The 286,385-nt window shown below is 42.0% G+C and overlaps 11 protein-coding genes and 1 long non-coding RNA gene across 21 annotated transcripts; 6 read left to right on the top strand and 6 right to left on the bottom strand.

The window, feature by feature from the left end:
* Nucleotides 1-10,694: 10,694 nt before the first annotated feature.
* cunh2orf42 (chromosome unknown C2orf42 homolog) lies at nt 10,695-17,632 on the bottom strand. Of its 3 annotated transcripts, none has more exons than XM_071466228.1 (9): nt 16,689-17,632; nt 14,354-15,510; nt 14,070-14,189; nt 13,801-13,911; nt 13,038-13,142; nt 12,749-12,856; nt 12,145-12,245; nt 11,494-11,656; nt 10,695-11,421 (listed from the first exon to the last, which is right to left on the bottom strand). In XM_071466228.1, exons 1-9 carry the CDS (start codon nt 16,928-16,930, stop codon nt 11,186-11,188), a joined length of 2,343 nt encoding a protein of 780 aa, XP_071322329.1. In that variant the 5' UTR covers nt 16,931-17,632; the 3' UTR covers nt 10,695-11,185. The 3 variants fall into 3 exon arrangements, with proteins under 3 accessions (XP_071322329.1, XP_071322330.1, XP_071322331.1); XM_071466229.1 differs by having other exon boundaries at nt 10,695-11,406; XM_071466230.1 differs by lacking the exon at nt 13,801-13,911.
* A 97-nt stretch (nt 17,633-17,729) lies between these two features.
* Nucleotides 17,730-29,632, bottom strand: LOC139611500 (cytotoxic granule associated RNA binding protein TIA1-like). 2 transcript variants are annotated; one of them, XM_071466231.1, is made up of 12 exons: nt 29,418-29,632; nt 27,044-27,140; nt 26,428-26,526; nt 24,388-24,442; nt 24,154-24,241; nt 23,486-23,561; nt 23,227-23,332; nt 21,391-21,489; nt 21,218-21,302; nt 20,942-21,080; nt 20,617-20,765; nt 17,730-19,740 (listed from the first exon to the last, which is right to left on the bottom strand). In XM_071466231.1, the coding sequence occupies exons 1-12, from the start codon at nt 29,441-29,443 to the stop codon at nt 19,602-19,604; spliced, it is 1,158 nt and encodes a 385-aa protein (XP_071322332.1). In that variant the 5' UTR covers nt 29,444-29,632; the 3' UTR covers nt 17,730-19,601. The 2 variants fall into 2 exon arrangements, with proteins under 2 accessions (XP_071322332.1, XP_071322334.1); XM_071466233.1 differs by having other exon boundaries at nt 20,617-20,762; nt 29,418-29,631.
* Nucleotides 29,633-31,000: 1,368 nt separating this feature from the next.
* On the bottom strand, nt 31,001-42,504 carry LOC139611502 (neurofilament heavy polypeptide-like). Its single transcript, XM_071466235.1, has 8 exons — nt 42,082-42,504; nt 38,613-40,557; nt 36,457-36,539; nt 36,099-36,189; nt 35,099-35,193; nt 34,789-34,987; nt 33,655-33,783; nt 31,001-31,438 (listed from the first exon to the last, which is right to left on the bottom strand). The coding sequence occupies exons 1-8, from the start codon at nt 42,204-42,206 to the stop codon at nt 31,259-31,261; spliced, it is 2,847 nt and encodes a 948-aa protein (XP_071322336.1). The 5' UTR covers nt 42,207-42,504; the 3' UTR covers nt 31,001-31,258.
* Nucleotides 42,505-43,853: 1,349 nt separating this feature from the next.
* LOC139611501 (homer protein homolog 1-like) lies at nt 43,854-62,266 on the top strand. The gene is made up of 9 exons (XM_071466234.1): nt 43,854-45,586; nt 54,306-54,462; nt 55,868-55,999; nt 56,916-57,008; nt 59,269-59,411; nt 60,253-60,412; nt 60,501-60,611; nt 60,742-60,822; nt 61,043-62,266. Exons 1-9 carry the CDS (start codon nt 45,582-45,584, stop codon nt 61,229-61,231), a joined length of 1,071 nt encoding a protein of 356 aa, XP_071322335.1. The 5' UTR covers nt 43,854-45,581; the 3' UTR covers nt 61,232-62,266.
* A 1,226-nt stretch (nt 62,267-63,492) lies between these two features.
* Nucleotides 63,493-87,722, bottom strand: jmy (junction mediating and regulatory protein, p53 cofactor). The gene is made up of 10 exons (XM_071466227.1): nt 86,409-87,722; nt 79,480-79,653; nt 71,940-72,090; nt 71,166-71,335; nt 70,434-70,599; nt 69,492-69,682; nt 69,319-69,405; nt 68,281-68,376; nt 67,633-68,182; nt 63,493-67,505 (listed from the first exon to the last, which is right to left on the bottom strand). The coding sequence occupies exons 1-10, from the start codon at nt 87,267-87,269 to the stop codon at nt 67,195-67,197; spliced, it is 2,757 nt and encodes a 918-aa protein (XP_071322328.1). The 5' UTR covers nt 87,270-87,722; the 3' UTR covers nt 63,493-67,194.
* Nucleotides 87,723-92,251: 4,529 nt separating this feature from the next.
* LOC139611875 (betaine--homocysteine S-methyltransferase 1) lies at nt 92,252-96,251 on the bottom strand. Its single transcript, XM_071466851.1, has 8 exons — nt 96,091-96,251; nt 95,780-95,912; nt 95,556-95,668; nt 95,168-95,359; nt 94,143-94,290; nt 93,222-93,404; nt 92,912-93,140; nt 92,252-92,816 (listed from the first exon to the last, which is right to left on the bottom strand). Exons 1-8 carry the CDS (start codon nt 96,190-96,192, stop codon nt 92,636-92,638), a joined length of 1,281 nt encoding a protein of 426 aa, XP_071322952.1. The 5' UTR covers nt 96,193-96,251; the 3' UTR covers nt 92,252-92,635.
* Nucleotides 96,252-96,281: 30 nt separating this feature from the next.
* LOC139611876 (uncharacterized) lies at nt 96,282-98,503 on the top strand. Its single transcript, XR_011686371.1, has 3 exons — nt 96,282-96,422; nt 98,184-98,261; nt 98,388-98,503. It is a non-coding gene; the product is annotated as an uncharacterized lncRNA (long non-coding RNA).
* Nucleotides 98,504-101,246: 2,743 nt separating this feature from the next.
* dmgdh (dimethylglycine dehydrogenase) lies at nt 101,247-119,311 on the top strand. Its single transcript, XM_071466849.1, has 16 exons — nt 101,247-101,493; nt 102,075-102,243; nt 103,502-103,600; nt 103,681-103,845; nt 104,032-104,236; nt 111,094-111,342; nt 111,428-111,626; nt 112,059-112,228; nt 112,332-112,485; nt 113,429-113,594; nt 113,806-113,936; nt 116,480-116,697; nt 116,930-117,087; nt 117,179-117,238; nt 118,114-118,248; nt 118,359-119,311. Exons 1-16 carry the CDS (start codon nt 101,372-101,374, stop codon nt 118,569-118,571), a joined length of 2,613 nt encoding a protein of 870 aa, XP_071322950.1. The 5' UTR covers nt 101,247-101,371; the 3' UTR covers nt 118,572-119,311.
* A 579-nt stretch (nt 119,312-119,890) lies between these two features.
* On the top strand, nt 119,891-135,875 carry arsb (arylsulfatase B). The gene is made up of 8 exons (XM_071466850.1): nt 119,891-120,393; nt 121,289-121,475; nt 122,058-122,248; nt 122,834-123,041; nt 126,649-126,892; nt 128,071-128,141; nt 133,632-133,763; nt 134,406-135,875. The coding sequence occupies exons 1-8, from the start codon at nt 120,133-120,135 to the stop codon at nt 134,669-134,671; spliced, it is 1,560 nt and encodes a 519-aa protein (XP_071322951.1). The 5' UTR covers nt 119,891-120,132; the 3' UTR covers nt 134,672-135,875.
* A 7,911-nt stretch (nt 135,876-143,786) lies between these two features.
* lhfpl2a (LHFPL tetraspan subfamily member 2a) lies at nt 143,787-183,352 on the top strand. 5 transcript variants are annotated; one of them, XM_071466384.1, is made up of 5 exons: nt 143,802-144,031; nt 160,060-160,128; nt 160,806-161,053; nt 173,718-174,504; nt 182,200-183,352. In XM_071466384.1, exons 4-5 carry the CDS (start codon nt 174,084-174,086, stop codon nt 182,454-182,456), a joined length of 678 nt encoding a protein of 225 aa, XP_071322485.1. In that variant the 5' UTR covers nt 143,802-144,031; nt 160,060-160,128; nt 160,806-161,053; nt 173,718-174,083; the 3' UTR covers nt 182,457-183,352. The 5 variants fall into 5 exon arrangements, with proteins under 5 accessions (XP_071322484.1, XP_071322485.1, XP_071322487.1 ...); XM_071466383.1 differs by lacking the exon at nt 160,806-161,053 and having other exon boundaries at nt 143,787-144,031; XM_071466386.1 differs by lacking the exons at nt 160,060-160,128; nt 160,806-161,053.
* Nucleotides 183,353-187,707: 4,355 nt separating this feature from the next.
* On the bottom strand, nt 187,708-200,674 carry LOC139611516 (secretory carrier-associated membrane protein 1-like). 2 transcript variants are annotated; one of them, XM_071466257.1, is made up of 9 exons: nt 200,421-200,674; nt 195,753-195,830; nt 194,516-194,602; nt 193,975-194,086; nt 193,262-193,390; nt 191,814-191,973; nt 191,568-191,669; nt 191,231-191,348; nt 187,708-191,131 (listed from the first exon to the last, which is right to left on the bottom strand). In XM_071466257.1, the coding sequence occupies exons 1-9, from the start codon at nt 200,475-200,477 to the stop codon at nt 190,982-190,984; spliced, it is 993 nt and encodes a 330-aa protein (XP_071322358.1). In that variant the 5' UTR covers nt 200,478-200,674; the 3' UTR covers nt 187,708-190,981. The 2 variants fall into 2 exon arrangements, with proteins under 2 accessions (XP_071322358.1, XP_071322357.1); XM_071466256.1 differs by having other exon boundaries at nt 194,510-194,602; nt 200,421-200,612.
* A 771-nt stretch (nt 200,675-201,445) lies between these two features.
* ap3b1a (adaptor related protein complex 3 subunit beta 1a) lies at nt 201,446-262,227 on the top strand. 2 transcript variants are annotated; one of them, XM_071465961.1, is made up of 27 exons: nt 201,446-201,734; nt 209,749-209,824; nt 209,951-210,025; nt 213,138-213,233; nt 213,407-213,567; nt 214,644-214,710; nt 220,893-221,075; nt 221,654-221,809; nt 223,272-223,369; nt 223,508-223,562; nt 223,673-223,744; nt 225,026-225,088; nt 225,189-225,321; nt 225,449-225,558; nt 226,060-226,236; nt 227,622-227,808; nt 229,436-229,566; nt 231,440-231,593; nt 232,529-232,709; nt 234,900-235,044; nt 237,172-237,220; nt 238,196-238,299; nt 247,109-247,337; nt 250,389-250,473; nt 251,865-251,962; nt 253,633-253,771; nt 261,166-262,227. In XM_071465961.1, the coding sequence occupies exons 1-27, from the start codon at nt 201,616-201,618 to the stop codon at nt 261,317-261,319; spliced, it is 3,297 nt and encodes a 1,098-aa protein (XP_071322062.1). In that variant the 5' UTR covers nt 201,446-201,615; the 3' UTR covers nt 261,320-262,227. The 2 variants fall into 2 exon arrangements, with proteins under 2 accessions (XP_071322062.1, XP_071322061.1); XM_071465960.1 differs by lacking the exon at nt 201,446-201,734 and adding an exon at nt 208,086-208,356.
* The last annotated feature ends 24,158 nt before the right edge of the window (nt 262,228-286,385 follow it).

Here is a 286,385-nt window from a genome sequence, read left to right as displayed (position 1 = left end):
GACGTTTACTTTTGATAGTTAAAAAGAATGTTTTCCTGATAGTACATCTGCACTTCTACTTAAATAAAACTGTGAATGCAGGACTTTTTCTTGTAATGAAGTATTTTTAAATTGTTGTATTAGTAATGTTATTTATGTAATATATCTGAATATTTCATCCACCACTGCAGGATTAAATGTATGTCATTTAAAAAAAAATCCTATGTATAAAAACAAACAAGTTTTAATGTAAGAGCTCAACCAACAATTCTATCAAATACTTTGGACAAGAAATCTGTAGTACGTCTTTTTTTAAATAACAACAACTACCTGTCAGCAACTAATGAATACATAGACCAAAGAAGCTCTAATTTACCTAAATTCACTGACAAGTTGTCTTGTAGTAAACAACACTGTTTTAAGGGGCTTGAAATTTTTATTATAGGTTACACTAAAGGCATTTTCCAAGAAGACACTTCTATGTCTCTGTGTGTATATGTGCAAAGATGCAAAAGCCTGTGTGCATTATTAGGAGATGAGACGAGACAAGCTATGAGGACAAAGTAAAAAGACAACAGTTTGCAAAGGAAAAGCAGTCACGAAGAGAGGGAGGGAGGAGAGAGAAGGAAGAAGAGAAAGAAGAAGAAAAATGAGTGGGTTTGTTGCGATTCAGGCAGCCACACCAGGACTATCATTACCATACATCAGGACAATGAATGAGGCTTTCAGCAAGCGGTAATAAGAATTTGATAAATCATGAGCCGAGAATTAACTAGACGTCAAAACAATGAGAGCACCCTGATAGATGAAGAGAGGGTGATGGCAGAGATTTGTCAAAGCAGAGCGTAGGAAAGAAGCAAGGGAGGGGAAGAGGAGAGGAGAGGGAGAAAGGAGAGTCCATACGAGGTCAGGTGACAGGGTGAGGACGGGTCGGCCGCAAAGAAAAGTGTCGAAAAAACTAATGGAAGAAAGAGACAGAGAATGGAACCAGAGAGAACACGGTCTGAAGGGGTGATGGAGTGTAAAATGGGTAACTGAGTCAGGGTCAGGGAGTGACACACCTGTGGAAACACTGTAAATGACTGGATGATACAGTAGCACCTGTGTATATCTGCACCAGCTCTCTCAGATCACCATGTGGTGGCTGCAGATGGTAACAAAACAGGAGCAGTTAGCCATGTTAGCAGCTCTGTGAGCGCACTAATTTCATGTAAACATTTTTTAATGTAAAATATAACAAAAGTTAAAAAAAATTTAAATTTGGAAAACATGCATTCATTTGCATTTTCTTTTGCCAATTCCCTGAAAATCTGTTTAAAAATTGGACTAAATTTGGATGTAAATATGCTAATTTGCTAATGCTAATGTGTTTAGCATTTTAATATTTGCTAATTAGCTTTCATTTTGCTGGTATTTCTTCATAAACCAAAGTAATAGACAGGAGACAAGTCTATAGGAATCACCCTATGGGGACCATGAATTTCTGGACAGAAATGGTAACCAATCAGAATTTTGTGCCCATCCATCTGGTAGGTGACGAGATATTTCACACAACAGGTGAAAATGTTTGATCAGCTGGTGCAAATGAAAAGTCAGAGGATCACCAGCATCATTAGGATTCATCCTCTGGGGATCATGAATGTTTGTGACGACCCATCCAATAGTTGTTGAGACATTTAACTATAAGATGTTAAGCTGCAGGAGGCACTAGACGAAAGGTCAGCAAATCATAAAAGTCAATACAATTCATCCTTTGGGGTCAATAAAAATTATGACAGCAATCCCTCCGACAGATATTTCAGTCTGGACCAACAGACCGACACCTTTAGTGCTGTCCTGCAGCCACATTAGCACAGTAGCTGTTCTACAAGGACGCTAACCAAAGTTTAGCAACAGCTTTGACTCTGACTGACAAGTTTTTCATTAACAATCCACTTTATTGTCTGTCTCCCTCATACCTCTTCTCCCCCCACCCCTCCCGCCTCGGTTACACCTCTACTCGCAGGGTGAGGGATGTGACAGGAGGATGTTTATTTAATGAGAGCAGTCTGGAGGGGGTAATGAAATCTACCCTAACACCATTAACAACCAGGCTTATCAGCTCCCGGGACACACGTCAGCGTGCTGCAGCCTTTTGTTCTCTGGCTCCAGGCTGCCACCGACCCAAAGGATTCTCCGAAAGCCGCCGACACCTACGATGAGAAACTAAAAACTGACCGCGATCTCTGTTTTGAAGTAACCTAGCTCTTTATAAAATGGCACTGAGGGGGCAGGAGACGAGGACAGGTGTCTGACAGGCGCATGTAAAGTATCTGCAGTGTGTGTGTTCAAGTGTGGGAGGTGGTTGGTTTGTTACCTGACCACACAGACACAACCAGTCTCCCTCCATGTCACCGTAATTGATGCTGATGGATGAACGTGGACTTCTCTTTGTCTGACCCACATGCACAGACAAGCCACAAACCTGCTCATGAACACACACAGGAAATCTGTGCACGCATGGCAACATGTGCACAGGGACAATAAATACCTCTTTTTCCTCCCCCCGTTTGTTTCCAGTCCACATGTTTGGTCCTTGCCATCCCACCTCTACCCTTGAATCATACAATATTCCCTGAAAGGCTCATTTGCGGAGCATTACACTGGAGCAAAGTTGCTGATGGCCACACAAAAGCCATGTAAATGAGCTGTGAGAGAGGCCCATCAGTCATCATGCCAGATGCACGCTCCCATTATTATTTATGGCCATAATTGGCCTGTGTTTCCTCAGGCAATGACTCTGCACTGATGGATCTGATGATGACTTCTCTCAGCCCAACAATCAGACAGCAGTTAGAAGGAAGGGAGGGAGAGAGAGATGTGAAGTGGGGGGATGCACATGAGATAAAAGAAGAAAGGATGTGTTTACATGATGCAAAATGCTTTCTAAGGCAAACTAGATAATTCAGTGGGTGAAATGTGGAAGCTGGGTTCCACAAAATCCAAATCTTGATGGAACTCAGCGTTTCTGATTCAAATTGTGTCTTTCATTTTTCAGGTCAAATACTGTTTGGCTGCATCAAAAGCGACTGTAAAAAGAATGCGTACCTCTCATTTTATTTCTTGCAGGGCAGCGAAGGTGCCAATGCACGGAGCTCTGGCCAAAAAACACATTCAGCAAAAAAGTTCAAACAGGCTCAACTTTGGCTGCAATACAACATCATCCTGCAAGGCACTGCGCTGGCCAGTCAAATACATGCAAGAACACATCGTATTCCTCCTGTGCACCTCGCAATCATCATGATGAAAAGATAAAATAGATGCCACTGTGCCCTGGTGATAACTTTCCAGACCAGTTACATCCTGTCTGTCAGTGCTTTGCTATCTGACGAGCCTTTAAATCATAGACTGTTTATTAAAATGGACGTAGACTCCGGGTCTGAAAAATGAAGCCAATGCGGAAGTGCAGTCTTTGTCTGACCAGTACCTTAGATTACACAACCCCACCAACAAACCCTCTTGAGGCTGTTCCTGTCTGAATGTCTGCTTAGTCACACAAGTCTGCATCCAAATGTGGTGCAAATTTAATCAAATTTCCACAATATCAGCAAAAGAAAATGCAAATCAGACTATAGTGCATTTCCATCCACTACTGTTGATACTGTTGATGCACCAAAATAAACTGTGGCGTTAAACCATTAAACCACAGCAGAAGAAGAGGACGCTACAAGACAATTGAATTTAAAAAGTGCCAGTTAAAAAAAGCAAAAAACTCTAAAGTGTGGGAAACCATGATGGAAATATAACATTTCTGTTCTGTCACTCCACATGGGTCCGATGTTTTCATCTCTTCAGTGGAAGTTTATGTGGACATTTAAATCGCGTTTCGTGTACGTCATGATTTGCCAAGATTTTTTCCCACATTTCGTTTTTGTCCATGCACAAACTTCATCTCAGCCAAACTTCTCTGGGATATGTTGACTTGGCACTCAAGGTTTTTTTTTTTTATTCAAATTGAGAATGCACATAAAAACAGATGGATAGAAACACATTTGTTGACAGTTTTGGACTGGTTGTTATTTAAAATTTCAGTTTAGGCAACTTTTTGTACCATTTGGGGGGATTCCACCAACAAAAACATATTTCATTGAATCAACCCCTCCTCTTCTTCAAGTAGCATGATTGAGATTGACATATACCTGTTTTTTTTTTTTCCTTTCTTTTCAACTTTTTATTTTAGCCCAAAATAATTAATTCTTTTGGGTAATGAAATTAAATTGAATTACATTTTTTAAAAGATATACCTTTACTGAACACCTCATTTTGGTTGAGGGTCTGTTGCACAAGAGACTGACACAATACAAGACACATTCATCCGTTACTCAGGGCTGATGTTCTCCTCCTAACATGAGTCAGTACCGGTTGTTGTGTATTCAGTGGAAATCATGAGGAACAGTGGAGGATTGAGATGTGGATTGTCAGGGGATGGGCGTTGGATTTGGTTGACTGACTCCTGGATTGACAGGCAGAGCTCAGAGGCCGCTGGGTAAGTGGTCTGTCCTGGCTCCAAGTCTAAGATGTGACTGACTCTCTGTCCGGTCCTGCCTCAGCCCCGGCCGCGAGTTAATGACTTTCTGTTGAGGCAGGCTGAGGGGAGTTTGTATGGAGGCTGCAGAAATGTTGCCTGTCACGGTTTGTCGTCAGTCATCTCGGGTGTGTTGACAAGTCCCGTCAGTCTGCCTCCGCCTCCTCCAGTTGGCAGGTAGACTACTTGTTGGCAGGTCTATTTCCCTTTTGTCTTACAGCGAAGGGCACAACATCAGATTAGTGCGTGTGTTGTTGCACGCAGGTGCACTGAGTATGCATATCTAATACATGCGACTCTGGCAGGCAGGCTCAGATAATGTGTTTTGCCTTGTTCATTTGGCCCAGAAAACGCTGACCTCTGTAGCTGATGATCGGCGTTTCCTCAAGGTTTTTAATGTTTTAGCTTTTGCTCACATACAAAGACACAAAGCGCAGTGCTGATTGCGTGCAGACTGTAGACACCTTCCTGACCTCATTATTACGCAGCTGATGGACTCAGACATTTACAGTAACTCTATGTCCAAGGTCACTGCATCCACAAACCACCAAAGTGGAAGTAAGAATTGATTTTTATGAGTACTGTCTGCATTTATAGTCAAACTCCAATAGGCTATATGACTCTCCAAACGGGTCAAAATGACATTATTTACACGTATGAGCGATATTTTCCATTTTCATTCTGTTGTTCTGAGCTATCTTGTTTCAACCTTCTCCAAAAGTAAGAAAAGTTGTTTTTGTTCAATGTAAAACGTGCCCTCTTTTTTTATTTTAGTTTTTGTATTTAAGTAAATTACATGATGGTGGTAGGCCTTTCCATGTGCACAACAAAATTATGGTTGTCCTCATTCAGTTTATTTGTATATGGAAAACATTTTTAAGGGATTGGTTGTTTTGCATGAGGATGATTTCCACACACAGATGTGTTTCAGGGAAGAGACAATGACATAAGCTTCTTTTGTTTGCCAGAGAGACAGACCACACCTGATATTTATGCACTTTATTGATCTTTACCTTAATGCAGTCTGGCCCTCAATCCAAATTCAATACACTTGAATGTTTTAAGCCGCACTAGTAGAATAGCTCTAGGGATGGTATGATCCTCAGAGGATGAATCCTAATGACTTTGATGATCCCCTGACTTTTGCTCCAGTACAAAGCACCACTGTGGCTAAGTGCAGCGTCACAGTGCTGCCAGCAAGACTGTAGAGACATGGTCTCGTTCAACCTGTAAGACGGTGCATTTGATTTTAGCCTTTTTTTTTTAAATAGCATCACATTTTAAGTTGATTATGATGAAAGCAATGAACAGCAGCCTGCATATGGAGTCATATTTTACACTTTTGAAGTTGTGCACTATTTGAAGTGTTGATGTCCTATAATAAAGAGGATTTATTTGCAGAACCAAAAACCATCTCAGTGTAGTTTTACATCTCCTCTCTCAGGCTTCTCTCTGGAGCTCTAGTAACAACAGGTCAGAAGGTGGGTTCTGATTGGCTGACTGTTTTCTGAGTGATTGAATAAAAATATAGCAGATTTCAGGTAAAGATTCATAGAAACCAAATCCTGGAAGGTCGAATGGTGGGTCCAGGTGGGCGGGGCTTGAAGGTGTGGCTGAGAGCAGTGACTGCTTTGTTGTGACATCACAAAGTTCCAGAAGTCCTGATGGCTGGTTTTAAGGCTCAGTTTCTGAATACAGGCTGTGTGCATTTCTCTGTGGACTGAGGCTTTGATACTTTCACAGTGTTAATATAGAACCTAGACCTGCTTTATAATCACAAACACATGGACATCTACCTTTAGACTGAGTGGGAACGTCTTCTACTTGCTCTGTTTTAGCTGCTGAATGTCCCTCTATATATTCACCAGCTGGTTTAAAACTGTGTGTCTGCTGTTTGGTGCTGAGCAGCTGCCAGCTGTGGCCAAAAATGAAGCTATGACAGTGGTGAGATTGAACCAAAACTGTAAAGCTGGGAGCTATAAAACCAAAATAATAGGGTGAAAGATGTTACAATGTTTTGTCAAGCTGAGTCCAGTGACACAGTGAAAACCGAAGCCATAAGGTAACTACTCATTGTGCAGTGCCAAAATCTTTAAAAGTGACTAATTTATCGACTGACGACAGTCTAATAACATTGTTGAAACCAACATGTTTATAGGAATAAATATCACTCAGAGTATTTATTGTAATGTGCATTATCCTGAAACCATTATGACATTAGAGGTACACAGCAGATTAATGAACACACGCTAGTTCTGATTAATGGACCATAGCCGGAGAATGTCGTATGTGAAATAAAACATCTGCAGTGGGTCGTTTCCAGATGATGTAACCTGCTCTCAGCTCTTAAATATGCTGGAACTCGACCTGGACAGTGAAAGGTGCAGTTAGTCAGAACCTGCATGATGTAGTTTATAAACTGTTGGACACTGAGTGAACTCGCAGAATATTTTCTGTGCAGATAATGTGGAATGACAGAGCTCGGAGAGAGAGCTGTCGACTCAGTGCGTGTCTGTCGTCTGGTGTTGACAGATGTGCCGTCATAGCCGGCTGTATCTTGGCTGCTTCCACTCACTCAATCATATAATAACAGAGAAAGACAGAGCGTCCTCGGCCATGTACTTCATCACGTTCCACTTGACATGTGGTTGTGAGAACTGCCTAAACTTAAATTTTGTTTTTCTGTCTTTATTTCTCCTGCCTTACAAGCAGAACAGCTCCAGGGACTGAAACATTAGTTCACCACTTTGAACGGAAATTTCTCAGAAAACATTTGATGCGTTTCCATGAATTTTCATGGAGATATTCATGGTCCATGAATCCTACTGACTTTTCCACGAGCGCCACCATGAGGCTGAAGTTGAGTTAAATATGTAAAACAGTTGGATGAGTTGCCGTGACCCTTGGTACAGACATTCATGCTCCTCTTGGGATGAACCGTAACAACTTTAGTTTGATCGCCCAGCGCCATCCTCAGGTCAGAATTTTAATTGTCTATTACCGTTCCCACAAAACTGAGGACGTTATTCCCATCAGCCTTAGCTTTACTCTGTGTTGAGTACTCATTTGCTAACACGCTAAAGTAAGATGTTGAACATGGTAAACATTACAGATGTTCACACGACTGTAGACCCTGACATCAGCATTTAGTCGTGATGTTCCTGTGACACCGAAGCTTCGAGGCTTGAGTAAAAAAAATGAATCTGTGTTCAGTGAAGCCTTGTATCAAGGCTTGAGTCATTCTGTCAAAGTCATGTGACCAAATCTGATTTAAAGGTTTAAAAATGTGCGAAACACGGCGCACCTTTGTGGGTTGTTGAGATGTATTGTGGAGTGCTGAGTTAAGCCCCAGACCCTCTGCCCCAAGCCCCAGTAATTCTACACAACACTTGCATTATTCATCTTAATGCAACCTCCATAAGCTTTGCCTATGAGACCTACAGTACATTGTGTACGTGCATGCACCTGCATTTATCTACTTCTTCCATTCAGGAGTTTTACTTGTTTACAAAGAGCAAAAATGTCCAAATCCACAATGCAAAATGTTTCTTTATTGTTTATTGTGTAATTCATTCATGTATTCATCCATGAATGAATTCATTTTTGCTCCAGGGAGATTCATGTGTTGGTCGGTTGTGAAACATTTTGCATCACAGCGTTTTTTCCTAACTTTGACCAGCAGAGGTCCCCGTCCAGCTCTGATTAGAAAAGCTTCCAGTAATGAGCGGTTTTTCGATTTAACTGTGTTGAAAGCTTCGCTGCTTCGTGACGCTTCACTTCGCCATCACCAGCATTTAGTGGATTCACCAAAGTAAATGTTTGAATTCGGCGAATGGCAAACTTTGACCCATGAGTTCATACGTAGAGCGAAGTTGTCTTCTTTTAGTGGTTAGAGTTCAAAATGGAAGAATATCGCTGCTGTATTTTTGGCCGTGTTGCTCAGTTAACCTCTGCTGTCGGAGTAAAACTGTTCCTCTAAAGAGCAGTGATTGGCAGACGGTTATGAGACAGGAGTGGATGGTAGAAATAACCTGTATGAATTTAACGTTGACGTGAACCCGGCCTCTGGTGTGACAGTCATGCTCTGTACACCTGCCACCCACCCAAACCTCCTCCTGCTGTTCATTCATTCAAAAAGTATGTAACCTGGATATAATCCAGCCAGTCGTTATGTTTCCTCGGTGTTGCAGCTTTTTTGTATAGAAAGGTAATTTCTAAGAGACAGGGCTGCCCTTTAATAACCTTTGTATCACGCTCTGATCTGGCAAGGTTGTTAAATCAATATCCACATTTTTTTACTCTCTCTTTACTCGCCCCTCCCTCCTCACCTTCCTCCCCCTCCTTCCCTCCCAGGCCTCTGCTGTCTCTGTCTATAACACATCTCTCAGGCGACAGAGGAAGTCTCCCTGTCAAAATGTGCTTGCTATTCCTTCCAGGAGAGGATTGATGCATCTCCCGTCGCCGTGACTGACAGACTACATAAACAGCTAAATGTGTGGCTCAGAGCTGTCTGGCAGCCGAGCCCCCCTGTGCAGGCAGAGGCTGTACTCACACTGATGTCCTGGGGGCCTGTGAGGGAGGAACGAGGGCCGGGGGCTGGCACTGTTTTCATACGCCTACACCCCTGATGTAGATACACAGTGTGCAAGCTGCTATTCTGAGCATTGCGTTTAATTTGGCGTGATGTTCTCACGGCATTAACTTGTAATCTTAATTAATTCATGAACATTTGGACACATTTTGGAAGCGTGTGCGATGTTTCCAGTGATGTGATATCTCACAGCGAGTGTGTAATTCCTGCTTTGTGATGCCCAGAAGGCAGAAGGACAGATCCAGCCAAATTATGAAATGCAGTTATACACCTCATTTTCTTCCATATTAGAACATTTTGTGACACAGAAGCAGAGCGCAACGATACCCTGGTTACACTGATTTTCTCAAAGTAAAGGCAGTTTCCATGGTCCTTTCAGATATTCCACTTCCTCCACTTGTGTTTGCTTGAAAAGCTTTGCTGGGCCCGTCCCCTGTCAGCGAAGGCAGGCTTATGCCTCCACCTGCTGGTCACATTGAGTATTTCCAAATGTCTCATCTACAAGATTTCCTCATGTTTTACTCGATGAGTTGGGATCATCAGATTTATTCAGTTTGCACTAAGATATCATATAATTAATTTTCCTGCACAGTGCCTGGTTAATATCTACAGGGCTCATTCACAACTCATTTTTTTTATTTTGTGATGGACAAAACCAACTGAAAACCAACACTCAAATAAGTTGTTTGGTTTATTGGAAATGTCTGTTAAACTATTTTTGATAAAATCTTTGCTTTTTTGCAAAATATTGAATCATTTTACACTTTTCCAGTGTTTTATCTGAAGTGTTGATCTCCATAAGAAAATATATTTGTGGTTTTAAGAACCAAAAACCATCTCAGTGTAGTTTTACATCTCCTCTCTCAGGCTTCTCTCTGGAGCTCTAGTAACAACAGGTCAGTGAGCCAATCAGGAGAGAGGATCTGAGCTTCTCTTCTGATTGGCTGACTGTTTGCTGAGTGATTGAATAAAAATATAGCAGATTTGAGGTAAACACTCAGAGAAACCAAATCCTCCAAGGTTGGATGGTGCGTCCAGTTGGGCAGGATTGGGACATGTCTGAGACCGGTGACTGCTTTGTTGTGACATCACAAAGTTCCAGAAGTCCTGATGGCTGGTTTTAAGGCTCAGTTTCTGAATACAGGCTGTGTGCATTTCTCTGTGGACTGAGGCTTTGATACTTTCACAGTATTAATATAGAACCTAGACCTGCTTTAAAATCACAAACACATGTACATCTACCTTTAGACTGTGTGGGACCTTTAATATGAAATCATCTGAGAAGTTCAGAGGGAAAACGTCTGTTTGATGGAACTGCTGTTGACATATGAAACATGACGGGGATCCCCCACTGCACTGTTCTTTGTAAGGGCTCAGATGACCGTGTATTGTGTTTTATAAGCTTAACATGTATTTTTTTGATTGAATGTTTATCTTTAAAGTAATGTAGTGGAGTAAAAATATAAATACTTGCCTCTGAAACAGAGCAGAGTAGAAGTATAAAGCAGCATTAAATGAAAACACTCAATACACTTTGCACCACTGCACAGTAAAGAGACATTTTTATCCATTAAATGTGGTTTATTTTGCTTACACTGCAAAACAAACAGGACAAAGAAAAACTTTCTCTGAAAGTTCAAACACACACCTTTGGGAAAAGTTAGGAAATGGAGTCAGTGGCAACGTCTATTTCATGATTTACTGTTTTTAAATTGCTCTTAAGTGGTTGAACGATCTGTCTCAGACAAATATGTTTTGTTCAATAACTATAAAAATATATATTTTGCAAAAATATACATCCTCCCTCTACTGTGCGAATGTGCATATTTAGTATTAAGGAAAAGGCATAAATATGAGCACTCCACAACAAACAAGACTGTCTAAAAATACTGATCAGTACACAGTATATCAGTGGCTATTGATTATCCATACCTTGCATAATATAACATGGATAAATGGGTAAGTCACATACTGCATGTGTCAATGAGGAGTATTGATCCATATCAGAGTTAAAATCGATGCTCCATGATAAGGAAGACACTGGAGGACCATCAGACCACCACCTGAAGGATTTCAACCTTTGTGTGTTTGGGCTGGGTGGGGTCCGACTTGTTACGACCCCCTTTCTCTGCCGCGCTCACTTTCTCACAGTGCTCCGGCTGACCGCTCTGCTGGTGGCCAAACTCGAAGCTGATCCTGAGCTCTCCCATCTGACAGCGGGGGAGAACGTCCGGGATCCACTCGATCACAAACGGACTGGCCTCCTTCTGGTCTGCCGTGCCCGGTCCTGGCCGGGAAACAGCAGCGTAAATACGTGCGGCTCTGCAGAGCGACTTCACGGCTGGAAACAGTCACTCACCGACTTTGAGGTAGGTGCGGAGCTCCATGGGTCGTATGGCCTGTGGCCGATCTGCCCTGTGCCCCTCTGGTAATTCTGGTGCAGGCGGCGGCTCGGGACAGTGGAAACGTGAGTAAGAGCCGTCAACGTTTTTTACAAAACTCTGAGAGACCTCCAGAGGCAACTGGGGGGCAGACATGAGGGGGAGAGAGAGAGACAAAGAGGTAAGAAGACCATAGGTTTCTACAGCGCACATACAGTATTAACACTCACTGAGCACTTTATTAGGAACACCTGTACACCTGCTTATTCATTCCCGTGGCAGCAGATACGTGTCATTTAGCCTCCACTCATTGATATAAATAAGATGGAAAAAACTATATATTGCAATGAAATTCAACAGCATCACAAACTGCAGCCTCCAAACTGGACATGGACAAGCGGACTCACACATGTTGTCTGAGAGCCAAAACCCAGGGCAACAAAGTCTGCAGCAGCAGAGTGCACAGAAACATCTGAAGGCAACTTAGATAAATGTAAATGTATTCATCGACTCTGGGTTTCAGCAGCGGGACAGTCAGAGGACAAGGTTCAGTTTGACTGTGAAAGTTAAAGGCACCAAAATGGGATTTTTTTGGACCCACACATAAAACCGACAGGGAGAGAGTTTACCTCCGGAGTGTCAAAGATGCGTTTGACCTGCATGAGATTGGTGATGTGCCAGGTGTACTTGGAGAAAGAGCCGAAAGGAAGTCCATCATTTCTCACAAACGCTGAGAGAGAGAGAGAGAGAGAGAGAGAGAGAGAGAGAGAGAGAGAGAGAGAGAGAGAGAGAGAGAGAGAGTCAGTCCATATATATTTACATACTGTGGATTTGTTTGGAGGCTGTGGATTTGTTTGGAGGCAGAATTCAGATCCTGTTCTTAAGTTAAAGCACCAACACAACAGTGTGAAACAGCTAAACAGCGATCTTTATGATATGTTTTTAGTTACTAAAAAAGATTACTGAAGCTATCAAACAAATGTGGTGGAGCAGAATTATAAAGTAACATAAAATGCAAATAAAGGCACAAGTGTAAGTACCTCAAAATTTTACTTAAGTGCAGTACTTGTGTAAATGTGTGGGAGCTGTGTTCAGCCGAGATATGAGTCGGATTTAACACAAGCACTAGAAGCTCTAGATTTCCAACAACACACGTGGGATAAGAAATTGCCAAACTAATGACGTCTAATTAAAAATTCTGTTGGACATGATTTAGCGAGTTCGCTCTCCCACCTGTTGTGAAATTTGGCAGCCTCCTCTTCTTCGATCCGAGCGACAGGCGATGCTGCAGCGCGTTGAAGAACTCCTGAGGAACGTGGTAAACCAGAGGCTGTGGTTTCCCTGGTGGATAAACACAGACAACAACCACAACATTTTACTGTGTGCAACAAGCAACCAGAGCCAGACTTTCTGCAGAGATGAACAGGTTTGAGTGTCTTCCTTTACTAAACCTTCTGCTCTGTGAAATATATGGCGAAGTGATTTATCTTCTGACAGCCTGATAAATGTGCTTCGGCTTTACCATCGAACTGGTAGTGCATCGTCTGGTGGATCCTCTCCGTGACACTGGCCAGCCACTGATGGAAACCCAGCGTCACAGTGCACTCGTCCACAGCCTGGGTGCTCCCTGAGATTTAGAAACAAACAGCACAACACACTCTCATTCATTATTCCCTGTTTACCTGTTGAACTGTCAACATTCCTTTAAAGGCCTGGAAATGTTCTTTTTAAAACCACACAGATGCAATTTAACACCTGTTTCACGTTCATGCGAGCTGGAGTATGAAAGAAGTCACTGACACCAGCAGACAAGATTCGACTTAGACTTATTTATTAACATTATTCATTAATGACTCCTAATAATATCATTAATTAATCATTAGGCACAACCTGAACCTGGATGAGCAGTAGAACATGGATGGATAAATAAATTGAAGGATTAACATATTAAAAAAAATATATATATATATGTATTAATTTCATATCAGGCCTGCAGAGGGTAGAAAAAATATTTAAGACTTGTTCAAACCTTTAAAGGCCTGAAATCAATGTTTTTAAATTGAATGTTAAAAACTGCTGTATGTGTCCACCCCAGTGTGACCCTGTGCTTTTCAACAGTGGATCAGGATTAGCGCTGCAGGATTAGACAGAAGAATGATAAAGACAGAGGCAGATGTCTAAGATGATGTGAGGCTCTGTGACAGACAGAGAGATTTAGCAGAAAGATGAGAGGCCAAGAGAGGGAGTGGGCTCAGTAGTGGGACAGGCGGGGAGGGAGGCAGCACCTGGAGCCTTCAGCCCACCAGCACCAGGGGTTTTCCTCTGACCAGCTTTCCTCAGGCCGGAGGCCGACACTCCCTCTTTCCCCACCCCAGAGGCAGAGGCCACTGAGGGGGCTACAGAGAGGCAGAAGATGAAAAGAACGACAGGTTGGGAAAAGATAAGACAAGAGAGAGAAGGAAGGACGATGGAAGATTCAGACAAACGCGCTGTGCAGAATCGTTCTGCGTTAATGAGCGAGAAATCCTGCAGGAGGTTATTATGATGAAACCACCAGAGAGAGATTCATCCAGGCGAAGTCTCTTGGCTTTATGATGAGAGTTGACTGGTTCCGCTCGCTGCAGAGGCTTCTCATCAGGACCAGTGACTCTGCTGGAAGCACTCTGCTGCACATCTGACAGGAAAAACATGGAGAACGACACAAGTAATGCATTAAAGGAACAGTTTGACGTTTTGGGAAATATGATTATAGGAGCAGTGGTCTCTAATAAGATCACTAATATTCCTAAAAATGTCAAACTATTGTTTTAAATCAGGTTAAAAGTGACTGTACTGTACCACTGGGGGTGTAGTTGATGAAAGCAGCAAACTCTGAAGCCAGTTTCTCATCGCTGGCGAAGGCACACACACAGGCGTAGAAGTGAAGGCAGGGCTGTGGTGTGGCCGAGCTGGGAGGTGGATGAAAGCTGGTGGCTCCATCAGCACCAGGTTTGTTTCTCCTGCCGCTGCTCACCTGGCAGGCACAGTGAAAAATGCTGTGCTGCTGCGTCTCCCTTCCCCTCCTCTCGTTCTTTGGGGCCTCCGACAGTCCACCTGCACCCACAGTGAGATGCAGCAGGCCCAGAGGATGGTGCGAATCCGTGTGGCACTTCACCACCAGGGTGTCTTTTGAAACGCGCTGCACCAGGGGTCCTGGAGACTCGGTGGCCAGCCTCCACAGCTCCTCCCTGGCCTGAATGGAGGCCTGCAAACCCTCCAGGACAGAGCTCTTTAAGGTCAGCGGCGTTGCACGGCTCTGGCACTCGATGGCTTGCTTGATGTGGGTGCAGAGGGTGTCGGAAGACTGTTTGGAACTGGCCGTGGCTGATTCTGCCTCGCCCTGATTTGACCTCTGACCCTGTCTGCAAGAAGGCAAAAAGCAGCGGCCCAGGTTGATCCGAGTTAGCAGGGTGGCGCCGTCACCAGTCGCTATGGCGGTGTCGGTGGGGACCAGCTCGACAAAGCCTAGCTGCGTGGCTGTGGCTCCTCTTCCTCTGTGACACACTGAAAACACCTGGACTCCTCCGCCGGAGCCACCGTCGCCCAGGACCCCTCCCCCCTCCCGCTCTTTCCCACCTCTCTCCTCACTGTCTATTATCACTTTCACCACCTCCACGGCACATTTCTTGCCCTTTCTGCCCCCTGCTGAGGCATTTCTGAGCGACACCCCACAGGCTTTGTTCTTGCAGCTGAGCCCACGGGTGCCGTTGTAGACGCCACACTGAGGACACTTGCGAATGCCCCTCAGGGTGGCCCTCCCCAGGTTGGAGAGAAAGGCGGGAGTCGTGGATGTGGTCTTCCTGCCGTCTCGCTGTTTTGCTGCCAGGTTGGCCTGAGCGGGGGAGGTCTGTGGAGCGGAGGATGAGACCACACCCGGTGAGGAGGACACTGTCACCTCAGTCTCCATTGTGGGACTCTGCCACTCTGAGATTAGCTGGAAGTGACGGGATTCAAGCCTTGGCAAAGAGGGAGAAGGAACCATAAACATCATGAGAAGAACTTCTGATAACAGGAACGACTGGAAAGTCACTGTTGACTCTGTCACTGTCAGACTTACACATGAAAATGAGTCTGATGTGGATGATTTTATGTTTTGGTGTAAGGAGTTTTTAAACGGACCAAAAAACAAAGACCCACAAGCGATCACATTTTTAAGATGTGCCATTATTATTCTGTAGCCACTGAACACTGGATGGATCATTTAATGTAACAGAGACTGACACACCTGCACTATATATATATATATATATATATATATATATATATATATATATATATATATATATAAATATACACACAAGTGACTTAAACTATCAAAGGTTAAAGTACTAATTTTGCAGAAAGGCCACTCTCATGTTACAGTATTATTATATTTTTATATAATTATTATTATTAATGCACTAACATATCAATGGTCTTTAATACTGTAGTGGGTCAGGATAGAGTGAATTTAATTTAATTTTATCTACAGAGTTGCATCCATTAGTCAATCGACAAAAAATGAATTATTTAGATGATTAAATAATTGATGCTTTCCTTTGTCATAAATGATAATAAACTGAATATTTTGAGGATTTGCAACTGTTACTCCAAAAAAAAAAAAAAGTAAATAAAATAAAACATCCGAACATTCAACTTTTAAGCCATTTTCACAAATTTCACATTTTTTAAAATTTTTTATAGCCAAAATAAAATAATCATAGTTTAGACACTGATCTTATGTTTTGTATGTTCAACATTTATTTTAAAAATATTTAGTACAAGCACAAAATTTCAATCTGAAACACTGTACTTTACTAAAGTACTGTTGTATATCCTGTATATTCCATTTCTTTATTGCTTGTCATCAATGTACACTGAGCCTGTGTGTGAATGCAAGCCTGCAGACCTAATCTCCAGTGGGAATAACAATAAAGTTGAAGTTCAAAATATAAAAAAATCAAAATATATTTAACTTATTATTATATTATTAAACTTTAATTAACACCCCGCTGCTTTATTAAGTTTTGCTGACAATTTGGCTGAATTGAAAGGACGTGTATCTGTTTTCCGCGCCGCCCCTCCTCGCTGTGAGGCCACACTTGGCTCCCTCATGATCTTTCTGTGTGTGTTTTAGATCAAATGTTGCAGCTACCTGTGATCCGCTTCTGTTTGGTCAAACCCAGCTCGACTCTGGCCTCCAACGCCGCCTCGACCGTCGCCATTGCTCCTTACATCCCGACAGCCGCATTGCGCCTGTAACGACACTCCCCATTGGTCGAGGACGATCACGTGAGAAACTAAAAAAAAAAAAAAATAACAGAAGAAGAAGAAGAAGAAGAAAAAGGGTGGGGGCGGGGGGGCGGGCTCTCTGGCGCTCTCGGGGCGGGGAATCATGGGAGCTGTAGTTCACATGAGCGTAAACCGACGCTTGAGTTTACGGAAATCGTGTCGAAACAACGAAAATTTAAGTTTCCAGCTTAAAGAAAGTCAAATAAAGTTCTTCACAATGAAGAAGATGAGAGAAAATGCTAATTTGAAACCGTATAGAAATAATTTAGAGACAGTTGAAACGTTTCCGGTTGTGCGAGTTGCCTGTATTTTGACTCCAGATTATCACATTGTGGACATGAGTTTCCGTCCAGGGTCAGAGGTTACACTCCTTGTGTTTGTTGTTTAACCTTTTAAATCTCTTACTTTCTTCACTTGCATGGTCAGCTCTTCACTCCTCATACTGACAAATCCCCCTCAGTCTAAACTGCAGCCCTCTAACATTTAGTGGCCAAATTACTTTTTAATCCTATATCTAACTCAAGTCCAACTAAAATAATGTCACTGCAAAATCTGCCACTGTTTGCATAATCTATATTTATAACTTTGGTCATTTTTCAAACTAAATGTTCTGATTATGTGAGAAGAAACTGAGTATCTTTGGGTTTTTGGTCAGACAAAACAAGACATCTGAAGACATCAGCCTGAGCCTCCAGAAACTTTCATAGACCAAATTATCCACAAATCCAGTAAATAACCATTAGAATAATATGTACTAATAAACAATTTTCCCTCTACTCAAAACCTGAAGCTACTAGGCATCTTTCAGAGTGGAATATAATAGCATGCTCTCTGATGGAGTGTGCCGTGAATAAGTGTCTCCACCTTCCACATGGTTGTAAAGATCAGATGCAAACAGTGTAAATGTGAGCTGTTTTAAGCATCAGCATTTTAATGGGACAAAGCAAAAACACAAACCATGTTACTGAAGCATCAACAGAACTTCCCTCGCCAAAACAAAGGTTGAAAACATTCTTAGGCACCGCCTACTCTGGGATGATTTTTGGTTAAATTAAAAGTAACTCACTGATAAGGCAACACAATGGATTTTTCAACTATATTAAGATAACGGTGGCCACAGTGCAAAAATCTGATCCTCATAAGGTTGTTTCTTAATCTACAAAAAAACAATCGCTATTCAGGTTTTAAACAGAATAAATTATGTAATACTTGTCAATCTAAAGGCTTTTGCATTGCATAGCAATGCTGCTTGTCCTCTAAGCCTCTGGAAGAATCAAATGTTGCACTGTCTCTACTGTACACGGACCAGCACTGGACAGGGATGCTACTGTCAAACAGCTGTTTCTGGAATCCATTTCCCTAACCAGATAAGCTCGCTTCCTTTATTAACATGTTGTCTTTATAGAGATTCAGTACAATTGAACAGACTGTTTGGTTATTTACATAAAAACAGACTTCCAAATGAAATTACAAAATAAGGTGGAATGCAAAAACATTAAAAAAAAAAAAGACCCTAGTATTTCAAATTTTGTGAAAAGATAACCTTAAGTAATTGTGCAATATTTTTCTGCCTATAAGTAAGATAAGAGTGGCAGTAATCCCTGCAATTTATTTATTTGAGATATTGAAAATCTAATTTAAAAAATAAAGTTGACAGTTGACAGCCACTTAATGCTTTATAAACAAACATAAAAGGTTTCACGCGTCACATGATTCAATGGTGTCACTGCAACATTTCTTTTTAAGACAGTCCAGAAATGAAACAACAAAAAGGCAAAAAGCTCTTTATACAATGTCACCATTTTAAAGTTGCTCAAAACAAAAAAAAAAAAAAAAAAAAGAAAGAGAAAGAAAATGACACTTTGTCTATTATATTTGTAGCAAAAAAGGTGGCGTAGTCCTTTCTGTTTCAGGGGAAGATGAACTGGACATTGTCTTGTGTGTAAAAGCATCAGTTCATGCACACACATAAGCACACACACATTTTCGTTTCCACAGACTGGACTCTCAGTCTGTTCAGTCCGTTCAGGAGATGAAGTGAAGGAGCACTGAAATTTTTTACTTGTTTTGTGGCATCTGCTTTCCCTCAACCTGCCTATGTCTATTCAGTGATTCCCTACATTTCACAGAATGACTTTACAACACCCTGAGAACTTGCTCGGACTTGTGTTTCACTTTAGTAACAGGTGGACAGACCAACAGTGAGAGCGAGATGTTCCAATTGAGAAATCCTAAAAATCACACCCCTTACTCAACACATGTCTTGTGGTTGCGTTGCGTTACTATGGACTGTTGAGTATCTGGTGTGGCTAAGTTGCTCGCCTCTCCTCCCTGTATGATTGTTGAACATTGGTATAAAACTCTGCCCTTGCTCTTTGGCTCTGAGGGGCTGGAAAAAAAAAAAACCTAGAGATTAAATGAGTTTCTTCCTTTTAAACTAAACTGTGGCTGTGCTAGAAATATCTATGTTGTATAATTTACATTTGGCCAGTTATCTGCAGGCATTAGAAAAATACACCAAAAAATAAAATGGGCCCAGGAATGCACGGTGCATTTGCAATAGCTGTGTTCTGGAGTGGATAGTTTTACACTTGCAGATTTGGGCAGTGGGTGAGATTATGGGCTGGTGAGGCTGATAGATGACATACCAGCCTGCCTAACAGAATAATTTTGTGTGGTAACAGACAGAGAGAGCACATCTAATGCACTCCTTCCCCAGCAGAGTATCATCCTTGTGACCTCAGAGGCTTAGAGAGAGGGCTACTGTGATCAGTGATCAGTGGGTGTGGTAGCCGGCGGTGCTCATGCCAGCCTGGTTGGTGAGCATCGTCCCGTTGACTCCCTGCCCGGGCTCCACCATGCCCCCGTTGCTCACGGCACCCACCCCTGTCCATCCGGCACCGGCGTGTAAATGACTGTAACGGCAGAGAGGATGAGAACGGTTAGAAACATGGAGTCAGACTAGGAGACACAGAGTGGGTGGTTTCCATTCAGATCGTTATGCTTCCTCCCGTCCTCCCTCCTCCATCCCCCAGCCTGTCACCTAAAGACGGGTCAAGGTACAACATCATCGAGGATGTTCCAGCTCCGGCTGCACCATATGCAAAAGCAAAAAAAAAAAAAAAAAAAAAAATCATACTAATATTTTTGCAGATACTGCGATTCATTTTTGCATTTTTAATAATGATTATGATCCAATTTTAGTTGAGTCTTGTACCAAACAAGCATGTTCTCCTACGTCTGGAGAATATGATTTGTAGGCTGTGGCTTCTCTGTAACAATGCTTATGTTTGTTTTTTTAAACCGGGCAGCATCACACCTTTGAAAGACAGATGAATGCACATGTTTTAATGCAAACTCTTACTCAACAGTCTGCATGCACTGATGCATTTCAAAGTAAACACAGAGTGAAAAGTAACAGTCAACATCTGTGGCCTAAAAATGAGAAATGAAGACATAAAAACTGAAAATGAGAAAACATGTTCCTGACTAAACTAAACTGAAATGTTTTCAGTTCTAAAGCTAATACACACGTTCATTGAAAGACTAAAATTAAAGACTAAAGTTGAGTGACGGTAGCAGGAGTATTGTTAGCTGAATGGAAAGCCCCCAGTCAGTAATGTGCATGTAGGCAGTTTAAGTATAGACTGGCAATGAAGAGACAGACAGGCTGAAGGAGGGTAAAACAAAAAGCAAAAAAAACAGATGGCTGCATGAAAAGTACCAACATGTGCAGGAGGAATATTTTTCATGTGCACTCCCTTTGATCCGGCATCACCTGTGGTACTCACTTGTAGCCCTGCTGATCCCAGGTCTGTCCGTAGACTCCATAGCTCGGCACCTGCCATCCGTTGGGCACATACTGACCAATCTGCTGCGTGTTGCTGTACCACTGACCCCACTGGCTGTAGGGCTGCGCTGCGAAGCTCACCGTGTTCTGCTGACATGCAGAGTAATATTTTAGGAGGCAGAATATCAAATGGCAGCTTCACATTGCAGCACAGATAGGATCTCACAGTCAAATGAAGAAGCAGGAAGCAGGAATTCAGTTAAACATAAGGAGTCCAGGGTGATGACTTCAGACTATTCTGTGTTGGGGATAATCCTTGTTCATACCTGTGGCATCTGTACCTGCTGAATGGGGCTAACCATGTCTGTTGTTTCTTTGCCCCAGTAACACTTAACAACGTAGCCCTCTATGGATGTACCGTTGACGGAAACAATGGCATGAGCTGCTGCTTCGTGGGAGTTGAACCTGCGCACAGACAAGAGCGTAGAAATTAGATTGATTCGTTATCAAATCATCCTACACAGGTGTCAGGTTTTTTTTTAAGTCATGGCGTGAAGTAAACGTCTGACGATCCTGACAGGTCAATCAGGAAGTCATTTTACCTCACAAATGAGTAGCCTTTGTCTGGGAAAACACGGATTTCCATTATTTGGCCAAAAGGTGAGAAGGTCTGTCTCATAATTTGCTCTGTGAACAAAAGAAACTTTGTTGTAATTTCATGTGCGAGCTTCCGAACCTGCAGCTTAATCTCATGGACAAACAATATCTGACTCACCTGTGAGACCCATTGTGACTCCTCCACAGTAGACGGTGCAGTTGCTGGGGCTGGACTGGTTCACCACCTCATCAAAGGACAGCTGCTTGGTGTTGGTTGCTAGGAGAAAAAAAAAAAAAACATAGCAGGTTTTAATTTGATTTATCCTCAAGATATTTGCGGTTACAGAGTTTCTGTAGAACACCTCTGTAATATCAATTATAATATCAAACAGACAATTTCAAACCTGTCAAAGTATGAAGAATAAACAAAACCCAGTTAGGATCTGTTAAGGCCTAGCATTATTTACTAAGTGCTTGCTGGGTGTATGACTGTATTGATATTTATATCACATTTTTGTCACTATTTCCTGTAATTCCTAATAAAACCATTAATTAATCATGAATGAACCTGGTTAAGAAACAGAAACTGGTTGAATTGATGGATTGATGAACCAAAAAATAACAAATTAATTAATTTAAGGTCCACATATGAATTTTACACAGAAAAAACATATTTAAGTAAAATATAAATGAAATTCAAGGTTTTTTATAATCTTTTAAGACCTTTTTTTTAAAATGGGAAACTCAATGCTTTTTACACCTTTTCAGACCTGCAGTCAAATGATAAATTTCATTCTTTGGATGCATTACAGTTTGACTCGATTGGCTGTGTAAAACTCTCATGCAGGTAGGTGAACAACTCTATTAAAGCAAGTACAGATATTTGGTTTGGATGGGATCAAACTGGTATAAAGAAGAAATGGATCATTCTTATTCTCTCTCAGCTTAAGCTTAATGTTCACTCGTCACCGTTAACTATTTAATTACTTTGATATAAAAAAAAGTCTCACTATAGGGGATGAGTGTGATGCCTTGGGACAGCACTTAGCCTTGCTTTTGTATTATTATATTCCCTTATTTCATGAAGAGCCAGTTACAACTCATCACTTTTTTAAACTTCTGTTTATTTAGTGCTTAGTCATGGAACATGTTTGACTTCAGGTTGTAAAGTAGGGTCATTTACCTCATGTATTTAATCATCTTTGCAGCCCAAACTGTTCACTAGTGTTTAAAAAATATGTGCAATGAAAAATAATTTTGATAACATCAGCAGTTAAATGCGAACATACACCATCTTTTCAGTGTTTATACAGCTTCTGAAAGCCGGAGCTGGACCTTGTTCAACTGAACTTGTTATTTTCCACAGAAGTTATTTTACTACTCCTGTGAACTGAACTGAACTGAACTGAACTGAATAGCATTTATTGTTTACAGTGCTCAGAGAAATAAATGGCTGATTTATGAACTTGTTAGTCTGCTGCAGTGTGTCTGCAAGAAGGCAAACACTAATAATGACACATGGAAGCCAAAAACACAACCTAACCAAATCTGCAGTTTGATGATGATGACATCAAGGAAACATACAGGGCTTAGTAATAACAATAGCAAATGTTCTGCTCTAGTCAGGTGTCTCACTAAGCCATGAGAATGGCAGTGGGTCAGCACGGACAATACCAGGACCCTGAAAATGAAGCAGCTAAAATGGATATCAGCCATTATTCATTTCATTATTTACACCTGTGCTTTAGCTCCTGTGGCAGTAAAAGTGAAAAAGGGGCTGCTGTGCATGCTCGTCCAGTGAAAAGTTAAAGAATCACCAAAGTTATTAAAATGTATCCTGCAGAGAGCATAACGTCTGTGCCGGAGATATTTCAGTCTGGACCAGAGTGAAGCAGAGACAAAACTTCTGCTGATGGATTTATTACAGACAGCATTCGCCGAGGGCCAAGAACAAGCGTGCACCACGTTAAGCCGAGTCCATCGGTCAATCTATATCTAATCAATGTGAACTTACGTTCATTCGTAGTCTTAGGAGCAGGCTTCCTTGTGGCCCAGTTAGTCCTGATCTGTCTGCCTCCCAACCATTGTCCTCCCATCTGCTGTATGGCATTCTCTGCATCCTGATCGCACAGAGGGGGAGGAACAGAGCACACACTCCTGAGTCACCCACACCATATATACAAAACATGTTACTCTGAACCCTGGCTTCCACTAAGTCAACGATCAGAACCTGCCAATATTTTGTCAGTCCTCTTACACACAGACACTCTTACCCATTTGTTGAAGAAGGAGACAAAGCCATAGCCTTTAGATTTACCCGTGGCCATGTCTTTCACCACTCGACAATCCCTGTGGACAAATATAACACATCATTAGCCAAGAAATGCATCATCATCATCATCGTTATTATTATTACTGAATTGGGTCTCACTGTGCTCAGAACCCTTTGGACTGGGTCTCTCTTTTCTTTCAGCTTTGGAACATGTGACCCAGTGTATGAGGGTGGCTTTATTCATGTGTTTTTATTAGAGACAGTGGAGCTTAAGATTTATCAGGCTCTGGATTCACACAATACTGGATTGGTACGATCAATTCATCATTGACTTTGGTTGTTACATTGGTTGTTGCATTTATTTTATTGAAAACATACTGTAGTATATCATGAACAAACAGTATAATATAATGTTAATGTATAATGTTGGAGTTAACAGATTAAATTAACAATAATAATAATAATAATAATAATAATAATAATAATAATAATAATAATTCACATTTGCGCAAAAAATTCTGACTGATTGCTCTGAGTTCATAGTGAAAATTGTCCCCAGGAAAGTTATTAGAGCCAGACTAACACTTCTTTTTGTGGGATTTGTTGAAAATAAAAATAATAATAAAAATACAGAAATGCAGAGACTAATAATCACGTGAATACACTTACGATATTTTCCCAAATGGAGCAAAAGCTGCTTTTATGTCATCTGTGGTAATTTCAGGACTTAGGTCTCCAACAAAGACATGGAAGTGACCTAAGAAAAAAACAAACCAACACATTTACATTATAGCTCATACAATCACTGAACGCTGTAATAAAGTGAATGTTTTAATTATTTGTTAAGTCTAACTCTGTGCAACGTTGTGATGGTGTTTCTTACTATTTAGATGAACTACTCACTGCTTGTGTCTTTCTTTTGGCTGGTTGGCGTCGTGGCCCAGTTGACCTTGACCTCCTGTAAGAGAGACAGATGTAGAGAGCGAGGAAGAGGACAAAGGTGAGAGGTGAAGTATGGCTGCAGAGGGCACGAAGGTGCTTTTTCTTTGATTAGAGGTTTTGTCACACACCACTTTTACTTAGGTCATATTTTGTGATTGAGAACTTTTTTTTTTTCCTTTTCTTTTTTTAATAAAGGTGGTCTCTGTATGTCACACTTGGGTTCTTAAAACCACCACTACAAACTGATCATCATCTAATTTTACATACCTTTGCATTAATTAATTTAACAGTAAAATACAGTGGAGAATATCAAGGGATATCAAGATTTCACCTTCACAATCAGGAACATTTCACTCTCAGTCTAGTAAAAATTTGGAGCAAAACTGAAGGAAGTAAGGTCCAAATAACAAGGGACTTACAAACAAGTGATTTTTACGAACTTGTTATACTCCTCAAATGGTCCTTCAATACCTGTTGAGGATAAAATATTTTCAACTGAATGTATTTTTCTTGAAGTTGCTCTTATGTGGATTCTATGTGGAAATAACTTTGCAAAAGAACACACAGCAGTAAAGATGTAGGGGGACAGAAGAGCATCAGATAAAGTAGATCAAAGAATGTTACATGTAGCATGATTACACAGCAGCAGGGCCACGGTAAATTCATTCATACACAGATGGTAAACGCACTCAAGGAAAATCTTCATTATAAACAAAGACAGCATGGAGCATGAAGTGACAATTTAAAAAAAAAAACCCAAACACAAATTTATTTACACCTGAGTAAAAGAACAACTTAATTTACACTGATTTTTACTGAGTTCTCACTCTATAAGTTAAACCTCTAATGTAACCTCGTACAAAATCTGCCTTTAAAGTTTATTTCTGTAGTAGCAAGTACTACAGAAGGCAGTAGCTCAGCTCCCAGTTTATTAGGCACACCCGGACAAAACAAAACAAAACTACATCGTCCAAAATGATCAGACAATTGAATCAACAGCTCTGACACTGAACATCAAACCTTCATGAAGGAGGTTTTGTTGCAGGACTTGTATTAGACTGCATTTGTTTTAGCTGCAGCTTCATGTGTTGGTTTTCTATGATATTTAGATAAATGTTTTATAGATCAGACAAAACAAGACAACTGAATATTTCAGTTATATGTTTTTCACAAATTTCTGACATATCACAGACCAAACGATCGATTAATTGGGTAACTAATTGACACAGAGCCCAATAAACAATAGCTTGGATTTTTTTTTTTTTTACTTTAAAAAACCCTAGAGGGCAAAACAGACTTTAAAATGGCAACCATCTTTTTTGTGTTCACAAAGTTGTTATATTAGTGACTATGGCAATTATACTAAAAATCAATATTAATTAAATAGTCATTACCGGTGGAAAACATGAGAATAGGTCTAAATGAAATCATAAATGTGTTATTATCAGTCTGAATGTTACTGTACAAAGTCTAACACTTTCTTTTCCTTTTGTAGAGAAATAAAGCAACAACACCTTTTCTTCCTTAAGTCTCCTGCACCTTCCAATGTGAGGAATTAAAAAAACCCATAAAGCTAGAATACATCAAAACAATCTAGTAATTAATTGACTCTGATTACTTTGGTCTACATAATGGCTTTTGTGTTTTCGATCTAAGACGTGGTCTTTCTGCTGGAATGTGTTAACACCACAGGAAAGCGAGAAACCACTGAACAGTTACAAACAAAACAAAAATCTGACATTGTTGAGTGTTTAGATTTGATGTTCTCAGGATTCTTCACAGCGGTAAGATTACAGAGATCAGTGTCTGGTGTTCCCACCCCGGTCATTTCAGAGTGTGCACACAAGAATAATGTGCACAGGGGAATAAAGCAAATTAAGCGAAGTGGAAGAGGGAAGTAAGATAAGGTTTAATAAGACAAGTTTTTTTCAGCCACTTCATTTCAACCATGCCCACCCAGCCTTGCCCTAGTTGACTCACCCAGGAGATATGATAGCTTACCTTACCCAGTATTTTCCGACCATTCATGGCTGCGATTGTGGCAGTGGCATGTCTATGTTCATAGAACTCCACAAAGCAGTACGGATCATGACCTGCTGTCTGAAGCGTACAGGAAACACAAAAGATTAAGTCACTGTGGCTGTTTTGCAAGTCTTAGCAAATATAATGATATCATCATTTGGTATTAAAACAGGAGGCCGTGACACTGCTTGATAGAGCAGGGCTGATACATCAGCGTGTCGATTTAAGCTAATTGCAGATAAATCGGTATCATCATTTAAAACAGCTGATTAAGTAACAAGAAATTCAAACAGTGGAAAGTTAAGTTGGGTAGAAGTAGTCATATTAGAGGGATTAATAGACCAGCAGAAAAACATTTAAAACAGACGTGTGCACGCTGAGACAAGTAACCGACAGTGAAAGCAAAGTCAGATACTCCCTGGCCACAAAAATCCTCTACTGGTCCCACTCTACTACTGAAAAAGATAGTTATGGTCAACAAGATGAACATTAGAAGAACAGGAAGCAATGTGTTTATCTATGAATTTTCAGAAGGACTGTTGTTTGAGAGTTTCAGTATTTTCTCATGTAAGAAAAAGATGCCTGGTGAACTCACATCTACTATCATTTTACAGCTCTTGCAGGGTCCAATCTGACCAAACAACTCCAGGATGAGGGCCTCTGTTACGTCACGGGACAGATTCCCCACATACCTAAATACAAATATAAACAAACATGGACAGAAAACAGACAGTAGTAATTACTGATAATGTTACTTCATTTAAAAATCCAGCCTGGGAGAGAAGCATGAATTGATAATCCATGACTAGCTCTGGGACTGGGCAGGGTTTTTAGTTTGTTTTGATTTACAGAATTGCCTCTGCACAGATACAAGCAGGAACTTGGGAGGTTGCCTCCCTTGTGTATAGGTGGTGCAGGTTTTAGTAAGCCTGTGAGGTAGATGCTGTGATTTTAAGTTGATAGAAACATTAGTGGTGGAAGAAGTGCTGAGATCTTTTACTTTAGTAATGATACCACAATCTAAACACAAACACTCCTGCATTTAAAATTCCACATATCAATTTTTACTTATTCGTCACCTCATTGTTGTGTTGTGTTTGTATCCATTTACCTCTGAATAATAAATGACTTAACCTGCCTGACTATATAACTTTGTGTTTTGGGGTTTTATTGTTCAGCTTAATCATTTTAAGATTTAAGAGATTTGTTCGCCATTTGTACACACACAGGTACATAGGATTTTTTTTGTGCAGAGTCTCTCAAGTCAGCCAGAAGCCATTTTAAGCAAAATGCAAAGAATTCACTGGATGCAGCCTCTCCAATGCGAGTATTTGATAGTTTTCTCTGTTGTATACTTGTAAACTGATTATATAATATTTGGACAATACATCAAATTATATGGTGTCAACATGGACTTTGGGAAAACTGCAGCCCCACAGCTACAAAAACATTGTTAAAATCCTTTAAGTTTTTGATAATCCAGACTGCTCCTCTTCTCTGGCCTCCCTAGAATATAATTTACTGCTGCTGCTGTCCTTGAGTGTTAAAATGGACAACAACAGCTGCAACAGTTAATTACCTAATCAATTAGTCATTACAGAAAATTACTCTGCAACTATTTTGATCATCCTATAATTATTTGTTTTGGTTTCTTTTTTGTTTTGTTTTTGAAGCAAAAATGTTTAACATTTGCTGTTTCTAGCTTCTCAGATGTGAGGATTTGATTCTTTTCTTTGTCGTACATGAGAGCAAATCAGATGTCTTCAGATGATGGACAACTGAACACACAAAGCAAGAAATCTGAATGTGTTACCTTGGGAAATTATAACAGGATTTATTTGCAAATTTTTGGCATTTGATAGACAAAAGAATTAAACAAGCAAACAAATATCAGTTTCATCAGTTTTAACTGATAATGAACATAATTGTTAGCTGCAGCTCTACAACAGGAGGTTTTATGGAATTTTGACATGAGACCTGTGTTTGTGTAAATGCCAAAACAACACACACACAAACAAACAATAAAATACATACCAACATGCAGCAATATGTAGAAATGAGCGTGAAATGAGCTAAAATCTGGCATATAGTTATTACAAATCCACCTTTGATATTAAAATCAATGCAGATGTCTCAAAACAATGAAATCTCAAAGCTGTTTATAGCAAATGATTCTAAATGCAATAATCAGGTCTTCAACCAAATATAGAAAGCAGCTGGGGATTAAGTATTATTATTATCATTACTGAGATCTCAGCTACTGACCTTACTTTACCTCACTACTGGCTTTAAATAGAATTAAGTTAATCTTAGGCGGGTAACAAAAATAACACAAAACCAAAATTAACACTAGCATTAGCCTTTGGTAACATTTACCAAGGTTGCTGGTAACAAAACCGTCCATACAAATACGTTTCTAGGCCTAGGCAATGATGATTCTATCGTTCAAGTAACGTTAAGGAGGTGATGACACGCCAAACTCCACTGAAAATGCTTCCAGTTTAATGTTCTTCTGCTCATCGTCAGTCTGATACGTTTGGCTAATCTCTGCAAGTCTTTTATTTATTCGGCACACATAAAACACATCGAACTGCATTTACTCGAATAACAAATCCACTTTTACATTTGACTTCCTTAAACGGCAGCGTTTTTAGATTGAGATTTGGGATTTTTCTGGAATTAGCTAGCTAACGTTAAATCCTGCTGTGATGACAAACAACGTGGAAAATTTTACAAACAGTTAGGTCCTTAACGTATTTCAATTTTACTAGTCGTGTTAGATCGTGTACACCGAATATTCACATGAGAATATGGAAATTTTAATGGATTTAAACGTCCAATATGTTCAGGCCAGAGAAAAGAACGTTTTCTGAATGGAGTTCGGTCTGGGAAACAACTGACTGTTACGTGACGAGTACAAGTGGTTAGCTAACGTTAACGCAGACACACACACACACACACACACTTACAGGGTTTTGGGCTGGTCATCGTCCATTCTGTTTAACTTGCTGACCGAGAACAAGTCGCAACCCTGAGAGCAAATCCACGACTGTCGCGGGCAGCTGCTTGTGACACCGTCAAGTTATCCTGCAGCGCGGTAAGAACTGATTAGCACCGCTGTTATCTCCACAGTGAACAATGGGGTAGCCGACAAAGATGGCGGAGCAACGGGGCCGACACGAAACTCGCATGCGCAATAGTTCAGCGAAGGGCAACTTCTGGACACACTACTTAACACAGAGTAACTCAAGTACTGCACTTGAGTACATGTTAGAAGTACTTTCAGTATTTCCAATTAAAAAAAAAAAAAAAAACAATTTTACATTTCAGAAGGAAATTGAGTATTTTTTTACTCCATTGCATTTATTTGATAATTTTACTAAAATTTAATTTCAAATTCAGATTAATAATACAAAAAAAATTGCAATTAAATTCTGATATATTATTGTAGGTTTATATAACATTAATAAATTACACACAGTGTCACAAAGTGGCCACAAAGAGACACAAAACAACTGTAAAATGATGCTAAACTACAAAATGATGTATCACAACTGCACAGAGATGTAACACAACTACAAAGAGATGCAAAATGTCCTCAAAGACAAGGAAAACAACTGCAGACAGAGGGAGTCAAATAACATATCAAAGAGCCCTTTGTAATGCCAGAAACTCCTATCATTCATCGCAAATAGGAGAAAACAGGAATTACCTCAGGTTCCTGTTTAGCACTGTATCCAGGCCGACAAGGGAAGGGAGGGGGAAGGGGGTGTCAGAATTAGTTTTCTGTCTAATAGGATCCTTAATTCAAAAAAACAACAAAAAAAACCAACCTTTCAGCCACAGCCCAGGTGAAGGAACTGCAGCATCATGGACTGATAGAAAATAGGGCAGAGCAGAGGCAACAGCTGACAGGTGGACAGGAGGATGACTGGTGTTGTGGTGATTTAACACTTTCAAATTGAGGAGCTTGCTGCTCTGCCTGAGGGACAGCCTTTATCTTGCATCCAGGGTGTCCCTTCCCTGTTCTGTTCACACATTGTTAGAGTGGGTGACTTTAATATTCCTCTTTAGACCTGATTATTTCCAGTTTGACGAAACGTATACATTCATTTTCGTCATTAATTGCGTCTGCAACATAGCAACAGTTGCTGAGCAAGTCCTGCACTCAGATTCAATTTAATTACTAAGTATGGTATGTACTAAAAATTCCTAATAGATCTACAGTTATGACAAGTATTCAACAAATTCAAAAAGAACTATGACTTGTATAAGGAAATTGAGGAAATGCTTTTTAAAGCTTTAAGACCTGCAGATATTCTGCTTATCGTATATTTAAAGGTGCCCTGAGCCAAATTACATTGTCAACAACGGAGCCCTTATATACCGTATGATACAATTTCAAATAGTTATCGCCTCTTTTCCCACTGCGTTGTGTGTCTGGTAATTTCATGTAAAATCACCTGGGTGCTGTTGTTACAAATGCTATTATTTAGTAATTCATCTGGATTACAAAATTTCAGTATTAAAAAAACAACAGTGATATCAGCCCTTCCATGAAACCTGATTTATTGTGACATTATGACACTTCAACTACAGCTTTACTTTGTCATTAATTTAATAAAAATTAATAACAAATACATAAATTACATCTACCAGCTTCCAGCAATTGTATATAAAAAACAAAATCCCAAGAAGTCCAGTGGTTTCCATGCCAGCTGTACCCTGATGCTGCTACAAGCTGATGATACAGTTCTGTGCAGTGTATACAGAGATGAGTCGAGACTCTTTTCTCTGCTCAGTCCCTCCTTCATCTTGGGCAGATGTTGTGGTCACTGACGAGTTTTTCCATCCTCTTTATCTTGCGTTTGTTCTTGGGCATGGGTTTGTCGTACATGCCGTTCTTCAGTAGATGCTCCTTGCTGTGATGAATCTGAGCACCGTGCTGCAGCTGGAAGGAGCACAGGGCTTTCAGGGGCCTCAGCAGAACCTGGACAAACAGAGACAAAGAGAGGAGGAATGAAAAATACAAGAAATGTATTTATTTTCCACTGCAACCACTGTTAACCAGGAGATTCAGTCCAATAGGTATATGATAATCACTGTTATACCCTTTCCTGAGACTGTCACATTTTTAAGTTTTCTTCAGTGTCAAAATAAACCACTTATAGTTGTCTGTACATCCATGTAATCATTGAAATCATTTGAGCGCCTTGTCCTGTCCCATCTCAAATCCATCACTGACCCACTCCTGGACCCCCTGCAGTTCGCCTACAGAGCCAACAGGTCTGTAGACGACGCCGTCAACATGGCTCTCCACTTCATCCTCCAGCACCTGGACTCCTCAGGGACCTATGCCAGGATCCTGTTTGTGGACTTCAGCTCTGCCTTCAACACCATCATCCTGGCTCTGCTGCAGGACAAGCTCTCCCAGCTGAGCGTGCCTGACTCCACCTGCAGGTGGATCACCGACTTCCTGTCTGACAGGAGGCAGCACGTGAAGCTAGGAAAGCACGTGTCTGACTCCCAGACCATCAGCACTGGATCCCCACAAGGCTGAGTTCTTTCTCCTCTGCTCTTCTCCCTGTACACCAACACCTGCACCTCCAGCCATCAGTCTGTCAAGCTCCTGAAGTTTGCAGACGACACCACTCTCATTGGACTCATCTCTGATGGCGATGAGTCTGCCTACAGGTGGGAGACTGAGCGTCTGGTGACCTGGTGCAGGCAGAACAACCTAGAGCTAAACGCTCTGAAGACAGTGGAAATGATAGTGGACTTCAGGAAGAGCCCAGCCCCACCCACCCCCATCTCCCTGTGTGACTCCCCCGTGGCTACCGTGGAGCATTTTCGCTTCTTGGGAACCACCATCACACAGGATCTCAAATGGGAGCTAAACATCAGCTCCCTCATCAAAAAAGCTCAGCAGAGGATGTATTTCCTGAGGCAATTGAAGAAGTTCAACCTGCCAAGGACTATGATGGTGAACTTCTACACCTCCATCATTGAGTCCATCCTCACCTCCTCCATCACCATCTGGTACGCTGCTGCCACGGAGAGGGACAATAACAGACTGCAGCGTATCATCCACTCTGCTGAGAAGGTGATTGGCTGCAATCTTCCATCCCTCCAGGACCTGTACACCTCAAGGACTCTGAGGCGTGCAGGGAAGATTGTAGCTGACTCCTCCCACCCTGGTCACAAACTCTTTGTGACACTCCCCTCTGGCAGGAGGCTGCGGTCCTTCAGGACCAAAACCTCTCGCCACAAAAATAGCTTCTTCCCATCTGCTATTAGCCTCATCAACAAGGCTAGAGAGCCCCACTGTTGCTGATCAATTGCACCAATCACCAGAAAAAATTCCTTGTATGTGAAAACATACTTGGCAATAAAACTGATTCTGATTCTGATGTGTTCAGTGCAAACAGGAATTGCCAATAGCTAGTTCTGCATCCTTTTAATTGCCAATTTGCCAAAATTTAAACAAATACAAGCTAAAAATAACACGGCTCAAGTTGAGTCTGACAATAGTACACTTTTTAAACCTCATGGGATCAAAATCTCAGGGTTTGCAACAAGATTAGAAAAAGTATATTTTTGCTGGGTTTCATTTTTTAGAGTTTGCTCTTATTTTAGTAGAATAATTTTACCACATCAGGCCTCTAAAAATTATCCAAATAAATTAACTTGAAAAGTTGAAAATATATTCTTTGGCTAACAGTTCACAACTTAGACCACCTGACCACTTTATTAGGGTACAACTATGCAATCCGGTAAATCAGCTCTGCCACATATTTTATTACCTTTATGAATCTTACAATGGCCAGTTTTTTGTTAAAAATTTCCTGGAGGAGCGAATTGAACTGTTGTGGTGGTGTTGCCTTTAACTGCATTATCTTGAAATGTGTGTGTAATATTCTTCCCCCAACATTAAAGATGTTTCTTGGCAGTTTTATCTTTTATTTCCAGCTATCACTTGCTGTAAGGGTTCAAACTGCCAAACTGCAGATGCCTCAGCCATTTGTCTACCACGCACTCACATATTGGAAAACCCCTCTATATATATTGAAGTCCAGTTAAACACCACTGCAAACCACAACCTCAACAATAAACATATAGTTAAATTAATACCTCTCTGTCACTGTCAATGAAAACTGCACATTATTATCTTTGTAAAAAATAATCACAACTGTTTCTCCACATCACCTCTTGGATGTCGTCATTCTGCTCCAGGATGGACAGGGCGACAGCAGCACATTCCAGCGTGGACAGACAGATGTTGGAGGGTTGTGTGCGGATCACGTACTGACTGGACAGAGTCCTGTTGAGCTGTACCTGGTAAACCAAAGCAGAGGTGATCATTAGTGTAAGTGTGGTATTCTCACTCTGCTGGTAACGGCTTTCATGGATTTGAGTTATAACCTATGCTATCAGCCTCATTGTTTACTGTTTACTGAACAGAACATCTCCTCCTGCTGCTGCTTCACATTAAAAGTGTCCTGATATATCACATTTACAAGAGCGTGAGGTCACTTGACCTCTGACCACCAAAATCAAATCCAATTTGAAGACATTCCCTCAAGGTGTTGCTGGCTGTCATCGGCACAGAGGCACAACAAACTAAAGCAATTAAAGCTGCTTTGTGTAAGAGGAATTGTCTGCAATGGACCCATCTGGATCCCAAATGGACAGTGGTACTAAAATCTGTATAATTGTCCTGAGAGTGGTCAAAACAATGATTGAGAAGAGCATCTCAAGCTGATATAAAAACATTTTTTGGAGAAACTGAACACATGTGTGAGAGACTCCCTCTCTGGTAGCTTTGCAGTCCCACAGGACAAATGTGAAAAGCTGACAGCATTAGTTGAGCGGGAAGTTTCAGAGTATATAATCTGTATGGCATCTGTGGCCATCAACAGCCTGCTGTTATTGTCAGTGGCTCCATGTCCAACATTAGGGCTCTTCATCAAATTGTGTTTCATGCTGCCAAATGTCTGAGAGGCTCTGGGCACACTGAGATATCGCCTTCACGAGAACGTGGATGGGATGGACAGATGAACAATGAGGGAAAACATTGTGCCTCCAGCTCTGGCTGTCGCTGGCGCAGAGGCATAAAAAGCTGCTCAAGGATCTGGGACCTGTAATATCAACCCTCACTTGCAGTTACCACCTGTCATCACAAGTCTCAGCAAGTGAACCAGGACTGAAACCTTGAGGATTATCATTTTAATCTTAATGTTATTACTTAAAAAAATGTTAATTATAGCCATTATAATCAGTGTTTTTATGACAACAATTACAATGTGAAAACAATGTGACCATGTGAAAGGTGAGACACACCTGCTTAGGGAGGTGGAACAGGGTGTTTTTGAGGAACATGTTTTTAGCCTGGCTCCAGGTCCCGTCTATGATGATGACGTTATGTTTTACAGTGCCTACTTCCTGGTATTTCACTAACTCCTCCAGGTTCTGGGATTTGGGGCCTGGGTACAAGATCAGCGTCCTGTTGTCCCGGCACACGGCAGCCAGATCTGGGTGCCTGGTAGGAGAAGAGATGGAGATAAAAACTAAATATATTGGAGGATTAAGTGGCTGCAGTGTTGGGATATTAAGGAATCAGTGAGTTAACAAAAAGGAAAATACTTCTTACTTTTCCTCATTGAATCTCCTTCCAACTATGACATTGCATTTTCCTTGTGGCAAACAAGCAGCGAGTAGAGGCACTGTGCGAAGTACTCTGCTCTCCTGAAAGCACAACAGGGTTTTGAAAAGTTGATCACAACCACGAGCATCTCTTAAAGATGTGCTACTGACTGCCATGTTTGATTAATTGTTAAAATGTGTGTACAATAGAGTCTCCAGTCTTCAAATCTTAATTCACTGTTACTTTTACATCATGAACTTAAAGAAATAGGAAAAAATTAAATAGTAATTGTGACGTGCAAAAGTCTGGGCACCCTAATAAGTCAGTATGTAGCATGTATGCCTGCCTGTGGACAAATTTCACATTTTACATGTTCAACTGACCTGCAACAGTGACAGAGTTCTGCAGAGAGTACTTTTACTTTTGATACTTTAAATACATTTTGTTGACAATACTTCCAGCCTTACAGTACCTCTATGATAAAACAATACTGTGTCTTCATTTCTTTACAACAATTTTACAGCAGATGAGCTCAGGGTCCCTCGACAAGAACAAGATACAGCAAATGGAGGCCCGTCAATGCAAAGTGGTGCAAATTTCTTATTTGACATTTTATACATATAACAATCAATTGATTAATAAAGAAAACAATTGTCAGACATTGTTGGTTGCAGCCTTACAATACTCCTGTGATGGATTAATGCAAACTCACCTATTGTTTTCTGTGTTAATTACACAACACACAGAAAATGAACATAACATAAACTCCAACAATGGAGATTTTCGCACAGGGTCCAAGACCAGAACCACAAGATATGGAGAATGGATCATACCACTTTGTGGTAAATCAAATCATGTCGACCCAAATCAAATGGAGTAAATCTGGGGCTTTGGGAGAGTTTCTACACAGTGGTATTGGTGCTTTTACTTAAATAAAGTGCCTGAAATCTTTCTCCATCACTGGCATTAAGCATGCACGGCCATTTTTTGACTTTTAATAGCTCACCTCTGCCGGATGCTGCACTATGTACAGACATGTGGAGACCTCCAGGGGTTGTGGTGGGAGAAAAGGACAGAGACACACCTTCTGAGGGCGACTACATGGGAGGAAAGTTGAAGACGTGAAGCTGTGATATCCCAGTTACTTCCCAGCCTATAGCCACTCTCTGTTTCAGCTGGTGTTGAGCTTTTCTGTAACGACATAAACCTGTTCCCTCATTAAAGCATGCCAGTTATTTAAGGAGAAGAAGGAGAAGGAGGAGGAGGAGGAGGAGGAGGAGGTGGTGGCGGGGAGACCACCTCCTCCTCCGACCACCCTCTGTCTGCTAGCTATGTAGCATTAGCTTCACTTTAATTCAGCTCACCGGCACCGTAAACACGTCGGTCTTCTCTCGCCGACCTCGACCGGGAGGGCAGCCAGGTCTCCAAAAGCGTCGACTAGTCCGTCCTCCACCGAGGAGCCGTCGCAGGTTTCGGGTCCGTTTTCTTCATAACTGGGGACATTGTCCATTGCGGAGTTAGCAGAATGCTAACTTACCCAAGTACTTAAACACAGCGCCGACCAGGAAGTCCGGACACAGAAATAGACCAATCAGAAAAGATGAGCACCGAACCCCATTGTTTTTGTTATTATTATTTTTTTTTATTTTAGTTTTGTTTTTACTATACTTAAGTAAAATGTGGTACTTGATTAAAATTTATGAGTAAAGTTGCACCAATGCCTAATTTAGTTGTCTACAATTGATGGAAACGCATGATTATCAGCTATGTGAATTGGCATGTCCACTCTATTGAGTTTATTTCTACGACCATGAGACTTGATTTGGTGAGTTGTTGGTAAGTTATCAACTCACAGCTGCCACCTGTCGACGCGGAGGATTAAATGTGTTTTTAAAAGATCAGAAACTATGAACATGGATATTTGTAACACTGGGTGTCGCTAAAGTCCATTTAAAATGAGGCTAACACAGGTTCAGTGAGGGGAAACCAATGGTTGGCTTGAAGACATAGCTATTACTTTACCAAAACAAAATACCAAACTGCACTACACCTTTTACGGCTGTCTTATTTACACCATGTATTGCATGTGTGTGTTAATATCTGTGAGTGTTTTCAGCCTCCTCCAGCAAGCCTGGGCTCCAGACAGGAACTCTGAATCCAGACCTGGAAGCAGCAGTATCTGAAAATAACTTGATATAAACCTGCTTTATTATATGTATATAATATTTTATTATATTTAATATTTGGTGTTGATAATGTGGAAACAGGTGTTAAAATATGTATTTTAATTTTGTATAAATCACAGTCATGGTAGTCTTCGGAAACATTAAGAATTAAACAAATTTACTTATTTACTAATTTATTTAAATACAGGCAATCCGTCAGAAATAAAAGCGCTCAAGTGAATATGCACATTTGTGTGTATGACACACTTTTTTTTTACTGTTTACAAGTAGGTACACAGTACACAGACTTCTAGTTGAGTTGAGGTGTCAGGTTAGCAGCCAGAGAGGCTTATTTATAGCCAAAGATCCACTCTAACATCATACAAACACATGTACTCTCCCCCTTTTATTCACACTCATTACCCAAACCTTTTCCTTCAAACACACCATGATTCATGCATTATTACCACCATTAACATCGAGAAACAGAGGAAAATATCCTCCTCTGGATATTTCATCAGTGTAGGACCACAAATAACTTTCATAATATTTTCTTTACAGAAGAATCTGCCAATTATATTGTGATTAAGCTATAAATAATATAATATAATCTTTTAAACATCAAAAAATTGTCCAGATGTCTTGTTTTGTACAAAAGTCCAAAAAAGCCCAAAGTATTCAGTTTACAATGATAAATGACCAAGAAAAGCAATAAATCTCCTTTGAGAGGCTGACATTTCCATTTTTAGTATTTTAGCTAGAGGCAATTATTCAATTATCAGAATAGTTGCTGATTATCTTTCTGTTGATCAACTAATAGATTAATTGATAAAGTGTGTTAAGTGTGATAGCGACTGTTGATTCCTGCAGTATGAGCACATGAGGGCACAAATGACAAAAACTAGACTGAGACATAAATCTATATTTTACACTCTTCTTATTTGAAGTTTTAAGACTAACCTCACTTGAATGCAGAGCAATTAAGTGAATTTAAGACACATCAGCAAAGCATTAGAATGATTTAAAATGCTGTAGCTTCTCTAAAGTATTATACACTGTCTTTTGTCTTTATCTGATTCACTTGGTAAGGCAGCTGAACTATCTCCTTGCTGCTCCTGAATAACCTCTGTTTTAGCCAATTCTGATGATTTAATATCACTTTGTTTTGTAGCTGTTTCACTTCTTTCCTCTTCTTCTACTGTTATAGTGTCTTTCGCCTCGCTTTCAGCTGGTTTTGTGTTCACACTTTCAGTTTTTGAGGACTTGGTTTCTTTTGCCGCCAATGCATTCTCAGTTATGGAAACTTCGGAAGAAGACTGCATCGTCTCTTCTCCATTTCCGTCTCCTTCGTCAGCAGTCTCTGCTGGTGATGCCTTCTCTTTCTCCTCCTCCCTCTGCTCTTTTCCAACAGCCTCTTCTTTTTCCTGTGCAATAACATCAACTGGGATCAGAGGTGTTAGGTCCAGACATGCCTTAGGAGACGATGCTGCTTTCTTCCTGGGAGGGGCAACTGGCTTTTGCATTTCCAAATGTCGTTCAGGCAATATCTGATTTGAATGCACAGTGATATCTTGCTTGTCCAGAGTTGTTGGATGATCATCTGTATTTCCCCAGTCTGGATCCTCTGAAGGAAACTCAAAGCTTGAGATGCTAAGTGGATCTACTGGGGTTTCAGCAACTTTTTCTACCTTTAAGGAGACACTTTTCTTTGACTTAGCTTTACGCTTTGCCTCTGATTGTGTATTATCTTCTTCTAGTGATCGGGGGAAAGGCTCCACATCACATGGAGAAGAATTGGCACTGGACCTGAAGAAGTCTGTGATTTCCTCCTCTGAGTTTGGCACCTCACCTTTTTCAGGCTTGGACAGAATATCAAAATCATACAAATCTTGAGGCAATGTCCGAGAACCTTCCTCTGGGCCTATTTCTTTATCAGATGGTTCCACCTCCTCTGCGGGTGTCTCATCTATCAGGACATATTTCTCTAAATATCCCCTGGCCTCTCGGTCTGAATGTCTGCTGTGGAACGACTTCTCAGAGGTCATACTTTCCGTATCCTCTTCTTTTTTTCGACTACCAAGTGCTTCCTCATACAGGTCGGTGTAAAGGAAGGCCATGGCTTTGGGCTCCTCCAGCAAAATGGGGTCAATAATTTTGGGAGGTCCTTCAGGTAGAAAGATCGGAGTCAGGATGTCCTCTTGGCTTCCAAATAAAGTTGAACCACTTGGTTTTGAAGAGAGCCTCAAGGGCGTACCCTCAGCCGCTCCACCTTTAACCTCCATATCTAGACCTTTCATGAGATAATTGTCTGTACCACCATAGAAGACTTCATCCAGAAGCTCACTGGTGATTTCCCCTAGACTGACTGTGTCTGACCTGTCATTGTCCTCAGTTGTTGTGGTGGTGGTGGTGTCTTTAGACTGTACTAGTTTTTCAGTATCCTGGCTCTTTTCTCTTTTCTCTTCCTCTGGTTCCAGTTGTTCCTGTGCGATCACAGCAGGACTTCCTGGAGCCTGGGCATCAATCAGGTTGAATGCCTCAAAGTAGTCGACATTTCCAGTAACTCTTCTGCCTGGAGGCCTGGCCACTGGAGCCCCTGGTGGATCCATTACATGAGGACCAATGGAAAGGGATGGCTTTATCTCTTCATCTCTTGCTGCAGCTGATGCTGTTGGAGCATTTGTTGAGATCAACAGCTCGTTGTCATTGGTTTCCACACTTGCTTTAGGAACTGGGCTCTCCTCCAGATAAGATAAGTTGTCCACCATTTCTTTGCTCTCCTCTTCATCCACAGTAGCCAGTTTAGAAGGAACAACAATGTTGAGGATTTCAGAGCCTTCAGACACTAAGCTAAATAAACGTTGCTCTTTATCTACAGGAGGCTCAGTTGGATCTTCTTCGGCTCCTTCTCTTTCGGTTTTCACATTTGGCTCTGAAACTCCTACTAATTCTGGCCTTTCTGAGATGTTCTCAGAGCTTTCTACAATGACCTGTCTCTTCTGACTGCTTACCCTCTCTTTACTTTTCTTCCGTCTTGAAATCAGCTCCTCATCCATGACAAAGATTATCTTTCCTGCTGGAACAGACCCAGGAGTTGCAGACCGCACTGCAACCGGGGAGCTGAGATCCAGCATTGAGTTTCCAGCTTCAGATCCCCACGGTGTGTTGCAGCGACTAGGAGTCGTCTCCCACGCAATCCCGCTGTCCTCGCCTTGCATAGTTACCATGGAGAAACAGGAGTCCATCATCAGGCACTGCATCTTAGGCTGGACATCGTCATTGTGGACAGCCTCACGCAAACTGAAAGTAACACACAAACAATGTGGCAGTGAGATAAAACTACACAAATTCTATGGCACGTATTGTTCCCATGCATAACAGATGCCAGTCTGAACCTACTTTAAGCCATAGTCTCTTCATGTGTTCTACTGGTTCAGCATTTTTGGCATTGGGCCTCATGCAGGAACATTTTTGTATTCTCATCGTAAACTTTTAATATGAGATTTGCTCATTCAAGTGTTCCAAGTCTATTTAAATGTTCCAAACTGCAAAATAACTGCACGAACTTGTTGTAAATTGCCCATTTTAGCAAGACGAACTCTTTTTCATGAGTAGGGAGCATTTGTGAGATTTTGTCATTACTTTAATCTATGCCATCAAATTGTTATATAAGGCTGCCTGTTCTGCTCCATTTCTAAACAAGTTTCCTTCACAAAAATGTTACCAAAGAAAGAAAAAAAAGGAAATTTCATTGTGGAGTTTCAAGTCCTGCTGTTTGAAATTAATAGATGATGGTGTTATTAGAGACCCGAAACAATTAGAAAATATTGATAAGCTGCCAACAACATGTCATCACAGAGCAATACTGTGACATTAAAAAAACAGGGCTGGTTCCATATGAAGTTTGATGTCTGTTAATGTATTTTATTTTAGGTGACTTCAGCATATTTTTTAAACTCCAAATCTTTCAGATTAAGAGGATATATCTCTTAAGACGCGAACAACGGGTGAATGCCACAGATGTTAAACCACTTGTACCTGCGTTTAAGAACACGTCTGTTCATAAAAGTAATTCTTGCATATGACCCATTGACTCTAAAGTCATTAAAACCAGGTCCTTCACTTATCATATTCTGCTCGCCGAACCTCTCTGAGCAACACCTCTCTGAAACAGTTTCAACAAAAATGAACCATTATAATTCAGGTAGGATTTATTGCAGGACTGTAATAGATAGCATCATTTAGGTGCTCCTAATAAACTGGCAACTGAATGTATGTACTACATGTGCACACACAGGTCAGCAGCACCACTTCAGTTTCCCTTAATTAATTCACCATTTCATATGGGAATGGATCCAGTTTAGTCAATAAACACCTGCCTCTGAGGGACTGGATTTCACTCAACAACTACTGATATGAAAACTGTAAAGTAAATCTTATTACAGTGGTTCTCAAAGTGGGGTCCAGGGACCGCCAGGGGTCCTTGGGGGGGGTTCCTGGGTGTCCCCGGCAAAAAGGGAAGTCATTTACTTTCACTCTAATTCGATCCATAAATAACACAATGACAGAATATATGACAGTTTTGGTCATGGGTTTCAAACACTTTCTGCAATAAAACATCTAAAAGTAAAAATCTTATTAGATGGGGGACCATGGGACTAAATCTTATTAAAAGGGGGTCTGTGGTCTAATTTGTGTCAGTTTAGGAGTTCTTGATGTGAAAAAGTTTGAGATCTACTGCCTTATTACACAGAAAGCTTCGACTCTGAGTTGCAGTAATATACCCAGAGTACAATATTAAGAATTACAGCTACTGATTTGCACCTGTTTCGAAGGTTCTCTACTTCGTCGCTGGCATCAAGGTTCGGCTCAGTAATATCTTCAGGTGTCAACACTCTCATCTCAGCGTCAGCGTCTGAATGTCCAAAGTCCTCTGTCACAGCATCCATTGTTGTAATATCTTGATGAATTTGCTTCAGCCTCTCTCCACAACTCAGCACTGCTCTGTTGATCACATTCTAAGCAAGTGTGCTCGACTTGAGTTCTCGTGCTCAGCGCAATCTTGAAATAGAAAACTAGTCTTCCAGTGTTTCATCTGAAGCATTTGCAACATGTAAAGAGATTAATTTGTAATCTGTTCACACCGACTGCTGAACCCTTTTATTTGGTTTGTACAATAAAACAGGTTAATCTAGGTTAATTAGTTGTACCCGGTGACTAATTTTGACTGTAAGAAGTGCAGTAGCATGAAGTAAATGTCTAGTTCTAAATATAATTTTTTACTGGCAACCGTATCCAGTGTCAAGAGGCTGTCTGTGAGCCTGTCAGGGCAGAAAGTGTGTACACTCTGGTCTTTAGTTGTTCACAACTGATAAGACATCAAACAAATCCCATATTAAGCTTTAACAGTTGTCAGCAAGGAAAATAAAACAGAGCAAGCTGTAGCAAGCATTACACCATCACCTCTACCTTTATCACCCCTTTCCCCCAATAACAAATACTCATGGACTAATGTGTTACTTCATTTTCAAAATGATTCAAAATCTCTGCATGTTTTGTCTGAAAATCAGCTTTTCTTGATTCCTGACCCACACTTCTGTGAAAATGTCGACCTCACAGCTGCTAATGTCTGTCTTGCAGTGTGACAGGGATACGAGGCTACATGGAAACTGAAAGACTGGAGGAGTTGGGGAGGGTTTAGTCAACAGGTTGAATCTGGGCACAGGTTGTCCTCACATGCAAAGCAGTCTGACAGATCTGTAAATCAAAAAACATGCCCAATGGACTTTGACTAATAAACATGCACTTCATTCTTGATGGCCCATACCACTGATTTCAATTAATTCACCACAATACTATAAGTTAATTTGCTTAAAATAGATCATCCTTGACAGTAAATAACAATTAAATCTGTAATGCAGATATTTCACTAGTATTTCTATTTGAGAATTAACTTAAATCCAGTGGAATAGAACTAAATACATTTACTTAAATACTATTTTAAGATACTTGGGCTTTACTTGAGTATTTTTGCATTATAAACTACTGCATTATAAACTACTCCATTACAGTACAGAGAAAAATATTATTATTTTTCCACCACAAGATTTATTTGACACCTGGAGTCACCAGTAACAGATTGAACATTTACATTAACAACATATGACATGTATGAGCTTATATACCTAAATTTTTGCTTTAAAATTAATTTCCCTTGCACGTTTACTAAATTTGAGACCTTCACTGTTAAATCTCCTTGAGCTGATGCAACAAACCCAAACTTTAATATTAATGTTCACTTTCTTGCCGTTTGGCTTGTATTTGAATGATGCATTGCAAGTAAGCCATAACAGTCACTGTCCAGAAGATGGCAATCATCAGTTGCACAGAATCTGTGGTTATATCTATATTCATTATGAACCTGACTCCAACTTGGACTCAGTGGCAGCTGGTAGAGGAGCACACCTAGGCTGGAAAATGTGTCACTTTGTTATGCTCATAATTGTCCAGATGTACTGATCAATAATACTGATTAAATCCCACACAGTTCATCAGGAGTGAAGCTCTACTGGAGTCATCTCTAATACGAGTTTTTGCACAGAAAAGAGTCAAGTCAAGATTTTTAACTCGCAAACAATGGAAAATAAGTTTCTTATTTTGCTGGTTTGTTTCATTCAATGAGTTGTGTGAACTCTCAGTCATTCAAATCAAAACACCTCAAAGTTTATAAGCTCTGAAAATAAAAAGTAGACATTTTAAGTTGAACAAACTCGAAATTAATAAAATGAGTAGATTCCAGTGTGTGATGCTTTACAGTGAACATTACCTGCAGTAACAATCAAAACATGATGAAGGAGGTGTGTTGCACACAGTAATTTCACAGGTTTCCAGCAAACTGCTTTATTTCTAAATAGTAAAAATATCCATATATTAAATACAATAAGTCTATGGAGACAATTGCTGTGCATGTGACCTCAACTGTTAGTAAATGGGGAAATAATGAACCTACCATGTAAAGGGGGGCGGGGGCAACAAGCTATTTTTACCTGGGGGGGCTAAGAAGGTTAATCCGGCCATGTGGACAGTATATTGTGACCTGTTCTTCTGTTTATCTGCAGAACGTACAACTTTATCTTGGCTGCACGCCGGATGTGATGAAACTCTTTATTGCCAGTGACGTCAAACACTTCAGCCGGTAACGTGATGACGTCGTTATTTTAACGACCCCGTCAGAGCGGCGGAGGACGGAGCCGATGAATGAGCCGAGCGGGGCTGACAGAGAGCAGACAGGCCGGGGTGGACGAGAGGATGAGCCGGCCGATGGAGCATCAGCACCTGCACCTTCTTCTGTCATCGCCTGGATCTGAAATTCAGTGAGAGATAAGGCGAGGACCGGCGTAAACCATCAATAAATAATCTGTCGGAGGATGTGATGCCGGAGCCAGGAGCATGCACCGACGGCTCTCTGCCTTTTCTCTAGGAGCGGAGGAGACGAAGCCCTCTCCTGCGAGAAGATGTCCGCTTTAGAGGACTTATTCTGCGGCTGTAAAACTCGCTAATCTTGGACGGGAGTTTGATGGCACGGCGGACGGTGAGGACGAGCCAGCGACTGACCCCGGGATTTCTGAACAGTCGGCTTCTTGAGATTGAAGGTTGAATGTTGAACGATTTGTTTTTTATTTTTTTTATTTTTCGGTGTTTCTACGTTTACCGTCTCTAACGGTCAGATTTTTCCCAGCGCACACCAGCAGCCGTTAACGGACCGCGGGTTAGCAACGGATGGATAACGTTAAAGCTTTTATTTTCGACATTTTAACTTTGTTTTTTGTTTGTTTTTTTAAAGACAGCTTCAGCATTACGAGTTTAATTTGGCTATAAACCACACTGCCTGTCCCGTCAGCCAGAGTTTAGCTCGTTAATCCTCCCTTGGGCATAACTGAGGAGTTTTATTTAGCTAGCTAACGGTAGCGACTAACTGCCACAGCCGGAGAGCTGCCGTGTGTTCTCGGTCATCATGCATGCACCGACACGTTTGCTCGGATGAAACCAAGCCAGCACCCCCACCAAAATGTACCCAAGGGCATACCAACACCACCACCACCACCACCACTAACAACAACAACAGCAACAAGCCATGTCGGACTGAAAACAGCACCGTGGCTCCGCCGACCGTGAAGTCACAACAGCAACCAGAGCGGCTCGTTACTAGTCGGGGAGAGAGGGGATCAAAAAGCTGAAGCTAGCCTCCAGCCTGTTCACACCGCCCTCAAGAGACCACCGAGAGGAGCATTTTCGACCCAATCTAGCCACTAAATCCAGCAAAAATGGGGTAGGTAACATGCAGCACAGTGAAACGTCAAGCTGTAACTGGCATTCAACATGACTGACTTTGTGATTTTGGGTTTGTGAGCAGCCCTTGAAGCAGATTTCAACAGTGTACCAAAGCTAGCCACCTATTGCTAAGTGTATGAAGTACTCCTGTCATCCCTGGTCACCTTGGCAGTACATGAAAATGCTTGTTAAAAAAACTGCCCAGGATACAACACTGAACTACTGAGAGCAGCAGCTGTCCATCATAATGTCCACTCACAGCTGCCATACACTGACATTTCAGATTACAGAAGCCAAAAGATTAGGCTGTAATGAAGCAGGCTACTCTTGGTGAAATGATGACTGAGAACAAGTCAAAGCAGTGTATATTATAATACAATATGATTAAGATTGTGTTTGGAAAGTCAGATCTATGCATTATTGTTTTTTTCCACCTGTCCCAAGAAAGATAAATAGCTGATAAAAAAGATAATTACTTTTGTGCTGCCAAAGAGAGGGATAAACCTCTTTAAATCAGCCTCAGGCAGTAATGATCTCTCCTGCACTTGGCTCCTGTAATGTAATGCATGTAGCTGGACCTGCAGATATATGGCGATTCTCCTGATCAAGAGCGACCTAGTTCTTACTCCAGATGAAAGCAGATGATGTAGCATGTGATTGGTTTGTTGTCATATTGTGATTGGAGGATGGGGTGGGGGGTGAACTGCTTACCTCCTCATGCAAAGCACATCCTCTGTAATTCTCAAGGCCAATGGTTATAATCCAGTCAACAGTCAGTTCCTCAGACACAGAGAGGGAGCGTGTCCTATGTGTGCCCTTACCCCGTAATTAGCTAGGCAGGCTTGGCTGTTCTGACAAGTACTGCAGCGTCTATTCTTGTATAATAGATGATTGTAAACAAGCTGTCCTCCCGAAACTTGGCCCTTGGAATAAAACTGTGTCCAGGAAATATTTTCTTCTTCACTGGTCAGGCCAGCAGGTCAGAGATTGATTTACAGTCAGTCTGTATTCAGTGAAAACAGGAACATATTCTGGGAGGACAGTAGTGACTGACTGTTGTCGCTTTAATTCATGTGTGATAATGTAGGAGTTGTAGGTGAGCACACATCAGATAAAATAGACCACATGAAAAGATCTTAGTAGTTTATTGAGAGATTGATCTGATTGATTGTCAGAAAAATAATCTGCAACTATTTTGATAATCAATTCAAGATAGTGAAAAAGATTTCAGTTTCTTAAAAGAGAGGATTTGCTGCTTTTTTCTTTTTCACATTTGTTTGTCAAACTGAATATTTGGGGGTTAATGAACTTTTGGTCAAACAAAACAAGACATTTTATGCCGTCACCATCAGCTCAGTAAAAATAGTGAAATTGATGCCAAACATTTACTAATTCCAGCCTCTCAAATAGGAGGATTTTCCACCTTTATTTGTCATATATCACTCTAAACTGAATGTGATTCAGTGTGATTAAGTCAGGACAAGTGAAACAGGGAATAAATATGAAATAAAATACTTAGAATTTATAAAGTTAAATAGAAAACACATGAAAACAAGACCTTATACCAAATCCATAACTCAGGAAACGGGCAAGTGTTATTTCTGGTATTTTTTACCTTTGTTTGATAGCAACTGTAGAGAGGAAACAGGAAATGAGTGGAGAGCAAAGCTGGACTCGAACCAGGGGCGTTGCAGTTAGATGGTTAATCCCTACAGCTACAACTAATAAAACTATTTTCATCATGAATTAATATACTGATTGCGAAACACCACAATGTCCTAGAGCCCATTGAAACCTCAGTAAATGTCTTGTTTGATCATGATTATTATTTTTGAAATAATTCAAGTGAGTATCAGTGTGGAGGAGAGGCACAATGCATTTACAAATCCAGACATTTGAAAAGTCAGGACACTTCTTTATCTCAGGTACATTTAGTTGTGATGCTAGTGATGAAGTGATGGGTACAGGAGCTGTGAGGCCTCTTTATGACGGATAACATTTGCTAGAGAAACGCAGTAATATGACTCAAGGTTCACATGTTCTCAGCATGATTGTGTAGGGTCGTGCCAACTCTTCCCATAACTCTTTAATTTCTCTTTTGATTCTTGTAATTTTCGATTCAAGTCAAAGAGAAGTGACCTCAAAAGGCAAAGGATATTCTTTAACTTTTTTTTTTTTAATTTTTTGACAAAGAGGAGGAAGAGGTGGATAAGGTGGAGAAATTGTACAAGAAAAAAAGGACTGAAAGTGTCAGCCAAAATCGTCTGTGCATATAATCATATAAACACACGCTTTCCTCTCTCTGCCTCTGAGAGCTCTGAGAGCTGTGGATGGCATATGGGTGTTTTGGACGGGAGGTCTTCGCCTTGCCAAGACCCTGCTGCCTCCCTCTGCGAGTGGGTTAACCGACAGGGACACCGGGATCGGATTGGGCAAGAGAGCATGTGGGAAGGACAGGGAGAGACAGAGTTGGAGGATGTTCACGGCTCATGACCAGCCCTGAGTCACATGGGCTGTTTCCATGACGACGCAGGCAGCAGCTAAGTTAGTAATGCAGGGTTATTTTTCCTGTGCTTACAGCCGTCAGTGTTTTGACAGACGGAGAGTTTTTCTCCTGTTGTAGTCAGATTATTCAGATCTTTCCTGCTGTTTGTCTATATATTCCTTCATATACTGTGCAGCCTTGTTTAGTCTTAAGAGTGTGAACTAGACCTGAAATGATAAGAAGGTTAATTGAAAATTAGAAATATGGATTAACCAACAAAAAACTATAAACTCATTCATTATGGAGCTACAAAAATTGGTAGATCATTTAATTTGTCAATTGACAGAAAAAATCATTGGAAACTATTTTGATATTTTTAATCATTTCAGTCATTTTTCAAGCAAATATAGTGAAAATAGCAAAAATATTTGCAGATTTCAGCTTCTCAAAAAGAACATGCTGCTTTTCTTCATCACATATTTGGTCGAACAAAACGAGACATTTGAAGACGTTCCCTTCAGCTCAGCAAACGTTTCATAGACTTTTATAGACCAATGATATTTATCACTATGAAAAATAATCATTAGTTGCAGCCTTAAGATGTATTAGCAGGAAAAATGTAATGTTTGCAAACAAGAACTATTTGCAATTAAGTTGAGAAAAACAACAGTTGCATAAGAGCTGGGTTATAAAAAAATTATATTAAATTCTGAATTGCTTGGCATGACATTACACACCAGGGGGCCTTATGGTAAAATCACAGCCATCTCTAATCTAGAGAGCAGACATTTCAGAATAAAATTATTTTAGTTTAATAACTGCAGAGTAGAGCTTCTCATCTCATTTGTTTTACAGCTCAGCCAGAGAAAAAGTTTCCTTTTAAAAATTAACCTCTAATGAGTTCAGATTCTTCCATATATACTTAAATGAATATTAAAAAACAAATGAATGTATCATCAGAGACTCATAATTCTGAGACAACATTTTTCTCAGTGGCAAAACATTACAGCGTTAAAATTAAGATGCTGTGACACCAGTATAAATTAGAGCTGCAGCCCTAACTCACAGCGCTTAATAATTCAAGGTCGTGTCATCATCTTCAAATTAGAAATTAGAACAATTAGACAATGAATCCATTGGTCGATCAACAAAAACTGAATTAGCAAGTCACTGTTCAAGCAAAAATGCCAAACATTTGTTGGGTCGAATGTGAGGGTTTTCTGCTTCTCTCTGTTTTACATCATCATAAACTGAGCATTTTTTAGCTCTGAACTGTTGGTTGGAGAAAAAAAATCAATAAAAAAAATTCTCAGATGACCACAGTTTAAATGAATAAGGACAAAGGCAGAGGTTAAAGTTCATCATAAACTGTTACACGAAATGATTCCCAGCAGTCTCGTGAATCTAAGCTGCTGTCAGGGTAAATGTGTCATGGATCAACGAGGCTCAGTGTGCTGGGCGACTGATGGGCCACAGTTACATGTCCTGATGAAGAACATACTGTATGTAATCAGAGGCTAATCTGAACAAACTAGCCTTTCACTCACAGACAGTGCACATCTGTATGCCACCGTGCAAACACTGGTATCTGTGTGTGTGTATGTGTGTGCGCGCTCCTTCTGTTTTTGTGACTATATCTGCTGGTTGTAAGTAGAGAACTGCTGATTTGATAACATCTGTGGTCAGATTCCTCTGTCCAAGCACTTGTCATTGAGACTCGAATGCCACAGTACGTTTCATTGTGAAAAGGGATTATGGTCTAACAATCACCACACACTCTCGGTGAGACACACACCACGGGGGCAGATTTTGATCTAGGCCACGCTGTTGGACTAATGACACCATGAAATATAAAATGACCCGCTACAGTGTGATCAGAGCTGCCTCTTTTTAAACCCATGGGCAACTGAGAATTGAACACGGTGTTAAACAGCAACGCTGCATGTTTGTCACCAGACTAATTGAAGTTAGTGAATCCAGATAAGCACCTGAATCTGACTGATTTTCTCCATTGGAAATGATGTTGAAGCAGCATCATGTCTTCACTAAAACCAGCAGTTGGCTGAATTCACCTTCGTCTTCCATCCTTTTGAATTTAGAAATATGATAACCTGGTTTGTTCACCACAGAGTACTGACAGATGCGTATCTTCCTGGTCTGTGTCAGGATTGTTTTGTGTGTTAAATAAATACTATTGGTCAATATAATGTTAGCGTTTTTTTTGTTTGGTTTTTTTTAAACCCCTGAATCTTGACATTACTAGTGTTGAACTCTACACAGGTCAGCTGGTGAGGATGGTGACTTTGGCCTGGGACGGTGCAGCTTCAGCCTCACGGATCATTCACACATAACGGACGCAAAGTTGTTGTCTTCTTATGAATCAGTGCTTCTGGGGTCTGTTGTGTAGAGCGCCTAATTTACATACTCTGCTCCGACTAGTCAGTTGTTTTGTGAAGTTTCCCCTGACGCCAAGACACAGCAACATTTTTGGGGACTTGTTTCCACACGTCGTTCTTTTCGGTGTCCCAGTAATTCATTAAAGACTTGTCGCAGAGAACCGGGAGTGAAATGAGAGGCTGCTTCTGTCCACCTCTGTCTCAAATCAAGACCCCATTGTTTCAAAGATTACTAAGAATTTGGATGGTAAATCTGTCACTGTTATCACTGTACACTGCGTAATTACCACATACATGACCTTTCAAACTTGTCCCGAACACACCCTGATAGATAAAAGGGAAGTCTTCTGTAAGCAAATCATGTCTTTATGATCATCACTGACTCACGCTAAACCTCCCTAGCAAAGACAAATGTAGTTGGTGCAAACAGAGCACGAACTTACCTCAAACTTTATTTTCATCTCTTCTCCTTTCTTGGTCTGAACTTACTCACCCATTTACTGTGCTACATAAATATCCTACGTAATTAACATGCATATTAATATTTATAGTACAGTATATTCTTACCATCTCCATCGTTGAGCTGCTAGTACACGCCCTCACATCTCTCTGATTAACTGTGTCTGTCTTTAAATAACATCTGCCAAGTCTCCACTCTGCTGGCTTAATTAACACACTGAGACGTGACGAGAGGTTGCCACGGAGGGGAACAATCGCTGTGTCCCGGAGGAGACCTGGGACGCTCTGCTCCCAGCCAAGCAATCAAATCTGGTGTCCCTGGAAGACGGGCAGATAGACGTCTCAGGACCAGATTTATATTAAATGTGTCAAGATAAAGAGACGGTTTTAGTCCTCAGCCGGGAAAAAAAAAAAAAGTTTTATCTGATTTTAGAAGCTTATTGACTAATTTCCGTAGCTGCTGTGTAGGATCAAGGGCCTTCTTGTTTATTTTTGTCCTTGTGACAGAGGTGTGTGAAAGAGGATCTCAGTTATCTGTGACTCGATGCCAGCACTGGAAAGGAAGTGATCATGCTTTGCATTCTGGGTACCCATTTTGCATTTTGAGTCCTGTGTCGGATATCGGTACCAATTATATCACTAGCTGCATTTTTTTTAATCTTTTTTTTTTTTTTAGCCATGCAAGCACTCGATGGACGATCAGGTCAATTGGTCCTCCACTTTGGTTCGGTTTGAAATACAATTATTGGATGGATTTGCTTTTTTTTTTTTTTCCTAGATGTTCATGGTCTGCAGATGATGACTCCTGCTGACTTTGGTCGACCTCTGGCTTGTCCTGTAGCGTCACCATGAGACATTTGTGGTGGTGAATGAAAAGTTTCAGCAAGAATAAGAAGGTTTGAGATGAAACGTTGCAGACAACAGGATGAGGTTCAGTGTCTTTGGTGATCCCTTCACTTTCAGTCTAGTGCCATCATCACACAAGATTTTTGTTTGTTGTTAATTGTTACGGCTGAAAACAATTAGTCGATGGACAGAAAATTAATGCCTAAAATTAGATGGATCCAGCTCCTGCAGTTTGAGGATTTGCTGGACCACTGGTCAGACAAAACAAGAGTTTTGACCTTGGTTTAGGGAAAGCTGCCATGGCCATTTTTTGCTACTCTGTCACTTTACAGAGCAAAAAACTAATAGATCAATTGAATTATTATTATTTGTAATTGCATCCTGAATTTTTGTGCTCACCATTTCAATATTTTCATTCATTCAGCAAATTACTTTCAAAATAAGACGATCCAACGTATGGTGTAATTGTCCTTTTTATATTGTAAAGCTTGATGATTATTCCAACAATTCTATAATGTCCTTTTTATATATTTTTGTCAATCTGTGCTTCTTGTGAGCTGGAGAAAATGACTTGTTCATGCATCAGTTCTACGCTTTAATATTCTGAGGGAAAATGGCAAATTGGGACATTTCCAAACAGAGCCTGTACATCTTCAGGCAAAAATCTGCTCTGAGTTTCTGTGGATTTCCATGAGCATGCAGACCACAACCAGACATTTATAGCTTGTTTTAGTTTTAATCCAGGACCCTGGCAGCTTTTCATCCGTAGCGGTGTCTGGAAGCTGTCCAGAGCCTGCTGATCTCTGTACGTTGGAACAGGTGCTTCCAGGTCACCTTTGTTATCGTCGCCTCACTTCATCCTCTCTTCGCCAGGGTGGTCAAGTTTGGCCTGCGCACACTCACACATACAAGGTGTCAAATATACTCTGACACCTTGTCGCTTTCCCAGCAAAACTCATTGGAGCAGGACTCTGAGCTGCCCCCCACCCCCACCTCCAAAGGTGCCACTGGTGTGAAAGCAGTGTTCAAAATGAAATGAGTGACACCCAGACTCTGGCAGCGGCTCCACAGCTGCACCTGCCAAACAAACATGGAAGTGTACCAACTGTGTGCACAGCATCGATCTGCGCTCCAATCAGTCAACCTGTGGTTTGTAAATCACTCTGATCCTCGCTTTGTCATGCAAGTTGCTCAGCAACTGCACCAGCATCGAATCAAGAGTGATCGAGAGTCTCTGCCGTGGTTTGTGACAACCTCTAAACCTTTGCCACCGATGTGTAGGCTCTGAGGTTTACCTGTCATCATCTCTGAGACAGTCCTCGTGATGGTTGTCCGTGTCTGTGTGGGCACTGTTCAGCCGTGTTATTTTAGAAGGAGAAACAAATTAGCATACATGGCCTGTCTTTTGCTGCTTTTAAAAATGCATAATTCCTCCCAGATTTTTATCTCAGCCGCCCACACGAGGCAGGAGGTTTCAAGAAAGTCGCCCCCGTCTCTGTCTCTGTCTGTCTCTTTCCTCCTCTGCCTCTCCTGCATCCAGGTTACATGCTGCATTTCTTATTCAAGGCTTTTTTTTTCCTAACTTTTTTTTTTTTTTTAAACAGTTATTCTTTTCAAGTCAACATCAGTGTTGCTCCCTGGAGTTAGATGCAGCAGTGTTCCAGCAGAGTGAATATCATTAAGGATGCTTAAATCTCAGCATTGAGATTGTTTGTATGATATTATTACTTTATTTCAAGCATAAATCAGTTTTAATATACTTACATCACAGTGGTTTGTTTGTGTTTTGGAGCAAGTCTATATTATGGAGCTTACTTTAATATTTGCAGATTTATTAGATTTTATTTTAATGTTTTATTTCTGATGCCAAGTCATTTTTTTGCAGACATGAAGAGAACAGAATATGTTTATCTGGCCTTGTTTGCCACTTAATAATGTGACAGGTGAAGAGGGAGACTGTGTGCATGTGTTTAACACTTCTGTGTACATTGTGTTTTTTTTTTTTTTCTTTTCCTCATCGAGTCACTGGTAGTGCAACAACGCAGCAGGAGAGTTAATTATGGATGTGTTGGGATCTGGGAAACTGTGTCTCTCACCTTCCTGTGATGAATCCAATCCTTCAGTACTTCCTCTTTTCCTTTCCTCAGCATAATGTTAGAGATTTGATGTGGAGCTTTATCCACGCATTTGCTTTTGTGTCTCTTAGCTGTCTTAGTGAACAGCAATGTGAGTCTTTTGGTTGATGGGTCCACCACTTTTATCAGTCTCAACTGTTGATTGGATTGTACAGACATTCATGTTCCCCAGAGGATGGATCCCATTTCCAGTCCTGGTCCTTGTTTCCCGTTTTATCTATATCTGTGTAACCAAAGTTTGTTTTTCCTCCTCACAGTCCAGCGTTTCAGTGACTCACTGCATATTTAAGGCAGCTTGACCACAGAGTTAAAGCCTACAGTAAAACCAGACACTGACTGTTCCATCTCTCCTTCCTTTCTCCTCTCTTTCTTCTTCTTCTCTCTCTCTCCCTGCAGAGAGCAGCCCATCTTCAGTACACGGGCCCACGTCTTCCAGATCGACCCAAACACCAAGAAGAACTGGGTTCCCACAAGTAAACACGCTGTCACGGTCTCCTACTTCTTCGACAGTACCAGGAATGTATATCGAATCATCAGCCTGGATGGATCTAAGGTGTGTGTGAGCCCAGAACGGTGTTGGTGTGTTCACGTCTCTGTGCTGTTTCTGCCCTTTTAAAGACTCCCAGTTTTCTTCTGCCACAACCGCAGCTGGTACTAATTTTATACTAATTCATTATGTTAAATTGACCAATCAGCAGCTTCTCAGTGCTCAGTTCTTCACAACTCAGAACTCTGTCTCAACCAAAGCAAACCTGTGAATGTCACAGAGATCAATATCCCGTGTGTTTTGGCTCATATTGTCATTTTAAAGGCTGCATTGCTAATAAATGATAAAGTCTTCTGAATTTAGCCCATAGGGATCAATACAGTTTGAACTATTGGAAACATTTGTTTTTGTCAATACTTCCCACCTCCACACTCAGCTCGTCTGACTTGTTTGCCTCGGCCTGGCCTCTCTGTGCTGAGGCGGTGAAGGGGTGGTCGGGCCTGTCATATCTATGTGGCAGTGATTATTTTAGTCTTGAGAGAGGTGCAGGGGTGGAGTTAGCACGGTTATGTAAGGGCCTCTCTGGGTGACTGCGTCTGTTGTTGAAGTAGCAAGTTTGCTGTTCTGTCTTCAGCTGGAAATAGCAGAGATTGGGTGGGCTGGTGCTGGAGGACATTACCATCCAGACAACAATGAGTCTTCTCAGCAGAGAAGAAGAAAACAAACAGAGACAGATGCCACACGGAGACAAGTCTCTCTGATTGTGTTGCTTTCTAAAGACCAGGAGTGAGAAAACTTTGGAAATGTTTTTTGTAATGAAAATATGGCGGATCCCCTAAACCTGCTTAATGATCTGACCCCGTAACCAAAGATTTTCTTTTCTTGTATTAGAATATTTAGTGATGAATAATTTCTTTAAGGTTTCCTGGAAAGTAGATTGACTGCAGTGAAGTTTACAGGAAAAAGTTATTAGTTCAATTAGTTGAGTTTATTGTTGACTTCCAGATGAATTTCCACTGAAGAAATTGCTCAGTTTAAACCCCAGTGAATATTTATTACTCACTCATTTATTATTAAAAACTAGTTCACAAGCTCTCCTCTGAATAAAAGTCTCAAAGTTTAGAAATAACAGGAAGTTACCAACCAGAAGAACCAACTGATCCCTCTCTATTTTATCTGTAATTACTACAAAATGATGTGGTTCTTTCCAGGAAATATAATTTAATCGTTTGGAAATAAATATGAATTTATGGATCTGTAAAATAAACCATTGCCAGATATTTTAAACATTTAAACTAAAAAGCAAGAAGGAAGTGTAAAAAATCAAAACTGTATTAAACTACTGTAAATAACTTTAATTGTATAAGTAATAAATATAATTATATTCTGTTATTACTATACTGTTATTATAGTTAATTACAGTTTGAGATACTTTTGTGTGGCTCACTCGTGTGTGTTTTGTCCTCCCCAGGCCATCATCAACAGCACCATCACCCCCAACATGACATTCACCAAGACGTCACAGAAGTTTGGCCAGTGGGCCGACAGCCGGGCGAACACCGTGTACGGCCTCGGCTTCTCGTCTGAGGGCCACCTGGTCAAGGTGAGGGCAGGAAACACACCCACACTGTGGCCCCAAGACAATGATATTAATACAACAGTGTCTGCTCGTTTTCTGTTTGTGTCCAGGCTGTAGTTCTGTGAGGGCCTGAAAACAGGACAATAAAACATGTTCACAACATCAGATCTTCTTGTTGTTTAATTACGGGTTGTTTGCCGCCTTAATGTTGCTCGGCTAGTGAGTGTTTTCAGTCCAGGTCCGTCAGGCCACGTCCACACTGCTACGTTTCAGTTTACAAACTCATCTCTTTTGATATGTTGGAGTTTTCAAGCGCCTAAATCAGAGACTGTTGGAAACACTGGTGACCCCGTTTTAGACAGACAAAAACGGAGACCTTTGGAAACATTGACATAGACACCCATGGAGGGAGATCATTTCTGATATGGAGCTAAAATGTTCATCTGGGTGGAGATAGTTAAAATGTAAGGTAATAGTGTGGACGTAGCCTTATTAATTAGTCCTGAAAGTTTTTTCGTTAGCCCAGTTTAACCTGCAGGAGTTAATGAAATCTTGTCTAACTGAGGCAAGTCACGACGACTGAAAATGAGTCTGTTCAAAACAAGTGTTTACTGCAGAAATGAACCAGGGAGAAAATGTGTCAAACAGCCAAGAATCACAGCTGTCACAGAGGATGAGCTCAGAAATGATGCTTCAACAGTCTGACAGGACAGAGTGTGAGTCTGTGACATGAAGATTCACTCATGTGGGTTTTATGTATTAACTGTATTTTAAAGAGAAAAGGCTTCAGTGATAAAGACTCTTCTCTCCTTAGATTAACAGTATCTCAAGGAAACTGAGGACGAGTGTAGAAGTGTTTCCTGTCCTCAAACAGATGTTGGAAAGAGGGGGCTTGTCTTATCATCAGTTGTATCATATTCGTTCCTCCTGTTACTTTTAGTTTGCAGATAAGTTTGCTGAGTTCAAGGAGGCAGCGCGGTTAGCAAAGGAGAAGTCTCAGGAGAAGATGGAGCTCACCAGCACTCCCTCTCAGGTAACAGACTCCATCACCGCCATTTAAAACCACACTTTAAAGAGAGGAACTCACAGATGGGTTTGAAGTTTACAGACCATGCAGGATTCACACACGGCAAGGGGGTAGAAAGTATTCAGACTTCAGGATATCACAGGATTTAATAAAGTGATTGATAAATTGATCAGCTACACTGGCTCTTAAAAAGAGACGCTGCACATACATTTGAGATTTTTGTTTTTTCTCTGAAATATTACAATTGTAACAACGTGATCTGTGGTCACCAACTCACACAAGACACAAATGTCTTTTTTCAAAATAAAACTACACATTTTAAAGTGGCCTTTTACTGTGACCAGCCCAGTTAACACCTGTGCAACAGTCATGCTGTGTGGTCAGCATCTGGATACGTCACACCTGTCAGGTGGATGGATGGATGAAAGGAGAAAAGCTCACTAACACAGATTTAAACACATTTGTGAAGAATATTTTAGAGAAAGACAAAGACTTTGATCTTTAATTAAAAAAATGAAAAATAGGAGAAAAAAAAAATCTGTACAGTGTAAATTTCTCACCAATCAGCACCAGTGATATTTGATTAATGGAAAGATCTTTGGCTTTTATTAGATAAGTGTCATTCCAGCTTGTAATTCATACTAACCTGACTCATGTGTGTCACACTTGATTAAGTTTTCCATGTAGTATCTACACTAATTCATGTTAATATGTTAATAAAGGTGGTAACAAGCCTCCTGACATCACCAAAGTTAACTGCCAGCCTGTATGAACCACTGCTCATTAGAAATAGATGAGAAATTAATGTGATTATGTACGAAGGCTCCTTCATCACAGCTTACAGGTCTTGTTGTAACGAGTTGTTGTACATTTCGCTCACATGATGCTGCTCCAGCCACTGAGCGAACACCGTGTGGCTTGTTTTACCTCCTTTGCTCTCCCTAATGATTCCTCCTCAGGGTGGCGCTGTAAAAAGGAATGTGTTGTCAGTCAACAAACCTGGTAAAAAGAAGGTAAAAAGAAGTGGAAAGAATCATTTTCATGACTCTGATCCAGTGGCCCCTTTTCCCCCAGTCTTACCCTCAGTAAATGGTACAAACTCCCCTCTGGTGTCTCCGCTGCAGCATTTGTTCTGTGGGACTGAAATGTTCTTTAAACTGTGAGAGCACAGTGATGGATGTGACAGCCCAGACTTATCATTTATGTCATTGTTTTGGTTTAATAGGCCGGTCTCTCTTTTTGGGGGCCACCCTGTCATCAGTCTTTAACAACCTCGTCTGTCATCCTGATGTCACATTAACAACCAGAGGAACCCCGTCTCCCGAAACCTCCCACCAACGACCACCCTCAGTTCTCCTTTCATGCTCTCATAAAGTGACAGTCGGCTGTAATCAGGGACGTTTGAGCCGCTGCCAATCATGAGTGACAACCATTATACATAAATGAATAAATAAGGGACATGGTGTCATTAGAAAAAAAGATGTTGTCACACTCTGAAATATGTGTGAATGCAGTCAGCGAAAAATAATGTAAATATTTCTGAGACATTTAAAGATGGACTGATGAAAGCTGCCTCGGCTCTTTCAAGCTTTTAACAGTCCAGCACTTTAAAAAGAACAAATGCACAGACTGAAAAGTTGATGCTATTTAAGGTTGATTTTGTGTCCAGTATCCACGAGGAGTCTTAACAGCACAAACTCTTATCAAAAGGCTCATAACTCAGCAGAAGACCCCTGTTCATTTTTGAGAGCATGGAGTCATTAACACTTTGTCACATAAGATTTGTTGTGTCTGAAAATGCAAGATCAAAGGACTAATTTGATATTTTTGGGAAAGATGCTGATTCTCTGTCTTGCACAGATGGAAATCGACAACACTCTCAATGTCTGTAGCTGCAGCCAGCAGCTGCTTAGCTTAGCTTAGCATAAAGACTAGAAACGGGGGAAAACAGCTAGCCAATGTTAGCAAAATCTTCCTACCAGCATCTCTGAAACTCAGTAATCAACATGTCAATCATGATATAATGTGTTAATTAATGAGTAAGCTTTAGTGGTGCTGTAGAGCCAGGCTAGTAGTTTCCCTCAATTTCCAGTCTTTATGCTAAGCTAAGCTAAATGGCTGTTGGTGCCATATTCAACAGACAGACACGAGAGTGTCATCATTCCTCTCATGTCGCTCTCAGTGTGAAAGCAGATAAGAACGCTGCCCAGACTGATGATGATGATGATGATGATGATGTTTTTTGTTTCACCGCTGTGCCAATCAGGAGTCTGCTCCGGGTGATCTGCAGTCACCTTTGACCTCTGAGAGCATCAACGGTACAGACGATGAGAGAGTCGCACCAGACACACCTGAACACACTGAAGCCAGAGCAGAGCCTTCCCAGAATGCACTGCCCTTCTCACACAGGTAAACACACAGCCAGGTAAACCTGAGGTCAGAGCGACGAAGCAGAGTGTTAAACATCAACCAACAGGTCTGATTGATTCAGTTCCCTCGTGTGAAATGACTTTTTACGATCACAGCAGTGTGAACGAGGGCGTTACTTGTCCGTTGACACCTCTTGGGAGCGCTGATTTAAAATGAAATTGGCACAGTGCAGCAACAGAGCGCTGCAGCTCCCGTTGAAGATGTCGATCCATTCATTCATTATTAATCTGCTCCCCAGGCCTCCGGACAGTATTAAAGCATTACATTAAAACACTACACTCATGCTTCCTATTAATTATACACCACTGAAATGAGTGGAGACAGTTCTGCACTCCACGTCGGCCGATCCCGCTCTGAGGTGTCGGCTGTGCTTTAGGGGATATTAATGCAGCAGAAAAACTGGCTTTAAGAAAAGCTTTAAAGGTCCCATAGATTACACTTTAACAGTGTTTTATCTGAAGTGTTGATCTCCATAAGAAGATACATCTGTGGTTTTAAGAACCAAAAACCATCTCACTGTAGTTTTACAGCCTCTCTCAGGCTTCTCTCTGGAGCTCTAGTAACAACAGATCTTTGAGCCAATCAGAAGAGAGGATCTGAGCCTGATCTTTTATTTTCTGAGTGATCTGATAAAAATCTAGCAGATTTCAGGTAAACTCTCAGAGAAACCACATCCTGCAAGGTTGGGTGGTGGGTCCAGGTGGGCGGGGCTTGGGGCATGGCTTCTTTTTTTTAATCCAGTCTTACTCCCAAGTCACCTTGGGCTTCAGGAAGTTGTGACTTCTTGACCTGCTGACACTCTGTCGCCACATCTTTCCAGTTCATCCAGCATCAATAAGCACTGGGAGGCAGAGCTGGCGGCTCTGAAGGGCAACAACGCCAAACTGACAGCGGCTCTGCTCGAGTCCACGGCCAACGTCAAGCAGTGGAAACAGCAGCTGGCGGCCTATCAGGAGGAGGCGGAGAGGCTACACAAACGGGTATAAAACACACCGAAGCAGAACAAAATCAGACTTCAAAGAACACATCTGAGTTGTTATTATTCATTTTGTAATTGTTGTTTCCCAGGTGACGGAGCTGGAGTGTGTGAGCGGTCAAACGACGGTGATCAAATCTCAAAAGACAGAACTTAACCAAACGATAGAAGAGCTGGAGCTGGCTTTGAAGGCCAAAGAGGAGGTGGGTTAGTGAACTGTGAGCTCTTATAACACACACATCTTATTGATCCTGATATTTATTATTATTATTATTATTATTATTATTATTATTATTATTATTATTTATTTTATTTTTTTGTAATGACTTCCAGGAATTAGAGAGACTTAAAGCGGAGGTGGAGAGCGCCAGTGAGTTTCAGTCTCAAAAAGACTCCCTGACACAGAAGCTCCAGGTGAGTAAAGCTCTGTGCTGACATGTACATGTTGTTGCTAACGCTGCGCTCACATCACATTCTACAGACCGTGAATATGAGAGAAAAAACTCAGGCTCCACATACAGTGTAGTTTGTGAAAAGACCAACAGCAGTGTCCACAAACTGGAGCCGAATGGCTGCAAAGTCATGTTATTTCCTGAAAAATTAATATTGAAATAAGGTTTTTTTTTTGTGTCAGGACACAGAGTCGAGGAACCAGACGCTGGAGGCTCAGCTGAGCGACCTGGAGCAGCGTCTGGAGAGCAGCCAGCAGGAGAGAGAAGCCTTTCGCAAGAGTCTGCGCTCCCTGCTGGAGCTGCTGGACAGCAAGATCTTCGAGCTGACGGAGCTGCGGGACACGCTGACCAAGCTCATCGAGGGTAGCTAGAGAGACAAACACACCACCAACACCACCAACACCAACACAGCAGCCAGTGCTCAGAGAGCCACTCTAAAGAAGACACCACCTGCATGTTGGCACTCACATTCTCACCGACATGTAAAACAACTTGAATTCTTTTTTTTTCTTCTTCTCACGATACGTGTAAAAGAGTATGTTTACACACAACTTTATGCATTAGCGGTACACACATTTTGCTACGTCCACATCGTTTACAATCAGCCAAGTGAAGAGGGCTTTGCTTGGGCCATGCCTTCCCTCCGCTCCACTCTGGATTATTCTTGACTCTCTGACGACAAAAACTCTGAATGAATCCGTTTTAATTTTTTTTTTTTTTTTTTTTCTCTTGAATATCATTCTGTTTGAGCGGACGTTACATTTTCTGTTTGCTTCTCGCTCCCTCATTTATTGAGACTTTCTGAGCTTCGCTTCGGTGCATTTTGTAGTCACCTGGAGCCTGTGATTGTTCCCCATCTTCTTCTTTTTCCTCTTCCTCACGAACAGTCACCGTCAGCCAAATGAAGAGTCAGACGGGAAGGACTTTTCTTACACTCTGAGATCAACCTTTTTTTTTTTTTTTTTTTTCTTTGTTATTTGAACTCTGGAGGGTCGAACGTGATGAAGAGGTGACTACCAGTGTTCCTCCTGTGACTGGAATCCACCGTGGGACTGCCAAAAAGGCGGAGGAGGACGACAGTATGTCTTATATTCTTATACAATATATGAGCAATACAAAAAGGGAGCATCAGAGGGTAAACAAACACTTTCCACTCTCACTTTCAGGTAATTTTACTCCTATCTTGGATAAACCACAAGCGAGGCGGGATTTTATTCAATAGTCTTTCTTTCTATATACTTTTTTTAAAAGATACTATTATAACAAACTCATAGTGCACTTGTAAAAATGGAGTTTGTGTGTGTGGGTGAATCAGATCTTGTTTTCTTTCCCTTATTGTTTCTGTTGCGACTTGAAGTGCAATGATTGAATCCTTTTTTTTTTTTTTTTTTTTTTTGTTAATTTATTTCTAAAATAACTGAAGAAAAAATTATGATGAAAGTTGTACAAAAGCAAAAATATCTTTATTTACATCTCGTTTTCACTTAATCTTTTTTATTGTCTGGTACGTGGGTGTTGAGTTAGTTCTGCTTTCAGAAAAACTGGCAATATTTTTGAACTGTTTCTCAAAGGAAGTGGAAAATCAAGCAGGCGATCAAGGGTTGGATTTGCAAAGAATTGTTGCTTTTTTGTTTTTTTCTTTTGCCAAATCTTTTCCTGTACAGATTTGAATTTTGCTGATGTTGCCTTTGGTACAGAGATGCATCAACGGTAGCTAACTAGTGGTACTTTTTCTTTTTTCTTTTTCTTTTTGTGGGATTTACTATTGCCAAAAATTCAGCAATGTTGAGAGGAACAGAGTATGTACACCTGTAGAACACTATTTAAGGGCTTGTTGTTGGTTCGGGTACATTTGGGAGACTTGAATGATTTTAGCAGTGACTTTATCACGATGAAAATTAAGAGTACTACAGCTTAAAAGGGAAAAAAAACATTTGAATTTTTAAATGTTGAGTATTACCACATGCTTAAAGACACAAATTGTAATTTTGAGTTTATAGTAAAACAAAAACAAAAGGAAATCGAGTCCTCGTGTCGTTCTTTCACAATCTGACAAGTATTTCATGAAGTGAGATTAAAGAATGAAGCAGATTTAGATAAGTCTGATTTAAGTTACTATGGAAACCTATCCATCCTGACTCACCTGGTCCAGGTCAGATTAGTTTTCAGGTTTGAACCATGTTCATGTTGTATCAGAGTATTGACTTATAAATAGCATTCATCATCCAGACTGTGATCAAAATCACACATCTGTGAAAGGTTTTGAAACTTAATAACACTGAAATACCTGAAAACATTTTCATATTGTTGTCCTAAAATTCTCTGAATTTTTTCTGCAAGGCAAGTTTGTTTACACAAGGCCGTTCAAAGTGCTTTAGAGGCATTTATGTACATTAAGATCACTTTAAAATTGCATTTAAAAACAAAATTGAATAAAAATATTTAAATACGTCATGTCAAGATTGCATAAAATCAGGTAAGTCCCAGTCAGGTTCATCATTTTTTGTGAGTGTTTGCAGTGCACTTGTTGTCAAATTGATGATGTTTCCAGAACTTCTTTGTTGATTTGCATGTTTTTTGTGTGGAAAAGTGACCTGACCGGTGTGATTTGATGAAAGAACATTCAAAGACATCTTGGTGCTTGTTTTTATTTTGAAAGGACAAAAATATAATAAGTAGGATATAGAAAGCAGAGAGGAATGTCATGATAGGAAACAGAAGGTGACAAAAAGAAAACCTTATAAAGTACATTTACATTTGTACGCTTTAAAAATTCTTTAAAATATGAAGTTTCAATAAATACTTCAATACATTTAGGCATGCGGATATATTTTTCATGATTTACACTTTATTACAGTATAATTCATAAAATGACTTTTTCATCTTCATTATTGCACTTACGTTGTGATGGGTTCGTCCTCAAACCAGTCACATGCATAAGGTCATAAAGGTTACAGGTCAAACTAGTGACGTGTCCAGGAGGGAGGAAAAATCTACGAGTCACAATTTGGATTCTACAAATGTTAAACAAACAACAACAAAAAAAACAAGACAAGAAAAGCAAATACAGAAGGACTGAGCAGTGTGAGGGAGTTACTGTGCGCAAATATCTGCTGCCGGCGTTTACAGTTACAGCTGATCTAAAAAAATGTTGAATATCAGTAAACATCTGTGTGGTTAAAGGAGGAATTACAGTCACACAGTCTGAACCAGGATGCTGTGGTACGGCGTGCAAAGTGTTCAGTGTTGTGATTGATTTTGACGCGTGGCAGCAGTTTATTCGTTTGGCAGCTGTAACCCTGTTTGTTTTCAGCAAGTTTAACATGAAGAGAAACAGACGTATTCAGTTTCATGTGGAGCTGGATGAGAAGATCTACACCCTCTTTCTGTCTGTACTGTCAGTATGCAGCTACAGTTAGCAGCCTGTTAGCTTAGCTTAGCAGTAAGACTGGAAATGGAGGGAAACAGCTAGCCTGGCTCCAACTACCAGCAGCAACTGACATGTTTTATCTCTGCTACAGTAAGATCTTTACTTTTTATCTCAAAATTCTGAGATAAAAAAAAAATATGATAAAAAGTAAACAAATTTCGCAAGTAAAAAATGATAAGAAGTTTTTCAATCATAACCTTACATCTGTATTTGTCCTTTATGGGCTTCCATAACGATGTGTAAAAGACTATAACAGAGTCAGAGCTGTACACCTCTCAACATTTTTGACCCTTTTTGTTTCTTGTATCCATCATAGGATCAATTTGGTGAACAGCTGTGACAATTTGTGACCCCACCTAAATATAAATGAACTACAGGGACACAGGTTTATGGTAACACTTAAACATTTAAACTAAAAAAACATACAAATAAATTATGTTGATGAAGTATGAACTCCTCTGCACTGGCAGTATAGCTGTGTAATAACAGACTGAGTTTTTGAGGATCTCTGGACAGAACCAGGCGAGATGTTCCCGCTGTTTCCAGTCTCTGCTCAGCTTCTCAGAAAGAAAGAGAATAAAGTTTAAATTCCTCCAAATGTTCAGCTGTTCCTTTAAATGAAGTCATGTTACTCAGTGCATGACTTGTTAAATACAGAAAAACGTGAGTTTAGTTTTCAGTTAAAGACACAGTTCATACACAATAAGGTATAAAATCACACACACACGACAAACTCAAAACAACAACTCCATTAAGCAACTAAGTAAACAGGAAAACAGAAATAAGGCAGTGGAGAGGGAGAGAGAGAGAGAGAGGTAAATAAAAACAAACAAACAAAATAAACATAAATGTCACATGATCCAATAGTTGTCCTGGTGGAGAGCAGGAGGCGGCGTGTCACCAGCAGAGGGCACTAAAGCTTCAGACTTCACTGTGCTGCACTTAACGAGTCCCTTTATCCAAACTGCTCCACCTCTGTTACAGAAGTGTGTTTAAAGCTCCTTTTACTAAAAGGGGTCGTGAACATTTACCCACTTCCTCTTTATTTAATTATTATATAAGCTAAGACCCCATTATGGATTTTCTTTCAATTAATTCATTGATTTTTGTGTATAAAATAGTGAAAAATGCCTGCCACAATTTTCCTAAAGCCCAAGTTGACATCTTCAAACGCCTCACTTTGTCCAACCAATATTAGTAAACTGAAAATTTAAGTTTGCAATAACATAAAACAAAAAAAAAAAAAGCAGCAAATCGTCACGTTTGAGAAGCTGCAACCAGAGAATCCGAGTCTTTGCTTTAAAAAGCAACTTAAATAATAAATCAGTTACTAAAATAATCACAGATTAGTCCTCTGTCGATCAACAGGACGAATCGTCTGAGCTCCACAAAAGAGATTTTCATGATCGGTTTCTATCCGTTTCCTTTTTGTGGTGTTACTGCCTCTTGAAGAGTAATTTACCAGCCGAGCTCGTTATTGATCAGAGGGAATCCTACACACACGTTCACATATCACTGTATGTCCATCTGTCCATCTGTCCAATTCAGAAAGTGACGGTAAAAACACAGAATCAGAGAAAACTAGATTCAAGTAATCATTTAGACTTTAAGAGGCTCTGACATGTTTTATATATTTATATATTTAGTCAAAATACTGCCCTGGTGTAAACGGCATCTTTAGAAGAGGAAGATGCACAAGTCAACAGGTAATGTTAGAATGATCTGAAGAGCTACAGCTGTTTCCACGCCGATATTTCCACTTCTGATTTATATCTTTATTTCTGGAAGAGTCACTCCCGTCAGCCGCAGCTTGAGGCTGCCGCTCACGTAGTTAAAAAGCTACCAGGCTCTCGTGAGCTCACAGGGACGCCGTCTCCCAACGAGCAAACGGAAGCGTTTAGTTTGTCTTCCTTGTCCAGCCGGGCCGAGCCTCTCCAGTCGGATCCTGGAGGGAAGCGGTTTCTGTGGATCAGCTCCAGCACGTTAAACTAGATCAGCGACACCTCCACCTCCTCCACGGCGAGGCCTCAGTCTGAAAACCTCCGAACTACGTGATGATTTGTTTATATATCCTTCCTCCCAAACCCCTTCCTCTTGTATCATACTTTACTTTATATATATCTGTTTCTATACGTATCTATTCATTATTTGTAAAGTGAAAATGCTTAAATAGACATGGCTGATTCTCCAGATACACAAGTCAGTGCTGGTTTTGGTGCTCCTTCCACCCGGGGGGGGGGGGGGGGGGGGGGGGGGTGAAAATGAGCCAAAAACCAAGCTGTGCAACTCTCACTCCTATGGCAGCTCCACCTCTGGGATGCAGCAGATTAAAGGAATAGTTCAACATTTTGGGAAATCGGCTTATTCTTTTATTTCTGTGTGTGAAATGAAGCCAGAGTCAGAAACCGCGTTTCCCCAAAGTGTCAAATTATTCCTGTGAGTCAGTGGGACGCGTTTTTATGAAGTGAGACAGACAAAAGCGTACAGGACGTGTTCAGAGGAGAGGCGGTCTGAAAGCTAACTGCGTCACAGAGAGACAAATCAAAACTAAACACTCACTTCCTACAACAAACCCATCACAGCGAGCTACAGTACAGTACGACTCCGACCTGTGGACTGGTTCAGTGAGAGGTTAGAGGTTGTATCCTCGCCCAGAATGCCACAGCAGCGACATCATAAAAAAACAGATTAGTGGTCCGTCTTTACAAACAACATGCAGAAGTATGAAAAAAAAAATTCTGAGCCATTTTCTAATATAAAAAAAACAATGAAGGTTTTTTTTTTTTTTTTTTTTTTTTTTTTTTTTAAATTGCACCAGGGTATCTTCAGGAGATTTCACCCTGGTTTGTCCGCTTGACTTTAAGTTTAAAAAAAAAAAAAAAGAAATTCTTCTGAGAAGCTCGACTAGTTTTCCCAGTCAGTGCACGGGAGGCCTTCGTCCTCGGACTCGGACTCTGGTGAAGCCTCTTTGATTCTCCTCAGAGCCTCGTGGATGCTGCGGGTCAGGGCGTCGGCCGAGTGGGGGAAGCTCTTGGCGTGGCGCTGCTGCTCCGGCCGGGTGCGGACCTTCCTCAGCCTGACGCCCTGCCTGATCTGAGCCAGGATGTTGTTGCTGTCGTCGTCCGGGTCGGGGGCCAGGACCCGCAGCTCGGCCTTCCTCAGGTGGAAGCTGCCCCGTTTGAGAGAGGCCAGCACTTCGTCCATGGGGGAGCTCGCTGCAGACACACACCGACACCACAAATCAACCACGACTGAAATCTCAAGAAATATTCGTTTTTGCTGTAAACTCATATTTCTTTTCACTTGTTATGATAAAAGCAGCGTTGTGAGTTTCCTCCTCACCTCTCCTCCACTGCGAGGAGTCCAGCGAGGCCGTCTTCCTCAGCTTCTTCCTCGCCGTCAGCAGCTGGCTGCTGTCAAAGAATCGAGGGGAGAACGGAGCCAGGGGCAGGGAGGAGGACTCGGACTCGCATTGAAGTCGCTGCGCCGGTTTGTCTGTGGGACTCTTCTCCCCGTCCTCACCCTGCTGCTGCTCCTCTGAGGCAGGAGGTGGTGGAGGAGGCGGGGGAGGTGGGGGAGGAGGAGGAGGAGGAGGGGGTGGAGGAGGAGGTGGAGAACCCAGTGAGAGGACAGACGGGGAGGCTGAGAGGGGAGGCAGCGAGAGGAAGGGAGGAGAGGAGTCCAGGTTCTGGAGGTCGATGGTTGGTAAAGAGACGCTGTCGCAGCCGCAGGCGTCCGGCGGGGGAGGGGCGGAGAGCTGCGGGAGGTCTGAGATGCAGTCGGTCTGGACGCTGGCCGCCTGGGTGTTCGGCTGCTGCCCCGCCCTCCTCCGACTGTGAGGCTGACTCAGACGCAGCCGGCTGGACTTCAGAGTCACCTGACCTGGGTAACGCTGTGCGGGGAGGAAAGAAAAGAGGGCGTGGACTCAGAGAGACGTCGTCTTCAGGGGAGGACGTCTGAACTTCAGACTGACGGCGTCTGAACTCTCACCTGTTTGAGGCTGCGCAGTCTGTCCAGCGTCCTCTGCCTCTCCTGACTCACTCTGGCATTTCGTTTGGCTTCATCATCATCATCTTCGGCGTCTCCCTTCACAGGAAGCAACAGAGGAGAGAAGGTGTGAAGTGGATGAAACCCCCAGACCCAGACCACTTTTAACCAGGGACCTGGTCCACTTCCAAACTGATCTAATTATGCAGATCATTAAAAACACACAGACGCCTCTTTTTTCCTCCTTTACTGTAAGATAATAATAATAAGTTATTTCTTCATCAAAGAATATAAATCAACACAGTAGAAAAACGCAGCCTGACTTTCTGCCAGTTCCTGAAATTTGATCCATGTCCAGGTAAAAACTTAAAATCCCACCAGAACAAAACAAAATGGACCAAACCACAGGTGTGACACTGAGCTCAGGCTGGAAAGACACCAAACAACAAACACAGTGATCATAACACAGTTTGACTCATTCATGAACAGGAGAGAGGAGACTGAGTCTGCGTCAGTGTTGGATTGTCCTCAGTCAAAAGCAACTCAACATCAAACTTGAAGCAGATGATTCCCTCAGGTCACTGACGGAATAAAACACAGCATGAAATCTTTTCAGGAACATCTGTCACATCTGTCTTCCAGTGGTTCAGTACCAGGTGTGAACTGGTCAAACGACCTCCGAACTCTGACCTCCGACCTCCCACCTCCTCTGTAAAACATCTTCGATTCGGATTTAATTTAATTTCTCAGCTGTATCTTGTTCTTCAGAAAACCTTCATCTTTTTTGATTTTCACACTGAAAATTAAATCCAAGTCAGACAGAGAAAATACCGTAGCGACAGCGGATAATTGCCTGTCTGTTTCCATGACAACCAGACACGACTCCCATCACATGTCCCCTTCAGTAGTGTACTAACAGTAACAGTGGGCTCTAAAGGTCACTGTTAGTGTTACTGCCTCTTTACTGAACAGTGTGGTAACTATGGAAACGCTCATATCTCAGTATCTGACAGTTTGTCAGGTGATACATCTTTGACTCACCTGTTGCAGCATCGGAGGAGAGCTGCTGTCAGCCGGGCTTCCTTGGCGCTGCTGCATCTTCTGGTTGTGATTGACGATGCAGATTTCCTACGAAAGAGAAAAAAAAACACGTTCATCATAAAATGGAAACCAGCTGAGACGTCTTCAAAGGGTCATCGATCATCTGTGTTTACCTTCTTGTTTTTGAGGTAGACTTTCTTGGCGGTGATGCGGCCGCGGCGGGCCTCCAGCTGCCGCGTCCTCTGCTGCAGGACGCTCAGTTCTTCATCTCTGAGGGGGGAGGGCGGCATCGCGGGGTCCTCTTCTCCCTTCATGGCGTCGGGGCTCTCAAAGGCATCGTAGTACACCACCTCATCCTGTCGCTCTGACAACACATCAGAACAGATTCATCAAGACGCCGCCGCGTACGGGTAGAGAGCTCCTGACGAGGTTTACCTGTTCCTGAGCGACGCTCGTACTGGAGAAGTTTCTGTCTGAGGTTTATTTTCTTCTTTTAACAGGAGGAGAGTAAAGCAGTAAAACCAATAAATCAATAAATCATTTGATGCAGCAGAAAAGCAGCTTCCTGAGGCTGAGAGTAGAGCTGTTGATCGACTTAAGATTTATTGGAAAATATTTTGATCATTATTTTTCAAGCAAAAATGCTAAAATATCTGTTTTCAGTTTCTGTAATGTGAAGATTTTCTGCTTTTCTTTGTCACAAACTTTAAAAACAGTTTTTCTACAAATATCTTTGGGTTTTAAACTGAGTCAGACAGAACAAGCACAAAGACATGGAGAAAATTTTATAGACAACAAATGTGGGATTTAAGAGAAAGAAAAATAATCAGCTGATTAACTGAGAATGAAAATAATTATTAGTTTCAGCCTTTATTCACAGATTTAATCAGAGCTCAAAGCTGCTGGAGTTTAAAACACATATTGTTCATTTTTAACACCAAGACGAAACAAACTTCAGTTTGTTTTTAAAGAGTCGTGGCTGAACTGAACATTTTGTCTGGTGAAAAACTTCAATAGAAGCATTTTTACTGAATCACCTCAAACACAACGCTGACAAAAAAACCCCTTCCCAGTGTGTGTGTCTGTCACACCCGCAGACACAGACGGATGCTCACCTGTCATCTGTCTGCGCAGACTCTGCAGCTGGGCGGTGAGCAGCAGCTCCTCGCAGCGCAGCACCTCGGCCTGGATGTCATACAGCTGCAGCTGCAGCTCGTAGTACAGCGCCTCCAGCTGGTCCAGACGCAGCATGGCGTCCTCCCCACCCTGCAGACTCTGCATCTATACACACACACACACACACACACACACACACACACACACACACACACACACACACACACACACACACACACACACACACACACACACACAGTTTCATTACTCTTCCACGGGATAAAGGGCGTGTGCCACAAGCTGGGTGATTTTCCACAGCTCTACCTGACTGTGCATTTGTTTTTAACACAAGTGTCCCAGTGGAAACTGAACCTGAGGCAGTTTTCCTCTCTGAGCTCCAGTTCAGACCAGGTAATCTGCACTTGGTGAGTATTTTCACATCAACATTTGACCCTGACAGTCATTCCCACTGAGTCATTTCCACTGCTGCAGACCAGGATGTTATTGACTCCATTACAGAATGTTTGAGCCATGAGCTCATTTTTCTAACAGCCATTATCTCACTTTTTTCCCTTCCCACTCAGCTTGTCTCTCAGTGGCTCTGACAAACTCACTGAGCATCACCAGCTCTTTAAAGCGCCATCACAACCTGACACACACACACACACACACACACCTTGGTCTACATCAGAGATGCTACTTGTGAGCAGCCTCAGTGTGTTGTGCTTTACCTCCTCCTTCAGGCCGTGTTTCCTCTGTTCCAGGCAGATTTCTTTGGCCCTCATCAGCTGCAGGGTTTCTCTGGAGACGGCGTACTGCAGCCGCTCCATGCGCTCCACCGCTGCCGCCCACGCCGACTTGCCAAACTTCCTCTGGTCTGCACGCATACGCTCATACAGAGCTGCAACACAAACACCGTCTGTCACTGTCAGAAATGGACTAGAGCAACCGATCAATCGATTAGTGGATGAACAGAAGATTAATTGGCAATATTCTGATAACAGTTCATCGTCTTGAGTCACTGTTTAAAAGGAAAAATGCCCAAATTCCCCAAATGTATGTTTTACATCACTGTAAACTGAAGATCTCAGACGCTCAGACATCAGCTCGGCCTGGAAATCCCAGGAAACTGGGATGGATTTTTTTATTTTTTATTTTAGTTTTATAAACTAATCAATTAATCAAGAAAATGATCAATAAAGAAATGAATTGTTAGTTGCAGCTCCAAAATGTTCTGACTCACAACCCAGTTCAATGAAACCCACACAGCAGTCAGCTGACTTGTTCCTTTGCATAGCTGAGATGGTTTGGGGATTAAAATGCTTTCAGAGACGGGGACCCTCACTCTGGTATGTGAGAGGTCGGAGGTGAGGATGTGAGACAGGGAGTGTTAGTTTTCATTGATGTCTACGCAGGGTGTTTACTGTACTTTGTTATGGAGTAAACACACAGTACAACAGGTCAAAGGTCGCAGCAGGGACAGAGCCTCCTCTCTGTGTGTTTACCTTTCTGAGCTCGAGTCGTTGTTTCAAAGAACTTGACAGTCAGGTCCTGTATGGAGAGGACCGCGGCGTGAGCCTTCTTCTGCCACTCCTCATCCTCCTTCCTCAGGCTCTCCACGCGACGGGGACCCAGCCGCTCTGTCTCCAGGGAGATCTGCCGGGGTCACAGCAGGTCAGACGTACAGGATTTACATCAGCACAGGTAACAGAGTCCAGTCAGTGTGGACTTTGGACACCTTCAGACAAAATCCAGACAACTGTGCCCCAGTATTATATTATATATATCCTACAGTTTATATTAATGTTATTCGTCCTACTTCTATTTGGTAGATAATCACAGTATGAAGATGCTGATGTCATGGATTCAGTCAGTCAGCTGTGTGCCTGTATTTGTTTACATGTTGGTATGACTCTGATACTGAAGAAATCTGAGGACGTGATGATTCACAGCCAAGTTCTGGATTTAAGAGCAGCATCATTCCTTTTATTTCCAGGCACATTTATTTACACTGGACACTGGAGTTAATGACATCATCATTGTCAACACTTTATCGAGATAAAGTTGTATTTCTATCTGCTGCACAGATGACACAGTGAAAAGTGAAAATGTTAGTTTGTTTTTATTTCATGAAATGAAAATGTAGAGAAAATTAAACTGTGATTGTGACATGTGAAAAGTTTGGGCACTAAATCATTACTCAGTAACCCCCCCTCCTCTTTGGCAGCTGTTCAATGATGGGGTGGAAATGTTCTGCTGTGGGGCGTCACAGGAAACAGACAGAGCACAGAGGGAAGAATGGATCCCAGTAAATGTCAGTGAGTTCTGCAGAAAGACGTCCTGCACACAGTCAGGACAGTTTCTACAACAAGACAGTGATCCGGAGCAGACCTGCACAAACCACTTCAACAAACACGAGCTGCAGCTTTCTGCAGGGGTGGCATTTATTTCATTTCACTCCAAACACAGCTGCTCGTGTATCACATCTATATTTTCAGATTGGAGTCAGAGAAAGAGGACCATTATTCTGAAATTCGGTTCTAAAGTTTCTTTAACTGCCTCCATGAGCTTTGTGTCACTATCATTAACGTCCCATTGTCTTTAAACCCAGCAGGGACATGTCCCCTCCACCTCAGAGTGTGAACCCGCTGGTGTGTGTATCTCGCTGCAGTGCTCTGCAGAACCAGCAGATGGTGGTGACAGTGAGCTGTGGCCACAGGCATGTCCGTGCATGTTTGTGTTTAGAGTGACACTGACCCAGTGTCCTACTGGGCTGGTAGAAAAGATGAAGGAGAAAAAAAAATCACTGATAACAAAACAAAGACAGCGAGGAGGGAGTTTTCATCCTGTGGCAGAACATCACAGAGCCTGCTTCTCGCAGCTCAGCAGCTCGTGTCAGGCCATGTGAAGAGAGTGAGAAACAGGGGAAAGCAGTGCCACGTGGAGGCCTGAGAAACACAACCTCCAGGAACAAAATGTACACACACCAAACTCCCTGTGAGGCCCCGTTGCACATACACTCATACATTAATATCTCAATGTAAAACAGATGTGCAGAGGTGCTCGAAAATAAACACGACCATAGTAATCACCAACAAACCTCAAAGGCCCTGATTTATGTCAGCCAGCATACTCAGTGTGTGTGTGTGTGTGTGTGTGTGTGTGTGTGTGTCTGCACGTGAGACACGAGAACAGGGAGTGGTTTTTGGGGTGAAACTGGGAGCGAGTGGGGGAGGAGAGATTACGTCAGAGACCAGACAGAAAAAAAAAAAGAAAAAAAAAATTGAGGAATGAGAGAAGCAGAAAGAGAGAGAAAATATTTAAGTCAAATTTGAACTGGGTCCTTTCAGCCATGATCTCACTGTGCAGGTATCCCTCAGCAGGAAACGTACAGCGCAGGATCGACGCGCATGAACAGCGGCAGTTACATGTGAACACATCTAACAGGAGTCCTGAGTTTAACACCCACACCCACAGAGGATCGATGAGATCCTGGTGACACCAGTGTCACACTGTCTGTGGCATCGAAAGCATCCGTTGTAGAACTTGTTTGCATGTCATTGCTGAGGTTTACTTTGTCCCTGCTGACGTGCGATACATCAAACTACAGGAGAACATCACTGTCAAACTGTCAGTGTGTTCGAATGGTTTTATGCAAAGCAGAATGCAGCTGCACACACTGCTACACACACTGCTACACACACTGCTGGCAACATGCACCTACTGTTTTCCAGTAAATGTTCACCTACACTTCAGGATGTTACATCCTGTCAGGGAGTGCAGGGGAATATGATATAAAACAAATCCAAACTTCACCACAACAAGTCGTAAACAAAACTACCCGTCAAGTTTATCTTCCACCTCCACAGCAGCCTCCAACACTCAGAGACGTATGAAGCCAAGCTCAGGCAGGTAGAGTCTCCAGGAGAAGAAAAACAGCAGAAAAACATTGTGACTTGAGGAATATGAATATAAAACTCACGATGGACCGTTTCAAACAAAAAGGATCAAAATCGACACAGCAGAACCAGAGATGTCATCTTTTTTACTTGGTGCCTACATTACCCACAATTCAACTTGACAGTGTTATGCTAGTAGTGGCTAATGTAGCCTTAATCCACTAGCCTCAAACAGGGGGGAGGAGCGGGCTACAGAGGTCTGGTAAACTCACTTCTTTCTATCCCTCACCCTGTTTTTAAACGTCACATCTGTCCAATAGAAAGAACAGCTGCAACAGTCAGAATAAAAACCGTGTTGTTGTCGGGGGTAACTTCCTGTATCAACTCCATCATCTCCGATCTGTCACCTGGTGAACCTCCTTTCCTCTCAGCCAGGTGTCCCCTGGTCACCTGACCTAACCCCTGCCTCATCGATAACACGCCACCGCCACCGCACACAAACCACACGTTCATTCATCACCACTCGTCATACAGGGAGACGGGCAGAGGAGTGATGAGGTCACTCTGAGGATCCCAGTAAACAAACTGCATCTCGAAATGCAGTGTCTGTGTTGAAGTCATCCACCAGCTTGTTTTTCTTACTGCTCTCCTTGAGGCAGCGGGGTTACCGAGGTAACTAACGACTTCCTTTAACACCTCTGGTTAACAGCTGCTGGTGACAAAACACAGACGTGACAGGCTCACTGAAAATAGAAGTGACGCAGGTTCCCGTGGTGGAGAGCTGGGGTTACAGCATGGACACCGTCACTGTGGCCCTTATCTCATTTGGTTAAAATAGCACCTGAAGGCCTTTCTGTGACTAACAAAGTGTTAGATGCTCTGCAGTCTTCATCAGGCAGCTGCAGCTACAGGTTGAGATGATGCTTAACAAGTTTGAAAATATTCTGTTGTTCTTCTCGTCAACAAAACACATGAAACATCCATTTGATATTTAGATTTTTAAGAAACAATTATGTGCAATTCTGAGCCATTTTTTAGATTCATGTCTTCAGTCGGAGCAGTGATCTTGGGTCTGGGAGCCACAGACAGATTAGGGAACGTCAGAAAGTCAAACACCTTTTGTGTTTGGTCTAAGCTTTTTTTATTTGAATGATAAAGATATTTAGATTATTTCAATATAAGAATGGAAGTGGAAAGTCCTCACAGTGGAGAAGTCACAACCAACATACACAAACAATGAATCGATTATCAAACAAGCTGGCACCTATTTTTTTATCCATCGACTAATCGATTAATCAACCAATTGTTTCAGCTCTATTAAATGTAGTTTTTGTGAGTTATGATGTGTCTGATTAGAAAAGCTGTCTACAGCTTTAACAGTGAGCTGATTAATTAATTAGTCAATTGGCAATAATTGGTTGATCATTTCAGCCATTTTTTCAAGCATTAATGCCAAAAATGTTCTGGTTCCAGCTTCTTAAATGTGAGGATTTGCTGCTGGTCGCACAAAAACTGATGTTGTCTGATGATGTCATCCTGAGCTTAACAAAGCTTTTAAGTGTTTTCACACATTTTGCAGAAAGATGATGAGGAAAAGTTAACTGATAATGAAAATAATTACAGATGAATTGAATATATAAATATAAATCTGTTTTTTTGCTTTTATTGAGGAAAATAAATCCAGTTTTATAACCGTGAGGTTTGTTTATAATTTAGCCTGTAATGTGCATTTTTCACATTTTTATATTCAAGGAAACAACAGTGTTGCTCACTTGTAGGAGAAACTTAAGTTCCAGGATTAATTCTGAGAATCACTTCACACAACAAAAACTGGGTTTTTATCATCTGCACTGAACCAATAAGAATCAAACTGAATCAAAATCAGATTGAGTCATGCATCAGCGGCGACATCCAGCTCATCAAATCAATGAATCTGCTTATTATGCTACGTGATATTTCAGGAACGTAAACACAGCGGGTGGTTCGGGGAGCACCATGACAACTGTTGCTATGTAACGCTACAGTTGATGTGAAACAGTAACTGGAGCTCACTGTGTTACAGAACTATCTCAGACAGAGAGACCACATTTTTAATTCATGACTGGACTCTGACCTTTCGGGCAACAGGACACCCAGGCCGCACCTCTCCGACATGTAATAGGGCTGTCCCACAATGCACCATTCACCAAAACACTCGACACCCTTTGTTGTTGATTCATTCAGGTGATCGTTCATTCATCTGTCCACCTGCTGTGTCGTTCACTGATTCAGCTGAACTCAGATGTCCGCAGCAGAGCTGATGAGTCGATTAGTTGATCATCAGAAAAATAACTGATAAGACGTCACCTTAGCCACTGAGAAACAAATATTCTCTGTATCAGTTTCTCTGTTTTATTTGATAATAAGCTGAATATATATAATATATATTGGTTTTTGTAGAAATCAAGCAATTTCCCCTTTACCACTCCTACATGATGGGACATATTCAGAGGTGGGCTGCAGGTCGAGCAGGACCTTGTAGTGTTTGATGTAATAGTCAGTTTTCGATCTCATCTGAAGGCTGATAGTCATAGCAAACACTCAGGGCTGTTGTGACAGAAAATACTTAGTTCTCAAAATAAATACTGTTTATTTTATAAATATCTCTGGACCCTTTGTGTTCTTGACCGTGCAGCAGTTCTGAGCGAGTCTACCTGCACCTGCCACACCTGGAGCCTCAAGGCAAGTGTGGACAGAAACGACTGGTCGATGAACCGTTTAATCAAGACAGTAATCAGCAGATCGATCAATGATGAAAACAGCCATTAGCTGTTGATCTAATGAACTGAGCAGCTCCTGCTGTGTGGCCTCTGTGAACCCACACAGCTATAAAACACGACATAAACGGCTGATGTTAAGATATTTTTCTGTACAACATTCCCTCTGCTGTTTGACGCCTCAGGTCGACACGATCGAACCTTGACTCTTCTTCATTACAACAGTTTAACTTGCAGCTTGAGGCACCGTGGTGCAATAGGCTGTAACTCCAGCAAGCGACGATCCTCAGCTGCTGCTCTCCTCTTTTTCACCTCACCTCTGCAACGTCAGCTCGGATGCAAACTGCATGTAAATGACAGTATCCTGTGTCCTAATTCCCGACACCCTCTTCTTCCCTTTCTTCACAGAGGAGAGAATCTCCCTCATGATCCCCTGACTCATCATTTCAGGACAAACCAACCGCCTCCGCCGGCATCAAGGATTCATTTGCATGCAGCTTTGTTTTCAGCTGTTGGGTCGCCCTGAGGGGAGCAGGTGGTAAAGCCAGAGACTTTGGCAACGAGCAGAGTTCAGATTCTCACAGAGAGTCATGCAGCGTGTCAGGACCACGCAGGATAAAAAGTCTACCATCCAAACACTTCCTCTTTTGACTCTACATTAAGTAGCACCACACTGATTCTAATAAGTTTTTAGTATGTAGCGTGTTTACACTGGAAAAGAAGTGAACTGTGCATTTTCACTGCTTCTCAGCTTTATATAACAACAACTCCAGATAATGACTGAACTGGATCTAGATAAGCAGCAGATGATTGGTGGAAGGATGAACCAATTAAAAGTGACTAATTATTTTTAGACCTTCAGCGATTAAGAAATCTGAAACTATTCTGACCATCAATTAATCATCAGGACATTACACTCATCCAAGAGCCCAAATACCATCATAACACACACCCATGAACACACTCATTTACACACTCAGTAACACACTCATTAACACACTCATTAACACACCCATCCAGAACAGACTCACACAGTCACTTGTTCTGGTTAGTGACACGACGAAGGAGGAGCCTGCTCTGTGGCTGTGTGAGGAATGCAGTTCAGAGAAGGGAAAGTACTCACAGTACCACAGAGGGTGAAAGACTGAGAGACAAAGACAGAGACAGAGAAAGATAGAGAGACAGAGACAGACACAGAGACAAAGACAGAGACAGAGACAGATACAGATAGAGAGACAGGGACAGAGACAGGGACAGAGACAGAGACAGATACAGATACAGAGACAGGGACAGATACAGATAGAGAGCCAGGGACAGAGACAGAGACAAAGACAGAGACAGGGACAGATACAGATACAGATAGAGAGACAGGGACAGAGACAGAGACAGGGACAGAGACAGATAGAAAGACAGAGACAGCATGTGTCTTCAGTACTGTGTAACACAACATCACTGCACAGTTGAGTCTCACTCAGGACAACAGGACAAAGACTTGGCCTCAGTCTGCACCAGTTATTCTGTAGCTCTACGTCTTCACAGAGTCAAACATGAACAACCTCTGATGATCATTATCTCTGACGTCCATCGTAAGTAACACTGATAAATGATGCCGACCTCATGACAGTCTGCCAGTCTGGTTTTGTTGTTGGTTTCATTGTTGCTTTATGAGTGAAATTTGATATTTGTAGTTCAAAAAATCCGTCCGCTCTGCTCCTCAGAAATCACCTTCCTGTGCTGTGGGCTCCTGTTGAACAGTGCAGAACTGTGACCCATTGACCCGACCAGGGGTGTGTTAACCCTGAAGCCAGCTCTGAGAAGGCTGTGAGACAGTGGCGATTAGCCTGAGGATTTACTTCCCTTTTCAAGCCTCTAATGAAGAACAACAACAAAGATGGAGTGGAGGAAGAATGTGGAAAACAGAGGAGTGTGCTGAGGCTGCAGAATTACTGAGTGGTTTAGTGGCTGCTGTAATAATACTTATGCTGGTTGTTAAGCCGCTCTGGGCAGGGGGGGGAAAAAAAGCCTCTCTGGCTGATCCTCTGCCCTCCACAGCCCCCAGATGCAGAGCCACAGGGTAGCACAGATCGGCCTCTACACCATCATCAGCACATGTAGCCTCAGCAACTAATGCTAATGTCATTACAGTGGGCTTAGAGGGGCGGGCTCAGTGCAGGACTCTACCATGCACTGGTTCAGGGCTTTTAAAACCGCCAAACCACAACGACAGCGCTGTAACTGGTGCCGTTGACTGGAGCGAAGACACAGGCTGACACAAGTCAAAGTGTGTTTCAGGACAGACCAGTTAGCCGGCCACAGTCTAAACCTACTTAAATCAAGCCCTAAAACAGATGGTATTTGTATCCGTGTGTGTGTGTCTCTGTGTGTGTTACCTTAATCTGCTGTCTGCGCAACATTGCCAGTTCCCTCATGTCCCTGAACGGCTGCAGCAGGTAGTGGTACAGCTGAGTGGTTGCCTCCAGCAGCTCTCCGTACGCCTCGTCCTCCTCGGGATACACCTGCAGCAGCTCCACCATGCTGTCCATGGCTTTGTGCTTGTCCAGCACCTGGGACAGAACACACACACAGAGGGAAGATGAAGCCAGGAAACTGGTGCAGATTAAAAGATCCACAACAGTGATTCAAAGACCAAAGCCAACAATTTGGGCTGCGACTAATAATTACTTTCATCATCGTTTAATCTGCAGTTATTTCAATCAAATAATTATTTACTCTATTAAACATTTAAAAAATGCCCCTCACAGCTTCATAGAGCTGAAGGTGACTATTCAAAACATCTTGATTTGTCCAAAACCCCCAAAATATTCAGTTTGCAATGGTACATGACAACGAAAAGCAGCAAATTCTCACACTGAAGAAGCTGGAATCTGCAAATGTTTCACTATTTATGCTTTAAAAATGACTGATTGATCTGCAAAGTTGTTGCAGATTATTTTTTTGTTTGATTTATTGACAATGGTTTCAGCTCTACCAACATTGTACGAGTCCGTCCCTCAGTCTCAGACTCCCTCCCCATCATCTTATCTTTTCACAAAATAATGTGTAGACTGTAGTTTTCAGTGGAGCTGAAACATTTAGTTGATTAATTGTCAGTTTCTCTCTCATTGGCTCCATCTTGTCTAGTCTGTTGACATTTGACTCAGGCTTTAGGAGATTATAAAGTTTTTTTTCTGACCCAAATAAACAATTAATGGAGAAAATAATCATCTGACTAATTGACAATGAAAGTAATTGTTGGTTGCAGTTTTTCCACTCAGTGGGGACTATTCTGAGTTGCATATTTAGTGATGTAGATGTAGTGAGCATTAACAGCAGGGTGGTGTATTATGGGATCATGGGTAGTCATGGTCAGCGAAGGGACGTGTCACCGTGGCTCACTTATGTATTTTTAATGTGTCTGGACAACGATGGAGGTAAATGTTTCAGGCAGGACGTGTTAGTGGGATAAATTTAAAGAAACATCCGACTGAGGAGCAAACATGTCAAAGCCACAGTCAGCTTTTTTTAAAAACATTACTTATGGGAAAAAGAAAAAAAGAAAAAAGACCAAGGGTGTGATGCTAGAGCTGCTAGGTTTACTGGCAAAAGTGGGTTTTAGTGTGTAGTGGGTCTAATTCTGACTAATTCACAACTACAGTGAGTCCCAAACAAAAGCTCTTTCAAAGCTCAAGGGAAAAAATCCAGTTTTATAAGAACAAGGGTAAAGAGTGTGAGAGAGCCTCACTGGTGTGTGTGGTCAGGAATGATAGCATAAAATACATTGTTGGAGTGTAGTACAATGAGAAGAAACTGGCCCCAACTGCTGCTGATTCATACCATATGTCCAGCCATCCACAGACTGTCCGTTGTTCCTGAGATAAACGCTATCAAAACAGCTATTGTACACACAAACACAATTCATCTGCAGGCTCTCAGAAACCAGTGGCTCCAATTTACAGCACACAAAGCTGCTCCTTCACTTCTGCCTCAGATAATATTGAAATGTACCACCACCCAGTCTTGGTGCGGAGCGGTGAATAAAGTGCTCCTCTCTCTATAGATATGAATAGAGACTCTTATATGAACTGCAGGCTGCTTTTCCGAAGCCCTCCACGCTGGGGTCTGGGGTGGACACTGCACGATTCAGCTCAAACACTGCTCCTACTGTTTACCTTGGGCCTTCGTCTCCCTGGTAACCACTGATCGACTGTGCACCGACACTGCCCCTGCAGTCGCGGCCAGCCAGGAAAACCCCAGGGCTAAATGAGCCGGCTCCTGCCTGGGCACCAGCGAAGAAGACCTTTGCTGTTTATGAGCCTTTTTAACTTATAAAGTTGGATTCAGACAAACTCTTAGAGACTGAACCACTGGAGAAGTTCAGAATAAATCACTGACACTGGATGGGCACTTTCTTTTACTGCTTCCTTTGAAGACACAGCTGTTTTTTGTTCCTTGTTTTTTTTTAATAATGCAACATTCTCATTCCCCGCTGCAGCTTTATTTACATAGTCAAATCTATTTGTTGATGAGAGCCAGAGGGCCTGAGACTGCTCAGTGTGTGAGCTGCTGAGCCTGCACTTCAAAGGCAGCAGGATTACACGTCTTATCGTTACAGAAACTCAACCATTAGTCAATTAATCGAAAGCAAAAACTTTCCCAACTGGGAGGATTTCTGCTTTTCTTCGTCGTAAGTGTTTATAAACTGAATATCTGCGGGTTCTGGGCCGATGGCAGGACAAAATAAGCATTTTTAATGAGTCACTTTTGGTCACAAGAAACTGCAGTGGACAATTTTTCATCATTTTCAGACATTTCACAAGCCGAACGATTGATCGATTAATCAAAGACATAATTAGCAGATTCATTGATAACATTAAGCGTTTGCAGGTTCAGTGTAGTGGGAAGTTAATTTAAAAACATTGTTTATTGATTTTCAGTGAAATCGTGTCATTAGGTCGAAAACACAACATCTTGTAATTTTCAATCGTTTTTCATTTTTTCAATCAAAAATGCACAAAGTTCACAGGTTCTCGCTTGTCTGCTACGATGACTTTCTGCTTTTAAACTGAAAATCTATCAGGTTTGAACTGTTGATTCAACAAAACTGAAGGAATCTGAGAACGACATCTTGGACCCAGTAACTGTGTACTCGTTTCTCACTTTTCCAACTGACTTAAAAAATAAAATGTTCATGTGCTAAATTTAGCTGTTAAAGTCTAGAGAAAGACGTCCAATGCACAATGAGTGCATAATTACAGGATGTTGTGAGCGATACGAGCTACAGGCCGCTCCAGCCCTGTCATCAGGACCCACTCTGCTAAATCTGCTGCGTCTCACTGGAGAAACTCTCTCTCTCAAACTGAAACTTGTCTCACAAGAGGAACACGCCTGTGAGCAGACGCTTTGTTTAGAGGCTCTTTGGAAACTGAATGCTATTTAAGAGCCGTGAAAAACAAGTCTAAGTCTAAAAGGGAAAGCTTCCCTACAAATAGCACTCAATGACACGGCTCTCTGCAGAGCTGCCGCCACCTATGAATCAAATGAACTCAGACCTGTAGTCACACATCCTTTGAATAAGGTTTAATTTGTTTGCACTGATGAGCTACAACAGGTTGATCGGTCTGGGCCCTCTGACCAGTCTGTGGCAGGGCAAACGCAGCAGTGTTTGTTCATTCCTCCCATAAACACTGTGAGAAATTTCTGCGACTTGTGCCACAGCAGCTCTTCTGTCAGTTCACACCAGACCCAGTGGCCTTCACTAGTTCATGGTGTGTCCTTCCTTAGATCACTGCCAGGAGACACTCTCCACTGCTGACCGGGAGCATCCCACCTCGGAGGTGCTCTGACCTCATCTGACCTCATCTGGCCATAATGACGTCTCCCTGTCAAAGTCATTCAGATCTCTACACCTGCACATTTCTCCTGCATCAAACACTCTGACTAGAAGACGCGACTGTTCACTGACATGCTGTTACTCTCTATTAGGAACACCTGACTAAAACTACAGCAGCCGATCCTCCTTCATGAGGAGTTATGACCTCGGAGGCTGCAGCCTGTGGTGCTGTTGAACTGACCTGCGTTATACTGAGAGACGTTTCTAATATGAAGTATCATTGCTGATATGAACAGGAAAATATTAGAAACACCTCTCAGTAAAATGTAATACAATCCAACGGCAGCAAAAACTGCAGCTTCCAAAAAGAGAGACGAGGGAAAACATTTTTTAGAATAAAAGGATTAATCAAGAAAATTATCAACAGATAAGTAGTTGAAGCCCTAATGTGCATTGGCAGTTGTTATATGACAGGTGTATTTACACTCACAGCCTTATGTTTGACACCAAACACTGCACTATAAAGCAACAGGCCTGTTTTAATCACAGTTCAGTTAATGTTTCATCTGTTTTCATAGGTTTTACATTAACATTAGCTGAGCAGAGCCATTAACGTGTAACTATTAGCTGACAGCGCGCCGGGTTTACTGTAGGTAAGCTGTTTTTGTTTAACAACAGGCCACAGATAAGGAAAAATGGTAAGTCTGTGGTCAATGATCGACAGATGTGTGCCCCACATCTGATGACTGTTTTCCACACTCTGTCCTTCTGCGTGTTTGGCCCAGTTATCATCACACATCACAAGGTCTGGAGCGTGACGCTGCATCTTGTGAAAAGTTGTGGTGAGGGCACAGCAGTGATTCTCCACCTGCTCCCTACACACCACACAACTAGGCCAGGCGCTCTGTATTTCCACAGCGCATGACATGCTCTAGACGGCTCATTTTATTCAATTAACAGCACAAAACACAAGGATGCTCAGTCAACTCTCGGATATGACAAAGAATCCTCAAAGAATTTCAGGCAGTTTCGCTTGAAAAATGACTAAAACAATTATTTGTTTATCAAAATAATTGCTGATTAAGGTTGTGTAGATTGACTGATCAAATAATCAATTGTTCGCTGCAGCTCAACTATAAATATAATAAAACCGTCATTTAGAAGTAAAACATTTATGTGTCCTCCTTTTCTTCTTATCTGGGCATGCCAGTAAATCTAGACTGTGGCCTCCTAACCACCGGGACCGGGTCAGCGCTCTGCTTATTACATTACCTACAATCAAGGTTTATCCAGAATGGACTGCACGTGCAATCTAATGCAAGAGTGCCCTGTAATAAACACCACCTCTGGTGTTGCTGTTGACACCATAGCAGAGTGGTGTTAATTAAACTGTGGTAACTTCTGAGGCTGCAGTTGTTGACGGCTGAGCTTGTTTGCATTATGTTACGATGTGTGTCTAATTTTGAGCTCCTTCTTCCATGTATGTAAAGTGCATGGAGCAAAAACTACAAACACATTTCACACCCAACTACAACAGCTGTTACAAGACATGAAGACGGTTTTGTCTCTGCTGCTTTCTGATTATTTTCATTATGGGTTTATCTACTGTTTGTTTTCCTGATTAAAGTACGAATAATTTTGTCCAAAACACATAAGATAATAGTGACAGTGACATATCACCATTTCCTAAAGCCCAACACAAAATCCTCAAATGCCTTGTTTTACTCTGACCAACAGTCCAAAACAAAAAGTTGTTCAATTTCCAGAGAGATTAAACAGAAAAAAAGCTGCAAATCCTCATATTTGAGGAACTGGAATATTTGGCATTTTTTGCTTTTATACAACTGAACAATTACTAATCTATCATAAAAAGCATTGCCAAATCATTAGAGCTATTTTCTGCTCCCTCCTCACATGCAGACAGACACACTACTTGACCTCTCTTATCTTCCTTGTTTTGACAAATTTTCCCAGCAGCACAGGGAATCCAGGAAACTCCCCACTGGCTAACAAGACCCTACATTTTTGTTCAGCTGATTGAGCCAAATCTATGTGTAATTTTGACAAACCGAGCACAACAAAGCAGTCACCATCTCCTTCAAAGATGTGTGCAAGAAGAGCTCTGTTACACACAACCCTTACTTAGGTCGCTTTATTAGGGACACCTCTACCAAGCCGGAGCTGAGCTGTTGTGTTGGATTTCATCAGATTTTACCGGCGTACCTCATAAAGTGGCCTCTAAGCGTGTAAGAGACATTATGTCATTAAAATAATTTCTTCCTGGTTGGGCCGAGCCCTTACCCAGCTGTTTGTGCTTTGTGTGTCAATCTGTTTAACAAAACAACAGTGGAGGTGAAAGACTTTGCCAGAGGCTTTGTCCTCTCTCAAACACCCAGTGATCATGACTTTGGTTTTATTCAGACATCACAGCAGCGTCCACACTGCTCTAGATTGTCCGCTCGAGCAACCAGGTAACATTTGACACACATGAAGCACAAACGTCTGGCAGCATCTCACAGGCTTGCTGAGTTGAATACATGTCCTCAGCTATGTGGACTAACTCTGAAACAGCCTCCACAGCTGTGGTGACACGTCACTCCTGTGTCTCCACCTCTGATTGTTCTCCCATGTTTCAGTGCAACTCCCTTCAAACTGCTCAGCCAACTGGAGTGTGATGTCTGGCCAGACCCGCTCATATTACAGGCCTGTGAACGTGCAGCAACAGATGGTTTATCACAGGAGGGTGAGGAGGGGGGGGACAAAGGAAGAGGAGGAGAATGAGCCGACCATGAGGCACAATTATGCTCTGGAAACTACAGGCTGTCTGGGACCAGTCCCAGGGTTTATGCAGCTTCTCCAAGTTAAACTTAAGACTTTTTAACATCACATAGAAGATTGTTTAACACTTGCGTCATTATCATACTGGCAACAGATATCAATGTAAACCAGCAGAACCAGCCTAGAACTGTTTAACAAGTACAGTTACATTCATATCGCATTTTTATCAGTGCTCCTAATAACATTATTATCTGATCGTTAAACTAAGGCTGCAACCAGTGATTATTTTCTTTGTTGATTTATCTGCAGATTATTTCTTATTTAGTCAATGAAATATTTTGTCTATAAAAAGTGCCATTTATAATTTCTCACATCCCAAAGTGTCTTTTTTAACTCAACTAACCGATGAGCAGTAAAAAAAAAAAAAAAAAAAAAAAAAAAAACCTGGATGAATGAATGAATGGATGGATAATTTGACCAATAAAAAAATGATTCATTTATGAACCACACGAGTTTTGCATAAGGTCAGAGGCCTGGAGCAACAGTTTTCACTAAAATCACATAATAAAACTTTTTATAGCAAATGTTTTAATATCTTTTTGGGAGGAAACTGAAACAACAGTGTATATGAGCTTTTATAAGACTTCCTATCCTTGGGTCTATACCAAACATCATCTCTAAACTACATGAAATAAAGATGATTTATTTCACCTCTTGCATGAGTCTTTTGGTCCTCTCCAGCGCGTCTTCGTAGCCTTTCTGCCTCAGCTCACTCAGGCTCTCGTAGTACTCCTCCGTGTCGTCGCTCTCGGAGAAAAGCACCTGTGAGAGGATCTTCCAGCCGCAGGTGTCGAGGGCATGACCCAGGTACACCTGCAGCTGGTAGCACAGGGCCTCCGTCTCCCGCTGCGACATCCCGGGGGCGCCGAAAATCACCGTCCACACTCCGGACTGCTCCTCCGGGAAAGACGGTAAACACGGCTCCAGGTCCGAGTTGACGGCGCACAGCTGGAGGTGGGCTGCCCTCAGGTCCTGGAAGGAGAACAGCCCGGCCCAGCTGAAGTCCTCACGGCTGCTGTTCTCACGGTCCCCTGGGTCTGAATCATCCGGAGACAGCAGAGCATCCACCGGGTCCAGGATCTCGATATCAACAACCTTGGGTGTCACAATGTCCCAGGACCCCGATGCGTGGCTGATGCACTCTACTGTCTGTGAACCCCCGGCTTTTAAACCCTTCTTATCCGTCTTTGCCGAGGGTTTTCCCTTGGGGACGGAGTGTGGTCTAACTTTACCCGCCTGGCAGGCTTCATCTTTTTTTCTCGTGGTGTGTTTTTCTGCCACCGAGGCACCGGGGGCTGGAGGCGAAGTGGCGGCGGGGCTGCAGTCGAGCAGCGGGTCCCGGAAGGTGGCCCGTCTCTGCGCGGTTCTGTTGTGGCAGGTTATGGCGAACTTCCCCTCGATGTCGTTCCAGGCCACGATGAAAGCAAATTTGTGCCTCTCTTTTTCATCGAAGACCCGGGGTCGGACGGACACCCATCCGGACTCCAAGCTGTCCTCCATGGTGAATGACATCTCATCCAGCCGATAAAAAAAAAAGACGAGTAGATTAACGTTAGCAAGAAAAACCGATTCTGACGTCGAGGCTAACGGCTTTAAGCTAGCGAGCTAACGGCTGCGGAGGAGGCGGGGGGCCGCTGGAAAAGTGAAATCTGCCGGAGTAAAGAGCGAAGAAACCGGGGGAAATAAAACGGGGAGACAAAGGACTCCTGGCTTTGTTTACCCGCCGCCAGCTGTGCGCAGCTACCGTCGTTACCTCTCCGCACCGTCGGACATTAAGAAGTTCACCGGACGTCGCAGTGTAAACGCAGCGGGAAAGTCGGCATCGTTTCGGGGCAGATAACGTCGGTTGTCATGGCACCTGCCCCGTTGTTACCGAGCGCCGGTAACAACGATAAACGTTTTCTTTGTCCGGTGGCAGACGATACGGCCGCGCAATCACGTGTGAGCCTGTGTTTACAAGCAGCCGAGGTGCGTTTGAGTGTTTGTCAAATCCGGGGAGGGGTTTCACTGCTGCACGCTGCCTTCAGGTCCATGAGGAAAATAGGAAATATCAAGTTTTCCCACAAAATGACGTTTTTTTTGTAGCTAGATAGATAGATAGATAGATAGATAGATAGATAGATAGATAGATAGATAGATAGATAGATGACTTTATTCATCCCCGAAGGGAAATTAGGTTGTCATAGCAGTCCGGTGTATTTGAATACAAAAAATACAATAGAATAAAATACTGAAAAAATACAATAGAATAAAATACTGAGGTAGAAAAAATAGAATAAAAATACAGAATGGAACAAGTTTGAAGCCTTTTAAACAGTTAAAAAAAACGAAGGCGAAAATGAATTAACAGACAGTAAATGTTGGATTGGCACTTCAGATGATATTTACCAGAATTTTATTGTTTAGAGGTTCGGGGGGAACACATTTGCAATTTAAAACTAATATATACACTACAGAAAAGAGCAGTGGTGTATTTAGATCATCTATTCAAGTAAAAGAAAAGTGACAACACTGCAATATGAAATACATCCATTACTATAAAGTTTCATAATAGGCTGCATGGTCTGGAATTGACATCAGAATTTTAATAATGTCCACGAAAAGAAACGAGCAACGTCTTCACCCGGATTTGTTTTTTAAGGTGATTAGTTCCGCAGATAGATATTTTAAGGTAGACAGGTTTTAGGCTGCAAAGAAAACTATGACCAACTGTGGAACTAGTGCGTATTTTTCCCAGGGGACGTGAATGTAGCACAGCAGTCCCTTTAAGAGTGTATTAAACCAAGCGACACAGACATAAAATAAATCAACAGTAACGTTTTCTCTCACTGATCTAACGCTGTTGGTCCGTTTGCGTCTCTGTTTCCCGCCACTGTCGCGTTTCGTCCTTTGTTATCAAATCTCTGGCTCGTGCAGATGTGTGCTCTCGCGGACGTGCACGAGGAGCATAAACATCTGCACGTGGGCAAATCTGTGACGCAAGCACGCAGGGGACGTGGTGACGACGGGGTGCTGTACGGCAGCCGGACTGAGACAAAATACGTTTATTATAAACAAAGGCTGACGCGTCTGTTTAAATGACCCGATCGATACTCTGTAAAGTGTAATTTTGGTGAATCACCCTTTAAAATAGGAACAGAGACAAAGGAATGACAATCATAAAAAAAAGATTTAAAAAAAAAAACACATTTAATGAGATAAAAGGATGAATATGCAAATGTTGCAGAAAATAGCGAACACTTTATTATTATGGATGCAGGAGTGTGTGGGAGGACACTTATCTGCCAGCATCAGAGAGAATTAATAAAGAAAAGAACGTGTATAATAGCAGAATTAACATTATTTCACTTGACATGTTGGATGTCAGCTAGAGAACTTCACTGTATCTGATGCTGAAATTATAGATGTAAACAATTCAAACAAGTCAAACAGAACAAAAAGACTACAGCATCTAACATTTTACAGCTCAGAACAAAAACCGTATTGTGTTGTCAATCTTTTTATCCTCCTAGCAGAGTTTCACATCCAAAAACGTACAATTTATAAGAGACAACCTTTATTCATTTCATGAAATTGCATAAATGAAATACAACGGTACATTTAAACCATTCTGAACTCTACTAATTATATCACTTTAATATACTGTATGTGAATGGTTTAAGATAATATTTTGAACTGCTGAACCTTTTTGTATTTGCTTATCTTATTCACCAAATATCCCCCGGTATATTCATACTATTATTCTTTGTTTATTGCAGTATACTTGCTCTAGCAATGTTAAAATAAATGTTTTTTTTTTCTTTTGTATATGTGTGTGTGTGTCAGTCTCAGTCACTTTAAAAAGAAATATGAAACAAGGTTTGTGACCTATGTGAGGTGACTTACTTAATATAAATATGACTATTGTAAAGGATGTGTCTGCTGATAGATATCTGCTGTTATCTGATATTGTGGGTATTAAATGTATTCACCAGCTTGAATCACTGGGACAAAGTACATTTCAATTTTGGATCGAAAGATTAAGAAGAAAGGATAAGAGCTCCTGAAATAGAGAAGCAAAAAATATGAATACAAATGTGTTTCCTGCCTTCTGGACTGGGGCCTCCGGTGGTAAGTCTCATGAAAGCATGTTGACAGGAGGTTTGGAAATGTTTTAAACATAGTTCGCCGGGTGAAGGTCATGTGTTACATGTATTAATCTGCCAGGGGTGTAATACCACATCCTAATATTTCCACATGACTGTGTGGACACAATACATCAGCTGAGGAAACACAGGAAATCAAAATTCCCTTTGGACTTCCAGTATAAAAACACACAGAAGTAAATCACAGCCTTAATCATTGTTCTTTAGAAAAAACAATAACGGCAGCAAGTTCTCAGCAACAGCCTGTGTGGTCTCATTTCACAAAGAAGAATAACATGTATGATGATTCAAAACCTACATACTCTCACCTGATTTAGTATCTCCTAAGATTCTTTTAATATAACTCTTATTATTATCATTGCTTAAGTGTTATGACCACTAGATGGCAGCAGCAGTCAAGTTTCATCCATCCATTATCTACAGCGCTTATCCGCACAGGGGGTTGGAGCCAGGGCAGGGTTCATCCTGGACAGGACGCCAGTCTATCCCACAGCTGACAACCATTCGCACTCACATTCACATCTTTGGGTAATTTAGTCACCAACGTGCATGACTTTGGACTGTGGGAGGAAGCCGGAGTACCCAGAGGGAACCCATGCAGACAAAGGGAGAACATGCAAACTCCTGTCAAGTTTCAAGTTTTGATCAATGCAGTCATTGTTTGTGTTTTTGATTCCACCTTAAAGTATTTAAAATAAAAATAGTGCAGTTAAAAAAAACAAACAAAAAGAACAAGTAAGAGGAGATTGAGGAAATAGCTCCATCTGTTGGCTGATGCAAGTAGATACAGTCTAAACCTGTGTCCACTGAATGTGCAACACTCATCCACTCTGGGGTTTCAGGAAAAATAAAATGTGAAATGTGAAATCTTAAAAAGGGTGCGTTTCTCCTTTAAATGCACAATCCATGATAATGATATAGAGTTTAATCCTCAGAAAAATAACAGACTAAAATTGTAAATGTTAAAGTTGTTATAGAGGACTATAGGGACTTTATTAAAATGATCGTGCAAACTTGAAAATGAATTTTTTCACTCATGTACGTTCTCGGATTACACTGAACTTGACTTAATGAGTATGAGCACAGCAGGAGAAGCAGTCAGCAGCTTCCATTTGAAAGTATTTAATCTTCTGCTTGCAGTCAGTCAGGTGTGAGTGGTTACAGGCATATTTCTGCAAATGAAACATACAGGAAAAATTCTATCATATTATCTCAAATAAAGCAACGAACAATTAAATCAAAATCAGTGCATCAATACATTCTGACTTATGTGAGAACAACCCAAGGAGATAGATGTTGTGTAATGAAATAAACTATTCACTCAACACACTCAGGACCAGAGGTGAAATGATGGAGGCAAGCAGCTCAACTGAAGGTCAACAGGGCATAAATGACACAACGATCCACTGTGCTATACAGTATTTAGTGTTATCGGAAACTTTGAGACTATTGTGACTTTAAACAATGTTTGATCACACAGCAGCGAGGAAAAAAGAAATTCGGATTAGAAAACTTGAAGCCAGCTGTATGATTTATTCATACATTAAGATCTGCACGTTAGAGTTGCTTTCTAAAATAATCCGGATGTTTGTACGTTGACTGTACATACAGATTACCAATCACCTTTAAATCTAAATCAAAGTAATAGAATTCACAATTTACATATTAACAATTGTTACATGAAACAAAATTAAAGCCTTTTTTATGTACAATTGTTTGCAGGGATCCCCAACTTAAAAATAAAAAGATATTTAGAGTGATGAACCAACGTATAAGGACCATTTTAACTTGCAGCAGTTTCCAGGGCCCCGCTCTTCAGATGTGAATATCCCAGTGATCCAGAGAACAGCAGGTATTGATTTGTGAGTTCTTGTGATTCCCTATTTGCCATTGTTTTATTTTTTTGATGTGTTTTCCCATTCGTCACAATTTGCACTTCACAGTCACCAAAGAAAACATCATGTAAACCAAACTAGAGGAAATGACAAACGATAACTTCATCCAGACAAATCAATCCTGCAACTGCATTTACAGAGCCAGATTAACGGGACAAGATTATTTTAGCCCAGTAACTGCATGTTAGCCTGAATTAGTTAACCCAGTCAGTTTGAGGAGCAGGCCTGACGGAGTTTACTTACATGCATCATATAAATTAGGGCTTCAATGTTACATGTAACGTTAAGATGAACATGAAACGTCATGTTTTCAACCTTTTCAGGTGCCACTTTATTGTGAAAGTTTATTCTGTAACCTTGATTACAGATTATGAGCAGCATTTAAGATTTTTTTTTTTTTTTTTCCTAACACAACATCCCAGCACTCTAAGAAGGAAACACAGCCCACACATGGTTTTCGTCAATTGGAAGTTTATTGCCACACATGATTCAGTTCTTTTATAAGACAACAAACACTTTCGGAGTGTTTATGGTGTCACCGAGGTGCATTCACAGCTGCTCTTTTGAGCTTTGTACTCACAGTAATTTCACTAGGCTCATTAGATGTGATCATTGTACTGAAACAGGCACTCATTGTTAGTTAAGGCTGGAAATCTAATTTGAAATGAGTAAAAATGGTCCTTGGGAAAAAAAAAAAAAAAAAAAAAAAAAAGACGGAAATAAACTTCAGCATTTCGATCTTTATTTTGGTATGTAAACTGAAGGGAATGTGTGAGTATGTCATCTCACACGCCACCCCCCTTGGCCTCTTCCTTCCAGACACCTCAGGAGGAGGAGCTCACTGGCACTTGTTGGCCTTGTCGAAGAGAGCTTTCAGCTGCTCCTGAGAGGTGGCCTCCTTCTGCTGCATCAGGTCAGCGTGGCCTTTGGTGACGCCCCAGCCGTCAGGTGTGGACATGGAAGGGCAGAAGGGACGACCAGACGCAGGCTTCAGCTTCTCCCAGTAGTCACGTCGGGCCCTACGGAGAGGAATAAGTTATACATTTAATGAAACTGGGAGATTTTGAGAGAAGGAAAAAAAAAAAAAAAAAAAGTGGAAAAGAAAAATCTCTACCTTGCTCTGACCCAAGGCTTCGTGTGCATCTCCAGGCCACTGCCCCAACTGCCGTGCTTCTCGGAGCCAGCAGGCACGAAACCCCTCTCAGCTGCCAGCTCCTCAGCCAGGCCACGGATGTGATAGGGTTCAAATCCACAGCAGCCTCCAATGTAACGAATGCCAGCGTTGTACGCCTCCCGGGCATATTTCTGCATGTCCCATCTGGTCAGGATCCTCGGCTCCAGACCTGTTGGATGAGTTTATAGAGGATCTCTTTAGATCAGAAACTACATGTAGAGAAGCATCAGTTTTCAGTGTGTATACGTACTGAAAGGGAACTCGGGCAGATCGATGAAACCCTGGCGGTTGCAGTCGGGGGTGTGGTAGGCCAGCGGCTGGCTCATGTAGTGAGCCTTCAGTCCAGCCTTCTCCACTCCCTCCTTCATCATCTTCACAGTCTTCACACAGGTCTCCGGGTCAAAGTGGCAGTTAATGCCCACAATCTGAGCTCCTACCAGGAGGAAACAAACCTGATCAGGGCTCTGAACGGCAGCTTTTAAATCTTAAACCATCCTGACACCGAATGTTTGAGTTAAAATTATGCTGCAGGTACCATCGGTTAGTGTTTTTGTTCATACTGCCACTGGATGGCGCCAAAAAGCAGATTTAAAAAAGGAAACTCAGATATCACACCCTTCATCAAGGAGGATCACAGCTTGATCTCGTCACAAGGTTATAAGAGTAAACCTGCATTTTAAATTGGGTGCATGTCTGAGTTTAAAATATGTAGATTTTTACCAGGCAGAGACAGTTTAATGAAACAATGCCTCGTGGGAAGTGTAGGATTCAGCATTTTTTTTTTTTTTTTTTTTTTTTTTTTTTTTTTTTTTCCCCCCCTTCTTCTATCTGAACCTCATCCAGACAATAAAATGTGAGGCTCTCAACCTATACCTGCTCTAGACAGGTCTGAACTATGTTCAACAGCGTCAGGAGACCATGGGAATCCAGGGGGGGCTGGATGACTGTCTGCTTCAGGTCACATCTGCCAGTGTCAGGCCCGTCAGGCCCAGGCTCTAACCTTTGCCTTCCTTGGCTTCATTTCCCCTCCCACATTAAGTGGGATGACAGTCCACCATGTCCTCACCCTAATGTCTTCACCCCTCCTACCACGATGTGATAGTCAGATGAGAAGCTGTGCCCCCGCTGTTGGACAGGATTTGCACACACAGTACATTTAGATCCGTCGTACCAGCTTTGACGAGTCTGACAGCACAGTCTCCAGGGCTGACTCCGTTCAGGTCTCCCTCGGGTCCAATGCACAGAGTTGCTGCCACTGGCTTACCGGTGGTCTTCAAAACCTGGACTGCCCACTCAGCCTCTTCCACATGCTCGAAGTACTGCAAGGGAGCACAAAAGGCAGGTAGACAGTGAAGCTTTTAGAAAAGCTGAAAGGAAGATTTAGTAAAAACACTTTGAGCTGCTAAAACATATTATAAAAAGGGTCAGATGAGAGGGATGAAGCTGCAGGTGCTAAACAAACACGTGCAGAAGAGCGGAGATGCAACGAACGGAAACATCCTGTTCCAACATGTTGGGTCTAATTGGCTTTGTGACTGAAAGAAAATTTAATATGCATTTCACTTGCCAGGATCCACCCCACAATGCATGATGGGACATTTCAAACGCTGCATGTTTCTTCTCATGAAGAAGAACAAACCGTTAAACACACGATTGTGCGTCAGTTCCCTGTGGGGTTTGAGCCATCTGAAAAAGCGTCGGTGTTTGGCTGGAGGCCGAGGAGCGCCTACTGATGAAATATTGTTGTTGCATTATGGGAAATGTAGGGCTTGATGTATTTGAAACACGACCCATACAAAGCGTCAGTTTTGTATTGGTAGGTGTGTATACTGTGGCTTCAAATTGACTGTTTTTATATTGCAGTATTGCTGCTTTCAGTGTCTGAATACTTCCACCGATTACATCACTGTATGTGCCTGGTTAAGGTTTGTAGGGACAGTTGCTCAGTCTTACTCAGGAAGATGTGGACTGATATGCACCAACGGCTATTTTTAGGTGGGTATAAGGTGACTCCCCCTGCCCAGAGGTGGGTGCTACACCTCTGCTACGGACTAAAAGTCAGGATATCTCGGCCTCTGCTGCTTCAGTTTTGACCTTTAAAAATCTGACATCTTCATCTACATACATTGAATCTCCTGTGTGACTTAACAGCAACGCCATCTTTGGGATGAAAGATTATTGGGGTTCGTTACGTACCTCTGCAATCAAGAAGTCCACATTTTTCTGGACAAAGACATCCAGCTGTTTCTTGAAGATGGCCTTGACATCACCTTCGCTCTTGCAGCTGAGGTAAGAGGGGGTCTGAGAGACTCCTCCTGCCACCAGAGCATCACCCTCATTGGCCACCTCCCTGGCCAGGTCACAAGCTGCTTCGTTTATTTGCTGCCCCTACAGTTCAAAGAAGAAGAAAATCACACCTGAAGTGTAAGTGGGTTCACAAAGTGCCTGTTTCCATGCTGTGCTGCAGAAAGCTGGTTTTATGCCAACTCTTGCTGCCAAGCTGCCATCTCCACTCCGTGCCTGAGGGTGAGAGCTGCGAGCAGCTGCAGTCACTCAGGCCTGAGCACCACGCCGCTCCACTCACCGTGAAGCGCTGAGTGTGGCCCCTGTTCTCCAGTTTGTCGTCGCTTGCGTAGAAAGTGAAGGTCTGCATGACATTGGAGCCAGCTCTCAGGAACTCCCTGTGCAGCTGCCGCACTGGAAACACAGCAGGGCCCACTCGATCACTCACAAAACCGGATCCACAGGTTAGGACCCGTGTCATGAGATATAAAAAAAATAAAAGAGTTTAGAGAGAAGCACTCTTACCCGCCTCAGGGTGCTCTGCAGCAGCCTCAGGTGTCCACGGTCCCGCCTTCACATAACCTCGCTTCTCAAGAGCGAAGACAAAGCCTCCATCCCCGATAACGACCTCTCCTGCATCCAGGCGCTCCAGAATGCCCTGCGGGAGCCCAAGCAAGACACAGCACAGACATGCACACAAGGTTGTCACACTTTCTGCACTATGTGGCGGTAGTTGGCAGACTGCAAAACCACTTCCTCCTGCAAAAAAAAAAAAAAAAAAAAAAAAAAAGTGTCGAAATCTAAAGTGCTGCCGCTTCTAAACTGGAGCCTCTCACCTTCTTTGATCCAGCTGGTGCCATGATCGTCGCAGCAGTGACCGGCCCACTCTTCTCAGCTGCAGCTTCCTTCTGAGGTTGGAAAGGGAGTTGAGCAGACATCCAAGCCGAATTTATAATGCAGCAGGGTGCGGTGGTCCTGATGTCACTCGGAGGAACCGCCTGCCTCCTACAGACCTGCTGTTTTTTCTTTTTTTCACTCCTCCTCTTGCACTGCGAGTTTTCACAGGGCTGCCTATTGTTCACAAGACTCCTGCTCTATTGACAGTTTGGAGATTGGGACATTTTGTTTGGAAGGAATAAATCAATATGATGACTAAAAGTTTAAGAAGGTGAGGACATGATAATCGTCAGAATTTGACTCATGACAAAAGTTTGATCAGGCAGAAAATAAATGCAAAAAGAACATTTAGAGGGAGGCTGTAGGGATATAATGTTGAAAATAGGATTTTTCTGGAGTGATTCCAAATCAAGAAACCAGACACACCTGGTGACAGAGGGCACACAGCCCTGATGGACAGGTGTACGCTGCAGGAGTGATATGAAGAAGTCACTGTAGAATCTGATCAGTTGGAACTGAAATATGTATTTTGCTCATTGTTTCTTCACTGGGATGTTTGAGCTTCATTGTGCAGAGTTTGACAACAGAAGAAAGTTTCTCTCTTTGTCACATTAAACCTCAGTTTAAAACTTGTATCATTCAGTGACTTCACAGCTGGTTTGGAAACCAGTGCTGGTCCAATGTGCAACTTACACATGTGTGAAGTGGAGACTTGAAGCCTCCAGTGTTCACACATGGAGATGAATTAATTTTCAAGAATTTTAATGAGTAATTGAACTTTTTTTGTGGGGAAAACATACCAAACTAATTATTACTGAAAGCAGAGTGTTGTTAAATGCCTTAAACTTAAATGTCAGGAGGGGATCTTTAACCCTATGTTGCCCTGAACACATCCACTCTGACCTGCATGAGTCTATGGAAATATAAAATATAATATATATAAAATCTGACAATTTAACACTAGTGATGTTTTCACCAGCACCAGTTTAAATTCTTTTCTTGTCAATCTTTTCTGCCATTTAAATAAAAGTGGATTCACAATTGTTAAAAATGAAATACTAAGGGTTACAACTAAAGATTATTTTATTATCTTCTACTGGTCAATTCACATTATCAATTTACAATCACATCAAGATTCACAAAAACATCAAACCATCACAAGTAAGAAATAATGGGAGGAGTGACGTCCGTCTGCACTCAGATTATTTCTCTGATCTGTTCCAACTGTTCAACCAAAGAGAACGTCTCATTTATTTGTATGGGACATTTGAACAAACAGTCAATTTAAATAGTTTTTTACAGGACGTTAAACCACTACAGATACTTTGCCACATCCCTCCGTAGATATCATGATAACACCTGACCGGTCTCCCTCTCTGTACCTTGACTCTCACAACCTCTGCCTGGCCGTTCCACACCTTGTCATTCCACGCCTGTCCACCAGTTGTCCTCATAGAGTTTCCCTCCGTTCCCACTCACCTGAACCTGCTCCTCCCTGCACACCTGCCCCTCATTGTCCCCATCAGCTGTTGCCTTTACCGTGGGATCTGTGATTATATCCAGTATATAAACACTAATTCAGTCATTTAAACAAATGTTCAAAATTCTTGTCTTAACTTGTCACAGACATTGTGTTTCCAGCAAAGGAAGCCAAAATCACCAAAACCGGAGGCTCAGAATCCAAAATGTGTCCAAACAAAATGTGTTTTATGTAATTTCTTTGTCCAGCTGTTGGAAATTCATGATGTACAACTGCAGGCAGAATCCAGAAAATATATTTATTGATTTATTATTTAACTCACTGAGCTCATCATCCCTTAATCAAGAGAGACCTGAGCACAAGTACAAGGACACAGATAAAGCATGGACACACTGAGGCAGAAACATAACATGCAGTGTAACTCCCTCCTGTTGGTTGAGGACCCGCTTTTCATATAAGATGCTAAATGAATCCTTCGAGGCCAAAACTACTCACACAAGCCAAGACATACAATTTACTGTTTACAGCACAAACCCTTCTGTTTTCTCTCAGTCTAGGTTACCGTGGTGATGACACCCACTGGTAATCCAGCCAAGAGCAACACAACAGACCGAGTCCAGACAACCAGTGGTATGTTAGACCGAGGGGGGGGGCAGAGATGGATGTCCTCAATGAACTGAGGACAGCACTAAATGTATCACACATTTATATCGTCTTCATGGTGAGTTGTTTATTCGTGTTTTCACATCTTTCCAGGAGGTTGATCATAATATTATAGCTGATTACAAATGAAAAGGCAGGACACATGATGGATTTATGTTTTGGATCATGTCTAAACTCCACATCGAAGAGAACGCCATGGTTAGTGATATAACATCACATTCAGGACATATTGTATAGCTGCCACATTCGTTGTGGCTGTCGTATGTTCAGTTGTGCCTTAATTTACACGGGCTAGCATGTTGTTATCAGGCAGAAGTTATCTTGTTAATTCCCATCCAGCTCATTTTTACGGCGGCCCTGAAAGGACAATACACTGCAAATAAAGAAAATGCAAAAGCAAGAAAAACATCTTTACTTTTGCACAAGCAAGAAAACGTCTTCATCAACTTTAAAACACATGCAAAACATTCAGAATAAAAAACAGAAAACATAACGAAATACAGAAAACACGACTAAATCAAGAAAAAAGTTTACTGAGTTTGTACAGAACTTGCAGGTTTTATCTTAAGGACTTGTTACAGATAAATTGAAAAATCCAGGCTTGTTGTTGTCATTCCAGTGATTATCTGACCACCACAGAGTTTTTTTTACCATTTGATTAACATTATAATATATTCTGTTAAGCTGGGAGGAAGCTCTGCCAGGAGGAGTTAAAGCTCATTTCTTGTGGGCTGAACAAATCTCCACACACTGGAGAAGTCCCAATCCAGGCAATAAAAAATGCATGTAACAACATAACCTTTAACCTTTGGCTCTAAAGTCATTTGATGCAATTTTGCACTGTCTGCAGCATAACTCATTATCATTTGCAAAACACTGATTGGCATTGACATATGCAACATTTGAGGGCTGTCTACTGGTTAAAACAACACAAAATGACCACAAAGTGTTCATGAAACAGATGATGCAAAAGCCATAATGATATGACATTAATGTTGCATTGACACTAAATGCAAAACACAGCTGAGGCTGATGGGAATGTAGTTAATTTGACCTGATGATGGTGCCTGAGGAAGACTAAAAGTTAAACAGTCCAAAAAAAAGTTTCACTCATCATGACCTGAAAATAAAACCATACAGTTATTATTGAGTACAGATGACAGTTGACAGGATGATGAAGGTCCACGCTGGGAAACACTTACAGCAAACAGTCCAGCATGTTGCAGATAACAGCAGCCTACAGCTGAGTATACACTCCTCATGTGATTGTGTAACTTTATATAGTTAGTGCACTATGTTTGCTGCACAATTCTTAACCTATGAACTACTAAACTAGTTTGAAGTGTGAAGATATTTTTAAGACACTGCATTAATGCATTATATCTTAATAATTGTAGTGATAAAAATGACTTAATTTGTCTGTTGAATTGAGCAGATCAAGTATAAAACGTCAATAGAATTTGTCTTTTTCCCTAAATTATTTGTAAAATCTGCATTTATGGGGGTTAATTATTTAATGCTCAACACATATCTGTTACTCTGCATTTCAGTGTTTATATAAACCAGTTACCTGGATAAATGTCCAGTTCAAACCTGTTGCAGCTGTTCCTGCTGGGTTAGAGGCTGTGTTGCAATAAAAAGCTCAAGGACCAATCAGAGATAAATGTTTTTGTATGGATTGGTCCGACTTCCAGGTCAATTCTCTTGACTTTTTACATAACTAACATGATACAGACACAAATAAGTGCAAACAGAAGAAAAACAACAGAAAACATAGGAGCTGCCTCTGTGTTACTGTTAATCTGCACTATTACATTAATATGTTTATGTGCAAGTATATCAAAATGTACAACTACAAGTTATGTATAGTTTGTCTGGTAATCATTTTTAGCCATGCCAACCACTTTGGCTAAGACTGAAACATCTCATAAAACATCAGTGTATTTCCATTAAATTTACATTCATGGTTCCCAGATGATGAATCCTACTTTCTTTGGTGAGTTTTGAGGTTTGGTTGAGGTTGAAATTTGTGGTTTTCAGTGAAATGTCTCAACAACTATTGGATGGATTACCATGAGATTTGGCGCAGACGTTCATGGTCCCTTGAGGATAAACCACAGTAATTATGGTGATCCTGTACCTTTTCATCATCAGGTCAAAATTTCAGTTTGACTAATTTTTGTTTTTTTATACCTGAAAAAAATAATGATCAGCCTGAGCCCAGCTTTGTGTGTGTTGCTAATTAGCAAATGTTAACATGCTAAACTAAAGCGATGTATGCTAAATGTAACAAAGCAGAAAGCAACATTATAAACATATCTATTAGCAGCGTTACTGTGAGTATTAGCGTTAGCATTTAGCTCAAAGTAATGTCTTTAGTCTCTAATAGAAGAACTATTTGTAAGTTTTGCAAATGCTACATAGCCAGTATTAGGGGTGGAAAACAACACTAATGTTAACTCTTGTCTTTATCAAGTCTTTTCTACTGAAGCTAGCACGCTAACTAGCTCGTCCGCTAACCAATTTCTGATAGCGACTCGCTGTAGCCTCCAATCTGTCCTGATGACGTAGTGCTGCTCAGGGGACGTATTATAACCTCTTGTATTATAAAGACAAAGATGGCTGAAGCTCTTGAAAACTTACAAACACCCCCTTTAATCACATTAATTATATATAAATATATATATCTATATACATAATTATTATTGAAACCATTCACAGTTTTTTTTTCTTGGGGTTATGTTACCTCCATTTGGAGACATAGAGACTCAGGTTTGAATATGTCCCCATAAAGATAAATGAATGAAAGATTCCCACCTGTTCAGGGGCTGTGTGACCTACATTTGGAGCCTCTGGCACACAAAGCGTTAACTTGGCTGAGGGCAGATCTGGGTAAAGTTTCAAGCTGACTTGGTTGTCGACCTGTGGGCGTGGCAACACAGCTGTCACTGCAAAAGAGGGATACTTGTACCTACACACGCCAGTGCAGGGGTCCAGTGAGAGGGGACTACTCATGCTTTGAGCTGCATATATAGGTTTTTTTTATATATATGTTATAAATAAATATTTTCTCAACCATGTCTCGGATATTGAACCTAATCAAAGTTCAGCTGCGGAGAGATCTAGCCGCGCATGGAGGAGCTGCTCGGCTTCCTTTGAGGACCATCTGCTGCACTGCAAGAAAACAAGCTGAGGAGAGGTTAGATAGTTCACTTTTATGCAGAAACTGTTTGTTAGACTTTGAATTAAACAGGTTTCAGAGGAGGCATTAATCACAAATGATGGTGTAAAATAGTAAAATAGCCATGAAACCCTTCAGTGCTCTACTTGCGTGCGTAAAGGTGCGCAGCTGCAGCAACACTTCATGATGCGCACAACTGTTACACTTACAGTGTGTATCACAGTACATGTTCATGGTCACTACTCTGGTTGCACATCAAGTTATGGCACAGTGCAAGCTGACTACTGAAGTGCACTGCTGCAGCTGTAATTACTCACCTGTAGAGCTGCAGCCATTAGTCGATTAATTGATTGGCCACTTGACAGAAAATTAATTGGCAGCTGTTTTGATCCAATAAATGTTTTAGTCTCTTTTGAGCAGAAATGCAAAAACATTTGCTGGTTCCAGCTTCATAATTGTGAAGATGCTGAGTATCTGTGGTGTTTGAAGTGTTGGTCGGACATTTTCCAGCCATTTTTCACTGTTTTTTTTATTTTATTTAAATGATAATCAGGAATAATTAATACCATAAACCCCTCTTCTCTCTTTCTTTTCTTCAGTGATGCATCCACAGTTTTGGGAAAACGGTTGAAGGACACAGCCAACACTGTCGTCATCGGTGGTGGGTGTGTGGGGGTCAGCGTGGCGTATCACCTGGCCAAAGGTGGCATGAAGGATGTGGTTCTGCTGGAGAAGTCTGAGCTGACAGCTGGATCCACCTGGCATGCTGTATGTCTGCCAAAACCAGCTCTTTTCCTTTTTTTTCTGGTGTTACGTGTCCTCAGGTTCATGAATATATGAAGGTGGACAAAGGTGGTAAAGGGCAAAATAAGCTGTTTTTTGAGGAAGACCAGGTAGTCTGTGTCACATAATATCTTCACAGCAGCTCATGTTGTCACACTCACTGCTTTAATTATCAATTAATCTTCTGATTATTTCCTTGATCAGCAGTTTGGTTGATAAAAATTCAGAATATAGTTGAAAATGCCCATCGCAGTTGATTAAAGGCCAAGTTTATGTCATCAAATTACTTGTTTTGTCAGAGCAAGTGTCCACATTCAAAAGCGATTTTGTTTATAGTCATTTGTGACAAAGAAAAGCAGGAAATCTTCACATTTGAGAAACTGGAACTAGAGAATTTCTGGACTTTTTATTTGAAAAATGACTGAAATGTGTGTCTCATAGTTGGTGTCAACATGGGTTTCTTTCATATTGTGTCGTTTTCCTGATAATCATAAGGAAAGATATTTGTAACTCCTGTTTGCGTTCAGTAGTAGCATCGTCTCCTCTGAGGGCAGCTGTCAGCCTCTAGGTTTTCAAGATGTTTGAGGTCTTGACCCACTTACTCCTCTGCACTGTCCCTCATTCACTCACAAGCACTTCACTGTAATGCTATTAATACATGATTGACGTGTTGGGGGGGGGGGGGGGGGGGGGGGGGGGGGGGCTTACTCTTATTCAGTTACTCTCCTCATATAGGGAGTCTATCCCAGCATGCACTGGGTGAGGAGCAGGGTAAACACTGGGCATGTTGCCAGGTAGCCATTTAGAAGTTGTGTTTTTTTTTTACTGTTGGAGAAAGTAGGAACACCCAGAGGAAACCCACATAGACACGCTCTTTATAGTGTAAATCTTAATGTGTTTTGGTTTAAAGTAGAGAGGTTAAAAAGGACAAGGTGGTGAATCTATTAAAAATATTCCCAGTTATGTTTTGGTTCAGAGTATTTTGTCATTTCATATAGTTTAGAGCTGTATTTAAAAGCCTGGATGGGGATTTAGTGCTGCTATAATCAATATTTTTATATTAAAAATTGATCAAATGTGTAAATAAGCAACTATTTGCTTCAAGTTCAATATCTAAACTTAAAAGCTAATGATATGTCAGTGTTTCTGCTGCCCCCCATGTTGGAGTCTGTGAATGTTGTTTCTTTATGGACATATGTTTTCTTATCGAACACTGTGGTCAATTGTGTGTTTTGTGTTTCAGGCTGGTTTGACAACATATTACCATCCAGGCATCAACCTGAAGAAAGTCCACTATGACAGTATTAAGTTATACGAGAGACTGGAGGCTGAGACCGGACAGGTGAGGTTCCTCGCTCGTCTTTCATAACTGATGCTTTTGGAGGGGGGGTTGTAGGTCATTCATATTGTCTTTCTCTGCAGGCAGTGGGCTTTCACCAGCCCGGCAGTGTCCGCATTGCTTCGACAGCGGCTCGGGTGGATGAGATGAAGTACCAGATGACCCGCACGCACTGGCATGTGACGCCACAGTACCTCATCGGACCGGAGAAAGTCCAGGAGCTCTTCCCTTTGATCAACATGGACAAGGTCTGTGTGAACCACAGCGACATCTTCATAAATTAATGATAGCTTGGCAGTGATGAATCAGTCAGTAATGATCACACACTGCAGCGGCGGGCATGTTTGTGGTCGCCTTTATTGGGATTTATTGGGAATAATACATAAAATATAGTGTATATATAGTATTTGCTGAAGGTTTCTGTGTGTTTTCAGGTGTTGGCAGGTCTGTACACCCCAGGAGACGGCCACATTGACCCGTACTCGCTCACTATGGCTCTGGCTGCTGGAGCTCGTATGTACGGTGCCCAGATCTACAACCCAGCCCCGGTCACCGCCCTCAACCCAACCGCCGACGGCAGGTGGGACGTCCAGACTCCACACGGAACGATCCGGGCCAATCGCATTGTCAACGCTACAGGTTTGTGCTTGAACATTCACATTGTGTACTTGCATGGGCTCTTAAACAAGAGATAACAGAACAGGTCTCGTGTTTTCCAGAAACATGGAGACGGAGCTGATGTTTAAAATGAGTTCAGTTTGTGCAGCAGAGTTTGCTTCAGTAGCAGTTTGATTTTCAGACACAGGTGTTACTTTGAAGGCCTGACAGGTTGTATTTCTGGTCATATTTCCTGCAAACACATAGAGTAGTTGAAAAATCCAATGCAAAAATGTTCAGGTTCAGTAATTCTCATAATTTCGGCTGATCACGACACAAACAGCCTCATGCAAGAACATTTTTTTCTCTGACTTTTTTCTGTCTATTTCTTTCAAGTTGGATTCACCAAACTCTCTGAACTGCACAAACTTTTCATAAATCACTTGCCTGATGAGTGACAGCTATTTCTGAGGAGGTGCACGTTTGTGAGATTCATTATAATCTACTGAAATGGCTGTAGAAGGCTGCCTGTTTGTGGACAAGTTTCATTCATAAAGAGTGAAAAAAACAAAACCTTCACATCACAAAACTTCACGTCCTGCCGTTGGAAAATAGAAAAGAAAGTTAGCAGAGTCAGAATAGTGGTATTAGAGGACCAGAAACAATGAGCAAATATTCATAAAAATAATGATAATAATAACAGCTCTTCACCGATTGACCACAACGTTTAATCTGGTTTTAATGCTGTGTCTGATTGGTGTATTTGTGAAGCACTTTCTTTCATAGAAAGTCAACAAAGTGCTTCATAGGAGCAACAATAAGAAAACAAAGATATCAGATATCAATACAGTGGTGGGATATACTTAAACTCGTGAATATAAGAGAAGAGGAAACAAAGTAAATAATAATATACAAATATAAAACAGAATTTAGTTAAAAACCAGATTAAACTAGAAAATCCAAAACCGCCAAGGTCAGTGTCAGACAACATACACCAGACTTCAGAGGAAAAAAATTCAAATTCAGCGTAAATGACCCAGATCTGCCCTGAAATGTCCCTCTTACTTCCCTGGCCCGTGCCCCGTCCCTCCACCAAGTTCGGTGCAAATTGGTTCAGTACTTTTTGCGAAATCCTGCCGATAAACAAACAAACCAACAAACAGACGCAAGTGGAAACACAATGACGTCCTTGTAGGAGGTAACAAGTGAGTTTCAAGTTCTTCTTAAAAGCTTGAGTAGTACAGATGTCAGTGATCAGAGCGTTGCCGCACTGTGTCGGAAAACAAGAGGTTTAACACAAAGTTAGAAATTAAACAATGTCTTTCCATGACTAGCATGAGAGGCAGTCATGTGACAGTTGCAGAGATGATTAAATTAGATGGGAAAATATTGTCTCCTTTAACAACAGAGGATGATACAGACAAGTAACTGTGTCAAAATATACCAATCAAATCATAACAGTCATATTAAATTGGTCATAAGACAATTAATTCTGCATTAACTTTTTCATAGTTTTTTTTTTATTTTAGTATTAGTTAGTTTTTTTGCCCCGTGGAGAAAGGAAGACTGCTATACATAACTTGTTTGGAAATACTAAATACAAGAAAACCAGTGAACGCCACAAAATATCTGAAGTTGCTCATATGTGCCACTTAAAAATGAATCTGTCCATTTAAGATTTTCTTACATGAGGCTCATTGTGGAGAAAAAAAAAGATTTAAAAAACACAATGCACATACATGCTGTGGTCACTGCTCTATAAAACATGTTATCTGGGGACGCTCTGCAACAGGAGACCTTTGCCCACACAGACTACCTCTTGCAGAGTTCAGGGAAAAGCCTTCGGCTTGAACTGGGTCATACCAGTTCTGGGGGGATTTTGTTGGCACCCTACTCCCCTCATCCCTGCTGCTGTTGCTTGTTTATCTGGTGAAGGTCAGGAATTTGCTTTAGTCTGTCTGCCTCTGTGGAGGACGTTGTGTAACATGTAGAAATATAGAGGTCATGCATATTTTTTGTCCATCAGCTTTTTTTTTTTTTTTTTTTTTGGCAGTGCATTCATTTAGAAATAACCGTGCAAAATAAAAACAGACAGGATTTGAAATATTAAAAGCAGTCTCAAAGTTTGATCACATATACATATTTTTCCATCCTTCTGTGGGTGGAAATGTTAGTTATGAAATATGTCTGTATGTGATTTTAGCTGGAAAGTCTCAAGTTCTATTGTTCCAGACCTCTGAGGTTATGTGAATAAATAGCTCATTTTTTAATTGGTTAATCCATCCATTGTTTGGTGCTTATCCAGGTTCAGGTCATGTTTAATGATTATTTAATGATATTATTAGGAATTATTGTTACATACAGTTGGGAAATTGCAACATAAGTAGTAATAGTTCTGATAGTAGTGAATAAAATATAAATAAATGTCAATAAATGCATGCACTTTCATTCTGGTAAGACTGTGGAACAGGTATTAAGGTGTGGTCTTAAAAGTCTTGCAGATGAAACCCAGATGCATAATTAAAGTGCAAATAGTGCATCGCTACAATGCAAAAACCTTGCTGTTAAAATGTTCTAGTAGACTCACAAGCACTGCACTATAAATAACACTGTAACTACTTTGCAGAACAAATTGTCTTCGGCTCTTTCGTGTCTTCTTGCTCCATATTTTCTCTCTGAATTTGCACATTCTGTACTCTGGTCGAAGCCAGTTACTGTATCTCGTAGGACCCTACTGGCTCTTTGCCCTCACTGTCTCTGACAGCCAATCCAAATAGGACAGCAGTTCAGATTTCGTCCAATCTTGAAGCAGCAGCATATGTACACCTCCGGACAGACGGTTTTTAGCTTTATGCTGATGCTCATGGTTTGTATGCAAAGACTTAAACGTCTCATGTTCATGAGTTTGCTGCTTGGCTGGACCTGTTTGTTATAATTTCAGTATTTATGTTGCGCCTGTGCATTTTTTTTGCATGCCTTCTTGTCACAGTGAGCTAAATTAACATTTTATTGGTCAAATATACCAACTTCCAGTCTTGCTACTGTGTTTAAATGCAGGATTTATAAGTACAGACACATACTTGTGCAGAACTCAGAGTCACTGCGTTTCCCTCTCTATGTGGAGTTTGTGTCTATAATTTAAAGATTCCCATGCAACAACAGATGCTTTGTGGTCTGCAGACATAACCCCAATGGTAAAGCAGCTAGTTTAGAATTTCATCCTTAAATTTACCACATAGCAAAGCACATCCCCAAGAAACAACAGCAACCTCAGTCTTTTTTCAATGCATTGTGCTCACATATTGTTGAACCCATAACCCGCAGGCAGCTGTTTTGTTGAGCTTTAGTTAGACTTTCTCTCCTCCCTTTCTGGCCTTTTTATTTTTTTTACTTTCTTTACATATTTTTCCGCTCTCGTTCTCTGCTGCTGCCTCCGCAGAGCCTCACCCAGAACCACCTCTTTTTTTGTTCCAGCCAACAAATCCCCCTCCCCCACATTGTATCTCCACAACTTCTGCTCACTGTTTAAACTCAAACTCTGGGGTCATCTGGAACGTAGGCTGTAACCCCACTTTTCCCAGTAGTTACCCCCCCTGACCAGACAGCCTAAACAAAGGTCAAAGGTCATGTTCCTTGGAATGTGACCCCATAGGATCGGTTTCAGCATTTCATCTTTGTAATTGAAGGAGGAAGGCAGCTCACTTTTTTAACCTTTATTCATTACTTTTAGCTAAACATTTTAACTGTTTATCCAGAGCTAATTTTTATTTGAACAGTTTTTTCATTACATTTCACTATTCAGACCATTAATGCACTGTGTTAAGCTAATTATTTAAACCTCTCTGCCTGCTTTCTAACTAGTCTTCACCAGTTTTTGCTTTCTCAAGTGCAGGAGTTACAGCTGACTCAAGATGTGGATATATTTTTTTTAAACTGAGCTTCTCCAGTCTTTTCATGGACCCCAGTCACCTGCAGTAATACCCCCTGGGGCATAAACATAATAAAAGCTGTTGATCGCTGCTTTAGCTTGTGAGCTTTTGGACAAATTTTGACCTGATTAATATAAGTTTAGATTCATAAATACAGTTTAACAGCATGGATGGCTGTTGTGGACGTAGCAGGGCTTCAAAGGTTGTTTTATTTTTGTTGAGTTTGTTGACTCGATTCATCAGTGCACTATTCCTGTGTAACCCAGTGAATCGGCCCAGTGTGCAGGGACCTGGTAAACAAGCTCCCGCCTAAACTGCCTGGGACCTTATCAAGATGTTGTCCTTATGCACCCCCACCCTGTCCCCCACCGTGGGATAAAGTTCACATATGGAACATGTGCAGAGCATAAGTAGACGCTGCATGTTAATGGTGCAGACCTGGCATGCAATTACAAAAAGTAACATAATTTGAAATATATTTAAACTTTAAAATTAAGTTGAATCACTTTTGCAACACATAGCTGAAGATAGTGGCAGAGATAAACAAGTCCCAGTGCTCCGGTTGGCTGTGGTCACAGCAGCTGAGTTTGCACAAGGTCCACATTGATTTTTGTGAACATGTCCCACTCAGAGACTCAAAACACTGCATGTTTGTTTTGTGGCCGTTACTGTTTAAACCAGGTTATTCTGTATTTCGGGGGATTGCAAACTTTTTTTAATGGCTCTAAAGACTAAAATACAGAAGAAATCAAATCTAAATAAAACTGACTCTGAAATAAAAAGGACTCAAAACATAAATTGCATTAGACTCTGACCAGAACTTTCAGCCTGAGAAATATATTGAGTTAAATTAAAGCTGGTATAATCAGCGCTTTTATGTTCACATTTCTTTCAGCTCATTGCTTTATGACCCACAGCCTTACTCTCATTAGCTTTGTGTCCAGGTGCATGTGGCTGTTTTCAGTGAAAAAGCTCTGATAAACCCACAGAGATTACCGGCCCTGCACCAAACACCACTAATTGTGCTAAACCACAGAGAGTGAAATTATAGTAGAATGAATGAAACAAATTTGTATGTTCCTGTGCATATTTCAGTCAGCTGACATGTTGTCAGATCTTTGATTCGACTGCCCGCTGCAACAACATGACAGGGAAATTCCACCAAGCGAACAATTACCGCAGTTACATAATGTAGGCTACATGACTGTAAAACCCTGAGGCCGACTGTCGTCTCATGCTGTGGAACTAAATAATACACAGACAGTTCAGTGTCTTTTGGAACCACATGAAACGTTGGCAGTTTGCCTTGACGCTGGGACAACTGAGAAGAATGTGTTGAAACTGCTGCAGCTCCTGTGACTGTAAAATCCAGACACGCTCATTCAACCTGTAAACTGTACATTTGGTTGCAATTTGTCTTCTCCTGCTGTGCTGTGCTCTAAGGATGTTAATACAGGAGGTTCTCGTGGTGATTACAAAAAGTTCTTCTCTTGAAATGCTTTCAGTTTTTAAATCGTTGCTATTTTCTTGCTCATATGTTGTTCACATTTTTCTGTGTGTGTTTGTGCGGGAGCTTCTGCCCCCACTCCAGTGCAGTGGAGGTGAATTGAACTTCACTGAAAAATTGCATTTAACAATTTCAACAGCAGAGTGTCTTTCCATATAACTCTGGATAATCCACCAAACTCCCTGTAACCACAAAACCTTTTCCTGTAATTTGGGTGAACTGACCCTTTAATTACTTAAATGTAAATAATATAATCTCAGTTGCAACCAGCTAAAAATGTAGCTAATAAATCACATGTTATTGCTGGACAATAAAGTCTTGTATGGGAGTACTACAAATACTACTACGCTTGAAAATCTTATTTACAGCTGCGCTCTGTCAAAAATAAACTCAAGTGATCAACAGTGCAGGATTGTTTCGGGATTCACATGTGAAATTACCTGCGTTTGGATCTGTCTGTTGGCATGATATTTCTAATAAAGTCGCGAAGGTTGGAGGGTGTGATCTTAACCTGTTCGGGAGCAGCTGTGGCTCAAGCAGTACAGCGGGTTGTCCGTTAATCATCCACATGTCTTTCTCTGTGAGACAGACACTGACTGACTGAAGTCCAGATTTTCTCAGATGAGTGTGTGTGCATGTGTGTAAACAAGGCACTGTAAAGCGTTTCTCCTGTTCTATATTAAGTGCTTTCTGTTTACGAGTAACAGTGGATTCACTTTTCCTACCAAATGGTGAAAGAGGGGCGTCGCAGGAGGCGTGACTCCTCACTAACAAACACATTCATTCATCACACTTTGTGTGTCCATAAGGAGAAATAAACTCTGTGTTTTCACCCAATAAAACATGGAGAACATTTGTAACAGCCCTGCAGAATTTCCAAAAGATGTGTATAATGGACGCAGGGCAGCTTTTTTTCTGAGAGTCAGATGAGAAGATCAGTCTGGCTGTCAAATATGAAGCTACAGCTAGGTGGTTAGCTTATCTTAGCATAAAGAAAACAGGGGAAAACAGCTACACAGCTCTGTCTGGAGCTAAAGGTCTACATCGTGTTCGTTTAATTTTACATATTGGTTTTGAATGGATTAAACACACGTGATATAAAACAACCTTGTGAACTTTAGAGGTGCTGGTGGGAAGGTTTCATCACCTTTGGATGTTTCCCTGTTTCCAGTCTTTATGCTAAGCTAAGCTAAGGTATAAGCCAGGCTCCATCTTCACATTGAACACACGCAAGAGATAAGAGTGGTGATCTTCTCATGTGACTTTCAGCAAGAAAGGGAATAAGTGTATTTCCCAAATTGTTGAACTATTCCATGGTGCTGAAAAGGGTAAAATATGAGCAACTCGTGTACAGTCATGAATCAGCCAATGTTATCCACTTAAATACATTTATATTTACAGATGCATCACTACTGGCCTGCCATCATGTTAGTGAATTTAATTCCATCTCTGCTGGTTTCCAGGTTTCTGGGCCAGGGAAGTGGGCAAGATGATTGGGTTCGAACACCCAACCATCCCAGTGCATCACCAGTACATAGTGACAGCAACAGTACCAGAGGTGAAGGCTCTGAAGAAAGAACTGGCTGTCATCAGGGACTTGGAGAGCTCTTACTACCTGCGTCAGGAAAGGGATGGCCTGCTGTTTGGCCCCTATGAAAAGATGGAGAAGATGGTGCTGCAGGACTCCTGGGTCAGAGACGGTGTACCTCCAGGTCTGTCCGCCACAGACAAAGCTTTGTCGATACATTAAAAACGTCTCTTGTAGGTTATACGTTGCGTCCTGTCTGGCTGCTGCAGGTTTCGGGAAGGAGCTGTTTGAGTCGGACCTTGACAGGATAATGGAGCATGTTGAGATGGCCATGGAGATGGTCCCTGTGCTGAAGAAAGCTGACATCATCAACATCGTGTCTGGACCAATCACATACACCCCTGACCTGCTGCCCATGGTTGGACCACATCATGGAGTTCGCAACTACTGGACTGCCATTGGGTTTGGGTATGTGTGGAAGGACAGTGGTTGATTAGTTTAGTCTTGAGACTGAAAGTGTTATGTTTGCTTTTCCTGCATGTTTTCAAAGCTGTTTTTTTCTAATTGTTATTAACAGGATTGCAGCAGGTCAAGTGGCTAAATTCATGTCTGAGATACAGATATTTGGCAGGAACTGTTTAACTAATCAGGAGCTACATCTACAATAATTCGTTCATTAGTTATTTGTCCATTCGTCTGTCTTTCACAAAAAAATGTGATGCCCTTTGTCATAGCTTTCGTTTTCAAATGTTGCTTTTTATTTAGTTTTAGTCTTTTTTCAGGATATAGAATATTTTTCATCATAGATTTCAATGATGATCTTAACAGTGGTTAACACCTGAGATTGTCTCTGTATCCAGCTGAAGGTAGATCTTCACAGCCTGGACTTTATGTGTTCAGGTATGGAGTCATCCATGCCGGCGGTATTGGTAAATTCCTGAGTGACTGGATTATGAATGGAGAGCCTCCCTACGACCTGATTGAATGCGACCCTAACCGCTACGGCAAATGGACCGATGTGCCTTTTATGTGTGCCAAAGCTCGAGAATCCTATGGCTTCAACAATGTGGGTAAGAAGAACATAAAGCAAACACGGATTCATCAGGCAAACACACTCTTTTTACTGCCGCTAAACTCTTTGCTTTCTCTCCTTCACTCTCTCGGTCTCTCCAGTTGGTTACCCCAAAGAGGAACGTTTTGCCGGTCGCCCAACCATCCGAACAAGTGGTGTTTACGAGCTCCTGAAGGACAAAGCATCCATGGGCTTTCACGCCGGCTGGGAACAACCTCACTGGTTCTACAAAACTGGAGACGACACTGGTTACAAGTACGGCTTCCTCATAAATCTCTAACACTGTCTCTGTTGTTTGATTGGCAAAATGACCTCTGCACTGGTGACAACCAGAGGTGGAGGCCTATTGTTTTTAGATTGTCCGTCCGTCCCACGCTCATGGACACAATATCTCAGTAACGCCTTGACGGAACTTCTTCAAATTTGGCACAAATGTCCACTTGGACTCAAGGATGAACTGATTAGATACTGGAGGTCAAAGTCAAGGGTCAAGGTAATCGTGACCTGGCCTAATGAACGCAATATGTTGAGGGAATTTCTTTAAATTTGGTACAAACTTTCACTTGAAGGGATGTGGACACGCATCTGCATTTGTAGAACAACCAATAGGAACACACTCTCTCTCTCTCTCTCTCTCTCTCTCTCTCTCTCTCTCTCTCTCTCTCTCTCTCTCTCTCTCTCTCTCTCTCTCTCTCTCTCTCTCTGAAAAGATCTGTGATTGGCCAACGTGTTTCAAACTTCTTGAGAGGTGATTATGGAATTTTTGCCCATTCAGGCCAGTGCTGATAAGATAGTACATCATCGTCCCGACTGGTTTGTCTACATACTCTCATGTTTTGATTTCTCTGACTGTGAAACTAAACTGCAGTCTGTCTGGTACTAAAAAGCTCTTCAGAATTGTTATTTCTGAGCATATTAGTTTGCTGACATTAGAAAATATTTAGCTCAAAGCAAAGTACAGCCTCACAGAGCCAGCAGCTCGGCTGTAGAGTCTTAGTCTTGTTATGTTACTTTTGAGCCTCACAAGCAATAGTTTTATATTCTGTCCATGTGTTAGAACAATGTTCATCCATTATATTCATACATCAGTTCTGCATTATGCAAACTAATAAAAAAACACAGCCAATAAAAATGTTGCTGCTTGTTTAGATAATGGACCCAGATATAAAGCAGTCGTTGATTTTGTGTTTGAACTCAGGCCCAGTTTCCGTCGCACCAACTGGTTCGGACCGGTTGGCAGAGAGTGCAGGCTAGTGATGGAGAAGGTGGGAGTGATCGACCTGACGCCTTTTGGCAAGTTCATAGTGAAGGGGAAGGACTCGCACAAGCTGCTGGACCGCCTCTTTGCTAACACCATGCCCAAGGTAGAGTGTTTACTAGAGAGGGAGCTGTTGGCTTCCTGTGGCTGTGAATGTTGGGGAAGAGGTTGATAGATTTTGGGTGCACGATGATAAACGATGAAAGATCCAGCGTAGGCTCATGCATTATAGCACTGTTACACAAGTGGTCCTACTCTCACCTCACATCATCTAACAGGTCCTCCTCTTGCCTCTTTCTGACTCTGTGTGTTCTCAGGTTGGCCAAACGAACATCAGCCACATGTTGACACCTGCTGGGAGAGTCTATGCTGAGGTCACCATCACCCAGCTGTCACCAGGAGAGTTCTTGCTCATCACTGGCTCGGGGTCAGAGCTGCACGACCTCAGGTGAAATGCATAAAATCAAGCTCGAGTTGATCCAGCAGCAGTAACTGACTCAGTAGGAAAACTTCACACAGCTACATGATCCCAGGGCGCTGCTTTTAATGGGTTGGGTTCACAATGCACACAGCCTAACATGGCTATAATTCATATTTTTATAATAATAAATTAAATAGTTTTTTATGTACACAGGATTTTCCCTTTGACTTGAAGGAACCAGACATACGCTAACACAGTTGCTATGCCTATGCAATGGCAGCAGCTGCACTCAGAGGCGTCGTGGTATCAGGTTGATATCTCAGTAACACCTTGAGGGAATTTCTTCAAATTTGACACAAACGGCCTCAAGGATGAAGTGATTAGAATTTGGTGGTTAAAGGTCAAAGGTCAAAGTCACTGTTACCACACAAAACACGTGTTTTGCCTGAAATGTCATTGGCCACCCTTGTGTCCACTCCAGATCTGATTGTTCCATCAATTGAAACTCCAACGTCCGAAATGTCAGTGAATGCACCTGCGTTGTCAGCGTGTAAGTGTAACACATTAAATCAGCATTGTTGTGGAACTCAAAATGTTCACTGCACCAGTATCACTTTGTGTACATCAGATGATCAGGAGCATTAACTTGAAAATAAGAAACCAGTGTGTGATTCCTCTCATATTGAATTAGTTATATATTGTAGCCTATACAGTTTAACAGCATAATAGAATTCCTGAAATTCAGTTATGGCTTTTGGTTTTTGTTGTGCCACCTAAAAATTTTCAGTGGCCCCATTTGACCACCCCCATGAACATTTTCTGGAGGCGCCGATGGTTTGGCCATAATTCAAGAATTCACACGCTGATTAACTGCAACAGGACTGACTGGCCGAGGCTGGAATTCTAGTTTATCTTTGGCACTGAGATTCAGCTGAGAGCGTTTCAAACTGATCACAGATGAGGTTCTCCATCTGGGAGCCACCTGACACTGTCTATGGAGAGCCTGCACTTGGATTAATTTATTGTCACATGCATTGAAACGCCACATATGCATTCTTATACAATGACAACCTTGCTTCTCTCCAGTCACCATGCGCACAGTGTTACATCTGCACAGTTACATACAGTATAAACAATAAACACAGTAACTGAAAAACTGAAAACTGACACAGTAACATAACGTAAAAACACACAATAGATGATGTATGATAATGATAAGACGAGCGATTTAGCTCCGTATCAGAAACAATCTCCGTCCATTCGACCGCACCTGAAAAACATACACACACAGCCATTCACGTACACTGGGCATGCATGAGCCAGATTTTGAACTCTGCAGCTGATTAGTTAAAGAAAATATTATGAAGCAGGAACCAACAAATACAGATGTAGTGTTTAAATGCAGAATTTAACTGCACAACAGCTGCTGGTAAAGACAAGCAGGTCAGCAACGCTTGTGATTCGTTACCTATGTTGCTTTCACCACTGGAAGATCCAGTCACAGAACGACCGTGGACGTTTCAGCCAGTGTTTCCAAAAGTCTCAGTTCCTGCCAGTTCAGACGACAACACAACGCTGGAGTTTTCAAACTAAAACGGGGCCAACAGCATCACAAAAGCCTCCGTTTTAGGTGCTTGAAAACTCTGGAGTAGCGTGGACGGCAGGTGAAAACGTAGCAGAAGTGATGCTTTTCAAAACTAAAATGTAGAAGTGAGGACGTACCCTTAGATGTTGCACCATCAGTGTATGTCAGAAAATGATTCCAGGTCTGAGGAGCTTTTCCATCAGGAGTTTAAGCCACTCTGTAGGAGTTTTGTAAAATAAGCCTGGCTGCTACAATAAAAGAGCAGCCTAACCTCTGCTAGAGGCTGTTTGAGCCACCTCTCAGGTGTCTCAACAGTCCCACAGAGCATGTCGAAATATGTCTATGTATCATCTTTGGTTAAGCCCATTTTAAGCAGTTTGAGGTGTGTAAAATAATATGTAAGAATCTGTGAGAATCTAATGCGAAAACTGTTTACACACAAACACAGGTAGACAAACATTTCAATGTTCAGTTTCCCTGCACAAAAAGCAAAGTTCTTGTTGCAAACAGAGAAGCAAACAGTCCTCTGCTCTCCATCACACACACCCTGGCCAGAGTTGAGTCTCATGCTGTGCTGAATAAAACTCTCTCACAGTGTGTTTTATACGGCAGAAACCTAAAACCCCTCAGCCGCTGTTAACACAACGCCTCTCCGTTTGCTCCAATCAGGAGGTAGTATATAAAATCATTCATCCCCATTCCTTCACCATAACCATCGCTCTCTCTGCCAAAGCCTGAAGGAGGCGAGGACAGTTTCACGCTCTGTAGCGACCTCTAGTGGCGACAGGACGGGTCTGCAGATGAAGGAGGTCAAAAATCCAAAAAGAGATGTGAAATGTTTGGTGCAAAAAAAAAAAAAAAAACCATAACGAACATATAATACATTTGATTCTCATGCTAATAAACTGAAGAGCACTCATGGTTAAGTGTGCAGAGATGCTGTAATGCTGCAGCATTAAAATCTCTGGTTTCGAACTCGCCTCAGGTGGATCGAGTCAGAAGCTGCAGAGGGAGGATATGACGTCGACATCAGCAACGTGACAGAGGAGATAGGTGTGCTGGGCATCGCGGGACCCAACTCACGCAAAGTTCTGCAGAAACTGACAGACGAGGATATGAGTGACGCCGGATTCAAATTTCTCCAGTGCAAGTCCATCAAGTTGGCCGGCATCCCTCTCCGGGCCATCAGGATCTCCTACACCGGTACTGAGTGCTTTTTTATTTTTTTTAAACAGATTATTTTGTCTTGAAGAAATTAGAATATTGTTCCAATTAAGTTAAGATAAAAGATGTTGCACTTGACTGAGGTTTTTCACAGATACAAGCTCAGGTTCTGCACATATCGTCCACCCTCTCATGCATTTTCAGCTGTGCAGTGACGTGGGCAGCTACCACACTGTATGGTAATGCTGTGTGTGTGTGTGTGTGTGTGCAGGTGAGCTCGGCTGGGAGATGTACATTGACCAGAAGAACATGGCGGCTGTGTATCAGGCCATGATGGACGCAGGAAAAGACGAAGGCATCGACAATTTCGGCACTTACGCCATGTCCTCCCTCAGACTGGAGAAAGGCTTTAGAGGCTGGGGAGCTGAGGTACACACACATATACACACACACACTCACACACAAACATACAGAATGTTCTAACTTTTTGCTGAAGGGATGAACTTGCCGATCTTTGCAGATGAACTGTGACACCAATCCTCTGGAGGCTGGGTTGGATTATTTCATCAAACTGAACAAGGTAATCGTCTGTCTTGTTTTTTTGTTTTTTATATAGTGGTGCAGTGTTAGGGATGGCAGAGGTTTGGGAAACCCAAATGTAATATATGTACATATATGGACTTTCCATATGACATACATGTTCATATAAAATAAAAACACATGTCAAAAATACACATGAAACCTATTAGAAATTGGAATAATTTCATATATTGACATATGTCTAACCCATACAAATGTATTTATACTCATATAATTGTAGACATATGTTACATAAATATATATCCATCCCAAAGGCTGTAATAATATGTTGACATTAAACACAGTGGGTTCCAAAAGTTGAGACCACTCTCCCAGAATGAGAAGACAGACATGTTTACAATTACTGAGAAATGAATAAGGACAACATATAAACATATAGAATCCTTATATGTATATTGTTTTAATAAACTTGAATCTTTAAATTAAATATATATTGTTAACATGTTATACCAAAAAAAAAAATCATTTAGATATTTATGTAAATATACAAAATTTATAATGGGTATCTCATATATGTTCTCAACTGATATCTTCATATCAAAGGATGCATCTATGTAATAATGATATGGGGACATATCTGTCCTATATTATGACTGACTGATTGAATGGCAGATTTAAACAGCTGAAACACATCATTTGCTGCACATACATTTAAAATTACAGATGACGGGACATTAGCATCAGAGCATCAGAAATATTAATAGTTATTTATCAGTTTTTCAAGATCCAATATTTCTTTGCTTGTTAGGGAGCTCATGTCTCTTTTGGGGGAGCTTCGAATAACCTGCATGTACACTGTGTGTGTGTGTGTGTGTGTGTGTGTGTGTGTGTGTGTGTGTGTGTGTGTGTGTCCAGCCTGCTGACTTTATTGGCAAAGCAGCCCTTCAGGAGATCAAAGCCAAGGGCTTGAAGAGGAAGCTGTCCTACATCACGCTGGATACGGACGATATCGACCCCGAGGGCAACGAGACCGTCTGGCACAACGGGAAGGTTAGTGACGGTGGAGAGCCTCTCTGGAGCCCTCTGCAACACATGCTGTTGCATTTGGTTATTTTGTGGTTACTCTGACTCAGCTCAGTGTCCCCGGTGTTTCTCATCAGGTGGTCGGCAACACCACGTCCGGAGCCTACAGCTACAGCAGCCAGCAGAGCCTGGCGTTCGCCTACCTGCCAGTGGAGCTGTGCTCTGTGGGCCAGAAGGTGGAGGTGGAACTGCTGGGGAGGAAATACCCCGCCATGGTCATCCAGGAGCCTTTAGTCCTCACCGAGCCGACGCGGACCCGGCTGCAGAAGAAAGCAAAGGGCAAAGCATAAGCACAGACTCTCCTCCATCAGTTTCTCAGCAGCTAGTGAAGAACGATCCTACTGTGAATTATGAACAAGGGGTAAAGCTGTTATGGAAAGAAATCATGTGCAGGCCATGCACCAAGGTGTCTGTATCTGTGGCCACTTCTGGGAAAAAGAGGAACATTCATATCATTCACAACTTCCTCTTCCCGTCCTGGTTCCTGCCGAGGCTGAAAGCAGACTGTGCAGTCTTACCAATGTGTTTTTGAGAAATAATAACTGTCATGTGATGTATTTGCACCACAATATCTTAAAGTGTTGGAAGAGTAATTAACTTTTTGTAATTCCATGGATGGATGTGAAATGGTTTATGGGTCAACACTTGAACCTTTTTTTGTGAAAAATGCTTGATTTTCAAACACAAAGGTTCAAATGAAAACAGCTTTTTGTGTTTAGGTGAAAGTCAGAAATGATGTTGCTGCATTTTTCACAGTCCTGAGTTCACTTTGGGACTTTGGCAAAGAACCAGTAAATATACAAGAACCGCTGTTGTAAACACCAATAACCAAAAGAAACAGAATGTTTGCAAACTTGTACAAAGATTGTTTTATAAATCTGTTTTTTTACTAATATGTAATTAAATTGGTGTACATTGATACCTTGATAATTAAAATACTATACCAAAAAACTATAAGTTTGTAATTCACATTTAAAAAGGACATTGATGATGTGCTCCCATAAAACAACATGAAACTGGTAAAAATTCACTCTGGGCTTTGATTGTTGTTGATGTTATTTGTTCAGTCAGCTGCCTCTAACTCTTCTCAGGTTGTGTTAATGACTCTTTGACCAAAACCTTGAATCCTCCTCCACTAAAAACTGTGTTTTTCTTATTATTACTTCACTTGTGTGAAGTTTGAGCGTCACTGTGCAGAATGATGCATGTGCAAGAATCAAACAAACAAAAAACCATCCAACCAAAACAACAAAAAAAGAAAACAAAAAACAACAGCACCAACAAACAAAAGAACATAAGCAAAAATAAAATAAAAACAAAAGAAAATATGAATAAAAATAAAACAACAAACCAACCAAACAAAAAAAATCCACAAAAAACGAAGCCAAACAAAAAAACACCCAAAATAACAAAAACAAATGAAAAACAAACGAACAAAAACAACAAAAAACGACCCGAAAGCATAAACCGCCACCCCCACCCCTCAAAATAATGAAATACATAAATAAATATAAATAAAAATCGGAAAAACGTTGACCAAACTGGGCTTCCGTATAATCATGTGACCGGAAGTTTTTCCAGTCATCTGATTGGCTGCTGCAGCTGAGGCAGTGTTTTCAATCTGCGGAACAGGGAAGTGGCTGACGGCGAGTCAGTGGAGCTTCTGTTGAGTTTAGTTGTGTTAAAGATGAAAACAACACCGAGACCCTCCAGTTAAGACGCCCGGCGAACTGCTGTGCTGCTCGGCCTCGTCCCAGCCATGGCCCCCCCTCTGTAAACAAAACCTGTCCGACTTCTTCGCTGACTTTTCTTCGGCTGAAGCTGTTTTGTTGTTTACCTCAGAAGCCATCGATGGGTGACAGAGAGTCGCTGTGTCCGCTGGTGGTGGTTGTGTTTCTCCTCCGCTGTGCTCCAGCTCTGGCGGCTCGGCAGCCCCACGTCGTCTTCGTCCTGGCCGATGACTTCGGCTGGTACGATGTCGGGTACCACGGCTCCGAGATCAGGACCCCGAACCTGGACAAGCTGTCGGCCGGAGGAGTCCGCCTGGAGAACTACTACGTCCAGCCTCTGTGCACCCCCTCCAGGAACCAGCTCATGACCGGGAGGTACCAGGTGAGACCCGCAGCCTGGCCCCTGCTCCTGTCTGGGCTTCAGGGCTGTTCACAGGGTCCCACATGGGGAGGGGGGGGGGCATTTACCTCCCAAACAAAAACAGATATAAAGCAACACCAGGCTGACAAATAAAACCTTCATAAATTGTTTAAATCTGCTGCAACTATAACTGACAACCCTGTAATTTATAAGTTCAGCTAGTTTTCTATCTGGTTTTCCTCAGACATAAAGATGTTACCATTAACAGTCTGTAGGATTTTATTTTTTATTTTTATATTGAAACATGAATTCAGAGTTTTACATTTACTCTCCAGTCAATATAAAGAGAAATTACAGTTTTTGCATGTTTTTTTTAAATCAAGCAACAACCACAAAGAGACGCAAAACAACATCATGTGAGGTTTTCTGTCACAATGAGCGAATTCGTAAACACGTCTGAGACTAAAACAGATAATAATACATTACAATAACCAAGATTAACTCAGTGCGTCAGGGAATCAGGTGAAGATGTTGTGTCTATACATTTAAATTCTGTGTGAGAGGTGTAAGAATGAGCTGCGAGTTTGAGAATTTCAATCAGAGTTTTCAGAATTAGAATTTTAATTCAATAACTGTGGTTTTGTGATTACCTGAACGTTAAATATGATGATAATAATAAGGAAATTCATACGAAGCCTCCACTGCTTCATAACAACCTCCTGCTGAAGACTCCAAAAAATAACTTGAAGAACTTTCCTGGATGGAAAAAAAGTCTAATTTGGACACTGATGGAAAGTAGAACAAGAGGACGAAGTTGCTCCACTTCAGGACGTTAATTTTGAAACTTCTGTTCTGTCGTCATTGTCCCCACAGACTCTGTTAGTTCTCTCTTTCCACTGTGTCGTGTCCTCCACAGATTCACACAGGCATGCAGCACCAGATCATCTGGCCCTGTCAGCCGTACTGCGTGCCCCTGGATGAGAAGCTGCTGCCCCAGCTGATGAAGGAGGCAGGGTACGCCACGCACATGGTGGGCAAGTGGCACCTGGGCATGTACAAGAAGGACTGCCTGCCCACCCGCCGCGGCTTTGACACATATTTTGGTTTGTAAATGTTAAATAAACTTCTCATAGAGAACAATTTCAGTTAATGATGCACAATATATTTTGTGTTACACAAGTTATTTAACATTGTTTTCTTCATTTATGTAAATTAGTGTCATCAAACAAACATTACATTTTGATTAAATTAATAAATAACTAACTAACTAATAACTAACAATATTTGATAAATATTGTTATGATGTTACATGAAAAATGTTGAAACTGCCATTCAAATTATTAGCACTGTCCTTTACTACATTATCTTTGAGTGATGATCAAATTATCTAAATAAATAAAAAAAGTTGAATCTTTTTTCTAAAACCCAAAAAGCACCAAGTAGCAGGGGAGTTGGGGACCTATTTGATAATACTTTATTTAACCGTTGCCATATTTTCCAGATAATTTCCTGAAAGCTTTCCTCGTAACTTACTAAAAAAATTACCTGGTAATTAGCTGTGAATTACAAAGAAAGAAAATCACGTCATTGGAAAAATAAAATCAGTGTCACATTGAGTCACTGGTGTTATAATGTGAGTAAAACTGCTGAGTGCAGTTGATATTCGTGTTGATTCCTGCCTCCAGGCTACCTGACGGGCAGCGAGGATTACTACACCCATGTGCGCTGCAGCCCCATCTCTGCCCTGAACCTGACTCGCTGTGCGCTGGACCTGAGGGACGGAGAGGAGGTCGCCACCGGATACAAAGGACTCTATTCAACTGAGCTGCTCAGCCAGAGGGCCATCAGCATCATCGAAAAACACAACTCTAACAAGGTGACACACACACACACACACACACACACACACAAAGTCACCATGTAGAAAAACCTGATTTTTTACTGTTGTTATACAAGAAATCACTATACTGCTTTTTGTACTAATCATCATTCATCAATCAAAGAGACAATAAGCAACTTTTTGAAGAAGAAATAAAATAAAAAATACGAATAAGAAGATTTAAAAGGATGGAGATGATTGTATTGTATTGTATTGTTAATGGCAAACAAATCCACAATTTAATAATAATATTTATTGTCCACTAATGTGGAAATCTGCCTTTGGCTTCACAGGCTGGTAAAGCAATACAATGATAAAATTAGCACAACATGCACAGCACAGACAACAATAACAGACATGATTCCAGTATGAATGATGCTAACGAGTTCAACAAAGTTATTGTATTTGGTTCGAAGGACTTTCTGACATTTTGATAAAAAAAAACAAAACAAACTCACAATCTCTCAGCCTTCTGTAATCGAGGTTTCTGGCCTTGTTGGCTCTGTAAACACAGGTTGAGATCATTAGTTTGTTTGAGTTTACAGCAGTAAGTCTTCACATGCCCTCCTCTTTATCTTTCAGCCGCTCTTCCTCTATGTGGCGCTGCAGGCCGTTCATGCACCGCTGCAGGTGCCAGAGCGCTACACGGCCCCTTACAGCTTCATCAAAGACCAACATCGCAGGCTCTACGCCGGCATGGTGTCGGCCATGGACGAGGCCGTGGGCAACATCACCCTGGCTTTGCAGCAGGGGGGGCTCTGGGACAACACGGTGCTCGTGTTCTCGACAGGTTTGTCTGTTTGTGTCACGGCTCAGATTTGAACCCTGGTTAATATGATGTCAAACATGTAACAGGATTTATTTGTTATTTCACAAACTTACAAAAATAACCTCTTAAAGGTTCCATATTTTAAATTTTTCAGGCGTCTTATTTGAAGTGTTGATATCCATCAGAAGATATATTTGTGGTTTTAAGAACCAAAAACCATCTCAGTGTAGTTTTACATCTCCTCTCTCAGGCTTCTCTCTGGAGCTCTAGTAACAACAGGTCAGTCAGCCAATCAGAAACGAGGGTCTGGGCCTCTCTTCTGATTGGCTGACTGTTTTCTGAGTTATTGAATAAAAATATAGCAGATTTGAGGTAAACACTCAGAGAAACCAAATCCTGCAAGGCTGGATGGTGGATCCAGGTGGGCGGGGCTTGGGGCATGGCTGAGAGCAGTGACTGCTTTGTTGTGACATCACAAAGTTATACTTTAAATATTCCACTTAAGCTCCTCAGTCATAACAAATACCAGGTTTATCCAGGGCAGAACTTTCTGAAATGCTTCATATCCTTTGTCGTAGTATTGATGAACCAGGTGAGTGGTTGGTTCAGATTTTTTTTGTTCACAACAGTAAACTTCTGCTATGTCACTGGAAACCTACAAAGGAAGAAAAGGTTTTACACAGATAGGACAATCAGGTGAACGCCAGTGTGTTTTCCACAGCTTTTATTTCTTTCCAGTGGATTCTTTTATTGTGTGCCAGAATGGAAACCAAATCACTGTCAGCTAACTAAAGAGCAATTACATTTTATGTTTGCAGACAGAAAACCACATGTTCTGTGAGCATCAAAGCCAGTTTTTATTTTTCCAGGGTTAAGGGGAGTTCAGGTGATGGCTTAGTGACGGGTTTATTGAATTAATGCCTCAGAGGGTTAGATAACACATTTTACTGCACAACACGATCAAGAATGATGCAGATATAACAGATGTCCTTGCATCAGGGGAACCAGGAATCTGATTAACCACTGTGGAGCCCTGTGCAGAGTCAGACAGTGAGAGGGAGGTGGCTTCTTAGTATCATGGGCCAACTGAATGGGCCAACCGGGTACAGTGACTCATAATGTAACATAATTTAATATAACGCTTGTTTGAAAATAAGTTACATCAAACAGAGAATCAAAACAAGCACAAAGAGACACAAAATTAACACAGAGATGCAAAATGACTTCAAAAACGCACAAAAAAGCCTACAAAGAAACAGAAAATGGTCACAGAGAGACACAAAATGTCTAAAAGAGACAGAATTTGACACCAAAATGACACAACTGACAACAAAAAGATACAAAACATCTACAAAAAAGTTTGGTCATTTGTGTCTCTTGCAGTTTGGGTGTTTTTGAATGTCTGTGTCCAGGGGTGCGTTGTCTCACAATCTGTCCCTGGCTGGAGGATATTTGCTGTTATAAATAGCAACTAATTGTTGGTATTCTTTCCTTTTAGATTATTCAAAGTTGATGATTTTATTTTGATTTATTACAATGAATAAAAGGTTTAACTATTAATCAAGTACAGTTTGTTATCACCAAAAACCAGAACTTTAAAGTTGAGTTTTGACACTTTCTTTATTCTAAATTCAGGGCTGATTGTGCTGTAATACTCTGTCTGTCCACTAGGGAGCAGTGTTTTGTTGTATTTGTTGTAACAGGGATTTTTGTGTCATGTCAGGATCACTGTTGATCAGGATGTAAAGATTTACAGAGAGGAGATTGATTTGGCTCATATCTTCATATAGACCACTGGAGTCTCGGTTCTGTTGAATCTTGAAAAATATCCATCTTATAAACCTTTGGTGGAGAACATTATAAGGCCAGGACAAGGCTAAAACCACTATCTAAACATGTGCCTACTCACTGGTTTCCACATGTGGAACTTCTAATGAATTGCATCTGAAGTAGGTAACTCCTTTGAGGGTTATTTTTAGGGGTTTGCGGGGTTTTAAAGGGTAATTAGAAGACAGGAACAATGCTGTGAAAGTAAAGTGAGGTTTTTATGCCTGTGGTGGGCTGCGGTAGGTTGCCTGTTTCATTGTTCTTCCACACATTTGGTTGGCTCTGACTCGGAGGACTCGGCCAGCCATGTGCTGCGCAGACACTGACTCTGCTGATTTGATGCCAAAGTAAAAGACTCAAAAAAAAAAACCTCCCTGCTTCTGTGTAAATGTAACGCACCGGTTATGTAATCTCTGGTGTCATCCTTTACTGAAAATAGTTATCTGATGAAGGTCAATAAGTTTATAATCAGAACTTCTCTTATGGTCAAGCTGTTATAATTAACCCACATGTGTCAGGCTTGACAGGAAGGAAATGAGCCCTGAAGTTGTTCCTTTATGATGAAATTTTCAGCAAACTGACTGCCTCACCGGGACTTTACTCTCAGCAAATAGATAGAGCTGCAGTGAAAGTGTGCAGGGGTGGGGGGGTGGGGGTGGGAGGGGGGCTAGGAAGGAGAGTACTGGCCTGCAGAGAGCCAAAGCAGCTTGAAAAGGCATTAAGGAGCAGACGGTCTTTTCCAGAACAGTTCGGGAATCGACACAGACTACTTCCTGGACTTGCATGACACTCTGCCGCTGAAAGGGGAGCCCTGGCTGGATGTGATTGGTCAAGTGTGTTTATACTGGACCGAGCAACTGGGATGATGACAGTCGGTCTAACTGCCTGTGTGTGCACTTGTGTAATGGTTGGATGTTGTGCAGGAGTATTTGTCCAGCAGGGGAGACAAATGGATGAACACTGCTGTTTGTTTAATGTCTTAGATCACTTGTTTTTATCCACACTAACTGTGTGGCTGTGTGGTCGGTCCACAGCTGTGGTCCAGACTGAAATATCTCAACAACTATTGGATGAATTGTCATGAAAGTTTGTACAGACATTCATGTTCCCCAGAGGACGAATCCCACTGACTTAGGGGATCTCTCAACTCTTTCTCTCACGCCACCATAAGGTTTCTAAGTCTGTTTTTTATTGACTGGATTGATTGATGGATTGAATGCTGGATTGCATTGAAATTTTGAACAGGTGTTCATGGACCTAACAAATGAAACTGACCCCTGCGTTTCCTCTAGCGCCACCATGAGGTTGAGATACCTGGTTTTTATCAAAATATTACACCAACCTTGGATGGGATTGCTGTGACACCTTTTACAGACATTCATGGTCCCCAGAAGATCAAGCTTTATGAATTTGGTGATCCCCTCTGTTTCATCCAGTTCCACAAGCAGGTCAAAGTTTTAATTATCAAGTGAAATATCTCAGCATGCACTGGATGGATTGGCATCAGATTTTGTGCAGATATTCATTGTTCTCTTGACTTTTCATCGAGCGCTACCATGTGGAGCTTTCCAACTATTGAATGCATTGCCATAAGGTCTTTTCATGATCTCAGGGGTGTTTGTATAGGGAATAAACAAACTAGGTAAAATAATTTATCGTTGTTCCTCATTGGAATGCATGTGAAATTCACAGTCTGTGGAAATATAGTATTTAAAGTTTGGGTTCCTCTCTTTAAGCCCTTATCTTCATATTTACTGATTTAAAATCCTGTTTCTGTCTCTGTCTTCATGTTGTTTGACAGATAACGGAGGTCAGACACTGTCTGGTGGAAGCAACTGGCCCCTGCGAGGGAGGAAGTGGTCTCTCTGGGAAGGTGGGGTCCGGGGAGTCGGATTTGTCGCCAGTCCGCTACTTAAACAACCCGGAACTGTCAACCACGAACTGATCCACATCTCTGATTGGCTGCCGACACTGGTTGGCCTGGCAGGCGGGAGCACCAACACCACAAAACCCCTGGACGGATTTGATGTCTGGAACACGGTCAGGTGAGCTGGGCTGGAGGTTTTCACAGATCTGGGACTTTGAACTCTCAGCTGAGGAGAATGTTTCTTGGGTGGCAGGTCGGCCTGGGGCCTGCGTTTACAGCGTGAGCGATACCAGCTCTTGAGTTTGACAGCCTGCCCTCTCTTTGTGCCTCTTTCCGATCCTTCCCCCCACGAGCTCTCGCTCCAGCTCCCTCTGCTTGTCTCCCTGACCCAGCGTCTTTTTCTTGTAGGAGCTCCTGCTCCTTCAATAAGCCCTTTGTTACTGTGGCAATGGGAGCTCAAAGAGAAGGAAATTCCATCAGTCATTCTCACACAAATCAGTAGTCCCTCCATCCCTCTGTGTTTTTCCCCCTATGCCCTCTCCATCCCCACCTCTGCCTCTCAGAACTATCAAAGCCTGCTTTGGGATCAGCTAATTAGTTTTGCTGCAAATCCCTTTATGCTGCAACATTCCTGAGAAGTTGTAATTGTTTTATACGTAATATATTGAATCATGTGTAGTTGAATTTCTGTGCTTTGGAGAACTTTGCAAAGACACTAAAAGTGATCGGATGAGTCAGTTTCTCTGAGTCCTGTTTGACTGACACTTCATATTTGTAAACTAAATGTGGACACAATGAAGGAGGTGAAATTGAGGGCTACAGTAGAGCCCCAGCAGAAAATCAAGGCTTAGCCTGGACCACAAACTACTACTCACAGCCTCCACTTGACTCGATTGGCTGACGCAAATCAGCTGACCGCTGGCTGCTGGCGTTGCCGTGTGAGCGACACAACAACACGGGGCACAAACTGCTGTTTGTTTGCACTGCTTTACGGTTTCATGTTGTGTTTAATTGGGCTCGCCTGTTACAGAAAGCAGCAGCCCGACAGCTCGGCCGGTGGAAATAAAAACCAAATGAAACCAGAACAGTAGGCAGGCAGCAGAGAGTGAGAGTTATTTTAGTTGTGTTATCAGACACTGTGGTCAGTGAGAGCGGTGCGTTTTCTCTGTGGTGGAGTGCGGTCAGAGCGTATGACCGCCTGGTGAACATCGGCCAGCTGGTTCAGATTTACAGATCCCAGTGGATTGTACAGTGCATGAGTCAGACATCGTGCTCTGTGTGTGTGTGTGTGTGTGTGTGTGTGTCTGTTGGTTGTGCATCTATATGCTGAAGAGTAACCCTCCTTTTATGTTACAGCAAAGGGTTCGCCTCACCCAGACTGGAGCTGCTGCACAACATCGACCCTCTGTACTATGATATCGCTCCATGTAAGTTCACAGTTTCACTGCACTTAGATTCAGGAACTCATCAGAACACATGATTTGCATATTGTTTTCTCAATTAATCAGTTTTAGGCTACAAAATGTCATGTCCATCACAAAAGCCCAGGAAGACGTCTTGTTTTTCCAACCAACAGGCCAAAACTCAGAGATTATCAGGTTACAATGATATTAAACAGTGAAAAAAAGCTTCAGCGAGAGAATATTTGGCATTTCTGCTTGAAAAAGCTGCCTCCTCTTAGCCCTGCACATAAAATTAAGAACTAAGAACCTCTTCTTTGGACAAAGTTGAAACCCCTAGCTACACCGTGTTGTTTGAGTGTGTATTTATATAGAGCGTATATGCTCTCATCCAGACCTGGTGAAGAGAGAATTTTGACAAGAATTTTGAAATACGAGCTTGTGAAATACAAACATTGGCCGCCCCGAGCTGCAGAGATCCCATCACTTTACTGTTAAACATATTCAGAGCAGAAAATCCTGCCAATAGTCTGAGATCATTTCACTTCTTTTATGTAAATCAACTTGCTCTGGAAACATAGTTTGCGTCCTGGTTTTGATACACATCTTTTGTTTCTGTGTTTCATACTGCAAATGAAGCTGCCCTGGAAATGAGCAAAATCAACCCCAGATTTCACCAAATGTGTCACGTGTTAAGAGAAATTTCAGATTTTGTGGAGTAATTTTCAGTGTATATATAACAAAGCAAAAAGTTTGAATATGTAGTAAATGTGAAATGATATAAAGAATCATATAGAGAGCATTTGAATCCTTTTTAGTTTCCAGCCTTCCTGACTTCAAACATCTTCAAGGTCCCATCCAGTCTAAAGGTAGATGTCCCTGTGTTTGTGATTATAAAGCAGGTCTAGGTTCTGTATTAATACTATGAAAGTATCAAAGCCTCAGTCCACAGAGAAATGCACACAGCCCGTATTCAGAAACTGAACCTTAAAATGAGCCGTCAGGACTTCTGGAACTTTGTGATGTCACAACAAAGCAGTCAGCCATGCCCTAAGCCCCGCCCACCTGAACCCACCATCCAACCTTGCAGAATTTTCAGAGTGTTTACCTGAAATCTTCTATGTTTTTATTAGATCACTCAGAAAACAGTCAGCCAATCAGACGAGAGGCTCAGAGCCACCATCAGATCATAGTTTTCATCATATCCTGAGAAAAATCTCCAAATTTACTCGATGGATTGCCACTGCATTTTGTTGAGACATTCGTCTGCGCTTTTGAGTGAAACATCTCTCTTATTAGATGTACAAACATCCAAAAGTCGAGGACTGTGTGGGTGTGTATCTTATTTTTGATTTTTTTCTTAAGAGCAAGTTGGTTTCTACACTTTTTAGAGAATCTTCTTATTTTTGCTTTAAATGGATTGGTATGAAATTTGTACAGACATTGATGGTTGCCAAGCACAAGATGAAGCTCAGTGACTTTAGTGATCCTCCTGACTGCAGACGATATCCCTTTAATTATCTGGTGACCTCTCACCAGGTTGGGAACCACTAGTTTAAATCCCATCTATCTTGTTTAGACGGATGCCTGGTGCTGGAGGCTCCCAGCTCACACTGGGCGGGAGGAGGTGTATTCAGTGGGCAGGTCACCAGTCTGTCACAGGGCTGACAAATACAGGCAGACAACCTTTCACTCCTACAGGCGATTTGAAGTCACCAGTTAACCTAAGCTGCGTGTTTTTGGGCTGTGGGAGGAAACCTGTACAGACACGTGCAATCTCCTAAACCCTCCGAGCCATAATTTCATCAACCAGTGAAGGCAACAATTTGATAAAGGATGTTGAGGTGAGGCAAATGGTGTGTTACCTTTCCTGGTCTCGGTGCTGTGTGGGACGTGTGTTCTTCTTTTCTAATGTCGTAATTCTCTCTCTCGTTTCCCAACAAGAATCAAAGCTTCTTTGTTTGAGCCGGTTTTCACTAACACCAGACATCATGAATCCAATTGACGCAAGTTAAAACAGACTGGGGCCTAAGAATAGCATGTTACATAACATTTGACTAAACTCACATTAGCTTATTAGAAATCCACGTCAGGTTTATTATGTGTGTCTGAAATGTGTGTGTAGAGATTCTGTGGCTGGTCTCACGTGGTGTTTGGATTATCATCAGCAGATGTCCAATTTAGCCATTTTTTAAAATAAATATAATATGTCTCTAATTAAAAAAGAAAGTCCTTCCACTTGTGTCCAAAGGTTATGTGAATTGTTTAAGAAAATATTTTATCAATGAACTTTATTTATTCTCACATTTTAGTTTAGTTTTTGTGATTACTTTATCTCAGAAAATGGTGTTGTGTTTTCATCTGAGGAATGCTGATAACACAAGGCTGATAATATAATCAGCGACTGTTGAAACTATAGTCAGTCAACAGTGTTGAAATCTGAGATCGTTGACGTTTGAAGGCAGGGTGTGTGTGCGTCCAGTTTAAACTCTGTGATTGCAGGGAGGTTTCCAGGAAATGGGTCCTGTGACTGCCTTTTTTTTTTGCTATGAGACACAGTGGAGTGGTCTCATTTTTGTCTTAACCACTTAATACTAGGTGAACCAAACCGCTGCCATCTCTGAGGAGGTAGCGGGGTCCTGGTCTGAGGCCACTATTTCTGCACCTTAGTTATATATTCAAAAATAGCAGAGGTATAGAGGAGTACATTTTTGCACTGAAATGTTTCACAGATGTACTACAATGTGCACATGATGGGTCCTCAAGAGAGCTGACGTGAACTTTTTGATCCAACATAAAGGTTCTGTAAAGACCTTTCACACTCGTACCGCTTTACGTTTATCTGGTCATAGTTTAACATGTTGGTGTCATATCTGAATAAACACCCTGATCACTTTAACGTAGAAGTCACAACAGAAATCTTATTGGGTCAGACCAGCAACAATCTCTGGTTGGACACAGACCTTGGTAAACCAGCATGGGAAAGGTATCAAGGCAACAAGCATCGACCATCCAACAAGCAGTTCGGAAAGAGTATAAAGCCCACTTTACTAATAGGTGGGTGGGATCTGGGGAAGATATTTGCTTGCAGGCTTGCATTAGTATTATTATTGCTTTATAAGGTTGATATGGAGGCAACAGTTGCTTATTGACACATCCAGTAGACACAGAGTAGTAATCATTCATTTGGAGTCCTTCTGGACATCTGGTGACTATACATCCATTTCTGGAGGGAAATATCTGGCTTTTAAGCTAGATACTCCTCTCTGTTAGCTTGTTGCTAAACTAAAACATAGATGTGTGGTCTAAAGCCTTAAACATTAAAGGTTCAGGCTGTAAAACCAAAACAATGAGCTGATGGAAGCTAAAACTCGGTGATAATTCTCTGTGGGTTCGTCAGAACAAGCAACACCTTTCACAGTGAACGGTAATTTGATCCATTGTTGTAGCATAATGCAGCTTTTAGGTTAAACTAGCACCAAATTAGAAAATGAAATGAAATTAATGTAAATGTACTTTTTCTTTCCTCTAATGTCTAAGAAGTAGCCAAGACCTACTGGGAATAAATGGAAAGTCCAGTAACTGATTTATTGCGTTTTTGAGACCAGACTGTTTATACAGCTTAAGCCAGTGGCCCTCAAATTATCCTTTTCGTTTACTGTTGGTCATTAGCATTTAAATCATTCAGATGATAAGAGGACCCAGTGAAGAACAACACTGCCTCTTTACAAGCCTTCACCCTCATGTTTTATGTTTGAATCTTTATTGTCAGCCACCACAGTGACAACCAGCCTCCTTTAGTGCATTCCACTCTGAGATTCCTCTTTTCTTTCCTCCCCTCTTTCCTATTAACCAGGCCTCTCTTTGGAAACTCGCTCTCCACGTTCCTTCTTTGGGTTTCTCTATTTAGCTCATAAAAAGACTGAGTCCCTTTTTAACATACTTTCTCCTTTCAAGTCGCTTTTCAAAGTCCCTCTTCTTTGCTGTCGCTCAGTGTGAGAAGAGGGATCCTGACTAAAATGGGTCACAGAGGGGTCCCTGAAGTTCTCACTTGTCGAGTAAGCCCAGACTTGGCCCAAGCCGTAAATCACCCCCAAATTTCCCCTCTGCACTCCTCTCCTCTCCTTCTAGCAATTTCAATGCTCTCTCAGGGTCTCTTCCCACTGTTCCTCCCCCTATCCTCCCTCCTCCTTTTTGAGCCTGTTTGTGGATCCTCCTGCTGTGGGTCCAGATGAGCAAGGACTGCTCCGAGGCGAATGAATGTGAGAAATGGACAGTGCGTCTGCTGGGGATTGAAGTCGCTTTCCTTAAAGAAGCAAGAGTGGAAGAGGACCCCAAAATAAATCAAACCCTGATGTTTGCAAAGCCTGAATCATTTGTCATCCCACCTGATTACATAACAGTGTGAACTGAGTCTGCGACCATGTCAACAACCCATTCTTGTGCAAGGATTTGAGCTTTTCAAGCCTGATCTGTGATAGGTTTGGGTTGGGGAATGGCTCCACATTGAGCAGCCCATCCTGATGCATGTGAGAGCAATTAAGATACCCACATGTCATTTGCACAGTGATCAGTGACAAATTCAACATTGCAGCTTTTGTCATGTGGTTTCTAAAAACGCAGAGGTCGGAAATGTTTTAATTCTCCGTCATGTCGCTGTGGTGGAATCGACTCTATAAAACCAGCTCCAATGGGGGACGTGGGCTTTGTGTGGGTGGGGATTTGTCTATATGCAAAGAATGTGAGGAAATACTTGTTTTTGACAGCATTCAGAGGCCAAAATTACTTGCAAATCTGTCTAATCAGGACCATATTGTCGAGGTCAACAACGGCATGAACCTGAGAATACTCTCAAGGCCAAGCGTAGACATGTGTGCTCACTTCTGGGAGACATTTTCCGTAAGAACAGAAATAGCTCATGGCAGGAGGCTGCAGAGATTTCTGGACACCATCAGAACAAGGATAAATTATTTACTTTTGCTTTGTGAAACTGGTAAAATCATGCCAGTTGCTAACTGCGACCCTTGTTCCTCCTTTGCTTACTGTTTTCAAATCTGCCCAACTGCAGCAATGGCAAATTATTCATTGTGCTTGGCAGACATAGAAGACTGGTGCTGAGTCGACCACATTACCACCATATTTGTCACATTCTTCCAACCCCAAAGTACCATGTGTTTGAGGAAATTCATATGTAAAACAATTTCTGGCTTTAAAGAGAAGGATTCTATTGAATGTGATTTTGTTTTTTAGCAATTTTTGAACCGCTTAATTCCAGCTGTTTCACTGCTGATTTGGCAGCACAGAAAGAGGTCTTTCTTACTGATGTATTTATTTTCACTTGATACCGATTGTAATTTGCAGGTATGCATTTGAATTTGGTGCCAGTCTACCAACTGGTGTCGTTTACACAGGCTGTTCTGTATCCAGTGGTAGTCTAATATCATCTTAATCAGCAATTTCTATTATTTTTAAATATGGATGACCTCCATGATCAGCTCTGTCCTGTGCTTTCTGCAGGTCCTGGCAGGGAGCGTCAGTTAACTTTGGCTCAGGTGGTCAGCGGAGACTCCTGGGCCAAGTCCGGCTTCAATGTGTCCATTCACGCCGCCATTCGATCCTCAAACTGGAAGCTGCTGACTGGCTACCCAGGTCAGTATCTTCTGTCGCCCATAATGACATGTTTAGTCTGAAGCGGGAAGTGGAAAATCAAGCACACAATGTATGCACAGACACACACTGACTTCTTATCTCTGCTAATCGGTGGTGGAAGAAGTATTCACATCCTCAAGTAAAAGTACCTATATATTAATGTGAAAATACTCTATTCCTACTTAAGTGAAAGTACTTAAAGTATCAAAAGAGACAAAATGAATCTGAGAGGTTGTGAAATGATTAATGGGAGAGGTAGCAGAAACAAAGTCCTGATCCAATCTGTATGGATTTTTTTTTCTTTTTTTTTTTTTTTTGACCAATCTTTGCTTTTGTGTGAAATATTGAGAGGTTTATGTCTTTGTGCCTCAGTTACTTTAATGAAACCATGAGAACCTGCAACGAATAGTCAATCAAGAAAAAAAAATATTAACCAGCAATTAACTGCAGTTAGATGCCCAACATTTGTTGGTTCCAGCTTCTCAAATGTGAAGATTTTCTGCAGTTAATGAAATAACTTGTTTGGGTTTGGACTGTTGATCGTTCAAAACTGGTATTTTAAAGAAACGCAATGAAGTACAAGTATTAAATATGATCAAATCAAACCACTGCTGCTCATGTCCTTCATCTTATCTCCTCCAGGCTGTGACATTTGGTTCCCGCGACCCGGCCACAACAGCTCTGAGTCAAGCCCCTCCAAGCGGGATCCGCTGAAGTCCGTAATGCTGTTTAATATAGAGAAGGATCCAGAGGAGAGAGTCGAACTGTCTGCCCAGTTCCCCACAGTGGTGGATCGCCTCCTCAAAAGGCTCCTCCACTACCAGAAAAGTGCTTTGCCCATAAACTTCCCCGATGAAGATCCCAGATGTGACCCGGGCCCCACGGGAGTCTGGGGACCCTGGGCTTAGATGGAGGTGATAGTGAAGGACACTATGAAGGATGTAGCAATTTGTTGACTGTGTTTGCTGTGAATTACAGCAGCAGGAATCTCTTCTGTGGAGCAATCACTTTTTTTTAATGTATGATGATTTAATTTAATGTCGGTCTTTGTATAAAGGGTATCTTATTCCATCAAACAGTAATTTCAAGCATCTAAATTAGATCTTGCAGGTTTTTAAAGAAAAATATTTCAGTTGCTTTCTTTTTTCAACAACCACAGCAGAAACTCTGTGGGATGTGTCATTCAAACACTGACTGACAGATTGATCTCTGTGTCCCAGGTCTATACAGAGGTTTAGTAAGAGAGATTACGTAAACTGTGTTAGCTACACATGCTGCTGATTTGTAAAGACTATCTTCCTGCTGCTTCAGGTATTTGCACTTCGTTTATCTACTGTTGAGAAGCTGCAGGCGTCTCGTGTGCATCAGACACAGAACTGCACAGAAATATCAAGCTGTGCTTAACCTGAGAGAAATATTTCAGCAACCAGACTATGGTGAAGATATTTCTGATATTTCTGATTATTTTTGAGGATTGTACTGGAGAGAGAACCACTTCAGCTCTGTGTTAGTGTAGGTGCACACAAAGTTTGAAATTTAAAGCTGCACTAATCAATATTTTTATATTGACAGTCGGTGAAGTGACTGTGTTTTGTGCAGTTGGTGGATACTAGTGATGAGCCTGCAGAGAATTATCATCACACCCTGCAGCTTCTCTCAGCTCTACAAAGTTTTTTTTAAGCATATTTCAGCTCGTTGTTTTGGCCTTGCAACTCTAATATTTTGGTTCATGCTTACCTCTCTCATCAAAATCGTTTTCGGCAGGTTCCCAGAAAACCACTTCAAATGAAAGCTAATGTTGCTAACACGTTATCAACTTATAAGTTGATAACATGTCACTGTTGTGTTTATAGCTTGTTGTTCTGCCCACAAGTGGCCAAAAAATTACTGATATTTTAATGTTATAAAATAATGTTGTAATTGTGGTCATCACTATTTGTAAGTGCAGACTGGTTGAAGCTTAAGATTTGCCAAAAAAAAAAAAAAAAGTGTTTTGATGCCGAAAACAAGAAATATGTAATAAAGAAGCTAAAATGTGGTGAAAATGTTTGTAAAACAGACTGAAAAATTCGGAACCTGGAGACAGTTTGAACAGTAAACAGCTCATTTCAAGTGGTATTTTTAGGTGACTTGTTTCTCTCATCGCTGCCTTAAAGTGAATAATGAGTTGGTGCTAAATGAGTTAGCAGAGTGTTTCTGCTGAGAGGCTGAAGATGTGAGGAATTTCTTGTGGTCTTCAGGCATCTCTTATGTTATGGCTTCAAGAATAACTCCCACATGCCAGTCATTTGTGAATGGACTGTTCTCATGGAGGTGGTTTAGATAAGGTTATTTAAGGTCATTTATCCTCTCTGCTGCTGATTTAGCTCCATAAATTGAAGTCAAACCATTGCAGAGAATGAGCAACCAAAAAGTTACTTCCAAACGGGTCATTTGCATATTTGGAGTCCGAGTGGGAGAAACTAATTTCCTTAATACATATACCCTGTTTGACCTTTGGCCCCTTGGTGTTTGACCTCCTACTGGCAGCAGCATGCAGACTACCACAGGAAATGCTCCCTGCAGAGAGTGGGCAGCTCCGTCCTAATGTGGGCTGTGACCCTTTAACCTACCACTGTGAATTGATTGGCAGTCGAGCAAAGCAACAACACTGCTGGTTACTGGGGAAAACAGGGGAGCTGCTAGTTACGTCACTGAGGCTTGTTTCATTTTACAGATGTGTTTGTGTTCGGCACAGTTATCTGACCCGTCACCATTGTGTTGTAGGTCTTTGTGTTGTTGTCTGGTCTGAGCTGGTCTTTGCTTCGTGTACGGTACAAAATCACATAATACACCTTCAGCGAGCTGGAGATAACGTGTGGCTGCTTTTCACAATCAACCTCCCCATATAGAGACGGATAAAAAACGCTTAAAGAAATAGTTCAGCAGTTTTGGGAAACTGGCTCATTCGCTGTCTTGCTGAGAATCACATGAGAATAAAGACATCATTCTCATATCTACATTAAATATCATTTGTCGTGGTAGATTGAGCTTTCAGATTATTATAAGGTGAAAGGGAAGCCCCAGGAATTTTGCAACATTTTTCATGTGCATTTAGATTTTCTGACCTTTAAAAAAAAAGAGACAACAAACACAATAATTTGTGTTTACAGGGATCACGTATATTAAAATAATCAGTTACTGCATCTGGACAAGCAATAATTTGGCTCACAAACCCACAACTTCTCAGATTATATCAAGAAATAAGATAACACACATTAATCAGTGAGCTTTGGAGGTGCTGGGACATTTATCTGCTAAGCTAACAGCCTCTTGGCTCCAGCTTCGTATTTAACAGATGTTAAATGAGAGTGATATATGTCCTCGTCTAACGCTCTTTATTTCCCGGTTGAACTGTTCCTTTAAGGATGTTTGGAAACTATGAGGTAAAACCTCAGAAGATCCAGTTTGTTTGTTTTTTTTCCGGAGCTTTCAGCCATATAACATGGTCTTCATCAGTGGATGGATTTGATAAGCTGTGAGCTCAGTAGCTGTTATGATTTCATCCATATCCCTGTTTAACCTAAAAATCTTAACAGCTAAGACTTGGGAAAAGGAAGTAAGTGGACCTTTAGTTGGGATTGTTGTGTGTTCAAGGCCCAAATTGAACTTTGATGCTTAATTCATGAGTGGAGATTTTAGGTCGTATTCACCTGAATTATTTATTATTGCCAGTCTTCCCATATGGCCAGCCCAAGGCGACTGTGTGGTGCCAGTGACTCACTTAAATTTTTAAACCTAATCTGCTTTTTTTGGTAAATTGTTTCTATATTTTCTGGCTTTTTAAGAATAGGTGGTTTCTATTTTTACATACAGTGACAGTATGAACTCATACAAGTGTACATGTGCTTAATAAAAGGGCCATTTTCTACCAGAGTGGCTGTTAAATGGGATTTAAACTGGGATTTTGGTAATGGGTGACTATCAATATACCACATGATTATTTTATGTTTCTGAGAAAACACTTCTTACACTGCTGAGGCTATAAATTTGTCACTCGCTTGTACTGTTAGTTTACTCTGCAATCAAAACTCTGCATTTCAGGATGATGGGATTGCTCATTTAATTAGATGTTGCCAGTGCTTGGCATTCACCTAAAACCGAGGCCTGCGAGTTTCTCAGCTCGGCTGCAGACCGCTTTTGCTCTTCTCATACCCGCTCTGTGGTGAAGTGCCCCTCCTGACAAGTTATTCCATCTTCCCCCCTCCCTGTCATTATGAGCGGCCAACCTCGGCGGTGTCACAACTCGTCTCCTCCTCATTCTTTTCAAAGTGGTTCTGGTGTGTTTTTCACACTTCATCCTGCGCTCTGACTGCCCTGTGAAGTCTGAATCACAGAGTGACAAACACACTCCTGTGCTGAATCAACACAGCCATCCACCGGCTCTGACGTCGCCCCGACCCTGACGCTCTGTTTTTTCAGCTGTGGAGAAGCTGTGTGGCTCCTGAGAGATATGACAGTGTAAAGATATGACAGGCCTGAGGCTCAGGGCTGGTATTCATCAGACTGCTGAAAGTAAAACTTAAAGATCTTTCATTTAAAAACTTCAGAATTAAAACTATTAAACTTCTTTTGACATAAAAAGTCTCTTAAATGTCAGACAGTATAGATCCCTTCTCTTCTGTTTTCTAGCTGATGATGATGATATAATATTTGCTGACAGGAAAATTTACAGTAATTTCTGTCTGTTTGAACATTTGAGCATTTGATAGGATGTAACACCACTTTTTTTTCTTTATTATATAATTTCTTTGTCACACCAGCAGCAGAATTTCCTCACATTTCCTTCCGATTTGTACATTTTAAATATTTAAGATCCTACATACTCAATATGTGGACTCCGGTCTGTATCCAGACCAAAAGACCATTTAATCCCGACCTGATCCTTGACAAAATTTCAGTGTAACCTGCTTGTAAACAACTCACTGGAGTCACATCACCTCACCTGACGTGTTTCAGGCCAGTCGCCACCTTGTTGTCAGCTCATTTAAAAAAAAAAAAAGAGAGAAATGGCATGTTTAAAACTCGCTATGCAAGAGGTGAAATGTAACTATCCTCAGAGTAAAACAGCTGAACCAGCTGAAATCATCAAATCAATCATCCACTGTCCAGTTTTTATTGTACTAATGCAGAAACACAGCTCTGGTGTTTTTATGACTCCTTTAATCCAGCGTAGCTAGTTAGCGTGCTAACTTCAGTAGAAGGAAAGACATGATGGAGACAAGTTAACAGTGGTGTTTCTTTCCACCTCTGGAGACAGCTGTTGGTGACTAAATGAACTAAGTTTAATGCTGAACTCTGGTATGTAAACAGCTGCTAATGCTAAAGTTAGCTATGTAGCAATAGCAAAAACTTATATATAGCACATTTAATTCCACTTGTTAATTATTACTGGAGATTTTAAAATTTCACACAAATAAAATGAACTTTTCTAACTTTATACATTATATGTACTATATGTTATTGCAGATATTGCACCTGAATATACTGTAAGGTGTTTAAAGAATATACAATATGGCAGATATCTAATCAATATATATAAATACCTATTCCCCCTCTCTGAGCAATCCTGAAGTTACTTGATAAACGTGTCTGTCTCAGTTTTAAGTGTAATTCACTTAAGTTTGATAAATACTGGCCCAGATGTTTTGACTGTGAGCACATGTGAGACACAGAGACAGATGCCACCCTTGATTTTCCTCTCTGGTACGTCCACGAGACGCGACTGAAGGTCTTTCACAGTGAAGTGGGACTGGAATTCCAAACAAGATTGTGTCTGTGTGTCTGTGCTGCGCTGCCTGTGAAAACAGATTAAAATCATACTGACCAGTGCAGCCAGGAATGTGTTGAACCTTGAGCCTGAAGGGGGGGAATCCGACAGCTCGCCACACCTAACACAAAAAAAAAGGAAAAAGAAAATCCCCAGCAGCCCCTCACAGTGCAGGGGAGACCAACCAATCAACAAAGCTGATGAGTTACTGCGAGGAGCCATTATTACACTGGAGCTCAGTTATTGCGTTAAAAACAAAATACTGATGCTTATCTGGTGGTGGAGCAAAATGTGATTAAAGACTCAAACGTACAAATACTCATTATGCAGAATGAACTTTTATCACCTGTTCATTTGCGTTTTAACGTTAGCTGATTTCAACTGTTTCATGCACTCAGTTGGCAGTTTATTAGCTACACCATGCAACGAGTACTGCCGTCAATTCAATTCAACTCAACAGACTTTATTTGCTTGACATTTTGAATTTGTTGCCAAAGCACAATTACAATTATTTAACAGAATTAAATTATAACCAGTTTAATACACCAGTCCTGCAATAAATCCTCCTTTATGAAGGTTATAATGTTCAGTTACTGGTGAACAGCGCCACAGTGTCATTACCCAGTATTGATTATTATTGATATCCAATATGTGCTAAATAATTACACTGTAAATTGTGGGCTGTTATCTGAAGCAGTATCAAACCTTCTTCATTGCTCCTGATGTCATGCAGGGTTTGCACTGATTTCTGGTTCGTTATTGCCGACCTGCCACTCATTCATTTTTGTCTTTGTTTAGCTCCTTTGTAAAGTGTCCTTACCCCACATGCATAGTGTTTGTTTTTTGTTTTTTTCAGCTATAAGTCTGACTTCTTATTTTTCAATCAACAAAAGCTGCCAGGAACTCAAAACACATCAGCTACAGATAAAAATGTGCAAATCTAAGTCTTAATTACTCAAAATATTACTATAGAACATTTCAAGATTGTAAAAAAATGATAGTTTCACAATTTATACACACAAATGCAATGTAAAAATGTAAGAAGTAAAAGTATAATGCAGTTTATGTATCCCTGTAAATCTCTAAAATGTTCATAATTGACAGTTTAATAAATGTGAAATACCATCACCACTTTCAGCTTGTTTCCACAGTTTGTGTCCACATGATTTATAAATGAAATTAAATGAATGTAAATAAAACGCTCTCAGTGTATTCACAGACTCCAGAGAGTCAAAGTCCACTCAGATCCCAGGTAGAGGATCTATAATCTCTATCTAAACCTTGTAGCTCAGACTACGTTTTTTGGAGTAATCAGTCACGTATTAGAGGTAACTGGATTATTTCTGCTGCAGACTATTGTTCTTTCATTCTGACCATCAACCCAAAGGTCAGCGGGAGTAACAATGATCCCAGGAACTGGGTGGATAACATCAGGGCTGTTATTATTGTCAATAACTGCAGAGTTGTTTAGCCAGAAACTCCCCGACCAAGTCATGAGACTCCCCTTGTGTTTTCACTCCATTCAAGTCTCATTTGACTGACCAAGGAGCACAAATAAGAGGGCAGCAAGGTCCTGGCACCAGTTGTTCCCCTCCCAGTCACAACACTCTCAAAATAGTCCATTCACACTCGTTCACTGTCGTGCAAACCGCACACGAACATACAAAAGTTGTTGTTTGGCACCGTTTTGGTTCTGCCGACTGCACCACCTCGCTCTGTCTCCTCCACACAGGCGCCATATATTTCTGTTGAGTTTGGCAACAATAGAAAACTTTGGACGGGGAACTGGAGATGGTGCATGCATAGACACATGTCTGGAAATAATGCTAAGTATGGCTTTCTGCCGTGCAGCATATAGACCGACGTGTCGGGCCTGAATAGACTGAGCCTTCAGAATGTGAGCAATCTGCAGAGGGTCTTTGGCTCAGCTGTTAGCCCCCCCCAGTAAGGGTTAAGACTCTGATCCAGAGAGAATTAGATATGTAGGGAGCCCAAATGTCCATGTGATGCTGTGTGACCGGCTTGTCTTTACAGAGGGAGTGTGGTAATCAGTCAGGAAGAATAACGTGAGGATTGTTTTACATATGACAACACTGTTCAATTAGAAACACTCAGTCACTTGAGTTTGGTTTTTCATTGTGACAGTGCAGAGTGTGGTGGTCCGACCTGAGCGTGCTGTAGGAGGCAGAACATTTTTAAAGCAATGATTTATTTGCATTAAAATCGGGACCGTGATACACGTGTAACAAGAATATATACAAAGCACCTTTCAGCTCGTTGTTTTGGTTTTACAGCCAATAACTTGGTTGACTCTCATCACGTTCATCAGTATCGTTGCAGCCACATGAAGCTATTCACAGCTGAAGTGCTCTGGAGGAAACATAGACAGCAACTAACTGGTGAACAAGGTGGGACATTCAGCGGCTAAAGAGACGATTCGTCCCAAAGGAGAGAACATTCAGGGACTTCATCAAGTGGACAAAACCAAGACTGCAAATGAAGGCTAATGAAAGGCCAATGGTTGCTAACGTGTTTGTCACATCAGCTTTATGTCAGTGTTGTGTTTACAGTTTGTTAAGACAATCAAAAGAGCGTGAAAGCCAACTGTTTTGCTAATAGTTGAGCTGTTCGGTTATGGAAAGAAAGTGAACGAATACGTGTTCATTGACAACAAACCCTCAAGCTGAACTGACTGAAAAGATTCGAAACAGCAAAGTGATGAATAATTTCCTCCTCTAGGTTACAGCCTGCTGCACTGCCCCCAAGTGGCCAAAAAATCTGTTCATACAGATTTAAAATACCAAAGAAAACTAAACAAATATTCAAATGTCTAATGGTGAGACAATGTTGAGTAGTTTAAAACGTGTTGTAATCGTATTGAGAAGGTGCAGGTTTCATTATTACATTTACTCATCTGGCAGAAGCTTTTAGTGGGACAACACTAAAGCGTCAGTGCAGTAGGAAACCTTGACGTATTGATAAAGTACTAAATCTGTTCAATAAGACAAAGTGTAGGGAGATCAGGGAGGGCGGGCGCTGGTTCGGTATGGTAGGTTTTAGAGGTGTTAGGAGACAGTGAGCGTCTTGTGTGCAGCGATGGCAACACCAGACGACGTTAGCTGAGAAGGGGCACAACTTTTTCACCATTTTTATTTCTTGCGTTCATCAGTCTTAAATTATTTTACAACTAAACTGTCTTTTTATCAGCTTGTCAATTACGAGAACCGGTATTAAAGGTGCCATACAAATAAAGTTTGACTGATTGAGTTTGGCTGATAATACTGTGAAACCCCTGACAGTCTTGTGGGACAGGCTACTGTGGGGCTTTGGAGGTTTATAAAAGACTCATTTCTGACTTAATGCTTTTTGTTTCGTCTTTCATCTCTCTCTGTCTTTTCTGGTAATCGAATGGAGTGAATCTCTAATTAGAAAAGTCACTGCTCTCTACTTCAACTACACCCAAGAGCTTTGAAATGAAAGTAATTCCCATGATGCCTTCATGGGAACCATTCAGCTTTTGATTTCTTTATTCCATCTGTAAATGGACAAAGCATTTCCAGCGGTGGGAAAACGGATTAGATCACAGACCCCATCTGATAAGAGTTTGTTTCTGTTTTATTCCAGAAAGTGTTTGAAATCCATGACCAAAATAGTCACTGTCTGTCATTGTGTTACTTATGGAAGGAATTAGAGTGAAAATAAATGATTTCCCTTTTTGCTGGGGACCCTCAGGGGTCCTTGAGCAGGCCTGGACCCCACTCTGAGAACCACTGCTTTAGGCTACTGAAGTAAAGGTAATTAAAGTGTTAGAAATACGCAGTTATGAGTAAAAGTTGTGCGTTCATTGAAAAATAAAACTCCCCATTATGCAGAAAAATGGACCGTAATGTATGAGTGTTTGGATGCATGTGGGGCTAATGATCTACAGTGTGGTAATGCATTATATCTGCATTATGACTGCTGACTGCAGATGTTAGATCATTGCCGTGCAGATGTGGCATGAAGCAGCACAGACTGTGAATACTGAAGAAACTGACTCAAACTTTGCCTGTACTCTAATGAACCTCCAGCCACACAGCCGCGAGTCAGAGCTCACATCGCGCCATGAAATAAATAATTCACTCCCGGGAGAGCAGTGTGCGCCGTGGACAGGCCGTGGAGAGGCGGCGCCGGGCGGGTGGCTGGGGGAGGGCGCTCCCGGAGCAGTCACTCCCATCCCAACAGTCGTCTGTCTGGGCGGAGGGGGGGACGGAGCCAGCCATTCATTCTTCTGCGGTCCCGGGGAAAACGTGGAGGATGAAGAAGAGACAGTGAGGAGGGGGGAAGAAAAATCAAGCCAGGATCGAGTCCCACAGCTCAACCTCAACTGCACAGACCTCAGAGAGGAGGCGCAGGAGGATCCGTCAGCTCGGCGCATTTCAGAGGCGTCGCGTCCAAAACGCACAACCAGCAGTTCCACGTAAGTAGCTGCGGCACCGAAGCGCGCAGGGACACTCAGGAAACCACTCTCTCTTTTCTTTCTGTGACTGGTAGTGTAGAGAGACTGTCTTTCTGTGAGACGCGTCTTCGTTGGAGAAACTCGGACACAGATATTGAGACTTTCATCCAAGTTTCATCCACGGTTGTAGTTGTGGGATTTTTCCTCCAGAGCTCTGAGGGGGAAACTCGTGGCAGGAGAGCCGAGCAGACTGATGCTCTGCCAGGCAACGCTGCACAAGATGCCCCCTGAAACTTAATTCCTCAATTAATGGAGGTTTAATTCATATGTGCCTATTTAACACAGCTTCAACCAGGTGACAACGCACATGGTGCAAGTTGGACTCAGGTCCACGAACAGTCAATACAACATGATGCTTAGGCAGGAAAAAGCTGCAGATTTCCACATTTCAGAAGCTTAAACATGATTTAAATGAATAATTGATTATCAGTTTTTAACAGTTAACAGTTTGATCTTAAGTTCTGATGAAATTAAGCATCAGTTGAAACCTATAGTTCTGTGCAAAACTCAACTTAAAGACCAACTTCCTCATTTTTAATCAATTTTCTTACAGTGTGTGCATCCTTACTGAGTAAAAGTCTTATTAAAGATGGAAAAGTCACTCACATCAAACTTTGAATCTCTTGTTTTGGCTATAAATTGACAGAAAAGGTTGAAAAATGTATAACAATGTAATCCAAATGAAAATTAATGTTTTCAGAAGTGTTTCTTTGCACAGCTAAAGCTCCAAAAAACACAAAGATATCCAGTTAACCATCACATAAGAAACAGTAATTCTCACAAATGAGACTCTCAAACAAGATACTGTTTTCTATTTTTCCTTGTGACTCAGTTCAACCCATTAATTTTCTACCAAGTTAAATCTTCCATGAAGAAGCCCTATGAAAAGCATCATTAACCCCAAACACCTGCTGATTGGTGGACATGTTTAAGTCTGTCGGTGGTCTCGACGAAGTGCGACTCAGATTCTTGTCTCGTTTTCGTGTCCTGCTTCAACAGTAAACCTGAGAACTGGTCTCACCTGTAAACCAGTGTCTGTGTGTGAGAGAGAAAGGTCTCCTGAGGGCAGTCCCCTTTTATACATGAGGTCCGTGGACCACAGAGTCGGGGACAGTGTTGTGTGTTCTGCCGTACGTTGCTTTTTCTTTCTTTTTTTTTTCCACGTGTGATTCTCTTTATTGCAGCAGTTTTATATAAAGTGCTCATGAGAGATGTAGCGCTGTTGTTCCAAACCTCAGTCACTGGTTCATTGTGGTAGGAAAGATCAGAGCCATATGATCTGACTTTTTCCACGTGGATTTTGCTCTCTCTGCCTGTGGATTAACACTGTAGTTTAACAGTGTAAGTCTGAATGTGCTAAATCGTTGCAGTTCAGCATATTGTTGTCACTTAATTACCAGCAGCAGTGCAGCCACTGTGTGGTCTCGGCTATGAGTCTATATTCTGTAATTAGCTTGAGCCATTTCTGTGTAATTTCTCTTTTTTTTTTCTTTTTTTTTTAAAGGGCACGCAACTGAGCTTCAGATGTTTAATGATGCTTATGTCATCACTGGATGAGTGGCTAGGATTAAAGATGGCGGTTGGTTGGAGGGCACTGTCAGGGTTTGCCAGTGGTTTGAGCTGATGTACCACTGCCAGTGCACGTGGTCCCTCAGGGCTCCGTGTTTGGCCCATGAAAAAAGCCTGAGCCTTCATTCATTACGACCCTGCAGAACGCTCCTCTTCCTCAGTTTAGGCCACAAGAAACGCAAAAATACACAAGTTTCTCTCCCTTGGCAGCCTGGTAGCGCAGATGCTTTGGAAAACTTCTTTAATGTCTTTTTTTTCCCTAAACAGAATGGTAAACTTTCAAAGCATGGAAAAAATATTACCAGCCTCCCAATTTCGCCTGGTGCAGATGATGCCGCTGGCGATACTTTTAATGCAAGAAAAAAATAAAATAAAACAAAAGTTTAACTGCTAACCCGTTCACGCAGACCACATCATCTGCCTTTCGTGCTTCTCCGAGCTTTGATGGCCGTGCTTTTGTCATTAATCCAGGATCCTGGCTGCAGTTTATGGGATTGGTCAGTGTATTTCTCCTGGAGTGAGGGCTGTTTTCACTGGAGGATTTGATCTACATCTTCTCCGTGCATTTGGATCCTAAATAAACACTCGCTTTTATGTGTCTGTGAGTGTAAATATCGCTGAGTGGTCTGCTGATGGAAATCAGACCTGGGCACTATCAGTGTGTGCTTGAAACCAAAGCCGGGACCATAGTGTCACCATGACCGGAGTGTGAAATCCACTAATTGAACTGCTGCTCCTGTGTCAGAGGTTAAACCAGATGACTCCGGCCGGCTGGGACCAACATCTGGAATACAGTTTGTTACAGCAAAGCCCCAGTGTGGATATCCTCCAGTGTAGATGGCCCTGATAACAAGGCTGGTTTATTTGCTCCATATTTCTTCAGACTACTGTTACTGTTGCACTTGTACACGAAACAGCAACATCTGTTTTTGACAATCAGTGATTTTTTTTTTTTTTTTGGTCGTTATTTCACCAACAGTATTCTTTTGTCTCTCAGAGAGTGTGGTCAATAAAACTTTGAACAGGAGCATCCAGGAAGTGCTTTAATGAAACCAACACATCACAAAGTTTTTTTTAATACGCGTCTGCTTACACTAAAGGTTGTTTATTTGGCTGTAAAATTGACGTAATGCGAGGAAGACAGTCTTAAAATTCAGACAAATCTTAACTGGGTCACATTACGTTATAAGGTTTTCCGTTCCAAGCTTCTAAAAGGAGTGAATTAAAAGCAGCCATGTGTCCGAGTTGGTTTCTGTTTTATGGAGACGCTTCGGAGACCGGATCTGGAAAAGGTCTGCAAAGGACAAAGAAAGAGAAAGACATCAGAGAGGCTTTGTTCATGAGCGCTTACTTTTATTGTCTGAATTAGGGATGTCACTTTTTCAAAAAAAAATAAAAATCACGGTCAAATAACTTGAAGCTAACCCGTAATTAGGTCAAATGGATTGAAACTCAACCCATGTAGCCAGCTGTGTCCTAAACTACATTGTTGAATTCATGTTGTTTTGTTTATGCTGAGGTGAAGTAAGTCGGAGTCAGCAAACATCCTGACTCTCTTTATCCAGAATCATTTATCTGAAAAGTTTCCTTACATTACTTCTGCTCTGCATGGCTCTCAGTCGTTTTCTTAGTTTGCCACCAGCAAAGAAAACAGCAGTAGCCTAGTTAGCTGACAGGACAACAGTATGTGCAGTGAGCTTTTTACTAACGCTCCTCACTGCAGACCAATGCACAGCCTCAGGAGGTCCTGGTGAAATCACCTGAAATCAATATGTGATTAATATCCCATTTCCACCAAAATTATCGGAGCCTCCATGTGAGACGCTTTGATCAGTGGCTGTGTTTTTAAAACTCATTTTGGGGCTGCAGCTCACTCTTCATCCCTGAGGGCGATGTAGCCGCACCATGTTGGTCCAGGTGTGTTTATAGTGTCTGTGCTCTGAAAGACGTCACAGCAGGAAAAGGGGGGAAAGTTAGCGTGTTCGATGTGTGATCAATGTGGAGCCGGAGCTGATAAATACCCACGTCTGCTGCAGAGTCATGTGACCCAGGTGTGAATATCGATTTATTTTCCATTGCCAAAAAAGCCCAGCGTTAGTGGGTCTTAGCAGGTTTTTTGACCAGTGGAAAGGGGGGATAATTGACACATTTACCTCAGTAAATTAGAGAAACACTATCTTAATAAATAAACCTGTGTATGAGATTCTCTCACAAGTCCTTTTAAATTTAACAATAAACAGAAAATCATGGATTGACCTGAGGCAGTTTGTGATTGGACTGCCTGGGGCCAGGTGGCAGCCTGTATGAGAGACTTATCATACTCATGTGACTGACATCGTTTAGAAATTCGTAAGGTGCTAACTGTGTCGTCTGCCTCACTGCTTCACCTGGGTGCATCATCCTGTCGGACTTTTCCTGGCGCCTGCAGCGAGTTCCAGTTGGACGACGAGACGAGGCCTGAGCCGTGTCACGTCCGTGTGAAATGTGACGGTGCCCAGCAGCCTTTATGTGGTGACCTTTCCCATGTGACCATGTTTCTGCTCCTGCTCTGAAACAAATGATTCAATTCTCCAAAACCTCCGTAGCTTTCCGAATGACAAAACTTTCTTCGTCTCGACGTGTGCCCCCCCACCCCCCACCACCACACACCCTCCCTCTGTGCTGCAGTGTGGGGCAGTCATGCATGCTGATTAGATTAGGCAGTGCTGGAGCTAATCACCCTTCTCTCTCTTCTTCTCTGCTATTCTTTGCTCGCCTGGTCTCCTTTTTTTTTTTCTCCAGCTCTCTCCGTCCTGGGGGCCCCCCTGTGGCTCCCAGAGATGAGCCTCTCCTGGGGGTACATCTTCCTCCAGCAGCTCTCCAACCTGCTGTTTACTTGGAAAACCAGCAGGGTGGGGTCCTGGCAATAACAAAGCCCTCATCCCACACATGCCCCTTCTGTCAATAGAGGGCTGACTGTAGGCTTGTGTGGAACGTACCCTCCCTTAGAGAGAAAGAGACATCCAGAGAAGTGAATGACTTGTGGAGGCCTTGGAGGGAGGGAGGGGGGGTCAGGACCCTCCTGTCGGGTGAAATGAGGAGAAAGAATCTGCAGTGGGTTTTGTTCCTTTGTGGCGGGCTGGGGGTCAGTCTCAGGGGAATGCACGGCAGACAGGCGCTGGGTTCTGCAGCTGCATGGCCTCCAGCACTTTATCTAGTCCCCGAGCAACTGCGGGCTCATTAAACTCTGCTGCTTGTGTTCAACATTCACTCAAGTCTACGTCTCTGAGCTGTCTCCTGTTTACCTCCCTGCCATCCATCCTCTCTCTTTACTGGCAAACGTCGGATCGGACATGTTTGAATATTGATTGGACTGGAGTTGGAGTCGCTCTGGGGCTCAGCCTCACAGCTGTATGCTAATGATGAAAGGTTACGACCTGCCACAATGGGCCGCCTGTGTGTAATGTGCGATAAGGCAGTATCATATGTTCAGTTTGGCTTAGGTCATGGAACAGGCTTTGAGCTGTATGAATGAGATTACACCAGATTGTCCATTGTGTTTGTGTCGTAGCTTAAAATTCATAATTTGCTTTCATGTTCCAGTTGGTTCCCAGTTCGTATCAGAGAGAGAAAACAATGACAACAAAGAGATGGAGACTCTGAGTTTATTACCAACTCAGAGAATTAGTCTTTTTACTGAAGAGACTCATTCATTTCCCACTCTTGAGACTGTATGCTATTTAATCTGTCATGTCTTATTTGTTGAAGCTGCACACACACAGACACAAATGTGAAAAGAATTAGTTCAGATAGATTGTTTTGTCCGAAGAGCAGTCCAGAACCAAGTGTGATTCAATACGTGACGCAAAGAAAAACTGTGAATCATCACGTTTAAGAAGCGGGAGGCACCAAATATTTGGCATTTCACAGATTAGTTGAAAACAGATCATGAAAACTGGGGCGAGCTCACATATGAAGAGTCCATTTGGAGAGCTGCGTACATTCACACAGCATGAAACAATAAAACAATGAGATTCATCCTGTTTTCTGTCAGGATTAAGTATATATTTTTCCCACATTTCCCACTCCATCCTCATTCTGTGGGAAATTTTGATCATCTACTTGTTTCATTTTGAGCATCGCTCCATCCAGTCAGAAAAGTCCCTGACTGGCCCCATCATTCTGGTGAAGCTGGACCAGAGTCCTTTCACTTTCACTCCCTTTTCCCTGAGAAATCCTCCAGCTGCTCTGAGCCCATATTACTCACATCCAGAGATGTGATTCCCTGTGTTTGGGTTCTGGTTTCACCAGCACCATGGAAACCCTATTTTGGTTTGGACTGGCAGACGGTCACCGGTCATTATCACCACTGCAGCCGGAGCACAGCAGGACCAGCAGCTATAATGCTTTCTCTGTCTTTGTCTACTTCCAGCTTCAGCAGACCTAGTCTTAATAAAGGTGACTCATTCTAAATATGAGGCAGGTCATTGGTTCGGCCTCATCCTGTTCACATTACTAACTGTATTCACAGTAAATGACCGTTTCCCTTCCTTAGTTTCTGTTGCATTGCTGGTCAAACTTTCCACTCAGTGTAAAATGTTTGTAAAATTTGGTGTAAAACCTCTGACTGAATGTCTCCATTAATCGTTACCCTGAGAGACCTCGGTCACTGAGGTTTACCTAATGGTCTGTGCAACTGTGAATTGACTTGTAGTGCGAGGACCCTCCAGGTGAGCGTGAGCGCTCGGCTAGGCTGGGATAATGTTACAGCACCTGTGGGACCACACAGATCGAACTACACCCCAAACTGATATGAAGCTGATATGAATGCAGGTAATTGGATTAAACCAGAATTTTCGACGTTAGTTTTCCAAACCGCAGGCTTGTCAACAGATGCATCCTGTTTGAGCTAATCTCAGGTATGATCGGTACTGACGAGGCTCCACTAAAAATAAACACAGGCACAGTTTCAGGTTCAGCTCAGAGACACCTCAGCTCTCTCTCCTAAAGTTCGTTTGTGCCTGGAAAGCATCTCTGCAGCAATCGTTCACCGCGGTTGTGAAGCTTGAATGTTGTGTTGTATTTTCATGCAAAAGTGAGTGCTACCGTTTCATGTTGTCTTTGATTGACCTTTGCTTTGACTCGTCCGAAGCCTTTGTTAAACGTGCAAACTTGCTTTGGAGAAGAAAAAAAAAAGAATGCAGGGAATGAGGCATTTCTTTGTTTGCTGTTGTCATTCGGGGCGGTCCTCCACAGCTAAGTGGTATTTGCCATCTGAAAACAGCAGGGATTATGCTGTCACTCAGTGCGTGGAGAGGGAGAGTAAACACAGGCACGAGAAAAGTGAATCACGGAGCAGTAATAATAGTGGAGGGAGACAGGAAACGGACATGAAGGAAAACAAGATTCAGAGTCAAAAAAAGAAGAGATGAAAAGGAAGAGAGCAAAGAGCAGCAAACTAGAGACAGAAAGAAAGAGAAGGTAAGGCTTTTATTTCACAATTAACTGGAGCGGCCTTGGGTCAGACATCTGTGATCCATCTCCCAGGGGCAGGCGTCTGGAGCTGCCTTTGTACCCTCACTGCCTCGTTCTCCCCCTCCTCCTTCTTCTTCTCTCCCGTCCCTTCACCAGCTCTGCGTTCATCTGTCAACTTACCTCAGCTTATACACTGGAGAGATGCAGTCAACACAGATAATATAAGATATATTAACCATTTTATTATTGGCCAAAGCATCATTAAAGTAAGAGCATAAAGACTAGAACTCAAGATTTATGTGTTTATGTGAGGACAGCAGACTTTAAAGGGGCAGTTCACCCAGGTAACACAAATTAAACACACATTTGAGATATTTGTTCTCACTAATAAAATTAAGCTGAACAGAGGTTTCTTTATGGTGCTCATTGAATTATAAACCTACATGAAAAGAGTCTTGTCCAGTATTGTGTCGGTGCTGTATTTACCCACGCTGGGAAATGTTGAGATCCAACCAGAGGAAATTGAGTAAAACAGGAAATATGTGTGGGCTGAAAACACCTGAATTTAAGTGTATCTGCAGTGGTGCTGACGTCGCTCAATTCAGACAGTTTAATGGCAGGCACGCACTTAACTGGATTATGTAAACACCGACATGATCTTATCAGCTTCTCAGGATGGTTAGACACATTAAAGAAGCCGTTATGCGCCTGTTACTGCAGAACCATCGGATTCCTGGGAGGCAGCGGCCTGTGACGCTGAACGGGAATCTTTATCACTGCAGGTTCATGGGTTCAGAGGCCGGAGAGGGAAGATGACGCCTCCCTGTCTTTTAGACATGATAACGCAATTTGGTGAACATGAGCACATGTACAGTCCTGAAAAGGAGGATAATGAGTGTGTGTGTGTGTGTGTGTGTGTGAACAAGTGATGGTGTGTGTAATGCTCATGTGAAACCCCTTTGCCCATTATGTCTGTCATCATGTCTGAGAGACTTGGCTTACATCCAGTCCAGAGAAATTACCCTCCTATCCACATTAGAGAGCTCTTAATACACCTGTCTTTTATCATACAGAGAGACCTCAGTGATGACTTCACTTCACATCAAAGAGAACAGCACAGGCATGAGCTAAAAGTCATTATTAAAGGTTATTATTTTTTAATCTCTTCTTCCTCTTTGACTCCATATCTGTTCTTTTTCCTTTATTGTTAGTAAGGATCATAAACCGGTCTCGCTGAATGACTCTCTGCAGCCATCTGTTGTGTTTCACATTGAGCTAACAGACTAATCACTGCAAGGTGATGTCATTCTGTGTGCGGTCTGTGGTTTACAGGCAGGACACACACACACACACACACACACACACACACATATATATATACATATACGCACGCATGCAGGCAAACACACGCACGCAGAAGAGGAAATTGGATAGAGTGTGGATAATCTTTGCATTAGTGCAGAGTGTGTAATCAGCGTTAGCCTGAGGGAGTAAAACACACCTTGTGTTTTTACTTTACAGGCCGAGTCCTTTTTTTTTTAATGGCACGGCTTGTGCTGCAGCGTTAAGTGTTTTATGTGGGAGGGGAAAGGGGCGTGTGGTTGTGTCAGAGAAATTAGGGGCTGACTGAGGAGATAGAGCTGGAGGTTAGTGGCGGGTAACATCGTTCAAAAGGGATGATGTCACCGAGGATATCATTAACTAACTCCATTACGTTATGGGGTTTTAAAACAGCTATTGATGACTTGCACACTCACTCCGTAGTGTTTCCCTCCTGTGTGTACGTGGATGCTATTAGAGTTCAGGCTTTAGTGTTAGCGGCCCCGTCCAGCCCGGAAAGTTTACACTCCAGAAACCCCGGCCAACGTTCCCATTACGTTTGCCAAAAACATCATTGGTCCTCATCATCAAAGCCCCCTCTCTTATAACGTTAAAACTGGAAACTGTTTGAAAATATAAAAAGCGTGTGAGCCAAACAACCAAACACAGTGATGGTTTTATTTATTTATTTCTTTGCATCCCCATTAGCCGCTACCAAGGTAGCAACTGCTCCATTCAAATGTTAGCATGAACTTTCATTTTGACTTTTAACACCAGGACTGACTATCTTTACACTGCAACTAAAGAGCAATACTTCTTTATTCATATGTCTCCCATATGGATCATCAGATGGTGAGGATGCTAACTTTTTTTGCCTGGCATGAGCTGTACATAGCCAGCAAAGAGTTAACTTATTCCAGACACATTTTCAAAACAAATCAGCTGGAAATTATGATAATAATATTATATATATCAGTCAGTGGCTGCATTTTCAAACAACTCATGGAGTTAACGTTAGCTTAATTAGCTCGTTACAGCTAAAATGTTATGTTTTGAAGAAAATTGAAGGTTGGCAGTAGAGATGAGAAATCTGCTTGGGTTTACTTCTGTCTGAAATCAGATGCCTTCAGCAGTAAATCTGGCACTGTTATCATGGTAAACTTCATGCAAACAGAAAGCCTGACAGGCGTAGCAGCTGGAACTAAGTGCTGTTGGGCTTAGGGAGCAGTCTACTGGACAAAAACTGTCTTCACCGAGGTACGGACACAGCATTGTTTCAGTCGGGAGGCCGAGCTCGCGCCCAGACCCGAAGCGGAAGCTGCACAGGCACCAGAAACTCAACGGTTTTCCCTCTTCTCTTTGAAGAGCTCCTGGCAAAGCTTTCAAAGCCCCTCTGTCTCAACGCTGGCTCCTAAAATAATGTGTGGTGAATGTAATCCAGCTGCCCAGCTGAGCGGGAACAGACAACGCTTATTATTCTCAACAACAATTATTGCTTTTATTTATCCTTTTTATGTTTTGCCCTTTGTTGTTGTGCATTCCAGACATTTTACACGGAGTGGAGTTTCGTCAGGAACTGCCTCTTTGTTTTTGACTGAACAGTAGTGAAAAATATTAGTCCTCCTGTCCCACATGTATGATACTGAATCCACTGTGCTGCTGCTGAGTGGTTTCTGTGGTGCTGATGCAGCAACAGTTTGCTAGTCCTGTAAAAATGTTCCAGTGACACAGACAAAACACACACACACACACACACACACACACACACACACACACACACACACACACACACTGGCTGCTGAGTGCAATGATGAAGTCATTGTTGGTCAAGTCTGTTTTGTATTGTATGAATAGACAGCAGCTGTAATGCCCATTCAGTTCCAGTCTTCAGATATCGGGCTTATATAACCCAGTGCACGCTGACAATATGTATTGTGTTTCTGTGAACTCCAGAAACAGATGTTCCCACATGGTTAACAACTGTAAATCCTGTTTTTACTGCTCACCCGCTCTTTAAATAAACATGCTGTATTTGACCTTTCACATCAGCCAGGTGAGGTGCATGTCTTTATGTCTCTGTTTGCAGAGCTACATTGCTAATATTTGGTCCTTAGCTCCCTCAGCGATCGCTCCAAATCGCTTGTCAAACTTTTTGCAGAGGCGGTGCATCGCAGTGATCAGTGTTAGGAGGCAGCCAGTGCCCAGCTCCTTTCACAACACCTGTGCTGTGTATGTTAGCCTGAGGGACGGGGCTCCTGAGCTGGTTATTTTAACGAGAAAGCTTTGTGTTCAGCCTCACATGCCTCTCATTACTGCCCAGGGAGTGAAGACAAGGAAAGAGGATCAGAGAAATGAATATAAAACATATGGAGATGGCAAAGGAAAATGTGTGTGATTCATCATCGTCTTCTCTTTTCTAGCTGCCAGATACAATTTCAGTGCTTGATGTGTCACAGCCTTGATAGATGCAACCTGGGCCTCTGCATGTGCAGCTACAGAAACACTTAGTTTGAGAGTAGTTTCTTGCTTTCCCTCATATGTCTCTGTTAAATATGAAGCTGCAGCCAGAAGCTGGTTAGCTTAGCTCAGCATAAAAACTGGAATCAGAGGGAAACAGCTACCCTGGCTCTGGACAAACCATTTCTTGATTAACTGAGTAGTTGTTTGGTCTATAAAATGTCAGAAACATCTGATCAACTGACCAAAAACCAAGAAATATTCAATTTACTATGATCTAAAAGCTGAAAATTCTCAGATTTTAGAAGCTGGAACCAGAAGATTTTTGGTGTTTCTGTTAAAAAATGACTTGAATGATTAATTGTTTCTCCAAATAGATGGAAAAGTGTTTGATTGATCATCTATTGAGTAGTTGTTTCAAACCTAGGCCTACCAGCAGAACCATAGCTCATTATTTCACATCTTGTAACTTGGTTGCTTAAAGGAGCTACATTGCTACATAGCCAATGTTAGCATTAACAGCTGTTTACTTAGAAGAAAAGTTGAGAGTTCAGCATCAAACTTCATTACATTATTCACTAAGAGCTGTCTCCAGCGCAGGAAAGCAACCCTCTTGTTTTTCTTCTATTTCTATCTTTTCTTTTCCTCTACTGAAGCTAGCATGCATCTTTTCACTTTCTGATATTGAGTCAGAGGACCTATTATAACCTTGTGTATTGTAAAAGCAACGATGACTGAAGCTCTTGGCCTGCAATCGAAAGTTAAGTAAACAGCTGTTAATGCTAACGTTGGCTATGTAGCAATAGCAAAACTTACAAATAGCTCCTTTAATCCCTAAAAAACAACCCCCTATACAACTACAACTTGTAGTTTTACACTTTTACTTTTATGCAGATTAAACAATTGAGATTCAACATGTTAATTTGAGCTTTAGACTGCTGTTTTTTCACCTTTGAACAGAGCCAGGCTAGCTGTTTCTCCCTGTTTGTAGTCTTCATGCTAAGCTAACTGCCTGCTGGCTGTAGCTTCATATTCAACAGAAATGAGAGTGGTATCGATCTTCTCATCTAACTCTGGGCAGGAAATCACATAAGTTCCTTTAAATGTTAACAACCCACACACTTCCCTTCCATCCAGCTCCCCTGTTCCCAAAGCCCTTAAATACTATAAGAAAGACCCTTTTGTGGTGGGCCTGGCAGCAGTGAACGTACCAACAGGCATCCCCCAGTCCCCCCCCATAATAGCCAGCCCCCAGCTGTGGAGAGGTTCAACAGCTGAGCTTCAAACACCAGCATCTAACACTGCCTGGTATTCCCAAGTGCAATGCATGTTGGGGGCTTTTTTTTTTTTTTTTTTTTTTTGGCATCACTTGAAGGCGCCAAAATAGTATCGTGGATTGTGAAAATCCCCACTCGCACAACTTGCCCCTCTGTGTAGCCACTTCTCTAATTGGAAAAAGACCAACAGGAATTCACACTGCCGAGGTTTACATAAGTACAAAACATCAATCCGCTGACGGTGAGCTGGGGAACATACAGCTGTGTTGTTCCTGCCCTTATCTCTCTTAACTTATCTGTAGAAATAGAGGTTCCTGACAAACAATCAAACCAAACCACAGCTTGTGTGCAGTCAGTGTCTTACAAGGCCAGTGGATGATTCCTCTACCTCAGTCATGTAGGTGGAGGTTTGTCAAAGCTTGTGAGCCCAGGAACCTATAAAGCTGAATAACCCGATGTAAGTTATCGTAATAGGTTGTAGAGGGTTAATCTTATTTATTCATTAACACTGTGCGAGTGTTTGTGAACAGTCTTTGTTCATTGACAGTGAGTGCTGTTTTTAAAAAGCTTTGTTTTCCCAAGTAGAGAACCGAAGTCGTGACTAAGTATATTTGATTATTTCTTAAAGGTCTCATATGGTTTAAAATGAGATTTCCATGTGTTTGTGATTATAAAGCAGGTCTAGGTTCTATATTAATACTGTGAAAGTATCAAAGCCTCAGTCCACAGAGAAAAGCACACAGCCTGTATTCAGAAACTGAGCCTTACTTCTGTAACTTTGTGATGTCACAACAAAGCAGTTACCGCTCTCAGCCACGCCCCAAGCCCCGCCCACCTGGACCCACCATCCAGCCCTGCAGGATTTAGTTTCTCTGAGTGTTTATTTGATCACTCAGAAAACAGTCAGCCAATCAGAAGAGAGACTCAGATCCTCTCTTCTGATTGGCTGACAACATGTTGTTACTAGAGCTCCAGGGAGAAGCCTGAGAGAAGAGATGTAAAACTACATTGAGATGGTTTTTGGTCCTTAAAACCACAAATAAATCCTCTTCTGGGTATCAACAGGAAATATGTACAATACAGGACCTTTAAAAAAAACTCCTGTCCTTATCTAATGATATGAAGTGATCTGTGAGACGTAGTTTAGTCGTTGTTTTGAGTGTGCAAATTGTAATCACACGGTTAAATTCAGAGGATTTGTGTTGAGCTTAATAAGCAGCAATTTCTGTGTTTATTTTTAGTATGAAAGTATTCAAATGTAATTCAGTGAAGGAGGATTGATTTAGAGACCTGCTTTATGAGTGGTATGTTGTTTATTAGTGTGTGAAAGTCATAGTGATCCCAGTGAAGCTGCTCTGGGAATTGTATTAGTTCAAGCTTGTACCAGAGTTTTTTATGGCAAAATACTATTTGTTTTTTCACTGTTCATAAACTTGATGCCAGTGTTGATTGTACCTTATTTGATTATGTTCAATTTCCTTATCTGAGTATCACGTCACGTAAAAACAAAGCATACAGTTGGTGTTTCGACACAGATCTCAAGGCCCCTTTTGTCCACACCTGCTGCTGTAGGCCAGATCAGGTTCAGAGTGATGTCAGTGTTTGGATTGTGGGTGTTTCAGTTGTTCAGACAGTTGTGAGGAGTCATTTGTTGACCTTTTTTTTTTTTTTTTTTTTACAGTTGCCTGTAGAGTCACAAACAGGGACAATAGACTATGTAAGACAGGTTGTGAATGGAAGATTTGATAAGGGCTTTGTTGGCCTCGGAGCTCAACTAATCTGTTTATTTTACCAACTTGGAACCGGAACTGAAATGGAAACTGCTTTGGAAATCCATCCTTATGTGTGTGTGTGTGTGTTGTGCATCTGTGTGTGTGTGATAAGCACTATTGTTGAAAAAGCCCCCGAGGCCACTCTAGTGATCACTCACTGATTTAGCGCACTGTCTGTCATATGGCTCCACAGAAACGTCCTTCACTGTCACATGTCGGTCATTTATCTACACAAAACTCCACCTTTTAGATTCCATCTGAGATAAACCAGCTGTGATTTGTGACTAACCATCAGCTACATCATCCATTTATCCCACGGTGGTGGTGGTGCTGTGTACTGTTTGCAAAAGGTTCTCCAATCCTGTTAATGTCGTGACTATTGATGTCAGATGATTGACCTGGCTGTTAACCGAGCTGCGAGCTGCTATCTCTGGACAGTTCCCGTTAAAAGAGAAGAGAGGCAGCCATTAGTTAATTATCCACAGCCTGACCTATGTGGGGCTTTAGTATGAGGAGGAATCTGCTGCTGACAGCTGGAAGATGTTTGGTCAGTGTCAATGGTCCTATTGAGTTTCTATTGATTCCTTCTAAAGGAATGGTTGGTGTAATAGCATTTGTCGCAGTGCTCCTGCTCTCTCTAAGGCAGAAGTTTGAGTCAGTTATTGTGGTGAAATCTGCTGATTTGGCCTGTTTCTCAACAGGGTTGACAGCTCAGCTCAGGAAGACAACTAAGGTTCTTTAAAGCTCTTAGAGTGAAGAACATATTTATAGATTGAGAGTGATTCACTTTTCCCAGAAGCCTGTGTCGAAATCAATAAAGTATTCCTCAGTATCGGAGTTAGGAGTTACAAAATCCACTTACTACAGGGTTTGTAGCAAAGTGGAGCTGCTTCGCATAAAAAAAAGAAAAAAATGATGATAAAATATCAAAGCAGTAATAATTGATATATTAGGTAAATTAGGAAACTGTATCATGGTAATGGTCCGTTGCAGTTGGTGGTTGCCTGCTAGAAGCCTAATATTGACTTTTTATGCAGTTTTAAGCCACATTTTTAAGATTCACGTTTTACACCTTGGTGGCAGCTCCAAACCATCCTTTGTCCACCAAACTGCATCTGAGAATCGCAGATTTTTTAAGTGAAACTACTTTATTCAGTGTTTCTACTGGTTTTAATCCCCTGGTCCATTTATTAAGGACAGAAGTAGATATCCGTGGATAATTCGGCTGCTGGTAAAAACCTCCTGAACTACTGACATTGAAGGAATCCAGACTGAAAAAAGCTGACGACAATGTTAATGGTAAAGACAGCAACTCCCATGATCCCATGCTACTTCACAACATCACTAAATGCCAACATTTTTTGTTACAGTTTTAATTGAGAGACGCCCAGTGGCAGAAGTTACACACTGTGTGTTTGAACTGTTTTGACCATCATCTCGTAAATAAATCACAAGATAAGAGGTGTTCGGATCTGCCAGACATGATGATGATGACTCAGCATTCATGCTGTATTTCCACTTTATGGTCATGTGAAAACGTTTGGAAAATCACTTTTGAGCTTTTACAAGTTGGAATAAGTGAAACAGCTCAGTGAGTCACAATCTGGTGTGAGGAAACACAACCAAAGCTCAGGCAGTGCTGCCAATCAAACACCAGGCTTTTAAGTTGTAAGTTGAGTTCACAGTTGGACTCATGTTTTGATTTTGATATCAGTGGGTCCGCGTTGACTTCAGAGTTAAATTTAGGATGTGGGAAACTTGCACCTTTCACGCAGAGCTTATGACTTATCCCACTCAGCGACTTGGTTGGATTACATAACACACATACAATGTGTTTTGTTGTGCTAAACATTATGCAACGTTGCCACAGGGACTCACATCATGTCAAATGAGGGATGCAGACATCAGCGTCTGTCTTTTTCCCCTCTTTTTTTTATGGACATGTGAAACAGTTTAAAAGTTTCTCCAGGTGCAGTTGCTCCTGGGTCTCTGGTTCAGATGGAAAATACCAACGAGAGAGAAAACGATGTTCATTTTTGTTGGGGAGCCAGCGCTGAGTGAACTCTTGTTGCTCTCTGGAGATCCTATGGTTTTGTGATTTGGACTCATCATTGCATTGTTTCTACTCTTGTCACTTCAGGCTGTGAAGATCTGGATTCGACTGAGGATCATTTGTCTCTGCGTCCCGTCACGAGATTCCACACAGGAGGTTGGTGTTGTCGTTTCTGTGCACGTGTGGGTCTATGTAACATGTTGTGTATTTGTCCTGTAATTTCATCTCTGCTCTTCTGTCCCCTCTCATGTGACGGCAGCACAAAGCTTTTCCTCAGGAGATGTGTGACCCTTTGGAGTTGTGCAGACAAACAAAACAAACAGAAACATGGTTTCCTGCTTTTCTTGCTATGATATTATTGGGTTCCTGTCACCTGTCTGTTACTAATGGAAACACAAGCTGTTCCCATGGCCCCTATTGTTCCGGGCAGGTGTTGACTGACTGTTTTCACTCCTCATAGCTTCTTGCTATGAGCAATTTCTTCCGACATGAACACAGACTGACTGTGTTCACTGGAAATAACTTTGGTTGACAGGTTTCTGTGTGTTTGTGTTTTCCTCTGTGCTCCTCTCACTTTTTTTTTAAATGGCTGGTTTACACATGTAGAGTTGAGGGGTTTGCTTTTTGTTGTCAGCACTGTCGATCAAATCTGACAAAGTCCTGATGTTGTGTAGTTTTTTTTTTTATATGAAACTATTCATAAATACTATCTATATAGGGAATCTAGTTGTGAATATTTAATTTTAAAGAGAAATACTGGAGCGGCGCGCAGGTAGCTCATCAGTCTCTTTATCACAGTATCAATATCAAAACCACCTCTTCATCTCTTACAGCCAAGGTTGCAAGAATCCTGGGTGCCATGTTTTATGACCAGCTATCCTTCTCTGACTATGGTGCATCTGTCTCCCGGTTGTGCCGCTTTGCTCAATACAACATCAGAGAAATCAGACCTTACCTGACTCAGTACTCCACCCAGCTGGTGATCTCCCCCCTCAACTACTGAATCAAATTCAAGACTCTAATGCTGCCTTCAGAGTAACTTCTGGGTCTGCACCATCTTCTCCACCACTGCCTTCCTCCAGTGAGTGTTGTCATCACCTTCCCTGCACACAAGACGATCTCCGTCCAGTTCTGGTCTGTGCGCTTTGGATAAAAGCGCCTGTCAGATGAGTAAATCTAAATCTAATCTGTGGAGGTTCTTTATTTTCATTTTTATGTATTTGTTAAACTTTCTCGGAGCCTTGAAAAGTGAGTTTTTATTGACGTTGTCTCAGTGTAAAGTCTGTGGGCTGAGTGTGAACAGATAACTGAAGGTGAAGCAGCATCTCCATCAGCTCATGTTGTATTTTCAGTCTGTGCCGCGCTGACTCTTCAAATCAGTTTGGTATATTTATCTGGATGAAGTCGGAAGTTGGAGGGGGTGTTGGTGGGAGGGGGGGTTGGGGGTGAGGAGGGGGCATGTTTTTCCAATATGGAGGAAAACAATGGAGTGAGAGATATTGAGCAGAGACCACCTGTGAAGGTCATTTCAAAGTGGAAAGCCCCCGTTAGGATAATAAACAGAATCATCGTTTGTCATTTTGCTCCTGAACAGGGAGACTTCGTGTCAGCTTCCTGTTGTCTCATCCATGTTTTCCCCTGAGCCTCCTTTGTCTTCATGCTCTGTGTCGGACAATCAAGGGGAATATACTGAGGTTTAATCTCTGAATTCAATCAAACACTCATTTTATTTAGCAAGTTGGATAAAAACTTGATATCTCAGGATGCCTCTGCTCATGTGAGACATGACAGTTTTTACATATCCTGCCCTGTCGGATCGAATTCAGGTGGATTTGTCCCATTGTGTCCACAGGATACAGCGGCGGTGTCCATATCTGCAGTGTTTTGGTATAATCTGACATGGACAGGTTTTTTTGTGAGACTCTCTCAACACTCGTCTCTTTGTCCACAAGTGAAAGCACTTACACATCTCACTTTACTCCCCCGAAACCAGCCTGACAATAGCAACACGCTTCTTCATTTCTCAGCTTCCCACCTCTCCTCTCCGTCCTCGGCGTCTCTCTTTCTCCCCTCGTTTGTCTCCGTCCCTCATCTCCTCGCCTCCTACATATACAGTTAACGTGTTTTGCCAGGAGCCTGAGAGCGGGGATGGAATCACTTGATGCTTGTTTTATCCGAAACTCAAGAGAGAGAGAGAGAGTCTGGTGCCAACGTTCCTCAGCGGTGCTTACTTTTGATTTTGAGCAGAGTATCAGGTTGAGCTTGGAGTGCCCACAACAGCCATGGCTCTGCCCCCCCCCCCCCCCCCCCCCCCCCCCCCCCCCCCCCCCCAGGGGCGTTTGGATAAAGCAGCCAGAGAGGTCTCAGCTTGCAGAGGTGGTGTGGGGGGGGGGGTTGTTTTGTGTTATAGTGGGAAACTCGGTTGGGAGCAGCAGGTCAGAGCCACAGGGAAGTTAGGATTAAACTGCACTCATCCCGAGCACAAAACACAGTGAGAACAATAGTTTGAGCCCTCCAGAGAAGAGGGCCAGATACCGCACACCAACACCCCCACCACCCCCCCACCCCCCCAGGTCAGGAGAGTGACTGATTTCCTGAGTCTGGCCTAGAAAAGAGAAGCGTGGGGATTTGAAGTGGAAGGACCTTTCTCCTGCCTTTATGGACCCCCAGGGCGGTTTACAGGGCTGAGGTGGGGCTGGAAATGGTTAGGTATAATGGGGACAGTGTTAGGCCTGGGGGCTCTGGGAAACAGAGCAGTAGTGCTGGGGCTCCTTGGGGCTCCTCAGGGCCCCCCAGTCCATCAGCAGCCAGAGGAAATAGGTGTGAAGAATGTAGCCCCTAATTTCTTAAAGCGATATTTCACCGTGGTTCATATTATTTTTTTAGCACTAACATTGATTAAGTGCATGAAAACCACATCTCTGACGTTAATCTGACCAGGACCAAGACTTTTTAAACATTTTATTGCTTTTCACTTCATCATTACAAAAAAAATGCAGAAGTTTCAGTGTTAATAAGGTATAGAACACACCAGGGCTGCAAATAATCAACTGAAAGACAATTAATCAGCAGCTATTTTCTGTGTAATCAGTTATAATCAATCAATATTTTTCAAGAGAATTTCAAATCACAAATATACTGATTATAGTTGGACAAGCTGGAGCACACACACACTGTTCCAGTCCTCTTTAGATAGTTGTGTTTCCATCTATTGCTAACATACAACATGCACTGTACTGAAAACCGTCCCGTCGATGTGTTCAAGGACAGTTGGACATCAGAGATTGAGTCAGTTCCCAAACAACAGCTTAACAGAAGATTGAGAACAAATTCACATCATCCTTGTCACATTGTGTCTTTGTGGCTAAAAGATGTGATTATCCCCCATTTTCTGTGCTTGGCTGTTTATATAAAAATGCACTGTTTAGGTTAAATATGGTTTTAGAAAAGAAGAAATGTTCCACTCAAAGTAAAGTGTTTGCAGGCTCATGCAACAGCCACAGCCGGTTTCTCTGTTTCCACACAAACAAACAGTGGTGATTGTCGCTCTGTTGTTGTCGCTGCATTGTGGTGGGTGTTATCTCTGTTGTGTTGCTGTTCCTCAGCCTCTTTAATCCTCGGCTCAAACAGCACAGCTCATATCTAACAGCTCCAACATGCCTCACAGATGGAGTCAGACAGCACAGAACAATCTTTTCACGAGATGGCTATCCAGTGAACCCCCCCTCCACCCCCACCCAAGCCCCTCCTCTGTCTGTGGCGGTCCAGTTGGCCACCCACTTTGAAAGCCAGACTGCGATACGTCAGATGGTCTTTGTTTTCCATCACCCTCTTAACCCTCATGGTGTGGGCTCGCCGTGCGAGTGGTGTTATGGTCAACAGGAGAAGATGAGGGACTGTTGACCTTCGCCGTCCTCCGCAGCTGAAGAACTGGCCCGTCTCTCCTGCTGGAGTGACTCCTGCTCCACCTCACCACTCACACAGACTGACACACAGTCCGCCAGACTGTATAAACACATGTTTCCAGGGGGAAACGGTTGACCACTCACACTGAGATCAAATGGAGGTGTGCATGTTTTGTTCACCCAGGTCCACATGTGTTCATGTGTACACTGCTATGCTGTGTTTTTATTATGTATTCGGACTAAAAAAGACCCCTGGGATTGGTGAAAATGTTTTCTTTTCCCCTTCATACTTCTCTACAGCTCCTCAAACTTCTGCTCAGTCGGAGGTGTCATAAGTCCTCGTTGCGTTTGCGGCCGACATGTTAGCCCTGCACCTCTCGCAGGTGTACTCCCTGCTGACCACGAGCTGTGGGATCTGTTCAACACTGAGCTCTCTGCACCATTATTCCTTTTCCCTCCTTCTCTCTTTCCCACACTCCCGTTTCGCTTCGCCCCGGAGCTCAGTGTTGGGATTTCCTCACCTTCAACACATCCGTGTGTTTATGCTCCAGCCGTACTTCCCCTGAAAGTTCATAAATGAGCAAATATGCAGCAGAGATAACACTCCCTCACAAAGATATGCTGAGCTGCAACCACTGTCGACAGGAGCATAATGGATAAAAATGACGTGGCGTACCCTCGCCGGTGGAAATTTATCTGTCTCTTGACCTCAGCTGTCGTATTAAATAAATGGATCTGAGTCAAATATATGAATAAGATTTTGAGGTTGTCAGCAGTTTGTACTGAAACTCAGGTTTCAGTACAATCAATCAGTATCAGCTCAAGAATCGAAGCATTTCAAACAACACCCAGCGCGAGTCAGACTGTGAGTTAGAAAATATATGTTGCTCAGTCGGTGCGGGCCCCTCCCCTGCGCGCTCATGTTAAACATCTGTCTCCATGTGCCTGTTGATGTGCCTTACACCCATCAAGCCGTGGCCTTGAAGTGGCCAGATGGTTCGGAGCTGCTCCCTCTGTGGCATTCAACCTCGGCTCAGACTTCTCTGATTGCACGTAGGAGCAAATGTGGAGCAGTGAAGTCTCCCCAACATCCATGTGTCACTTCAGATCTGCTTTTAGACTGCACGGATTATGTGCTTCTTTCAGGGTGAGGTGAGATGCCTGACATATCTGAAAGATAGAATGGGGAAGGGTATGGTTTACATCCATATGCCACCATCAGGTATCAGATATTCTCTGTCTAGACGCTCGTTTTACTGGTCAGTGAGCTCCATAAGCTCTCGTCAGAACCAAACATTCAATCTATCCGTTGCTTGCATCTCTTTGCACATGTCTCTCCTGCGCTGCAGTGAGCCCGGCGTAGCCTCTTCAGGGTGGCTGGACGGTGGAGTGACATAACACGTGCAGGCGCAGTTCCGATTGAAAACACGTGGAGATAAAAACCTCATTGAGATATCTGAGGCACGTCCGGGAAATCATGTGCCGGCACGAGCCAAAATAAACCGTTTGGTCTCTGCAGTATAAAATCAGTTCCTTCCTGACTCTTCACTGCTTTATCAAAGCAGGATTTAGCACACCTGAACCTGAATCCAGGTCACAGGTGTAGATACAAAACCTTTACACTCTGTGTTGTGGTCACGTTCGTAAACTCAGCAGGAATCAGATGATGCTTGGATGCACCTTTTCATCAATCTGAAACCTGTGAATGATGATGAGGTAACTGATCTTTGGTGTCTGCTGCATCCCTCTCTTTACATATGATACTCTGTGCATCAGCAACTCTCAAACACAAGTTGTCAGAAATTTTATTTTGCTTGACTCAACAATTAATAGATTAATTGAGAAGATAATTGGCAGAGTAATTGATAATGAAAATAATTATTAATCAGAGATCAGAAAGCCTTTATTGTCATTGAAGAGAATACAACAAAATTGGTTGTGACCCTCAAAGTGATGCATTCCAACATAAAAAAGACAAAAGACATGGGACATTTGAAGAAAATGCAATTGATAAATATAAAAGTGCATCAGTGCATCATTAGTAATCTGATGGAAAACACTGTCAAACGTTGCTTAGAGGAAGGGGCGGGTTGAGAAAATAAGGTTTCAGGGCCTTTCATTGGAAGTTTCTCTGACTGTTTGTTGTTATTGAAACCAGCCCTCAGTGAAGTGACGACTGGATTTCTTTTGTCCGACCTGTTATCTGCCTGTTATCAGCTGTCGCCCTGCTCTGCTTCACACTCATCCACTTTCTTCAGATCTACAAGATACTATTGATCAGAGTCTGACAGGGGGGAGATGAATGAGCAGCAGCCCACAGCCAGACTCTACCTCGAGCTCTGTCCGGTCTGTGACTGATGACTGGGCCCGGTGTGTGTGGATGTGCTGCTATAGGATCAGGACTGCGGAGGATCTCTTCTCTCCTCTGTCATCTCTGATCCTCTGGTCTTTGATGTGGGGGTCTGCGCTGTGTCGGGGCTCCTGAGGCTGCCAGGAGAAATCTCCCGCAGCATCTTCGGCCCGGCTTCAGCTCCACCGCCAACTTTCCATTAGTCTGTAAGACGATATGTAGTCAGACTCTGTCAGGCCTGTATCTGTATCTCTCCACATCAGAAACGTGATACGTGAAAACTACGTCCGCTCACGTTCAGGTCGGCTTCTGGTAGAGCCGAGAACATGAGGTATGGTTTCTAGTTGTTATCTCCTCATATTGTCGACCATCACACACACACACACACACACACACACACACACACACACACACACACACACACATATGTTTGTGTTTGTTAAAAGTTAAAAGTTTGTTAAAAGTTAAAAGTTAAAAGTTAAAAGTAAAATACAATGCATGTGTGCAGAGTTTCTGAGCTGTCTACATTGGGTTTTATAACAATTTTAAGATACTAATCCCTAATAATAATAATAAAAACATTAATATTGTACTCTTAAAAAGCCTGCACCTATACATGATGTGTGTATAATTTTACCCCTGCAGAAACAATTAACCTTTTACTAAACTGTCCACCTGAACAGTGATCATCCAGTCATGGCTTAGTAGCCTCAACTAGCCACAGCAGGGGGTGTTGAGGCTCTGTATTGTTTGAATTGTAGATTTTTTGAGAGTGGTATCTTTTTCTTTTTTTTTTTTTTTTGGTTGCGTTTCATAAACCAAAAACCACAAGATCAGAGTGATGAGGAATGTGTGTGTTTTTCAGCTCATTGTTGGTCTCAGGCCAACTATAATTGCAAACCTTTCGAGGTGCAAATCTGCCACCATTAACAGTTTAAACTGCTGTGTGAGAGAGCAGAGGTTGACAGGCATAACAACAGTATCCTGAGGGGTGCAGGGTTTAGTGTATGGTCCGTTGTTTTGCCTGAAAAATGGCATTTTTGTTATATTCTAGACGTTTTACTGAGCCTTTAAACTTGTCGGTTAACGTGTTCCCATCCAATTCACAGCAGCAGGAAGACGATGAGTCACCAGCATTTATTAGAAATGGGTCAAAGGAGAGGTCTAATTAGGTCTTAAAAAGGATCTATTTTTGAACTGTTATGGCCTAGCTTCCATTCAAACTGATAAGAAAGGCCTCTTCCTCTGGCTTTCCACGCTGCGCTCAAGTGCCTGGCTGGCTGACCTATCGGCTTCTCTGCCTGTTTGAGTCGGCCCCTTTTTCCGTCGTCATATGGAAGTCATTTGTGAGTGAACACAAGTCAGACAAACACTGTAGCTGACTGCAGTGTTGGCTGAATGCACCCAGTGCTGCTGTAAGCAATCCTGGGACACTTGGCTCCCACCAGCCAGAAAGGTTATCCATTAGTCAGACAGCGAACCATCTGCTCCATCAGGCAGTTAACCAGGCAGCTATCTAATGTAGCTGTTGACTGAAGAGGGATGTAACAGGATCTGTGTGTGTTGTGATTCATGTATTGGGTATTAGTGGCAGCGGCCAGACAAGCTTTGTGCTGACTATAAATAAACTTTATGTAAAAACTAAATGATAACAGTCACTTCTTAGAACTGAAAGTGAGGTCAAACTGCACAATAGATGTAAAGAAGTAGTGCACTTACTTTATATTTGAAATAACAGGAAGGAACAGTGTACAAATCTACTTTGAGTACAAGTTAAACACAAAGTAACACTGAAACTGCACAATAGAAGTATACTTGTAACTTCTTTTCAAGTTTATACACAAAATAAGTTTGCAAAGTACATTTCTGCTATTTTTGCGGGTTGTTTTAAACACAAGATAACTATTTTTAAGTTTTGCTATTGCTACATAGCAAATGTTAGCATTAACAGCTGCTTATTTACCAGTCTTGACAAGACCTCCAGCTATTGTTGCATTTGCAAGACAGGAGGTTATAATGCATCCTCTCAGCAGCTCCATTTCTTTAGGGCAGCCTGGACGCTACAGTGACTCGGTATCGGAAAGTGATGAGACTGTCCGACCAGGCTGGGGCTAGGTGGTTAGCATGCTAACTGTAGTAGCTGGCTAGTTAGGTAAGAATGTTGTATTGTCAGTTTTAGAGATTTACAGAAATGTGTGGACACAGGCCTCTTTTAATAAATTTGATAAACTTTTCATTTATCGTGTGAAATATCTCAACATCTACTGGAAGGATTGGCGCAAAATTTGGTACAGACATTACTGCTACCAAGGGATGAAGCCAAACACTTTGGTGATCCCTTGATTTTTCTTCCAGTGCCACCATGAAGTTTTGTGTGTAGAGGCTCCACATCTGTTGTACTGATTGCCCTTAGAAATATCTGAGCCCCCATCAGGATGAATTGTAATAACTCTGGTTAGCAAGCCCCCAATCCAACAAACAGTCTGGACAGAGCTACTGGCCCTTTAAGAGTGAGGTGGGATGAGTTGGAGCCTCTGAATATGTTCAAACTTTTGTGTTGCTCGTACAGTAGCTCATGAATATATTTATTCATGTGTTTCTAAACTATCAGTGATCTAAATAAGTTATTCTTCTTCTGGTGTTTTTGGTTGTTGCCGAACAGCTTCATTACCACCACCTTGACAGGAGGAGGGCCAACACTGATTTGCATGTAACCCATGACAATAAAGATGTATACAAGGAAACACAACATATTGACACTGTGCTGTACTGTACATTAAGAAGTGAACTTAATGGAGTGTGCTTCGGGTTTACTTTTTTTGCAAGGGAAGGTGTAATGCCATTTTCATTTAGGCTGATAGTAAGATGTTGGCCTTGGCTGATTGAACGAGTGCAGAGAGCAACGAAAACAGAGCGAGAAGGTGCGAGAAACTGAGACAGAGAAAGAGAGAGAGAGAGAGAGAGAGAGAGAGAAACCCTCTGCAGCTCCAGCTCTTGTTATTTTAACCCAGATTCAGCACTGAAATATGGCCACCATGTGGACCCTCTCAAGAAGTGTGGCTCCAGTTGTCGGCCCGGGCCAATCAGAGCAGACCGTGGCGGTCCGAGAGGAGGGACGTGGGGAGGGTCTGGGAGTCAGAGTCTGAAAGAGGCATTAAAGTGTGTGAGCAGAGGAGGAGAGTCAGGGCAGAGAAGCCACATCTCCAGGAGAGCTGGACTATCCACAGGCCAATGGAGACAGGTTGGACTACTCTTATTTTTCTTAATTGTCTTGTATTTGTTTCCCTTTTAACCCACTGAGGTGACACTCTGGGGGACACTTTAGTCACTTACTCATTCATTTAAACTGTCAGCTGTGTTCCCGGCTGGTGTAATGGGATATAAATATTATGCTTTAGGTCTGAATCACTACCTCTCTGCAGCGTCACAGAGCTCCAGGATGCTGAGCAGATGTGCAGAGGTGTTAGGAAAGACTGGCTCCTTTACTGTGGAAAACCTGACTGTGGACTCATTTGTTATTGACTGCTATAACTGCTACTAAAGTCTGCAATTTTCCTTAAATAATTCCTAAATGATGGATACTGTGCTTTGTTGTAGGTGATTGACTTACATGGTTGTCACTGAGTAGTAGTAGTTGTAGGTTTTTAGAGTTGTTATTAGACAAGGAAGTGTGCCTGGACTGGTATTTGAGGTCCTCCGTGACCAATCATCTCCTGCATTCCCTTTCAATAGCTGCAGGGGATTCTCATTCAAACGGATTCTCATACATTATAAATAGTCCCTTTGTTTTAAAATTGCTTTGCTGATGGGTCTCATAAGGCAAAAAGAAGGAAGGTGTGGGCTGGAAATGGAGGGCACCACCCACCAGGAAGCTGGAGATGTCAGAGTCTGTCATCGGTTAATATTTAACAGAATGATGTGGCTGAATTGCAGACCCTTCATAACAGGTTGTGGAAGTTTATCTGGTGGTTTTAACTCCCTGTCTTGATGCCCTCTCAGGATGTAGACTTTCAGTAAACTACCTAATCCAGCTCCAAACAAATCCTCTCCATGGTGACATGTGACCTTACACATGGCATGTCCATAGATATGTAGATTGCTTCCTGTCAGCGGCAGCGTGGAAAAGGCGTTTCCTGCTGTTTTGTTGCTGTGATAAGAGAAAGGCTGAGTTTTCACTTTGACCAGTTGTGCGCTGAAGCTTTTTAGCCTCAATAGCAGCATGGCTACAGGGAAGGCAGTGTTGGCCCAGATTGTCATATCACAAAGATTATTTGATAGACATCCATGTTCCTTGGTTCTTCTTGGTTTTAAGTGACATATCTTGACAACAGTTGGATGGGTTGTCCTGATATTTAGCACTGACATTCATGGTGCCCAGAGGATGAATCTTAAAGACTGTGATTCCCCAGCCTTCCTTGAGGTTGATGTTTTTGGTTTTGAGTGACATGTCTTGACAACCATTGGATGGTTGTCCTTTAGTCCAGACATTTATGGTTCCCAAAGAATGGATTGTAGTCAGCGTGGTAATCCTTGAACTTTTCCTTTGGTGGCACCAGCAGGTCAAAGTTTTCATTCATCGTGTGAAATATCAACATTTCCTGGAAGGATTGGCATAAAATCTGGTGCAGACATTCATGGTACCCAGAGGATGAATCTTGCAGACTTTGGTGATTGCCTGGCTTCTCCTGTAGCGCACTACGAGGCTGACGTTTTTGGTTTTGATTGACATGTCTTGAGAACTGGACAACTCTTAACATAACTGGATGTTGAGAAATTTAGTCCAGACATTCATGGTGCCCAGAGGACGGACTGTAATCCGCCTGATGACACTCAAACTTTTCATTTATCCTGTGAAATATCTCAATATCTACTGAAAGGATTGGCGCAAAATTTGGTATGGATATTCGTGGTACCCGGAGGATGAAGCCCAGACACTTTGGTGATCCCTTTACTTTTCTTCTAGCACCATTAGGTTCATTAGGTCGAACTCGCATTTCCATCCTTTGGGAGGATAATGTGTCAGATTGCAGGGAGTGTTGTTGTGTGTGCGCTCATGAGGATTAGTGTTTGGGGGTCAACGGGGTGGTGGGTGCAATCTGAAGGCCGTAAACTTTTCTGTGTATGTAAACTGAGACTCAAATAATCCTCAGTCTCCCCCCTGGTTACTCAGGGAGCATAAAGGACATCATAAATCCACCTCGAGCTTCTCATATGCAGACTACCATGCTTCACTCTATCTTGGGAAACTTCTGTTCATGATAACTGCTCAGATGTGTTTGTCTGGGAACAGTGAGCAGTCTGGACATATGTTGTGACAAATACCAGGTACAGTAATAGAAGCAGGCATGTCCAGGCTTGTTTTAGAGCTAATAAGTCACATTCAAGGCAGCTTCAGACCAACTGAGACCCAGTCGTTGGTGCTGCACCATGTGGCATGTGATGCGAACCCACTCAAGCAAAGCAAGGTCAAAGGTTAAGTGTCCAGGTCTTCAAAGCTTCGTATCTCACCATGCGGTTCGAATTGTTTCACTTACAACAATATTCCTGTCAGTGAGGAATTAGTCTTCGCAACTGGCCAGCAAATGTTTGACCTCAAAACGTCGGACTGCCTGTGCTTCATGCCTGAAAAGCCGTTTGTCTTAAATCCTAACGTCAAACATCAGTCATGTCAAAGGACCTCTGGGACTCAGCCCCCCCCCCCGCGAGCATCAACAGTCCCTGTGTGAGGGGGTGGAAAGAGTTTTTCAAAAACTTCTGTTGTGTCTGCATCTGTCCCCGCATCTGTTGAGGGTGAAGCAATGAGCTTGTGATTCACAAAATTAATTTTGGTCCAAATTCACAGAGGCGGCTGTCTGTGCGTGGTCTTATGATCTCATCTGTTTCACACAGTCCAAACATACAGTACGTCAGCCTGCACATATACACAAAGACAAACACACACACCACCCTCCAGGAGACCACAGATCTGGGTCATTTTCTCCATTGCAAGAGAAGAAGGAGGAAAAAGGGAAAAAAAAGAAAGAGAACCGTTGTTGATTTCTCAACAGGATGACAAAGATCAAAGTTTGTGTAACGCTCTTACTCACACACAGAGCGAGTCTTACTCGCTGGGATCTGACCACAGAGGGACGAGCGAGGCTCCCACCCCTCGCTGGAAGGGCGCACCGGGGGCCGAGTGATGGAAACCTCGCAGTGCAGGCGGCACACGTGTCAACAGCGGCCCCCGGCTCCCTCTGCTGCCCTGCCAAACGCTGGTCGGAGAATGACTTGCAGACTCCCGAGAGACAGCAGGGAAACCAGAGCAGAACAAAAAGACTCAGAGAAAAGAAACAACTGTCAGCTTTGGCCCAGAGCTGAATTTATTACATGAGCACAAAGGCCCGTGTGCATCTCTTAATCTCCCCCAGCTTCTGTGTTTTAATGCATGTTCTGCTCCGCTTTAATGTTAATGTCTCTCACAGATAAAATCTCAAACTTAGTGTTTATCTGATCTCTACAGGGCCTTGAATAGGAGCCCATGATGAAGGGACAGAGTCTAGAAGTCTGTCTCCATTCATAATCACACTGCGTTGTCTGTTTGTCAATTAATCAGTTAGCAGAAAATTAATGATTTGATAGTATATTCATTGTCACAGTTATTTATTAGGATCACATATCGAACATTGTCTGACTCCAGCTTCTCCATTTGAATGTTTTTCAGCTTTTTCCTGTTTGATATCATCGTAAACTGGATATATTTGGATATAATAAACTATTTTATTTTATTATCTTTTGACGTTGTGTTGTCAGACATGTTTTTTATGAACAGAAACTATCTGCCGCTTCCTGATTGTAGTGTCACTGTGTGCAGTGCGGTGCAGCAGGGTTGATGTCACCGGGGTTATCAGCGGTCATGTGACAGCCGGACGGCCGTTGTGTTATCAACCGTTGGCTGACCTCAGGTCAGCTGTGTGGGCTGCTTGATGAGAGGCCTCAGGCTTGTTTTTCTCTCTGTCTGCATCCGTTTCTCATTCTGCTGTTTCCACATCTATGTTAACCCTCCCATCTCTACACACACACACACACACACACACACACACACACAAAGACAGACATGCATATAAACTCTCTGTTTTGCTGTTTCATATTTTTACAACCTCAGTCATGAGGATCCCCTGGGAGCAGAGAGTTCATCGAGTATCCTGATCACAAATCTTTAAACATAAACACACTGAAAACAGAGGAGGCCCCACTTCAAACGAACACATCCCAACACAACTCATTAGACGCCCCCACCCCACCCCCAAACATCTACACCAGGAGCCTCCCTTCCTCAGCTGTCTGCTCCTCCTCCACACTTTCCTCGTTCTCCACTCGTCTGCTCCAAGAAGCAAAAACGAGAAAACAAAAACTGCTGATCCTCTTCGTGCTTCTTCTGTACAACGCAGTTACATTTTACACCTGCAATTACAGCAACTCACCCTGTTCTCTCTCTCTGTTTTATCTCCTAGGTGTGTCTGATGTGACGCCAGCGGGCTGGCTCAGGGAACACAACTTCAATACAATGTAGACACCAAACACCAGGCTGAGTAAGAGTCAGAGCAGCGAGCCGACAGACGGAGGGTGAGTTTGAGGAGGAGGAACAACAGCTGTGCTGAAGCAACACCAGCTGAAGATAAGAAGTAGAAGGAGCTGAGAGAAGAGAGGGAAGCAGCAGACTGTGAATCATTGACCAGAACCGTTTGTGTGCAGCAGTGTCACCTACTCCTTCCTGTGAAGCGTTCACAGTCCGTCGGAGAAGGATCACAGCCGACCCACGGTCCACCTCGTCACCTCTCAGCCAATCTGAACAGAGGGAGACTCCAGCCGCCGTCAGCATGTGCCATGTGATTGTCACCTGCCGCTCCATGCTGTGGACTCTGCTGAGCATTGTAGCCGCGTTCGGAGAGCTCATCGCCTTCATGAGCACTGACTGGCTGGTGGGATTCCCCCGCACCCCAGACGCCGTCTTCGGCCCCCATGGGGCCACCGCGGCCGGAGAGGCCTACAGGCCCACTTTAGGCATCTACGGCCGCTGTATAAAACTGCCCCACCTGCAGCGTGGGATACTGTGCGGACCGTATGCGGTACACTTTGGGGAGATTGCCAGCGGGTTCTGGCAGGCTACTTCTATCTTCCTGGCAGCGGGGATCCTGCTGCTGTGTGCCGTGGCGTTCATCTCCGTCTTCACCATGTGCTTCCAAAGCATCATGAAGAAGAGCATCTTCAATGTGTGTGGACTGCTGCAAGGGATCGCAGGTGAGAGTCGCACACAACGCACATGCAGATCACAGACTTGTTGAACGCTCCCTTTAAAATGTCTGTTTTACTACATTAGAGAAAGAGAAGGTTTCTGATTGGCTCTTGATCAGGCACAGCGGTGTAACAATGAATAAATAGTCTGAAGGTGTCTGTGTCCTTCATCAGAGCTGCTGATCAGAAGGTCAGAAACTCATTTATCCACCATCAGATCTGGATGTTTCCAACCACAACTGACTGATGTTCACGTCCACTTTACACCATCTGTGTGAAGGTGAGAAAGTGACTGAACTGCTGTCGCCTCCATCTTTGCACAACTACTGCTGCTGTTTTTCCCATTTAGACCACAGTGTGACACTTTTGCTTCTCCCACAGTGTTTTAGCTCCGTATCAGAACAATCTAACACACCTGAAAACACATGGGCGACCAGGTGTAAACAGGAAGCAGATTGTCTACTCTGCAGTTGTTTAGCTGTAGAAAACACTATGAATGAGGAACAGCAAAGACGGTTGTAGTGTTAAAATGCAGAATTGAACTGCACAACAGCTGCTAGCAAAGACAACGAGGTCAGTGACGCTTGTGTTTCATTATTCATGTTGTTTTCACTGCTGGTAGCTGAGGCCAATCAGACCCAATCAAGAAGCGACCATGGGTGTCTACGTCATTTCAAGTCTTCATACTCAACCGCAGAGTCGAGCAGCGTTTCCAAAAGTCTGTTTTAGGTGCTGGAAAACCCCGGAATTAGTGTGGACGGGAGGTGTGAACGAAGCAAAAGTGATACGTGTCAAAATTAAAACATAGTAGTGTGGATGGAGCCTATGGAAATAATATAATGATCCAACTATAAACACATTTGATTTCCAACGTGGTCGATCAAAACATCTCAAAAACGAATTCTGCTGGTCTGTAACCACAGTCCAAACAATATCAACACATTGGAAACTAACTACTTTATTCCTTGATGTATTTTCAATGTACACGTGAAACTGATGAGGAACCAGTTTGGGCTCGAAATGTTGTATCTTTTTTTAAATGCAGTGATTTTTGTAAAGGGAGAGTTCAGCTTTGAACGGGTGAGGACAGGGATCTTAAAGCTACCTCAGGTCATAAAAGCCTCAGTGTTTGTGTTTATTCCTGTGGCGTCCACCGTCTCTCAAGGTAAATGAACAGTTCTGCTCTGAGCTCAACACATTCATTACGAGCGCCACAACTCCCACTGCTTGAATTATGTGTTTGATTCTTGTGGAGCCTCGAGTAAGCAGTCAGGAGTTTAAAAGACATGGCAGCTCGTTTCCACCGTCCTCGCCGTCGCTCAGAGCAGCTGCCACCCAAATATTTACCTTCTCCCCACGCCGGTTGGAGCTTTTCTGACACTCAATTGGCCCAAGAAAAGTATCTGACCACGCATGCGTATCTGGGTTTTTGTGTGAAGGGTGTGTATCCTGCGTCTATGGTTGTGCGTTTGAGGCCAGATCCTGGGCCGGTTTGACTCACTGCGGTGAACTATGGGAGGGAGGAGGCCATGAGATCATGCTCCTCTTTTCTTCGCAGACTGCAGCTCTCAGCTCTCTGCTGATTATGGCTGTCCTCCCCCACAGATGTTTATATGGTGCAGGCCCAAACAGAAAAGGTGGGCATGCGGTGATGGACATGCCAAACTGTACAACCCAGCCCTGCTGACCTGAGACCTGTCTCCCCAACAAGTCTGAAGTAGCTTCATGTGCACGTTTGTTTAGGACACAGTTGATGTTATTGCTCATATTCTGTCACATTTTCTTCACCTGTCCGACTGTGACACAAAGGGTTGAGCGATATGATGATTTCTGGACCGTTCGTACTGAAGGAACTGCCTCTTTAATACAGTGTCTCTGAGTGTATTAATCAGTTGTGTTGTGTCATTTGTCAGGAATTTAATCAGATGGATTAACTAAAATCATACATTCTTTGTTGCTGATTTCACATGTTAACAATTTCTTTCTTAATTTTCCAGAAAAACTACAGTGAGGTGGTTAAAGGTCACGTGCTTTATAACTTCAGGGTTTAAGTGTTAACATCCATAAGAAGATATATTTGTGGTTTTAAGAACCAAAAACCTGTGCAGTAGATTTCAGCTACTACGGCTTGGGGCATGGCTGAGAGCTGGGACTGCTTTGTTGTGACATCACAAAGTTCCAGAAGTCCTGACGGCTGGTTTTGAGGCTCAGTTTCTGAATACAGGCTGTGTGCATTTCTCTGTGGACTGAGGCTTTGATACTTTCACAGTATTAATATAGAACCTAGACCTGCTTTATATTCACAAACACATGGACATCTACCTTTAGACTGGATGGGAGCTTTAATGAATGTTTGGATTTTAAAGGAACACGCCACAGAAAATATATCATACTGGATATTGATATTCAATAGTGTTTCCTACAGGAAATTAATTACCAGAGATGGTAAGAGCTTAACAAGCTAAACAGGAAATTGTGGAGTTACAATAACAATACATCAGTGGGTCTTTTTTCACATAGACACAAAAGAATCAAACATATCTTTCGTATTTTCTTATTACAACTAGCTGCTTATCAGCAACATGACATGGCCGACGTTTACGTCTGTGTTAAGGCAGTATTGACTGATTTATTGGTTGGGTGCAGGTTCAAAGACCAGTCGCTGCTTTACCAGTAAATTGCTAAACAAGGTACTTTTGACTGAACGTCAGAGCCATGAGAACATTGATGTAGTTTCTATAGAATAATATTTGGTTATTATTAAGCTGTAGGAGTACTTTTAAATTCCTGTTTATGTATTATGTATTTATTATTTATGTATTAATTATTATGTGACTCTCTGTTGCCATTGTAACAGCCACAGACTTGTCAGAGTCATCAATTAAGCCCAAAGGCAGTAAAGTAGACAACATGGTGGAGGTTTAACTCTTCCAGCAGATATGTCTGTTGCAATATTTTACATCCACTGGAGAATTTGCTTTATGTACTGTGTACGTTTGGGTAAAATGGCCAAGTGGTAACTGTAGAAATGTTTTCCGGTCCCAGCCAAAGCTGCAGTATTTCAGGCTTCGTACCGTCAATATATCTGTCAGAGGCTCGGCAGCCTTACATCACATGCAATCCTGCTTTATAAGGGACCCAGAGTCTGGGAGACGTGGCTCAGGTAATGAAATTGGGGAAATAACACCACTGAGTCTCCTCACTGTGGAGAGGATGAGGATGTGGAGGAGGAAGGGGGGCGAGAGGAGCTTCAAACAGCTGAGGAGGCGGGAGGTTTCCTTCTGGAGCTGAAGGCCGATAACGCTTTACTCATTTCAACCACGGGAAGAGATAAGACCCAGAGTATACGTCCTGTCTGACATCCAGCTGCTCCGTCTTTAGGTCCGTTGTCCCCCCAGCGTTTATCACTCACTGTGCACGAGGGTCTTGACTTTCCATGAGGCCTGTGAATGATATCACCCTCAGTGATATCCACCAGCAGAAACTACCACACCGACTCTCTCCTAATCATTATTTCCACAGCGCCTGCCGACCCTCCGGTAATGAGAAAACTGGAGCCAGACGGCAGATGTTTGGGGAAGTGATTGACCTCAGATGGGAAGATTGTGATGCCGTTGCCAGAGATGGTCACGTCATTGCGCTGGAGAACCTCCAAACCCCGTTAACCTAATCTTCACATACACTGATGTCACTTGTGCTTTTTACTTGAGACTTTCTGTCCCCTGTGACAAACTTTCTGATGGCATTAAACTGACGGTCAGTTGAAGCTCAGGTGGTTTTAGGATTTCAGCCGAAGGGAAATCCATTCCCGGCTCCTCACCCAATCGAATGGCTAAAACAGACCCTCCTGCTGAGGGTCAGTCGAGCAAACTTTGAGTCCTACAGGCGCACGTATTAAGGCCCCTTAGGATTTCTTACCCTCGAAGTTAGACTGCCTGTGAGGGAACTCTCTGCACACTTTGACTGTTATACTCATTCGCATTCATGTCAAAGGATTAGAGACAAGACGGCAAACAAAGTCGGCCGTAAACCTGCCTCCAATTCTTGTGCGTTCGGTGTCGAATGCTTTTATTAGCTGCTATAAACTTTCCCTCCAGCCGTGAGTCACAGGTTTAACTGTTGACTGTGACTAAGCACCACGCTGGAAGTGAAGGAAACGAAACAATACCTTACAGGAATTTATGCAGCATCACTTTCCGGCGATGACTCCGCCACGAGATATCTTGTGTTACGTCGAAGGGTAAAGCAGAACCACTCACGTTGACTGATAAAAGATGGGATTCCCGGGTATTTACTGGCTCTATCTGGATATCTGTGTTCGCAGTGGAGGTATAGCTGTTTCATAATGACTCCAGACACATGTAGAGCAAATATGAGCTGTTAAGACATTTATCTGTGCAATTACACTTTATAGCCAGTAGATCAGAACCACTTTAAAAACCATTATCATGAAGATATGCAGCCTCTCAATATCCTACAATCACATTTACACTGTGTCTGACCACAACAGATTGTGTAGGTTGTGTTTAGTGTTTTGCTGTTTTAATAACTAACACCACTATTTATCCACCATGGTTGTAGGTTTGGTCTCAACATTGGTAGGGACACAACAGCCCCATCAACTCTCCAAAACGGAGAGGACTTTTTAACGCTGTCTGCTGATTGGTTTCATCTGTATTTACATTGAAATAAAATCTACAAACAGTAACAGATCAAAGACTGAAAGAAAGTTCACTTTAAGAAATTACTTGTTAACAGGAACGAGAGAAAAAGAAACAACTTTTTTTTACATCCAACATCAACATGTTTATATTCAGCAGAACTAAAAGTGTTGAAGTTTCCCTTTTCACTTCATGCATCACTTTTACTTATGTGCATCATACACATACTTTATTTATATATTTACTTCTTACTTCTTTTTATTATGTTATTTTTTTATGGTGGTTTTAATTGCTGAGTTCATGGATTCTTGTACATTTCATTGTACTTGTGTAAACCTACATATGACTAATAAAGTTAACTTGAACTTAAATAGTTAAATGCTACCTATCCAGAGATGCATCAGTATTTAGATGTAAACCTTGATTGAGATAATTAGAGAGATATGACGTCACTGGATAAGTGAAAATTCTGATGAAAAGTCCTAAGTCATTGTGATTCGTCCTCAGGGAACCATCTATATTTTAGATATTTCATGGATTTGACTTTTAAATTAATGTTATGAATCTTATGTTTTTATCTGCTTTGACCTGTTTGCCAAGTTTGTGTCAGCGGTGTTGTCCAATCAGAGCGCAGTGTGACCTGGTTCTTCTTCTGTTTCTTCTTGGAAAGGAGAAATGTGGCCAGATTTCTAGGAGCAGACCTGCTGTGTTTTCTTACATGTTGGAGGCCAGGGGAGCAGAGGTTAGAGGGGAGGGGGTAGAGGGGGGCCGGTTGATCGGTGGCAGGAGGGCGGCTATCAGAAATAGATTGATGGTGGAGAATTGACAGTTTGGAAGTTGACAGAGACAAGAGCCAGTGCAGAGGGAATAGTGAGGCTGGAAGGGTGGAGTGCAGCGGGATATTAGGTTAGAAGGTCCGAGGTCTTAGGGAAGGAGTGTGTGTGTGTGTGTGTGTGTGTGTGTGTGTGTGTGTGTGTGTGTGTGTGTGGAAGGGGGGTGGGGGGTGGGGGGGGGGGGTCTTAGGAGGGGTGGGGTAGAGAATTAAAACCATACCTTCAATCCATCACTGAAGCCGGTCTGGACGTCAGGGCAATGCAGCAACATGTGGAAAGAATTTATGACCTAGTTTTCATTTCCTTGTTTAATACGATATTGGGCGCTTTAAGAGCAAGAGAATGGGAGGAGAAAGAAAGGAAGCAGAGAGAGGGAAGGAAAGAGGGATTAGGGGAGAATGAAAGGAGAGAGAGAGCTTCACCTCCACACTTGTTTTTATGAAGCAAAGCAGCGAGACCTGCTTGTTGAAGGAAAGCTGGTCGGGTGAAAACATTAAGACTGAAATTCTCGCTCCCTGCCGGGTTCATTTATTATCTGTAATTTTATTATTGTAAATGTTTCCTGCTGAGCTTCGATTGGTGGCAGGCCTCTCGTCTGGCCAGCTGACTGATCCACGACCATGGGAGGACGTGCAGAGCAGAGGAAACCGATCAAACAGAGTATCTAAAAAATGCATTTCAAATTAGTTCCCTCCCAAAAAAAGGCCTTAAAAAGAATTTTTAAAATTTGATTTCCAAAGGTCTTGAATATTTTTCCTGCCTGTTGTAAACAGGATCATTAGTTAATACTTTTGGCAGTGAGATGATTATAGCATGTTTTATTTTTTAATTGGTTTTTCCATGCTTCAGTTTGCTTCCACTTATCTGGGTCTGGCCATGGACAGATTATGAGTCAATGGGCCCCTGGGCAGGTACAAGCCCCCCCCCCCTTCTATATAGGACAAAATGACCACAAATGAGGTGACTGCTCTTTGTGGTCGTTTGCATTGCTTTGTAGTCATTTTGTGCCTTTTTTGTTTTGCATCTTTTTGTGGTTGTTTTGCGTCTCTGGGATAGTCTTACTCATCTATATGGTTTTTCAAATGACCTCTGACTTTCAAACCAGAAATATTAACAGAGGGTTAGGGTGAGGTCCACACACTGTGGGTCTGTTCAGTAATCCATCCATGGATCCAGGTCACACTAAGTGATGAATCATATTACTTTGAATTATTGTTATGTACTGTTATGCAGCTTGGATATACTGACAAAGATGTGATGTAAATGTCAATAAATTCATGTTCTCAGTCATTTTAGGTCTTACTGTTTGTTTTCTGACCACTATAACTGTGATGAAAGGTGCTGAATTAAATTCTACATGGTCTTTAAAAATGTTTGACTTGGTGAACACGGCAGAAACCTTGAAGGTAGAAGGTTGGTGTTGGAGCTTTAAGATCATTGTGTGTCAGAAATGGTATTAAAGTGTTGAAGTCAAGTCAGCACGGCAGTGGAAGTGGGTCACAGTAACACAGGAAGCGACCCCGTCCTTCCACCAAGACACAGGACGCCGGAGGGTCGGCCAGGGACTGGGGCAGGCGGGAAAGACCTTTGGCTACCTTTTCCTGTTGTTCATCTCGCGCTGTTGTGCGCTGACCTGACAGGATTGTGTGCCAAGATGTGGCAAGGGGTGGGGGGGGGGGGCTTGCTGCTGTTATCTTCAGTCACATTTCAGACAGTCATCAGGAAATCATTTGATAATTTTTTTTTCATCCTGATGGGATGCTTTGAATGCCAGGATGGCACTTTGGCAGGAAACGTTTTGTGTGGTGGTCACACAGATGATTTGCTGCAGTCATCAGCAACAGAGTCTCTCAGATCATGAAGCTCCTTTGATCTAATGTAGGTTTTTGCCGAAGGATGGTGACAGTTCATTGTTCTAAATATTTGGATCTGCCTCAAACTACTTGTGTGTGGTCAGAAATCCCACATGGTATCTTTTAAATTACCAGTATGTTTGACAAAAAGTCTGAAGTCCAGCTGTTGAAAGTTTTGGAAAAGACTTATAAATGTGTGTTTAATTAAAACCAGTTTCTGAAACTATGTCCAAGGTCAAGAATGAACTTCCGGGCTCTCTCTATATCTCGCAGAGTAATGACGACAGCCGTCTGTAGGAGCTGCAGTGTGTGAGCCATCACTGAGCTCCCCTCTCCCTGTCCCCCCCCCTGCAGGTCTGTTTCTGATCCTGGGTCTGATGCTGTATCCCGCTGGCTGGGGTTCAGACAAGGTCCAGCTGTACTGCGGCCACGACGCGGCTCCGTACCGGGCCGGGCTCTGCTCCATGGGCTGGGCCTTCTACACGGCCATGGGCGGCACCGTGCTCACCTTCGTCTGCGCCGTCTTCTCCGCGCAGGCCGAGATCGCCACCTCCAGCGACAAGGTCCAGGAGGAGATCGAGGAGGGCAAGAGCCTGATCTGCCTCCTCTGAGGGCTCAGATACTTTAGTTCTGTGGGGAAAAGAGAAGAAGAAGAAGAACCTTTTCTCACAGGGCAGGCTTGTGAAATGGAGCCCCCCCCCCTCCCCGCATTGTTTACCACTAAAACTGACTCTGATTTTGTCTTTGTTTTTGTGTTTACGTGGGAGAAATCTACAAGTGCCAAGTTTTTTTCTCAGTGTGTGTCTCTGTCTTTCTGCCACTAGAGGTGCTGTGTCTGTTGTTGTATTCATGTGTAGCCATGTGTCTGTCACCACATGCTCTGTAAATACGTGTGATTATATATATTTTGTACATAGTTCTGATTGCAGAATGATGGTCAGCTTGATCCAGGCTGGGCTGATGAAGTCACTCTTGCCTTAAAAGAAAAAAAAAAAAACAAAACACTGGTGTTTTTGTCGCCAGACCACGACCAGCAAACCTGGATCTGTTTGCCACGTTTGAGTGTTAACTCAACAAGGGAACCACTACACAGTCAGAATAAACTACTCACAGAATAGATGGAGTGGATGTCCTGTTAAGCTTACAGAATGTACTGTCATATGAATGATTAATGTGTTTGCAGACCCTTGAAATGTATCAGCGAAACACAGACGAGCGAAGGAGTCCCCCCCCAAACCCCCCGAGGCGCGTTTGGTTTGAACTGAAGTGAGCTTAGCCCCGGCCCAAGCTGAGAGATGAGCTGTGAAGGGGGCTCGGCCTGGTCCTCCTCCAGCAGACGTCCTGGAATCTGTGCACAAAGACCTGGACCGAGAGAAGAGGACACGTAATAAATGAAGTCTTGCTGTTGCTGGTGATGTCTGGTTTCAGGGAGTGTGCAGAGTCATAGATAGTGTCCTATCTGTTCTCATCTGTTTCTGCCAAAACGAATAAAGAGAAGGGAAAGAAACATCCAGTTTGGTTTCAGTTTTTAAAGAGTGGAAGCTTCACTGTGGAGGGGTAAGGGAGGCGGGAGGTGGGAGGAGGGGGGAGGAGGAGGGAGGAGATGCAGCAAGTGGAGCCGCCAGTTTGGTGCTGGGACCTCGGTTTGGCCCTTGAGGTGGGGGTGGGTGTGTTTTCCAGCCAGCGGGTGATCAGTTTTTCCACTGATGCACAACTGAACTCTGTGTGTGTGTGTGTGTGTGTGTGTGTGTGTGTGTGTGTGTGTGTGTGTGTGTGTGTGTGTGTGTGTGTGTTTGTGCCTCATATTCAGAGTATTTCCATTTTATGCCACGGTATACTTCTGCTCCACTGCAGTTGTAAGCCTGGACGGATTATTACACAATGGGCCCCTGAGCACAGGCATGGAAAGGGCCCCTCACCCACCCAATATAGCAGCAACTGACTGAAAGTGACACAAAACAGTTTGTGGTCATTTTGTGTCTCTTTGTTTTTGTTTTGTGTCTCTTTCTCTTTCAGTGACGTTTTGCAGGTGAACCCCAGGGGGCCTCTGACCCCTGAGACCCCTGGGCCTGTGCCTGGTAGACCCCGTCAGTATAACATCCATAGTTGTAAATTTTGCACTTTTTACTGCACTTCATTTATCTGACAGCTGCAGTTACTTTACAAGTCAAGATTTACACAGAGAAACACGAGGCTAACTCAGTGTTTTCCAGCCTGTTTGCTTGGTTTGTGTCTCCTCATAAGAAAACTCAGTGTCTCGTTGATGTCTAAGAAGTAAAATTCTTCACTATTTATCAACAGAGCAAAGTTTACAACACTGATTATGAGACAATTCCCACTTTTCCAACATCTGTTTTTGAAGAAAAAAGATTTTTTTTGAAGACAGGAAACATTTTTACACTCGTCCTGTTGGGAAAGTTTCCCTGAGATCTCGTTAATCATCACTGAAGAAGGCTTTTGAAACATGAAATATGGTAACTACGTAAAACCCACATTAGTGTGTCTTTGTATTGTCATTTTCTCTGGCAGCTCATCCTCTGTGACAGCTGTGATTCTTTCTCCCTGGTTCATTTCTGCAGCACAGACGTAAGCAGACGCTTGTCATGAATTTATTTCCACCGTGGCAGAAGAACATGTTGCAGCAGAAACTTCTGGAAGCTCCTGCAGGTTAAAGTGAGCTAATGAAACACTTTCAGGGTTTCAGATGGTTTCAGATTCATCATAAATGGCCTGAAAACACGTGTAAACAACCAATGACTCAACCTCTGTAGAAGACCGTGTTAACTGGCACTCTCTGCATTCAAATAGAAAACCTGCTGTTGTGAACACCAAGCTGTCGTCCTCGAACCTCAGACCACCGCCTCTCTTTCAAACCTAATTTCCATGAATCATCTCATGACCTCCTCAGATTTATGAAATCGTCCGACGCTCAGGTTGGGAGCCCCTGGACTAAATTACTGGACTCTGTATCTGTTTTATAGATGTGAATGCATATTAATATAATTTTATAATTATTTTCTAATATGAAAATGAGCAATAATACAAAAATTCACTGTATGTATGACTTTCTTTGGCTCAATAAAACATCTGAAATATAAAGTATTTAAACTCATAGGGACAATTTTTCTGCAGAGCGAGAACTTTAATCAGATTTTGCTGATAATACTTCTTTAAGCAGGACTCTTCATGTAGGACTTTCACTTGTAATGAAGTATTTGTACACAGCTGTATTGTTAAAGTAAAGGATCTGACCATCTCCTCCATCACTGTTCATATTTTCAAATTAACAACCAAACATTTCCCCCATCTCGTCTCCTGTTTGCTCTCTTCCCCCAGCTACCAAATGCCAGTACTTGTGCACTACCTGTGTGTCTCTGTAAGTGTGTATTTGTGTGTGTGTGTGTGTGTGTGTGTGTGTGTGATTACAGAATGACAACTCCCTCCCCAGATGTTCCTCCCTCCATGTGGACTACAGAAAAGCCTCTGGCACAACCCTGTGGCTGCCTTCCACCACCAGTGCACACAAACTAAACACAGAGCTTGATGACTTCCAGATTAGGCACATGACAAATCGTGCAATCTGAAATTCAGGCCTGTTTCCCTGCCAGAGGCTTTGAGCTTTTGCCTCTTGTTTTCCTTTTTGCAGGAAGAGTCAGGGAGGACGAGAATGAGGGAAGACAGAAACCTGCAAGTTTTGTTTCCCTTCACACCTGGAGGAGGGAAAATGTGTGTATCCTCACATGAAGCTTGTTAAGGTGCTGCAGCCTCCTCAGTTTCACCGTGCAGCGTGTATACGAGCACCTCTGCATGTTCACTGGCATTCAACTCCTAGTTTAGTTAACTTACATTATGTACATGTACAAAAACATTAATCTCATGCAAAGAGAGGAGCTGCATCGTACCAGTAACTTATTTCCATCTGCAGTGCCTGGGCTGGTAGACACACAACAACAAGCACAGTAATTTAAAGACAAATTAACAGAACACTAATTACTAAAATCATGCAGTAATACAGAACATGTTTATTTGCATTAACATATATTTATAGTCTTATGGTTTATGGTTTTTTGTTCATACTACAAACACAAGTTTACTTAACTCATAGTTTGTCTATTCACTTTTTTCTCTTACAAGATGAATCATATCTTTATATCTGTTGTTGTATTGACACTATGGACAAACTTTTATAAGAGGTTCAGTGTAACTAACTGAATTTGTATTGTTCATTATGGTTCATCACAACTTGCCCAAATAAACTAATGCAGCTTTAAAGGTCCCATATAGTATAAAATTAGATGTTCATGTGTTTCTTGATTATAAAGCAGGTCTAGGTTCTATATTAATACTGTGAAAGTATCGAAGCCTCAGTCCACAGAGAAATGCACACAGCCTGTATTCAGAAACTGAGCTTTAAAATGAGCCGTCAGGACTTCTGGAACTTTGTGATGTCACACTGCCCTCAGCCATGCTTCAAGCCCCGCCCACCTGGACCCACCATCCAACTTTGCAGGATTTGGTTTCTCTATGTGTTTACCTGAAATCTGCTATATTTCTATCCGATCACTCAGAAAACAGTCAGCCAATCAGAAGAGAGACTCAGAGCCTCTCTACTGATTGGCTCACTGACTTGTTGTTACTAGAGCTCCAGAGAGAAGCCTGAGAGAGGAGATGTAAAACTACACTGAGATGGTTTTTGGCTCTTAAAACCACAAATATATCTTCTGATGGAGATCAACACTTCAGATAAAACACAGGAGAAGTGTAAATATGGGACCTTTAAAGAAACTGAAACACAATTTCAGGACGAGGTGTGGAGTCCTGTGTGAAATAAAGCAGAGCAACACTCTCACAAAAGAGGAAACTGGTAGCAGAGCCAGTTCGCTGCCAACAGGAAGGGGCACAGGGGAGGATTAACAATCTCTCACAGACCCAAGGGCTTCTCCTCTTTTAATGCCCTTCATCCATTTCAGGAGTGTGTGAAAACAGCAGCAGTCCTCGGCCTGCTTGCAGCTGCTGCTATGAATATTGCTGCACTGTACTGTTGTAATAGGAAATGTTAAAGCAAATGAATCTGCCAGGGTGGTGACAGGATTATTACGCCCCCTCCCTCCAGGAACATTATCAGGAACACCTGTACCCCTGCTCATTCGTGCAATTATCTCAAATCAGCCAATCGTGGAAGCAGTGCAGGTACAGCTCAGGCCGAGAGCTCCACCAATCAGCCAAGTTGCATGAAAATACGTTCACAATCTCCTCTTCTGAGTTACAGTGTCGAATAATGACCAGAAGTGACTCAGAACATTATGATGTCACAGTGAAGTTGACCTTTGACCTTTTGGGTATAAAATGTCATCACTTCATTTTATCCTTATTGATATTTCAAGTTAAATTGTGTCACAATTAGTGGAGTAATTTGAGAGTTGGTAATAGTGGCAATGGTCCACATCCCTCCACTCATTCCATTTGGTCACATTCATCATCATCATCGTATCACTCATTTTAAATCTCACACCACCTCCAGCAGTTTACACAGTTACACAGTCTGTACATGACAACTCTCTCCTTCGCAGTCTCAAATTAATCTAAATATTTGCAACTTTAGGAATAATTCTGTTGTTGACTGACAGTTATTGTAAATATCAGGACTGACTGCATGAGTAGATTAAATCTGCAACACATCTGCAGTGAAGCGAACCTCATGTTCTCTGACAACTACTGACCTCGTCTGGTTTCCAGCTGCTGGTGCAAGCCCTCTTCAATACTCTGCGTTTGCATGTGAACCCACAAACGAGCACAAAGCCTCGCCTTGTCTGGATGTTCACACCACACGCAGGACAAATACAAGAGAAGCAGTAAAACACATACAGAAGAAGAATTTTATTCAGTGTTAATACAATAAATATACAAAACTCAAACTACTCCACATGCGACTGAAAGTCAAACCAGAGTGCATCTTAAAATTACAATGAAATTTAGAGCAAAATCATACAAAATATACAAACACCCCTTAGTATTTTTCTGAATGATTTCATTAAAATGTGATTGTTAGAGATGCTTACGAAAAGTTTAATTTCATTCTCATTGTTTCTACCACATGCCAAGTTAATTATAAAGCACAGCTTAAAGCCACAGTCCATCTACAGGACGTCACAGAGTTCACATCGCGTTGCAGCTTAACGCCTTTCTCACATTTATCACGGTTTTGTTTTAAGCAAGTCAAAAATAAGAGCAGGAATCTTTCTAAGGAATAATCTCATGTTGCTTTGTACATAGAGTAAATGTACTTCAGCAAAGACATGTTCCCGTCCACATGTGAAATAAAGAAAAAGCAAAAAAAAAAAAAAAAAAAAAAAACTGAGAGCAGAGCAAGGCATGTCGCAGGAAGCTTCAGCAGATTTAAAAGTAGAAAAAGTCTCATCCCAGACTCTGCCCTGCAAACAGATTAAGACTTAAAAAGGCCCAGATTCCCCTCTGTTTACACCCTACACATCGCACACTCACAAAGGCTTAACTGGCTTAAACATGACACACAACAGAGAAATCAGACACAGTCAAACAGGGAAAACACCGCTTTGCAGCTCCCACTGATGCAACACAAACTCGTACAGTATTTAGAAAAAGACACATTCGATCCAACGTTTCCAAACGACTGCACGCTGGAAATAAACGAGAAGGAGCCCAGCTTCAGATCTGATGCGTCTGACTGGAGTTCAGTGATAGTCGACCCACAGTTCTCAGATTATGGATAAGCAAGCAATCCTCAAAACATTATGTCCACATTACTGGCTTTTTTTTCATCATCCTTTTAGACATTTTTATTGCAATATATTCATTTACAGCACATATGTTGAAATCCAGGGGCCAGTCTGCGTCTACTTTTATACAATCTGGTTTAATTCTTAACCTAGTCATGCAAGTGAAGAGTACATCCTGAGTACAACTGAGGTAAATCTCCAGAACACGAGAGAAGCTGGAGACGAGTTCGACTTTCCTCTTCAGAGCTGTATGAGCATGCAGCTGTATGTACAGAGCAGTGGGTCTGTCTGTGTGTGTGAACGGTGCCGCTCGTTCGTTTCTTTTTGAGGGAACGACACCGGAGTTTGGCTCGAAGGGAAAACTACGCTGAACTCAGCTGGTGCAGGTCACATGTATGAATTACACTAATGAGCGGGAGGAGGGAGCAAGTTCATTGTTATAAACGTCCCCCCCGTTTGCACTGACTGCAGTGTGCAAAGTGTGTAATGGCTGGATTTAAAGTGCAACTTGGTGAGATTTCACAATGGATATGTAGATCACTGGAGGCAAAAGATTTTCAAGCAAAAAGATTTACTTTAAAATGATATTTCCCCCCAAAATAAAAACAAGGTTTAAGGTGATAGTTTGGGTTATTTGACAGGAGCTAATCTACTGTCAGTGTGTTACCTGCAGTGGATTGAGTGATACCCCCCAGAAAAAAAGCTATGTTTTAAGTTCACGCTTTATTTTGAATTTCACCGGTTTATCTGCCGTCAAACAGCCTTTACCTTTGGAACTACATTTTTTTCAACCGTTGAACTACTGTATTCCTACGCACAGGTTTATTTACTACAGTGTGAGCAGTAGGTGTGTTTGTGCGTAGTTCAACAGCTCAGAAACTGTGGTTCCAAACAAAAAGGGCTGTTTGATGGCAAAATAAGTGGTGAAAATATTCAAAATAAAGCATGAACTTAAACTGATTTGAGCTTTGTTTCCTCTTTACAGGGGTTAAAACACAGATGACCCCGTCCACAGCAGCTCATCGCTCAGCTCCTGCTGCTTCTCTAAACTGACCTGAATCTGCTGCAGGTGACAGACTGACGATAGATAAGCCCACATCAAATAACACGAACTATCCCTTTAAGTATCAAACACTGCCTAAAGGCATTCGAGGTGGCTGCTGAAAGCCTGTCGTTTTTTAGTCCATCTTTAATTTAGCTGCTTAAAATAAATTCCAACTGATTATTTTTAATGGTGGAAAAAAAGAATTGAGAGAAACTTCTTTTACCACCTGTGCAGCATAATCATCCTCTGCAGATAGTCTTAGTTTTGATAAAATATGGCTGAAAAAACAAACATCACCTCCTGCAGAACATTGGTTAAAACTGACTCTGTCTCGCATCAGTGTAAACTGAATATCTTTGGGTTTGTGGTTGGTTGGACAATCTGAATATTATTTCCCTGCACTTGTGCATTCTTCAGGATAATAACTGGCAGATTATTCAATAAGAAAAACAATCGTTAGCCCTACAGTGTACAGGGGGGAGTGTTTGATACTTAGCTGATGATGAGATTTTGGGTGAAGCATCACTTTAAGGATTCAGACGACACACTCTCGAAAACCCAATTCTGAGGAAAGCAAAAACTAGAAGGCAAGACAGTGAACTGGAATGCACAGCATTCATCTTCAATACGAAGCCCCTCCACTGGGGGGCAGCAGTGTTCAGTTATGTACTCATGGAAAACAGCAAAATAAATCTCAGGTTTCTGCTGCGTGTGCTTTCACCGACAACTAGAGAGCACAAAATGACTTCCAACCATCCAATAATAAATTAGATTTAAAAACAGGAAGTAGAGATTAGGTGGATAAATTAAAGAAAGGCTCAAACACACAGGGAGCACAGAACTGACACAGCAACTTTTAGGAAGTCAGACTTGGTTCAGCTACATTACACAGGACGTACAGGCCTCGAGGCGGCACTGATGTTTACACAGGCACACAGATATTCATTTAGTCGGCCACACACACACACACAAACACACACACAAAACTAAAGTTGATTAACGCTGGTTGAGTGGTGGGGGTGCAGCGCAGATGAGGGGTTCCCAGAGTCAGAGATGAAGATGTACAGTGTGGCGGGGGCAGGTGGAGCAGGTCAGAGCCGGGACCCTGTGTGAATGATCCCAGCTGTGGTTTTCTCTCTCAGACTCAGATCACAGATCAGCTTCCACACTGTCAGAAGGCTGGGGGGGGGGTGGGGGGTGGGGTGGGGGGGGGGGGGGGGGGCGGCTCTCTGTGTGTTCAACCAGGGCTCTTCGCTCAGTGGATGCTGGGTGCTGCACTTGTGAGTAGTGGTGGAGGAGGAAGAGGACGGAGAGATGAGCAAGCTCTCTAGGTCGATCAGATCTGCTCCTTGAAGCTTCCCTGTGCAGCCCTGGTGGCGGCATTAGCGGCGGCCGTCTGGACCGTCTTGTTGGACATGACGCCCGTGGCAAACTCCTGCTGGGCCTTCTCAAAGCTGGCGCCGGTGGTGCGGTACATCCCGTGGACCTGGTGAGGGTGAGAGGGGAGAAGAGGGTGGAGGAGGGGATGATTTAAGGCTGAACAGGCGGAAACAGACTCTAGTTGAATCTTCTGGGCTCGTTGTACCTTTTTGAACATGATGAGGGACATGACAGCCAGTGAGGTAAAGAGAGCAGCGATGAGGATCATTATGATGCCCACTGGGATACTGCGATTCAGGCCGGTCAAAGCCGAGATCCACCCGCTACGAACAAGAAAGTCATCAAGGACAAGTTTCATTTATTGTCAACACATCCTATAATTAAACCAAAACCAGTGAAAACTTGATCTGACTAACAAGCAGCGTAGGTGTGCATGTTGTTCCTCTTTGCCACAGAGCTCCATTGTTGTCTGAAAACCATTCAGTTGAATAAAGTCGCTTAAAAATATGTTTTCCGTGCATCTTCATTTCCTGTTTTCTTACCTGGCGCCCCAACCAGTGATGCCAATGCACTGGACAACGTAGATGCCAAACTGACTGATGTACACGAAGAAGAAGATGAAGAATCTGAATGAGCTGTCACTCCTGCAGAAAGAGGGAAACAGGATATGAACAACACAGTGGTGCACATTTACATTAACTGCTACACACTGGATGTTTAAACCTGATAATCCTCTCCTTGTTCTGCCTGAGGAACATTTTCTGTAGAAATGCATCTGTGTTGTTCACCTGAACGCTCCGTAAAGCGGTCTGTACCAACAGACGAACGAGCAGGGGGTGAAGAGCAAGAGCCAGAGGATGGACAAGCCGAAGTCCACCCCACGAAATGGATCCACACAGAACCAGGCCAGGCAGCCCACCATGTTAGCCAGCAGCGTCCCGGCATGAACTGAAGCATGAGGAGGGATAAACATACAGTAAATATCTGGATGGAGCTTTGGAAAGGAGGATGGAAGGTGGAGGATGGAGGGTGGCTGTTTGCTGGATGAAGTGTCCAGAGTGATGCAAGTGGAGGAAACACTGATGCTTAATATTTCAACATGTAACACTGTGCAGGACTGAGAACAACACACACACGCACGCACGCACGCACGCACGCACGCACGCACGCACGCACGCACGCACGCACGCACGCACTTAATAATTCATCATTAACATTTGTTCACAGGCTCCTAATGGCAGCTGCGCAGTTACAGACACAGTAGATTTACAGTAGCAGAGTCTGCAGAGTAAAACTGAGTGGATTCTACATCACAGTGTGAAATGTGACATTAACCTGCTGGTGGACAAACCAGCTGAGCGGGGGAGGGACAGAGACTTGAGCTTTACTTGAGCTTGGAAAAGATCCGGTTTGTTTTGTTTCCTTTCTTTTCCGTCAGATTCTTTGCTTTTATCAGTGAACAAACAAAACGAGGGAGGGAGGATCACCGCCTGCTCCCTGAGCTCTGTATCTGAACCAACCTCTAACAATCATCTGACCCAGTCACTTCATCAGGCCACATGACTGCACCACGTGTCCTCGGCATGTGGCCACTGAATTCCTCTGAAAACTGTTCACTCCCTGAGTCACTGATGTAACTGTAATTTTTAAACATCATTGGGGCCGAGCTGTGAGGGCTGCAGAGGGAGGAAGTGCAGTAGATCTTCTTATCTAACCTCCAATTCAGTAACTTTTAGACTAAATCATCAGAAAAAAGCAAAATTAGATTTAATTAAGTAGACTAGTCTTGTTTAAAAGTTCTGTCTGCAATAATATTTTTATCCCTTTGAACAACTATATCTGCAGATTTACACTGTAACACATGTAATATTAACTAGAACTAGGACATTTGTTGCATCAAATACAAATACAGACTGTGTTTCTTCATTTCCCTAAACTTTTTTTTAACAGAAAGTGTTTAATTCTGGCAGAAAAGTGTGAATGTCTGCTGTTGGAGCGATTAACATCAGCAGCTTTACAGCCCAGGCTGATGGTGAGGTCATCGAAATGTCACCAAAATCTACCAGATTTCATCGAACAGCCCGAGAAGAAAGGTCAGAGGATCAGTGAGGTCAGTATGATTCATTCATTCATTCATTCATTCAACATGAATGTCTGAACAAATATTTCACTGCAATTCATCCTGTAGTTATTTCAGTGGTGACTTTATAATAAAGGAATAAAAAGGACCACTCACACATCCAGAGGTAGTACATGATCTTGACTGTCTTCTGAAACTCCACAGGAATGTCCACAGTGATGTCGTGGTAGAAACAGGGGCCCACGGGGAACTTCTCAGGGAGGGGGGGCCAGTTGTTTTTCCTGCCTGAAACGGGAGAAGACACAACGAGCGACTTAAAAGAAATACGAGTTCATGTTTTATATTCAGACTATTCACTAATAACCTAATGCGTTTACTGAACATGTGTTTCACAGTAACCAGGTTACTGCTCTACAATGAATGTGTTCTCTGATCTCCTGCCTGGATTCTTCTGTGCACGCTGACACAGTCATAAAACTCACTGCGTCATAACCAGAATCACCGACTCGTGGTTGTTCGCTGCCGCCACTCAGGCTAATTTCAAGTTACATCCCTGTTTATCCAGAGTCATATGAAATATGAACCATTTGTGTGAAATTTTGTCAGAATTGTTGTGTGAAGTCTTGAGTTAGGGATAAAAAGTGTTTTGACCTTTGATCTTTGACCATCAAACTCTAATCAGTTTGAGTCCAAGTTAATGATGCCAAATTTGAAGAAAACGAAGAAAAAGAAGAAAACAAATGGTTTAATCAAATCATGTTCGGGCCCCAACGACAGAAAAACTCTTTTCTCATTTTCTCTGTGCATTAAGACACAGTGTATATTTCAGTAGTGATGTGTCGCTCTGCAGCTGTTTGCTGGTGTCTGACCTCCTGAAGCGCTGAGCGACTGCATCTCTCTCTCCCGGCGGTCCAGCTCTGCCGCCTTCCTCTCCAGCTCCTCCTGCCGCCTCAAGAGCTCGGCAGCTGCTCGCGTCTGCTCCTAAACACACACACACAAAGACGGCAGGTCGACACACGGGTAACAGTGCAGGAGTGTGTGCTGCTTGTCAAACTGTTTGGCTGAAATTCTCTGTTTCTGCTTTTGGAATGAATCCAGTTCTGTACAGGGGGAGACATCACAACAACATGTTCCCAGGAGTCGCAACATCACAAGTTATTTCCTCTGCTGGGTCGGAGTTGGAGAGCTCAGCCACAGACACAGGCAGCCTCCTGCTGAGCTGCTGTTCTGTCCACAGACTCAGCAGGAAACCAGCTGTTTGTGTTTGTGTGTTTTCTGCCTCCAGTACACTCTCAAAATCTCTGCTGGCGACACTCAACTAAACTTAGAGAGAACAGTACCAGCACGGTGACGATGTACAGACGTGGAGCACAAAGCTATGGACACAGCAGCGGTCAGTAATACCTGTACCTGGGGCTGTGAGTAGGCTGGAGGCTCCTCTGTGGGTTTCATGATGGCGGGCTGTGTGTTGACGGCGGGCCCAGCAGCCTTGGGCGCCTATGGAGAAAATACATACACATGTACAGTCAGTGCCTGTTGTCGCCACAGCTAACAGGGTGTGACACCGCACAAATTCACACATCACATCCACAGTGAAACGTGTGAAACGCTTCAAACTGAGGAAGTTTAAAATACAGACACTATATTCCTCCAGTTAGTCAGAATAAAGAGTGGTGAGCTTCAACCACTACCCTAATCAGTGATGTCACCTCATCCTGTTCTCTTATGGAGCTGGATGCTTTCATACATTTTGAATAATACTGTTTTAATCATTATGCAATCAGTGAAATCTGAATTTAAATCAACCTGAATTTATTTTGAATATTTCAAATTTAGTTCCCAGACACAAGTGAACAAAGCCTGAAATAATGTGGCCAAAATAAAAGATTTTACAACCATAAACTCAGACTGAAGAGATACTGAACTAAAATTACAGAAGCACAAACATGGTGTGGCTCAGGAGGCGGAGCAGGTCATCTATCAATCAGAGGGTCCATGGTTCGATCCGCGGCTCCTTGGGCAAGAACCCTGAACCCTAACCTGCCCCTGATAGCTGTCCCTGTGTGGGTGTGATGTCTGAATGTGACAAATACTGTAAAGCTCTCTGATTGGTCTCTATTTATGTCCAGCCCATTTACAGTAAGCCCCCCTAGTCAGACCTTTAAACACTTTGGCCTGAACCGACACGTGCTGCAGTGATATGTGAATAAGGACACGTAGAACTTTCACACAAAATATCATCCGTCAGTGTTGTGTGAAGTTTTGAGTCCAGCGAAGAACAGAACATTTTTATTTTCAGTGTGGTTAATAAATCATTTTGAGATAGTGAGAACAAGAGCTAAACAATAACCCAGGACTGACCGTTTGAGTGATCACGCTTCCTCACATGTGGGTGATTTGTTCACTTACAAATTACAGTCACAAAGCTCTCGTAGATTTTCTTGTCATGTCTGAGAGAAAATGTCGGAGTGATGAGCAGCAGGGATTTACCCACCATCCTCAGGGATTTGTCTCATTTCCCATTTAACACAATTATTAATTAAATAGTGACAATTATGTTCCCGTCACTACTGCATCATGTGAAAGTCAGAGATAACAAGGATCTTTTTGGGACTAAATAAACTGGAGGCTGTGGAAAAGCACTCACTGGTTTGGCATCTGTGAAGGGATTGTACTCCTCCAACCCCGGAGCAGCTGTCTGTCTGACCTGGGTCACTGATGGATCCTGAGAAGACACAATAAACGGATCTCACATGAGAATAAAGGCAGCAAATAATTCCACTGTGATGAGCAAGCGCGGCACGAGAAAACCACAATCTTGATGTGTGTATCTTTGTGTGTTTACCAAGGACACCAGTGGAAATCTAAAAGAAAAATGGCTCATGAAAGTGTAACAACCCTCCATTATTCTGCCAGATCGAGTCCAAACAGCAACAGGCCTATAATTCAATACTGGCAACGACGGGATGATTCCAATAATTTTCACGGGAAGACGTCTATAAATACCCATGAAGGGGAAATTGTATGGGTGGGGGGGGGGGGTGCGAAATGCTTCTGGCTGCAAACGACAGACATAAAAAAAAGGAAACTTTGTGTTTCTCTGGTGCTGCTGCGCTACGCACACAAACTGCTGAAGCACTTTCTGATCCTTTTAACCACATTCTTGATTTACAAGACAAGGATGAGTACAACATGACAGTCTGAAGTACTGTGCCTCAGTGCTTGTGGTATTTTTGACTGTACAGATTCTATATTATACTTCTATTCTACTACATTACAGAGGGAAATGTTGAAGACCACAGACCCCATTTGATGAGATTTTGTCTCAGATATTTTTACACGTTTTATTACAGGAAGTGTTTGAAACCCACAAACAAAGTAGTCATACATTCTGTCATTGAGTTAGTTATGGATGGGATTATAGTGGCTGGGGCCCCTCAGGAACCCCCTCAAGGACCCCTGGGGGGTCCCCAGACCCCACTTTAAGAACCACTGGTTTATAAAATATGATGCATCATTATAGAAAAATTAAAGTATAAAAATAAGCTGGTGTCTAAAACTAGCTCCATCTCACATGTTAATGCTTCACTCACAACACAACACTCAACACTACAATGCTGATTATTGAATTGATTACTGCTGCACAATTAATCCAAATATTATCAAAATTGCAATGATTCAAATCGCAGAAGCTGCATTTTTCTGATCATCAAAAATCACACCGTCATCATTTCAATTTTTTTTTTTTAAGTGAAAATGAAATGTACACATACAGCTACAGTCTGTTTACTTTGTCAACGACTGTGTGACAAGTCAAACTTTAAAGGTTGACAGCTCAGTATCTTCTGCTGCTATTTGCATGTAAAATTCCTTGTTCCTGCCGGCAGGTGTTCAGCTACATTTTCATAGAAGTCTTATTCTGATAGTCTTACCATCAGCTGGTGTCAGTCAGGCTCGTTTCACTCAAACTGCAGCTGAGCATTAAAAACCAATCTGCGTATTCCTCAAGTGCTTATCCTCATCCAGCCTCAGTGCCGTCCTCTCACGGTCTGTTCCAGTCTTAAATTTCTGGGAGCATCTCTTACGCTGACACACACACACACACACACACACACACACATATGCACACAGGCTGCAACTTGTCACCAGACCGGGGCCATAAATATTTCAGGCTATGTTGTGTTTAAACTTTAATGCTGCCCTCTTGCACAGCCAAACAAGCACATGCATATTCACCAAGTGTGGAGTCTTCATCTTGAAATCTATGGTTTATCATCAACCATGCACGGTGCACCTGTTGCACGTCTGCCCCTGTGACAACTAATTTCATGGTTATGGATTTCCTGTCACCTAGCAACGCACTAACTAGTGAATTTGTGTCCTGCATGATCCTGATGTGGCTGAAATTAAAAAAAAAACAGGCTCAGTTCTGCACGAGCAGGCGCACAAATCTCACTGTTTGAGGACACTTTATCCTACCGTGCTGCATTAAAAGGTGACACACTGAACACATAATCATATAGAGTCTGCAAAGTGATGAAGAAACAGAGACGATCAAAATATGACATCTACGCTTTTTAATAACTGACACAGGAGCCTAATTTCTGTAATTAGCCCACATCCGGAGAAATAGGCCAAAACAGAACAAACTCTCCGGTACATGACTGGGAGTGATGAAATTCAGCAGGAAAGGTGCCAGCAAAGATCCTCACACCACATGTCACCATGGTGGCACCATATGATTTCATGAACTATTGAAGATAGCTCAGAGTAGGGAGGAAAGCTCCATCTCTCCTCAGGCAAAAAAAAAAGTGTAGGCCAACAGGAAAATGGCCGAACAGCAGGGGTTCACCAGTCATGTCAGTGTGTTGATGGGGACCCCATGAATAATTCAGTCTTTGTGCATCTGTACGGTCAAACTGTGCTGTCAGCATCTTTCACCGTCTCACATTGAGAGAGAAAGATGGTGGAAAGACTTCTTTTAAGTTTATGGAATAAAATAAAGCCTCTAAAACACGTGGCCTGTGAGCTAGCAGCAGCTCGCCCTCGTTTTAGTAGCTCGCCCAAAGGTTCTGAGAATATAGTCATAGTCTGTACTAGAGATGATCTGATACCATTTTTTCCTCCCTGACACCTGAACTTGTGTGTCTGACACACTGTATGCTGCTAACCTGTGTGGATGTGATGTTATTGCTATCGCTGTATGGATGTTTATTTCCGGTGGTGTTATCATGTCTGTGGGTTCAGGTTTGACTGAATCATGACTCAGAGTTTTCACACAAAAATTAACACTGATCTGAGTTTCAGATGTTTTTTATACAAAACGTGTCGTTGTTGTTAATTGACCTGATTCACCTGATTAGGTTTGGAGGTCTGTGTGAGTGCTTTGTTTGATATGTGAATAAATGTAACCGGTGATATAAGACATGAGGAGCTCGCAGCCTCTTTTATTTAGTCAAAGTTGTTTTCAGAGTAAAAAAGGTTGAAGACCCCTGTTATAAAATGACCATGTTCTCATGCAGAAGAATATCTGTACCATAAAGTTTGGCGTTTTAAACTGAAGAGAAAATTAATTGGTCGTTTACTATTCATGTTATTCATTTACATATGTAAATTCTCACATTTGAGAAGCTGGAACCATCAAACGTTCGCTCGAGACATGGCTCCAGCTCACCAATCATTTTTGACAAGGTGATTTATCTAAAACATAATGAATATAATACATAATAATAATAATAATAATAATAATAATAATAATAAGTGGGAATGCAACTCACAATTATTTTCAATATTGATTTATTTCTCGATTATTTTTTCTGATGAACTGATTAATCTTTGGCCTGTAGATGTGAAAAAAAAACCCCACATCAAAATATCCAAAATCCCAAATTGACATATTCAAATCACTTGTTTCACTTGAAGAAAGTGAATTTTTAGCTTTAAAAGTTGCAGATTAAGGAGGAGGGAGTGTTGCAGGTGTACTGAGAGAAGCTGAGGGAGGAAGCTACTGATGAGCTGAAGAGCACATGATCAAATACAGACTTTCACCATGACAAGACACTGTGAGGACAAGGCCATCTATAGCTGGAGGTCTGAATAAAGCCAACAGCATAATGAAAGCATGACAGTGACAAAATTAACAACCACAAGACGTTCTGCTCTCGTTTACTTCTCTGCTTCTGAGTCAATCCAATTACAGTTTTAATATCATGACAGAAATTCAGGATTAATTCCCTCAGTATTATCATCTCTGGTTTGGTATAAATATTAAATTATCTATTTAATGTCAAGTCTATTAGGGCACAGAAATCAAACAGGCGTGAAAACAGGAACAACACTTGAACAGCGGCTTATCTACTTGAAAACAAATGTGTGCATGTTCCGCCTATAATAAAGGGAAGGATGTCTAACAGGTGTTCACTTAAAACCAGTGGTGGAAGACATATTTCAGTTAGTGCCAGCACAACAATGAACAGTATATGTTCTTTTTAAAGTATAATCAGTGAAATATAGTTTTTTAACAGTAAAATGTAACAATAATAAATTGTTAATGTTACATTGCATTAATTTTGGGAGACTTTTGACCAAGGCGACTTAAAATAAATAATACTGATGCATTATTGTGTATGCAGTATTTTTCTGTTGTAGCTGGTTAAACCTTGAACTTTTAGGGCTGCAACTAACAATGGCTTTAATCATCAATGAATCTGCTGATTATTTCCTCAATTAAAATGTCAGAAAATTGTATAAGGTACCCACTGTAATTTCTGAAAGACAGAGATGATGTATTCAAATTGCTTGTTTAGTTGACCAAACAGTCCAAAGCACAAAAATATTCAGTTTATAAACAGATTTGTCAGAGACAAGCGCCAAATTCTGAAATCTGAGAAAGAAACTTTAGCCAATGAATGTTTGGGAAATTATTGTGTGTTTATCAGAATAGCTTCAGATTACTTTGTCAATACTGACTGAAACTGAAAGGTGTAAACAGGATATGATGGGGGTAAGGAGGTGGTTTAATGAAAGCAGCAAACAGCCAGCCTACCTGCAGTCTGAACCGGAGATAACACCTGAAGGGCTAACACAACACCGCCTTCCTATGTCATGTCACTCCAGTCAGCCAAAGTGCACCAATATAACGTGACAGTCAAGGTAAAGCCTGACAATACGCAAGTTAACGTTTTAGCCAGCAAGTGACTTTATCACAGCAGTTTAATACAGATTACTCAGACTTGTTCGGCTTAGTAATATGTTACTAATACGGAATAACGCAGCAGCTAATGCTAATGTGGCTACCTCAGCTAGCTAACGTTACCTGAAACGGGTTGCTGAAGTCCGGGTCCGCGAACGGGTTGCTGTCGAAATCCGACATTCTCCTGATTTGACTCCTTCCTTAAATGTGTCACAGAGCTAATATTTAAAACTAAAGTTGAGACTAGCTGCTACAAAAAAAACACCGTGTCGCTTTGAGGCGAAGACACGGTCGGAGGTGAAGTCAAGTGTGGACGAGGTCCAAGGCTGTGATCCAGAGATGATACTGTCGCGTATGATTGGTCACCAGCAGCGGATCAAATGTGAAACAACCAAGCGGAAGTAAAGAAACGTCACGTCCTAGTTTTCAAAACAAAAGTATCCGCAGGGGAAGGTTCATGCAGTGAGCTAGCAAAGTAAACCCATTTTAAACAGATTTAGCCAACTTGTAGTTTTACATGAGGAAATTCGTTTTTTTTGTTTGTTTTTTTGTGAAATGTTGGATAATTTTGCCCCAAAAGAGTATTCAAATTTTTTTTCTTTTGCACTTTTACTTTAGGAAAATATGAAGAAACCTCTATTCAACTGGTCTCTAAGTTTTTACAGGAATTTATAGGAAATACATATGGGTCAATTTGAATCACTTAACACAAAGACTTCATGTATATTTACTAAAAACAAAGTAAAAATGGTAAATAAACAGTTCAGTGGGTGGATAACAAACATGTTATTTGTAGAACACTTCAAATTTAACAATTTTAATTTCATTCACAAGAATATTATTAATTTTTTTGAGCATCTAAGAGTTAATTTAACCCCTATTTTAACCGTGTAGGTTACACTAAAATAAAAGGTAAAATTAAAAACTACGCAAAACACGTTGGATGAGCGGCCTACGCAATTTTATGTTCATTTTCTTCCTCTATGATGAAGAAAAGTAGTAACGTTGTTACCCTGGCAACGCAATGACTCGGGGCGTTTCGACCATAGATCTAGGAATTCTAAACAAGCAGTTTCAGCAGGCACCACTAAGCAGTCTTTTCTAGTTGCTATAGATCTATTACGTCTGCGGCTGAAGCCCTGTCATGTGACACCAACTTGTCCAGCTCACACTTCCGCTACTGCGTGTAAAAAAAAAAGTTGGGTGAAATCTCGGATAAGTTTGGCTCTGCAGGAACTTTACACGCTTTTAAAGTATTCTCCGGTTTATGAGCAGTTTGTAGGTCGAAAGAGAAGCAGAACACGTTTACTCATCGAGCATGTCGACGAGTGCCTTGTACAATGACCAGGGAGGAGCGGAGGCTGCGGTGGAAGCGGGTCAGGAGAGCACCCCGACCTCCGGAGCTGCCTTCGGACTTTTCAGCGCTGACTTTAAAAAGTAAGACAGCTTAACATGTGTCCCGTCCACTGTCAGCACGGCTGCCTGTGGTCAAGTTGAACGGTTATGGCCGACTTTAAGAGGCTAACTCCCCGCAGCATCAACAAGCCAAACAGCGATGGCGAATGTTGGTTCGCTGTTTGCCTTGGTACAGCGAAATATCAAATATATATATAAATAATATCATTTAGACGACCTACTGAGCAATGTAACACCTGCTATATTGCTTTATTTAACCCTGGTCTGTCAATGTACCCGTCTAAACCCACTGTTCACAAATGGGAAAAGGTCTAGATTGACCCCTTATTCATTTGTTGTTGGGCCCATATTAAGTTACATGGCTCTTTCATTAATTCCCAAAGCATCCAGAAACAAACCAGAACTCGGAGAGATAAGTAATTGGCACCAGTCTTGATAATTTGTTAGTTTTCGTCACTTTTTCAAATGTGAGTATTTACTAATTTCAAGTTTTCTATGATAATAAACTAAAGATAGTTGGGTTGTTGACTGTTGGTCAGACAAAGCAAGAATTCAGGGAATAATGGTGGACATTTTTCACTGTATTTTAAGAAAATAAATGTCTGACCTACTGAAAATGAAAGTAATCATTGGTTGCAACGTTACAGTTCTCCTATGATGCCCTAGTTTTTCTGTGCGATAATTTCTTGACACACTTTCAACAAGAACACTTTAACAACACTGTCAAAACCCTGAAACAGTGTAGTGTCCACATAATCAAAAATTGGAGTAGTTTTTGATATTAACGTGTTTTGTTTAGGTTTGCAAACTTTGTCAGATTTGACTCAAAAGCCTGGAAAAGACGGCAAGATTTTAAATTAGTATTTGTTCTGATTTCTGCACTATTATATAGTAAATGTTTTTTTATATTTTGCAGCGAACAATGAATGTGTCAAGATTTGGTTGTGAAAATTGCTCTGAAAGCTGACAGAAGTCTTCCAGATCAGCTTCAGTTAACAGGTCTTTAACAGTTCAGCAAGTCTCTAATCAGTGAAAAGGGTGCTTCACAGACAGGGTGCAGTGGTTGTTTTCTTCAGAGAGTCAGCAGAAATGACACTCAGGCTTCAGGCTGCATACCCTCCACATTCCTTTATAGTCTCAATATGGAGAAAAGCCAGTGAGCAGATGCTGCAGAATAGCCCAACCTGGCACAGTGTGCTTTTATCAGCAGGTGAGCCTCTAACATTTGGTAAAGCACGGTCTTTTTCTGTACATCCATATACTGCGAGCAAACAGTGAAATCATCTATATTATGAAAACTAAAAAAGGAGAACTTTTGTCCATAAACACTGATGCATCGTGTGCATACTGGAGCCGTACTAGAGCAATGATTTACATCTCAGCCTGCAGGTGGATTGGACTGGCCGCCATAAACATTATCGTACTGTAGTCAAACGCTGAATGTTTCTGAGTTGTCTTTTTCTAGCTTTTCCTCCATAAGTTAAGACCCTGCATGGGAGCAACATGTGTTTGCCATTAGAGGTGTGCTGTTTTAATTTTTGCTTAATTATTATACAATTTCTGATGAGCTTACCTGGTAAACAAGTTTAAGCAGTAATGTCAGTATATAGGAGCCCTCATGTGCTTAATCCTCAGTGAAAAATTACGACTGTATTGACCATTTTAAATTAGACTGTGGCCCTGTTGTTCAGAGATATGTGCAGAATACAGCTGTGGATCTGGATCACCCTACTTGTAGCCAATTGTCTGGTGTCAGTGGTAAAGTATTGATTAGTTCATTTGTGTTCAGTATCACATGACATACACAGGGTTTCTGTATGGTAGGCTTATTATTAGGTCTATTAGTGTTACTTCATGCGTAGATCAACAGGAATGTTAGTACTTCACACACAATTGCTCATTTGAAAAACTCATCCCCTTTAAAAACACAGGCTGTTCGTTTTAAAGATTAGGGCTTTATAGAGAAAAGCAGCAAGGCATTGACTTAGAGTTGCTACTAATGGTTATTTTCATTTAAATGACAAATTCTGCCAATGATTTTCTTGAATAATTATTTTTTTAGTCTAAAAATAGTGAAAAATGTCCATCCCAGTTTCAAGATGTTTTGTTTTGTCTGATCAACAGTCCAAAACCCCAAAATCTTCAATTTACTGTCATATAAAACGGAGGGAAGCAGGAAATCTTCATGTTTGAGGAGCTGAGAACAGATTCTTTTGTATTTTTGCATGAAAATTGAGCAAAAATGATTAGCTAATGAACATAATAATTTGCAGATTATCTGTCTGTCTATCAACTAATCCTCTCAGCTCTGCACTGATCGAATTTAACTCTACACCTCCTGTTTCATATGAGTTATCTGTCCTTATATTTACATATTCACAGTGGGTGTCCAAGGTTCTGGTGTGCCAGTCACAGAGAATAAGTATCTTCTACATCATCTTGTCAAAGCCATTTTCAATCAACATTTCAGTGTTATTGAACTCAGACTGGATTGTGAGCATGTTTTGGTCGTGTGTCTTCAGCCTCATCTCATAAACCTGACACTAGAGGGCAGCCAATCATCAGTGTAAACCACCCTTTTGCATTTTGTAATTTCTTGTAAAATCGTTTGTTAGGCACCTTAGCTGTTTTGGTTTAATGCTCTCTTAGCAGATGAGAAGATGCACATAACATCAGATTTTCAGGTGCAGACTTGATGAGCTGCTCAGTCACTTTTAAACACTCAGTGTTACTAACAGACTGTTGTGTTGGGTCACACTGCAGCTTCTTATTTTGCTCCAAACAAGCTTTTTCTTACCATGAAATTTTATTATATTGATGACCTTCATTTGTTAAAGTGTTAAACATTGCTTAGTATGCTGAAGTGAGCCTCTGAGCTGCCTCACATGACCATCTACCCTGTTAGGCAAGGCTAGGTCATATGTTTCCAGACCCGCAGGCCAAGCTGCAAGACCAGAGAGAGAATACCAGGGGCACCAATGACACAATACACAATAGGCAGACTTGTGCATCCTCCTAACACACGTGCTGTGCCAGTATCTCATATCAGTAGGCAGTCGTTTATCTTACATATTTGTTAATTAAAGTTAGCTCCAGCTTGTTTCAGTAGTTGATGACATATTGAGTCCGTTCTGCTGAAGCTAAATGAAGCTGTGTATTTGTTATGTGAAATAGCTGAATGTTTGTCACATGTTAACATTCCTGTAATGCTGTGTAGTCTTAAAGGCCTCTTCTTGCTGACTGGGAGCTCTATGCCAGGCCCTAGTGAGGCATGGAAACATGTGACTAATTTATTATCTGTGACCGAAGAGATATTTCACTCTGCCCCAGAGGTCTGGTTGTATGGATCCACCGATTTACCTGAGCTGCATTAAAGATAGGATTTATCTTTAACTTTTATTTTCAGTAAAAGTCGGTAATTATTAGTGAGATTTGATAATATATTAAGAGACTCCTACATTTGTGATGCAGGAAGCAGTTACATTTCAACCTAGAAGCAGCATAATTCCAATTAAATTAAATTAAATTAATCCTCATTCAGTCTCAAACACTGGACAAGGTTTATCAAGAGATGGTATTAGGTGTGTGTGGAGTGTTATCCCAGATAATGAAAGAAAAACTCTAAAATTCGAAATTATTTTATTCTAATCATACATATAAATTCATATATTTCAATGTGCCATTTACTATGGTGTAATTTTATCAGAATTTCTGTGTGTATTTTATTGAATATACAAAATACAAGTTTTTCTGACTGCTCACCATTACTCTGACTCTGCCAAACCTTCCCTGTGGCAAACTGTTAGCGAGGTGGTTTCAAATATTTTAACAAGAACTTGTTTATGTTCCCAGGCTCCTCGACCAAACCAGAGCCTGGACAGGCTACATTTATTTTTCCCCTGTTATTTAAAATCATTTACGAACACAGTGTGAGTGAGTTATTACTTTTCTGACATGAGCGAACACAACCTTTTTACCACAGTATTTTTATTCCACATTTTTATTTGGTTATTACATTTCAGAAATGTTTGATTTATTCGGAAACGAGCTCATCTGTGACCTCGCTTTGTCTGTTCTCGCACAGTTGATGCTGTTGTGAATTTATTAAACCTCTGTTTGTTCTGTCAGCTACTTTTTCAAGGACAAGAATGAACATTGAGTCCAACATGGACATCTTGTCCTTAAAGTGCTCAAAAAAATGGAAAAACTCCAGAACAGCTACTAAATATCCCTTATGTTGAGATTATATGTCAGTTACGGAGAGATAGTAACTTTGGAGAGGTAACCAAAGTGGGAGGGAGAATTTATTTCTTCACAGTATGATAAACTGGTTTCAAAAGCATCTATAGCTCCGTTTTTTTATGAATTCAGCTTTGTCTAGAGAAGTTTACCTCGACTATAAACTGTCACTTCAGAAAGTTAGTTGAGTTATTCTGGTTTCCCTGGAGCTCTTCAGGTTTTTAAACCTTAAACCATGAGAATTTGAACAGTCGGCCTTGAATTAGTCACTATTATTTTTACTCAGACATTTATTTATTTAGCTACTGTACATAAACCACTCCCTCTTCCTGTGCCACTGTGCTTGTATTGTTTCTTGGCAGCAGTGACACTGCTCTGAAAGACAGATGTAGCATTTTACAAAAGAAAAAAAGAGTAAATATGAAATTTAGTTTTACTCCAGTTTTGGAGAGGCCTTTTAAAATCCAGCTGTTAAATCCATCTCCTGTCTCTGGCGGTTCTGGCAGCTACTTATAAAATACAGTAACTGCTGGCTAGTTTATCTCCCAGCCACATGGAGGCACTAATCTCTGCAGCCTGAGGTCCATCTCTTTCATACCACACTTCAATTTAACAGTTGTGCAGATTTAGATTCACAAACAAAATACAGTAATAATTATAAGAAGTGAAATACAGAGCTGCAACAATGATGTTTCATCCTCATATATAACAATGGCCGTAAAGTAGATGGATGCACATATGACCCATTTATGAGAGATATTCATTAGGAAACCGCCACAGGTAAATGTATATCATAATATAATTAATCTTAGCAGTGATGGAAAGATTTATTAAGATAATAATCAGCCAGACGTGATGCAAACGTGTGAAATTATGAGAATAATCAAGCTTTGCTTTATTAATTTTTGTTCACTGTAAAGACATTCAGGTTTTGAGATGATCAAATCTTCAGTAGCTGCTCATGAATACTTACATTTTTAGTGAGTATTTTTTTTCTCCAACAGAACAGTAGTACAGATCAACAAAGTGATTGAAACAATGAAATAAACATTGCCAGCATATTAACATGTTAGTTTCCATATAACAAATGCTATATGGGTCTATATGGATAATCTATGTTTTTATGTTGAAGACAGAAAAAAAACAGCGAAAGGAAGGGAAATGGGATTTTAAGCTGCATCTGTGCAGATGCAAATTTTATTCTAGTATCTATAAATAATTTCTCAATCTTAGCAGAAAAGTTAGGCTTTCCAACTCAAGAATCTCTTGAAACCTTAAGTTCTTACAGAGCTGGTTAATAACACACATACGTGGATTTATTTATCATCTTGTGAATGCGACTGAAGTCGTTAGTTGGTCAGGCCATTAGCTCAGTAATTTAAAAAAAAAAAAAAAAAAAAGCACAGGAGGCAAGTTCTGCCCCTTCCACAATGCCTGTGTAGCTCTCACATGTTCAGGGGTATTTCCTGACATTCAGCCTGGAGCTGTTATCTTTGATGTGGGCCTGTCCTGTTGGCCCTGTCAGCCAAACTTGGCAGTGTATGTGCTCTTAGCTGGTGTCAAGCTAAAGTGGATTATTGTACAGTGGAGGTGATGAAAAGTAGCTCAGTGTTTACCCACCAGTGTAGATAAGGCCCTCCTTTTTCCCCTAGAGGGAAGTGACCACAGTCACACACAGGCAGAGCCACAGACAGAGCCAGAGGGCAGGTGAGACAGGCTGATTTCTATAGGAGAATGTACATGTGTAAGAAGAGAGCAGTAACAGGTTGATATGACTGGACCACAGCTGAGTGGCAGGTATAGTTTCAGAGGGAATGTGGACTTCAGCAGGAGGAGAGAGGTCTTACTGGGTGAGCAGGCACTACCCTCAAGTGTGAGGATAACTTGCCATTAGCGAGCTGGCGGGGCATCTTGTGACTCTTTTTGCCCAAGAGAAGAGGAAGAGAGTAGTGAATGACAGGCACAAAGCCAGTGGAGCCTGTGCTGTTTTTCCCCTGTTCCCAGCTTTGACAGTTATGAACAGCAAGGAGACAAGAAGACAACTGTAAATAAAGCCGAGAGAACAGGGCATACAGCCTGAGGGAAAGTAATTACTGCAGCTCTGTTTCACTCTTGAGTTGCTGGAAATACAGGCAGCTGGATTTGTGGACTCTTTTTTTTTTTTGAACGGCTAAGACACACACACACACATAGGAGTACTGGTTGTTGAAAGTGTTTTTGGACTGCCGGGGAGGACGGCCGGCATGGACGTGGGCTTCTCTTTACGCTCGGAGGCAGTGGGAGCTATGAGGACGGCGCTGGTGTCTGCCGAGAACTTACAGCTCACTCTGAAGACCGAGCTGAGTCAGGAAGAACAAGCCCTCACACACACCAGCTGTAGTCCCAAGGAGACACACAAAGCTGGGTATTGTAGTAAGATCACACACAACTGTAGTCTAACTCTGGAGACTACAGAGACTAGACTGTAAACTGCGGTTTATTTTTACTTCTTTGACATATGTCTTAGGCCGGGTTTGGCCAGCTGGATATTAACGTTTACAGTGTTTTTCAAAATAAAATGCTTATGAAAACCATTTCAAACTTGACCAAAGTGACCATTGTTTAAGGTGTAGTTTCTAAATGTTTAGTACTCTGCATCTGTTTAACCAGGCAAAAGAATGCTAATTTAATCTGTAGGTTATTGTCGCTGATATCAGTATTAGTGCATATTAATGGAGATCAGAAAAGTCAAACTACATTTAATGTAATGTAGAAGTTGCCACAATTACATAGTTTGTCCACTAGTTGATTTTTCTACTGTTATTAGTATTATGTGTTACATTAAGAAAATTACTGGTGGCTGATACATCGCTATCAGTTTTTAAACACAAAATCCAGTGTGGGTTGGGCTATTTAGATGATTTTACTTCTTTAAAATGCTCGTATCTCAAAAAGATATTGAAAAAATACAATACATCTATTGTATAAATGATGGCACATAGTGTAGCCATTGAACTTAGCATTATGTCCCTGCAATGTAAACAGATTCCCACTGACTGTAAGAGCCATGCAAGCTGCTCTGTGAGGCTGTACCCTGGCATAGCAGTGTTTTGAGCAAAATGCTAACATCTGCGCCATTGTGAGCATCCTAGCATGCTCACAATGGCACCATCTTAGTGTAGCGTGTTAGCACGACAGCAATTGTAAGTTGGTGGCGCTAGATGAAAAGTCAGAGGATCACCAAAGTTATTACATGTAATCCTGAGGGAATCATGAAGTTCATTTTTCATAGCAATCCACACAATATTTGTTGAGAAATTTCAGTCTGGACCAAAGTGGTGGACCAACTGACAAAGGTAGACATTGTTGCATTGGTTGCATTGGTTGCATTGGCATTTTAGTGCCACAGTTTGTTTTCCATCTGAACATTACGTCTCTGTGTTAACAAACAACCTGCTGTGTAGTTGTACAACGACAGTGTGTGTTAGCATTAACCAAGGAATGAGCATTGTCATCATGTGAGTGTGGATCGGTTTCAGCGGCGTTGTTGTGATGCAGCCGTTGCGTTGGTAACATCATTGCTGTTTGGTTGGATGCTTTGTCACTGACTCCTACAGAGCCATAGGAGCCAATGTGGCCCTTACATGTGCCGCCTGTAATCTGTGGAGCAGACACAGATGTGGTAAACATGGATCTTTCACAGCACCTTTGGTCAAGCACTGACTTCTGAAACAGATTAGTCAAGTCACCTCAGCAGTCCCTGCTCCCTCTAATGTCAACCATAATCAACAACAACAGCAATATTTTCTGTCCTCAGGAATGAAGACCTTAAAGAGATGTTGGAGAGCAGCAAGGAGTCGCTCAAACTGGAGGCCATGAAAAGGATTGTTGGGGTGAGTGCATCATGGGAATTCACACACTGCACAAATGGCAAAACCTTTATGTTTAAATTCCTATAAACAGCTGCTGAGTTGAACATTAGTGATGAGATCGGTGGATATTGTTTGATTTGATTTCAGCTGATCGCCAAAGGGAAAAACGCATCTGAGCTGTTTCCTGCTGTTGTGAAGAACGTCGCGAGCAAGAACATCGAGGTATGACGCTTCAAATCATCTTTCCTGTTACTACACTGCTATGATTCATTTAATTCTCGTGCAACAGGGCACGTGACTCCTCTGCATGACGCCACAGAGGCAACTTCTTCATTCAGAACAATAGTTGAATTCACTCAAAAGATTTTCCTTTATTTTTAGTTTGTGTTTATTTGTTTAGCTAAATTCTATTATATTATTTGTAATATTTTATATCACAAAAAGAGAAAAGGTCCTTTTAATTTATACAGCACCAAATCACAAGGCAGTTTTCAAATAAAGCAGGTCTAGACCGTCTCTTTATAACTCTATGAGCAGCACTTGGCGACAGTGACAAGAGAAAATCTCCCTTTAAGAGGCAGAGACATCGAGCAGAACTGGACTCTGGTGGGCGGTCATCTGCCTCGAAGGGGGCAGAATAATTAAATAAATAAGATTAATGTGGAATTTAGGTTCAGTCTGTAAATCTGCTGCTCCAAAAATTCCAAACTTATCTTGTTTATAGAAATATCTGACGAGCACCTTTTAGATTGTGATTGTGATTTTTTTTTTTCTATAACGTTGTTTGCAGCAGTCATGGCCAAACCCAAAAAAACAGTAATAGTAAAAGTAATACATGTAGATTTCAGGTTAGAGTAGTCTGAGGAGTACAGTGGAGGACGATGAATGAAATTCCATAGTAAACACTTTCTAAGTGTCCTCTGGTCGTATGCAGGAAGTTTTTCAATCTCAGTTTTGCATCTGTTACAGTTTTGGGAATTATTGGTATTAAAGAGACACAGCACAGCATTAAAAACATACAACATGAACAATATAGAATTGTGCAAATGAGCAGGTAGCAGCAGATTTAGGTTATATAAGATTATATAAGGTTATAGAACTACCAGAGAGCAAATCTAATAAACTAACAAGACAAGTTACACGTGTTCCCTGGTGCAGTCATTCTGTGTTCAACACCTCTATGGCTCAGGAATAAAAGACTTATTGTATATATTCCGGCTGGTCCTTGGGGCCCTGAATCAACAGCGAGATGGAGGCAGTTCAAACTCTTAGTGTAGAAGGTGTGAGATATCCACAACTATTAGTTTAGCCTCCCTGTGTACAGCACTTTTTTGTGACTTGAGTAAATTCTGTGCTGGGTTTTAAAACTACAGACTTAAATTTAGTGATTTTGTGCGACAGGTTGGTCTGATCGATGTTTTGTCTCCTGTTTGAAATCTGAGATCTTTGTGTTATTTTACTTAAACCAGAGAGCAGAATTAGACTTTTTAATTTGCATTAGAGGATTATTAACTATTTAAATATGTTTTGTTGTTGTCCTTTCTTGAGCTGTAACTATTATGGTCTCTCTAGATCTGTGATCAGACGTATTTTTCCCTCATCAACCAACAATAGTCGACTAGTTTTATTATTGCAAATCATAAGTTGATGCAGCAGCAGCATAAAGACACAGTAAGTTACTGTGGGCCTGTTTTAATACTCCACTAAATCATGTAATATCTGAGCCAGTGTTGACAGACTGTTCGAGTGAAGGACCAAAAACACTAAGCAACAGCTCAAGAGGGGTTCCTATGCCCAGAGCCTGTGAATATTGATTAGCAGCAGCAGAATAATCAGGTAGCGTGAGGTGCAGCATGTGAGCGGGGGGCCTGAAACCGGGCGCTGTGTGCAAGGCATGCAGCCGAAGCAGCTCATGGCAGGGTAGGGGAGCAGGTGGGTGGATGTAATTGGCAGGAGAGAGCCCACAGTCACGTCTCCTCTCTCCCACCTCATACACACCAGCTGCTAAGGTAGTGTGAGGTCTCCGACTATGTTTTCTCCCTCTTTGGTTTCTTTTCCTAGCTCTTCCTCGCTTGACACACCTCAAACATATCACCCTAAAAATGGCCTCTTCCCTCGTTCCCGCCCTCGTCCTCCCTCCTCTCCTCGTCACTGCGAGCTGCCATTGATCAACATTAAACAGAAAACAGCACAATAGCATGTGGGTTATTGACAGTGTTGCGTGCTTTAATAGCGGTGCACTTTATTTTCTTTAATCATTGCTGCACTTCATTTTAACACCATGAATCATACTTTGTACATTTTTTTTATTTTGAGAGCATATTCAAGTTCCAGGTATAGAAATAATAATAAAAAAGCATAAAATCTCATGTGATGTTGAGCAGTTTTCACTTGTGGAGCCCTTAATCATCTGCTGACTGGATCAAAACGAAACCAGTCAGGTACTTTGTGGTCACAGAAACCAGATCCTTGAGGGCAGATGGGTTGTGTCTCCTTTTATAGTGAGTAATGTCATTAATTCCAGCAGTAATGACCAGAACGATGATTGAGAACTGTGGCGCTCTGCTGCAGGTCAATACTCGCTGCTTTAGAAAGAATAGTGCTGATTACTGGGTAAAGCTTTCAGTGATTGTACCTAAACTGTGACCTTACCCCCAACCTCAACCTTAAATCAGCTATTATATTAAATTATAAATACCTCCTCAAGTAAATCATCATTTTTCATCTCCACTTCTTCTTCCTGTTCCTTTATCTATAAACCCACAGCCTCATAGACAGCAACCAGCTCAGTTTTATTCTCCGCTCTGTCTGAATCAGCAGAGGAGCAACCTTTGCTCTCCACTTACACTTGTTCAGAAAGCAGGACAAATATTATCTCAGGCTTTCCTCTGAGAAAAGAAGAGGCGTGCGAGCCAGAACTGAAGACGAGGGGGGGGGCAAATAATTCAATGGCAATTTCGTAAAGGAACAAAAATACATAACTTCACTCTGTGCCTGAAACAACACTGGATTGAGTTTGCAGCAAATGATACCAAGACAGGAAAAACTTTAAATATTATTTTTCCCCCCTTGTAATAATAAGCTCAAACTTCCCAAGCTAAAAGAAGGCACTCTTTGTTGCTTAATAAGTTTTTGTTTATTTGATCCCTTGAATAGCGCTGGTCTTTTTGGTCTTTTATCTTTTATTGGATGTAAAAACATGCAGCACATCCTCTCACATAAACCTGCTGAAGTTTTAGCTGGTTTTCCAGATTGCTTTCCCCATGTACTGCGTTAATACCCGAGGCTGCAGCTGCTTCAATTTATTGCTGTTTGATTTAATTGTCCTTTGCAGCTGAAGAAGCTTGTGTATGTCTATCTGGTGAGGTACGCAGAAGAGCAGCAGGACCTGGCTTTACTATCCATCAGCACCTTCCAGCGGGCCCTGAAGGTAACATGCCTACTTTGTGTCTCAGTCTTTCTCCTTTTTATTGTTACTTATATGATCATTTTTTAATATGGATGCATTTGTACGCGAGCATCTCTATGCATGTGTCCATCTCAGAGACTCCTGGATTTCCTGCCTTTTTCATTATTGCTGTGGTTTCATCCCCTGTGTGGCAGGACCCAAACCAGTTCATCCGGGCCAGTGCGCTGAGGGTTCTGTCCAGCATCCGTGTCCCCATCATCGTCCCCATCATGATGCTGGCCATCAAGGAGGCTGCAGCTGACCTGTCCCCATATGTCAGGAAGACGTCTGCCCACGCCATCCAGAAGCTCTACAGGTACAGTGTCTGCAGCACCAGCTGCAGGCAGTGCTAGCTAAAGCCAGTGATGGTAGCTGCGCTCGTTAGCTTCTCTGGCTTCAGTCCTGAGCCGTTCATACAGGACATGTTGGGTAATGTTTACTTTAAGGGTTTCGCCTTGTTGTTAACTTTTATCAGCTGAATCTTTCTAAGACTGGCATGGGTCAAAGAATGAATGGGTCCCTGAAATGTGAACAAAGGCGCAAAATTTAACCTGAACATATCAGTCGCATATTTGATTCTCAAAGGTTGATGTCAGGAGATATTCGTTCACAAAACTGGGGTTTATTATTTTCATTGTTGATATTTTTCTCAATTCATTGTTTTATCTAAAATAGTGAAAGCTGAAATTCCCCAAAGCCTATGACGTTATATTCAAATTACTTTCATCAACCAACAGTCCAGAAATATTCAGTCTGCCGTCAGAGATGACAAAAGAAGAGCAGCAAATCATCACATCTGAGAAGCTTTAACCAGGAAATCTTTTGAATTTTTGCTTGAAAAAAGACAAAATCAAGTGGTAATTGAAATCTTGATTAGTGCTCACTGTAAATTATGTTATATAATCTAATCTAATTATCGATCTAATGATCTATCCAATTGATCTTAATGTGTTTTATTGATTCTATTTTATTGCTTCCTTTGTCAAGCACTTTGTAACGTAGATTCTGAGGAATGCTCTATAAATACAGATTATTATTATTATTATTATTATTATTATTATATAGGAAGCAGTGATTGAGTGATCCTTGGAGTGATTGCATACATAACCTTGATCAGAGAGTGAAACATGCTCATAGACAGTTGATCTAATTGGTTGTAAGCACGCGGACATATCTGTGTTCTGAGCACACACAGGAGACATGATTTAATTTGTAAGTCCATCAAGTTTTTATATTATGTGAATAATTTCCATTCCTGAGCTGACGAATATTTATTTCAAAGTTCTCTCTCTCTCTCTCTCTCTCTCTCTCTCTCTCTCTCTCTCTCTCTCTCTCTCTCTCTCTCTCTCTCTCTCACTCTCTCTCTCTCTCTCTCTCTCTCTCTTTTTTCAGCCTGGATCCAGAACAGAAGGAGCAGCTGATCGAAGTGATAGAGAAACTATTGAAAGACAAAAGCACAGTAAGTAACACACTGAGCAGTGAGAGTTGTACAGTCGATTTCCCATGCTGGGAGAATGCAGTCCACTGGAGGGCGCCCCAGTCAAGCGATTCCCCTCTTCACTCTCCATCCCACAGCTCATTCGGCAATGCCATGGTTTGTTAACACCCACTTAAACCCACACATCTTCAGATGCTCCTTGTTAAGTGTCCATTTGGAAGGAATTTTCGCACTGATGCTAGTGTCAGTTTAATTTTCTCAAAGGCCAACTTCTTCTCTTTTTTTCCAAAATGGACCGTAAATGAGTTGGATTCTCAGATTCTTGTTGAGGCCAGCCACAGACACAATGCAGGCAGCCCATTAGAAGTCAGCAGGCAACACATTAATTTGAGGAGGTCACAGTGAATACTAAGGGTGTTTAAATGCCAATTTCAAATATGTAGACGTTGGCTACAGAATGCAGAGTGTGCTGGGTTCGTCGGCGTGAGTCATGCACAGTTTGCTGTAATTATGTATTCATGGCGTATACCTATCATTATACAAACAAAACAAAGCAGCTTAGGCCAAGGGGGGATGGAAAGCCCAGTACCAGATGCATAGCATATTTAGCCCCAGACGCTAACGAAGACAGATGACTTCTCCCCGTTGGAGCCCACATTGTGAGTCTGGGGACAGAGAGAGAGGGCACTATCATCACACAGACGCACAGGCACTATCAGCTGGTGACGAATGGTGAAAAACCCAAACATAGTGGATACTTAATGGCGATCAAGTGATGCATTTTTATGATGTTAGGATGGTACCATGCAGCATTGAGAACAGTGGACAGTCTGGTCAGTTTATTGAGGATGTGTTGGAGTTGAGTCAGTGCTGCGAGGGGGCTCCTGAAGGGGAAAATGTAGCTTGATGTGAAGGGCCACGCCACAGAATTTACACATAAATCTCAGTTTACTCGTCATTAGCAGAATTACTGAGCGTGTTACAACAGTTAAATCAGTGTAACGTTGTCTGCAGCTCTGCAGGAATGTTGTCGATGTCATCAGGATTATTTTAGCAGCACATTTGTAACAGAAAGTCACGTGGGATGTGAAGTTTGATGTGGGCGTTTACAAGGCAGGGATACAAAGATGCTGTTCGTTGTACCATGGGAAACATAGGGTCCAGTGTTTTTGATACTAGACCTGTACTTTTGAGTAAAAATTAGAATCACTTTATTTGTCCCCAGTGGGGCAATTTGGCATGCAGCAGTTAGATATATGTGTTTAGCACACATATAAACACAGGCCACATAAATACAACACCTAGACCAAAAGATAAAGGACAATAAGTTAATAAAAACAGAACAGAAACAGTACGTTAGTAGACATTAAGTTAGGAAGGGAAGTGGCAGGGGATATAAAAGAGTCTGAAACTGAAACTGTTGATGTAAAGGGGGGAACAGCCAGACAGAAACAGTTCTTGAGCAGAACCACAGACATTTACCACCATATTTTTTTTAAATCTCTCATGAGAGCTCCAACTTTATGGAAGCGCAAAACTGAATCGCTGGAGTGCCTCTAATAACAGTGTGATGATACTCTGGAGAGCCTGCGTACGAGAGCCACCCAGTGACTGTGCCGTTGAGAGACTGACGTGTTTAAAACATTGATTTACTCGTGGAATTCTTTTTCACAGTTATTAAAAACTCTTGCATGAATTGACACTGTGAGCAGGAAATGAAGCAACATCTGTTTGTTTTCTAAACTACTTTTAGTCTGAGGGACCAACCCCAGCATGCACTAGACTAGAGACAGGATACATGCTGGACAGGTAGACTGTCACGTTGACATAGGTACACGTAACAATAACAAAGACTGCATTCCATTTATATGTGCCAGCGTCAGGGTCCAGGTATTGTGCATGCTTGGTTTCTTGGTTTTAACGTTGTATTTTAGTTACTGGTACTGGTACATGGTACTGGACCACCTAAATAAAACCATTACTATTGTTATTTAGCCCTTTGCTTGTCCTGCAACAACATGTCAAAATTCTGCTTTGAAAAAGCTCTTGCCACTTCAATTTATCTTTTCAGGCCTATAACGTGCAGTTTTGCTACATGTGAGGTTAATCGTTCAATGTAACCACAAATCAGTGAATTCATTAAGGTAAATGCAGCTTAGCTGATGTCACTCTGTTGCCTGCTAAAGCAGGAAACATTTGGTTATTGTTCCGGGCTGTGGCGTTGTCCAGGCCTCCTGACATTTACCTTTACAGATGTGCCTGTTTGGTTAAATGGCTGTGACACTCGGGGGGCTGCTTATAGGCAGGAGGGTTTAAAGAGAAAATGGGAAGGCCTGATGACAGAGACAACATAGGAGTTTGTGCAGCTGTTTTACCGTGATGGATCTATTATCCAGCCATTACAAGATAAATGATCGATCCCTCCCATGCAACCCCCCCCCACCCCACCCTGCACCTTCTGCAAAATTGAAATGAGAACAGAAAGGAGGGGTAGGGGGCTGGGGGGGTACTATGATTAGGGGCTAGGTGAGACGCCCATTAATTTAACAGTAAAAGGAGGGAGAGGGAAGAGAGCAGGAGAGGAGCAAGCGCGGGGAGGATAGGCCGACCCCACACCGGGCCATCAATCAAAAAGGCGCACGTTGTCTCTGGCGTGATGACCCAGCACTCTCTGCCTCTCTGGCACCCTAATTAGAATTCATAGCAAAATAGATGCAAGGAAACGGTTTGGGCCCTTCATAATTTTATAGGAAATTTATTGTTATTAGAAGAACCATTTGCTTAGTGTGATTTTTCCATTACCGGCTTGTCACGCAGGGTAGATAATATGGTCGAGGGTGGAGGGGGAGGAGGTGTATGAACTCCATATATTGGGGTGTCAGTTTTGTTGATGGTGCATGTAGTTTACCTTGGATGCTGTGTCTAATGGGGGAAGTTGGTAGAGAATGCGCAAAGCCTTGCATCAGGACCCACGCGCTCAGAAATAGTGCTGCCTGTAATAGCCTCAGAGACAGGAGAGGCCCAGGGAGGACGCCAGGCGAGGATGACGCCCTTGTGCAAAAAATACACGCCAGTTCACACTGAACGTATACACTCTGACTGACTAATATGAGAAACCTGCTGTGCATTAATCTGCTGAGAAGCTGCTCTAACATGGATACAAGCCTGTGTTACTCAGCTTTCACCATTTTATTTATTCATGCATCAGAACAATGCTTCTCATCCCGGTTTGGTCGCTGTGAAGGGTTTTTTAGATCCTCATCGTGTTTGATGATGGGACATTGTTGGAAAGAGATGCTGCTTGTGAATTTTTAAAATGTCATTTTTCAATGATTTCTCTCACAAACCAAATCCTGTTCACCCCCTTTGTATTGGGGTGGTGTCAGAGAGAGATGTCTAAAAACATGGGCAAATAAAACCAAAATTATCTAAGTGATGAAGGACCAATAGACCCTTTTCACAGCATTTTGACTGGTCAGAACAGGAAACGCTCAGGTTTAACTAATAATTAGATTTGTACTGATACCGATACTAGCATTGGAAATACCTCTGATACTGCCCTAAAACACAATATTGAGTATCAATGAGTACGCGTGTCTATGCACCCTCTGATACCATGTCATTTATGAATAAACTTTATAGTTTCACACCCAGATAAAACAGCAGTTTTCCCAGAAATCAATTCTCAAAAATCAAGTTCGGAGCAGTGAAGAAGAATTGATTTCCTGTGAATAGTGTAACATTAGCCGTTAGCAAAATGTCAGCAATGTGGCATCATGTTAGACTAGAAAGTCCCACCTGTAAAAAAGCAACGTGTACAGTACGTAGGGCTTTAATTTTGAAGGGAGGGACTAGTGTCAAGACAACTAGTGTAGGAAATGTTATTTTTTATGACTGACGGTCAAATTAGATGATAAAAGAGAGATTCTGTGGCTTTCATGTATCTGTAACCTGAACAGTGACATAGAACAATGACAGCTATCATATCACATCCATACAGGGTCAGTACTATACAGGTTGTATCAGATCAACGATCTGTATTGGCTGATAAGTTCAGGTGTCGGGAGGGTCTCTGTAAGTCCACATAATGTTTTTAATTTCCCATTGAACGTCCTGTAGCAGACACTCACACAGGAGCTGTTTTAATCCGATTCATTCATCAACACATTCATCCACATATTTACAGAAACCCCACACGGTTTATTTTCCAGACAGATCACACAGTTCTTTCCATAAAACATTATTTGTGCTGCTAGAGCTGAATCAAATAGATAAAGTCATTGAGTCATTAAGCTCATTAGATGCAGCTTTAGAATAGTGTGATATTTATTTGTATTCATTGTGACATGGTGTAAATATCACCACAGAAAGGTGCAGTAAGCAGAGAAGACGTATGCAGAGGCATGTCTGCAGATAACTGCAGATTTCCATTAAACTGTAACAACCAAATATGAATATTTATTTTATAATGTAATCAGCTGTTACTGATACAACAGTCCTGTAATGAATCCTCCTTCATAAAGGTCTAATGTTCAGTTTGTGTAAATATACTGTATATTATCATCTTGAGGATGTTGTTTGTGTTGCTGATTAGTTATACTGACAAGTTTTTCTGTTATTTTGGCCCATTTGTTTATGCTAATGAGCCCAGGCTGAATAAAACACCTCTGTGTGCAATGCAACACTGTTGGGCAACAAACTGCAGCCTCCATAATGAACATACAGTTAAATCATCAGCTCTCAAACTGGACGTTATAACTTTGAGGATTAATTGCAGGTCTGTTGCATTAGATTACATTAACTTTAGCTCAGGCTAAACAATATGCAAAAACATATGTATATATCAATATTAATTTAGCAGATATAGCAACAGTGATATGAGTCACAATTTCATTTTTGAATTTCACTTCTCTCACATTTATTTATTTTTTTGCTGGGGTCTGCACCAAACAAACATTTTCCTTTATGTTTTGAGAATATGATTTGTAGGCTGGGGGCTTCCCTGTAGCACTGTTGTGTTCTGTTACCTTAATCAAAAAAACATTCAGCTCTCGCGATTTGGATTTATTGTGATTTTGATAATATTTTGATGAATTATTCAGCCCTACTTTTAGCTAGATGTACTTAATAAAACCTGCAACCGAGGGTACAGCATATCTGCTAACGTGCAGACTGTTGGTGTTAAGCTTCATCACGTGATTTCTCCACCGGGATCCTCCTATAAGTGTCGTTCCTTGAATGTACAGACTTTCCTGTGTGGGTAACTCAGTAGATATAACTTTACAGTTGTCCGATCCTCCAGTGATTCATTCATCAGCACCAGTAATGTGAATGTCAGAAAGGCCAGTCATCATTCAGATTTAAGATCCAGATTTCTTAGAGAATCTACAGACAGGAGCTGCGCACGTACACATCTCGTACACACACAGAAACGCACACAACAATCAATGCAGGCTCATGACAATGCTGATGGGTAAATGCACTGGGTTCCCACAGGGCCACCGGGGGCCAGAAGGCTTTAATTGGGAAGACCAGATTCTGCTCCCTCTCTCTTCTTCTTCACCCTTGCCTGCCCGTGATAATGCTGTTTGCATATTAATACGCCGCCTTGTCACTCACTCAGTCTCACAGTCAGTCGGCGAGCCGGCAGGCAGTCGGGGAGTGGGGGGGCATGCAACAGCCAAATGGGTTTTTTCCTCCCACCAATGAAATACAGTTGATTATTGGCTCTCTCAGCTGCGGCTCCCTCCTCGTGCTCCTTTCCCTGTGAATTGAACAGAAAATTAGGTTTGTACCTGAGAAGAGATGTAATTTATGGGGACGATGAGAGAAACACTTATTGATGGGCTTCCTTCACAAGGTTGTATGAAATAAGTCAGTTAAAACTTTAACAGCAAACATTTTCCTTCTAATTATCACTGTGTGTATTGTATCAGAGTAGTAAATTGGCGCTGTGTTTTTAGTACCTATTTTGATCAGCATCATATCTGTTAACCAGTGTTTTATTTCTCTGGAGTCTGTCGTTTTACAGCTGATTGAAGAGTTAAAAGTGTTTTCAATTTGTAAACTGCTACAAACTTCCAGTAACTTGTGTTTTAACACAGGAGTGAAATAAATAAATAAATTTTAAAAAACGGCAGCATTTCCCTCATGAGTTGCTTCAGCTCTGCTCCTCCTCTCTCCCCCTCCGATCATCTCTGTAGCTGGTGGCCGGCAGCGTGGTGATGGCCTTCGAAGAGGTGTGTCCAGATCGCATTGACCTGATCCACAAGAACTACAGGAAGCTGTGTAACCTGCTGGTAGACGTGGAGGAGTGGGGCCAGGTGGTCATCATCTCCATGCTGACGCGCTACGCCAGGACGCAGTTCATCAGCCCCTGGAGCGAGGTGAGACACTTGTGACCCTCAGGACCAAAACCATTGCAGATGCAAATCACCACCTATTTTCACCTTTGTAAGCATCTTTCAGTTAGGAAGCAGACATGGTAGCAACTCCTGCTAATGCTAACTACCTAGTTAGTTTCCTAAAGTTGCAAGATGAGACGTACCCGCTGCAGAGGGTCCTGAATATCAACAATAAAACTCCTGCTTCTGGCTCCTCAGTATGACTCTCATCTCATCGCTGCATCTGTCTGATCTTTGAGAACAAGTCTGGTGATACTTCATCATTTTCTTTATGTCAGCAAAGCAATGAACAGATCCTACCAACACATACTGCTGTGTATCCAAAGCCTGATATATCTCGATCCTCTGAGCCAGTGGCAGCTGCGGAAATGTTCATGGGGGTGGCCAAATGGGGCGCACCAAAACCAAAAGTCATAACTGAATTTCAGGAATTCTGTTATGCTGTAAACTGTGCAGGCTACAGTATATAACAAATTTAATATGAGAGGAATCACACACTGATATACTTTTAATGCACGTTTAATGCATTGGTGTGACGTGTTGTGCTCTTTGTGTTTCAGGGTGCTGTGTTTGATGAGAATAATGAGAAGACGTTCTATGACTCTGACTCTGAGGAGAAGAAAGACCAGATGGAGACCAAGCCTTACATCATGGATCCAGATCACAGGCTGCTACTGAGGAACACCAAACCTCTGCTGCAGAGCAGGAACACAGCTGTGAGTCACACAGACACACAGACACATAGTCTTAAAACACATCACTTCTGCTACATTTACACCTGCTGTCCACACTACTCTGGAGTTTTGAAGCGCCTGAAGTTAAAGATTTTTGTAAAAGCTGCTGGACCTGTTTTAGCTTGAAATCTCCAGGGTTGTATTGTAGTCTGGACAGGAGACACAGAGACCTTTGTAAACAATGACGTAGACACTAATGGTCGCTGCCTGATTGGGTCTTAACAGTCTCGATGAAATACAAGCATTACTGACCTTGTTGTTGTAGCCAGCAGCTGTTACACAGTTAAATTCTACATTTTAACACTACCACTGTCTTTGCTGTTCCTCCTTTGTTGTATTTTCTGCAACTAAATAACTGCATGGTAGACAATCTGCTTCCTGTTTACACCAGCTTGCACATGCCCAGTGCATGTGAATGGTCATGTATGTATGTGTTAATGTACTGTTTCTGATATGGAGCTAAAACGCTCGTCTGGACAAAGATGGTTTTCATTTTAAAATGAAAACTTATTAGTGTGGACGTAGTTACACTGACTTATACTAGTTATCTTCAAGTCATTCAGTATAGAAAGTGTATAGAAATTGTGTGGGAAAGTGTATGTGCTGCTTTTATATAATACATTGGGTAAACGTAGGTTTCTGAGTGTGAGCTCTGCGGAAATCTCACCATGATCTCAGGTATAAAACAGCTGGTGCTGTAAAGACGTACATGAACCTCTCATCAATAATACAACCCATGATACATTTCCCTACACAAACACAATGTACACACCTGGACACATAACTCAGTGACATGGGAATACATCCACACACCTGCAATACTGCAACCCCCCCCCCCCCAAGATTGAAAAAAAAATATATATAAAAAAAAACCTAGTGAGTGCAGATCTCCATCACCCAAGAGTCTCAAGGTCTCTGTCGCTGTGTGGCAGCGGGAGGAAAAATGCTCCCAAATGAAAGTGTTGATTAAAATGTGACACGCTGGGTCTTTACTCGTGACAACACAGTGACATCCTCCATCTTCATAGACACCTCAACCCTTATATTCTGCCTGCAACGATGGACACACGTCCTCTGGCTATTTAAAGCGCAGCTGAAAAATTACCTTTATAGAGTCACGTCATGAGCGCCTTTGTGGAGCCCAAAGAAATGCATGTGAGCAAAGGTGTTTTATTTTAGCCTGGTTTGACAGATGGCAACATGCTGTAGGTGGTGTAATAAAAATAATAAAGCACTTAAAAGTTTAAAAGTGCTTCACCAAGTGTTTAAAAAGTGCAAAATCAAGTTAGAGCTGGAGGGTTGCACATTCTGGAGAGTGGTTGAAAATTCAAACAAATACCAAAGAATAAAAAGCAAGAAAAAAAAAAAATCTAAGTTTATTTTAAGAAAACATCGTAAAGTACTTGAATCCTTTTCTTTTCTGACTGAGTTGGTGTTTTTTCAGGTGGTGATGTCTGTCGCTCAGCTCTACTGGCATCTGGCCCCTAAACAGGAAGTCGGCATTGTCACAAAGTCACTGGTTCGACTGCTGAGGAGCCACAGGTAACATGAAAAACACACCGCATCTCCGTTTGCCTCCTCCCCAAGTTGTCAGTGATGAATGACTCGCCCTGATCCTCGGTATCTCTGTGTCCATGTTGTTGATGTCTGATTATGTTGTCTTGTTTGTCTTCTGCAAAGAGAGGTGCAGTACATCGTGCTTCAGAACATCGCCACCATGTCCATTCAGAGAAAAGTATGTCTGTTTTTTTTTTTTTTTTAATTTAAATTTTTTTAAATTTTGGAACAGTACATGTGTCGTGCAGTGATGCAGGATGTGTAATAACATGAATTATCTTCAAACAGGGGATGTTCGAGCCCTTCATGAAGAGTTTCTATGTCAGATCTACAGACGCCACACATATCAAAACACTGAAGGTAACCACCACTTTACTCTGTGCCTCATGCATATTAGTGTCCCCCCAGTGTGGGCTTGAATAAGTGTCAGTGGTGTTCAGAAATAATGCCATCGTCCTGTGTGAACATGTGAAAAACTGCAGGAGAATTTTAAATTTGTGAATGTGTACATTGTGCAGGGATTATTGTGTATATCAATGGTGACATTACACAAAGACGGAGAGATCAGTAACTGGTTTTGTGAGCATCTAATGTAGATTCAAACTGTGTGAAACTCAGTTCTAACACTGTTGTTCCTGCTTTGACTGTAAAAGGCCAAAAGTGCCGCCACTTTGTTTACTGACTGTCAAAGACGACACTTTCTGTTTTTCCACTGTAAAAAGACTCTAAACCTGACATGTGACATGGATTTGGTTTGTTATTGCCTGGTGAGGTTCTACAAGGACAACTTGACCATAGCATAGGAACCAAGAGCCATTTAACCTTTAATTGAGTGAGGGAAGGTGGTCAAGGAATAGATGGAGGGATGGGTGAACAGATTGATGATTTTCTGTACAACAAACAACAAAAGTCAATAAGTTTCCATGCATACCATAACAAACATAATAACGTCAGCGTACATTATCAGTGCATCACTAATGTAAAAAGGAATCTGTCACCTTCACCTGGATTCTGTTTATCCTTCGAACAGGAAACATCATAAACACAGGTTAGAAAATTATATAAAAAATAACTACGGTAATTTCTCCTCTAAATTAAACAGTTTGCCTCATTTACAATCATCTCAAAGTAAAAATACTGAGTAGCTCCAACACAGTATATGATTTGTTTGCACAGAATTCTCCCTCAAAGGTAACAAACAGCTTCAAACAATATATTCGATCTGTTAACAGGTCAAATACACTCAAATTAAGATTCATAGCATATTTGAAGGGAATAAATAATAAGTAATCTCAATCTCAAACAATGGCAAATCATTTCAAGCAATTTACTGGTGAGGCAGCATCGTCTCAGACAAAAGGATTTGTAAGGAACACTCCCAGTCCTTATATATAAAACCTCCTCTACCTGGTCTCCTCCCCTGGGCTCTGACAGGTAAATCTCTGTCTTGACACTTCAGCTTGAGATTCTTGAACACACACTTTCTTATTTACAAATTGCACAGGTTTATAATCCACAGGCTCTAAAAACATTTCTGAACATCATTTTATAAGATCAAAATCTTATTGACCTGTACTTGAGCCCTGTTCTCCAACCAGCTTATTAGACATTAAAAATAAACCTCCCTTATGATTTTCGCAGCTGGAGATCCTGACCAACCTCGCCAATGAAGCCAACATCTCCACTATTCTGAGGGAGTTTCAGGTTTGTGTTTTGTTTCCTGGTGAGAACAGTAAGTCGACGTCAGTAGAGATTTTGGGTGTTGAACTTCTCTTAACCTCTCGTCGGCTTCATCTCTTTTCAGACGTACGTGAAGAGTCAGGACAAAGCGTTCGCGGCGGCCACGATTCAGGCCATCGGCAGGTGTGCGACCAACATCTCTGAGGTGACAGACACCTGCCTCAACGGTCTGGTGCTGCTCCTTTCCAACAGAGACGGTAAAATGCCTTCTTCATGTGCACATATCTGCAGTTACTTTGTGTCTTAACGCAGGATAATGAGGCAGTGTAAACATCAAGTTTTGTGTTTTTGTTTGTGTTGAGAGAACTTGTTTCATCTCTGCAGAGACGGTGGTGGCCGAGAGCGTCGTGGTGATTAAGAAGCTGCTTCAGACTCAGCCCACTCAGCACAGTGAGATCATCAAACACATGGCCAAGCTCTTCGATAACATCACGGTACGATTCGTCATTGTGTTATTATGTAGTATAAAACAGTGGTTCCCAACCTTTTCCAACTCTCTTCTTTTTATTTTAATAACAGACAATTGAATGTTCAGGATTGAACTGAAAGCAGGGGAAGCTCAATTTTTCTTTTCTGTTTGCTGGGTTTTAGCGCACAATAGCAAACAAGCTTACAACGTGGTCTGACGGCAACAACGAAAAAGTTCCTATTACTGGCTTATCACAGGGATCGGCCCTTTTTTTTCAAACATTTAACGACATTATTTATATTTTTATTATTTTTTAATAATTCCATCTTTTCACCAAAATAATGCTGTTTTGCAAATGATTCGGCGGCCCCCTTGCAATACCTTTGTGGCCCATCAGTGGGCCCCGGTCCACAGGTTGGTAACCACTGGAATAATGCATTTGTTCAACATGAAAGTTAGGACCAGAACAGATGAATTGAAAATACAATATAACACTTGTCTTTTCTTCTGTCACCTAAACTTGCAGGTGCCCATGGCCCGAGCCAGCATCCTGTGGCTGATGGGAGAGTACTGTGAGCGGGTGCCGAAGATCGCACCTGATGTTCTTCGTAAGATGGCGAAGACGTTCACAGCGGAGGAGGACATAGTCAAGCTGCAGACAGTCAACCTGGCAGCCAAACTCTACCTGATCAACTCTAAACAGGTAACGAGGGAAACGCCACAACCTGCCACTTTTGTCGTGTTGACACAAGTTATTATGTACAGGGTCAGGAGGAGATAAATTAACTTCCTGTTATCTGACGGTGACGATCTTTGTTTTAAGTTTTGTCTTTCACATGAAACAGCTTTGTCTTTCTGTAATTAGACACTTCTGCAGCGGCTCAGAGCTAAATGCCTGGTTTAAATATAGAGCTTTAACGTAATGGTGCATCTCCAAGCGCAGCTCGGTGTCTACAGGCTCATTCAGTGAGATGGGCCGACTTTGGCCTCTGAGCTGGGTTTATGAGCCCAGACGCCCCCCTCCCCTTCAAACGAACACATCATTAAACCTCTAGCTCTATGTAATGTGTCTGGGAGGAGAGAGGGAGAAACAAAGTCAACGCTGGAAAGGGTTTGGGTTGTAGTTCTGCCATCATGGCAGCATTTTGTTTTTATTTTGTTTTTGTTCCTGCTAAAGAAATTTATGTGCAAACGCTCCACGTATCCAGGCTTAAATATGAACCAAGACTGTTAGAGAGAGAAAACATGGAAATGTGGAGTTTGCAGCTGTATTCATGGGACAAGATGGGACAGGAGTCTTTCTTCAAGTACTGGGACGAGACAGGATTTTTTTTTTTAATTCCATCATGACATTGGGACAGGATGGAAATGTTTTTATGGGACTGAGAGTTTTTTTTTTGGTTGATTTATTTATTTTTACACAATTTAAAATACACAGACAAATAGCATACAGTGCAGGCAGAGGCAAAAAGCACAATGGGCTTATTCAAAGCCTCCACCTAAGTAATGTTGAAATAAAAATAAAATTCTAAAAATACATACGAGAAAATGACTACATAAAAATGATGACAAATTAATAGATTCAAAATATATAATATATTAACAGCAGTAATAACAATAATATAAAAGCTGTGATGTGTATGAGTTTATCTCTATGAGCAATAGTAATAATACGTCAATATTAGCAAAACAGAGAGGAAATCCTCTAGTACAGAGCTAGAGTAGGGAAGCAGTTAGCTTAGCTTAGCATGAAGCCTGGAAACAGCTCTAAAGCTTACAGATTTATATTTTATATCTTGGTTCTTTAATCCAGAGAAAAACAGAAATGTAAGGTTTTATGGGACATTACATGCTTTAAATATTTCTGAGTGCATTGACTTCCTCTGTACAGACATTAGAGTGGTATTGACTTTCATAACTCTTAACAAGAGAATGAATAAGTCTATTTCGCAGAACTGTTCCCTCATAAACATCATTCACACTAATATCGCCTCACTTATTCCTGTCTTCATCCTTGTCTGATGTATCAACCATGTCCTCCCACTTTTCTCCTCCATCTCTCCACCTCTCTGCCCCTCCCCCCTCCAGACCAAGCTGCTGACCCAGTACATCCTGAACCTCGGCAAATACGACCAGAACTATGACATCAGAGACCGAACGCGCTTCATAAGACAGCTGATAGTCCCCAACGAGAAGAGCGGAGCCCTCAACAAGTACGCTCGGCGCATCTTACTGGCCCCCAAACCAGCTCCGGTGCTCGAGTCTGCCTTCAAAGGTAGTTCATACATTTATAATATCAACCTCTTATCCTTATTTTGAAACATTAAATGGCTGAAGAGATGAAATACCATTCTTCTCCTGTGTCTGTCTGGTGGTTCATCTGAGCGAATCACTGAATACATATTAACTGGACCTCTATTTCTCATCAAGTGGCTCCATTTCCACTGGTATGCAAAGTTGGTTCAGGCAGTGGTTTTATTATTCTGGTGTGTCTGTCTCTCTGAAGGGCAGTTAGGTCAGACCCCTTTACCTTGCACTAATGAGATGGGTAAATTATTGAGCTAATGCTAACCATTTTCAGACACCGAGAGGGGGAAAAAAATCCCTCTCATTTAGCTGTCTCTTCTCTCTCTCCCCCCTCCCTGACAAAAGGGACAGAAACGGCCTCCTGCAGCATTAAAATTCAGAGGCAGTTTGCACCTACTGGATGTTTATGGAAAGCGTTAACCACCCCTGTCATTCTTAATATTCACAACTCAAGTCTTTTTTTTCTCTTTCTGTTAGCAAAGCACAGTTTTTAGAGCAAACCCCCCAAGGTACAGACACTGATTATCTTCCTGTGTCGACCGGTGGGAGAGAGAAGAGGGGGGGTGTGTGTGTGTGTGTGTGTGTGTGTGTGTGTGTGTGTGTGTGTGTGTGTGTGTGTGTGTGTGTGTGTGTGTGTGTGTGTGTGTGTGTGTGTGTGTGTGTGTGTGTGTGTGTGTGTGAGAGCTGGTGTTAAATGCATGGAGAGGATGTTCATATCTTATATTAAAACACTGTGTACGGTGACATTTAGTGACAAATGTGGTGACTGTCACGTATTAAACTTTATTTTGGTCTTATCTTTGAATTTGTTTACCCTCACTTTGATATTCCTGCCTCACCCCCTTCTTTTCAGCTCTTCTTTTTACGCCTCTGCACCGGCAGCAGCCAGAGATGGAGGGATGATGTTTTCAGGTTGTCCAACTGTCCGTCACATTCTCATAAAGGCAATATCTCAGTAACGCCTCACAGGAAATTCCTCTAATTTGGCACAAACATTAATTTGGACTCTAGGATGAAATTATTAGAATTTGGTGGTCAAAGGTTAAAGTCAATGTGACCTCACAAAACACAGTTTTGGCCTCTTGAAGGTGATATTTGTGAATTTGTTTGGATTTAGCACAAACATTAGAACTTGGTGGTCAAAGGTCAAAGTTACTGTAACCTCACGCTCTTGTGAATGCAAGATACTAGGAACGCCCAGAAGAAATTTCATTACATCTGGCACAAATGTTCACTTGGACTCAGCGATGAACTGATTAGAACTCAACGGTCAATCGTCAAAGGTCAAAGGTCACTGTGACCTCAACAGACACTCAGAAATTCATACACTAATTATGATACAATTTAACTCAAATGTCGATAAGGATAAAATGAAGTGATGACATTTTATATACAAAAGGTCAAAGGTCAACTTCACTGTGACATAATGTTCTGCAAAAACACCTCTGGCCATTGTTCGCCACTGTCACACTGTAAAGGGGAGATTGTGACCATATTTACTGGTTGGTGGAGGCATACAACCGCAAGACGTCGATTCTAATTGTTTCATTTTCCCTCATTTCATTTCATTTTATTTCTCTCTCTTCTACTTTCAGATCGAGACCGTTACCAGCTGGGCACTCTCTCCCACAGCCTCAATATTAAAGCCACCGGGTACCAGGAGCTCTCGGACTGGCCGGCGGTTGCTCCCGACCAGTCTGTGAGGAACGTGGAGGTCATTGAGCCAGTAAGGAACCAAACACTTCTTATCATAGTTACACTTCATAATTCGAACTCAGAGTTTCTTGTTTCTTCTCTTTCACTGCCAGCGTCAGACAAGATGAGAAATGTGTTATTCTGCAAACATTAAGAAGATGATGCTGCTGCAGTTTCTTATTGTTTTGACATTAAAACTGTGTATCACAAGTTATTTACTCTGTGGTATGATATTATGATATTGCTGGAAATACAGAGACTGCAGATGTATATTGTGACAGTCGAGGCTTGTGGTGTCTGTAGTGGTACGAGCTGCATCATCATTCACTGCTGCAGTTTAGCAGTTCATTATGAATCATATTAAAGTGATGCTGATAGCACTGCTCCCACTAAGAAGCTCTCATTATGATGCTATTTCTTTTCAATGTTGTTTACATCACAGATAATGGCAAATATTTAATGATTCAAAGGGCAAAGTGCTCGAAGTCGAAAACAATATATTAGGTAACGAGCGTCACTTCAAAAGGCTCGTTAATAATTGTGTATCAACATAACATAACCCCCCCCACCCCCCCCCCCCACCCCCGAGCACTTACTCAGCATTACAACAAACGAAGTGGCAGCTGAAATGGAGGCAGACATAACAATGATGAGTGGTATATTTCCATCAGCTTCTTATCTAGCTGTCCTCCCAGAGGGCGCTAACATCATCCAGGGTCACCCTTCTCTAAATGTAAAGTCCAACAGACCAGAGATTGAAAAGTGGCTGTTTGCATATTAAACCCAAGTTATAATTTATGCAGAAAAATATCCAAAACTTGATTTGTCATATTCTTGCGGGGCACAGAGATCTGCTGTTGTCCAAAAGCTATTAAGAACACATCAGCGAGCCACACTGTTGGCTGACATGTTCCTTCATTACCATGGACACACACACACACTCACACACACACTGTAGTTTAATTTGAGTCAGCCCCACATACATTATCCTGCTGCCAGAAATAATTCACTAGAGAAGCAGATGTGTATTTATATGCAGCTGAAAATACTCGTCCACAAATGGAGGATTCACACCTTTTGTAAAAACATTTGCTCAAAACGACAGAGCTCAAATTACTGAACCATTTTTTCTCCTTAAATGAAACTTAATATTTTGAATTGATGCCGGTTAGGAAATGACAAACCAGCATTTGTCAGTTTTTTTTAATTTATTTGTTTTATGGGATTTGTTGACGATGAAAAAAACATTACCAGTTAGGGCTGAACGATATGGAAAATGTCTAACTCGACTCCGAATAGATAACTGAGCGCTATTTGATAATCAATGCGTTCACAGAGCGATTTATATGTTTGTTTTTTTTCCTTTTGCTGAGTTAATTGTATAAATGCTTTGTGTTGTGGGCTCAGTTTGTGTTGGGAAAATTAGCTTGCACACCTGCTCCACTCAGCTCAAACACAAGAACTTTCTTGTGCCTTGTTATAAGTTAAAGAATAAAAATTACACAAATTAAAGGGCTTTGTTTTTCAGCGAGTGATGCTATTGATCCTGTGATTTTCTCTCCGAGCCAGCTGAAGCTTTATTGTTGGTACTTTATGGCAGCTAATGGGGATCCTAATAAAACAATAAACAACAATAAAAGGGAGCAAAACACTTGTGTCAACAAACTTTATTCCTAGTTTTAAGTATAATGCAGATTTAACTGAAAATATCAGGTAACTGTTGTTGTCCTGGACTTTTTAAACACTGCATGCTTTACTCTTTACTTTGACTACAAAGCAGCAACAGTCTGATAATTCATCTGAATCAAATATTAAAATGATTCAGAATCTGGAAGTTTACCTGTCCCTGAATTACTTTAATTCACCTTTAACCTGCCTCCCTTCCCTCTGCCTCGTCTGTTCAGGTGAAAGAGTGGGCACCAATAGTGGGGAAGGCCAAGCAGCCCAAGTCTGATGACAAGTTCTACTCGGACGATGAAGATGAGAAAGAAGAGGAAGGATCTGATAGCAGCGGCAGTGAAGACAGCAGCAGCAGCAGCAGCAGCAGCAGCAGCGAAGGTTTGTGTTTGTTCTGATACCGATACTAGTATCAGAAATGCCTCCAATACTGCCTAGAAAAATCCAGTATTGGCAAGTACGAGTCTGTGCGTCCAATACCACTTGATTTAGTAACAAACTTTATAGTTTCAGTTTTTATTTTTTGACAAAATGTCATGCTGCTTTCTTTATGTGTTTGTGTATTGAAGTTCTCATCCTTAAATCCTGGTTGATTTGGCGCCACCTGTGGTTACTGGTTGTAACAGCAAGTGCAGTTGAATACAACAGCAAACTCACTCACTGAGCATGTACTTTAAAAAATACAGCTCAGGAGCAGCTGGTGTATCTGCTCACTGTGAACTCACAGTGACTTCTTCACAATAAAAGCCACCCTGTGTTAATGCTTTAAATGTGAAGCAACCGCAGGAGTTTGCATTAGCAGTAACTGATCCTACAGCTCTGATATGTGAAACCATAGACATATATATGTAGACGCTGCATTTCCCGCTTCAGCCCATTGTTGAGATATGACAGTGAATTATTATTATTACTCACCATGTAAATAATTCAGAAGACTATTTACTGGAGACAGTAAATAGTCTTTTTACCCCATATAGACCATAAACCCTTAAATATAAAACTGACTCATTAAAATCAGTAAAGAAATGTAAACATTATAGTGCAGCTCCTCTGTTTACTCATATTTATTTACAGACCAGTCTTGCCTGGTCAAATATGGCAGCAACGATGCAGCAGCCAATGCAGCAATGTATGTATGTCTATGTGTGAAAGGGAGCAGTATGAGATGTGACTACAAACATCATTTCCTGTGAATCGCTTGTGTTTGTGAAAGAAATTTTAATGGAAGACTGGTGAACCTATCACTGGAAAAAAACTGGTTTCATTTCCTGAAAATATAAGTGTTATGTTTGATATGTAAATGAATGTCTGCACAGAATCGGGCAGTGAGAGTGAGGAGGAAAGCAGCGAAGAGTCAGAAAAGACCTCCAGTGATTCTGGAAAGAGTTCGAGCGGATCTGAAGAGAGCTCCAGTGAATCCGAATCAGAGCAGAAGAAGAAGAAGAAAAAGACCAAGACGACGCTGCAGAAGAAAAGCAAGCTGGCTGCTGCTGACAGGTACAGTGAAATCCCTGCAGTCTGCTAGACTCTGAAAGCATCATTTTTCTTCCCTGTGAATTTGGCGAGTCCAGATGTTACCTGTTTCCTTCTCTTTTTCTCTTCCTGGCTCAGCTAATTAGACAGGTGTGTGTCTGTGAGAAGCACCGGAGTCGTAGGCAACAACAAATGTGATCAGTGCTTTGCTGCATCAATAAGCTCAACCTCCATCTGTTCAAAACTTCAGCCATTTTTATAATCTGTATCACAGCCCACCTGCCAGCACGATGCCTCCTTCTGTTCACTTTGATCATTTCTTCACACAAACATTTTCTCTGCAGCCACTTCAAACCTGCATGGATTTTTCCTGTGTTGACAAACAAAGCAAAGTTTTGCTTCATCACAAAAGACTAAAAACTTACCCCAAACAAGATCAAATCCATCAGAAATGGTGATAAAACCTAGAGTGGAAAATAATTAGATCTACACTCCCCTAAATGGACAGAAAGAGGAGATTTATTCCAACAAGTTCAGGGTTTCATTATGCTCGAGTAAAGCCTGAACCATCCTCCAATCCCAACCTTTATCCTCTGTGACTATTTGTTTTTGTTTCATTAGTTTTCTGGGTTTGATTTTTCTGACAAATGACAAGTGAATGCAACGCTGTTAAGAAACTTTTGCACCACAGCATGGATACAGTGGGACAATATCTAATGGATAATTAATTAGATATGATATTGGAGGAAAACTTAGATCCTAAATTTAGGTCCAAACACTCTCATGTGCTTCAGTTCAAATGTTTTCTGTAATATTTTAGGAAAATTACAACATTTTGAGGCCAAAATGAGTCTTTGCCCAGTTTAGAGAGAACAAATTGATTTCTAGTCCCAACTGAAGCTGGATGTTTGGCTGTGGTTGTGCCTGTGGCCTACGGATGATGTATTTTTGTAGGCTAACCCAGATGTTAGCATCACCCTGGTTCCCTTGACAAAAAGCCAATGGAATTTTTACATGGGCTTCTGAATTACTGCAGAAAATAAACTCTGTGACAAACAAAAGTTTATGATCCTGTTCAGCAGGAAATACCCAGAATATGACTGTCTCTACACAATACAAATAAATGGTTTGAATCAAAACTGAAATCTTATATCCACCACAAAAGTTTAGCTATTGTAGCGCTCTGTATACACACCTCCTCCCTCCACTGTCTCCCTCATACACACACACTCAGGCTGGCAGAGCTGCTTGAATATCGTTAGTGTGAGTTCCATTAACAAGCTAATCAAGGAGAATTTTCCTCCAGTAGCGTAACCCACATTTACATGGCTAATGGATAATGACTTTTGATTGGTCATTTAGCAGCCTGGTGTTACCAATGAATGAGATTTAAGTCATTACTGCTGAATATGCTCACGCACACTCTCTTACACACTGGCAAATTTACTTTCTTATGCACTCTACTTCATTTGCTCACGGACACACAAACTCACGCAGAGTGTACCTGATTCTGCTGTGTGACAGGCCGCCGGCTGACCCTGTTCTCTCCATTAGAGAGTATAATTAGAGCAACTCACCCCAGTGCTCAAACACACACAAACATGCACACTCACACATACACACAGTAATTAGAGCAGCTCACCCCAGCGCTTCCACAACAAACACAGCATAATGCCCTCATTATGGCCCAGTCATTTCAGGCAGGGCCTAATCAGGCCCACAGTGATTTATATCACTTTTTCCTGTTCGCAGCAAATGAAATCTGTAGGCCAAATTAATACTGGCTTTTCATCATCGCCCAAGTTAAAAAGCCAGTTACCGTCACAATTCCCCTCATTAATTTAACGGCTGAAAATCCCGGGCAGGCGGAGTAAACACTCATTATCGGGACAAATTGAAGAGGGACAGAGCGGGTGAAAGAGAGAGGAGAAAGATGGGAGAGATCTTTTTGAGTGAATGCAACATTGAATTAACTTCACAAACAAAAACAGATTGAGCTTTGCTGTTCTGAGCTCGAGCTTTCAGTCTGGAACGTAAAGAGAGGAAATATCACCGAGTCTCCTTCCCTCAGTGGTTCCTAGAATATTTGTACAAATGATATAGATGGAGGCTGTACACATTTTATGTAAATGATGGGGTAAAACTATTCTTTGAAAAGCATTTTTTTTTCATTTTTCATTTCATTTTTTTTCATGCTGCTCCTGTGTGTTTCAGTGACTCAGATGAAAATGGTAACGGACCTGTGGCCCACGCCAGCAGCTCATCTTCTGAAAGCTCCTCCTCCTCAGACTCTGGAGACAACTCTGACTCAGACCCTCCCAAACCACAGAAGAAGACTGAGGTCAAGTCCAAACCCAAGGTGACGTAATGATTATGTTGGAGTTTTTATGGGTCTATGATGAACAAATGGTTTGACTGAATTTATTTTTTTCACACTTAAGTTTTTATTGAGTTTTCACAAGATTACTCAGGTGTTGTGTCTCATATAAATGTTCCATATTTACCAGTTGTTTTTAAATGTTTTTCTCTGACTCTCAAAAGATCGTCAACTTTTCCATGATGAAAATGTCTTGGACAATTTCCACCCCTATTACTGATTTTTTGAGTGTTAACATTCTGACAGTTTGGTCAGGCAGCGATCTTCTCTCATCACACTTCCTTCAATGTTCCCAAGATGCATCACATCTCAAAATATTTTTAACAGCTGTGCACGTGACAAGGTGCAAACCAGCGCGAGCTAAAATACACATCTCTCAGAAATGCACCACGCTTTATTCCCTGGATGTTTTAATTTTCTGGTGTCTGTTGATCAGACACGTTACTTATAGATCTTCATTGATGCTATAGGACTGTATGGGCTTGTAGGAGTTTTATTTTGTTTGTTTTGATGGGTGGCTTGATTAGAGAGTGGATCATACTGACGCAAAAACACACATAATTATAAATATCATGATATATACATATTTGTCACAACAACATGACAAGTATTTAATAATAATAATATGTACAGTTCGTGTACAGTATGTACATTGAAATAAATCTCTGTAATTTCAACTTCAACTTTCACAACCTCCTCCTCTTGAGTTACAGCTCTGAATAATGACCAGAAATGTTTTTACAGAACCTTATGATGTCACAGTGAAGTTGACTTTTGACCTTTTGGATATAAAATGTCACCATTTCATTTTATCCTTGTAGACATTTGAGTTTAATTGTGTCATGATTAGTGCATGAACTTGGGAGTGTTTTGTGAGGTCACATGGACCTTGACCTTTGACCTTTAACCACCAAAATCTAATCAGTTCATCTTTGAGTCCAAGCGGATGTTTCTGCCAAATTTGAAAATCCCTCAAGGTGTTACTGAGATATCGTGTTCACGAGAATGGAACGGACAGACAACCTGAAAACTAGACATAAAATACAGACAGCTGACAGTCTTTGTAGCCATGACAACAGCGACAGAGACACACACATTTATAGTGTAGTTTCAGCTCAGGTGACATCAGAACCATGCGTTCACATGATCTGAGATTTTCTCCAGTACCTGCAGCACATCATGTCTAAACCACAGCAGGATGTGATAATTGTAAACAGGATCATGGACAAACAGTCATGTGGCAGGAGCTTCGAAATTACTATTTATACAGTGGGATATAATTTTACTTCCATGTTATCAGCTTTATTTTTTTTCTCTTCATCTTTCATTCGCCTCCGTTTCACCCCTCACCATCTTTTTCTTACCTGTTCTGCTCATCACATTATTTCTCGCCCTCCCTTTTCCTTTTCTGCACTGTGAAATTCTCATTTCATACAGTTTGTCATTTGGGCATGGCCTATGAATTATGCATCCTTCTCTCCCGCTCTCTCCACACACACCTCTCACTCTCTCTCTCTCTTGCTCTTTCAGACCTCCATTTACTAACAAGGTTCCGTCTCTATTACCACCACCAAGCGTCAATCAGAGAAGATCTGATAAGATACGGCCTCTAACTTTATTGTTTGTTTTCACTCTCATTCCTCTCTCTCTCATCTGTCCTGTTTTTTTTTCTTCCCATCTGCTCAGTCTGGAGTATGCAGAGTGGAATTTTATGGTTCTTTATGTGACGTGAGTGGAGCCGTGGTTGGTTAGGAGGGTGTGGAGAAAGGGTGATAAAATCGCTCGTACGTTTAAATGTATTTTTATTGGACCCTGTTGTGGCTGCAAGCTAGAGCCGTGTGTTGCAATTCCCACAAGTCAACACCTGACAAGCCCGGCTCAGTCGCACGAGGTGGCGTGCAGCGGTTGTGACACGACTCTGCGCATGACCGCTTGTTGAAAATTTCAGACATGTTACATATAAATGCAGAGTACCTGTTTTGGGGATGATCTTGAGAGACCGTGCCGACGACATTTCAGTTTCATTTCTGTTGTTTTGAGTTGTCATTTTTCTGCCTGGTCCCCTTCCTTCTGTTCGCTCAACATGATGTTGTTGTGTTTTCATTTCAGGCGGAAGTGAAGTCCAAGAAGGAAGTCTCTCTACTGGATCTAGACGACTGTGAGTGTATTTCCTGCCTTCATTCTGGTAGCCACAGTGAGAGAGACGGGCAAGTCAGGGAAAGAGAAAGTGGATGACATGCAGCAAAGGGCCACAGGTCGGACTTGAACCCAGGCCGCTGCAGTTAGGACTAAGCCTTTATGGTAGCACTTCCATTTATCTGCATCTTGACACTGTAAAACACTCAGTTTCCCTCATTTGACAAAATAAAATGTGTGCACTTAAAAGAAAGAAGAATCTGATTAGTTCAAACTGCTTCAATTTAACATAATCAAAGAGAGGCTTGGAGCCTCTCTTCTGATTGGCTGACTGTTTTCTGAGTGATCCAGTAAAAAAATTGCAGATTTCAGAAAAACCAAATCCTGCAAGGTTGGATGGTGGGTCCAGGTGGGTGGGGCTTGGGGTGTGGCTGAGAGGTGTGACATCACAAAGTTACAGAAGTCCTGACGGCTGGTTTTAAGGCTCAATTTCTGAATACAAGCTGTGTGGATTTTTCTGTGGACTGAGGCTTTGATACTTTCACAGTATTAATATAGAACCTAGACCTGCTTTATAATCACAAACACAGGGACATCTACCTTTATACAATATGTGTCCTTTAATTCAGCCAGGTGTCAATCAAATATCCTGTCTTCTAATGCAACACAGAACATATGTTTGCTTTTATGAATAAAGTTTTGCCAGATGAGTTTTACAGTAACAGAAGCTGCTGTAACATAATTAGTACCGATGCATTAATGGGAAAAAAAACCTAAGATACAATCCTTAAGCAGTTTTACAAATCACTGAATAACACTGAAATAACACAAAATATTGAAAAATACAGATTTAAAGCTGCTGATGCAGGATACGAGAATTCTAGTCTTTGCTGCCCACTAGTGGCAGCATCAAAAAAGACACAGTGATAGACAACAATGTGGCCACTGCTCTGTAGTAGCTGTCTTCAGTTGTTGTTGTTTTCTTTGGCTCCTTCAGTTTCCCCTGCACCTACAAACACACCAAAGTCCGCAGTCCTGTCTTCGAGCCTGCTGTCCGACCTCGAGGGACTGTCTCTCTCCAACGTCCCCTCCGCCATGCAGGTTAGTACACTCGTGTGTGTCTGCATTAGAAACACACAGGATGACATTTCCTCCATTGGCGTGCGTTGAGAGTCAATTGTTCCTCTCCGCCTGACACTGACAGAACAGCAGAGCAGTATATGAGATGGTGAAATGAGCCTCTCTCCCTCGTGGAACATTTCTGCTCCAGACGCCAACTATTGACCTTTTCTGCCTTCTTATATTTATAGCCAGTCAGGACGGTACAACTGCTCCGCCTGTTTCCTGTATCTCTTATAGTCTGTCTTTCTCACCCTGGCTGTCTTTTGCTCTTCCACACCCTTGAACTCTATTTCTTTGTCTCATATAGAAGTCCACCCACCCTGTTTCTCTCCCTCTCTCTCTCTTTCTCTTATCTCTCTCCTCCTCTCTGTCACCTTCCATCTCTCTCTGTCAGATGTTGCGTCCCTTGTGTCTCCGTGTTGTGTATATCTGATGGTTGACCTTTCCTAGTGTGACGGCTCCTTTCTCTCCTCAGTGTGTGAGCGGCTCTGCACGTTCGGTGTATTTTATATCTTGTCTCACCCCCCCCCCCTTCCCTCCCGGCCCCGGGAGGAAAATGTCCAGACCGTTCTCTCTGCTGTTGCTGTATCTATTTTGTGTTTCACAGTCAGATCTGTGGTACCGCTGCTGTTTGAAGATAAAAAATTTAACCAGAATAATGATGGTGTTAATCTTGTTTCTTCAGCTTTCAAACAGGTGTTTGATAGGTGCTTTTATTTTAGAATTTAAGTGTTTTGCTGTCATGAAATATCAGAAATATGAATTATTTTCATTAGGGTTAATTTGTAGATTAATTTAGATGTAATTGCTAATAATTAAAATGTCAGAAAACTAGAATGATTATAAATAGCTTGTTTTCTTCAAAGAAGAAAAATGATTTTCTATTCACTTTGGTGGAATCAAACAATTGTTGACAGATAATTTTTGGCTGTGACTCATCCATTCATCAATTAATAGTTTCAGCACTAAATCTAAATTGTATTTGTACTGTGAGACTTGGATTATAGATATTTTTAAGGGCTGGAGTTGACCACATTATGCCTTTGGTCTAATGTTCACATTTCACGCTGTATATTTCAAATTAAGTTTGTACCAATTTCTGAAAAAGTATGAAAACCTACATTTAGAACCTCTCATGACTTCATCCTGCTGGAAGAACATCTGCTTTTAATTCCTCATTGAAAAATCTAGATCAGGACTCGTGCCCCACCACCCACCACCTGCTGGCTCCAGGTCTCCAGGTGAAAGACCAAAGAGTATCATGATGATTAGAGGAGGAAACATCGGTGAGAATAAGCCTCATGTTTGAGCCTCAGTCAGTTTTTGAGGAGTTTATTGTGACAAAAATCAGACACTCGCAGACGTAACAGAATGGTTAGCGTTTGTTAGCATCTTTTATTTGTTATTTTATAGCTTGTAACTGGCAGTAATGGACACAGTGCAAATTCTCGTTCTGTACTGACAAGGTTTCAGTAAGTTAATGGGATTGGCTCCTTAGTTATGTTACATATGAATCCCTGGTTGTTTGAAAATATTCAGTTAATATCCATAAATAGTCCATCTGTATGTGTGTTTCCTAAAATTATTTTAAAACCACAAATATATGCACTACTTCATCAGAGGAAAATATCCCAGCTTTAATAGTTCAACATATTTACAGTGCAGACTTTGTCAGAGAGCTATAATGGCAGTGTTAGGTCGAGGTTATTGGTTGAAATAATCACAATATTGATTTGAAGTCAGTCGGTCAGCCATCCCACAATCGTAATATTATTCTTAAGGATATTTTAATATATGCAGCTTCTTCAGTCTCAAAGGCTTCATAATTCGAAACACTTCCCATTGTACATTTCCTGTTATTTGTCTTTTTAGTTAGTCAAGATGATTTTATTCATGTAGCGTAAATCACAAATTCTTCTCAGTGGGCTTTTTGACAGACTCCCTGTGTAAGAAACCTCAGGAAGAGCAGCAGAGGAGGAAAACCCTCCTCCAGGACACACAGCAGGTGTCTCATCTGCAGAGTAGAAAGAAATAGCAGCAGTAGAGTTACAATATTAAAGCAGTAGTGTGACCGTCTGAGGGGTCAACAGCTAGTTTAGCTCTGTCCAAAGGTAACGAAATCCATCTATGACCAGCTGAATAAAAGTATGAGGGAGTAAAGAGTGGATAAAAAAGATGAAATTTTAAGCAGCGCTGCTTATTTTTGATTCATTTACAGCCTGAATTAATGTAAATACTTAGTTTTTTGTTAAAGATGCTTTAACAGTGACAGTATTAACCTTCTGTGGTAAACAGCTTGTTTGAAGGTGCAGCCGCTGCAGCTGAGTGTGAGCGGCCTCCACACCGCTCCAGCCTGAGTCTGTCCATCAGTCCTGCCCGCCTGCCAGTCAGGATGATTGACAGCTGCTCTCAGGCCAGCGTTTATGCAGCGTGGGTCTAGTTAGTCCCTCTCTCGTCCTCAGGTGAAGGCCAGGGAGTAATAGAGAATAGAAATGCAGATTAGAACAGGGAACTTTTTGCACATCAACGTCTGATTTAGAGTCAGTTCTATGCATAAATACATGATGGGCATCGGGATTCATAGACAAGGGTAAATAACCTCACCTTTATGCACACGTGCCCCTCCCCATGCATGCACACGCTTACATATCAGCTCTCTCTCTCTTACACACTCACACTCCCTCACACACACACACACACTGGCCCCAGTGTCATTTCTATTTCTCAGCAATCTGCCCACAGAGGCAGCGAGTCTGTCTCAGCTGAGCGCTCCGGCCCTTTTAGAGAATTACTGCATGGTTATCAAAGGCATTTAGATTAACCCTGGTCACTGTCTTTGACCCACCTCCTCTTCTGTCTCCTCCTCCTCTCCCCAGTTTCTGCATGCTACCGCTCTCTCTAATAACATTTTGACATTAGGATCTCTCACAAATGCCTCTTAAATCCCCCACCCTCCCCGCCGCACCCCAAGCCTCTTCCGACCGCTGTCCGTGTGTGCGTCGGGGTGGCTGAGGCTGATAACTTTTCATTCATAATTAGCAGTCAGCGAATGGGGCTGCGTTGGGGGGAAATTGAACTGTCAGCGGCGGGGCGCAGGGTGTTTGACCCCATCACGCCCAGAGGGGGCCATCATAATTTGTTCATTTGGTGTCCATCAGGCGGGCGCCAGCTCGCCCCCTCCCCCTCCCTCGTCTCCCTCCTCACCCCTCTGACCTCCCCGTAGTGGGCGCTCTGGGTTCACGTCTAATTATGAATCAGCAGAAGGACCCTGAGCGCCAGGAATATAGCAGCCCCTGCCCTGCAAACCTCCCACTGCCACTCAAACTGCAGAGATTGCCTCTTAAGTAGGAACAAATGCCCACACGGAAACAGGCAGTCAGTGCTGTGGCCTCCGCAGCCAGCGGGCAGTTTGGAAAGTATTTGTGTTTCAGTGCAGCTGTTGCGGCTTTTCTATCCTATTAACTAGTTTTAGTAACTATGCAAATGCAGGTTTGTGTCTCTGTATCCATCACACAAAGTCATTATCTAGTAGTTATTAATAAAAAAAAAAAAGTGCCAGTGTGGTTCAGTGTTTTCTATAGAAATCAACCTGATGAGATGATTATTCCAGTTAACTTGCATTCAAACAGAGAAAATAAGATGTTTAACTGAGTAAAGTATATTAATGTTTTTCTCTTAAGTGTAGTAGTTACTTGCCACTAAAGTTAAATTCTACACACTGGTGTGTAAGTGCAGACATTTTACACATTTCGGACTCAAACTGAACGTTTTATTTCCTCTCTGCTTTGATTCTATTTAGAGCTGAAACAATTTGCCAATTAATTGATGTTTGATGATCAGATAATAATTCTCAACCATTTTTGGGTTTTGGACGGTGGGATTTTGGCATTTTATAGACCAAACAATAAATTGATTAGATTTAGAAAACAATCTGCAGATTCACTGATGATGAGAATAATACTTGCACCTCTACCTTTATTGAATATCTAATACAAAGAAACTGTTGGCAGTTTGATAACAATACTTGCAAAGCTACATGAAGGACACTACTGTTTCTGAATAACAGCCCTCTATTATTGCTAATGTTCTTTAATGGAAAATTTCAAAATTAATCATTTCAGAATACCTAATTTACTGACAAATTAGTGTAAATGAACTAACCTCTGTCTCTGTGCGCTGGAGAGACTTCTTGTTACATTAAAGTAGTTTTAGACGGCTGTAGTAACATTTATTTAATTCAATTTGCTGTCAAGGTCTTTGTGACACCCCTCAATTAATTGTCATCTTCTGACTGAAGGGAACAATTAGGCCCTAAAGTCAAACACATGTCCCTCACCTTAATCCTCACAACTCTTGCAGAACATAATGAAATCTTGTCCCTGGTGTTGGAGGCAGACGGTGTCTGAAAAACAGAAATGGATTTTCAATATATGCCCATACATCTCTGTACTCCCCACACCCCTTTCTTTTAAATTGGCCCTCTTATGCACACAGCACAAGGCTGCCCGGCTCCGGTTAGCCCTTTTGAATATGTCAGCGGGATTTTCAGGTCATTTGCCAGGGAGGATACCGGGAGCGTGGCGTCCGGGCTCTGAAGGTGACTGGTGTCTGTGTCATCCATCACAGGAGCTTCCTTTAAGTTGATGCATAATAGAGCCTCTCAATCAACTTCCTGCCTCATTGTCACCTCCCTCCTTCCTGTCCAGGGTGGAGAATGGGAGCTGAAGCCAAAGGCAAAAAAAAAAAAAAAAAAAAAAACAAGGAGGGAGACTGACAGAGAAGTCAAGGTTACATCCCTCTTCTTCTCTTATTTACTCTTGAGGTGTTATTGGCTTGTGCTGCGTAACAGGACAACAATGGATGGAAGGGTTAAGAGGCTTGTGTGGGCACTCGTGTCAGGCTTTAACTGTCCACTGTGTCAAATTGGTGATAATAAGCAGTTTGAAGCCCCCGTCCTGTCTCCGTTCCTCCCTCGCGTCGCTGCCGCCTGCTCGGGGCGAGGCGACAAGACAGGACCTTGAAGCAGGATGTGCCTGTCAGGGAGGTAAATCTGTGTTGTGATGGGGTGGCAAACATTACGGCCAGCTTTATCGACACAGACTGCTCTGACACATTCAAAAGTGGCCCAATAAATTTGCAGGCTGGCGGTGGCGTGACGGGCGCTTGTGAGGGCGCTTGTGAGGGCGCAGCGGCGTTGCAGCGCAGCAACAAATGTTTGTTTGACCTCCTTTTACAGGGACTTGGGCGTCCTGGGCACCAGAGACACAGCTGTAGTCTGACAGGGTGACGGGGAGATAATGTTGTTGATCAGTGATTTTTCAGTGTATGGTGAGACTTGGGTTGGATGTTTTTTACCTAAAAGTTTGATAGAGGTGTCCACATGATGCCTGAACTGTGGCAACTCAGCCCCAAGGCCTAGTTTATTATGTACACCCAGCTAAAATTAAAGGAGCTATTTGCAGGTTGCTACATAGCTAGCATTAGCATTAGCAGCTGACTTCTTACCAGTCTAGAAGAAATGATGTGAGTTCAATATCAAACTTTATTTCTCTGCCAACATTTCTTTGCACGCAATCCTCTTTTTTGTTTCTGTCTCTATGACTTCTGTTCTTCTGAAGTTAGCATGCTAACCACCTAGCCCTGAGCTGGTTGGCCCATCTTGTCATGTTTCGTCATTGTAACTTCTGGTCTGATTTGAAGAACAATTCTTAAAGGACGAATCATAACCTCTTGTGTTGTAAACGCAACAAAAGCACCTTTAGATGCTGCCGTCATGAAGGCTATAACGTTCAGTTTTTGTTGAAACTGCGTTAAAGATGTTTTGATTCAATTTTAATTCTGGCGGCTGCAGTTTGTGTCACTACGCAGCTGTTTTGCAATATACACAGTGGTATTTTTTGTTTAGTCTACCCTCATTGATATTAATGTGGTAGACACAATAATAGAAACGCCTCTCAGTGATAGATAATAATACAGGTGAATCAACACGTCTTTACAGTGTAGCCTTCATGAAGGGAGGATTTATTGCAGCAGTATTAGACTGCATTCGTTATAGTTGGGTCGACCTGATAAACAACAATGTGCCAAATTATCAATCAACCAAAAAAGTAAAGTTTCATTTGTTAAAAAACAAAAAACAAAAAAAAACAACTTATTTAAAAAGTCAGGCACTGTAGTTTCTAGAAATGTTGTTCATGGAGTTCAGTACTTTGGATTTACACAGGTGTAAAAACTACTATGGCTATTTGGCTTGTTGGCTATTTTCAGCCATGGCTTAATATTTAAGGGACGTAGAAGGGGATGAATTCATTGTTGTTTTTTTCACAGTGTTACTTTGGAAGTAAGAAAAAAAAATGTGAATATTTCCTTATACAAGAGTGATAATGGTAAAAATGATTTCATGATTATATCAGTAAATATCTGCTGTAATAATCCAGGCTCTCAGTGCCAACTATCTGAGCCTCAGCTCCGGTGAAACAGTTTCATGCTTTATGATAACGACTTACAGTGTTAGCGAGTGTTTGATTTCAGCTCAACAATCTCACCCTTCTACAGTGAGCACAGTGAGGCTCGTCTCCGCTGCTCCGGTTGTATGTCAAACCAATTCTTCATCCTCACACACAGCACATGACAAGTCGTGAGGATGCCTCGCACATTTCTCAACCCAAGTCAGAACACACGGGCCGATACACTCAGCTTCATTAAAACAGTGCTAAACTGACACCACTCAACACTGAGCTGCAGTGTTTCCACTGCGTTTCTTCATATCACATTCTTAGTTATATTCAATTAGCTTCATTAGTTCACACAGTCTGTTGTTTACAGGAGCTGTTTTTCTATCACTGCTTGTTGTTTCTTCTTATAGAGCTACATGATATTTCTTTTTTTTTTCTCCCACCATTCTTACTCTTAATTTTCCCACAATTTTTTATTACTCTTTATTTGTTTAATTACATTCTCTTCCAGTAATTATATCCATAGATAAAGTTGTTATTTTCTTTTGTTCTCTGAGAGGTCGTCTGTGCTGCAGGATATTATGACCCATAGTTACATTTTGTTGCTAGGCGACATCTACTGTTCGTAGTAATGATGAGAGCAGCAAAGGGAAAAGTGCGGTGACGTAGTTTATAGAGCGACAAAGTCCACGTCAGGAGGAGGTTGGGGTGGATGGATGGTGTTCGATTCCCATGTGACAGTAGCAGTTTATGTTGTTTCTATTATCCATGACTGTTTGTTGTTATTATTGTAACCATGACAGCAAAGATCGTCTGATGTTCAGGATGTACTTATTTTAACCCAAATCACCATCTTTTCCTAAACCTAACCAAGCCGTGATCGTTGTTATAGTAACCATGGCGACATAGGTTGGTACAATCCACATGTTTATTATTGTAGCCATGACAAACAAGTTCTGTTGTGCCTGCCGCCACATGGGCGCTATTTCAGGAGATGCTCCAAAGGCTCGTAGCAAACCTTAAGTAGGTTTAGCTCATTTTAAAATATATAGTTGTTGTTATTCCGTTCTCCTCCTTCCCTCCTCTCTCACTTCCCCTTTTCCATTTTCTCCTTTCTCCCTTCCTCCCTCCCTCTTCCCTTCGTTCTTGTCCTTTTCTTTTCCACCACTCTTACTCTTACTACTTTGCACTTGTACTCCTGTGAGTGTCTTGTGATTTCTTTAAGAGTTATATTTGTGATTTTTTTATTTTGTCAGTTTTAGGTGGTAGAACCTGTTGGCTCTGTGTCGCTGTGCCTTCAGGTGCTAAGTGTTTTACAGGGTGTGAACAGGCTGTATCCATCTTTATATTTTGAACTAATTAGTGCTGTCACTCAACACTACCTGTCAAACGTTTGTGATTTCCTACAGTAGCTACAGCAAGTGCGTCTAAAGTTTGTGTGAATATTCTCATATTTGACAATTGAGTGTATGTGTTTATATATATATATATATATATATATATCTCTAGCGTGTTGTGTTGCATTGTGTGGGCCGACCTGGTGTTTCTCACGAGAGCTGACAGGTGCCACCATCAAGTGAAAAAAAAACCAAGTGTGAACAAGGTTCGTCTGAGTAACGAGATGTTAATTTTTAGGAGAAAAAAAAAAAAAAACTCCACCTCCACCTCCTTTCTTCTCCACATCTCTCAAAGGTAATGCAATTTCCTGCCTCTGAAAAGGTAAAAGCCCCTTTAAAAAGGCTGGCGAATGGCAGGTTTTACCCAGGCAGCCACTTGTGTTTCTATTCATTAGAGGTTGTTTTTATTCAGCCTGGTTTGATGGAGCATCCAGCCCATTTCCATCTAACTGGGCTGATTTAGGACATTTCTTAAATGGGCTTTACCCCACAGAGTTAATGAAGGGAGGGTTGGTGGTGGTGGTGATGGTGGTGGTGGCGGCGGAGGGGGAGTTTATCAGGCAACCCTCGGTCCCACGCCACACAGAAGTGCTGCATTCTGGCTGCTGATTGGACACGGTGAATTGCATGAATATGTGTGATAGAAAGACCGGAGATTCTTGTATTAATATGTTGTTTTGTGTGGATGCATTTGCGCTATAATGCACAAGGCGTCCCTGGGTCTTGTGTTGATGTGGAGCGCTCTCAGCTCCTGAGCAATGTTCTGCATGTGCCTTCCCTCTGTACTTCTGCTCTCAGCTGTGGTTGGTTTCTCACTGATCAATTCAGCTCATGCTGCAGTTTGTTGCTCTGATAATGAAGACGTATGTTTTATTTGTTTGTACACGTCTACCGTACAAATTCACCACACTCCCTCTCTTTCATATGTTCCTCTAGGTCACAACTCCGTCTTTCGGCCCTGTGAAAACCTATGAGCTGCTTCACCATATGACAGGAAAAGGTCTCTCAGCCAAGTACCATTTCCCCAGGCAGCCATGTCTGTACCAGCCCAGTATGGTGGCCGTGCAGGTCATACTGACCAACAGCTCAGATCACAGCCTGGAGGAGATCCACATAGGAGAGCGAAACCCTGCGAGCCTGAACATCCACTGCTTCAACACCATTGGTGAGTATGAGAGTCACACGTGTAAATTATTCCACTGAATTTACACCTGTTCAAATAATGTTTGTTAAAAACCACAGTCCCCAGTGTTTTAGGGAATTATTAGGCTTCTTTAAAGAATTAAAGTACATGTTCAATATGTCTTTATCCATTCAGTCTCTCTGTCATGAATTTTCTCTGCCTCTGCACCAGCGACAGTCAGGGCAAGAGCTTTATGTTTTCTGGTCGTCCACTTTGTCTGTTGAACACAATATCTCAGGAACACCTTGAGGGATTTTCTTCAAATTTGGAGCAAACATTGACTTCAACTCAAGAATGAGCTGATTAGATTTTGGAGGTCAAAGGTCAAATGTCAAGGTCACTGTGACCTCAAAAAACTTAATTATGATATACTTTAACTCAAATATCTATACAGATAAAATGAAGTGATGACACTTTATGTCCAAAAGGTCAAGGGTCAACTTCACTGTGACATCATAATGTTCTGCAGAAGCACTTCTGGTCATTATTCGATGCTGTAACTCAGGAAGGAGAGACTGTGACCATATTTCCTGCAACTTGGCTGGTTGGTGGAGGCGTAAAACCGTGAGGCGGTAATGTGGTCAGACTCAGCGTGAACTCAGTTTTGTATTTGCAGGTTTAAGGCTGTTTTTTTTCCCTCTTAATCAGACACATTTATTTCAATCTGAACAATGTCTCATATCCCTCCTTTCCCTTCACTGTGGCCTTTTGGCTCCACCTATACTATGATTGTTTTCTCAGACAGATATTAAATGATCATTAAGTTATCAAAACCCTTTAAGCCTGATTGCTATCAGCTCAGCAAATAGCCCTATCCCATTCCCCCAACCTGAAAGCAGCCGATATCACTTCAGCTAATCCCTGATCGATCAGGACCAACAAACAAACACCATCTCCATATTTCTTGTCACACCGTTCTATGATCGTTACACTCAGTATATAATGAGCCTGAGAACAGAGCTCCCTCAAGACTTTCTCCTTCATGCACACACAAACATACACACACACACACACACACACACAAACACACACAGAGCTGGTGTGCGGTGGAGCACGTTAAAACTGTCAATTGCAGGGGATTGATTGGGCATTGAAGGAACTCAAGCAGCCAAACAGTGGGTAATTTGGATCGATTGAGCCCAGCTACTGTGAGCGTGTGGCTGGAGCTGGTTTGGATGAATACAGACAAAGCTTTGTGTTGTTTTGTGTGTGTGTGTCTGTGTGTGTGTTAGGCGAGGGACAACACATCACAGGGTTTGTATTTAATAAGAAATACTGCACGGTGCATCTACGAGGTGCAGTACTTTCCACCATCTCCATGTGAATGGTTATTAAACCAATTTAAAGTGAAACAGTATTTGCGATTTACTCACTGTTCTGATTGTGATGTCCTTTAATCAATTAACTAATTAATTCATTGGTAACAAACACTCACTAACATGTCCATCCTTCAATGCATCTTACATCAAAATAGAAAAATAAAACACCGATTAGCTTTGTGAGTTTTATGTGGTTTAAAGGACAATTCCTGTTTATTACAGCACAGCTTTTAGGTCATAATGTTGGCAATAATTTTAATAGGGATGAAGAATTAATCGAAATATATATTTTGCATATCGTTCAGCTTTAAACAGTAAAGTGATCACAGAGCTCTGGGAACTCGCTGACATTGCAGGAGCTCAGACAGAGAAAGAAACAGCAGCAGTCAGATTATGATTCAGACTGTGAACATTATTTGGACGAGTAAATCAAGACAAGTGGTAAAATGACCTGTTGTAAACATCATCAGAGTTGGCAGACACACACACACACACACACACACAGCTTCACCATTCTTACAGTTACTGTGCAGACAGTGTTTCTGTGTAATGAGGGATTATTCCAGATATTTAGTGATTTGGATGAATCTGAATATTGTATTGTATTGTATTGTATTGATTGTATTTCTTGTCCTGTAAGACTCTGTTGTTGCTTTGTTCCCAAATATCTTAAACGTCTTTGAGTACGAGGCTGATTAGTAATGGAAGTTAAGGTAAAAACTATGACAATAACAATAATTCCTTTAAATGAAATTCTGAATGACCTGCAGCAGAAAACCATACAGATTCCGTGTTGAATGCACATGACACACGTGTTTTAAGTAAAGCTTCTGACTTAATATTAACATTAATACTAATTTAGCTCGTCAATTCAGAACAAATTTTAAAATACCAAAAGAATAAAAGTCTTTAGCTCCTTTTGACTCCTCACCTTGATGGACCTTGTTTATTTTATTTCTAAAATAAGTGACTCCAGATGGTTTTCTTATTGTGTATCTTATAGTGTATTTTGACACAGAAGACTAGGGAGAAAAGAAAAAGGTAAAACCAGAAGACGCCTGTGAGAGAGGCTGTGAAGTCTGGATTAGAAGTGAGTGTGTGATGGCTCTGTTTTCAGAGGCTTTCCTCTGGAGCCTCTGCTCTGCTCTGGCTGTGGAAAGAGTTATACAGTGAAATAGCCCTGCTCCACAGAGAGAGAAACACAGGCCGACTGGGGAAGCGTGGAGGATGTTTCTGTCTGTCTGTGTTCTTCTCATCCTTCACCTCCTCCCCCTCCCCCTCCTGCATTCAGCTGTCCAGACTCTCTCCTCAGCATTTTTGGCTTTACTTAACTCTCTCTTTCCAGCCCGCGTTTCGCCCACTCTGTCTATCTGCCTTACCCCATCTCTCTTGATGCTGATGCTCTCTTTGACAAGCCTGTTGTTTTGGAAATATTCTAGTCCTTCATGTGTTTTTTTTTTTTTCCTGAGGCTAGAGGTGTGGGGAATGAGATTGAAGGATAGATTTCTCACACGCGGTGGCCTTGCTTTGTGAAGTAGAAAACACAAGTGGTGTGGATGCCTGTCTGTTCCACTCTGCTGCTGCCCTCCCTCCTCCTCCTCCTCCTCCTCCTCCTCCCTTTGCTCCATCCCTCTCCACGCTGCACACTGTGCCCTTGTCACTCACTCTTCCTTTTTTCTCCTCCCGTCTTTCCTCCCCTCTTTTCCATTCTCAGAGCGGCTGGAGCCAGAGGCCTCGGTGACGGTTTCCATGGGTATTGACTTCAGCGACTCCACGCAAGCAGCCAACTTCCAGCTGTGGTAAGACAACCTGACATCCACTCATATCAAGTCAAGTGTGTGTTTTCTGCCTCACACTTTCACTTGTACATCTTTTTCACTCCTTTTTCCCGCCGCTGCTCTAGATTCATGATCACATCTGCCTTATTTTCTCTTCCTTCTGTAATTCTCGTGAACACTGAGTAACACCTGGAGGAAGCTTCAGTCAGTACGCTCACATGTAGTACACTGTGTACTCAGCATACCTGCTGGTATAGTGTGTTAGCTTCAACAGGGAAGTGTCGTACCAAACCAAAAACTGCCGTCATGAACTCACCGGAAATTACAATCACAACACGTGACCACGGTTGTCGTCCTCCTGGCAGCTGCTTTACTCACTTCACTTAAAAATAACATTTTACTGTCCTGTGTGTCTCCTGTGTCATGCAATGTGGAAATTAAATTGCCATCGGCTCCAACGACGTATCCTCCTCCATCTTCGGCCCCTGTTTTCACACGTTTGAAAATACGTTAATGGCCCCTCCCCCTCCGCTGCGAAGCCGAGATGGCGACCGTTGAGGGTGTCCATCATTTGTCAATGTGAATGCACTTCTGCACTCAAAACAGCAGGTGTGAGTATGGATGTGCATGAATTGAGACACAGCACCCGACTCAAAGATGAACCGACTAGAATTTGGTGCCAGGGGTCAAAGGTCAAGGTCACTGTGACCTCACAAAACACGTTCTTGGCCTTTACTCAAGAATTCATACACCAATCATGACACAATTGGCTAATAAGATCAAATGATGACACTTTATATCCAAAAGGTCAAAGGTCAACTTCACTGTGACATCATAACGTGCTCCAGAAACACTCGTCTTCACTGCGTGTATTCCATGAGTCTGGACAGACATGGGTGTAAACTGCTACTTGAGTGGCTGGCGGAGGCGGTAATTCTAGTTTCCTCCTCTAGTTCCTCTCGTCTGTTCTTTGTTAATTCTCCTTTTCCTCGCCGCTCTGTGCCAGCGCTCCCAGGTGAGACATCAGTCACAATTGATCCCGGTTCACTGGGATAACAATTATTCCTGCAGTAATCAGCCGCAGCCCAAATCAACCCGCTGAATGCCATTGGCACCGCTGCTCAGCCGATCAATAACCTTATCAGAAAATCTGTTCGGGATGGGGGAATCGATCGGGCCCAAAATGCCATTCACCGAGCGTGGTCTGCAAGGCAATCAGAAGAGAAACGTTTAATACACAAACGTGCACAGAACACACACACACACACACACACACACTATACTGCACGTGTTGCTCTACATTCATTCAGATTGAGCTGAAGTTAAAATACAGAGCAGAAGAACAAGTGATTTACAAGAATACTCCTGTAAATAAGTTGCTATTCCTGTACTCTGTTTTTTTCCTTCCTCAGCACCAAGGAGGACCAGTTCAGTGTGTCCATCCAGCCTGCCGTAGGAGAGCTCTTAATGCCCAGCACCATGGCAGAGCAGGACTTCTGCAAGGAGCAAGGTGAGTTAAACACCCCCCCCCAATTTAAAGATCATTGTCACTAAACGTAAATAAATTCTTTTTCTCTAAATTCAAAGTCAGAGGACCTGTTTTAGTTCCTTCTATCATAAATATACACAGTCAGTTATTAGCTAAACCATAGTATAATATAATAATATCAGATGAATTGAATTTTGAGAAATTTAGCAAAAGCAGATTTAATTAATGCAGTGTTTTTAAAATTCTCTGCTGTTATGCTCATATTAGGAGTTGGTGGCGCTAATTCTACAGTCATGTTTCATCAAAACCACCACAGAAGAAGAGGGTGGGAAATGATGTAGAAGTAGATGCCTAAACCCATTGATTCCTTCTGATGATGGAAATCTTTAAAAACATAAAATCCATAGTTTCACTTAAGAAAAATGCAAAATAATCTCCTATATTGCATTCGTGAGTAAATATATAATGTAAATAAACAACCTCCCTACTGGTTGAAAAATCTGACTCACATCTGTGTTTCTGAGTCAGTTGCTGGTTTCAGATCAGAGCACAGATACTGAAATATCTGCAATAAGCTGATATTGGCCTGATTGATTTATTGGTCCAGTGCTAGTAATGAAGTCACATAATGGCTCATTTATGTGTTTTAAATAGCTGGAGCCTGAAGACACAGAGAAATAAACCTTATCAGCTTTACAGTGACAATACTTTTTAGTGGGATCAGCTCATTATTAGTTTTGGTCTTTACAAGGGATTTGTTGATTTTGTTGAACTTCTATTTAAAGGTGAAATACTTGTCACTGATGTTGTAGCCTGAAAACGATCTCACTTCAAATCTTAAAATCTTAAAATTCGAGGGTGAGTGTTCATCTTTGTCTGCAGTTTTCAAAAATGATTTTTATGAAATCAAATAAAATCCGAGCTTGTCTCTACTAAACATTTCCTCACCTTTGTCATTAAGGCAAAATGCTTGCCTCTTATCAAGCACTTTAGTGGTATTTCCTACACAAGCACACACACACCTGTGGAGCTTCATACTGAGGCAGCCATTGCGAGCTGAGAGCAGATTCATATCTGAGCCATCAGTGTGCTCTTAAGTGCCTGCTAAATGCTGCTTCTGCTTTAATTAATCTTCATCCGCTGTGTCCTGAGGTCTGCTGAATACAACCTGCACTCAGACAAAAAAAAAGGAGGATTAAACAGAGGAGAACAACCTGCTTTGCTGGACCTTTTTCTCTCTAACAAGTCGCTGTTTTGTGCAAATTGAGTGAAGGTTTTCATTATATTTTCCTCTTTTATTTCTACCTGACTTGTGCATATTTATCTCCATTCTTTCTTTCAAATCCTTGCTCATGAACTGGCCCCTTCCCTTCAGCTGAGTCTCTTTTTAAACTCTATTTGCCTCATTAATGGAGGCACCAATTCACTGTGTAGCTACTGCCGTGTCAGAACTCATCAGCATTTGTTTTATTTTGTTGTTCCATCATTATCAGGACCCTGGCCCCAAAATACTCTTTATACAGGAAGTTACTGGACATTTTAGATGTGTTGCACCTGGCGATATTTAAACTGCAACCGTGTTTTTAGTCTTTGTTTAAACTGGACAAATATTGAATTTACAGTAATAACAGAATTTACCTCCTGTTTGTTTTGATCCCTATTTTATGGCGAAACATTTTGCATCCTCACAGGTAAGCTCCTGGGCATGAATGAGACCTCGCAAACCATCACCATGGCAACAGCGAACGCCTCCAGCCAGGCCATCAGTAAGCAGGTCCTGTCTGTGGCCAACGTAGGAGTGGTTTCATCCAGCCAGAACAACTTCCACAGGTGAGGGGTCCAGAAATGCATCAGTTGTATGTTTTTGTTTTTTAGATTTCAAGTAAATTATGTGTTCATGCAATATCTCATGTCCAGTGAAAACCACGTAGCTCCACATTTGGGATCGTGATTGTTCCTTTAAATGAACCATTTAAAACCATCACTGTCTTGGAGATGCATGGTTTTCAAAGGACAGAATTGCTAAAATATATTGGTCGACAGCGTTATTTATCCAATTTACTCTTACTTAGCTGATATGCAACTTGATGCTGAGCGTGAGATGTTGTTTATTTCCTCGTCTTGACAGGCGTCGTATCCAACGGCAGCGAGTTCTCCTGAAACCGTTGATGTATTTAATCCCAAACCAGTCAAATACTCTGAGACTCGAATACAAAAACGCAGCATTTCACACCAAATGACAGGTGTTTACAATTTCCTGTCAGCTACTGGAAAGGTACACCCACAAGGCAATAAGGGAAGGAGAGATGATTTCACAGTAAATGACACAATTCACTAGAATTAGTATTTGAGACGCGGGTTTCAGATACTAGAGCTCTGATGTTAAATGGAAACAGATGAGGAACTAAAATCATCCAGTCACATAACATTAATACCAAACTGCAGTAAATTTATTTAGCCTCTTGTTTTAATTCCTTGAATGGTCAAATGTTTGATTATTGTCCATCAGGTTCAGGTTCCATATCTAAACAAGACATTATTGTTAACTGATTGACAGCTTTCATGCAGCTTGTTTTATATTTTTCACATAACCTTTCACATACCATATGATAAAACCTTTATCTGACTGGGTTCAGACAAGTATCATGATTGGCTGACAGATAATAACGAGACAGTGGAGAGCTGCAGACGACCCGTTGTTTTAGAGCTGAGTGAAGTGGCAGCTTTTGAAAGAATATCTAAACTACGATGTGATGATAAATGGAGAATGTTTCTGTGATTTCACACCATTTTTAATTTTTGTGCACTGTTCATTTCAACATGTTGTTATTTGCATCTGTAAATAAACTCCTGGTGGCAGTTCTGAATGTGGTGTGGGGTAGAAGTGGGGACAACAGAAATGAACACATGGACACTGTTTTAATGTTTATTCTATAAGGACTGTGATTCTTCATGTGACAGTAGTGCTGTGGATATTGGACAGGTTTACTGGACGTTTCATTTTCTTTTTTTTAATATATATTTGTTGCTTGTTTTTCTTGTTTTCTTTCTGTTATTTTTGTTATGTTTTCGAGTTGCCCGTCCCTCTGTCCGTCCATCGATATCTCAGTAACACCTCGAGGGAACTTCTTTAAATAACTAGTCCAAACTGTCCTGAGGCCACTAAGTGCATACACACTCAGGTTGATCTTATTTTCCAGCGCAGTTCAGGTTTAATATATAAGGTTGTGTGATGTAGTTTGACATTAGCATTAGCCCCAAGGCTAATGTAAAGCCATACTCTTTGTTGCTGAGACTCTAGTATCTTGGGATTATTCACCGTGGGAAGTAATTATCAAATATAATCACTAGACCAGGAGACTGGAATACATACAAAGTAACACAATAATATGAATTCAAATGCAAAATACATAAATTAAATAAATAATAAATAAAGTAAAAACTGTTCCATCCACAGACACAGATTCATCCCCACAGGAATGACCTTACTGACCTCCTTCTTCTCAGGAACATCACATTTTGACATGACTCTGTGAGTCAGATGCAGATGTACAGGTTTTCTCAGTGTGAGAGTGACTGTGTTTTAGACCCTGTGTATGAGGGTATCAGAGAGTGAGAGCGCCTGTGTCGCCGCTCAGCCCCACACAGACATGCCAGGGGAATGCCCTGAGAAGCCTGGCTGTGTAATTGGTGTACACAGAGTGTGCTAATGAGCTTCCTCCTCTGTCACGCACACCCGAACACCTGATAGATAATTACACCTCCCTCTCTCCCTCTGTTTCCTGCTCTGTCTCTCTTTCCCTTCATCTCTGCCCCCCCCCCCAATCTGTCTCCCCCTCCACACCGCTGTCTCTCTTTCACTTCCTCTTTGTCTTTCACTCCATCCCCTCTGCGCCATGCTCCGTCCTCCCCCCTTGCTTGTCTCTTCTCCGTCCATCTCTGGTGATAATTTCTTTATAGATTTAAGCCGGAATAGACGACAAATGCAGGAGGCGCTGGATAGATACGGGACAGTGAGGAAGTCAGAGTGAAAGAATAAGGAGGAGACGGTAGCACAAGGGCACAGAGAGTCTGAAAGAGTGAGTGGAAATCAATGTTAGCCAGTGGGAGAGGCCTGCATCCAATAAGCCCATACTTCATTCAGAATAACCAATAACTCAAATGACTCCATGCTATCAATCTCTCTCCTGCTTCTGATGGCTAAAGAGGAAAACAGTCTCCCAGTGTTCCCTGCGGTCTTTTAATAATGAAGACACTCTCCTCCATATTGTCCCGCAGTTCCATATGATGAGCCACTCCTTCACACTGTCCTGTGGAGATCTGTTTATTGCAAATGACAAAATCCCCAGTGTCTGTGTCCTCAAACTTCGCCGGCAGCCTCGTGGAAGCGGAGGAAGCAGGATTCTGTGTTTTTGTTTTTCATTCATCCGCATGATTTTCAGGTTCCTCTAAATCTGTCCATTTATGGTTTAGATGTGGAGTCAGTGATGGTGCAGGCTCTGGATACTGAATTTAATGTAATCAAACAGTTTACTGATATAATAATTGTTTTTTATGATCAGAGCTGCAACAGTTTGTCAACTGACAGAAATTTAATCTGCAACACTGAATCATTTAAGTCATTTTAAAAGCAACTCGATGCTGTGGAGCTTTGTTCTTTCTATCATCCTGTATTTGTGTTTGTCGTGTTTGGAAAAAGATCTCGTTTCCATCTGTGAGGATAAATTCATCAGCTGTACTTACTGTACGCCACGTTTTCCTCTTCACACAACCCAACTTTGGACCTAAACCGAGTCTCAGAGAAGAAGAGCGGTGTAATAATTAGGGTTACAGCTAACAGCTATTTTCACTATTGATTCATTTGTTGATTATTTTTACCATTAATATCAGAAATCACTGAGAAACAGCTGTCTTATCTTTTCAGAATAAGAGTCCAAAACCCAAATATTGTCACTTCATGTTGATATAAAACAGAAGAGCGACAGATCCTCACATTTAAAAAGCTGGAAAAACGCATCATTTGGTCTTTTTTTGCTCGATCACTTCTGCCCATCGACTACTGGATTAATCAGCTCATCCTTTCAGCGCCTGTAATAATGTCACTCATGGTGGTTCCTGTGTGTTGCTGCTGCACATACTTTGAATACGACAGGTGCACAGAGCAGAGCGATCGATCTGATCGGATACACCCACTGAGAGCTTATCGTGGAGGTCACTCGTCATTAGATGTGATGTGAGAGGTGACCTCCATCTAATACCCCAGAGTCAGGGCTCTCTAATCTGGATCACACGTAGTCTCTGTCCTGGGAGGAGGGGGAGAAATAAAATATGGGATTTCAATATGAAGCCTAAGAGCGACAGAGTTGGTGCCGTGTGCTTTAAACTGACCTCAGGTACTTTGTGTTGCAGACTGCACAAGTCTAGCTGGTTTAAACAAAGCGACAGCCTGTGCACCTCTGCATCCCTGCACTCCCCCTGTCTATCAGCAGGGTGCAGCACTGCTTTTCCCAAACAGGCGTCGAGGGCGAGTGGTGGTGAGGGGGTGGGGGGGGTGGGGGGGGGGCGATGCCACAGAAACACAGAAATTGATTGCTGGAAAGGAGGATGGCAATAAATCAAGCAGGAAAGCAAATGTAGACAACACTGTTCTTGTTTATGTCTAAACAGGCGGAATAGAATAAATGTGCTCTATTTTTCAGTCCGTTTGAAAGCAAATTTGATCGAATTGTGCATGCACTGCCAATCCGTCTGGTTAGAGCCTAATTTTCAAAAAAAAAAACTAAACCCCTTTATTTATAAGCTATGCTTTTTCTTAACTTTACACTTTGATATAATTAAATTATGTTTCTTTAAACACTGTGAATTTTCCTCTTTTTTTTAGTGAAGTTGAATTCTTGTTTCTATTTAAAATTAAATTGACTGTCATTTGTAACCAGACTAATGAAATGTCCGGTCTCTCCTTTACAGATTGCTGAGCTGTGTCACACAATGTATCTTCAGATGACAGGAAATGCTCCATGAAACTGATGTAATGTGCATTATTGTCAAACAACAATGAAGATGCAACATGCAGCCACATTTCTGTTTATCTCAGTTGCAGGCGACGCCGTTTCCTTAAACTCCTGTTAGAGTCTCGTCTTGTCCTTTCTCCTCTTCGGCCTCTGTCTCGTCTTTTTGTCCTCTCTTACCCTCCATGTCTGCCCGCCCTTCGACTGCAGCTCTGTGGTGTGTCCGTATGGCCGAGCTCTGGAGATGTGTGAAGGGTTCCTGGTTCTAATTGGGGCTAATAGCTCTGGCCATCTGCCTGGTCCGAGCCTGCTTGCTCGTGCTCGGCTCAGCTCTGGCCTCACTGACCAATCAGTTGAAGGACACTCTTCCACTTGTCCACCTGGCCAAGAACCAGGATGGAACAATAGCATCCAACCGTAGCCACCGCACAGCTGGCGTCAGCTTTTCAGACTTTCTGATTTTAATGAAAACATGATGTGGTCTAGTCTTTTTTTTAATATATTTTTTTTGTACCTGACCAGTTTATTTCCAGAGTGAAACATGGCTGAATATTTACAGGGGGACAGTGCACTTGCTGTGGGTTAAGTCCTGCATTCTGGGTTGCTGAGCCGAATCCTCTGCAGCCTGCGTCTTCCCTGTGTGAGGGTGAATGTAAAGGTGAAGCCCACTTTGTGTTAGCAGTGGTGGGGTGGAGGGGAGGCAGATGGCACACACAGGCTCACTGCACTGAGGAGAATCACAGATAATTGGAGAGTGATGCTTAGCCGCAGCCCTGCCGATCGATGCCAATCCGCCTGCTCTAAGTCCAGGGGTTATGCTTTGCTTTTCTTTCCATACACTGCAATTAATCCAGTGTTTAGCCCAGTATGTGAAGAGTGCAGGAGAATACCAATGACCCGTTTAAGGTGTGCTTGTCCCTAATCTTTCCCTTCTACTCCTTAAAAATGCACTGATGTTGTGTTGGATGTGGGTGTGCCGCGGCGCTGCTCTTTGCACCTGACCGCGCACAAACAGTGAGAATATTTAAAACGCACACGCTCGGAAATCAAACGCAATCAAAACACACTCTTGTTTCTTTCACTGGCTCCTTATTCCCTCACATGAACAAAGGCCCACAGCAGCGTCTCCTGAGACGAAATGAAAGCAGCCTCAGGGTAGTGTTAACTGGCTGAGTAAATGATAGATTTATATCCTAAATCCATTAGCAAAGCCACAGGGACCACATAGACACCGTAAGCTGCTGACAGCGGGGGCAAGAGAAGGGCTGAGGGAACTGGACAAGAGACGAGCATGTTATGTTCATGAATGCATGTTCAGTGACATAAACAGAGTCAGACGAATACCTTTTTTATGCATAAGGAGGATTATTTTGGTTGTGGATTTGAAAGCCCAGCAGAGGCCACATCCTGAATGTCCACAGTTAGTAATTTGGATTAATATCCAGCCCCTGAATTATTTAAAGAAGCGAGAGCTTAGCAAAGAGTTGGTATTTTTGAGAGAAATTAATCCTCTTCTTGAATAGCTTGTGTTTCCTGCTGAAGTGGCTAATATTTTAATTAAGCCTGAGGAGGACTCTCTCTCGCCTCCCCGAGAGCTCCCTGATAAACTCCCTCCCCTCTGTTGATGGTAATTTAGCAGCTCCCCAGAGACACAACCAGACACACTGGGTTTGTGAGCCAGCACCGTTTCATTGTGCATGCACGTCCCCTCCGTAGCCCCCCCCCTCATCTTTAACGTGTGTGTGCTAATTGGTGAACGTGCTAGTCGCTCCCGCTGCGCTGCACGCCGTTGTGGGGGCTCTGTGACAGCGCCTGTCCACAGGCCGTCCTGTGGGGGCTCTTCAGCGGCTTTAGTCAGGCCTAAGTGGGGCTCTTTGTGGGCTGTTTGTCAGGCCTAAGCGGGCTGCCACGGGGGGCCTTTGTTGCAGGGATGTAGTGCTAAATGGAGGCAGATGGCTGGGAGTTAGCCACGTGAGGCTCTGAGATGCAGAGGGCCAGAGGGGAGTGGGAGTGGAGAGGGGGCCCAGCTCGGCTCTGTCACCCTCAAAGAGGGTCACGGTGGGTCATAGCCCCTGTCTGCCTCTTGTTAGCACTCTCAATGGGGACCATGTGCGCCCAGATTTGCCCCTGGTCTGGAGGGACGGTATCCAAGGTAACGGGGGGCTGAGAATTCCCCTGTTGGCCCAGAGGGAGCTGGTGGGACGGGGCATCCCCCATACGGGTCCCAAGGCTCCCACACACTCATAGACACCCACAGTCCATAAAAACAGGCTAAACTCTGATTGACTGGCGTGAGGGGCGTGTCTCACCCCTAATGGCTCTTTAGTCAGGCGGGATAATAGACTGTCTGTTGCTCTGCTCACTATATTTCCTGTCACATCGTTTTCCTTCCTTGTCTCACTCACTAATTTAGGGTAATTACAAGGTGTGAGGTGTTTGAAAATTTTCAAATGTGAGGATTTATGGGTTTAGGGGAGAAATGTTGTTAAGCTCGTGGGTCTGTGGCTGAGCAACACATTCATCTCTTTGTTAAGCTGCTTGATGTTTGTCATACATCAGCTGTTCAGTCATGTCGTCGTCGACCGTCGGCCGGCGTCACGTCTCGGTCTTTTATGTGAATTTGAAAAAAAGAAAACATTTTGGTCAAATGACAAAATGATTTACACTTGGTTTAAGTGGAAAAGTGTGTCGCTGATAAAAGGATCAGATGATCGAATCAAAACACTTTTCCTTCGTGTCTTTTTTTTTTTTTATAACAAGATTATAATGTAATAAATCAGTGCGACCATACTGAAGAAATGTTGTTTTTATTTTCTAATAGCATCAAATACCCGACGCCAACTGAAACCTATTTGCTTGCTGCAACCAGGTGGTGAAAGTTCAACATCTTCATGTTTTTATTTTTGCAGATATTTCTATAAACTGTGGCCGACAGGTGGATGAAGACTGTGATCAATGTGTTGACTGTTGTTTGTTTTTGTGTTTCTTCTCGTTGTCTTAATTACATAAAAGCTATTTCTTAATTATGTTTAGTGACATAATTGTGTGTCAAGGTCTCTGAGATTCAAGCCCCGATACACTGGGCTGAATGGAGATGTGTTTATAATGAGTCTCCATGTAGGGACTACTTCTTTGGTAGAAAGTAGTTCCAGTGAAAAGTGTCAGCGTGTCCTGGAATTTACTGACGTTGACCCTCGTCCCCTTCCTCACCTGCAGGTTTGCCGGGCGGACGGTCAGCAGCGGAGCCCTGGTCCTGGTGTCCCTGGAGGTGAAGGAGTCCTCCTCTGCCCTGCTCACCATCAACACAGAAAAGAGCGTCATGGCGTCCATGTTGCTCCGAGACCTCAAACAAGCCCTCGCCCAAGTGTAGAGCCCCCCCACCTTCCCTCCCTCCCTCCTTCCAGGTTCTTTTAGTAAAGGTAAAGGGGAACAACACTTGATTGAATATTTCACACATTTTATTTCTCTGGTTTGGGACATGCAGAATCCAGAAACTGGAGAACAAGAGCTTGAACTTGTGAAGTGTAAACTGCAGAAGAGCTCCTGAGCAGCCATTCTTATTTTTACAGCCTGTCACTTTGGAAAGGGTTGTCCTGAACCATGGGAATAACTTCGTGAAAGTCTTGAATAAAGTGATGACCCCTCCCTCCCCCCTTTAAAACACACAGAAGGCATCAAAAAGGTGATAATACATTTTAAAATGTGACGCTGCCCTCGACTACTCCTGTTCGTTCCACCTTGTCCTTTAAAGTCGCACATCAGCGTGACTCCTCCATCACCAAAATGTCAAACTAACTGTTCATTTACCTCGATGGTGACGCTTAAAATTTCACACCATTTACAGTTTTCACCGAGCATCGTCATGTGCAAATATTTGGGAGAAAGTGCACCGCTGCCCGAGGCCAAAGCTTTGGCCCCCGTTCATCAAGAGAAACATCATTTTCTCTGACATTTGTGCCTTTGCCGAGCTTAGTCCGACTTTAGTGCCAAGAAAAGCAGAAGAGGAGGATTTCTCCACATTATTTCAACCCATCTAAACATTGTCTCACCTGAATAAACCTTTAGCAGCTTTTCTAACACCAGACTAGTGTCTGTGCCTGATCTAGTTTTACATTCCAACCTCTAAACTCCCCAAAATCTCGTCTGTTCAAGTGCCTTCTACATGGAAATAATGTTATTTAGAATACCGGATGTAAGGATTAGACTTAAATCAACAAGGTATTTTTATCTGTATCGCTTTTGCTGAACAATAAAAAAGTGAATTTATTAAAACGATAACTATTTTTTTTTCTTGGTGTCTTGCTGATGGTGATGCTCCTCAGTTTGATTCAGGTGTATTTATTGGCTGTGGAACTATCCTACTATAGTCCCCAAGACAAGACCCTGTCTCCCAGTCTGGACTGATCCAGACCCTGAAGGAGGGAGCTAGATCTTTGTTGTTGTTAATTTTATTTATTTCTTTTTTCCTCCATCCCTCTTTCTCCTTTTCACTGATTTCTCAGGTGAACTCCAGCTTCTCTACGCTGTGATTTCTTGTCATTTAGCCGAACATGGCTGAAGCACAAAATCGTTAACGCGAGCTCTGCTAATTGGCAGGCTGAGGGGCAAACCATGTACTCATGACATCGTGATTTTGATGAATCTGTCACTCCACCAGCTGACACATGTTCCTCCCTCTCTCCTGCCTCCTTTCCATCCACCATCGATAAACAAGCAGCGGCTCGTGGCCCAAATCTGTCCCCCCAGTAAAACTATTTGGCCCCACAATGAAATCTGAAATCTCCATAAAAAACAACAAACCTTTTACATGATTTCACCCCCCCCCCCCCATGTGAAGAGACGCAGACAAACTGCTGCTACTGAGTCTAATAAACTTACCAGATAAATAACAAATAAATAATCCACTTCACCTAATGAATCAATTACACCTGTGAATTCACAAGCACAAAAACATGGCTGTCAATTTTCCTTTTTAAGAGTCAACAGCAGCACTTTGATTAAACCTTAAATGAAGCAGGTCACTGTTTAGTGTGTGAGAATAAACCAATCAATTACATCTCTGGTCTCATAACAGAGCATACAATGACCCGTTTATTACATCATCCTTTTCTCTGGAAGATAAATACCCGATGGAATTTTAAATACCTGGGGGGGTGATTTAACAACACAAACTGTTGTTCTAAAGATATTTCCAGAATCTTTCACCATCTGGAAAAAAAAAACTGTTTGCTCATAACAAAGTACATTTTGTACGTGTTTTTCCAAGGTGTGACTAAAATGGCAGCAGGAAATGACTTTGTAATGACAAATGTATTTATACAACCTGAACCAAAATATCTAAAAAAAAAAAATTGTCAGGCATGTGTGTTTTTTTTTCCTTCCATTATTTTCTATTTTCATACAAAATGCTAATTTCTCTTTTGTAGTTTGATATAAATCATCTCTGGCTCCCTGTGAGAAGATCTACTGACGCAACTTGAGTTAAAATTTCATCTCGATCCTGCAGCAAACTGAATTTTCTTTCTCCAGATGGTTGGAAAAATCTTCAAGGATTCTGGAGGTTTCAGAGTGGGCTGCTCCTCCATTACCATCTTGGCAGTGCCTGACTCCACCTAACTCCCACATAATCCAAAAATGGGCAAAGAGGCGGTTCAAGCGTAGGCTCACCCACCCTCAGTTAAAGATAACTTTAAACCTTAATAAAGTTATATAAAAATTCACAGTTGTCATGAAGCCCTAGAGACCAAAACAGTTTTTTGTACCAGGCTGTAAACATCTTTATTTCTGCTGTAAAGTTGGACATTTTAACATGAATCTATGGGACTGATTCACTGTTGGAGCCAGACTCCAGTGGACATTAGAGGAACACTGAGGAAAAAGCTGCTGTTACTCACTTACTAAAGGAAATCATGATATCTGCCCTCAGTCGCAGGCCTGAGCTGTTTCATAAATCAGTGCCATTCTTAAATGAATTAAAAGCTACAGATAAAGAAAGGTAAAAACCTGCCGGCTTGTGCTTTATCTGCACTGCTGACTCCTGCTAGAAGCCGATGGCATTAACTTTTAGAAATGACTCATCATAACAATCTGTGAAGCCCAGTGTTAAAAGTGCAACAAACTGAAGGAGCCATGTTAATGCAGAGCAAAGTGCAGTGTAGCTGTATAAATTCACTTTACATTAATGTTCTGCAGCAGGAGACTTTGTGCAGGGATGAAAGAGCTTCAGAGACTAAAGACGCTTTCGGCAAACTAAAGCTGCCTAAAGACAGTTCTGCTGTGCTGCTCATTGTTGGGTGAAGTTGTGCAGATGTACGTGACGTGTGTTAGCATCGAGGAGGCCGGTGGCGTAGTGTGCTTTGCGTCTGGCTGTCTTTTCTGGCTCATAAATAGCGTCTCTCTGAGGGCTGTGGTGAACACCTGTTAGCTCATCTGTCACAGGAGCTCCACTCGCATCCATCACCTCTCCCTCTGTACTCATTCCCTCAGCCAGCTGTTCCCATTACACACACACACACACACACACACACACACACACACACACACACACACACGAGCGCTGTGTCAGGCCTGCCAGACACACACACACAGACATGCTTCTCTTGCTTTTTTCATCATCATACACATCCACAGCCACAGAGAAGATTTCCAGACATGTCTTCACATTTTTACAAGTTACTTCACAGAAAGAAACACAGACGACGAACAGGAATCACTGGATGTTGGTGAAGTGCTTTGCTCAAAGCGCCACACTCACATTCTTTCACATTTTCCAGGCTGTAATTCTGATGTTTCTGTCACAGAGGAAACACAAACATGATGACAGAAGCTGGACTCCTCAGAAACAAGTTTAAAACTCAGACAGGATTAACTTTACAGGGGGAGGAAGGTGCTATTTTAAACTTAATGAAATTACAGTATATGGTCTGTAACAGATTTGGACATTCAGGGGAGTTTGAGTCAAAAACCATCCTCCTTCTCAGAGTCAATCAAATATTAAACCAGACATGAAACTTACAGCTCCGGAGGACATCATTATCTTCGATACGAATAAATCCCCAAAAATTCATTTATGAAAAGACGCTCCTCATAAAACTGCAGAACTTCCTTGAGAATCATCACATTTTTAAAAGTTTTCTTCAGTGTCACAGTAACCAGTAACAGTGATGCTGTGTGCACATCCATGGGTACACAGGAAACGGGGATGGCTAATACTTAATTCGGCATACTTTTAATGGCGCCACTTTGCCAAAACGTGAACAACTATCGGCTGAAAACCAGAACCTGACTGTAGCTGACATTAATCAGCTTTTACAACGTCTCTAATTTTTTCCCCTTTGTCATATTGATTCTCAAACAGGCCTATATGTAAAATTTTGGGTTAATCAAACAAATAAGAGTTTGAGATAATTTTACAGTGCACATAGATATCAGTTTTAATTGATGTAATCAGGCAGTCCATCAAATAATACAACTTTAAAATATCTCCTTTAAGACTTAGTCCATCCCAACAGGATTTGAATAAGAGCACAGGAATTTTAAAGTTCTCCTCCCCCCTGTTTTCAACACTATAGAAATATAACAACATATAAAATAACACTAAAACAGTGAGTCTGTGTTAATGAACCATTAAATAAGACAAACCTGAGGAGTACAGTAAAGCTGCTGACAACTCACCACTCACTTCCTCCCACCATGAATCTGAAAACACAATGTTTCTCATTCTAATTATTTTAATTAATTATGAGCATAAACAGAAGAAAAGAGCAGCGAGTGGGGGACGTGTTTGAATAAACAGCAGAATCTTACTCTGGGTGTTTGCTGATAGACTGATTAGTGACGTAATGATCCCTTAAAAAAGAATCAGTTCATTAATCCACTTTTCTTATTATTTACAGCTGCAGAAACAGCTTAGAGACAAATAGATGTATTTTAACTGACAATAGTTAAATCACTATAATGTAAATGTTACTAACAGAAACTCTGCTGGATCTTCTTTATTCTCCTTTTACAGCTGAAATCACAATCACCTCGGCAACATCAGCAAACCAACAATATAGAAAACAGCACGAAGGAAGCTGTGTGATAACTGAAGATAAAATACTACAACTAATTAGTCGTATATGGACACAGTTTTTAAAGGACAGAGTCAGTCACACATGTTGAAAGATCGGGGGCTCTGGTGAAGACCAGGATGGGGTTTACATTGGGTTTAGGTTCAGGATTGGTTTTATGGTTAAAGTGTAAATATCACGGAGGTCCTGAAAGTCTGGTACAGCTCCAGAGATGGAAATCCACACTGAAATATCTGAACAACTGTGAGATGGACTGAAATAACATTTTAATGATACTTTGCTTTATGACCAAATACCTGCGATTACAAGAATATTATTTTTTGCTAATTAGCACATTAGCCATGGATGTATTCAGAGATCTGCACACAGTGCAAACACAGTCAATAAATCCTCCTCAGCCCAAAATGGGTTTTCCCCAAATTCTCCCTTTTTAAAAACAGCTGTAAAGCTGTTGACAGGAAAACAAGCACAGCACATTCGTCCACGTAATGAGGAAGCAAAACGAAACTTTTTTTTGAAGTGCTTTTCATTCACGTGATCTTTGAATCTGTTGTGTAGTTCTCATCTATGACATTAGCATGCTAACATGCTAAGGTACAATGTTGAAAGTATAACCTGCGAAACAGAGCAGTGCAGCCTGAGAGCGGAGCTGCGAGCGCGGCTGGAGGCTCTTAAACTTTCATTTATCATCTTTTGCACAAAATATCATTTGTTGTTTTCACAAGATATTATCTGTTGAAACTTGAGCAGATGCTGAAATGAACTCAGATTTTAGCAAAGTTTTTTTTTCATCAGCTGTCTTCATGCTGATAGATGCACGAAGGTGTGTGTTTTATGTGTGTGTGTGTGTGTGTGTGTGTGTGTGTGTGTGTGTGTGTGTGTGTGTGTGTGTGAGCCATCTCCCAGTGTTGGCACCTGCTATAATGGGCTCTGGGGAGGGAATGAGAGAACAGGGGGCTGCCTCTCTTCCCCTTCACCTCTCTCTCAGCGTTGTGTGCAGTGACAGCTTGATTTCATTCCCTCTCTGGGCTGCAGCACAGTGACATGATGGGCCCGTTCGCTTGGTCCTGTTGGAAGAAAGTACAGAGCGGATGGAGGGGAGGTTGGGGATGTGAGGGGTTGTGGGAGTGGGGGGCGGGGGGCAGAGGATCCCAGCTGATGAAACGCCTGTCTGACCTTACCACTGAGAGCAACTTCTCATTAGCCAGCATGTCTCTGATCAGCCCCTCGTTCTTCTGTCAGGGAGCCGCCGACGTGCAGGCGCAGATACAGCACACCAGCGAAGACGCCGACGTCAGTCCACGTCCTTAAGTTCAGGGTTTCCTCCTTTATTAACAAGAACTTTACTCTGTGTCATAACAGAGATATTACATTTACATTTAATGTTTAATCATGTCAGACTGGCACTTCCTCACACACATGATCCGACAAAAGGCCCATTTCACGCAGCCTGGTCAAGGCGGGAATGTTGCGCCTGTATTCCACCTCACCTTTCTGTGTAAAAGGTACAAACATGGGACGTCTGTCGTGACCACGCTGACGCTGTTGTGTTACACTTCTCGTCTCTGATCTGAGACACTGGTGCGGCCATGTGTCGGCGCCGTTTGGTTCAGTGTGAACAAACACAGGCGACTTAAAGGCAGGTCTTCTTAACGGCAATACAGCGGGATCTCCGTGTCAAAGGAAACACTGATGGAGGGAACGTTATGTCACATGACCTCACACCAACCAACCACATCATTTAACCACCAACTAACACCACAGATAACCTCCATTTTCACCAAACATCCTCTTCACTGCCGCTGCGTTTAAAAGGTGTCAAGGCTCAGGTTTCCCAAATCACACACAAAAAAAACAGGAATTGTGATGGTAGGAATTGTCTCTGAGCTACTTTTACCTTCTCTCACAATATTTTGCGTTACCTCGCTGCATGTCTTACATTTCCTCCACTGACTGAGGCTTTGGTTGTAACGATGACCGCGGCTGTGACACAGTACCTGGTTGTGTCGGCTGAGTGTTGTGGTGATTTATACACAGCCATAATAACTCATCCTGCCTGGCTTCACAAGGCTGTCGTGGTTATTGTTAATACGTTAGGAACTACAGTAAAGTAGCTGTAATAATTCGTCTTGTTTATAGAGCAGTTTGATCCAAAATTAGAAAAAAATTACAGCACAGAAGCAGATTTAAGAATAATTGCAACAGGTTTAAAATAATAATTATTGCGTAATATGTTACTAAGATAAACAAATATATTGAAAATATTGTGAAAGAACACAGAAGTGGTTCCCAGTATTTTATGTATTTTTTTTTTTTTTAAATAATTACAACAAAACAAGGTGAATATACTATTTTAAAATAGGAACAAAAACATTGCTCATACTTTTCAATGTGTAAGATTCTGAGAAATTAAAAGAAAGGGACACAAATAGAGGATCAATCGTGTTCAAAGAGATAAATACTGTTGTACACTTGTTAATAATAATAACCTACAGACTGTAGTTGTTCAGGAAATAAACAGCAACATACAAGTTCATCTGTGATGATCAGTCAACCACAGGAGAAAAAGAGCCTAAAACACCTAATGTCACAACTGGAATGGAAATAGTTTCAATAAAAACCTTTTAGTGGATTTCATTATAGTGAATGTGATTTTTAAACAAGGTTTAAACCTCCAGCTCTCGACCTTCAGATCCCACCAGAGGGAGAGTGAAAAACTGTAGATTTGGCTGAACTGACCCTTTAAACTGTCTGATGAAGAAGAGGAAATGTAAAATCCGTCACTACGCTTCCACGCAGACTGATTTCTTTCTAAAAGTGACATAAATAGATGACAGATTCTGTAACTTTTCATTTTACAAGTCACTAACACAGTTAATCCTCTAGCAACACAAAATTATGTTCCCCTGACGAGCTGAACACACCTACAGCCAGCACCTGCGTGATGATGGGAAAACACATGGCATCTGAGGGAAAAAACTGTCACATCCACACAAATACAATTTTTTCCCCCCAAAACAATCACGGTGCAACTCCAGCAGACCCATGGGAACAGTAATTGTGGTGATTATGCTTAAATTGATGCTTCACAGCGATTCCTGTGTCTCCTGTATTGTAATTAGATTTTTTTTTTCCTCTACTGAAGTTTCTTTTTAAATGCTTCTTTGGAGCATGGAGACTAATGACTACATGTTTCCCCACTGAAATGTTCAATCAGCGGCTCATTAGGGGGACAGACACATTCAGCTCTGCTGATTTGATTTTTCACTTTCCTTTTTGGTGTCCCACATTTATCAATCTGTGGTCCAGAGGTGATGAGGAGGGAGAGGGTTCTGTCAGGCTACTGGGTGCACACTGAGATATTTCTCAGAAGTGATATTTTGGTAAAATTAGTCCCATATACAAATATAATGTATGTGCATATATTGAATTTCCTTATATGAAATCTGGTATATGTACAGTAAAAAAACTCATATGTAGAAATTATATATGAAACCTATAAGAAATTGAAAAAATTTCATATATTGACATTTATGTCTAACCCATACAAATATGTATGTTTATGTATGTTTGCTTATATTATAGACATGTTACATAAGTGTATATCTATCCCAAAGCCTGAGACCACTTTCCAGGAACGGGAAGATGAATATGTTTAAAATTAATAAGAAAAATATTTTGTACATTTTACGTTTTGTTGCTAGGCGACATCTAGTGGTCGTAGAAAGGATGGCAGGAGCATGGGGGTCACTTTTTTCATAACACAACTTTACCTTTTGCCAAAACCAACAATGGAGACTGTCCCGTAAAAAACATGCCCATTGGTTGTTTGTGCTGCAGGTTATTATGACCCATAGTCAGGTTCTGTTGCTAGGCGACATCTTGTGGTCGTAGTAATGATGACAGGAGCAAAGGGAAAAGTGCGGTGACGTAGTTTATAGAGCGACAAAGTCCACGTCAGGAGGAGGTTGGGGTGGATGGATGGTGTTCGATTCCCATGTGACAGGAGCAGTTTATGTTGTTTCTATTATCTATGACTGTTTGTTGTTATTATTGTAACCATGACAACAAAGAGCGTCTAATGTTGAGGAAGTACTTATTTTAACCCAAAACACCATGTTTTACTATCCCTAACCAAACTACAACTGTTATTATAGTAACCATGATGACGTAAGTAGGTACAACGCTCTATCATGTTTATTATGTTTATTATCATAACCATGACAACCACTGCCCAGCACGCCGGACACTTTCTGGCGTACCTGCACCTTTGACATTTAAAGGTTTAAATGTAAATGTGACTTTACAGACGTCGTATTCTTTCAAAGCAACAGCTGTGAGTTCGCTTTTACGCTGCAGGTCTGTGCAGTGATCCAGTTCACGCCGTCACTCACAGAGCAAGGAAAAACTAATCATTGCAAATTCTTTGAAAGGTTTGTGTGCTTTCATTACATTGTTTACCTTCCATTTCTGCGTCCTTTTAAAAGAAGCACAGTTCTCCGAGGCCCCGTCTTGCAGGTGCATTTAACAATTGACTCATACTTATGCTTCTGCTATGGTGAAAGCATGCACAAAAGAAAACACAGAGAAAGAGCATTTATGGTCAGTCTGCAACAAAAAAAAAAAACTCACCAGCCTTTAATTAGCATTTGATTGCACTTTAAAAACCACTCAAGTGCATTAAAAAGTGATCACACAGACAAAATGGAGATCGGCTTCATTAATAGTGACTAGGAGGTAAAAAGCTTGAGTGTGTGGATTCACGCAGAGGTAAACACATTTTGCTCCCAGCTACACACTCACTGCTGGGATTTATTTGTGATACAGATGCAGGGCTGTTGACAGGTTAAAATGAGTTAATATAAGTTAATAAGTTAAAAGGGGTGAGGGGAAGGTGAGTGCTGTTAAAGTGCTCCGCTGTCCTATTCGCCACCAATTTGCCCCCATAAAGGCTTGCACTAAAACAGACTCCATCCGACATAGTGGCATATTAGTGGTGCAAAAGACACATAAACCACAGTGATTCACGCACACAAAAGCCCCCTCACAAAGTCTCCAGACGCCCCTAATGAAGACCTGTATGTGACAGCGAGCACACAATAAAGCACCGTGAGCAGAGTGCCAGGCCGCTCCGCCTGCAGACACTTTGCATCTGCATCGTCCTCCATCCTCTCAATGATTATAAAAGCCAGAGTGCCTGTGTGTGTGTGTGTGTGTGTGTGTGTTTTGAATGGATGCACTCTTCATTCAAAGGAATTGACTTGCATTTAGAAAACTGAATCTGCCTTTTTTTTCCTGATTTGCAGACTCACCACGGCCGTGTGTGCTGATTTGATCTTGTTGTGGTGCATTATGTTTGCATGAGTTTCTGTCCTTCAGCAGCGCGTTACTCACTCGTCACATTCCTGAATGATTCATGATAATTACAGCTGCAGTGATTAGTGGTTCAACAGTAAATTAGCAATCGGCGTTTATTTTGATAAACATTTAATCATCATTTATCGTTTTTCAAGCGCAGATAATAAACATTTGCTGCTTCTCTTTGTCTGAAATGATGGTAAATTGAATATTTTGTGTTTCAGACTCAAAGAGAAGAAATGTTGTGATGTCACCTTCGACCCTGGGAAACAGTGAGGAGCATTTTGCACAATTTTCTGATGTTTTAAAGGCCAAACGCTTATAATCAGCAGGTTAGTTGCAGCCCTAGAAATAGTAGATACTGAACAACAACAACAACAATAATAATAATAATAATAATAATAGATACTGATGGTTCCGCCTTCCTCATATCTTGTTGAGGGACTCAGGAGGTTGAGCGCCTGTTTGATATAGACACTATGAATGTGTGTGTGTGAGTGGGTGAATGTGTAAAGCGCTTTGAGTGGTCATTAAGACCAGAAAAAGATTTTATAAATGCAGAACACTCACCAGGCACTTTATTAGGAACAGCTACCTATCAGTCAACAGCCTCCTGTTCCACGACACCCAAAGGTGTTCGACTTGATTCAGAAATGGAGTTTGAGACGACTTTTGTTGACTTTTGTTACGCGGAGCATTATCCTGCAGGAAGTAGCTGTTAGAAGTCGGTGAACTGTGGACATAAAGGGCAGCAACACTCAGGGAGGCTGTAACGTTCAGCTGTTGGGTCGGTCTGCTGACGCTACCATCTGCTGCCTTAGCAGAATCCAGATCCATCGGACCGGACCACGTCTTTCCAGTCTTCACCTTCACCTCTCCAGCCTCAGGTCTCTGCTCTTGGTGACAGGAAGTGGAACCGGATCCAGCTCCAGGTGTGAGGTGTTGTTCATTCAGAGAAGCTTTTCTCCAAAAACATCCTCCACTACAAGTAAAAGTGTTTGAAAAAAGTATCACCAGCAAAATGTACTTAAAGTATCAAAGTAAAAGTATTTGTTCTGCAGTAAAAGTTCCATTATTAGATTAATACTGATGCATCAGAGCTTCAGCAGCATTTCACTGCTGTCGCTGCTCCAGATGGAGCTGCTTTTAACCACTTCATGTACAATTAGTCCAGTGGTTCCCAGTCTGTGGGTCGGGCCCCTCCGAAGGGGTCATCAGATAAATCTGAGAGGTCGTGAGATGATTCGTGGGAGAGGAAAGATGACATTTTTCTCTAATCTTTGTTGTTCTGTTGAATATTGGATGATTTTACATCTTTGGGCCTCATGAGATTATCTGAAGGAAAGAGTAGACATCTCAGAGGCATCTGAACAAAACCCAGATAGACACTCATTTTTTATATATTTATTTTTATTGGTAAGAAATCACAAGTCAAAAAAGTCGAGTGGTTTAATCTCTAATAGTGTTGATGTTTTTTATCTGATATTAGAAGTATAAAATAGCACCAAGTCCATCTAATGAAGTACAGTGCTTGAGTAAATGTGTCTTAGCTACAGGTCTGGATACCTGTAGGTGCTGGGCTGATCACCCTGAGCTCGGGGGTTTTGTGATGAGCCCCAGTGAACAATAATCCACAGATGGATCAGTAATTTCACTGATTGGAGACTTAGGGTCTGAAGACTCGGTGTCTGTCTAGAGGCTCTTTGTTGTCAGTGTGTTGACAGATAAATGCACATTTCTGGTTTCTGGGGCACCTCTGGCGCAGCGGGGCCCATGTCTCTTCCCCTGGGTGCAGACGGTGTCTCACACAGTCATCAGCAGCCTCCTCCTGACTGTTAAATGTTCCGCTGGTCTTTAACTGGCTCTCTGTGCCTCTGCAGCGCAGCGTCGTGACGCACCGCTCTCTCATCTGAATGCTAATCTGCTGTTTAAAAATCCTCCCTTTGCGCGGAGGGACTGGATGAATTTGGTAGAAATCACAGATGTAGAGAGCATCAAACCTGGCCTCTCTTTCTCCCGCGGCTCTGAAGGGCCGCTTAATTAACCCCCAGGCCGGCCGGCGGGCCAGCGGGCGGGGGCGGGGTGGGCGGGCAGGTTTCCTGGCAGCGCTTGGCCACAGGCGGCCACAGCCCCTGCTCCCAGATTTAAATGCGCATCTCATTTCCACGCTGCTGAACACGCACAGGCAGCCCCTCTTCAGCGCGGAGAGAAAAGAAATAGGGGTGGAAAGGCAGTGTTGCAACCCCAATTCTCCTCCTAAATCCAGCACCTAATCCCCCTGAGATGGCCTTTGAGGGGGCGGGTCCCGGGGCGGCCAGAGTCACTTTTGGGGAGTTAAACGCTGTGGAAAGATCCTTTTGTGTGCGCCACGCACACGGCGGGGGCAGCTTCAGTGGGACGCGGCTGGCCTTTAATTGGAGTGGTCTGTGAGCAGTTGTCATATGGAAATATTTGAATAGAGATCGTGTGCAGCACTTCACCCAAATCCACTGGCGGCTCCGAGGCTCCGGGGCTCTGAGGGCAGCGCTGAGACCCGGGGATTAGATAAATGGACTCAATCAGCCTATTAACACTTTAACATCCTCAGGAACATGCTGGTTAACATTTGAAAAGGAATTAAAGGCCTGGCCCACTTGTGCGGCCACCTTTGTCACAGTGGTTAATAACAGATGTGTCATAATACCGCGGGATTACAGGAGAGGGGGCGGTAATCTTGTTAGGTTAGGATTAGGCCCCTGATTGCGCGGATTGTTGGAGTTTGGCGACGCCGTTTGCAGAATGATAAAGAACTGAATATTTGCAGAAGTGTCACTTGTTCCATTTAGTTTCATTTCTCATTGGAGATGATTTGGAATCAGTTCGCGGGCTGACAAGGTTACACGCTGCATTTGTTTGAGTTTGGCATCTCTAATCATGGCGCTTCCAATTGCGTGATTTATGTTCGCCGTCCAAACGCGGGCTGTGATTAGGGGCCCGGTGGCGGGTGCAGCTTGGATGCGTGTGGTGGGCGAAGCAGGGGAGTAAATGGGCGTTTTATTTATCACCGGTGCCACAGCCCCCCGGAGCGGAAGAGCGCCCTCCCAAATTGAAATATAGCGGAGTTTACTCTCCTGATTAGGGCCCTCTCCGCGGCGCGCAGCCCGGGGCCATCATCACACTGAGAACAGCAGCGCTCTGACACCTAATTGCGTCTGGATGGATGTGGCCCGGACTGACAGCAGAGCTCCCCCCGAACCAGCCCCACTCCCCTCCCCTGCTCTGAGGACCGCGGATCTGAAGAAAACCCTGCCTCTGGATTTATGAGCTTTTAAATGAAGTAAAGCGCCAATTATTTCTCAGATTTATTTGCATATATAATAGAATAATGCTGGAGCAGGTCTGCATGAAGTAAGAGCAGAGAGGAGCCGGTTTACCCTCCTCAGGCTGCTGACATGAACAGTCTCTCATGTTTTAAGGTTGTCACCACCTGGAAGTCAGGCCACATGTCTGTCAAGATAATAAAAGTCTGTATTCAATATCAGACTGATGGGGTTTTAAATGAAAATATTATATTTAGTTTATTATAATGTCATATAATCATTGGTGTCTTCCTGTAGGACAACTGTGCCCAGCAGCTCAGTAACCAGGTTCCAAATTATACACAGAAGAATAAATAAAAAACACTATTCATCACAATCTATAATCTCGGTATAAAAATGCATTAATTCATATTTTGCACATCCAAAAATATTGGAGAAAAGAACAGTTATTAAATTGCACAAATATATAAAACGACTTATGAATTACTGAGCGGACAGTTGGCTGCAGGGACGCAGGACGTAGAGCAGTTATTGCTGTACTGAGGACAACAATGTTAATCCACTCGCTCACATGTGGTCATTGAAGATCATGGATCACTGATCTCCTGAGGAAGTGTTGGTCACATAAAAGAAGTTTGATCAGTGTCCAGGCTGTTTACACACAGACTGATAAAAGTGACTTAAAAATACATATATTTTCCCCCTTTCTTCCACATATCTGACCATCATTTCTCAGTTTATCACCTGTTCTCTGCATTTGATCAAATCTTAGAGCAGGTGAAGTCAACTCAAACTCTAAACCCCTGTAGTCTCACTGAATCCTGCCGAGAGTATGGATCACAAGAAAATACATCATATATGTATGATTATTTAATTTGGTCGAGCACTGTAATGAAAAAGATGCTTTGGTAAAACATTTAGAAAAGTTTCTATTGACTCATGACTGTTTCAAAGAGGCTCAACATCAACAGGTTTTTTTGTTGAGTTTGTTGTTTGGCATTTTTGTTAGAAACATATCAGTGGCCTCTCAGCAGTTTCTCAAGGCTGCTTCATCATCACCTTCACATGTGTAAACCGTGTATAAAGCTGTGATGAGAGACTGAGATTCCCCACATGTCTCCTGATGAATCTGGACAGTGGATCTTTGCGTGATGATGGAGTTCGGCTGCAGTGGGACTGAGTGGTGGAGGAGTGAAGAGCGTCTCAGGGCCACAAAGAATGAGATGAAATAACAGCAGATGAAACTTGACTGACAGTAAAGTGTTCGACAGCCTCTCACGGTTCTTATTTGTACATATCTTATGTAGGGCTGTAGGGCGTTATTGGTGAGTTTGTTGACTTTTTTTTTTTTTTGCAGTTAATCAACCAACATTTTAGAGAATAAAATGTCAGAAAATATTGGATCGTATTGTTCAATTTACAATAATACAAAACTAAGAAAAGAAGCAAATCCTCAGCAAATGACTTCAACAGTTTCCTGATTACCAGAATTGTTGGCGATGTATTTTTTCAGGTGACTAATCGACTCATTGTGTCTGTGTTAATGTGTTAATCCAGTGAAAACCACAAATGTGACGCTAAACTGATTTGTACTGATTTACCTTCAGGTAAAAATCTGATCAAAACCCACTTTTCCCAGACAAATAAGCACAAACATCCAGTGCAACCAGCTAACAGTGTGAAGAGTGGACGGCAGGTGAACATGGGAGTGACGAATGCATTATAGAGCTTCATTAACGATGTGAAGCGTATATAAATAACAGCATCACAGGCGGTTTGTTGTGATTGGCTTTGTAACGCAGCATAAGCTTCTTTTCTTCTACATGTCGTTTCATTTCAAAGGAAAGAAAAAGGTTGAGTCGTTTCCTGAAACAGCTGGGAGCTGTAGTTTTGAGCAAACTTTACTCAAACAGTGCTCTGCAGTCAACCAGTCCTCCGCCCTGAACCTCCAACCTCCTCATACGACCCACAGGAGCATCTCCTGGAATAGCCTAACCTTGGTTGTCACGGTTACATTAATAAATGTTGGGATTGTACCAAGAGCCATGTGCCTACCTCCGTCGCCATGGTTACTATAACAACCATCAAGGCTTGGTTAGGTTTAGGAAAAGACCGTGAATTGGGTTAAAATAAGTACTTCCTCAACAATAGACGATCTTCGTTGTCATGGTTACAATAATAACAACGTGGATACCTTTGCTGAACAGTCATGGAAAACTGCTGCTTTCACATTTTGTTGACCCATCCATCCACCCCAGCCTCCTCCTGACGTGGTCGCTCTATAAACTACGTCACCGCACTTTTCCCTTTGCCCCTGTCATCATTACTACGACCACAAGACGTCGCCTAGCAACAAAACCTAACTATGGGTCATAGTGACCTGCAGGACAAACGACCTGTGGGCTCGTTTTTTACAGGACAGTCTCCTTTGTTGGTTTTGGTCTTTTCATTGTTCACTGTCGACTATAAGAAAAAAACCACAGACTTCAGCTCTAAATTGCGCCACAGTGCTTCATCTGGACTCCACCTCCCTCTGAGCACCAAAGGCTCATGGGAACTTAAGCTCCCATTACCTGTAAATGCAAAAGGTAAAGTTGTGTTATGAAAAAAGTGACCCCCATCTCCACCCTCTCCTCCCCGGAGCAGCCAGAACCCCTTAACCTGAACGAGTGTGTGTGTGTCTGTGTGTCTCTCTCTGTGTGTGTGTGCGCATGTCTGTCTGTGTGTGTGTGTGTGTGTGTGTGTGTGTGTGTGTGTGTGTGTGTGTGCGCGTGTGCGCATGTCTGTATGTGTGTGTGTCTGTGTGTCTGTGTCTGTGTGTGCGCATGTGTGTATGTGTGTGTCTCTGTGTCTGTGTGTGTGTGTGTGTGTGTGTGTGTGTCTGTGTGTGTGTGTGTGTGTGTGTGTGTGTCTGTGTGTGTGTGTGTGTATGTCTGTGTGTGTGTATGTGTCTGTGTCTGTGTCTGTGTGTGTGTGTGTGTGTGTGTGTGTGTGTGAGAGGCACCGCCCGGCTGGCCGGCCGGCCCTGGAGGCGCTCACCTGAGCGTCACCGCACCAACCCTCCATAAGGCGCCGGCAGCTGTGACCTTTGCTGTAACTCCTCACAGGGCGCTGACAGCGGGCCCTTCACAGGCCGGTAATCTGATGACTGGAACACCTGTAACATCAATAATCATCAATAATGTCCGATGAGATTGTTTTGCGCAACCAAACATGCAGAGGCCATAAAGGATTGTGGGGGGGGGGGGGGGGGCTGATGCTCCTCACGGTGGTGATGATGATGATGATGGTGATGATGATGATGATGATGATGATGATGATGATGATGATGATGATGATGATGATCTACAGGCTAAAATGTTTTGGAATCACCTTTCGCACAGGTGTAAATCACGCAGGGAGACTGACGCCTTTCCCGCCAGACGCTGCACACGTTCATGTGCGTGTGCGTGTGCGTGAGAGAGAGAGAGAGAGAGAGAGAGAGAGAGATTGTGGGATATAAATGTTTTGCTTAACCAGAGGAAACACTGTGCCCGCTAACCGATCGTCGAATCCATTAAGCTAATTTATTAAATGCAATTTGCCCTGTGTCATTGAGCTGAGTAATGCTGGGGGGGGCGGGGGGGGCACAGGGCCCTGACACGCAGAATTAGAGAGTCGTTGAAGAGGCTGTTCCAGGATAAACAGCCACGGACGGACGGAGGAACCCAGCGGCCCCTGAGGCCCCTGAGGCCCCTGGATTTCTGCTCTCCATGTTGGGTTCAGCCTGTGTCCCGCTCCGGTGTCCCCGCCGCCGCGCATGCGTGATTAGCGCTTTTCTCTGGGAGCTAATATGCGTGAGCTTGTTTTCCCCACGCAGCCAGCGTTAAATCATCTTCCTGTGTGTTTGCAATCCTCTTTGTTCTGCTCTGCAGGTTCCTTCACTCTGCAGGAGCCCCCCCCCCCCCCCCTCCAGCTCCCACTATGAGGCGTTTAAGGCCCCCCCGTAACACAAGCTTCACATTTTTTCTTTCTCTTTATCCTACTTTTTTTTTTTACCAGTAATTTCTCTCACTAGTCACAACTGTTAATGTTACATTAGAGGACTGATGCTTCATCATCTTGACCATCATTGTTCACGGTAACGATGTACGAAAGAAACGCGCTCCAGTTCCCTCACTGGAAAAAAACCAAAAAGCTCTCATGCACCGTGGTTATTAGCTCGGGCAATTTATTTTGTGTATGTCAGAAAACAAGAAGACCAGAAAAAAAAGAATATATAGGCTTTCTTTTCCATTACCAAACATTACAACCTTATTTCCATCGCTGCGCCCCTCAGTAATTTGCGGGGAGAGAAGCCAGCGGAGTCGCTGCGTGTGTTTAAACCCATTACTTTGCCTTTTAATCAAACGGCGCGCTGGTGTCAAAACGCACTATTTTCTCCATGCATCTCCCCCCCCCGGTTCCAGTTCACCGGGTGACCTTGAAAATGTTTGCTCTCCTGAACGTCTCCCTCTCCTCTCCCTGCAGCTTTCGTGCCCCCCCACCACCACCTCTCATCCATCCTCTGGCTGATCCTGCGGAAAGCACGGGCTGCAGTCGGGCCACAGACAGGCCCGGGATATACCGGGGCAAAGACGGTGATAATGACGCCGATGTGATGGTGTAAGGGTGGTGTCATAGAGAGGTGGGGAGGCGACCTCCTGCAGGCTGCGCGACCCTGACAGGCGAAAACAACCACTAACATCAACAAAAAATCAATTACGCTTCCGGAGAGGCGTGGATGAGTGTTTTTCTTGGAAGTTTAGTGTGATGGATGGCATTAATTTATGTCATTTAGATTCATATCATCTTAAAAAGGCCTGTAGTTGGGTTTGTCCTCAGCTGCTCATCCGTGCTAACACAGGGAAACAACAGCAGACCTCCCCCATCACTGCCGGAGGAGGAGGAGCACATTACACAGCAGGGTGTTGTTGTGTAAATCCTGATTAGGCCAAAGAATCAGGCCTAAATTAATATTAGTGCGTAATTGTGTTACTGTCATCGCATCGGGCTCAGATAACAGACTATTGCTTCAATTACACCGCTGATCAGCTGATTTAACCCGCAGGTGCAAAGGTGCGAGGTGCGCATGGCCAGTGACGTGACGTACCTGTGTGTGTGTGAGAGAGAGAGAGGGAGGAGGGAGGAGGGAGGGTGGAGGCAGCTGAGGGGGGGGGCATCTGAGTGTGAATGTAACAACACTGGGCCCTATGATTTATCGCGATGGGGACGCAGCTCCGGTTTTTTGGTGCCTGGCCTGTCCTAACGCATTTCGCTGCAGCCATCAGCCATGATTAAACACCTGCTGTTGCGGGGGAACAAAGCGCACTAATCCAATATGTATTTCTGACATCTTAAATATCACCCAATCCCCTGACATCACGGGCCGCTTTTTCCGCGGGATGGAATTCTAAAACATATTTTTCTAATTTATGGACGGACTATAAATCAAAATTAAGCCGGCGGACAACGAAATATACATCAGTGGGATGAAAAAAAAAAAAAAAAAAGCGTGGATGAAGGAGGCTCTCACCGCCTCTTGCAGTTGCTCACAGTAGAAATCCTGGTTCTGATTCTCTCGTTTGCACCGTTTTATCCGCACCTGCGCTGTGCTGCGCCTCCGCAGCCGCTTCACACCCTCCAATGTTCACTTAGCTCTACAAATCGAATCAGGACTAGTGATAAGTCATTCATTCGCGCCTTTTAAACGTGCTCTCAGTCGATTAGACACAATTTAAAAGCTAAACCGGACAGGGACCTGAGGGCCCCCTCCCTGATCGGTCTCTGATCTACACCCCTTTCTGTAGCCTGTGCACAGTATGCACCGTGGGGCCCTGGCGTTGATGCTGCTGGAGGAAGACACCGCCAGAGTCTCCTGCTTGTTCTGATGCATTTCAGATATTCTTAAGTTTCAGTTCAAATAAATCTCATTTTTATCAGAGGTAGGAAGAGACATGTCTCTACTTCCACCACATTTCAGATGGAAATACTGCAGGCGAACTGTGGGGTAAACTGGGGAAGACTTCAGAGCAATGAACCGTTTTCTTTTAAAATGTTTATTCTGAATGTCAATATAACAAGTTCACAAGAAGTGTAAACAGATTTAAAGGGTAATTCAATCATAGCAACATTACTAGAACTACAACATTGTTATTATAAAACTAAATGTTAAAGTGACCAATGACAAAGAGTTAAAAAAAAACAACATTAATTTGATATTTAAATTATTCAAATTACATAAAAATAAAAATCCTGTTACATAAAAAAGCAAGTGAATAATTCAAATGATGTAACATCAGCACAGATACTTAGCCTACGCTAGCGAAGAATTAAAGCTAGCAAGCTCGTGCTACGATAAGCTAATATTGCTAGTTGAAATATTATTATCGTGAACTTTTAAACTGATAATTTATATATTTGTTATCATTTGTTTGCTTGTATTTTGTTGTGTTAGGTGATGGTGCACATATTTTCTCATAAATCTGAAATTAGCGAGGTTAATCCCTCACCAAACTAAAGGGGTCCTCATCTCTCAGAAATGCATCTTTAACATATCACAAAAACAGCATTTTTTATTTTTTGTTTAAAGTAATGCATCATCCTCCATATGACTCTCATATTAACAGTAAAAAAAAAGTTTGTATGTATATACTTATAAAAAGACACAGACACTTATTTTGTAATGTTGAAATATTACATCAGCTTAACTCAAAACCACCATCTCACTACAGTTTACATCTATTTTACAAATGAACATTTTACAACCAGAGCGCATAATGAGCTGTAGCTTGTGTTTAAATCACACTGGATAAAGTTTTTATATATAAAACCTATGACAAACTCATAAAACACACAGTTCATTTCCTGTTTTACAGTCACAACAATATACAAGTTAAAATGATCTCCACCATAACCAGATGCATCATATACTGCTGCTTATGCATCAACACATCCCTGCTAATAATAATACAACACAGCAGGTGATAGTGAGACACCGACAGTAATCATTTGAATGTCATTTCTTCAGTTTATTTCATAACCAAAGGATTTGCCAAAGAAAAATGTGCAGATTAACTGACAATGATAATAATCATTAATTCAGCCCTTTACTAGATATTGAAATATGTATCATGATGTTGTGACATCTCAGCTTCTTCTCATATTTACATGTGTTTGTTTCTACTTTCACAGCTGATTACAAAGTATTTCATTTAAGAAAAAACAGCAAAACCAGAACATAAAAACTGTAGTAATCATAAAAGTGCTGCTATCACAGCTCCCCAGGGCCCAAGGTGACGTCTCAGATTTTAGTCTTTGTCCCACCAGCCGTCAAAAACACTAAAGTTATTCAACTATATATATAACTACATATATTACAGCAAAAAGCAGCAAATCCAGATGTTTGTGCCGCTGGAACCAGAGAATAATTAACATTTATGTTGAAGAAACAAGTATAGTTTCACTGTGTGTGTGTGTGTGTGTGTGTGTGTGTGTGTGTGTGTGTGTCATACTTTGACTCATTTCATTGCTGTGCTATTTTATGTTTAGGGGAAGGTAAGATTCTCCTGTTTCTTCAAAGTTGCTGCAGTGTTTTAGGAAGTGCTGCTGAATTTGCCCCCGCCCCCCCCCCCCCCCCAACCTCCATCCTCAGGCCACTGCCCCCCCCCCCTCACACCCCCACCCTCACTGAGGTGACGCTCATTGTATGTGACTCCTCAATTTCGCTGCTTCCCCGCATTTACAGCACATTCCTGCCGCTGTATCACGCCATGAACTCTCCGGACAACCGGTGTTTGCACCAGGTAATGGATTGTTTTTTTGTTTTTTTGGTTTTTCCATCCTCTGGACCTCAGTGCTGATGTGCTGAGAAGCCATTTCTAGCACAGAGCCCCCACCCCCCCCCCCACCCCCCCGTCGTAAAAGAGCAAACATTATTCTATTTGTTCATTTTCCCGCTGCAGGAATCCACGCCCTTTGTACTGTCCTGAGTGGCATTGTGTAGAAATGAGTCCCACTGCGGTGTTGATTCCATCACAACAATGATCCATTACAGGATAACTGAAAAACTAACCCACATAATTGTTCATAGTGGGCCTTAATTAATGCACTAATGACTGCATTTCATGCCTCCTAATGAAAATAAAGTATATTTTCAAGCATATAAAGTTTGTGGCCAATAGGGCGGGTAATTGTCATAATGTCTTCTTATTGATATTTATGTAAATAAGCGCGTCAGCTCTCACGGCGCTGGGATCAGCCGGAGACGCGGCAGAGCGGCGCTCCTGCAGCTCGGGACGCGGCGGCCAATCAGCGCCGAGAACGGCTCCGGTAACGCGTTTATGAGCGGTGTTCAGGCGTTAGTGCTGCGGGTACAGAGCGACATCAGGGTGGGTTACCCCCCCCCCCCCCCCCAACACAGGCTGGCCCGGCGGAGTGGAGTTAAGCAGCTGCAGTAAAGTGGCCTGAAGTTAAAGGCCCTAGATCTCAGCACATCAGGACCGAATGAAGACTTTTTAATGCGCAGCCTTCAGGCCCACTGAAGAGCAGGAAACACAGCAGGTGATCTGTTTCCTCCCCCCCCAGTGATTTCCGGGGGTGAACAGGTGGCAGCAATTAAGGGGAGAGTGAAAAATGCAGACGTTCCTATCCATTCAGCGACTTTTATGTCAGACAGCGCAATTTAACGGCGGCGGCGGTGTCCAGGAAATGAAAGCTTGCTCTAACGATCATTCCCACCTCCCTGATAAATTGGCATCTTTTGCCTAAATGTGTCTTCCGTGGCTGCCACTCACGCCTCCCGGGAGGCACGCTCTCTCTTTCATTTTTCACCAGCGCAGCTTCTTTTTTTCCACCCCCCCCTCATGAAGCCACTGATGCTGAATTACTGGGAGTCTTCTTTACTTCTGTACTGTGTGGGCTCCTGTGCACAGAGCAGGGCCCGGGGTCGAAGCTGTGAAAGGACAGATGTGACAGAACAGATGTGCATGATGTAAAGAAGAACGTTTACTCAGCTGCACTTCAGTTTAAAGATACAGGAAAAAAACAGCTGCTCAGTGAAGATAATCCATTAATATAACCTGTAATACTATATCTTACATGTTTTCTGCAGTACGAGTACTTTTACTTATATTTTAAATACACTTACGCTCTAATATACTGTGGTATACAGGATTTGGACCTGTAATGGAGTATTTTGAATAATCTGAATCCCACCAATGGGCAGATGCACAGAATGTGTATTTTATTACCTGTATTACCTGCTGAGGGACTTTGCTATAATCCGACATCTGTACATCCTGTTTTTTGTACTGATGTTCATTAGCAGGCATTGTCCCTATTAAATAAACAAAAAACTAAATAAAAATACATTAAAACTATTTGAAGTAAGTAAGTAAAAGCATGTCTGTGTTTTTATAGAGGTTGAAAGTACTGTACTAAGATACAACTTTGGGGGACTTGTACTTTACATGAGTATTTCCATTTTATGCTACTGCACTACGTTTCAGAGTGAAGTATTTTACTTCACCACAGTTACATGACTGCAGTACTGCCAGATACTTTGAAATAAAGACTTTACTCATTAGACCTATGATGAGCTGATAAGGCTGATGCATTGTTAGAGATTAAACCACCTAGTTAAATTAAATTCACCTCAACCAACCACAACAGTAAAATATTACTTACATCAATTAATACATCAGTAATAATAATATAACATACACTCGTTTTTCTGCAGTATTAGTGCTATTACTTTACAATACTTTTTACCACTAAGACTTATGTACTTTTCAGAGGACTTTTACTCATAATGGAGAACATGTACACTGCAGTATTACCTTTTTATGCTGAAGTAAAAAAAAAGAAAAATATACATCTGGGTATAATATTCATTTTCCTACAGTTATATATAAATATCACCCTGTACAACATGTACCTGACAGCAATAGTTACTAGATTTATACACTGAACCTATGATTGATGAGCACTTTATGGTCTAAAAATGAGTAAAGTAGTAAAAAGTAAAAATTAAAACTGGCTCCACATTGACCATTAAAATGCTGCTTACACATGATAATAATATAATAATTATTACTATTATCAGATATGAGTAAATATAACACTGCTGCATAATGAGTGCTTTTACTTTTGAGCCTTTCAGCACATTGTACTGATAATACTTCAATGTATTCAACATTTTTAATGTACAACATTTACTTCTAATGGAATATTTTTACATTGTGGTATATTACTTAATACATAAAACCTCTTCCACTGCTTTATTTTTATACAAATATATATATTTTTCTCCATATTTTATGATGAACAAAGTCCAGTTTTTAAGCCCAGAACACTACGTGTTCACATGTACATCATTACGTAACTGCCCCCATCTGAAATCACACACACACACACACACACGAACATACATGAATTTGTGTGTGAGAGAAATGAGAAGTGCGTGGGGAGATGATTTTTCATTTTGTGTTTCGCTTCAGCTCTGCCCCCTTCTACCGAGGATCCAATCAATCTGCCAGCTATTAAGTTTGTTAATTGATAATGCATACTAATTAGGCTGTGCGCAGTTACTTTGGAGACTCTGAGGAGGTAATTGTAGGCACAAGTCCAAATGGAGTTTAAAACAGTCTGTGCCAGGTAAAAATTCATTAGGCGGATAGATTGGAGAAGAGGAGGAGAGGGAGGAGGCGTGGAGCAGAACAGGTGGAGGGGGTGGAGTGAGGATGGGGGTCAATGCTAATGCCAGTCTATGGAGAAATTTCCCACTGTGATCCAATCATTTGTTTCTTTGCCGTGCGGCTTTCCACTTATGGAAAGAATTTGTTGTTGTTCTGTAAACTTCTCCACTCAGCCGCCAGGTCAGAAGACAAAAAGCCCCGAGTTGAGTTTTCTATTCTGCCTGAGTGGAACTTATTTGATCTTTTCAAACACTGCAAATGTGTAATTCATCTTTTTTTTCTTTCTTTCTAGGCCTTCGTTTTCTACAACCAACCAACCAACCAACCACCTCCTCCTCCTCCTCCTCCTCCTCCTCACTTTGTTGCCCTGAGGCGTGTGTGATTGACATGCGTTTAACATAATGAGACCTATCTCCGGGATCTCTGCGTGACGGCTGTGAATCAAAGGCCCCGGCTGCTAATTGAGACGGTTGTGGTGTGTTTACTGTCCCCTTTTCAGTGTCAGCCTGACGACCCTTTGAACTGTCTGTCAGTCTCCTCGACAAATGAATGTGTCCCTCACCGTGAGAGGCATGCCTGGGGATCATGTCAAAAGCATGTTTTACAGCTCGCCTCAGTGTCTTTGTCACTGAGACAGAGTGACAGAGATACACTGTGCAGGAGTGGAAATAGATTTGGCTCCGAAGTGTCTTCAAATCCCGTCAGGAGTGCGGAGATTGCAGATGGGAGTTGTGTTACAGTGGACAACAGTGCGCGGGTTGTTATACTCTCACTGAATTGAAATATTTCCAGCATTGCACAGTGTTGATGGGACTTTTTTTTCTTCCTCCATTTCATTGTTTTTGTAGCTGACAAAGTGAATTAGCGATTGTGTTGCTGTAATATGAAAAAGCGGGACAATCTCTAGCATCTGAAACTCAATGAAGAGAGACTGTAAACTCCACAAATTGCTTTGATGTCCCTCTGTTGTCACGTTATTTATCCGGCAATAT

Source organism: Trachinotus anak, unplaced genomic scaffold (assembly GCF_046630095.1).
Source record: "Trachinotus anak isolate AG129_WGS33_773 ecotype Australia unplaced genomic scaffold, CSIRO_AGI_Tana_v1 ptg000028l, whole genome shotgun sequence".
NCBI lineage: Eukaryota > Metazoa > Chordata > Actinopteri > Carangiformes > Carangidae > Trachinotus > Trachinotus anak.
This window is presented reverse-complemented; position numbering and strand designations above follow the sequence as displayed.

Excerpts from the sequence above, each read along its gene's own strand:
- lhfpl2a (XM_071466383.1), top strand. The coding sequence starts at position 174,084 with ATGTGCCATGTGATTGTCACCTGCCGCTCCATGCTGTGGACTCTGCTG. Across the intron at positions 174,505-182,199 it reads ACTGCTGCAAGGGATCGCAG|GTCTGTTTCTGATCCTGGGT; the intron begins GTGAGAGTCGCA and ends CCCCCCCTGCAG.
- LOC139611502 (XM_071466235.1), bottom strand. The coding sequence starts at position 42,206 with ATGGATGCTGTGACAGAGGACTTTGGACATTCAGACGCTGACGCTGAG. Across the intron at positions 36,540-38,612 it reads AGGCATCACCAGCAGAGACT|GACGGACTAGTCGACGCTTT; the intron begins GCTGACGAAGGA and ends TCCTCGGTGGAG. Across the intron at positions 34,988-35,098 it reads AGGAGATTCAATGAGGAAAA|GCACCCAGATCTGGCTGCCG; the intron begins GTAAGAAGTATT and ends TTCTCCTACCAG.
- dmgdh (XM_071466849.1), top strand. The coding sequence starts at position 101,372 with ATGTCTCGGATATTGAACCTAATCAAAGTTCAGCTGCGGAGAGATCTA. Across the intron at positions 103,846-104,031 it reads CTTTGATCAACATGGACAAG|GTGTTGGCAGGTCTGTACAC; the intron begins GTCTGTGTGAAC and ends GTGTGTTTTCAG. Across the intron at positions 113,937-116,479 it reads TCAGAGCTGCACGACCTCAG|GTGGATCGAGTCAGAAGCTG; the intron begins GTGAAATGCATA and ends AACTCGCCTCAG.
- cunh2orf42 (XM_071466228.1), bottom strand. The coding sequence starts at position 16,930 with ATGATTCCCCGCCCCGAGAGCGCCAGAGAGCCCGCCCCCCCGCCCCCA. Across the intron at positions 12,857-13,037 it reads GATGCACTACCAGTTCGATG|GGAAACCACAGCCTCTGGTT; the intron begins GTAAAGCCGAAG and ends TTTATCCACCAG. Across the intron at positions 11,422-11,493 it reads CCGCACCTACCTCAAAGTCG|GACCGGGCACGGCAGACCAG; the intron begins GTGAGTGACTGT and ends TTTCCCGGCCAG.
- LOC139611500 (XM_071466231.1), bottom strand. The coding sequence starts at position 29,443 with ATGGACGATGACCAGCCCAAAACCCT. Across the intron at positions 24,443-26,427 it reads GTCGGAAAATACTGGGTAAG|GAGGTCAAGGTCAACTGGGC; the intron begins GTAAGCTATCAT and ends TCTCTCTTACAG. Across the intron at positions 21,490-23,226 it reads TCCTAAGACTACGAATGAAC|CAACCAACACCAAGCAGCTG; the intron begins GTAAGTTCACAT and ends TTTTTCTCCTAG.
- arsb (XM_071466850.1), top strand. The coding sequence starts at position 120,133 with ATGGGTGACAGAGAGTCGCTGTGTCCGCTGGTGGTGGTTGTGTTTCTC. Across the intron at positions 120,394-121,288 it reads TCATGACCGGGAGGTACCAG|ATTCACACAGGCATGCAGCA; the intron begins GTGAGACCCGCA and ends TGTCCTCCACAG. Across the intron at positions 128,142-133,631 it reads GTACTATGATATCGCTCCAT|GTCCTGGCAGGGAGCGTCAG; the intron begins GTAAGTTCACAG and ends TGCTTTCTGCAG.
- LOC139611516 (XM_071466256.1), bottom strand. The coding sequence starts at position 200,477 with ATGTCGGATTTCGACAGCAACCCGTTCGCGGACCCGGACTTCAGCAAC. Across the intron at positions 194,087-194,509 it reads ACTCACAGCCCCAGGTACAG|GAGCAGACGCGAGCAGCTGC; the intron begins GTATTACTGACC and ends GTGTGTGTTTAG. Across the intron at positions 191,974-193,261 it reads CATGTACTACCTCTGGATGT|TTCATGCCGGGACGCTGCTG; the intron begins GTGAGTGGTCCT and ends CTCATGCTTCAG.
- LOC139611501 (XM_071466234.1), top strand. Across the intron at positions 60,413-60,500 it reads CGGAGAGGCTACACAAACGG|GTGACGGAGCTGGAGTGTGT; the intron begins GTATAAAACACA and ends GTTGTTTCCCAG. Across the intron at positions 60,612-60,741 it reads CTTTGAAGGCCAAAGAGGAG|GAATTAGAGAGACTTAAAGC; the intron begins GTGGGTTAGTGA and ends AATGACTTCCAG.
- LOC139611875 (XM_071466851.1), bottom strand. The coding sequence starts at position 96,192 with ATGTCTGCTCAACTCCCTTTCCAACCTCAGAAGGAAGCTGCAGCTGAG. Across the intron at positions 95,913-96,090 it reads CACCAGCTGGATCAAAGAAG|GGCATTCTGGAGCGCCTGGA; the intron begins GTGAGAGGCTCC and ends GGGCTCCCGCAG. Across the intron at positions 95,669-95,779 it reads TGCAGAGCACCCTGAGGCGG|TGCGGCAGCTGCACAGGGAG; the intron begins GTAAGAGTGCTT and ends CTGTGTTTCCAG.
- ap3b1a (XM_071465960.1), top strand. The coding sequence starts at position 208,196 with ATGGACGTGGGCTTCTCTTTACGCTCGGAGGCAGTGGGAGCTATGAGG. Across the intron at positions 209,825-209,950 it reads CCATGAAAAGGATTGTTGGG|CTGATCGCCAAAGGGAAAAA; the intron begins GTGAGTGCATCA and ends ATTTGATTTCAG. Across the intron at positions 225,322-225,448 it reads GCTCCTTTCCAACAGAGACG|AGACGGTGGTGGCCGAGAGC; the intron begins GTAAAATGCCTT and ends TCATCTCTGCAG.
- jmy (XM_071466227.1), bottom strand. The coding sequence starts at position 87,269 with ATGTCATTCACCATGGAGGACAGCTTGGAGTCCGGATGGGTGTCCGTC. Across the intron at positions 70,600-71,165 it reads AACACGGCCTGAAGGAGGAG|ATGCAGAGTCTGCAGGGTGG; the intron begins GTAAAGCACAAC and ends GTGTGTGTATAG. Across the intron at positions 67,506-67,632 it reads CTCCTCGCAGTGGAGGAGAG|CGAGCTCCCCCATGGACGAA; the intron begins GTGAGGAGGAAA and ends GTGTGTCTGCAG.